Here is a 248,543-nt window from a genome sequence, read left to right as displayed (position 1 = left end):
CGACCCTGACTCACGACCCTGACTCACGACCCTGACTCACGACCCTGACTCACGACCCTGACTCACGACCCTGACTCACGACCCTGACTCACGACCCTGACTCACGACCCTGACTCACGACCCTGACTCACGACCCTGACTCACGACCCTGACTCACGACCCTGACTCACGACCCTGACTCACGACCCTGACTCACGACCCTGACTCACGACCCTGACTCACGACCCTGACTCACGACCCTGACTCACGACCCTGACTCACGACCCTGACTCACGACCCTGACTCACGACCCTGACTCACGACCCTGACTCACGACCCTGACTCACGACCCTGACTCACGACCCTGACTCACGACCCTGACTCACGACCCTGACTCACGACCCTGACTCACGACCCTGACTCACGACCCTGACTCACGACCCTGACTCACGACCCTGACTCACGACCCTGACTCACGACCCTGACTCACGACCCTGACTCACGACCCTGACTCACGACCCTGACTCACGACCCTGACTCACGACCCTGACTCACGACCCTGACTCACGACCCTGACTCACGACCCTGACTCACGACCCTGACTCACGACCCTGACTCACGACCCTGACTCACGACCCTGACTCACGACCCTGACTCACGACCCTGACTCACGACCCTGACTCACGACCCTGACTCACGACCCTGACTCACGACCCTGACTCACGACCCTGACTCACGACCCTGACTCACGACCCTGACTCACGACCCTGACTCACGACCCTGACTCACGACCCTGACTCACGACCCTGACTCACGACCCTGACTCACGACCCTGACTCACGACCCTGACTCACGACCCTGACTCACGACCCTGACTCACGACCCTGACTCACGACCCTGACTCACGACCCTGACTCACGACCCTGACTCACGACCCTGACTCACGACCCTGACTCACGACCCTGACTCACGACCCTGACTCACGACCCTGACTCACGACCCTGACTCACGACCCTGACTCACGACCCTGACTCACGACCCTGACTCACGACCCTGACTCACGACCCTGACTCACGACCCTGACTCACGACCCTGACTCACGACCCTGACTCACGACCCTGACTCACGACCCTGACTCACGACCCTGACTCACGACCCTGACTCACGACCCTGACTCACGACCCTGACTCACGACCCTGACTCACGACCCTGACTCACGACCCTGACTCACGACCCTGACTCACGACCCTGACTCACGACCCTGACTCACGACCCTGACTCACGACCCTGACTCACGACCCTGACTCACGACCCTGACTCACGACCCTGACTCACGACCCTGACTCACGACCCTGACTCACGACCCTGACTCACGACCCTGACTCACGACCCTGACTCACGACCCTGACTCACGACCCTGACTCACGACCCTGACTCACGACCCTGACTCACGACCCTGACTCACGACCCTGACTCACGACCCTGACTCACGACCCTGACTCACGACCCTGACTCACGACCCTGACTCACGACCCTGACTCACGACCCTGACTCACGACCCTGACTCACGACCCTGACTCACGACCCTGACTCACGACCCTGACTCACGACCCTGACTCACGACCCTGACTCACGACCCTGACTCACGACCCTGACTCACGACCCTGACTCACGACCCTGACTCACGACCCTGACTCACGACCCTGACTCACGACCATGGCTTAAAGATAAGATATGTTAGTCGGGATACAGATCTGAGCTGTGATGGTTGAGCCTGTGTCATTAGTCCACACCTGCAGCTGCGTCTGTATCAGACCAGATCCCTGAGGGAGACGCCGATGATCTTGTGTCATGTGACACACAGGACACGTCCAGTGCTTGGCACAATGAATTACTTTTCTTTCGTATTTCATTTTTCCGGAATTTGTATCGTCTAACCGACGTGTCCATTACCCCCAAAGAACCTGCCCCCAAGTCTTTCCACTGGGATCTGATGGTAGCTTGAGTTCATCTTCTCCATTTGTGGCTAGGGAAAAAGGGTAAGGAGTGGGATGTGTTTGTTCAGACAAGGGCCCTCCGTCATGCTAAGGCCAACAGCTCTGGCTCACAGACTACCACAAGCTCTTACTGTCCTATAATGTCCTTTGTATATCCTCTATGCGATACGATATCAGTATTTTTGTCATAAGAGGAAGTCATCATTATAGCTTGACTCGAGGTACGTTGCTCTCTGAGATCGTTCCTTAAGATATACGTCGTATATATTTCACCTGGAACATTTCCTGAGCCTTTGAGGCAGGAGGAGGAGGAGGAGGAGGCAAGCAAGCATCACAGCACTCCAACACAGCAGTGACAACACGACAAGAATTTATCGTCCATCCTGCCTCACAGACGGACATGCAAATGCAGACAAATGCTCGTGAGAAATTCCTTTGCCGGACATAAATATGAACGAGGTCAAGTGTCATACACAGACCCGAACAAGGTAAAAATAGCGGTCATATTATGAGAAGCGGGAGTATAAGGTATCGAGCGGCTACCCAGGCCAAGCAGGTAGACCTGTGGTGAAGGTGATGTGACGCGGGGGGGGGGGGTTCAGTGCCTCCTTGTCACAACACCACACCTGTGGTGGAGATGTGTGGGACTCGGGTCCTTCCTGCCGCACCATCCCCAACAGACCTGTGGTGGAGATGTGTGTGTCTCAGCGCCCTCCTGTCATACCATGGCCGGTGACAAAGACGAGGTGAGGCGAGCCACAGCGTTGACTTGAGAGGGTAAAGACTTCCAGAGTTTAGTGGTGTTGGGAGAGAAACAGACGTCACGACTGCCCACCCTTGAATCACCACCAGCGTCCACACACAGTAATAATGTGATGCAATGGATTGCCAAGTATTATGAGGTCTAGCTGAGAGCAAGGCTCACAAGCAGTCAGTTCCTGTGGGCCGGAAAACTGAAGTGGTATTATGAATACGTATGTTGAAAAAGGGGAAAGACAACCAGCACTGTGCAAGTGGGTCGAGTTTTGAGGTGGGAGTGATGAAGACAATTCGTTTAGACTCGAATCTGTCGTTAGTACGTATAAATGGAAGCTTCCCAGGTGTATAAGGTCAGTGCTGGTCAGGAGGACGACTTTTTCATTCGTATAATCTGAGCAACTGTCTGGAAGGGAAGAATGTTTGGCTCTCGAACAAGACCCCAAGAGGTAGACTTGGGTATCTGTGTGAACTGTGGCGTTCAAGATAGGAGCCAAGTTTCTTTATGTTAATAGGTTTACACGTGAAAGATAGAAAACAGGAGGCATGATTGGCCCACGACTGGATTGTCTGGTAGATGGAATCATAAAGCTGTTAAAGGAGATGAGGAATTTGGTTGGAAAGAGAAAGAAACTGGTTCTTAAGATGTGTTAGATCTAACTAGCTGACGCCTTTTCCTCTCGGACATCCTGTCCCACTCTGAGTTTACTGAAGCAGTTCTGACGAAACCAGACCTAGATTGTGCCAGGGAAGATGATACGGACCTGAAAGAAATGAAGGAATGCACCGCTAAGCCACTCTGAGTATCAGCGGGTTATTTGTTGAAGGATGTTATTGATCATAAGGAGGAAGAGCGTACGAGACAAAACAGAACTGTGAGGGAGAATGATTATCAGGAAAGAGGGGAAGGATTCTTCAACAGATTTATAAACAGACTAAACCAAGAACAAACACAGGATGAAAACCCAAAACGGGGTAGCTTGGAGATCAGTTCCCTTTGCCACATCCCCTAAAAAGCTTTCGTGTTCTCAGAGGGTAGAACATAGAAAACTCGAGTCTCCTAGAAAGAGTAACTATACATTAGTAACACAGGATAGCGCCGATGGCTCTTGCCTTACGAAAGTCCGTACTGATGATCAGTAAGAAGACTTAGAGCGTCAATAATTTCGGGAATAAGAGCTGAAGAGAGATTCAAAGACTTTGGAAATAAAAGTCAAAGTTATAGGCCAATAGCTGGAAGCGGTCGGAAGGTCGCCCTTCTTTGGGAATGGCTGTCCCAGTGCATGTTTCCAAAAAGGTAAAGCCCTGGTTTTTAGGCACAGGTGATACAGACAAGCAAGCACAGTCGCAAGCCCAGAAGGAACGCCATGAAGATACGATGAAGGATGCCATCTGGTCTGATACACCTTCGCTGTGACGAAAGAGAGACGTGTTTTTTGGATAAGCGCGAAGAGAACTCGTAGAAAGATGCACATGACATAGGATGCGCATAGAAAGTATGAGGGGTTCAAGTCTTGCAGGGTAGAGACAGGGAAGGAAAGAGGACAAAAAGGTGATGGTTTTATCAGTGGAAGAGACACTTTCAGTATTGCTGGGACATTAGAACGAAAGAGAGAATTTTGGAGAATGTTTGAGATACTTTTGCCAGCACTGCTTACTACATCTTGCCAGCATTAATTAATATCTCATGGGCTCATGACAAAGGCTTCGGTTATTTGGCAGACGTCCAGGCCCCTGAATGATAAAAGGAGCGGAAGATGATGAAAAAGGGAAAGAATATTCTAAAAGTCTTCAAGGAAGCGAAGGGGGAAAAGATGGAGCTAATTAATCATGAAGTTAAAGAAAAAAAAAAAAGATGTTGAGAAAATGGATGCATAGACAAGAGAGGAAGAGCGGAGGACAGATTGCTAGTGGACACAGAGGAGAAGACAGTGAGTCAAGCCCCAATAGCTTAGTTTTCCTGGAGGTGGAGGGTTCAACGACCTATCCTGACCCTGAGGGTGGAGGACAGATCCGGATACGCCTCCATGTGCCTGTTGCCATGACGTGCACGTTAATACTGGGGGTGTAGGACGGGTCTGAGTACGGCTCCACGTGCCATGACGTGCACGTTAATACTGGGGGTGTAGGACGGGTCTGAGTACGGCTTCACGTGCCATGACGTGCACGTTAATACTCGGGGTGTAGGACAGGGTCTGGGTACGGCTCCACGTGCCATGACGTGCACGTTAATACTGGGGGTGTAGGACGGGTCTGGGTACGGCTCCACGTGCCATGACGTGCACGTCAAAACTGGGGTGCAGGATGGGCGTGGGTCCGGCCTCACGTGCCATGACGTGCACGTCAATACTGGGAATGTAGGTTGGGTCCGGGTAAGACTCCACGTGCTTGCTACTCTGACGTGCATCTCATCAACAAACAGGTTCGTCTTCTTCCCTCCCCCTCCTCCAAGTATTACTTACACCCCAAATATTGCATGCAGTCCCACCAACGGTACTTACACTACCGGTAGCAGAAGTTACACTACAGTTAGAAGTACTTACACTACCGCGAGCAGTACTTACACTACCGCGAGCAGTATTTACTCTACCGCGAGCAGTACTTACACTACCGCGAGCAGTACTTACACTACCGCGAGCAGTATTTACACTACCACGAACAGTACTTACACTACCGCGAGCAGTACTTACACTACCACGAACAGTACTTACACTACCGCGAGCAGTACTTACACTACCACGAACAGTACTTACACTACCGCGAGCAGTACTTACACTACCGCAAGCAATACTTACACAAATGCTAGCAATACTTACACATTCATCAGCAATACTTTCGCCTCTGGCATCACTTACACATCAGCTTGTACTGTTGCGTGAAATGCATACCAATTAGCGTTACTTACTGAACTTCCGGTTCTACTTACAATGTTATTTACGCCATTGACAACGCCACTTTATCCCGGTCAGGACAACCATTAAGTACCATCGAAGCACTTCTACTTACAAGGACTACCAGTACCATGAAAGCAATTCTACTTACAACTGAACAGTTATTTCGAAGACTATGGCCAGTGTCACTTACTCACTCGCCACCACTACTTACATCCTCGTCATTACTGTGTACTGTATACCAACACTACTTACACTCCCCCCCGTCAGGTGTATCCCCCCCCTTCTACTAACACCAGTTTATACCCCTTCCTGGACTACTTCCAGTACCCACCCATCCATTACCACAGGGCTACCTGGACGACATCTGTGGGTTATATCTGCCCTTACAGATACACTACATCCCCACCAACACCCGCCTACACCCCACCAACACCTGCCTCCACCCCACCAACACCCGCCTACACCCCACCAACACCTGCCTCCACCCCACCAACACCCGCCTACACCCCACCAACACCTGCCTCCACCCCACCAACATCCGCCTACATCCCACCAACACCTGCCTCCACCCCACCAACACCCGCCTACACCCCACCAACACCTGCCTCCACCCCACCAACATCCGCCTACATCCCACCAACACCCGCCTTCACCCCACCAACACCCACCACGCCCCCACCAACACCCGCCACACCCCATCAACACCCATCACACCCCACCAACATCCGTCCACACCCCACCAACACCCGCCACACTCCACCAACACCCATCACATCCCACTAACACCCACCTACAAACTACGCCCCACCAACACTCACGTACACCCCACCAACACCCACCACACGCCACCAGCACCCGCTACATCCCCCGGTCAACACCCACCAACACCTGCCAGCGACACCTCTCGCGGTGTAGGTATACCCTCGCTTTAGGCTTTACGTAATTTGATCTTATGGCAATATAATTCGACGGAACTTAATTTATGTTGAGAACATTTCGTGCAAATTACTTTCCTGGAACAGTTGAGGCAGGTCTGAGACATGGTAGGGGAGGCTGAGTTGTTTGAAGGTCGAGTGGTGTGGAGGTTGAGAGGTGTGGGGGTTGAGTGACGTGGGGGTCGAGTGGTGTGGAGGTTGAGAGGTGTGGAGGTTAAGTGACGTGGGGGTCGAGTGTTGTAGAAGTTGAGAGGTGTGGGGGTTGAGTGACGTGGGGGTCGAGTGGTGTGGAGGTTGAGAGGTGTGGGGGTTGAGTGACGTGGGGGTCGAGTGTTGTGGAAGTTGAGAGGGTGGGGGTTGAGTGACGTGGGGGTCGAGTGGTGTGGAGGTTGAGAGGTGTGGGGGTTGAGTGACGTGGGGGTCGAGTGGTGTGGAGGTTGAAAGGTGTGGGGGTTGAGTGACGGGGGAGTCGAGTTTTGTGGAAGTTGAGAGGTGTGGGGTTGAGTGACGTGGGGAGTCGAGTGGCATGGAGGTTATGTGGTGTGGAGGTTGAGCGGTGTGGAGATTGAGTGGTGTAGAGGTCGAGCGCTGTGGAGGTTGAATGTTGAGGAGGTCGAGTGGTAATCAGGATGAAAGTGTTGAGGTCGAATGGTGCGGAGCTCGAGTGGTATGGATGTCGAGGGTGTGGAGGCTGGGGTGTGGAGGATGAGGGTGTAGAGGTTGGGGGTGTGGAGGATGAGAGTGTGGAGGTTGAGTGTGTGGAGGAGGAGGGTGTGAAAGTTGACGCATTTGACAGGGTGTGACATGATAAGTCTACGCTTTCTAAACCTCTTCCCTTTGGTTGTTGTCCTTTCTGTGTCCATATGCATAACGTTCTCCCTTGGCCGTTCCACTGCAGTAGCCACTCAGAGAGGGTGCTCCCTCTCCCGTCCAATCAACAGTGGTGTTCCTCAAGGTATTGTCCAATCGCCGGCTCTCATTTTTCTCTCGGTAAACAATCTTTGTTCTAAGCCCATTCTCTCCTATGCTTATGATTTCACTTTACAGACTTCAGCTCACTTTCCCTTTCCTCCATCTAAAACTTGTTCTCTTTCTCATACTGAACATATGTCCTTTCTCTGTTAGGAACGGTGCAGCATGTCAGAATGGGTAAGTAGTAACCTAGTTAAATCTACTAGTGATAAAATGCAATTTCTTCCAATATCTTCATCCGAGCTATTTTTTTTCTTCATGTTTAAAGTTCCAGTCACGGACATAGTCCACATCAAGGCCAGACCCTAATTGAAATATAGAGAGAATCATTAAACCGAAAAAGAAAAGGTGAAGTATTGAATTTTTTTTGAGAAAGTCAAAGACCTGTCTTTTGAAATATGCCAGTACATAGTTATTGGGAAAGACATGAGAAGGTAGAGAGTTCCAAAGCATCGGCGTGTAGGGAAAGAATAGGGTATCAAAGCGGTCCACCCTTGAGTTGCCGTTGGCCATACAATAATCATGTAACGCAGCAGCTTGCCGAGTATTGCATGGTGTAGTGATAGCTGTGAGCACACAAGCAGCCAGCTCTCTTGAGCAAAAACCGAAGTAATACCTATAGAAGAGGGAAAGTGAGCCAACACTGCGGCGCAAGGCAAGGGGATCAGAAATTATCCTCGGACAGTTTATAAGGAGGAGCGCTTTTTACTCGGCTCTGTCAGGTAAGGATGCAGAGCTAGAACCACCCCAGACGTGAGAACAGTACTCCATACAAGAACGAATCAATACCTTGTATAAACAGAGCAACTGTTCAGAAGAGAAGTTTCGATATCTAAACAGGAAACCCAGTTTCTTAGAGACAGACTTAGTTATTCCTGTAATGTGGGGTTTCCAAGAAAGTAATACATACCAAGTATGTTCATTGAGTCAAGAGGTGGAAGTATAGAACCGTCAAAGGAGAGACGAGAGTTGTGAGTTTTCGATAGAAAGATGGGTAGATTTTCTGTACCCCACTGAGATATCCTGTCCAAGTCTGAGTTTATTGAGGAAGCTGTGTCAAGACGAGATGCAGATCGAGTTAGAGAAGAGGGGGCAGAACTGAGGGATGTGGATGAATGCAGTGTTGAGTCATCAGCGTATGAGTGCATTGGATTATTTATGGAGGAGAAAAAATCATTGAAAAAGAGGAGAAAAAGTGTAGGCGACAGGACAGAACCTTAAGGGACACCGCTGTTGATGGAGGAAAAGGGGGAGGCTAATCCATCAACAACAACAGAGACAGATCGGCCGGAGAGGAATCTAGATATGAAGGAACAAAGTGAGGGAGGAGAGCCTAAATAGGGGAGTCTAGAGATGAGACCTCGATGCCACACCCTATCAAAAGCCTTATATATATTAAGGGCAATTTTCACATGACTCCCAAAAGTCATTCAGGGATGATGACCAGACATTTTCAGTTTCAAAACACCACATTTCAACTCTGTAGTCGCATAAGCATGTTGATCTTAACCCTATCCTCTGCTCTCTCTCCTGGTAATGCCACATACTCAGCAGTGCAAAATCTGCCTCTCTAAAGCTGAGGCGTTGTACAGGTGCCGTGATATTTGTTCTTGTGAGCTGCTATTTCATGTCGAGAGGGATTTTACATGGTTTTAATGAGGTGTTCTGCTCGCACATCTGCTGTGGCTTTTCCCCTCAAACTCTCCATTGACCAGAGTGGAAGCCAAGGCCATCCGTCTGATCATTTCTCCTGGCATCAATCCCTCTCTTCAACTATCGCTTCCTGTACGCCGCCATGTTGCTCCTCTCTCTCTCTCTCTCTCTCTCTCTCTCTCTCTCTCTCTCTCTCTCTCTCTCTCTCTCTCTCTCTCTCTCTCTCTCTAAGTATCGTTTCGGCCAGTTATCGTGAACTGTCTGCATGTGTTCACCGCCCACAAGGCTTGGACGCGAGGCTCACGGCTGGCTGCCTGATGGCTGCTGCTGTTGCAGCTTCCTCTCACAGTTTGTGTACGCGGACCAGCCATTCAACGACTGGCTGTTGTGATACTTCCTTCTTCTCTCACACAGCTAAGCTTTTGGATTCTCTTCCTCCTTTTGTCTTTCCTTCTTCGTGTGAAAATTCTACCCTTAAAACTCAGGTCTACTCCCACCTGTGGAGCCCTGATCACTATCTGTGTCTTTGCCTCTCACTTTATTTCTTTTTAATCGAGATGACCTCTGACTGAGGCATGTTTTGTCCCTGCCGTGTGGAGGTCAAGAATGTGGAGGTTGAGGTTGCGGAAGTTGAGGATGTGGGGGTCAAGAATGTGGAGGTTGAGGATGCAGAGGTCAAGAATGTGGAGGTTGAGGATGTGGAGGTTGAGAATGTGGAGGTTGAGGATGCGGAGGTTGAGGATGTGGAGGTTAAGAATGTGGAGGATGAAGGTATGAAGTTTGAGAATGTGGAGGATGAAGGTGTGGAGGTTGAGGATGTGGAGGTTGAGTTTGTGGAAATTTTAGTGGAATTACAAACGAAACAAAATTGGCAAAACTACGGGAGTTGTCAATACTCTCGCTGAAATGTGAAATCTAATCAGGGTACAGTTTTTGTACTGATTTTTATATCACAGAATTTTCATTCACAAAATCTATTTCTAAACAATGCAACTCGCAGCTCGCCACCACATTTAAGCGAATACTCTCAGACGAAATATGATGTTCTGACTCAAACAGTCAAATGACGTTCCATATTTGTTGAAGGTGAGTTTCTGGCATTGATAAAATTGTTACTTGTCGTAGATAATTGCGGGTAAAATGTTTTATACGCCGTTTGAAACTTGCTTTTTCAATATATCTATATAACTTAGACGGGGTAGAAATGCAGCAATCTGATCAGGAAACTTCAAAAGACATTGAAAATTAGCTTGAAGCCCGGAACAGTCGAGATAGGATGGGAGGAGGGCGTTTCATGTACGCTATGGCCGTAGTCCTGTGATAGAAACTATAAGTACCGAGGTAAATCACATTACAAACATAATGTAACGCTCATAACCGAATCTAACCCTAGCTTGGTTAATATCCGTACAGGGTCGTATGGATATATATGTATATGCCTGTGTGTGTATATATATGTATACATTGAGATGTACAGGTATGTTTATGTGCTGTGTGTGGACGTGTATGTATATACATGCGTATGTGGGTGGGTTGGGCCATTCTTTCGTCTGTTTCCTTGCGCTACCTCGCTAACGCGGGAGACAGCGACAAAGCAAAATAAATAACACACACACACACACATATACATATATATATATATATATATATATATATATATATATATATATATATATATATATATATATATATATGGCGTCCTAGTTCCGTCTCTTCGATGTACATCAACTGACTTATATTTCTCTCTTGTGTCTCCCCTGATGATGTGAATATTACACGAAAGTGCACTTGGGAACTTATCGTGTTTCATTTTCACCGTGGACTCATAGTAATATCTTGATCACGCGCAGAATTGTGATCCTTTCCAATATATATATATATATATATATATATATATATATATATATATATATATATATATATATATATATATATATATATATTTTTTATTTTTTTTTTTATTTTTTGCCGCTGTCTCCCGCGTTTGCGAGGTAGCGCAAGGAAACAGACGAAAGAAATGGCCCAACCCACCCCCATACACATGTATATACATACGTCCACACACGCAAATATACATACCTACACAGCTTTCCATGGGTTACCCCAGACGCTTCACATGCCCTGATTCAATCCACTGACAGCACGTCAACCCCGGTATACCACATCGATCCAATTCACTCTATTCCTTGCCCTCCTTTCACGCTCCTGCATGTTCAGGCACCGATCACACAAAATCTTTTTCACTCCATCTTTCCACCTCCAATTTGGTCTCCCACTTCTCCTCGTTCCCTCCACCTCCGACATATATATCCTCTTGGTCAATCTTTCCTCACTCATTCTCTCCATGTGCCCAAACCATTTCAAAACACCCTCTTCTGCTCTCTCAACCACGCTCTTTTTATTTCCACACATCTCTCTTACCCTTACGTTACTTACTCGATCAAACCACCTCACACCACACATTGTCCTCAAACATCTCATTTCCAGCACATCCATCCTCCTGCGCACAACTCTATCCATAGCCCACGCCTCGCAACCATACAACATTGTTGGAACCACTATTCCTTCAAACATACCCATTTATGCTTTCCGAGATAATGTTCTCGACTTCCACACATTCTTCAGGGCTCCCAGAATTTTCGCCCCCTCCCCCATCCTATGATCCACTTCCGCTTCCATGGTTCCATCCGCTGCCAGATCCACTCCCAGATATCTAAAACACTTTACTTCCTCCAGTTTTTCTCCATTCAAACTTACCTCCCAATTGACTTGACCCTCAACCCTACTGTACCTAATAACCTTACTTTTATTCACATTTACTCTTAACTTTCTTCTTTCACACACTTTACCAAACTCAGTCACCAGCTTCTGCAGTTTCTCACATGAATCAGCCACCAGCGCTGTATCATCAGCGAACAACAACTGACTCACTTCCCAAGCTCTCTCATCCCCAACAGACTTCATACTTGCCCCTCTTTCCAAGAGTCTTGCATTCACCTCCCTAACAACCCCATCCATAAACAAATTAAACAACCATGGAGACATCACACACCCCTGCCGCAAACCTACATTCACTGAGAACCAATCACTTTCCTCTCTTCCTACACGTACACATGCCTTACATCCTCGATAAAAACTTTTCACTGCTTCTAACAACTTGCCTCCCACACCATATATTCTTAATACCTTCCACAGAGCATCTCTATCAACTCTATCATATGCCTTCTCGAGATCCATAAATGCTACATACAAATCCATTTGCTTTTCTAAGTATTTCTCACATACATTCTTCAAAGCAAACACCTGATCCACACATCCTCTACCACTTCTGAAACCACACTGCTCTACCCCAATCTGATGCTCTGTACATGCCTTCACCCTCTCAATCAATACCCTCCCATATAATTTACCAGGAATACTCAACAAACTTATACCTCTGTAATTTGAGCACTCCCTCTTATCCCCTTTGCCTTTGTACAATGGCACTATGCACGCATATATATATATATATATATATATATATATATATATATATATATATATATATATATATATATATATATATATATATATATATATATATATGGAGTGAGTATTTTGAAGGTTTGTTGAATGTGTTTGATGATAGAGTGGCAGATATAGGGTGTTTTGTTCGAGGTGGTGTGCAAAGTGAGAGGGCTAGGGAAAATGATTTGGTAAACAGAGAAGAGGTAGTAAAAGCTTTGCGGAAGATGAAAGCCGGCAAGGCAGCAGGTTTGGATGGTATTGCAGTGGAATTTATTAAAAAAGGGGGTGACTGTATTGTTGACTGGTTGGTAAGGTTATTTAATGTATGTATGACTCACGGTGAGGTGCCTGAGGATTGGCGGAATGCGTGCATCGTGCCATTGTACAAAGGCAAAGGGGATAAGAGTGAGTGCTCAAATTACAGAGGTATAAGTTTGCTGAGTATTCCTGGTAAATTATATGGGAGGGTATTGATTGAGAGGGTGAAGGCATGTACAGAGCATCAGATTGGGGAAGAGCAGTGTGGTTTCAGAAGTGGTAGAGGATGTGTGGATCAGGTGTTTGCTTTGAAGAATGTATGTGAGAAATACTTAGAAAAGCAAATGGATTTGTATGTAGCATCTATGGATCTGGAGAAGGCATATGATAGAGTTGATAGAGATGCTCTGTGGAAGGTGTTAAGAATATATGGTGTGGGAGGCAAGTTGTTAGAAGCAGTGAAAAGTTTTTATCGAGGATGTAAGGCATGTGTACGTGTAGGAAGAGAGGAAAGTGATTGGTTCTCATTGAATGTAGGTTTGCGGCAGGGGTGTGTGATGTCTCCATGGTTGTTTAATTTGTTTATGGATGGGGTTGTTAGGGAGGTGAATGCAAGAGTTTTGGAAAGTGGGGCAAGTATGAAGTCTGTTGGGGATGAGAGAGCTTGGGAAGTGAGTCAGTTGTTGTTCGCTGATGATACAGCGCTGGTGGCTGATTCATGTGAGAAACTGCAGAAGCTGGTGACTGAGTTTGGTAAAGTGTGTGAAAGAAGAAAGTTAAGAGTAAATGTGAATAAGAGCAAGGTTATTAGGTACAGTTGGGGTGAGAGTCAAGTCAATTGGGAGGTGAGTTTGAATGGAGAAAAACTGGAGGAAGTGAAGTGTTTTAGATATCTGGGAGTGGATCTGGCAGCGGATGGAACCATGGAAGCGGAAGTGGATCATAGGGTGGGGGAGGGGGCGAAAATTCTGGGAGCCTTGAAGAATGTGTGGAAGTCGAGAACATTATCTCGGAAAGCAAAAATGGGTATGTTTGAAGGAATAGTGGTTCCAACAATGTTGTATGGTTGCGAGGCGTGGGCTATGGATAGAGTTGTGCGCAGGAGGATGGATGTGCTGGAAATGAGATGTTTGAGGACAATGTGTGGTGTGAGGTGGTTTGATCGAGTGAGTAACGTAAGGGTAAGAGAGATGTGTGGAAATAAAAAGAGCGTGGTTGAGAGAGCAGAAGAGGGTGTTTTGAAATGGTTTGGGCACATGGAGAGAATGAGTGAGGAAAGATTGACCAAGAGGATATATGTGTCGGAGGTGGAGGGAACGAGGAGAAGAGGGAGACCAAATTGTAGGTGGAAAGATGGAGTGAAAAAGATTTTGTGTGATCGGGGCCTGAACATGCAGGAGGGTGAAAGGAGGGCAAGGAATAGAGTGAATTGGAGCGATGTGGTATACCGGGGTTGACGTGCTGTCAGTGGATTGAATCGGGGCATGTGAAGCGTCTGGGGTAAACCATGGAAAGCTGTGTAGGTATGTATATTTGCGTGTGTGGACGTATGTATATACATGTGTATGGGGGTGGGTTGGGCCATTTCTTTCGTCTGCTTCCTTGCGCTACCTCGCAAACGCGGGAGACAGCGACAAAGCAAAAAAAAAAAAAAAAAAAATATATATATATATATACACACACACACTAACACAGAAACGCAGACATACATATTCCATTTTGTTTATTGTTGGTCGACTAGTTTGCTTTTCTCAATCTTTTTTTTAGTGAATGATGAATTAAAGAAGTAAAACACTGCATCTAACATGGACTATATACATTTATCACACACTTTACAAAGTCTTATTATACTGGAACCCCTATGCAACGGCCGTTACCCACCAGGCACCAGCGGACGGCTGCGTTAACAGTCCGTTGTTTACACACTATATACTTTGAGGTGTCCGTTGTGGGAGACTTGGACATGCGCAATACCGCGACGCATCAACTGTCGAACGTTTATGTCAGTAGTGATGTTCTCTGGTGGTTCTCGCCGAGACATCCTCCTCCTCCCCTCATTATGTAGAACACTCCCCTATTATACCCATGTGCTACCCCAGGTGCTGGTATTGCCAAATACCACCATCGAGGAACAGTAAAGAGTTCTGTAGAGTTTAGGAAGCTGCTGGAAGGTAGCAGGTGTAGTAGATACGAGCGTTTGATAGGAAAATGAATAGAATACATACTTCGCATTGGTGTGAAAATGAAACGTAAAAGAAGGACTTATAAATGTAGTCTGTGAGAGATGATGTGTAGCCGTAAACACAACGGTGCGTTGTAAGGGGTGTCGCACCATGCATATTGGCCGTGAGGGGCGAGGCTTCGCTACGGGGAAAAAATACCCAAAGAAGGCAATTACATTTTTTTTCCCCTTTGACTTGTTACCTTTTTTTTTCTTTATTCCCTTGTTCGAATGAACTCATTTTGCTATCTTCATCCGTGCCAGCTCACGTGGCGATGAATTTTTCCCTCGACGAAGAGTGAGGAAGATACTAATAATAGCGATAGCTTGATGAGTGTGTTAGGCCGGCAGAGGCTAGGTTGTCGTCATGTGGGTCTCCTGCGTGGGCGAGGCCACCAGCCAACCACCAGCCGCCAACACTGACTGGTCCAGGCCTCTCCTCATCCTCCTCCTCCTGCTGGTGCCACCATGGCACACTGCCAAAGTAGGATTTGCCATTCGAGGCAACGTTGCCTCTCACGATGCACGGAGGACTAGGATATCGTGTTTTAAAAACAAAATCTCTCATGACTTTGAAATCAGAATAGCCATTGGAAATTGGAATCATGTTTATATGATTTCGAGAAGAGTTAAGATGTGTAGAACAGCCGGCCAGGATGTGGGATTCAAAATGTTTTGTTTGTGTGTGTGACTTGGTTGCCTTAACCCATCAGAGGACATGCTAGTCTTTGGCCCAAGTGGTCCGTGCTGGTGTGGGGTCCCTCCACCAGGCCTCCCTCTCTCCGTGCGCGTGTAGGCCTCGTAGCCACACTGCTAGGCATTTGACCACTCACTAGTCATGCACTTAACCACTCACAAGGCACCTGACCACTCACCAGGCACTTGAACACTCACCATGCACCTGACCATTCACCTGGAGCATGACTACATAGACCTCACCTGTGGAATGTGTCATTGGTCAAGTGGTTCGTGTTGTGGCGTGATCCTCTGCCCGTGCACTACTTCATGGGCCAGAGGCACCGTCCACACACACACACACACCCCTTGCGGGCGTCAGCCACACCATCATCTGTCAGGAGGAACATGTGTACCCGGGTTTACCATGTTACCACGTCCAAGTCCCTGGTCCTGTATGGTCGGTCATGCTCATGATGGTGATACAGGTGGCAGTGATGACTCCAGTACTGCCGCGGGAAAATTTGTGACGCTGGTGCACCAACACCTGTAGGACTGCTGTAGTAACACCTGTACCACTGGTGTAGTGACACCTATGGCACGGCTTGTAGAAAGACTGTAGCACTGCTGTAGTAACACCTGTAGCACTGTTGTAGTAACACCATGTACCCCTGCTGTAGCAGATCCTGTGGCACTGCTCGCGTCAAACATCGAGTAAACGTAACGTGGGTAACAAAGCCCGTAGAGTTTATCGGATTTTGCATTCTTGCAGAAGTATCATTTGATCATACAACCTCAGTACCTTATATATATGGGGATCCTGAGGCTTGAAGGCTGCGCTCCAAGTAGGTGCAGGGAAATGAGGGACTCCTTTAGAACGAGATTATCCTCTATGGCCTTACTTCTTTCCATCCATTGACAATGACATAATCTAGTTGGAGGTGAATCCACTCGGTCTAATTACATTCAGGTGGAGTCCGGTAACACTCACAAAAGTATATATATATATATATATATATATATATATATATATATATATATATATATATATATATATATATATATATATATATATATATATATATTTTTCATACTATTCGCCATTTCCCGCATTAGCGAGGTAGCGTTAAGAACAGAGGACTGGGCCTTTGAGGGAATATCCTCATATGGCCCCCTTCTCTGTTCCTTCTTTTGGAAAATTTAAAAAAAAAATGAGAGGGGAGGATTTCCAGCCCCCCGCTCCCATATATATATATATATATATATATATATATATATATATATATATATATAATATATATATATATATATATATATATATATATATATATATATATATATATATATATATATATATATATGCACTGTTTTTTATTATACTTAGTCGCTGTTTCCCGCGTCAGCGAGGTAGCGCAAGGAAACAGACGAAGAATAGCCAGTCTACGAGGAGGATGAGCACTCCCCGCTTGACTCCTTCTGTTTCCCCTTTTAGAAATTTAAATACACACACACACACACACACACACACACACACACACACACACACATATTTTACTTTGTCGCTGTCTCCCGCGTTAGCGAGGTAGTACAAGGAAACAGACGAAAGAATGGCTCAACCCACCCACATACACATGTATATACATAAACGCCCACACACGCACATATACATACCTATACATTTCAAAGTATACATACATGCATATACATACACAGACATATACATATGTACACATGTACATATCAATACTTACTGTTTTCATCCATTCCTGTCGCCACCCCGCCACACATGAAATGTGATAACACTGCGCCAGTCACTCTGATGATCAAAGTTTTTAGGTACACAGATATTGCATTAGGTTCTTGATCATACCTAACACTGATTTTATGTGTTTTAAATCCTGTTGTTAAGAACCTTGTTAGTTTAAACTATGTGAAACTGACCACACTATTTACAGGGGATTTTGTACACACACCCCTAAGAAGAAGTCACAGAATTTCTGATAAGACTTTTCCTAACCGTATGATTATTGCTGAATAAAACATTAATATTATAATTTTTTGAGAAAACAGGAAGGTTTCACAGTCAGGTAATATTAACAAGGTTTTATTCACAAGTGGTTCTTTAGGTTTAACATTTCAAAAAGCCTTTCTAGCAAGATTATAAGTTGTATCAGGGAAATGTTTGAGACGTTATAATTCATAACCAGTGTCATATTACAGTGTTCACCGTCAATGAATTCTGAACTACATATACGAAAAGCTTTAGGAAATTTTGACAGAACTGCAGAACGTCTCACTATATTGTGATGAGTAGTATTTTTTTTTTATATCATTATACTTTGTCGCTGTCTCCCGCGTTTGCGAGGTAGTATAGTAGTGAATATATGAATAGACAATTGTGGATAGACGATATACGCTGAATGTGAGGTCATGCTTTTCCCAGTGAATGTTACAGTTTAAGAACGCGAGGGTATTGTCTGTCTTAGCTTCAAGAGTGAACTTTATCTTGTCTACCAAACAATTCGAATTGGTAAGAAACGAATCTTCATCTTTACCAGTAAGCCACAAACAAAGGAATATCATCAACATACTTGTACCATTTGATATTACGAGGTAAGATATAAAGAATCTTACTTTGAAAAAATTCCATATATGAATTATTCAAGAATGTTGAGAAATTATGTACCATACTTATACCAAACTGCTGTGTGAAGAAACTTTTATTATATAATATATATATATATATATATATATATATATATATATATATATATATATATATATATATATATATATATATATATATATATACATATATATATATATATATATATATTTATATATATATATATATATATATTTTTTTTTTTTTTTTATACTTTGTCGCTGTCTCCCGCGTTTGCGAGGTAGCGCAAGGAAACAGACGAAAGAAATGGCCCCCCCCCCCCCCCATACACATGTACATACACACGTCCACACACGCAAATACACATACCTACACAGCTTTCCATGGTTTACCCCAGACGCTTCACATGCCTTGATTCAATCCACTGACAGCACGTCAACCCCTGTATACCACATCGCTCCAATTCACTCTATTCCTTGCCCTCCTTTCACCCTCCTGCATGTTCAGGCCCCGATCACACAAAATCTTTTTCACTCCATCTTTCCACCTCCAATTTGGTCTCCCTCTTCTCCTCGTTCCCTCCACCTCCGACACATATATCCTCTTGGTCAATCTTTCCTCACTCATTCTCTCCATGTGCCCAAACCATTTCAAAACACCCTCTTCTGCTCTCTCAACCACGCTCTTTTTATTTCCACACATCTCTCTTACCCTTACGTTACTTACTCGATCAAACCACCTCACACCACACATTGTCCTCAAACATCTCATTTCCAGCACATCCATCCTCCTGCGCACAACTCTATCCATAGCCCACGCCTCGCAACCATACAACATTGTTGGAACCACTATTCCTTCAAACATACCCATTTTTGCTTTCCGAGATAATGTTCTCGACTTCCACACATTTTTCAAGGCTCCCAAAATTTTCGCCCCCTCCCCCACCCTATGATCCACTTCCGCTTCCATGGTTCCATCCGCTGACAGATCCACTCCCAGATATCTAAAACACTTCACTTCCTCCAGTTTTTCTCCATTCAAACTCACCTCCCAATTGACTTGACCCTCAACCCTACTGTACCTAATAACCTTGCTCTTATTCACATTTACTCTTAACTTTCTTCTTCCACACACTTTACCAAACTCAGTCACCAGCTTCTGCAGTTTCTCACATGAATCAGCCACCAGCGCTGTATCATCAGCGAACAACAACTGACTCACTTCCCAAGCTCTCTCATCCCCAACAGACTTCATACTTGCCCCTCTTTCCAGGACTCTTGCATTTACCTCCCTAACAACCCCATCCATAAACAAATTAAACAACCATGGAGACATCACACACCCCTGCCGCAAACCTACATTCACTGAGAACCAATCACTTTCCTCTATATATATATATATATATATATATATATATATATATATATATATATATATATATATATATATATATATATATTGTTAAAAGTGTAGAGAGACTGCTAACGTCTTCGGGCAATGTTTAATTTGTTAGTTACATTGCTAACTTCTGTCATTCGGACAAACTTTTAAAGTGAGAAAGTTAAGGTAGGATCGGTGCTGCCGCAAATAAATGCATTGCTTAAAGAGTCTTGGATCTTAAACTACACTTACTGAACCTTTATGAACTGATGAACAAGGAATACAATTCTTATTTGAATATAGACAGCTTCAGAAAAAGGTAAAGTATGCATTGTGTATATATATATATATATATATATATATATATATATATATATATATATATATATATATATATATATATATATATATAATGAACAGGAATATAGTGCATTGAACGCCCACCTTCATAGAACACATAATACTCTCTAACAGCGAAATGTCGAACCCAGGACCTTTTGCTTGGTAGTCGAGAACGGATAAGGTCCTGGGTTCGAGTCCTGGTTGTTGAAGGGTATTATGTTGTTCTCCGAAAGTGCGCTTTCATATGCACTATATTCGTGATAACTCTTTGTGTCTTGAAGGGAGAGAGTTTTACACTTGTGTTGCCTCGTCTCTTGACCTTGTTTATACGAACCGTGATCTATGCATGTGCACACACACACACACACACACACACACACACACACACACACACACACACACACACACACCCACACACACACACGCACGCACGAGGCCATTGAGCAGGTGGAGGTGCCCATTCGACAGTGTGCAGAACCTGTTGAAAAATAGTGAGGAGGGAGGGAGGGAGGGAGGGGTTGAGGGACGGGTAGCAAGAGCAGTGTATTTGGGGCTTTTTAAGAGACTCGACTCAGCAAGACTGATGGAACGGTGGAACGGAACAGGAACCTGGGGAACAGTCAGAGAAACGTAGACAGAACATCATGTGAAGCTGTGGAAATAATAACATGCACCATTACAGACAAAATAAACGGGAACATGTATGTTGAGGTAAAGTTTATGGAAGGTGCAGACGATGCATGGTCAGTGCTTGCTGGTAAACATGGAGGTCATGAACCTAGAGACAAAAAACAATTGACGAACGAACGCTAAGGGATTCAACCGTAAGACAGGTGGTACCCGAGTGAGACAGATCAGTGAACCAGAAGATTGACAGACGTAACTGATGGTTTACTTCTGTACAGGGAACTCGTACCCTAGGTGAAGGAGACAGGAGGACGGAAGAAGGAGTGTTCAAAAGATTACTGGAGGCTGTGTAGCTGCCAGACGCACCTTGTGTGATAGGAAGAAGGAGGGAAAGATTAGTGGTTGTGATCAAGGAGTGAGGGAACGACTGGTTATACTTCACGTTTGTGTTGGGGTTACCTAGCCAAGGGGATGCTTAGGCGTTCTAAAGGACCTGTAAGACAAGGTAGAAAACAGTGAGAGGGTGTATTACTCCAACGTAATAGAGTAAGGGAAGAGGTGTGAGGGGGGGGTGAGGAAAGTAGATAATATTGTCGGAAGGCAAAGAGAGAGAGAGAGAGAGAGAGAGAGAGAGAGAGAGAGAGAGAGAGAGAGAGAGAGAGAGAGAGAGAGAGAGAGAGATATCAGATGAGGTGGGAGGGAGTACCACCCCCGTCAGGACCGGTGGACCGTGTGACGACACCACGGTGTCATGACTCTTGGTGCCACCTGTGGACCATGTGACACCACGGTGTCATGACTCTTGGTGCCACCTGTGGACCGTGTGACACCACGGTGTCATGACTCTTGGTGCCACCTGTGGACCATGTGACACCACGGTGTCATGACTCTAGGTACCGCCTGTGGACCGTGTGACACCACGGTGTCATGACTCTTGGTACCACCTGTGGACCGTGTGACACCACGGTGTCATGACTCTTGGTGCCACCTGTGGACCATGTGACACCACGGTGTCATGACTCTAGGTACCGCCTGTGGACCGTGTGACACCACGGTGTCATGACTCTTGGTACCGCCTGTGGACCGTGTGACACCACGGTGTCATGACTCTTGGCGCCACCTGTGGACCGTGTGACACCACGGTGTCATGACCCAGGGGACGTTATCACTGGCATCACTCGGTGTATCCCCGTGTCATACCATGCTGCGTGAAAGGCCGCAGGCGGCTTAGTGTTAGGGCGGCCTGCTCCTGTAGAAGGATGCTGGCAGATTAATGTTAACCAGGCCTTGTAGAAGGATGGTGGCAGGTTAATGTTAACCAGGCCTTGTAGAAGGATGGTGGCAGGTTAATGTTAACCAGGCCCTCTCCTGTGGAAGGATGCTGGTAGGTTCATGTTAACCTGGCCTACTCTTGTAGAAGGATGCTGTTAGATTAATGTTAACCTGGCCTGTTCCTGTAGAAGGGTGCTGGTAATTTAATGTTTACCTGGTCTGCTCCTGTAGAAGAATGCTGGTAGGTTAATGTTAACCTGGCCCTCTCCTGTAGAAGGATGCTGGTAGGTTAATGTTAACCTGGCCTGCTCCTGTAGAAGGATGCTGGTAGGTTAATGTTAACCTGGCCTGCTCCTGTAGAAGGATGCTGATAGGTTAATGTTAACCTGGCCTGCTCCTGTAGAAGGATACCTGCTGGTTAATGTAACATAACATTTTGGGCAATAATTGTTCAGTGATATTCTGAAAGCCATTCCTCCCCAGTGGTAGAACATGATGGCTAATTTCCAGGCGTTTACTCTCTCTCTCTCTCTCTCTCTCTCTCTCTCTCTCTCTCTCTCTCTCTCTCTCTCTGCACTACATCATGTGTGTCGTTTAGACATCTGTCGTGATTTACATTTTAAGAACTTCATAGTCATATATATATATATATATATATATATATATATATATATATATATATATATATATATATATATATATATTTTTTTTTTTTTTTTTTTTTTTCATACTATTCGCTATTTCCCGCGATAGCGAGGTAGCGTTAAGAACAGAGGACTGGGCCTTTGAGGGAATATCCTCACCTGGACCTCTTCTCTGTTCCTTCTTAAATTTCTTTTCTTCTCTCATTTACTAAGTTGAATTCTTTTTGATTCCAGTGTTCTATCCACTTTGCAAGGGGGAGGAAGTCTCGCCCTCTGGTTAATTTGGAGGTGCTGATTTCCTACAAGCGATTCAATTCTGGTTAATTTGTGGCTATTGATATCCTACAAGCGATTCACTCTGGCTAATTTGGAGGTACTGATATCCTATAAGCGATCCAGTCTGGTTAATTTGGAGTTACAGATATCGTGCAAGCGATTCACTCTGGTTAATTTGGAGGTGTTGAGTTCCTTTAAGTGATTCGTTCACGAGTCTCTGACTGCCTACCTGCCTGACCGGTTGATCTTGGTCGTGGGTGGTGCCTGCTGCTGTCTCCGTTCTCTTGCAATATTCAGTTCTCCAGTTCGTTTGGGAGAACTTTTAAAGTTCACTACTTCTCCGCCGGGCCCACCACTCAGAACTTTCATCCATTCTACATTCCTGAGGTGTCTCTTTTTTTTCTCTTCGTATTCTTTGTATTATTCCTGCCAGCTTGTAGCTCTTCTCATATTAATCATTCCGCTCATCATTAATCAAGCTGCACTTCGTCCAGTACGTTGGTCGCTAGTAATCTTGTTCGTCTGGCACGTCTCATTAACACACTGTGTGTGTGTGTGTGTGTGTGTGTGTGTGTGTGTGTGTGTTATCAACACTTGTGTTCACTAGTGTTGCGCCGCGTTTGTGTGACATGGTGTGTTACAGAGGATAGCAGTGGGATGGTGTCTCCCCCAGTGAAGCGGAGACTGATGTAAACCTCTCATTGCTTGCATCAATAAAGCCTGCTCTTACCTCAGTCATCTCCCACTCACTGCTTGTACCAGTGGTGTCTACACTCACCTCAGTCATACCCCACTCACTGCTTGTACCAGTGGTGTCTACACTCACCTCAGTCATCTCCCACTCACTGTTTGTACAGTGGTGTCTACACTCACCTCAGTCATCTCCCACTCACTGCTTGTACTGTGGTGTCTACACTCACCTCACTCATCTCCCACTCACTGCTTGTACCAGTGTTGTCTACACTCACCTCAGTCATCTTCCACTCACTGCTTGTATCAGTGGTGTCTACACTCACCTCAGTCATCTCCCACTCACTGCTTGTACCAGTGGTGTCTACACTCACCTCAGTCATCTTCCACTCACTGCTTGTATCAGTGGTGTCTACACTCACCTCAGTCATCTCCCACTCACTGCTTGCAACAGTAGTGTCTTGATCTACGAAGTGCATATGAATTTCATCGTGTGCTTCCTGCTTCGGGCAAGCATAGGTTCTCTGCCTGCGACGTGTGTCCCCCTTTGCCTTGTGTGGTGAGTCTTGTCGCATGTTGTGTACTTATTTCCTTCATCAGTTTTCGTTATAGGATTTATTCTCGACACAGTAACAGCCTTGGTGCCTGTGTTTGCCTCAGCACTGTATGGACCAGGTTTATTTTTGTTTTGATTTTACAGTTTCTACGTTTGACGCAAGATGAAGAGATCTTAGATTTTTTCCTTCGGCTGTTCTTGGCGCTATTTCGCTACCTGGGGAAACGGCGAATGTATGAAGTGTATGTATGAAAAAGAATACACAGTTAGCTGGTTTCTCTTTCCTTCTTTTGGCTTGATGTAACCATGTGGTCATGGGTGTCAAGCATAGTGAGAGTGTATGTCGTCTTAGAATTATCTTGAACACCTGAAGAAGGTGTTCAAGATTTTTCGGATGGTGGATGTAACGTACGTTGACGGGCTTAATGACCCTGCAAGTTGATCAGGCTTAAAGCCCAACCAAACAACCAACCAACCAACCAACCAACCAACCAACCAACCAACCAACCAACCATCCCTGTATTGAGTTGCTTACTCTCCCAACCTTCATGGCAGCCATGGATGACCTGCCGTCCTGTGACCTTCCTCTCTCTCTCTCTCTCTCTCTCTCTCTCTCTCTCTCTCTCTCTCTCTCTCTCTCTCTCTCTCTCTCTCTCTCTCTCTCTCTGACACGACCTGTGGTGCCCTGCCATCGTCTGTCCTGCCGTCTCCCCTTCTGTCAAAACCCAGCTCCTGCTGGTGGCATCTTCATCCCGACCTCTGGTGGCAGCTCTTGAAACGAGACGACCTCCTTGTTTTTGTGCAATAGTGAACCTAATTTTCTGCAGATACTACCCAGTCTGACGTTACGTTCCTCTGTGTTATGTTCTTGTAGCAGTGCTGCTATGAAGGTATAACTCCGTAGGTCTCATTCTTCTAAATTCTATATTCTATGTCGTGTTTCTATCACCCAGAAGCTCCCGCTCATCTGCTGCTCTGTGTCAACAAGCACCACAGTAGCCCGCCCTCGCCGTACCATTGGGTCACTCGGTCCAAACTGTGTCAGACTTGGTCCACTGCCCTCCCAGAATAGCCCCGCTTCCTCCTCTTGTCTATATTTCTCGCCCGGAACGGCATACCAGGCTCTCTAATAATAGAGCTTTATCGAGGGTCGCGTACCAGTTTAGTGCGGGGCGGGGCAAAGTGGACGGTACACTGGGGAGTGGTGGCCTTGCCTCCGACCGCCTCCCAATACACCTTGTGTGCTCCAGTTACTAACTTACTTCTGCCTGCCCTCGGGCCACACCTTCCCCGGCAGGGAACAGAAGGACTCGGACCCACAACGTCGAAGATGAAGGTCGAGGTGTCAAATCAGTGGTTCATGATTATATCGTTTCAGTCTTGGTACGTGGCGTCATTAAGTTACTGAAATATGTTACAAGTTGTGACAACACGTTGCTTCCGCCGTGTGTCTCAGGCTGGAGGTCATGTTGTGTGTGAGGGTGGTACGGTATCCTCAGTATGACGACCCCCACATCTACCTCCCCATACAGACCTTCTTCCCTCTGTACCATCTTATGCAATCCCACATCTACCTCCCCATATAGACCCTCTTCCCCTGTACCATCTTATGCAATCCCACATCTACCTCCCCATATAGACCCTCTTCCCCTGTACCATCTTATGCAACCCCACATCTACCTCCCCATACAGACCTTCTTCCCTCTGTACCATCTTATGCAATCCCACATCTACCTCCCCATACAGACCCCTCTTCCCTCTGTACCATCTTATGCAACCACACGTCTACCTCCCCATACAGACCCTCTTCCCCTGTACCATCTTATGCAACCCCACATCTACCTCCCCATACAGACCCTCTTCCCTCTGTACCATCTTATGCAATCCCACATCTACCTCCCCATATAGACCCTCTTCCCCTGTACCATCTTATGCAACCCCACATCTACCTCCCCATACAGACCCTCTTCCCTCTGTACCATCTTATGCAACCACCCATCTACCTCCCCATACAGACCCTCTTCCCCTGTACCATCTTATGCAACCACACATCTCCCTCCCCATACAGACCCTCTTCCCTCTGTACCATCTTATGCAACCACAGGTCTACCTCCCCATACGGACCCTCTTCCCCTGTACCATCTTATGCAACCCCACATCTACCTCCCCATACAGACCCTCTTCCCCTGTACCATCTTATGCAACCCCACATCTACCTCCCCATACAGACCCTCTTCCCCTGTACCATCTTATGCAACCACCCATCTACCTCCCCATACAGACCCTCTTCCCCTGTACCATCTTATGCAACCACACATCTCCCTCCCCATACAGACCCTCTTCCCTCTGTACCATCTTATGCAACCACACATCTACCTCCCCATACAGACCCTCATTACCTATACTACCTTCTCGTGCGAACACACTTCTACCTTCCCTCACAATACACACCATCTTCAACCCATCCCGTGAACCTTTACATGTTTGTTTCTTAACCCAAGACTGCAGCCGATATTCGTGTGCCGCTCCACCAGCCACCACCAAATCGGCCAGTATCTGCTCCACAGTCTTCATACATCCACACTGTCCATCTCGTAATCTTTTACCATAATCTGGTTTCCTGAAAAAGCTAGACGTTCAGCACAGCTGGGGAGGTCAACCCGGCCGATGGAGCAGTGCTGTTCATGATGGAAGTGAGTACAAAGGCTTCACCAGAGACCACTGAAGCCTCCTACATTGCCCAGGTTGGCGTGCGGGAGGGAGGACTGTGCCTAATTGGAAATTTGGAAAGTATTGACAAAAGACTGAGCGGGAGGCCTTAAGGGTGGAAGAAATGGTGCTTCTATGGCGATGGTGTAAAGGGTCACGGGTGAACCAATAGGATGGGTGTGTTAGAGGATTAGTTGTGGCGATAGTGAACAGAGGTGACAGGTATTTAAGTAATCGTTCTGGATATTTAGGAATCATTCCGAGCAGAATCAAGCCAGTTTCTCTGGTAAACATTGATATCCACCACATGACGGTGTTCAGTCTTGTGGATGTGGAACATTGACATCCACCACATGGTAGTGTTCAGTCTTGTGGATGTGGAACAGTGACATCCACCACATGGTAGTGTTCAGTCTTGTGGATGTGGAACATTGACATCCACCACATGGTAGTGTTCAGTCTTGTGGATGTGGAACATTGACATCCACCACATGGTGGTGTTCAGTCTTGTGGATGTGGAACATTGACATCCACCACATGGTAGTGTTCAGTCTTGTGGATGTGGAACATTGACATCCACCACATGGTGGTGTTCAGTCTTGTGGATGTGAAGACACCAACGCCTCAGGTGCAGGAATTAAAGTAGTCAAGGAGCTGTACATTGTTGGAGGAGGTCGGGCAAGGTTATATATATAACCTAGAAAGGAAGTTTCAGGTGATAAAAGAAATTCTGGGTTAGATGACAGCGAAGCTGGAAACCTTGATCAAGATTCATAAAGTAAGCAATACGTATTTTGTCCCACGGTTGCCACAAACACCACCCTGTCAGTGGTAGAGATGGTTAAGATTATATCTAGAGATCTGCGAGTAGAGAAAGAAGCCAACTTTGCATAGTCGCGTCTCAGAGAAGAGATGAGGTGAGAAAGTAGGTTGACGGGGAGGTTGGATCTCCTGCTGTGAGCACTGCAAGCAGCGGTGGTGTGGGTGAATGTGAGGTGGGCTCCGGGCGCTTGCTGGCAGGGAGTAGGATCCAGGCAACCGTTCAGAGCTCCTCAACTGCTGGCGGCACAGTGACTCAGCCTCAGGTAGAGACTTTGTTGTCGTACCTGCATCAGTCGTGGAAAGAAGTGGGAAATTTGGAATCTAGAGTCTTATGACTTAGGTCTTGTCAACATGGGGCTAGGATAGGGAACGTAACAGCCTCTGCCTCTCCTGATGTGGAGGTGGCAGTCCCCCACAATCACTTTCATGTCACCCACACAGCTTTACCCCCCTTGTCCTGTACTACATGGTACGCATGTATTGGGTGGCCTGTGACCTGACCATAGATATATCTCTGTAACACGACTGTATCATATACACTTTGCTTCTCTGTGACTACAATTTTCACTTCCTCCTCCCAAAACGAATAGCACCTCCGCCCTCCCCTTCCTCTCCCACGAGCAAAAGCTTTACATATCTTTTTAAGACCAAGCTTTTCTGACCTTCGTATTCCTGGACAGTCCTCTCTCTCACTTAGTGTCCCTTGTCTCCTAACCTCCACACCTCCTCGTCTGCCCTCACCTGTAGCGATGGTCAGGGGCACTGTAAGGCAATGGTGTATACCAGGCGATGGTCAGGGGCACTGTAAGGCTATGGTGTATACCAGGCGATGGTCAGGGGCACTGTAAGGCTATGGTGTATACCAGGCGATGGTCAGGGGCACTATAAGGCAGTGGTATATACCAGGCGATGGTCAGGGGCACTGTAAGGCTATGGTGTATACCAGGCGATGGTCAGGGGCACTATAAAGCTACGGTGAATACCAGGCGATGGTTTAAGACAAACATAACATAGTGTTGTAGCATGTTCTGTAGCATGTGTAGCGTTGCTGTAGCATATTCCCTAGCATGTGTAGCGTTGTTATAGCATGTTCCATAGCATGTGTAGCGTTGCTGTAGCATGTTCCATAGCATGTGTAGCGTTGCTGTAGCATGTTCCGTAGCGCATATCTATCAGTTTTGTAATACGCTCATCCTCTTATCAAGCATTATCCATCTTTATCAGATAAGCAAATGCACCCGTAGACTGACGACTCATCGCCACACGCCTTTACCCTCTCCAGATATTGCTCACAATCTTCTCTCGTCGTTCTTTTGTGCGCCTCGTCTGGTCAGAAATACTTCCATAAACTCAGATTTCAACAGGATTCCCCAGTGGGGCAGACGTGACCTGGTTAAGTTTGAATAAGCCTCTAAAACCCAATTTCTCTCCGTTTTCTTTCTCTCTCTTTTTTTTTTTTTTTTAACTCTCTGATGGCTCTTCATTCTACTACTCATCTAGTAGCTATCCCTAGCATCAAAGTAGCATCTAATCCATCTTAGAAATCCCACATAACGCAAGTATCTGAATCTCCCTCTATAGAGTTGGAATCCATGTTTGGATTCCGCAAATTCTTCTCGTTCGAGCATTTGATCGTATTATTCGAAAGACTGATTTCATACTCGGGTCTAAAGCGATCCTACTCTGACCTCAGAACTTATACTCACTTGTATCTTGTCCTACTCCCCGATGTTGCTTCTTTCTTACTCTTCTGTGGATATTGCTTCTGTTTCTTCTGCCAGGACCTGGATGCTTGTATGTCCTCGCCATCAAGCTGGACCATGTAGTACCTGGTAAGCTGCTACGTCATGTGTTTACTGTTTGGTCATTGGATGCTCAAGGATGGACCGTTGTGGTGTCTGTTTCTTTCACTACACCGCTCATCTCTAGAACTCTTCCCCTTCTCGTGCTTATCCTCACATCTACGTCGTGGCCCTACTGTAAGAAAAGGGTTGCGACTTTCAGAAATCATTAGATTCTTTTTCTTTTTTCTTCGCACTTCTTTACCCTAACTAAAGTCCTTCCATTGTGTTGTATAAAAGGCATCAGAGAACACGAGACAAGCCCTGCTCCCGGTCCATCCATGCTTTATACAGCCGTGTCACCCACCCCCACCGCTTCCTCGAGATGGTCCAGACGACCTGTGACATTGTCTCCTGGATCTGACGGTGTCCCTGTAGACCATCGTGGGCAGTACGCTCGGGTGAGGAGTGGATATGTGGCTCTGTGTCTGGTGTGGTGTGGTGGTGTCAGGTGTTGGGGGGGCGTGGGTGAGGGCGTGCTGGTGGCGGGCGGCCGCCCACTGACTACAGCCTAATGAGGAATTAGCGGGTAGCCCAGGGAGAGGGCCTATTGTGCCCGCCACTCTTCCTCCGCCTCTCCTTGCCGTCCAAGACGTTATTAAGGAGGGCGGATCGCGCCTGCCTGGCGGGGACCACTCGCCACTTTGATCTCCCACTTCTGCAGGTATTACAGGCACTCCCTCCCCGCCTCCGGCTCACCATATTACATTCTGAATACTTTATATACGTGGCGCGGTAGTAAGATACTCACGGGGATTAATATCTCACTTATGGCTTTATCATAAGTTCAAAGGGACGAATCCCTCGCTGCACATGGCCAACCATTCTTCATTTGGATTATTCTTTTTTTCTTTTTTTACTTCTTTCAAGCAAAATGATATTCTTATGAATTGTTATCAAGCTTGATGTCTTTATGGCGATGCAGGAAGTGAGTTTTACACTCGTCTTGCCCCGTCTCTTGACCTTGTATATGTGTACCGTGTCTTTACTCCTATGTGTGTATAGACAGATACACACACTAGCCTCAGCCAGGTATACACTTATCGACCAGCCTCGAGGGGAGGATGTGCACCTGGGTCGCGTGTGGACCGACTGCCTGTGCCCAGGACTCGAACTTATGCGGGCTTGCCTCTGGTAGGGCCCGTGTTGGCTTATGGATAGGAGACCTAACCACTTCACCATGGAGGCCCATTGTGTGTGTGTGTGTGTGTGTGTGTGTGTGTGTGTGTGTGTGTGTGTTTGTGATTCAGTTGGTAGGGAGGTCGGGTAAGGGACCTCACATAGGTACACGTTGTCATGTTAGGAATTTCTAACATTACAACCACCAAAAGGAGATTCCCATTAAACCAGAAATATGATGGATTCAGTACAAATATGACCACCTCTAAACAACATTGACCTCCTCCGGTGAGCTATGCTCCTACCTCAACTGAATCTATTCGTTTTCAAGTCCTCTCCTGTCCTCACACCTTGTTCCTACTTATCCCGGTACTTGGCCCCTAAATGCCCTGGTATCTGTGACCTGCTTATCTTGGTACCTGTCCATGGCTGTTTTGGTGTGACCTGCTAGTCCTGGTACCTGGTTATTAGCCGGTTTGTTACCACTGCCCTTGTTACTCAGTCCCTGGTTGCCCTGGTGTACTTGACCTGCCTACCTGGCTGTCCTGATACCTAGTCCCTGGTTGCTTCCCTGACTTCTTTGGCCATCTGACCTGACCAGTCGTAATACCTGCACGGTCCAGGTGTCTGCCCTTCGCTTACCGTAGTACCTGATACCCTGCTTACCTGGGTGTCTGGTACAAGTGTGTGGTGTCGCTTGGAGAATGATACCATCTTTGTCAACATGAAGGAAACCCATTGCATTACATCACTGAAGGTTTCCATCATGTGGTAGCCAGACCCGACCCTGGGTGTCGCCCAGGTTGGGTGGACCACATCATAGTTCATCTGGTGAGGATTGGTGCAAACGATGATATTGTGACTCATTTATTTAGAGGAAAATATAAGAGAATCGATCTAAAAGCAGGAGGAAAATAAGAGAGAAAAAATGTCAACATAGCTGATATATTGATTCCCAACGCATACGAATCAGGTACTTATTTCAAAAAACATTCCTTTTTTTTTTTATATAGAGAATTATTCAGTCCTTTGCGTTGGCGTCCTTTGTTTCCGTAATGATAGCCAACAAGTACAGAGGATGTGGTCCTCTTGATAACACTGTCCCCACACGAGACCGCCATACATCCTGCTCAGCTGACCGCTGCCAGGCTCCCTATAGCTTCCCGGCTGACCCTTACAGCTATCGGGATTGTTGTTCCTCGTCCTGCTAGGTTGGCACCTCCCCGGATTTTCCCTGATGAGCTGAGGACCTGGTGGGGCTGCCGCTGAAGGAAGGGGTCGATTGTGTTCTGGTGGAAGGGGATGTGTGGGTCTGGAGGACTTGGCACGGCCTCGCGAGGGTGACTTGGTAGTGAAGCCTCACAGGTCGTCCGTCCGTGATGATGGCGAAGCCTCACAGATCGTCCGTGGTGATGGCGAAGCCTCACAGATCGTCCGTCAGTGATGATGGCGAAGCCTCACAGATCGTCCGTCCGTGATGATGGCGAAGCCTCACAGATCGTCCGTCCGTGATGATGGCGAAGCCTCACAGGTCGTCCGTCCGTGATGATGGCGAAGCCTCACAGGTCGTCCGTCCGTGCTGATGGCGAAGCCTCACAGGTCGTCCGTCCGTGATGATGGCGAAGCCTCACAGATCGTCCGTGGTGATGGCGAAGCCTCACAGGTCGTCCGTGATGATGGCAAAGCCTCACAGATCGTCCGTCCGTGATGACGGCGAAGCCTCACAGGTTGTCCGTGATGATGGCGAAGCCTCACAGATCGTCCGTGGTGATGGCGAGCCTCACAGGTCGTCCTTGGTGATGGCGAAGCCTCACAGGTCGTCCGTGATGATGGCGAAGCCTCACAGATCGTTCGTGGTGATGGCGAAGCCTCACAGGTCGTCTCTGACGGTGGCGAAGCCTCACAGGTCGTCCGTGATTGAGATCCTCACTGGTCGTCCGTGATAGACGAACAGCCTGCCCAGGTGACTTCCTTCCTTCCTTCCCCCTCAAGTGTTGACAGCCTCTTGAGTTGTTTATCCCGGGGTTATAACCCGCTGGTTATAGTTGTGAGGTAACACACGGTTGTACTGGACTATCCTGCCTCATGTGGCTCAGCGGGCTGGGGTTATGGTAACCCTGGAGGGGTCGACAATGTACCCTGACTTTCCCCTCATGGTCACACAAAGCCTCCTGTTGGTTACTGGATTACCTGAAAGCCAGTCTCCCTGCTGGGGTTCACAGCGCAATGGCTGGTTCCCTGCGTGGTTGACAGCTTCCTGGGTTTGTCTGCTGGGGGTTGACGAGCCCGTTAGGATGACAGTGGTGGCAGCAGGTGGGTAGGCAGGTCGAGGGAGCGAGGCGAGAGGCGACAAGTAGGTACCCTGCGTGCGGAGTTACGGCCGGGGGAGGAGCTGGTGGTACGCTGGTCGAGGACCCCGCCCTGTGTGGGGGAAGGGGGAAGATATGTCATGCCTTCGTCAGTAGTGACCTCCAGCTGGCCAGTAACACTACACTGGCCGCCAGCAACACACTGGTAAATAGCAATACATTAGTAATTAATGGTGAATAGAAAAATAACAATGTGACGCTCACGTTGGCAATATCATAAACATAATTGTCAGTGGCAGCGGCATAGTAAACCAAGTTTACCACTGTGGATTTTTAGCTCCGCTTCCATTACAAAATTACATAGTGGCCGGTCACTGTTATGAACTGTAAAAATACGAATGAGTGGAACTTTTTCTGTAACATATGACGTTTATATAGAGGGGAACACAAACCTCAGTCCCAGACAGACATGCATTAACATACCCACGCACTCATATGCACAAATTAAATCACACACACACACACACACACACACACACACACACACACACACACACACACACACACACACACACATATGGGTTCAAATTCTGGGCATGGCAGTTGGCCCACACTCAACCCAGGTGTTCGTCCACCCCCTCAGGGCTGTTCGATAAATGGGTACTTGGCTTAGGGAGATGTGTGTGTGTGTGTGTGTGTGTGTGTGTGTGTGTGTGTGTGTGTGTGTGTGTGTGTGTGTGTACAAATGTATAAAGACATGATACATATATAAAAGGATAAGTGAAGGGGCAACATAAGCGTAGAACTATTTCCCCATCACATAAATCAGAAATAACACCTAACGAGGCACAGGGAAAGGATAGAGGCATTAAATTTGTCCACCTTAGAGGACAGAAGAGTAAGGGGTGACCCGGTCACACGTTTTTGAAACAGATCCATGACGTGAACAATGAATAGTTCTTCGAGAGATGTAAGGATTGAACAACCAGAGGACATAACATGAAATCAAGTTAAGCAAAGAAATAGTTTTTATCTATAGCACAAGAGTGGTGGGTGAATGGGATAGGATGCGTGAGGACAAGGTTATTACAGACACCATACATAGATTAAGGAAGTTTTATGATAGCAGAGAACGTTCAGGAGATGGGGCCCACGAGTGTACACCTCCCGCTCCGTGCGGTACAAGAGATGAGCCCCCACGAGTGTATAACTCCCGCCCCATATAGTACGAGAGATGGGGCCCCATGAGTGTACAACTCCCGCCCCGTACATTGAAAATAGGTAATTAGACTTGCTTTTCCGTGATTTCATCAGCGGGGAACTATCAGTTACAGAACGCTCAATCAGGCTATGGGACTTGGAAGGAAAAACTCCTGAAGAATTTGAGGAATAAGTAAGGAGTTGAATGATAGATTTACGAGTGTTTCCACTGTGGAAAGTAATACCAAATCAATGTTAAAAAGGTGGGAAGGGGGAGAAGTCTTCGATGATATCCCTGTTGACAGAAATGATATCATCAGAATATAAAATAACTTGATCCATATAAGGCTCAAGGACCTGGTGACGTCTCACAATATATGGTGAAGGAACGTTCCAGAGGCCTGTGCTAGTGCACTCGAAATACTGATCAATAAGACTTTAGGGAAAAAGTGTCGTTTCCCAGATGTGGGAGAAGGCAAATGGCAAGTCTGCATTTAACAACAATTACACCGGACTACAGAACTGTCTCGTTGACGAGTGTGGTCTGTAAAACGCCGGAAAAGATGATCAGAAAACAAGTGAACGACTTAACTAGGACGCAACCTGGTTATAGAGGAAACATTTCGTGCATAACGAGACTTTTAGACTCATTATGACAGTGTGGTCTCAGTCTCCAATCAAAGAGGTGGATTGATGGACTGCTTTCCTAGGCCGCCAGAAAGCCTTTGACGCTGCTCTCCATCGGAGGCTGATTTAGGAATAAGGGGGCGATGGAAGGAAACACTGGACGTAGGGAAGAGGCACATGTTCAAAATGGGATGAGGGTTTAAGTGGAGTGCCGCAAGGCTTCGTCCTGGCACACCCGCTATTCTTGGCGTATGTACACGACTTTCCCGAAGGACTAAATTCGTACCTCTCCATGGTTTCGGACGATACCAAGATCGTGAGAGAAATAAGGAATGAATTGATCAATTGCAGCAGTTTACAGGAGAACTTGCATACACCTCCAAAGTTAGTTTGATAGATGGATGATGAGATTTGGTCCAAGTAAATGTTAGGTGATGAGGATGGGATTCAGCGAATGAAGGCTTCAATGTAAATACTGCCTATCGGGAAATAAACTGCAGGAAACGATGTGTGAAAGATTCTTAGGGGTCGATATTGTGCCTAATCTGACATCAAAACTACACATCAGAAGAAATATGAATGACTTAAACTGACGTTGGCAATGTTACAATTTGAATTCGAGTATATGGATAAGAATATGTTTGGCAAGCTGTTCACACCATAAACCAAAGCTAGAGTATGTCCCTCAGGTCTGGCCAGAGCGCCCCAAAGAGGCAAAATGATATGATTGTGCAGGTCCAGAGATGAGTAACCAAGAACGTTCCCGAATTTAAGGGAACTGAGCTACTATTATGAAAGGTCGAGGGCTACACACCCGTCCACCCCTGTGATGATAAGAGAGAGAAGGATGACCTCAAAACTGCTTCAAGCTCCCAAGTCAGCTGGATAATGTCTGCAGTAAACAGTTCTTCTCGAGGTGTAGTAGCAGAGTTTACCAGAGGCCATGATCAAGAGCTGAGGGAAAAGATGGTCAAGAAGGATGTAGGGAAATATTGGTTCACTGTTGGTAGTTGGAACCTTCTAAGTAAGGGTAAAGTGAATGCAGGAAGCTTATAAAGATTCAGAAGTCCTTTTGATGCCATATTGGACAGAGTAAAGTGGGATATTTCATTTGATTCTGTTGTGGATCAGTCATGCAAGGAGAGTGGACGTTGAGGGTTGTGGTAGATGGCGGCACGAGGAGGGAAAGATAGATTTTGTGGAGGGTATCAGAATAAGTACCATTTTAGATGTTTGGGATTTTCTTGTATTGCCAAGAGTGGTCGAAGATATCTGGATTGTATCTGGCACAAAATGTTTTATGTGGAAGTTTGATATGTTTTCAGGGCCTACTGCAGGAGGTTTTAAAGGGTTTTAATGGAATTTTTCAAATCCACTGTTACTCACAACCCAATTAGAACCTTAAAAAAAAAGATCCCTCCTGCGGCAGGTCCTAACAACAGAATCAAACTTCCACATAAAACACTCTCGGGCCAGACACAGATCAGGTAACTCCCACATGTCTTCAACCGCTCCTGGTAATTCAACAAAATCCCAAACATCTACAAGTTTGCCAACATGGTACCCATCCTGAAATCCCTCCATGTTATTCGTCGTCCCCTCCTCCTACCGCCCTCTACCAATATTGTCTTCTGTAGCCATTCCCCTTAGGAAAAAATCTACGTTATTCTCAACACAATCAAACAAAAAATGTTCCACTCTCATCCACACAACACGGTATTACACACACAGTCACTCCACTCCCACATTTCACACAAACACCACACATCACATCCCGGATGGCTTCAACCAACCACAGTCCCCTCATCTCCCGGACAGACTGAGATACCAGTAAAGCATTTGATACCTTCCCCTGTCACTTTCTCACAGAAAAGTTTCTTAAAACCGCCATCTTAAAAAATGACAAAATATGGTAAGTCATCTCCATAACTGGCCTCAAGCCACAGGTTCTGGCAGGGGCCTTACCTATAAAATCCTCAAGTTCATGAAAATATACAAGCCCCTGTCACCTTCTCCAGACACATCACTCAACACACCACTGACGCCCACAGCCTCACTCGCAACCACTGACCCCCAGGAACAACCACGCCCCACAGCAGCCATCAGGACCCTCCATCCACAACAGGTACCAACACTTCTGCCCACAACAGGTAGCAACACCTGCCCACAACACACCTTAGTCCTCGAGACATTCACGGTCGATAGCGTTCTCCGGGACCAGTTCGCAGGCACAGTGAGACGGCACCTCCACGAAGTCCCACCGAGGCGTGTTCGACCGTCGGCCGTGCTTGAGTTGGTAGTACATCTTGACGTACGTATATCGCATCTTACACATGGAGTGGCCTATCACACCTGCGGGAGACACCTGCACGTCAGCACGACCAGCCTGGCCTGGCGCACTTGTAGTAGTGAACAGTGACATACACGTAAGGGACAGTGATATGAGCCAGCACCACTTCCTCACCAACATGGAAGACATTACCGTGTGGGTAAAATTCCTCTCGTGTATATCTCATCAGAAACCTACCTGTTGATGTATGGATTATATCTCAAGGACTAAGAAGACTTACCCTTAACCTGTTGATACACGGGCAGAAAACTTGGCTGGCCCAGCCAAGCTGACCCTGGTGGACAGGGTGTTAAGCCTGGCATGCCCCGCTCTCCTTGGGGCTCAGCCCGACCTTACCTAGCCTAACTATTACCTGAGTGTTGCCATGATCTCCTGGCTACCGACACTTGACAAGCCCCTCATGGCAGGTAGCGCTAATGGCGACGTAGTATTGGAGGAGGTACGACTATTGAAGAACTTAAGATGAATCTATGTTTGGGAACACAGGTGATTCAACGGGGGCGACTTCTTGTCGGCAAAATAAATTCCCCATTGGGTTACAACCATTAGTATAGAAGTCATCGGCTCCGAGAATACTGTATGCCGAAGCAAGCCACTCTTCCCACACCTTAAGCCGTACCAAGTGCGTTGTTCCACAGAGAAAGAGAAAGGAAAATGTTCATGTACCCCATCCCTGCTTGATCGCCGTTTTCCGCGTTAACGAGGTAACGCCAGGAATAGACGAAGAAAGGCTGCATCCACTCATACTCAGTCTATAGTTGTGTGGAACGCACCAGAACCACAGCTCCCTATCCACATCCAGGCCCCCCAGACCTTTCCATGGTTTACCCCAGACGTTTCACATGCGTTGGTTCAGTTAATTGACAGTACGTCACCCCAGCATACCGCAACTTTCCAGTTCACTCTATCCCGTGCACGCCTTTTACCCTCCTGCATGTTCAGACCCCGATCGCTCAAAATCTTTTTCACTCCATCCTTCCACCTCCAGTCTGGTCTCCCGCTTCTCCTTGTTCCCTCCACCTCTGACACATACATCCTCTTTGTCACCCATTCCTCATTCGTTCTCTCCATATGTCCAAACAATTTCAGCACAACCTCTTCAGCTCTTTCATCCACGGTCATATTTCCACATATCTCTCTTACCCTTTAATTACTTACTCGATCAAACCACCTCACACCACATATTGTCCTCGAACATTTCATTTCCAACACATCCACCCTTCTCTGTACAACCCTATCTATAGCCCATGCCTCGCATCCATATGATATTGTTGGGGCTACTATACCTTCAATTATACCTATTTTTGCTCCCCCAGATAACGTTCTCTCCACACCTTCTTCAGCGTTCCCAGAACCCTCGCCTCCTCCCCCACCCTGTGAATCACATCCACTTCCATGGTTCCATTCGCCCATGTCCACTCCCGGTATCCAAAACACTTCGCTTCTTCTAAGTTTTCTCCATTCAAACTCACACGTAGATTAACCTCCCCCTCCTCTCTCTCTCTCTCTCTCTCTCTCTCTCTCTCTCTCTCTCTCTCTCTCTCTCTCTCTCTCTCTCTCTCTCTCTCTCTCTCTCCCATATATCGACCATCCTTATAAATGAACAGCTGGGATGACTGCAGACCACTATCGCATACCCCTTCTGGACAGCAAAGATGAGATCGTATCTCTTTAGTAAGTTTTGTTTCTGCAACCCCAACAATATCAGGCGTGAGTGTGTGTGTGTGTGTGTGTGTGTGTGTGTGTGTGTGTGTGTGTGTGTGTGCCACTCTTACCACTGTAGCGGTAAAATTAGTTCCCACTCTGCAGTGGTAGTGTCACTTCCCACTTTCGCTACTGGAGTAGTAATAGTAGTAGTAGGAGGAGGAGGAGCGTCGGTGATGGTATTGCAGTGGATGCTCGAAGCCTGCCACTGCAGCCAGCCACAGTGGGCCGATCGCTGGCCCAGTGTGTCAACGAGTATAGAGTCCGTGGGGGTGGATGGCTGGTGGAGCCCTCCCTCCACCAGACTGGACGACCCACCAGCGACCCCTCAGTAAAAAACAGGTTGGCTGTGGCGCCCCCAACTTGTGCCTCGCCGGAAATTAGTAAGGAGACGCGAACCTGAGAAGTTAAACTGGAACTTCTTCTTGTCGTCCGTACAAGTAACTTCACATTTATGAGTTTTAAGAGGGGCCCGTCGGATCTCGTGGAAATCACGGCGCTTCGTAGGTCGTGTGAGAGAAGAGCTTTAGAAAAAGTTCCCATTGATTCCCGGAGCCGTGACGAGCAGTAAACTAATAAGGAGGAGAGGTTGGTGATGAGAGGAGAAATTAGTAGCAGTGGCCACGAGATGAGGGAGTCTGGTAACGCGATTAAAGGATTGTGGGACAGGTAGGAAGGCAGGGAAGGGGGGTTTGGGGGGGGGGGAGGTTTGTTGGTCATGGTCTTACGGGAACATGACGTGCTGGGTCTGGTGCTGGGGAGGGCTGGCTCCTTGTGCAGTCCTCCTGCACCCTGCCTTACCTGTCGTCGCCATGACTCACCTACGTGGCTGCCGTGTCCCAGGGGAAGAGGAGGTAGAGTTCTGACCTTACACCTCTGCTGTAGTGTGGCAGGGGAACGGAAGGTAGGGTTCTGAACTTACCTCTGCTGTAGTGTGGCAGGGGAACGGAAGGTAGGGTTCTGAACTTACCTCTGCTGTAGTGTCCTAAGGGAAGAGGAGGTAGGGTTCTGACCTTACCTCTGCTGCCGTGTTCCAGGAGAAGGGGAGGTAGGATTCTGACCTTCCGCTAAAGTTTGCAAGGGAATGGGATCTAGGATTGCCAGGGGAAGTGACATAAAGTCACAAGGGGAAGGGAAGGTAGGGTCGTCCGTCAGGGGAAGGTGAGGTAGGGTCGTCCGTTAGGGGAAGGTGAGGTAGGGTCGTCCGTCAGGGGAAGGTGAGGTAGGGTCGTCCGTCAGGGGAAGGGGAAGGTAGGGTTGCCAGGGTAATGGAAGGTACGGTTCTGACCTTTGCATGCGGTGCAGGGCTCCTCACACTCATAACTGTAGTAGGTCTGGTTGGGGCCGCCGATGGAGTTGACGATGACCACTTCGTTCCCGTCGACATCCACGGACTCGTACAGCTCCCTCCACCCTCTGTACGTGGGGACACACACACACCACCATCATCATCACTCCATCCCACCTGCAACTCTTATCCTCTCAGCCAGTGAATACAGTATTCATGACAATTTGCATCACATGTTTTTAATGTCCACGCCTTCTACTACTACTCGATCAATATCCAGTGCTGTGAAGTTTAATCACCTAGTCCGTGGTTGTTAAGAACGATGATTGATCAAAGATTAATGATGATTCGTCTCACAATGAATGATTTAGTTATGAGATATTGTGTTTGTTTAGGATGCTGATCATGACCCTATGTCATGTCTTCACCAGTCATGGCAAAGTGAAATTTATTACGCTTTGGTTATGAGGAAGGACTTATGTCTGATAATTATACTTGCATAAAACATGCCTGGTCACGAAGGTATACTTACACCCGCCACACACACGTATGGTTCAACACGGGTGTGGTTACCCCACTAAAATGAATTTACACCCACTGTGTAGGGGGGGAAGTGTACCTAAGCCGGTTGTGATTGTGGTGGTGGAGGGTACAGAACAGTGTGCCTAAGCTGGTTGTAGTGGGGGTGGATGGTTCTATACAGTGTATCTAAGATGGTTGTAGTGGGAGTGGAGCGATTAGGTGGAGGGGAGGGAGGTGATGGAGGGCAGTAACCAGTGTATCTAAGGTGGCTATGGAGATGGTGGAGGGATTAGGTGGAGGGTCTTAACCAGTGTATCTAAGGTGGCTGTGGAGGTGGTGGAGGGTACTAACCAGTGTACCTCAGCTGGTTGCGGAGGTTGTGGAGGGAGGTTGGTGGAGGGTACTCACTTCTTGGTGATGCAGACCTCCTCGTGGTAGTTCAGGTAGCGGCCGGACAAGTAGCGAGGTCGACTGCCCTCCCGAGGTCGCTGAAAAAAGTGTCGGGTTCTGATTATTGTCATTATTGTCATAAGATCCACCATAGATATAATGTCTAGGGCAAAACACACATTGCCGGTCTGATATACATCTATTTTGGAAAGTATATATATATATATATATATATATATATATATATATATATATATATATATATATATATATATATATATATATATATATATATATATATATGTGTGTGTGTGTGTGTGTGTGTGTGTGTGTGTGTGTGTGTGTGTGTAGAAATAAAGAGTCATTTCTTTAATCAGATTTTTCGTTTTTGAGATAAGACAGACACAGTGATACTTACCACGTCTCTATCGTCATCTCTGGCGCTGTACAAGGCTTCCTCCTCAGGGCTGATGCCTGTAACACAGAGGGAGAAGAGTCATTACAGTTGTGATCAGTGTACAGACATCGGAGCAGCAGGTGTACAGCGTTTGTAACCATGCCCCTGAAGAGTACAAGGTACTCACAGCAGCAGCCCCGGCCGTACAACAGCTGTTATCTTCCTCAAGATGTAACGAGACATAGTTAACTACTGATTACATTAATTACTTAAGAGGAGGGTGATGGTGGTTTAGCCTTCCGGCGCGAAGGTATTTTTACTCTCTTATCTGTTGCAGTGCATTGTAGATTGCATTGAGAACCACACCTATAGATAGTGACCAGTTATTTCCTTTCAGCTTTGAAATCTCTGTTTCCTGAAAGGTAGACTGCTCAAAGGGAAAAGGATATGTAAATCACCAAACGTTTCATACTAATTTGTTCAAACGTTTCTCATTCAGTGAAACTGAATGAGAGAGGTGAACTAAGTCTTATTTATGTGTTCCTTCGTCACAAGGAAGGCAAGGTGAGGCGTTGGGCCAGACAGCCATCAACACCACTTCAACTAACACTCACCAGATAAATCAGACGCCAAAGTAGTATTCAGTTCTACATATGATATACATGTGATTTTTGTTGTCTGAAAGGAGTTACACTAGTTTCACGTCGGTGTAAATGGGAGGGACAGATAACAGAAGACCTGATGGTCTATGACGAGGTTATCTGCTGTAGGATAGTGATGGTATACCTCGTTTCTGATCTATGTAAACAGAGACAGGAGAGTAAAGCAGACGGCTCCCCACCAGCCCACCATTCTCCCCGGCTCATAAACCCGCAGGAAAACTGCTAAAAATGATACCATGCAGTATGAAGAGAGAGTATACTGGCTTGGAAATTCTATAGGAGGGTTTCAGTTTAATACACCTTCCGCTGTAATGGCAGAGCTGAGTAAGCTGGGCAGGACTTTCCAGTGCTAAAAGAATGACTAAAATGAACTACGTGCGCATCATTTTGTCATTCAGTATTGTAGGAGGATCACATGTGCCAGGTGAACGTATGTGGATCTAATCCTTCTAAAGATGTCTTTGTTCCTCTTATCTTTGAGTGTCATGTTTGTGTGATGGCTCGACGTCTGTCCCTGGGAATACGTTTGGTATTTGTGGAATACTTGATTCTCTTTCTTTCCCCAAAGGTGAAAAGTGGATGCGAATATATGAAGAATCTGTATTCCTTCTAAGTCGTAGCACACTAATCAGTGAGTTTCTGACATCATCCACTGCCACAAACAACCTCGAAAGTCCCCAGTGGTTTGTTGCTGTTTGACCTCCTTTGTATTTCTTTGTGTGAGGATGATTGGTTGTTTGGGCTGTTGACCTATCAACTGCCAGGGGTCATTTGAGGCCGTCATTATCAAGCTACTACAATTTATCTATTGAGAAATCTTTAACACCGTCTTACATATTAGGAATAGTATAGGATTCTCCAAACTGTGAGAAGTCCTCTGTTATCCCTTAAAGTTTCTACGTATTGAATTTTCTACCTATGTAATTTTCTACCTATTTGACATTCTACATATTCAGTTTTCTACTTATTCAATTTTCACTCTTAACCTTGAATACATTCTACTTAATCTTAGATACATAGATGTTATTTTGCATATCCTGTGCTCATTTTCTTGTACGTCTAATTATAATTAGATATATGAATCTCTTATGTCATCCTTCCCAGTCTCGTTTTCTCATTAACTCTGCTTTCTCATTGTGGAAACATCATTTCACTCAAAGGATATTGTATTAGATTTTCAGTGTTACGTTCCATCTTTACAAGTGTATTCAAGTACACCAGTTTGACCCCGTTGACAAACAAGTGTTCTGAAGTGAGGATGTTGCTGGGCCAGTGTTCAGGGTGTTACTGGGCCAGTGTTGAAGGTGTTGTTGCATCAGTGTTCAGGGTGTTGCTGGGTCGGTGTTCAGGGTGTTGCTGGGTCAGGTGTTCAGGGTGTTGCAGGTCAGACCTGGTCGGGCCGGACCAGTAGCGAAAGCTGCACGACGGGGTGAGGCTGGGTGAGGGTCCTGGCTGGGGTGAGGTCGCGGGTTGAGAGGTCCAGGCTGGGGGGAGGTGAGGCAGGGTGAGTGTCCAGGCCTAGGGTGAGGTGGCGTGTAGAGGTCCCAGGCTGGGGTGAGGTTAGGCGGGATGAGGGGCCCAGGCTGGGGAGAGAGGTGTGGGGAGGGGGGATGAGGGCCCAGGCTGGGGTGAGGTGAGCGTGGGCGGCGGCAGCACCAGTTGCTGACGGTGTGGTGGACCTGCTGACCCAGCTACCCACGGGTCATTACCCAGCCACCCGCTGCCTCCACCCCAGGCCGGCCCCACCCACCCCACACACCTGCCACGTCCTCCACGCCCACACACAGCCGCCCACGCCCACATACAGCCCCCCCCCCGCCCCCCACCCACCTGCCACGTCCTCCACGCCCACACACAGCCGCCCACGCCCACACACAGCCCCCCCCCCCCCCCCCCGTCCCCCACACACCAGATAGCTCATAACCAGAAATGTTCATCGCTCGGGAAAATTACCCTTTGTGGAATTAGATTAATGCTGAATGAAGAATTTCAGATTTTCATTGTATGTGATTTCTAGCGGCTCCTCTGGCAGAGGTCAGGTCTGTGGTTCCCAGCAGACGATCCTGACGAACTGTGGTGCGCTTGTGTAAGGAGAGCCCCAAGCCATCAGCTGTGAGGGTGTGTGGCTGGTGCAGGTGTGTGGCTGGTGTAGGTGTGTGGCTGGTGCAGGTGTGTGGCTGCTGTAGGTGTGTGGCTGGTGTAGGTGTGTAGGTGTGTGGCTGGTGTAGGTGTGTAGGTGTGTGGCTGGTGTAGGTGTGTGGCTGATGTATGGGTGTGTGGATGTATGAGTGTTTGGCTGGTGTAGGTGTGTGGCTGGTGTATGAGTGTGTGGGTGTATGAGTGTTTGACTGGTGTAGGTGTGTGGTTGTGTGGCTGGTGTGGGTGTGTGGCTGGTGTGGGTGTGTGGCTGGTGTATGAGTGTGTGGGTGTATGAGTGTTTGGCTGGTGTAGGTGTGTGGCTGGTGTATGTGTGTGGGTGTGTGGCTGGTGTATGAGTGTGTGGGTGTATGAGTGTTTGGCTGGTGTAGGTATGTGCGTGTGTAGCTGGTGTAGGTGTGTGGGTGTGTTGGTGGTGTAGGGGTGTGTGGGTGTGTTGGTGGTGTAGGTGTGTGTGGGTGTATGGCTAATGTAGGTGTGTGGATGATGTAGGTGGTGTAGGTGTGTGGGTGTTGCAGGTGTTTTGATGATGTAGGTGGTGTAGGTGTGTGGGTGGTGAGTGTGAGAGTAGCCTTGGGCCTGGGAGAGCGATAGCGGCTCCTTTGTTACTATAGAAACTTATTTACAATATTTTTTGGTACCAGATACCTCTGTGACATGAGTGGGTGAAGTTGACATGACTGACATAAATGGATGGATGTGACATGAGTGGGGGAACATGACATGATTGATATGAGTGGATGGGTGTGACATGAGTGGGTGAACGCGACGTGACTGCCATGAGTGGATGGATGTGACATGAGTGGATGGATATGACATATGTGGGTGAAGGTGACATGAACGATATGAATAGAAGGATGTGACTTAAGTGAGAGAACGTGACGTGCCTGATATGAGTGGGTGGATGTGATATATCTGACATGAGTGGGTGAATGACATGACTGGCATGGGTCGGTAGATCTGTCATGACTGACATGAGTGGATGAATGACTTCTCGCACGAGTGGGTGAATGTGACATGACTGACATGAGTGGGTGAACATGACATGAATGACGTGAGTGGGTGTATGTGACATGATTCACATGAGTGGGTGAATGACAAGATATGACATGAGTGGGTGCATGTGACATGAGATTTTCTCATCGAGTTTTAAGTTAGTTTACCCATCAAAATAATGGTAAATGGAATTTTGTATAATTTTAAAGATGATCTGTTCAATAGATGTCTTTTATTTAATTCTAATGTTGATGCAGCTCATACTTAATGAATGTAAAGTTAACTGGAGAATGAGTATGCAGGAAAGAATATATTTAAAACGGTTTGACATATTTACCATTACTTGCATAAATGAAACATTAAATTCATATGAAACTCATTTACGTAAAGTTAAAACACTCTGAACACTTTAAAATATGGCAGGGGATGATGAGTGATAAGTTCGAAATTGTTTTCCCAGTGGACACCACAGCCACAACAAGTGGGTATAATGGTCTTCATGAACTTGCCACTGGCATTATGTGGCGTATTTATAAAGTCAGCTTTGTGTCAGATTTGAGGAATAATGGCTGAACTGTCGCCGCCAGTGAGTGGAAAAAAAAAAAGGATGGTGACTTCTAACCCCAAGTAAATGGGAAGTAAGGAGGATGGAACACGGTGAAAGAAGATCCTAGACCCTTAACCTGCCGCCAGGATTCTGTATTAAGAGAATTCTTCAAGAGGCACACTGTCTGCTGGCAAACCCGAGTTTCGCATTTGAGCAAATGGATAGAAGTGTCCGATAAGATATTTAGTACATTCATGAACACAAAGCTAGAATATGCTTCTCACGTCTGGTCACGGGAAAGGCTTAATCAAGAGAGTCCACAGAAAGGTAACTTAGGAATGTTACTTGGATGAAGAGAGTCCACAGAAAGGTAACTTAGGAATGTTACTTGGATGAAGAGAGTCCACAGAAAGGTAACTTAGGAATGTTACTTGGATGAAGAGAGTCCACAGAAAGGTAACTTAGGAATGTTACTTGGATGAAGAGAGTCCACAGAAAGGTAACTTAGGAATGTTACTTGGATGAAGAGAGTCCACAGAAAGGTACCTTAGGAATGTTACTTGGATGAAGAGAGTCCACAGAAAGGTAACTTAGGAATGTTACTTGGATGAAGAGAGTCCACAGAAAGGTAACTTAGGAATGTTACTTGGATGAAGAGAGTCCATAGAAAGGTAACTTAGGAATGTAACTTGGATGAAGAGAGTCCACAGAAAGGTAACTTAGGAATGTTACTTGGATGAAGAGAGTCCACAGAAAGGTAACTTAGGAATGTTACTTGGATGAAGAGAGTCCACAGAAAGGTAACTTAGGAATGTTACTTGGATGAAGAGAGTCCACAGAAAGGTAACTTAGGAATGTTACTTGGATGAAGAAAGTCCACAGAAAGGTAACTTAGGAATGTTACTTGGATGAAGAGAGTCCACAGAAAGGTAACTTAGGAATGTTACTTGGATGAAGAGAGTCCACAGAAAGGTAACTTAGGAATGTTACTTGGATGAAGAGAGTCCACAGAAAGGTAACTTAGGAATGTTACTTGGATGAAGAGAGTCCATAGAAAGGTAACTTAGGAATGTTACTTGGATGAAGAGAGTCCACAGAAAGGTAACTTAGGAATGTTACTTGGATGAAGAGAGTCCATAGAAAGGTAACTTAGGAATGTTACTTGGATGAAGAGAGTCCATAGAAAGGTAACTTAGGAATGTTACTTGGATGAAGAGAGTCCATAGAAAGGTAACTTAGGAATGTTACTTGGATGAAGAGAGTCCACAGAAAGGTAACTTAGGAATGTTACTTGGATGAAGAGAGTCCATAGAAAGGTAACTTAGGAATGTTACTTGGATGAAGAGAGTCCACAGAAAGGTAACTTAGGAATGTTACTTGGATGAAGAGAGTCCACAGAAAGGTAACTTAGGAATGTTACTTGGATGAAGAGAGTCCATAGAAAGGTAACTTAGGAATGTTACTTGGATGAAGAGAGTCCACAGAAAGGTAACTTAGGAATGTTACTTGGATGAAGAGAGTCCACAGAAAGGTAACTTAGGAATGTTACTTGGATGAAGAGAGTCCACAGAAAGGTAACTTAGGAATGTTACTTGGATGAAGAGAGACGAGTCATAATGAAGGACTGATGGCTGCAGATTTGCCCACCATGGAGGAGTGAACTGGGAGGGCCAGCCTTTTTGTGGACTTCAAGTCTCGACCTCAGTTGGACGACGCTGACAGTGACCACTTCGTCATGAGGAGGCCATGAGGAGAAGATACTGGACGACGCTGACAGTGACCAGGTCGTCATGAGGAGGAGATACCGGACGACGCTGACAGTGACCAGGTCGTCATGAGGAGGCCATGAGGAGAAGATACTGGACGACGCTGACAGTGACCAGGTCGTCATGAGGGGGAGATACCGGACGACGCTGACAGTGACCAGGTCGTCATGAGGAGGCCATGAGGAGAAGATACCGGACGACGCTGACAGTGACCAGGTCGTCATGAGATGCAGTGACGGAGTAACCAGAAACCATGAGGAGAAGATACGTCCAAAGCCTTGGTCGGAGGAGCGTCAAGATGGCCTGCTTCAGTGTGAGGCTGACGGGCGGTAGGATTAAGACCAGGTTATGAAGCCGAGGCTGCTGAGGCTGCTGCTGGCCACATACACATGTTGTGAAAAGACCAGGTAATGGTAAAGAAATTTCCGAGATAACGGGGTCCCACTGGTGTAAAGCTCTCTTATTGCTGGACAGATAGGTAGTTTTATAGCTAGCCACACACACACACACACACACACACACACACACACACACACACACACACACACACACACGCACACACACACACACACACGCGAGCCTCCGTCATATAGTTGCTAGCGTTAGTGACCATGAGCCAGCTCAGGCCAGCCTAGGGTCGGGCCTGCATGGGTTCGAATCCAGGGCGTAGTTGTCGGCCCGCACTCAACCCAGCTGTTTATCTTCCCTTTGGGGTTGGTCGATAAATGGATACCTGGCATAGGCCGGTGTGTGTGTGTGTGTGTGTGTGTGTGTGTGTGTGTGTGTGTGTGTGTGTGTGTGTGTGTGTGTGTGTGTCTATATACACACGTACGAAGGAGTAAAGACATGGTACATGTATACAATGTTAAGAAAAGGGCAACACAAGTGTAAATATCTCCCTCTGTCTGTCTGTCTGTCTGTCTGTCTGTCTGCCTGCCTGCCTGTCTCTCTCTCTCTCTCTCTCTCTCTCTCTCTCTCTCTCTCTCTCTCTCTCTCTCTCTCTCTCTCTCTCTCTCTCTCTCTCAATAATGAACAAAATATGATAACAAATATAAACTGAAACACACACACAAGAGCTTTCGTAGGACAGTGTTTAGCCTTGTGCCACACGAATTCAAGGGCCCCGCCCGGGAGTTCGAATTCTAGTCTTGGCGTCTGACTCAGGCCCAGCCTAGCTGTTCATCCTTCATTTTGAAAACGGTCGGTAAATGGCGTCTCTCTCGTAACCTGGGGTGTGTGTGTATACGCGTGTACATACTTCCTGTGAGTGTGAGAGACGGAAGCAACTCTGGTGCAGGACTGACACCACATACGCACTCTCGAACGCCACATTCACACTACACCACTCACACTCGAACACCACACACGCATTACACCACTCACACTTCAGCACGCCACACTCACACTGCACTACTCACACTTCAGCGAGCCACACTCACACTTCAGCAAGCCACACTCACACTACACCACTCACACTTCAGCACGCCACACTCACACTGCACTACTCACTCTTCAGCGAGCCACACTCACACTTCAGCAAGACACACTCACAATGCACCACTCACACTTCAGCACGCCACTCTAAATCACTCACACTCAAAGACCACACTCACATTACATCACTCATACTTCAGCAAGCCACACTCACACTACACCACTCACACTTCAGCAAGCCACACTCACACTACACCACCCACACTTCAGCACGCCACACTCCCCTCACACTGACAGCACGTCAATGCCTGCCAGCCAGTCAGTCTCCTCTCGCTCCCCCCTCTCCCCCCTCCCCCACCCGTGTAACAGAGCCCGGCAAGATAAGTAATCTGACATCCTGGTTGAGAGAGAGAGAGAGAGAGAGAGAGAGAGAGAGAGAGAGAGAGAGAGAGAGAGAGAGAGAGAGAGAGAGAGAGAGAGAGAGAGAGAAGTCTTGCGTCACCGCATTTTAAAGGTCGCCCACCTGCCTCGTATTCACACCTACTTTGACTTCCCTCCGACTGTTGGGAGGGAAGGGAAGGAAGGGAGGGAGGGAGGGCGACAAGGGGCCCTCCCCGAGCGGCTGCCTTCTCAGTGCCACCAGTCACTCTCTTCTTTAACCTTCGACACTTTTCTGCCATTGCTTTTCACCTTGTAGGTCCTCCTCCCCTCCCCCGCATGATAAGCGGAGCCGTCGTGAACAATGATCTCGAGAGATGAAGGTGCAACGGCCTTTAATGCCGCCTTTTAGGCTCCGTCAGCATTACTATCTATCATCTGAGACAGAGCCCGACGGTGGCTACACCTCTGGTCCATGGTATCCCACACCAAGGCCCGTGGACCGTCAGCTGATGCTCGTAAAGTCGGCCCTGTTAGGTCGTGGGGAGGTATGATTCGTGGAGTTTTGTGATCGTGAACGGGGGGAGAAAGAAAAAAGGATATCGGAAGGGACTAGTTTGTTGGGTTGAGTACTGCGTTGAAGACGTTAGGTCAAGTGGTAATGTCTTAGTGTTGCAGAAAACAGGGATTGACTCAGTGTTTCACAAGGCAGGATTGTCTCAGTGTTTCACAAGGTAGGATCGTCTCAGTGTTCTACAAAGCAGGATCGTCTCAGTGTTTCACAAGGCAGGATCGTCTCAGTGTTTCACAAGGCAGGATCGTCTCTGTGTTTCACAAGGTAGGATCGTCTCAGTGTTTCACAATGCAGGATCGTCTCAGTGTTTCACAAGGTAGGATCGTCTCAGTGTTTCACAAGGCAGGATCGTCTCAGTGTTTCACAAGGTAGGATCGTCTCAGTGTTTCACAATGCAGGATCGTCTCAGTGTTTCACAAGGCAGGATCGTCTCAGTGTTTCACAAGGCAGGATCGTCTCAGTGTTTCACAAGGCAGGATCGTCTCAGTGTTTCACAATGCAGGATCGTCTCAGTGTTTCACAAGGCAGAAGCGTCAATGCACCAAGGAAGTGTGCCAGTTTTACGATTCGTCACTACCGAAATAAGAACAGCACGAACGGTTGAAGAATAAACCAGTTGGTTCATCCCTATGTGAACCAGCCCAGAGAACATGGCCAAAACTTGGAAGACAACGATGATAAAACTACAGACAAATACAAGATCTCGACAACATTACAAACACACTGGGTTCCCCCTGACACGGACAGTGGACTGGGTTCCCCCTGACATGGACAGTGGACTGGGTTCCCCCTGACATGGACAGTGGACTGGGTTCCCCCTGACACGGACAGTGGACTGGGTTCCCCCTGACATGGACAGTGGACTGGGTTCCCCCTGACATGGACAGTGGACTGGGTTCCCCCTGACATGGACAGTGGACTGGGTTCCCCCTGACATGGACAGTGGACTGGGTTCCTCCTGACATGGACAGTGGACTGGGTTCCCCCTGACATGGACAGTGGACTAGGTTCCTCCTGACATGGACAGTGGACTGGGTTCCCCCTGACATGGACAGTGGACTGGGTTCCCCCTGACATGGACAGTGGACTGGGTTCCCCCTGACATGGACAGTGGACTGGGTTCCTCCTGACATGGACAGTGGACTGGGTTCCCCCTGACATGGACAGTGGACTGGGTTCCCCCTGACACGGACAGTGGACTGGGTTCCCCCTGACATGGACAGTGGACTGGGTTCCCCCTGACATGGACAGTGGACTAGGTTCCTCCTGACATGGACAGTGGACTGGGTTCCCCCTGACATGGACAGTGGACTGGGTTCCCCCTGACATGGACAGTGGACTGGGTTCCCCCTGACATGGACAGTGGACTGGGTTCCCCTGACATGGACAGTGGACTGGGTTCCCCCTGACATGGACAGTGGACTGGGTTCCCCCTGACATGGACAGTGGACTGGGTTCCCCATGACATGGACAGTGGACTGGGTTCCCCCTGACATGGACAGTGGACTGGGTTCCCCCTGACATGGACAGTGGACTGGGTTCCCCCTGACATGGACAGTGGACTGAGTTCCCCCTGACTTGGACAGTGGACTGGGTTCGCCCTGACGTGGACAGTGGACAGTTCTTCGAGAGATGTAGGGACAGAGCAAGTAGAGGACATGACATGAAATTAAGATGAAGAAGCTTGTTTAAAAAACAAAAGATGTAATGAAGTATTATTATAGAACACGAGTAGTGGATGAACAGAGTAGAGTGACAGAGGACCTGGTTAATGCAGTCAACATACATGGATTTAAGAAGTTCTGTGATAGTAGAAAATGTTGAGGAGGTGGAGGAGTCCCCACGAGTGTAAAACTCCCTCCCCGGGACAATGCAAATAGGTACTTATAGACTGGCGTTTTGACTGACGGACAGACAGATAGACTTCCCTACTAGGTTTTGACCTCTATTTCACCTGACACCATTTCCGTCTCAGGCCACGGCCGCCACGTGACCTGACACTCTTCCTTCAGTCCCCCCCCCACCCCCACCCTCCCAACACACACACACACACACACACACACACACACACTACCGTTTCAGATCAGGGTTGACAGAGTCCGTCCCGATCATGCAAATAGCACCTGGCCCTTTTTTTGTGTGTGGTGTACAGCAGCCTGACCCTTGTCAACCCTTGGATAGATGCTCTTTAAGGGGGACCCTTCTTTCTCTCTCTCTCTCCGCCACCAAGACCACACCACAGCCCGGGAGATGAAGATCCGAGTTACTTATTGTCTCTACCTGCTCAAGGTCTGACCAAGATGGCACTTGGATTTATGTTGGCGAAGACGCTGACATCTTCTGCTGCCGCCTCGTACGGTGGCGTGTGGACCATACACTGTGGAGGGCCCGTGTGCCAACAGCAAGGCTGCAGACACACGTGGTTGTATGGCAGAGCCATGTAGAGGAAATCGATCGCTTGGAACTGTGTGTTCCCATTGTCTGTCATCCACCCAGGTAGGAGAACTCCGGAGGGCGAGAGTTTTATCTTCGTTATATTTAGGTACAACAGGTTCTATTTAAAGTATTTAAGACTGACGCAGCGTAATTACCCCTGAGATAAAGAGCGTCATTAGCGTGATCATTAGGCGACAAAATATAGAAATCGCCGGGGAAAACCAGGTCACCAGGAACCACTTCATTTTACCCGGACAGGCCGAAATCAAAATGGTCGCCACTATCTCTCTCCGAACACTTTGGGTGTGAGAGAGGCCCTCCCTCCCGCCACTTATCTTTCCTAACTTAAGTGGTCAGCGTGGCGACCCACCGACCTTCACCACATCAGCTCTGTATCCGATACTTCCAGAGTCGTCAGAAACGAAAGGAAATATATATATATATATATTTTTCACGCTATAAAGAAAAGGAAGTAATTATGGTTTCGAGAAGAGGCCATGTGTTTGGTACTAGTGGTCTCCAGGAGCTATGGGAAGGGGCAATTGGGGTCAGGGGCAGCTAGGGCAGGGCAGGGGCAGCTAGGGTCAAGAACAGCTATGGGCAGGGGCAGCTAGGGGCAGGGGCAGCTAGGGGCAAGAACAGCTATGGGCAGGGACCTGTTAATGAGTTGTGAGTGACCAATTATGATCGGTTAAGAGTCACGCACTGGCCGCCCCGGGTTCGAATCCTAAAGACGGCAGGGTTTATACTTCTCTTCTCTAGGCTGGTCGTTTCCCGCTTTAGCGAGGCAGCGCCAGGAACAGATGAAGAAAGGTCACATTCATTCACATCCATTCTGTAGCTGTCATGTGCACGTGTCATCACATACAGCGGTTATCGTACACACTACACGTGTGGCAGCTGTTCACCGGGTCACACTGGGTCAGGTGTTGGCCCTGGTGCAGGACAAATGGTAGGTTGCTGGAGGGGGGGGAGGGGTGTTCTGTATATGGCAGGGTGGTGAGGCAATAGGTGTCGTGTGTGTGTGTGTGTGTGTGTGTGTGTGTGTGTGTGTGTGTGTGTGTGTGGAGAGGCAGCACACACCTGCTCGTGCATGTGTAAGCGCAAGCCACGTGTGGTAGTAAATGTGGCAGGGTACGCCTGTGGTCATACATGTGGCATGGCAAGACACCTGTGGTCGTACATGTGGCAGGGTGACACACCTGTGGTCGTTCATGGGTGACACACCTGTGGTCGTTCATGTGGCAGGATGAGACACCTGAAATCGTTCATGTGGTTTGGGTGACACACCTGAAATCGTTCATGTGGCAGGGTGACACACCTGTGGTCGTTCATGTGGCAGGGTGACACACCTGTGGTCGTTCATGTGGCAGGGTGACACACCTGTGGTCGTTCATGGGGAAGGGTGAGACATCTGAACTTGTTCATGTGGCAGGGTGACACACCTGTGGTCGTTCATGTGGCAGGGCGAGACATCTATAGTCGTACTCAATTTATTGCAAGACATCTGTGGTCGTACCTATACCATGGCACGACACCTGTGGTCAGGCAACATGCCACTGTCATGCATACAGCATAGGGACGCACCACCTTATGTGTTATGTATCACAACGGAGAAATTATCGTATGCACTGCAGTGTGACACCAAGTTGTCACACATGTGACACCTGTCATGTGACAGTTGCTACTATGACAGTTGTTATGCATGTGACAGGATAGCACGGCAAACGTGTGTCATGCAGTATGACAGCACGGGATACCGTCATGCACGAAACAACGCAACGTGCCACTTCCAGTATACTGGAACCATAAAGGAAATTATCGTACCATGCAGCAAGGTCGGGCGAGATGGGGGGAGGCTTTCGTACGTTTGGCGGGAGAAAAACTAACATGATTGCGGCCGGGAGCGGGAGGCAGGAAGGAAGGACCACCATCTAATTTGGTAGAAAAGGATTGCCAAAATTCCCCTTGATAATACAGAAGGCCCGAAGAATGTCACTGATAAAGGGGTTAAGTCTAAACTATTGAGCCATGTCTGTAGTACAGTAGGAGGGAAAGCAATTAGTAAAATAACTTGTTAGTCTCTTGTTAGGCGAGTGTTTTGATATGATTAGCCATCTGAACGGGTTTCGAACACATAAATGTTAGATTTGTGACTTGTACTGTGTGGAGGACGGGAGACAAGGTTCGAGACGTGCTCCACAGCAGTCACTTCCTAACTGGCTGTCCTATCATAGCCCCGTGACCTGGTGCTGCACCATAGACCCGTGACCTGGTACCGCACCATATGGCTGTGACCTGGTACCGCACCATAGGGCCATGACCTGGTACCGTACCATAGGCTCATGACCTGGTAGCCTACCATAGCCCTGTGACCTGGTGCCCTGCCTTAGTCCCGTGTCCTGGTGTCTTACCATAGCCCCTGTGACCTGGTGTGCCCTACCATACCCCGTGACCTGGTGCCCTGCCCTAGTCCTGTGCCCTGGTGTCGCACCATAGCCCCTGTGACCTGGTACCCTACCATACCCCGTGACCTGGTGCCGTGCCCTAGTCCCCGTGACCTAGTCCTGGCTAGACCTGGAGGAGACGAGAGAAGAGGACGGGGTTGGCTCCCTGGGGACCAACTGTCGCTGCTGGATTTCCCAGAAAAGTTATTGTTTAGTCTGCACAAAGGGTGGCTCATAAAGTGGTTTATTGGTGGATGATTGTGAGGGAGGTGCTGTCCTGCCCCCCAACGCAGGCCCAGGGAGATGTTGTCCTGCCCCCCAACCCAGGCCCAGGGAGGTGCTGTCCTGCCCCCCAACCCAGGCCCAGGGAGGTGTTGTCCTGCCCCCCAACCCAGGCCCAGGGAGATGTTGTCCTGCCCCCCAACCCAGGCCCAGGGAGGTGTTGTCCTGCCCCCACCCCTGGCTCAGGGAGGTGTTGTCCTGCCCCCAACCCTTGGCCCAGGGAGGTGCTGTCCTACCCCCACTGGCCTAGGGAGGTGTTGTCTTGCCCCCACTGGCCCAGGGAGGTGTTGTCCTGCCCCCACCCCTTGGCCCAGGGAGGTGTTGTCCTGCCCCCACTGGCCCAGGGAGGTGTTGTCCTGCCCCCACTGGCCCAGGGAGGTGTTGTCCTGCCCCCACTGGCCCAGGGAGGTGCTGTCTTGCCCTCACTGGGCCTGTGAGGTGTTGTCTTGGCCCCACTGTCTCTAGTATACTGACAACACTGCAGATGATGCTGTCCACGATGATGTTGGAAGATGTTATAGATGAGACAGGATGGTGACAGGATGATGGGAGAGCATGTTGGCAGGGTGGTGGCGGCATTTGGAAGGCAAACAGCTGTTGGTGGCAGAGTAAGAGTACTATGGTGGCTAAATGGTGGCTGGATGGTATCGTAGTGGTAGATGGACGTTGACATTTTGGTTGGTGAATGGTGGACGGGTGGTAACACCATAGGTAGCAGAGTGTTGGCAGCATGTTGGCAGGGTGGTGGCAGAGTGACGGCAGCATGATGAGGGGGTGGGTGGGCAGGGTATCACCAGGATGGTAACCGCACATATTTAGATGTGGGTAGTACCATAAGACAGGATTGGCACAGGGTTGTAGGTGGGTGTTGGCAGGATGGTGGTAAGCCAGCGTCAGTGCCAACTTGGGGGAAGTGGGTGGTGGCTGGCAGGTCCTCAGGGTATGGCGGCTCAAGGAGCCCACAATGAGGTTTGGCGTGAGGTGCAGCTCTGCAAATTGTGTTGTGGGATTGTAAACAAGACGCATCAGTGTGCCTGTTGTGGCCCACCTTCACACCCTCCAGGTGTGTGTGTGTGTGTGTGTCCCGCCTCCTCCTCCTCCTCCTACGCACCCCTCTCACACATGGTCGTAGATTTGATCCCAAACCTACAATATTGACGTCTGGCATCAATTCCGTGTCGTCTTGCTTCAAGCTGGGAAATAGACAGATAGATAGATAGATTGAGAGAGAGAGAGAGAGAGAGAGAGAGAGAGAGAGAGAGAGAGAGAGAGAGAGAGAGAGAGAGAGAGAGAGAGAGAGAGAGAGAGAGAGAGTGGCCTCCATCTTCGGTTGCCGGTGACCTCGGGTGTCTGGCTTTCATTTTCTGCCCTGGTGGAGAGCCATTGGTCAGGGTAGTCGCTGTGGTGGTGGGGAAGGGTTGATGATGATGATGAGGAGGAGGAGGAGGAGGAGGCCTCTTGCTCCTCCAACACCACCCACCCATCGCTAACTCCCTCTTAAGGTTTAACCCACACACGTAAGGGACGACAGACTAACCCTGTCAGCCAGCGCCTTCTTCCCACCCAGCCACCCGTCAAAAACCCCCGCGACTCAGCTGCTGACGGCTGGGTGATGTGAGCCTGACGGGCCGTGACCGGTCTAGACCCCGTTGCTTATAGACGTGGGGCGAAGGGTGTTCCATTACTAGTAATCGAATAGTCATTTCTCTATTATGGGCAGCATAGTCTAGGAGGAAGTGGTAAGGGGTTCGAAACCTTGTTGTTGGAGGGCATTATATGTTGCATGATAGTGCGCCCTCATTGCTATATATTCGCATATATATATATATATATATATATATATATATATATATATATATATATATATATATATATATATATATATATATATATATATATATATATATATCGTTGCCTAAACCAGGTACCAAGTTTATCGGCCAGTCCCTACAGAGGATGAACAGCTGGATTGATTGTGGACCGACTGCCACGATCAGGATTCGAACCTATGCGGGACTCGACCCTCATTGTCAAGAAAGTGATTATCGTGTTTCTTGGGTATAACTATATCGTCCTGTATCTGTATGGTCAAGAGATTTATGTTGTGTGGGAGTTGGCCCTTGTAAGTCTCCTTTTCTTGCAGGATTTCGTCCAAGTGCTCAATACATTGTATAATCACCTAAGATTATGGATTAATCTCTGTTACTCTCACCGATTATGCCTTTTTAGATGAATACAGTGCTCTCATATCTCTGATGTATTTTCCACATCCCTTCCATTATCGCTTTGGAATTCGGGATTTTTTCTTGTGCATGTGGATTAATTCGTAGAGGTGGACTTTTGAGGATATTGTTTATTGCCTGGATTGACAACGAACAGAGGAGCTTTGGCTTTATTTGTGAGATTAAATCGCACTTCTATGAGAGACTGTCCATCTTCGCTCCAGGATTACATATTCCGATCCATTCACATCGTCGTTTGAGAAAGTCCAGGATGAACAGAGTCCTGTCGTCTGATTTGTCAGTCGTACGTAGGACTCCCTGCCTCAGTGCCTGGTTACGGAATCACGCGCAGCTGTGGCTTCAGAACCATTTACCACCTCATTTCCCAGGACCTATAAGCAGAGAGAGGTCTACAACCCACTACTGGCTCGGGAAGTATTACCCTGAGCCATATTCCTGACTCGTACAAAGTGGTCTTCCTTAATTATGTTGTTTCAACCATCATTAAGCTCGGTGGCATGGTTGATCATTGCTCGTGTCTCCTTGCAGTTCGCGGGCGTTCACTTCACCTGCAGGAGGTCTGCTCACCCCTCCGTGTAACCACTGCCAAGTGCCATAAGGCTGGCGACAACTCGTCTGAGATCGAGGTCTGGTGGCGAGGGTTGTGTACCTGAGTCCTTGCTCACTCCCTCCCAGACACTGTACACGCTGTGGGGATATTAGGCCAGCGTCCTGACCCGGGCGGAGGTCAGGTCGGGACGTGGCACTTCTTAGGAGAGAGAGAGAGAGAGAGAGAGAGAGAGAGAGAGAGAGAGAGAGAGAGAGAGAGAGAGAGAGAGAGAGAGAGTCAGATGATGAAGACGTTATAGATCTCTTTGCCGAGGCTGGTTCGGTCCAGCAGTGCACGAGGGGTTGTGGGAAGGATGGCTTTCCTGTAGGGATATTAAAATCTTACACCAATCTCCATTTTCTTTCATACTGTAAACACCTTTGTGCTCTGCCAATTAACCTTTCTTGGTTCATCCTCCTCATGAACTCACGAGGACCCTGTGCCCCAAGAACATCACAACAGACTCAGTCAATGAACGACGGCAGCGACACATAAAGGGTGGAAGTTGGTGTAGCAAGGTGTTCGCCTTACCCAGGAGAGAGAGAGAGAGAGAGAGAGAGAGAGAGAGAGAGAGAGAGAGAGAGAGAGAGAGAGAGAGAGAGAGAGAGAGAGAGAGAGAGAGGCTTGAGCTCTCCAAAACATGCTCGTGTGTGTGTGTGTGTGTGTGTGTGTGTGTGTGTGTGTGTGTGTGTGTGGGGAGGGCCCTGCCTGGCCTGGCCACACATATATATATCGTCTCCGCGCGTAACTTGTCTGGTTTATACGTAGATGGAGCCAGTGGTAAACCCCACCCCCACACAGGACTGATCTAATGTTCATAAAGATATGGCAGTGAGAGGAACGCTCCGCTTCCGTGGAGATGTTAAGGATGTTGGAAAGCGACCCGTGACTAACATCCCAGGAGGGGAGGGTCCCTAGCGAGGGGGAGGTGGGTGGAAAATGGAAAGAAGGGAGTTGGATTGTGGGGGGGAGAAGGCGGGTATAGGAAGGGAGATGACTTGGTTGGGGGGAAGTGATGGGACGGCAAGGGAGGTGCGTAGGATGGAGTTAAGAGGTGGATGGTGGTATGGAGAGCGTGCACCTTAGCTAGGCATCAGGTACATGCTAGACAGGATGGTAATTCTATATATAACAACAGGTTGTACTGAACCCTATTCAACCATGGTGGGAGATTATAGGTTACAGTTATGGAAGTGGGGAGAATCCCTTACCAGTAGCTCCGGGCGTGAGCTGTACCTAGATAGCTTGATAGTGACTTAATATAATTAGTTAAGAAACCTACTCGCCTCGATAACATGTTAGACTTAGTTCGAGTTACAAATGAGGATCTCTTTAATGTCTTTCAAGTCGGAGAGAGTTGGTACTTGGTACATTTGTTGGTACAATTGATCACCGGCAAAGTACTTTGCCGGTAACGTTCAACATTGTATTTAATGCTGGACAACGTACGTGTCGCAAATGAAAGGCTAGATTTTTTTTTACTTACAAATTTTAGTGATTTTTTTTTCATCCTACTTCCCGTGCAAGTTTAGGATGGTATTATGAATAACAGTGATGTGGATGCCGCTTGCCAAGGCTTCAGTAACACTTTCAAGGAAGTAGGGGCAACATATATGCCAAAACGTAGTAGACAGGTCTGTCATCACAGCGAAGACCGTATACTGGAGCGATGACATTAAGAACAGCTTCTGTTCTGAGAAAGTGGCGTGCCACAGGGCTCAGTGTTGGGACCGCTTCTTCTTCTCATGCTTTATGTCATTGATGTTGACAAAGTGCTCCTGTGTGAGATATTAAAATCTGTAGAGATACATAAGCTGAAAGAATATTACCACAGGGATTGGGCGTCCGCAGCTTGAAAATAACATAGACAGACTGATGGGCTGGGCTCACTTGGGCTCAAAGGCGACAGATGAATTTCGAAATCGATAGGATCATAGTTTTACATACCGGCGGTAAAAACACGAAGGCAAACTGCAGTGTGAATTTTTTTTTTTTGAGGTGCAAAGGGTGAATACAGTAAACACTCTAGTGTAATAATCTTCGGTGATCTAAAGCTGTGTAATTAATGTGGCAATGACGAGCGCGAACAAGTTTTTCGGATTCATTATTAGGGTTTTCGAATTCAGATTTAAGGAGATTATCCTCACCCTATACAGTTTATTAGTGCGACGCGTCCCCAACTTGAATATTGTGTCAAGTTCTGCTCAGCCTACTTGACTGAAGACATAGATAGACTTGAAAGAGTGGAGCGTTGAGCTGCCAAAATGATTCCCGGACTGAGAAACAAAATTCAAGGAAAAAGTCGACTAAATGATCTATATTTATGTTCCTGGGAAAGAGAAGGTCAGGAGGTAATCCAATACAGGTATTCAAAATTACTAAAGGCTTTGACATTGCCGATCGAACAAGCTACTTCAAGCTAGATTCATCTGATTCCTTTCGTAGTAATGGATATAAACTTTTAGTTTGAATTAGGTGAAGTACTTTTCCCTCAACAAGATTATCAATATATGGAATGATTTGCCAATTAGTCGATGAAAGCAGTCACCCAGATACGTAAAAGAATTGACTTCATATTTCGCTTCAAGTCCACACATGTATTTGCGCCTCCCTTATTACATGAAAAAGATTACAGTTATGTCTCTCTCTGTATCATCTGTATCCTTCTAGCTCTTACCACACTAATGTATAAGCTTCTTTTTTGTTCCTCTATCACAGACAGCCTTGAGAGGGCCCAGAGGTCTGATATGAACATACAGAGTTTCTGAGTGGCCTGGTGTATGTCATACTACCCTGATGTATGCCATACAGACCGGATGTATGTGATTACCGACGCGTTGTATGATACAGTGGCCCGACCCACACCATAGCAGCCTGATGTATGTCTTGAGTTCCCGCCCAAACACACACACACACACACACACACACACACACACACACACACACACACACACACACACACACACACGAAATTCCCTCTTTCCGTAGCTGATGATTTTTATATATGTATTTAGTTACCTATGGCAAAGAAAATATTTCGTGTCGCTCCCTTAGCATTATGTGGCCCTTCCAACAAAGTGTCGCCCTTCCAGCAGTGTCACCGTTCCAGTAGTATGTCGTCCTTCCAGCAATAAATAGTTCTTCCAACTGTGTCACTCTTCCAGCAATGTTTTTTCGCCTTTCCAACAATGTGTCGCCCTTCCAACAATGTCACTCATCCAGCACAGAGTCGCCCTTCCAACATTGATGCCGCGCCTTCCAACATTGTGTCCCCCTTTCAAACAATATGCCACCCCTGCGACATTTTGCCGCCCCTTCCAACACTGTACCGCCCCACCAACACTGCGCCCCCCTTCCAACGCAAGTATTCGTCCAATCTGCTTTTGAAAACATGTATATTGGCCCCACATGCACCACATTCTCACTGAAGGTGTTGCAACTTTCACTTATTCTGTTGTTTGGTAGAAATCACGAGCAGTGTGTCCTCTTACGTTCTCCGTCATTGTCTTCCTGTGCCAGTGTCCACGTACGTTCTTCAGTCCCCTCCACCCCAGGTGTACGTTCTTCAGTCCCCTCCACCCCAGGTGTACGTTCCTCAGTCCCCTCCACCCCAGGTGTACGTTCCTCAGTCCCCTCCACCCCAGGTGTACGTTCTTCAGTTCCCTCCACCCCAGGTGTACGTTCTTCAGTCCCCTCCACCCCAGGTGTACGTTCCTCAGTCCCCTCCACCCCAGGTTTAGGTTCCTCCGTCCCCTCCACCCCAGGTGTGCGTTCCTCAGTCCCCTCCACCCCAGGTGTACGTTCCTCAGTCCCCTCAACCCCAGGTGTACGTTCCTCAGTCCCCTTCACCCCAGGTGTACGTTCCTCAGTCCCCTCCACCCCAGGTTTAGGTTCATCCGTTCCCTCCACCCCAGGTATACGTTCCTCAGTCCCCTCCACGCCAGGTTTAAGTTCCTCAGTCCCATCCACCCCGGATGCACGTCCCTCCACCCCGGGTTTACTTCCTTCAGTCCTTTCCACTCCGGGTTCCCGTCCCTCAGCCCCCTCCAACCCAGGTTTAAAAGAATGTACCTCTATGCAAATCAGTTTGGATTAATTTTTCCTTTTTAATGGTAGGGTGGACAGGAGAAGGGGATATAAGTGTTTGCGTGTTACTGGCATATTTAAGACTATGGTAGGGGTGTGTGGGTGGCGGGGCAAGCCCCGAGTGTGATGGGTGTTTGTGTATGGGGTGGTGGCGCGTGGGAGGTGGCATAGCTCTCCCCTAAGGTCACCCAGGGTCAATACACAGGTCATCCACCTTACCTCACCCACCGACCCCTTGCCAGCCTGAAAGATGCACTCAAATCCTTGTTTTCTTGCATATCGTCAAGAACTTCTTCGGGAATCGAACGTGTCAAGCAATTTCCAGTTTATGACCCCACCCCAACCTGTTGAGCCACTGAGCAAGATACTGTATTGCCTCGTCACATATCTTCTGCGTGAGTGCAAATTGCCTAACTTCCTTTGGTGTCGGAGAGGGAGTTCAGGCTTCGAACCTCACTCGCCTTCCTCCTTCACGACCAGTGTATGATGGAGGGTCCTGCCTGTCCAGAGATCCTACCAGAGGTGACTGTAATGTATGAACGTGATCCTTGTAGGGTCCTGCAGGATGACTGTCTACGTCAGTGACAGCAATCTAGTTCTTACGGCTCGATATTGGAGGATGTGGACTCCAGGCCTGATGCTGGAGGATGTGGGCTCCAGGCCTGGTGCTGGAGGATGGAGCCTCCAGGCCTGGTGCTGGAGGATGGAGCCTCCAGCCACGGACTGGAGGATGGAGCCTCCAGGCCTGGTGCTGGAGGATGGAGCCTCCAGCCACGGACTGGAGGATGGAGCCTCCAGGCCTGGTGCTGGAGGATGGAGCCTCCAGCCACGGACTGGAGGATGGAGCCTCCAGGCCTGGTGCTGGAGGTTGGAGCCTCCAGCCACGGACCGGAGGATGGAGCCTCCAGCCAGGTCATAGGGGGATGGAGCCTCCAACTAGGTACTGGAGATTGGACCCTCCAGCCAGGTACTGGAGATTGGACCCTCCAGCCAGGTACTGCAGGATGGACCCTCCAGCCAGGTACTGGATGTTAGAACCTCCAGGTAGGTACTAGGGGAAGAACTTACCTATATCCTCCAGGTCATTGCTGAGGAGTGGCGGTGGGAAGCGGCTGTCAGAGGGAACAGGAGTGTCCAGGAGCTTCGCGAACGTCTCTGTTGGGAAGAGATAAATAGATGAGACTCTGGAGGGTTATGAGACACTGGGGGCAGTGAGACTTTGTGGGGGCTTGTGGGACACTGGGGGCCGGTGATACAGTGAGGGGACTGGTGAGACACTAAATGGGCTGATGAGATACTGGGGTATTAGTGAGACGCTGGAGGCTGGTGTGAGACTGATGCCACGTGAGACTGGGGACTGGTGAGACACTGGGGACTGGTGAGACACTGGGGACTGGTGAGACACTGGGGACTGGTGAGACACTGGGGACTGGTGAGACACTGGGGGCTGGTGAAGTACTGGTGAGGAATTCATGTTCTGTGTTCTTGAAAATAACATCAGAAAATATATGTAGACACGTATTTTGATAAGGAAAGTGCCCACATTTCCTGTACCTATGGATATAATGAATATAAAATTACCACACTCAAGACCTGTCACATTTCACTGTCAGAAAGCAATGATCACACATCATTTGAGCCATTTATTTCACAGTCGGTATTGGGACAGTATTGTAAACCTATTCAAAAATATAGACGAGATCCAAACACCTCTACGTTCAACTGTAGAGTATAGAATTTCATTCAGCCGATGTGATGTTCTTTATATAAAAAAAAAGACTTTACGCAATCTATCCATCCGAATATACGAATATTAAGATTTTTCAAATAAAACATTACGGCCGATCAACAAGAGGCAAAAAACTCCCCTGTTAGAAAACATTTCAATAGAGCCATGGACACATTTTGCAGTGTATCGACCTAAAGATTCTAAGACACCAGTAATTATGATTTAGACTTATGTGTATCGTAGAGGGTTTGTTTGAGGTGGAGAGACAGAACAAAGTTGAATGATCATTAGTTGACTTAACCTGATTTATCGCGTTAACGTTGTCTGTTTAAATTCTCGTTTCTATAAACGTCCTGTGTTCGTCCAACGCTCATTTGTGCAATATACTTGCCAGAGAAGGATGTCAATGTTTATATGTTGTATTACTCCTCAAATTGTAAGGCTGAGTTCAAATAATTGCATGTATGTTTCAATACTTCAATATGAAATAATAAGATAACATTACATACTGCATATTTTTTCTTTTGCGTATATATCAATGCTTGAAGCGTAGAAGTGTTCAGCTACGCTTACTTTTTTATCTAAATATGATTACATATAACTGTATCTAGCAAGGTTTCTAGTAAGATTTGTACAATATTTGTTGCCTGCTAGTTGGACGAAGAAAATTTCGAAACGCATCATGATGAAAAATATATTTTCACGAACAGATGAAACATATCGTTCATAGCTGTATTTGTATCGATCATTATATTTAGAATCCGCTTCTCTGCAGGGATTTTAGTTCCTGCAGTTTATAGATATATATATTCCTATGAGTCCACGGGGAAATGAAACACGATCAGTTCCCAAGTGCACTTTCGTGTAAAAATCACATCAACAGGGGAGATACAAGAAAGAAATATAACAACTAGTTGATATACAACGAAGAGACGTAGCTCTATAATTAGAAAAAAAAAACTCTACTTTGCTCCCGCTGATACAAGCAACGCAGTTAAAACCGTATAACGAAATCTCAAGTCATAAGCTCAAACAGCATAGACTTTCACGGAAAGCACTGTAGCCGAGTTGTATTATAAACACTTATCGAGATCTCCAGCTACTCCTGGCTACACAACGAAATCCCTAACATCTGCATACTTGCAGACAAAATACAAGTCCTTAAAACCCTCCAAACTACCTTTCGTGCACTCCTCTTACTGCCCAGTATCGCATGTCTTCAGCATCAAAACTCCGTGAAAAAACGGATGTACAGCAGAATCAAGCCAAGTATACCGCTCTCCCCTGCACACTATGGCATCAAACCCAATCACTCCACCACACTACACACTGACCTCACACAACATAACTTAGAAGACTTTAACCAGCCACAGCCCCCGTCCCGCACGATACTAGTGACAACAGATAACAACAAAGCATTTGGCGCTGACCTCCGGCACATCCTCACACAGACGATGCTTGACACTAACCCTTCCACAACAGTGACAGAAGGTGGTTGTCCAATTTCATAAACCGGCTGCCAAGATAGTCATTCACATTAGCTTTACCTTTATAGCCCATCACCTCTGGGATGGAGTTCTTCAAGGATCAGTTCTTTACCCGTTTCTTCTTCGTCTCTTCCTTTACGAATATAACAAAGCTGCAAATCACACAGTAAGTGCAACCAGAACAATCACATGTTCCTTAGCAGTCACAAATACTCATCACCTACACAACGAAACTAAGGTACCTGCCAATACAATTCCACTTTCAAATGTTCGGCTCTCAATTTTAAGCAGAATAAATTTTCTCTTGATCAACATTTCAGCGGCTCTACTCACTGGCAAACATCACATAACACTGACAAAAATACATACACATTTACTTGACTTAACAAGCACGGAAGAGGTAGTTGCTCCCTCCCTCCAAATTAAACATCACCCCACAAGACATACACTCATGTGAAACAACACTACCCAGACAGACACGGGTCACACTTTCCCGTCTACATTTTGGGCATTGCCCATGTGTACATGACTGCAAACACTGATTGATCACATCCCAGGACCCGTCATGCCCACGATGCCACCCACCATCACCACCTCCCTCTACCTCCATCACTATCACCACCACAACCACCACCACCTCCACCACCATCATCATCATCATCATCATCATCATCATCATCACAGAGCGGCGCCACATCATCTCATTAGCCAATCTCAATAATAGTGAAACGTCAACATGATACTTATACTGGCAGCCGTGCACCACGCAGCCTTCCCAATTATGTAGGCCTACATTACCCTCCCCCTCCCTGCCTCCCTCCACTGCCCCTCTCCGGCACCACAGTCCCACCCACCCCGTCACCCCCAACATCCCCCACCCCCGGCCACGCCACGACCTTGTACCGACTATATTTAGAATAACTATTAAAAGGATCTTTCTAAAGGTGGTGCTGGTCACGGGTGAGGGTCGTCAGGCGGATGAAGAACGACCCCTCGGCCCCCAGACTGACTTGATCATGAGTGAGGGTCGTGAGACATCGGGTAAAGGACGACCCACGCCCTAGCTTGGTCATGAGTGATGGTCGTGAGACATCGGGTAGAGGACGACCCACGCCCTAGCTCGGTCATGAGTGAGGGTCGTGAGACATCGGGTAAAGGACGACCCACGCCCTAGCTTGGTCATGAGTGATGGTCGTGAGACATCGGGTAGAGGACGACCCACGCCCTAGCTCGGTCATGAGTGAGGGTCGTGAGACATCAGGTAGATGACGACCCACGCCCTAGCTCGGTCATGAGTGAGGGTCGTGAGACATCAGGTAGATGACGACCCACGCCCTAGCTCGGTCATGAGTGAGGGTCGTAAGACATCAGGTAGAGGACGACCCACGCCCTAGCTCGGTCATGAGTGAGGGTCGTAAGACATAAGGTAGATGACGACCCACGCCCTAGCTCGGTCATGAGTAAGGGTGATGAGTGAGGTAGGTGGAGGACTGTCACGGCCTGGTCTGCTTCGGTCATGGGACCTGTCCACCGTCACATGAACGCTATGAATCACTCCAGCAGCTCCTCCTGGTGACCTCCCCTCCTTTAATTTGTCACATATTTACTCGCGTAGGAACAGCTTCTTTGATCAAGTGAAAAGGGTCGGACCCATTTATTTCTGGGGTGACAATGGCGGACCTGGTCCATGTATCCTAGCATGGTCCAGTAGGTTGGAGGCTCCAGGCTCTCTTATTAAGGTGGGGACCCCAAGCTGGTGCATGAAGGGTGGGGGCCCCAAGCTGGTGCATGAAGGGTGGGGACCCCAAGCTGGTGCATGAAGGGTGGGGACCCCAAGCTGGTGCATGAAGGGTGGGGACCCCAAGCTGGTGCATTAAGGTGGGGACCCGAGGCTGATGCATTAAGGGTGGGGACCCCAAGCTGGTGCATTAAGGGTGGGAACCTCAAGCTGGTGCATTAAGGTGGGGACCCCAAGCTGGTGCATTAAGGTGGGGACCCGAGGCTGATGCATTAAGGGTGGGGACCCTAAGCTGGTGCATTAAGGTGGGGACCCCAAGCTGGTGCATTAAGGGTGGGGACCCCAAGCTGGTGCATTAAGGTGGGGACCCCAAGCTGGTGCATGAAGGGTGGGGACCCCAAGCTGGTGCATTAAGGTGGGGACCCCAGGCTGGTGCATTAAGGTGGGGACCCCAAGCTGGTGCATTAAGGTGGGGACCCCAGGCTGGTGCATTAAGGGTGGGGACCCCAGGCTGGTGCATTAAGGGTGGGGGCCAAAGGCTTTGGTAGCAGGATGGTGAACCCAGGCTGGCCCAGCAGGATAAAGAGCCCCAGGCTTTTCCATTAGGTAGGGACTCCAGGATGGAAACCCCAGACTAACCTAGCAGGGTTGAGACCCCAGGTTTGCCTAGCAGGATGAGGGGCCCCAGGCTAGCCCAGTAGGGTTGGGACCTTGGTCTGGGCTGGCCCAGCACGGTGGGAACCCTGACAGGGAAGTGGTAGGAAGTAGGATGAGGCAGGGAGGGCTAAGAGGGGAGCACCTGCCTCTCAGGTAAGCTATAGTGCTCCACACCTCCTCACCCTGCACCCTTACACCCTTATATTTCTTAAACAGAACGGTACCGCCCTTGAGCACGACAGGGCGACCCTTGAGCACAACATTGCCGCCCTTAAGCACGACAGGACGACCCTTGGGCACAACGTTGCCGCTCTTGAGCACTACAGGACGACCCTTGAGCACGACAGTACCGTTCAAAAGTAGTACTTTCGTGCTCAAGGGAGTGAGATACTTGTCGTCTGTGGACTCTTTGCCTGACAGCTAGTAAGAGGGCGTGGGAGTGGGACCCGGTAGGCAGTGCAGAGGATCCGTGAGTTAGGTCTGGAAGACAGGAGAGGGCCCGAGAGTGTGACTTGACAGGAAGTAAGAGGACCTGGGACTGGGGACCTCACAACCAGTGTAGAGTCCCCCAGGGGCCAGACAACCAGTATAGAGGACCCCCCGTGACTGGGAGCTTGACGTATGAGCATCCAGCACAGCAACCACGGCCAGAGGATTACGTCTGTAACGCCACAGTGTCTTTATATGATTCGTGTCTCTCTTGTGTTGGTGGAGGGAGTGGATGCCACTCTCACCCCTGGCCACTGACCAGCCATGTAACAGACAACGGTCTTACGTGGCTCTCAGTCGCTGTCTTCCTCCCCACAACATCGACGTGTCTGTCCTCTTCACTTACAGGGCTAAGCTTCTGCTGGGAACCCCATGATATCTATCGGTAAACTACGTTTTTTGTTGTATTCATATGATTTTATACAAAATTTCTCTATTCTTTTTTTTTGTCCAGTGGGACCAATTTATGTAATCCGACCACTTAATGTTCCCTTGAGTTGATTACACTGGAATTTACATACATTATGTCTATTCAAATGTAAACACAGGATGGGATTCTTTTTTTTTTCTGAATATTGTTCGTTCGTCCTACGTTGACCTGGTGTGTGGGAGGCGATGGGTCACCGGAGCGTCCATAAGCAAAGCGCGACGCCCACTCAGCGATTTGCCTCTTGTTTGGACGTAGACCGAGGGAAAATAGACTTAGAATGACGTGACGAACTGGAACGTATCAAGTGGATTTAAACACCCCCCCCCCCCCCCCCCCCCTCTCACTTGTGTATCCGGATACACATCATCTGCGGCGCACCAGCTGCGTATGGCCTGACCATTATATACGTACACGAACCGTCTTTGGCGTACCAGGTGCGACGGGCCGCCGCATACCTCCGTCTATAGTCCGTCTTTGACGCACCCTCTACACGTGTATACAAGACTGACATAATACAGGAGGAATGTTCAGTGTGAGAGGGGGGTGAGCTTGGCACATCTGTATGACGTGTTCCACAGTTTCAAGATATTATTAAGTGGAGAAACACTTGGTAGAATGTCAAAGTCTCCTTTATTAATATCTCCTACACTAGACTACACCCGAGGAGCACTTTTGTGAGGAGAAATTTTCATATTGAAACGGGACAATAGCCAGCTGGTCTTTTGTCAGGACTAGGGATAGCGTTGGCCCAAGGGCTGTGGGATAGCGTTGGTCCAAGGGCTGTGGGATAGCGTTGGCCCAAGGGCTGTGGGATAGCGTTGGTCCAGGGGTGTGGGATAGCGTTGGCCCAAGGGCTGTGGGATAGCGTTGGTCTAGGGCTGTGGGATAGCGTTGGTCCAGGGCTGTGGAATAGCGTTGGTCCAGGGCTGTGGAATAGCGTTGGTCCAGGGCTGTGGGATAGCGTTGGTCCAGGGGTGTGGGATAGCGTTGGCCCAAGGGCTGTGGGATATCGTTGGTCCAGGGGCTGTGGGATAGCGTTGGTCCAGAGGTGTGGGATAGCGTTGGTCCAGGGGCTGTGGGATATCGTTGGCCCTGGTCTGGTAGGAAGGCAACTTTGGTCCAGTGTCAGGTGGTAGCGTTGGACCAGCTTTGACGACAACTTTGGTCCTTGGCAGGGGTTGACGGCTGGTCCAGGGGGAAGGGCGGCGTTGATCCAGGGCTAGGAGAGCTTTGGTTCGACTCCCGGGCTGCGCGCAGATTTGAACATGACGCGCATGTTCAACCACGTACACGCCATTGTTGTACCCTGGAGTTGACTTACAGCCTCCACTGACCTCGAGCGTGGGCGGGCTGCCCTAACTCACTCGCACTACGGTTAATGGGCGTGGGGACCCCGAACCACACTCATTGGTAGACGAGGAAAAGGTATATAGCTTTTAGCCCTTTTGGTGCTCCAGTGGATAGTTGTCCGCCTGCGAATCTGGCGGCCTAGGTTCGACCTCCGGGTGCGCAGGGGTGAAATCCTTTTCGCTGAAATATATGTGAACGTTTCATGTTCATACATCTATCTATCTATCTGTCTATCTATCTCTTTGTGTGTGAGATCTGAGGCATTCGCGTTCAGCGAGGAGGAGGAGGATCATAGACAACACAGGAGCCCTGGACGTGGCTTGTCATGCTTACCCGGGGTACAGGTACATGGGCGACTAAAAGTGATGACAACCAAAGACACTAACGCACAAATCAAACTGAGACATTGAGCAGTTTGGACAGATATACACAGTTTGCCCTGGAAGGAAAGGGGGAGATGGCAGACTGTCCGCATCATATACGATGATGTGGAAGTCTGGAGTGAGTGTCAAGGCGTCAGTATTACGTACACCAACAGACGAGAATGGCCTTCCTCCCCACAGTGGAGGAGACAAAGTCTGGCGTAATCACTGGATCTATTTTGAGAGCAATTTGAATATGCAGCAGAGAGTTCTTGGAGAAGGAGAGCAAGACGTATCGTAAAGATGCTTACAACGTTGTGATACCCTGAGGTTCATTGATTAAGATCGAGAAAAACCTAGCGAGATAGTGGTAAGGTGGGGCGGCCATGCTGAGGGCAGCGTTGTTCGATAACAAGGCGTATGGAAGACCTCAGTATTCAAGGGAGGAGCTGAGATGTAAATAGATGCTTTACAGAAGATGGGGGATGAACGATGACACCTCGTCGGGAACGAAGATTGGTGGTGTAGTGAAGACGGGAAGGGGGAGAAGTGTCGCAGGGGATAGCATGGTACGCGGTATACCTCTTTATAGATGCCCGACCATATGCTTTAGAGGGGCGAGGTATGGCCGATACCAGAAGTTAACATAGGGCTGATATATGTTATCGTAGGACATAGTAATGTGCTGGTTGTTAACATAGGTAAGTGCGGCCACTTACCAAGGTGACTAAGAGCTGACACAGTACATAAACGATAGAAAAAAACGAACGAGGAAAGCCTTAGAAGCTGCCCACATATGCCTGGGAAAAGTCACCTGAGAGGCTGATACGATGAGCCAGAGCGGCTGCGAACATGGCGATACTGGAGTGGGGTGTACAATGTGAGAGGAAAGCTACAAGAATCAGAGACGAGTATTCATCAAGAGAGTGATACGTATGTGTGAGTAGCGAGAGAGAAGGGTGAGTGGTGTCAGGTGAAGATGGGTCTACTGAAGAGATATGTGATGTCACCATGTCTCTTTAATCTGTTTATGGATGGGGCTGTGATGGAGGTGAATGCAAGGGTTTTAGAGAGTGAGCAGTCACTCGTGGACGGGGATCGGAGAGGTGAATCACTCACTGTTTCCTGATGAAACAGCACTGGTGGCAGATTTGAGTGAGAAACTGTAGAACTGGTTTTTGAGCTTGGGAGAGTGTGTGTAAGGAGAGAGCTGAGAGAGAGAGAATGTGAATAGAATCATGGTTATCAGGTCTAGCAATGGAGAGAAGCAGATTAGTTGGAGTGCGAATATGAAAAGAGAGAACCTGTGGGAAGTGGAGAGTTCTAGGTACCTGGGAGAGGACATGAAAGTTGAAGTGAGCTACAGGGTAGGTGAAGGGGTGACGGTACCGGGCGTAATGAAGTATGTGTGGAATGAGAGGTCACTCCCTGTGAGAGCAAAGATGGGCATGTTTGACGGTATGGTAGTTCTGACGATATGAATGCAAGGCGTCGGCCCCAGATGACAAAGCACGGATGAGGATGAATGTGTTGGAAATGTGATGTTTGAGGACTACATATGGCGTGAGGAGGGTTGATTCAATAAGAAACGATAGGATAAGAAAAAAGGTGTAATAACAAGAGGAATGCGTATGAGGGAGCTGAATAGGGTGTGCTAAAATAGTTTGGACATACGGAGAGGATGAGTGAGGAGAGGATGACTAAGAAATGGAAGAGGCGGAAGAATGGGGTGAAAGTTTTTTTTTTCTTTAACTTTCTGTGCCATGAATAATGTACAAGTTTCATTTTGTATGAATGATAAAGTGTTTATCATTATTATTATAATTATAATTATTATTATTATTAAGGTTCGGGGTCTGAACATGCTAGAGGGTGTGAGGAGTGGATCGGATAGAGCAAATTGGAGGGATCTGGTGTACAAGGGGCGACATACTGTCAATGAGCTGAACCAGGACATATGAAACGATTTGGAAAATCACAGAAATTTCTGTAGGGTTTGGCTGTGGATAGGGGGCCATGGTCTCGGTACATTATACATGATATCTAGAGAACTGATGTGAGCGAATGAGGCCACTTGTTCGAAAGTTCCTGGCTCTACTCCCACAAACAGGAAGGGTAGGTGTTGGCGAGAAGCTTACCTTTGAGGAGCTGTTGGAAGGCAGTCTTCTGGGCTAGATGCGTCCGGTCCTGGCTGCTGAATCTGCCGTGGACGCTCCCGTCTTCCCGGCTGTGGCCTCTACCTGCAGGTACACACACACACACCAGGCGGGTTAGTGACAAGATTTACCCTGAGAATCTCGCCCAAACTTTTGGTACGTGATCAGTTGGTATGTTCAGTGAAGCTGTGCTGATGTTAAGGTTGGAGGACTGGCTCTGTGGGATGTTGGTGTGGGAGGGACTGGTTCCGTGGGATGTTCGTATGGGAGGGACTGGTTCCGTGGGATTTTGATGTGGGAGGAGGAGGGAGGTTAACCCAACTTATGTAGGTGACCTCAACTGCACACACACACACATCTGACCCGACCTGTGCAGATGACCTCAGCTAGACACTACCACACCTGACCCGACCCATATAGGTGACCTCAGCTGCATCCACACACTTAACCTTACCCTGTGTAGGTGACCTCAGTTACACACACACACACACACACACACACCCACACACACACACACACACACACACACACACACACACACACACACACACACACACACACACACACACACTCCTTATGAATTTCATTTTCGTGGAAAAAGACCCGCTTACATAACATGTAATCAACACATGGCAATAGTCAACAGGACTCTTCACCAATGTCTGGCCGGTACTTGAGACCTACACATCTGGACAGTACCACATCGGCGAGGCCAGTGTCTGGCCGGTACTTGAGACCTACACATCTGGACAGTACCACAGCGGCGAGGCCAGTGTCTGGCCGGTACTTGAGACCCCGCACATCCGGACAGTACCACAGCGGCGAAGCCGATGCTTTTGCATGAGTTCTCCAACCATGTTTACACAGCCAGCAGCCGCCCGCAAGCCTCTCCAACTGTCCTTTAAAACATAACGGGGGACTGGGGACATGCCAAGCGTCGCCCATGCCTGTGGGAGTAGTGGTGGTCGTGGTGCAAGTGGCCGGTGGGGAACGTGGCCGAGTGGAGCAAGTGGCCGAGGTGGTGCATGGCTGATGTAGCAAGTGGCCGAGGTGGTAAGTGGCTGATGCAGCAAGTGGCCGAGGTGGCAAGTGGCTGATGTAGCAAGTGGCCGAGGTGGTAATTGACCGATGTAGCAAGTGGCCGAGGTGGTAAGTGGCCGATGTAGCAAGTGGCCGAGGTGGTAAGTGACCGAGATAGCAAGTGGCCGAGGTGGTAAGTGGCCGATGGAGCAAGAGACTGTGATAGTAAGTAGCCGAGGTAACAAGGGGTAGTGGACTCGAGGGTGCAGTGGCAAGGGTTTCCTAAAACCAGTTTCTGAAGATTCCACATCTACCTCAGGATGCTGTGGGTCATCTGGCATGAAGTGAGGGACAGGTGGGGGACCGCTGTCGTCTCTCCTGGTGTGTCGCACAACTCGAAACGACTGTGCTGATGACAGATGACAGATGACAGACAGATGACAGATGACAGACAGATGACAGATGACAGATGACAGATGACAGACAGATGACAGATGACAGATGACAGACAGATGACTGATGACAGATGACAGACAGATGACAGACAGATGACTGATGACAGATGACAGACAGATGACAGACAGATGACAGATGGCAGATGACGACACTGTGGCCGGACGCGGGTTTGTGCACCTAGAGTGTCTGATCCTCGATCCTTGCTCTTAACTATCACCCTAACTCGTACATTTTCTCTCCTACGATACAGGTACTCCTGCGATGCAGTTACTCCTGCGATGCAGGTACTCCTACGATACAGGTACTCCTACGATGCAGGTACTCCTACGATGCAGGTACTCCTACGATACAGGTACTCCTACGATGCAGGTACTCCTACGATACAGGTACTCCTACGATACAGGTACTCCTACGATACAGGTACTCCTACGATACAGGTACTCCTGCGATGCAGGTACTCCTACGATACAGGTACTCCTACGATACAGGTACTCCTACGATGCAGGTACTCCTACGATACAGCTACTCCTACAATACAGGTCTTGAGTGCAGGTCACATAAGCCAGGAGCATATCTTAACCCTCTCGAGGCACAGGTCTATAAAGAATCAGGTCCTCATGTAACACGACTGTAACCTCTGTACTCCATCTGTATGGGGGATCTTTAGTTGGTGAAGGGCAGGATGAGTACATTACTGAGGTACCCGGGTGATGGTGCAGTACCAGAGGAGTACATTACTGAGGTACCCGAGTGATGGTACAGTATCAGAGGAGTACATTACTGAGGTACCCGAGTGATGGTGCAGTACCAGAGTAGCTGAAGGAGGTCTCTGTACAACTGAACACACACAGTAACAGACCACTGGGTCTTGACGAGGATGGCTGAGATAATGCAAGAGAACAGAAGCTCATGGATTACTGTGGTCCGAGTAGAAAGAGACACATTTTCCATGGAGGAAGACCTGTTAAGTTATCATGTTGTTAAGGAGGTGTGCAGTTAATGCCAGAAATGGATGTGAAGCGAAATACTTATCGAGTCTATGCTCAAACGTATCCATGGTACTGTTTTCAACAGCTCGGATTGGTAAATCATTCGATATGTTACTAATCCCATTGAAGGAAAAGTACTTCGCCACATTTCGAGGTAAAACGTTCTGCCCACGAGTGTGTGATCATTACTATGAATGATATTAGACTGGTCTCTCCTTCAGTGGCTCCTTACATCCAGTCTATCAAAGCATCACATGATTATGAACACTCTCGTTCGATCACCTCTTAACCTTCTGTTTTCTAAGCTTAGATCCCGTTCGTCTGGTCGGCTCTCATAGAATTTGTTTCTCTGTCCGGGAGTCATCTTTGGCAGCTCGACCCTATACCTCTCTCTCCATTCTGTCCATGTCTGTCCTCAAGGAAGGTGACCCAAAACTGAACGCAGTACTCATACTGGGGGACGCGCCAGGGAGGTGTACAGGAATGAGGATAACTCCCGAGATTTTGAAAATCATGTCTATGAATCTAAGAATTTTGTTCACCCTCTCTAGTGTTGTATTTACTTTTAACTGCTTCTGTCACAGGACCAGTGTGTGTGTGTGTGTGTGTGTGTGTGTGTGTGTGTGTGTGTGTGTGTGTGTGTGTGTGTGTGTGTGTGTGTTTGATTAGAGGGGTGGGGTGATGATAGCCCTTGCAGGGTCTGCCCCGCCCCGCCCCGCCCCGTCCCTACACCCACCGCTGCCGGTAATTACAACTGGCTCATAAAGTGACCCCCATCTGCTCTGTAAGTCCGGGGAATTTATCGCCTGCGGAGTCAGGATCATGAACAACACATGACCTTATCAAATTGTCCGACTCTTTATTTTACTTTTTGAGATTAATGGCTTCATCCTGTGGTGGTGGTGGTGGAGGTGGGGGGTGGTGCTTGTGGAGGAGGGAGGGAAGGATGTGTGGCCCTTCTTCACAGACACACGTCAACTATATCTTGTACCCTGGCTATCTAGGTCAGTAAGGTCTCGTTGCTCGACTTATTTCATGAGTGTGGGACACTTGTGCTGGGTTTGGGACACCCCATCACGGGTGAAGGACACCCTCATACTAGGTTTCCGACACCCCGTCACAGGCGTGGGACATTCGTGTTGGGTGTGGGACACACCGTCTGAGTGCTGGGTGTGGGATACCCCGTGTCGGGGGGTGTGAGACACACCTTGCTAGATGTGAGACGCAACGTCCCAAATGTGGGACACAGTGGGAAGGAGTGATCGTATTAAGCCCCTGTTGTCTACAGTAGTTCATCCTACGCTAACCTGACTGAATCACTCTTCCAGCAACAAGCTTCCAGTCAGGTCGGCCGTGTGTGTGTGTGTGTTTATGTGTATAGGCAGACACCCGCGCCGTCTGTTCACACACAGTCCACTGGAAGTGTCCTCGCCTCATGGAAGGCCACTTTGCCAGTAATACAGCGACCTATGTGAGGAGTTCACGGGGGTGTCTTTCCCTCCCTTACCTCACTAAGTACTGGAACTCTTAACGTTAGCAAGTCTTCTCCAAGACCTTCGATCTCTTCGTCTTCACAAAGCTAAGGTCTTCTTCACTCTCTCCAAAACTATACGGTTGATTATTTTTCCTATGTGACTGGAGGGGCATTGAGCAACGTTCAAACCTTAGAAAAAAAAAGAAGGATCTTGAGGTGCGTTCACGTAGAATTCCAGTTGCCATATCTCACTAAAGTATTTCATGATTTCACTGAGGGATAAGGCTTTTGGAATCCCGGTAAGGTGTCGGGGTTTTGCCCAGGAGCAGTGGATCCCGAGGCAGATGTTTCAGAAGTGGATTGTGTGGGATCGAATCGTCCGTAGGAGAATTCCGCAGAAGTGAATTGCTGAGGAACATATTGTCGCGGGGAGTGTCCACAGGGAGGCGCTGGAGAAGGGCATTACATGCAGGGGAATTGACCAACTAACTGACCAGAGTCGGATAACCTGCTGGCGAATGTATAACACACACACACACACACACACACACACACACACACACACACACACACACACACACACACATGCATATCTATCCATCTATCTATCTGTCATCTATCTATCTATCTATCTCTTTTATCTATAGTTATCCCAGATCCATTTTCTATGTAAGAGTCCTGGTGTTACCCCGCACCTCTTTCTAAAGGCTCCTGCAGCCCAAAGCTGTGTTACTTCCAGTAGCAGGGAAATGTAGACTCCTTTGAAGCGAGAAGTTCCCTGATAAGACTGTACTCCCAAACATCAAATAAGTATTCTAAAAGCTCATCAACTGGAACTTTTGTGAAGTGAGGAAACATCAAAGCTAACAAGTTTGAAATCAAAATTAACATTGATAATGTTAAGCTTGTTAACTAAATCTACAGTGCTCATGATATTGGAATTTGATATTTTACCCACTAAAGGGCTTAATAAAGAAACTAACCATTTTGACAATTTATATGTGATGGAGCCTACTGAATATATATATATATATATATATATATATATATATATATATATATATATATATATATATATATATATATATATATATATGGGAGGGTATTGATTGAGAGGGTGAAGGCATGTACAGAGCATCAGATTGGGGAAGAGCAGTGCGGTTTCAGAAGTGGTAGAGGATGTGTGGATCAGGTGTTTGCTTTGAAGAATGTATGTGAGAAATACTTAGAAAAGCAAATGGATTTGTATGTAGCATTTATGGATCTGGAGAAGGCATATGGTAGAGTTGATAGAGATGCTCTGTGGAAGGTATTAAGAATATATGGTGTGGGAGGAAAGTTGTTAGAGCAGTGAAAAGTTTTTATCGAGGATGTAAGGCATGTGTACGTGTAGGAAGAGAGGAAAGTGATTGGTTCTCAGTGAATGTAGGTTTGCGGCAGGGGTGTGTGATGTCTCCATGGTTGTTTAATTTGTTTATGGATGGGGTTGTTAGGGAGGTAAATGCAAGAGTTTTGGAAAGAGGGGCAAGTATGAAGTCTGTTGGGGATGAGAGAGCTTGGGAAGTGAGTCAGTTGTTGTTCGCTGATGATACAGCGCTGGTGGCTGATTCATGTGAGAAACTGCAGAAGCTGGTGACTGAGTTTGGTAAAGTGTGTGGAAGAAGAAAGTTAAGAGTAAATGTGAATAAGAGCAAGGTTATTAGGTACAGTAGGGTTGAGGGTCAAGTCAATTGGGAGGTGAGTTTGAATGGAGAAAAACTGGAGGAAGTGAAGTGTTTTAGATATCTGGGAGTGGATCTGGCAGCGGATGGAACCATGGAAGCGGAAGTGGATCATAGGGTGGGGGAGGGGGCGAAAATTCTGGGGGCCTTGAAGAATGTGTGGAAGTCGAGAACATTATCTCGGAAAGCAAAAATGGGTATGTTTGAAGGAATAGTGGTTCCAACAATGTTGTATGGTTGCGAGGCGTGGGCTATGGATAGAGTTGTGCGCAGGAGGATGGATGTGCTGGAAATGAGATGTTTGAGGACAATGTGTGGTGTGAGGTGGTTTGATCGAGTGAGTAACGTAAGGGTAAGAGAGATGTGTGGAAATAAAAAGAGCGTGGTTGAGAGAGCAGAAGAGGGTGTTTTGAAGTGGTTTGGGCACATGGAGAGAATGAGTGAGGAAAGATTGACCAAGAGGATGTATGTGTCGGAGGTGGAGGGAACGAGGAGAAGAGGGAGACCAAATTGGAGGTGGAAAGATGGAGTGAAAAAGATTTTGTGTGATCGGGGCCTGAACATGCAGGAGGGTGAAAGTAGGGCAAGGAATAGAGTGAATTGGAGCGATGTGGTATACCGGGGTTGACGTGCTATCAGTGGATTGAATCAAGGCATGTGAAGCGTCTGGGGTAAACCATGGAAAGCTGTGTAGGTATGTATATTTGCGTGTGTGGACGTATGTATATACATGTGTATGGGGGTGGGTCGGGCCATTTCTTTCGTCTGTTTCCTTGCGCTACCTCGCAAACGCGGGAGACAGCGACAAAGTATGATAAAAAAAAAAAAAATATAATATATATATATATAAAGATATATATATATATATATATATATATATATATATATATATATATATATATATATATATATATATATATATATATATATATATATAAAGATGATGGTGTGTGGCGGTGTTGTCAAGAGGGACATCAACTTTAAGACCACTAGCTAACAGACGAGTCGCCTGAATATTCTGAGCTAATTTACGATTCATTTTATAATTAACTCATTATTTCGTTATTTATCTCCAGACGGGTTGTCCCTTTACTGGGGGGGGGGGGGGACTTTACACCTGGCTAAAACTGTTATGCAACAGATACATTGTATCCTTAGCTCCTTGATGTATCTTGTCTTCTCATAGTGACCTACATGGTATGAGCCAATGCATGGCTCTCAGCCGTGCCCATCTTGGATGCAGGACGAGTGCGAATATATAAAGCAAGGATTGATCTGAGATCCTTCAAGTGAATGTTGACCTGATACCTGTAGGTAGGAAGGTTATAGGAGTAAGGAGAGACGAGAGATAGGAGACAATCCCAATGTTATATTAGGTCGCTGTCTACTGAAGGTATTTAAGTCGACGGGAATGAGATGTAAGGATTTTCTTAGTTTCTTCATCAACATGGGGTAATGATACGTTGTTTGTGTGGTCTGCATGGTGGGGTGGGTAGTGTAGGAGGTGGGTTGTGGTGAGGTGGGTAGTGTCGGAGGTGAGTTGTGGTGAGGTGGGTAGTGTAGGAGGAGGGTAGTGTAGGAGGAGGGTTGTGGTGAGGTGGGCGGCGAAGGAAGGATGGTTATAGGGAGGTGGGCTTCGAGGGAGCGTATGGGGAGGACTGTGGCGAGGTGGGCAGTAAGTAGTGTGAGGCAGGAACACCCATGTCCTCTCCTGGTGGCCACCATGGGATGTAGGTCCGCGGGCGAAGGAGTGCTGGTCGGCTCCTGCTGCTGGGCCACACAGCGTTAGCGCTATATCTCTCTCTCTCTCTCTCTCTCTCTCTCTCTCTCTCTCTCTCTCTCTCTCTCTCTCTCTCTCTCTCTCTCTGCCTCTAGCGTTGTGGAGTGTAATGAATACGTTTAACCATGTCATATCTAACTCAAAGTGACGGAGCATATGTCACCAAATGTGGTCCTTGTTCTAACACTACAGGTACAGCCCGCCAGACCAAGTTTTAGGTCACATCTTACAGTAACCTACCTGTCGTGAGGTAAGGCAGTACAATAAACAACAGGAGTTGTGTACACCCTTCGAGAACATGTGTGCACGACACCTGAAGTGGACATGACTGGAGGCGGTGTGAGCGTCAGTTGTCAAGTTTAATCTCAGGTTGTGTGTGGCTAAGTTCGGCGTCCGTCTGGTGCCGAGAACTTAGTCATGTCTGCCAGTTTACGTTCTTGACGGGGGTTAAGTTCTTACACTGTGTTGTCTGGATGATTCTGGATGCTGAGAGGCCATAGACACATCTATGGTTCGTCATGTTGGACCATCTGTCGACCTAACCTTACCCTGTATGTTAGGAGGCAGTCGGGTTTTCCAGTGGACATTAACATGAAGTGTTCCGTTCCTGTGTGCCCTCGGTGTTTCGTTCCCCGTGTACCCACGCTGTACAGTCACCTGCCACGACCTACGTCCAGTGGGCCAGGGTCGAGTGAGCGACGGTCGAGCTCTGGTAAAGCAGCTTGGAAAGTCTGAGGGGAGCGGGTGAGTGGGGCGCTGCTGAGGACAGGGGTTCGACGTTATCCACCACCATCCTCCTCACCACTGCGTTGGTCCCTCCCTCACCCGCGCTATGGCATGCTTTCCCTCAGCTGTGAGGCGGTGGGATGTGTAGGAGGAGGTGTCGTGGCATATCAGGCGTCGTGATGCAGTGGATGTAGGTGGCACTGGAAATGCCTGGCGTATGGTGCGACAGAGGTCTTGGCGCCTTAGCGTAGGACGTGCCACTTGGAGTGAATGGAAGCCCGCCGCCCACCCGCCCCCCCAGGGTAAGACAGTCGGTGCTCCAGGGGAGGAAACCCCCAGGATCAGACAGTCATTGCTCCAGGGGAGGAAACCCCCAGGGTCAGACAGTCATTGCTCCAGGGGAGGAAACCCCCAGGGTCAGACAGTCATTGCTCCAGGGGAGGAAACCCCCAGGGTCAGACAGTCATTGCTTCAGGAGAGGAAACCCCCAGGGTCAGACAGTCATTGCTCCAGGGGAGGAAACCCCCAGGGTAAGACAGTCATTGCTCCAGGGGAGGAAACCCCCAGGATCAGACAGTCATTGCTCCAGGGGAGGAAACCCCCAGGATCAGACAGTCATTGCTCCAGGAGAGGAAACCCCCAGGGTCAGACAGTCATTGCTCCAGGGGAGGAAACCCCCAGGGTCAGACAGTCATTGCTCCAGGAGAGGAAACCCCCAGGATCAGACAGTCATTGCTCCAGGGGAGGAAACCCCCAGGGTCAGACAGTCATTGCTCCAGGGGAGGAAACCCCCAGGATCAGACAGTCATTGCTCCAGGGGAGGAAACCCCCAGGGTCAGACAGTCATTGCTCCAGGAGAGGAAACCCCCAGGGTCAGACAGTCATTGCTCCAGGGGAGGAAACCCCCAGGGTCAGACAGTCATTGTTCCAGGAGAGGAAACCCCCAGGATCAGACAGTCATTGCTCCAGGGGAGGAAACCCCCAGGGTCAGACAGTCATTGCTCCAGGAGAGGAAACCCCCAGGGTCAGGCAGTCATTGCTCCAGGGGAGGAAACCCCCAGGGTCAGACAGTCATTGCTCCAGGGGAGGAAATTCCTAGGGTCAGACAGTCATTGTTCCAGGAGAGGAAACCCCCAGGATCAGACAGTCATTGCTCCAGGGGAGGAAACCCCCAGGGTCAGACAGTCATTGCTCCAGGAGAGGAAACCCCCAGGGTCAGGCAGTCATTGCTCCAGGAGAGGAAACCCCCAGGATCAGACAGTCATTGCTCCAGGGGAGGAAACCCCCAGGGTCAGACAGTCATTGCACCAGGGGAGGAAACCCCCAGGGTCAGACAGTCATTGCTCCAGGGGAGGAAACCCCCAGGGTCAGACAGTCATTGCTCCAGGGGAGGAAATTCCTAGGGTCATACAGTCATTGTTCCAGGGTAGAAAATCCCTGGTAACATTAGATTATTATACCTTGATAACTCACATGCGGGTTGCAACAGCCTGGTGTACCATCAGTGTGTATGTGAGTGCGTGTGTGTGTGTGTGTGTGTGTGTGTGCGTGTGTGTGTGTGGGTGTAGAGTGAGGTGATGTTTGCAAGGGAGGGGCGGGGGTGGCGCAACCGACCCAAGCTTGGGCCAATTATGAACTCCATTAAACCATAGAGAACCTGAAGAAAGGTAATTAGATTTTTTAATCTAAGAACAACAATAGATGTTTTCTTATATAGTTAATAGCTTCATAAATATTCCATCAACAAACTTGGCGTTGAGGAAAAAAAGAAAAATGCCTTCGGCTGAGGGGCGCTGTGTGAGTTGGCAGGTGTGGGGGCGGGGCGGGGCGGAGCGGGATTCGCTCCCCCTGGCCACAATCTGGTAAATACTCTTCATGAAAGACACACCAGTCCAATGAACAGGTAATTAAGGAGATATCAATATTGGAGTTTGAGATTTGTCGCCACCCACTGGTGAGGGCTGGCTCATGGTTCAAACATTACCAGTGGGGCAAATGAGGGTGGTGAGGGCTGCCTCGTGATCCAGACGTTACCACTGAGGCAAATGAGGGTGATGAGGGCTGCCCTATGGTTCATATGTTACCACTGAGGCAAATGAGGGTGGTGAGGGCTGCCTCATGATTCAGACATTGCCAATGGGGAAAGTGGGGGAGGTGAGAGCTGCCTTATGATTCATACATTACCAATGAGGTAAGTGAGGGAAGTGAGGTCTGCCTCATGATCCAGACATTACCACTAGGGAAAGTGAGGGTGGTGAGGACTACCTCATGACCCGGACATTACCTCTGGGGAAATGAGAGTGGTGAGGGCTGCCTCATGATCCAGGCATCACCACTAGGGAAAATGAGGGTGATGAGGACTGCCTCATGGTTCACACATCACCACTGAGGTAAGTAATAGTGGGTAACTAGATTACATGGGTCAAGGGGGTGATGTCATTCGTGTCCATAGTGTAATGAGTGAGGCAGGGTGTGGTGGGTGGCGGTCATGAGGGGTGGTTGGCAGACCCAGCTGCTCTCCCTGCCATCCTCATATGGCGGTCATGAGGGGTGGTTGGCAAACCCAGCTGCGCCTCCTGCCACCCTCATATGGCGGTCATGAGGGGTGGTTGGCAGACCCAGCTGCTCTCCCTGCCACCCTCATATGGCGGTCATGAGGGGTGGTTGGCAGACCCAGCTGCGCCTCCTGCCACCCTCATACACCTCCGAGCACATGTTCTCTATACACACACTCCTACCAAGACAAACTGTTACCTCTGATGACAGTGGAGACATCTTACTACAGCAGAGAAAAAAAGAAGATTATTGGAAATACTCTATACAAAGAAATGCAAGGAAGTATTTGGTCCAGTGACTATCCAGTGGTCCAGTGACTAACCAGTGGTCCAATAATTGTCCAGTGATCCAATAACTATCCAGTGGCCCAGTGATTATCCAGTAGTCCAATAACCATCCAGTGGTCCAGTAACTATCCAGTGGCCCAGTAACTCTATCCATTAACCCAGTGATTATCCAGTGGTCCAATGAATATTCAGTGGCCCAGTGATTATCCAGTGCTTCAGTAACTATTCTGTGGTCCAATAATTGTCCATTGATCCAGTAACCATCCAGTGTTCCAGTGATTATCCAGCTGCCCAGTTACTATCCAGTGGTCCAGTAAGTATCCAGTGATCCAGTAACTATCCAGTGGTCTAGTAACTATCCAGTGATCCAGTAACTATCCAGTGATCCAGTAACTATCCAGTGGTCCAGTAACTATCCAGTGATTCAGTAACTATTCAGTGTTCCAGGGATTATCCAGCGGCCCAGTTACTATCCAGTTGTCAAGTAACTATCCAGTGATCCAGTAACTATCCAGTGATCCAGTAACTATCCAGTGATCCAGTAACGATCCAGTGATCCAGTAACTATCCAGTGATCCAGTAACAGTACAGCAAAATGAGGAACACTTGTGATCAAGGTACCCGTCCCTCACAAGACTGTTTTGACACTGAGGTAGTAAGATGGTTCCTGCCATCACTTGAACACACAGGAGGGTAGTACTTCCCTGGGCGGCTGGTGTCTTCAGCCTACCGACACGGGCGGTTGGCATAGAGAAAGAGAAAAGAAAAACTTTTGTTGGTGTGGAGGCACCGGTAATGGTGAAGGGGGTGTGGTGGATGAAACACTGGAGGATTGTGAGAGAATGGTGTGTTGCTGGTCTGGCGAGGAAGCTGTGGGACGTGTGTGTGTGTGTGTGTGTGTGTGTGTGTGTGTGTGTGTGTGTGTATGTGTGTGTGTGTGTGTGTGTGTGTGTAGTTGGCTGACCAGTGAGGTGTTCACCGCTGCCTGGGTTGGGGAGGTTTGGGTGTGGTGGAGGGGCAGATGAGAGTGGGGTGTGGTGGAGGTGTATGTGATGGGGGTGGAGATGTAGGTGAAGGTGAGGGTGGTGGAGGGGCAGATGAAGGTGGGGGTGGTCTTGCAGGTGAGATTGGTGGTGGAGGTGTAGGTGTGGGTGGTGGTGGAGGAGAGCAGCATCGTCCGGCCTGCAGGCGTGGGTGGCGAGGGGTGGGGCGGGGAGCCCCCTGGATGCAGACTGACGCGAACACAGACCATAGTAATTATTGCCACACTCTGGGATCTGGGGGCTGATGTTGCCTGTGGCAGGCTGGCTTGGCCCAGCTGAACACCACCTCCGGATGGAAGGGCATTGCCACCACCCGACGCCTCATGGCCACACAGCAGCAACTTCCCTCCTTATAAAATGGTTGAGACCTGTCCATGTGGTGGCCAGTGTGGCCCACCAGTGGGAACTGCTCACGCACCTGGTACAACCTGCACACAGAGCACACCCAACACCTACCCTGCACTTACCTTGGCCATACCATCACACGATGACAATCAGTTAGTAGAAAATATGGAAAAGGATCGGTTCCAAGTGAGACTGAGGAGGCTGAGATAGAAGTGGAATGGCCCCCTCTCTCACAACCCCTGCAAATTTACGGTATAGTCCTCTGACTACAGAGTTCTGTGACTGTCCTGCCAGCGAGAGGGAGGGGCTCAGGTGGTAGTGCAATGGCTCCTCCTTACACCCAAGCTAACTCGAGGAATATCCCGTCCGCTGTCGTAGGAGCAACCTCCATAGTTAGTAAGCTGTTGACCGCAGCCGCCGAGGGAGACGCTACTGTCCTGACTCAGGAGTGTGAAAAGCGATGCCCAGAACTGTCTTGCACCCTTGTTATGATTGCTAGTCTTACTTTCTGTCTTCGTCAAGACTGGACTACTGGGCTAGTCCTACCATTTTCTTCCTACAAGCACCATATACCTACTTAGATCTTATTCATTTTCTTCATATAAGTTCTCTTGCCATCTCTTCTCTTCTCTGCAAAATCATTTTGAATGTAATCATGGAGGAGTACAGCGAACCTGGGAGGTTCCGACTCTACAACCTTACTTGACAAAGTTGAGTCGAAAGCATTCCGACTCATAAACTTTCCCAGACTAACTTCAAAATGCTTGACCCGCTTACCCTACGCCACAGTGTTGGTTCACATCCCCTCCTTTATAGGTATATCTTTACTTTCTGCTCCCGAGAGCTGGCTGCTTGTGTGCTCCCACGATTAGCTTGACCACTTGGCAAGCTGCTGTGTCACATGATTTCTGTGTGGGCATTGACAACTCAAGAGTGGGCCGTTTTGATAAGTGTTTCTTTCCCTCCACCTTGAAGCTTTGGAACTCTCTCGCCTCTCACATCTTTCCCAATAACTATGACCTGGCACGTTTTAAAAGGCAGTTTGTTCTCTTCCTCCAAAATTTGTAAATACTTTTCTTCGTCTTCTATCTCCCTTTCACTGCCCTTCCTCAGTATGTTTCCATTAAGGCTCAGCCATGATATGGACTTCTGTCTGTGATTGGAGTCTCCAACATAGATAAGCCTCAGCCAACACACTAGCCACATTCACCACACTGGCCTCAGCCACAACCACCACACTGGCCACAGTCACCACACTGGCCTCAGCCACAACCACCACACTGGCCACAGTCACCACACTGGCCTCAGCCACAACCACCACACTTGGCCACAGTCACCACACTGGCCTCAACCACAACCACCACACTGGCCACAGTCCCCACACTGGCCTCAGCCACAACCGCTACACTTATTCATCAGTGATTATTTTTGTAAGTTTAGTGTTGTCAGGGACTGTGGAAGTGGAGGACAGGGTAGCGTTGCCAGCTTGTAGCAAGAGGTATCCAAGGGCAGTGTTGTCAGTGTGACATGGTTACCCAGAACATTGTTGTCAGTGTGAGATAAATGCCCAGGGCAGTTGTCAGTGTGGGATGGGTGCCCTGGGCAGTGTTGCCAATGTAGGATAGATGGCCAGAGCAGTGTTACCGGTGTGTGGTAGAGGTTGACGAACTCTGTGTCGGCAGTTATTGCTGGAGAGGCTGATGGAGGCCTCACCAACATCCGGGTCCCAGGTATTGATGGAGATGGTGATGGAGGTCCCACCAACACAAGGGTCTCCAGTATCATTGGACTGGTAGAGGCCTCACCAACACCTGGGTCCTCAGTATTGTTGGAGAGGCTGGTGGAAGCTTCACCATCACCCTGGTCTCCAGTATTTGTTGGAGAGGCTGGTGAACGCCTCACCAACAGCCGGGTCTCCATAGTTCCTCTTCCTTATTCTCACCCCATTCCCGTCTCTTGCCTTAGTTTCTGTTTCCTGTCATCAGCCCCATCCCACACCCGTCTACTGCTTATGTCCCCACCCCCACTGCTGTCTCAAATACCCACCCTCACCCAATCCTCTCTACTACATAACCAATTGATAGACGAAAATACGTCTGACATGTGAGTATGGTTTGTGGCTGACATGTGAGTGTGTGTCAGACTCACATGCCAACCACCACACAGACACACCTATGTCATCCACCACAAGAGAATCACATGTCAACCACCACGCAGACACACATGTCATCCACCACAAGAGACTCACATGTCAACCACAGCAGAGACTCACGTGTCATCCACCACTTCGAATTACATGTCAACCAACACACATACTCACATGCCAATATCAACTTACAGACCTACACATGTCAACCACACGTGTGGATGGTTGACCTGTGAGTCTGGATCACTGATGCCATATGATAAGTCAGTCGCAGGCAGTGTTGCCAGACAGCTTGGTGAGTACGTGGGATGAAGGAGAAGGAGAGAGAGAAAGGGGGGTAGGGGTGTTGTAGGTGGGTGTACCACCACTTACCATAGTGGGTCTGGTATTGGAGATTTTGTGAACCCTTCATCCAGGGGTGAGCGCCACCTGCGGAGCAGAAACACAAACACAAGTTTGAATAATGATACATAACTATATACACACATGCAGAAGTACACAGATACAGACACACAAGTTTGAATAATGATACATGATTATATACACACATACAGATGTACACAGATACAGAAACACGCACGCGTTTGTGTGTGTGTGTGTGTGTGTGTGTGTGTGTGTGTGTGTGTAACTAGACACACACACACACACACACAGTATGTTGGAGAAGGGTCTGGTGTAGCATGTAATACTGCACACTCTGTAAACTTTGGGGAAACATCTCCACAACTCGCTGACAAGAGCCCTTATGGGGATAAAAATCTGGTGAAGAACTTGAAATTTTGTTTTTAAAGAAAAAAAGAATCTGACCTGATGAATTATCTCTGTTCTTGTCAGGGAGGTGACGCGTTTTTTTTTTTTTTTTTTTTTTCTACGCAGGTTAGGGAGGAATACGGACTTGAAGTTCATAGCTTTAGGTAAAGGAAGACTTGGAGGGGAGGAGCGGTAGGTGGTGAGGGGCGTGACACGGAGATGAAGCGAGGCGAAGGAGCCACCTGTGATAGCTGGTGTCCTGGGGGGAGAGAGAGAGAGAGAGAGAGAGAGAGAGAGAGAGAGAGAGAGAGAGAGAGAGAGAGAGAGAGAGAGAGAGAGAGCGGTATACGTGTGAGGCAAGGTAGAGGACGTGAGGGACAGGTACATCGTACCCCAGGTACATCGTGGCCTGGCCTGGCAGGTGTTGGGTACAGGTACAGGTAGAGGCTGCCAGATCAACGGAAGGAGGTTGGGTACTGTTTTATGGTATACGAGGGGCGACGTGCAGAGTGTGAACTGAACCAGGACATGTGAAACGGCCGAGTGGAACCATGGAATGGTTTATAGGGCCTGATTGTGGATAGGAAGCTGTGGTTTCGGTGCATTATACATGACGGTTAGAGATGTCAAGGAATGCGGGATCTCCGCAAGAAGTGGCGGACAAGTATATATATATATATATATATATATATATATATATATATATATATATATATATATATATATATATATATATATATATATATCATCCCTTGGGATAGGGGAGAAAGAATACTTCCCACGTATTCCCAGCGTGTCGTAGCAGGCGACTAGAAGCGGAGGGAGCGGGAGACTGGAAATCCTCTCCTACAGTTTCTACCTTTCCAAAAGAAGGAACAGAGAAGGGGGCCAAGTGAGGATATTCCCTCATAGGCTCAGTCCTCTGTTATTAACGCTACCTTGCTAGCGCGGGAAATGGCGAATATGAAAGAGATCTTAGAGAAGCTTGTAAAGAGAGCAGTGTTATGAGTGCACCTGACGAAGGGGACTACGACCTCACCCTACCTCGCACCGATGGCGTCTCGCCTGAGACCGCTTGCTGAACCTCGACTTGTATGAACATCACCCATGATGATCCTTCAGGAGCAGCAACCTCAAGTACTCACTGTAGCCGCTCCCGTGGATGACACAGACCACAGTCCACACAGCTAAGTACTCACTGTAGCCGCTCCCGTGGATGACACGGACCACAGTCCACACAGCTAAGTACTCACTGTAGCCGCTCCCGTGGATGACACGGACCACAGTCCACACAGCCAAGTACTTACTGTAGCCGCTCCCGTGGATGACACGGACCACAGTCCACACAGCCTAGTACTCACTGTAGCCGCTCCCGTGGATGACACGGACCACAGTCCACACAACCAAGTCACAGAGAAACAGAGAACCTCTCAAAATACATAATTCCAGACATACACATAACTCTGGACGCCCCGACCCGTCGGATCAAGACACCATCCAGGAGAGACAGACAGGAGGGGTGGTCTGTTCTCTATGCTGCACCACTGTGGTAAACAGATGGTACTCCCAGAACACGGACGTACAGAAGAGAACTTTTTCTATTTCTGGGGTAGCAGTATACCCAGAATCTCCCTCCACCTCCACCCACCTCAGGCTTTGGACAGAAACTTTCTGAACCTGCTGACAGAGAGGCTCAAGCTCATCAGAACCACACCAAGGAGACGGGAGCAGACAGGTACCTGTCTCCACTGATCTGTTGTGCCATACAAGGACGGGGGTGGAGAAGAGAGACGGGTGCCCCACCATCAGGAGACAGTCGGATGCCCCACCATCAGGAGACAGTCAGGTGCCCCACCATCAGGAGACAGTCAGGTGCACCACCATCAGGAGACAGTCAGGTGCACCACCATCAGGAGACAGTCAGGTGCACGGTTACTCCCCCTCCTCCCCCCCCCCCCCCACCTCATCCTCCAGTTGGATGCAGAAATTTCAAGTTGAAAAGTCAGCCGGCGGATGAGATCGCCAACTCATCCAGCAGATGTCAGGCCCCCCAGCCCTTGAACTGACACTATATCGGTGTCTACAGTTCGTGCTCCTGTCAGAGATGTAGCATGTAGCATTCAGGAGCCGCCCTGGGTCGAGCGCGTAAGCTCGAACCCTGGTTGCTACAGCCGGTCCACAATCAACCCAGCTGTTCATCCTCCCCTATAGGTTGGTTGGTCGATATATTGGGTGCCTGGCTCAGGAAATGCTCCCCTCTCGTTTTTGATTTTCTAAAAGAAGGAACAGAGAATGGGGCCAAGTAAGGATTTCACTCAAAGGCTCAGTCCTCTGTTCTTAACGCTACCTCGCTAACGCGGGAGATGGCGAATAATATGGAATATATATATATATATATATATATATATATATATATATATATATATATATATATATATATATATATATATATATATAAGAAAAGAAAGAATATATATATATATATATATATATATATATATATATATATATATATATATATATATATATATATTCTTTCTTTCAAACTATTCGCCATTTCCCGCGTTAGCGAGGTAGCGTTAAGAACAGAGGACTGGGCCTTTGTGGAATATCCTCACCTGGCCCCCCTCTGTTCCTTCTTTTGGAAAATTAAAAAAAAACGAGAGGGGAGGATTTCCAGCCTCCCGCTCCCTCCCCTTTTAGTCGCCTTCTACGACACGCAGGGAATACGTGGGAAGTATTCTTAATCCCCTATCCCCAGGGATATATATATATATATATATATATATATATATATATATATATATATATATATATATATATATATATATATATATATATATACATATATATATTTTTTCTTTTTTTTTGCTTTGTCGCTGTCTCCCGCGTTTGCGAGGTAGCGCAAGGAAACAGACGAAAGAAATGGCCCAACCCACCCCCATACACATGTATATACATACGTCCACACACGCAAATATACATACCTACACAGCTTTCCATGGTTTACCCCAGACGCTTCACATGCCCTAATTCAATCCACTGACAGCACGTCAACCCCGGTATACCACATCGCTCCAATTCACTCTATTCCTTGCCCTCCTTTCACCCTCCTGCATGTTCAGGCCCCGATCACACAAAATCTTTTTCACTCCATCTTTCCACCTCCAATTTGGTCTCCCTCTTCTCCTCGTTCCCTCCACCTCCGACACATATATCCTCTTGGTCAATCTTTCCTCACTCATTCTCTCCATGTGCCCAAACCATTTCAAAACACCCTCTTCTGCTCTCTCAACCACGCTCTTTTTATTTCCACACATCTCTCTTACCCTTACGTTACTTACTCGATCAAACCACCTCACACCACACATTGTCCTCAAACATCTCATTTCCAGCACATCCATCCTCCTGCGCACAACTCTATCCATAGCCCACGCCTCGCAACCATACAACATTGTTGGAACCACTATTCCTTCAAACATACCCATTTTTGCTTTCCGAGATAATGTTCTCGACTTCCACACATTCTTCAAGGCTCCCAGAATTTTCGCCCCCTCCCCCATCCTATGATCCACTTCCGCTTCCATGGTTCCATCCGCTGCCAGATCCACTCCCAGATATCTAAAACACTTTACTTCCTCCAGTTTTTCTCCATTCAAACTCACCTCCCAATTGACTTGACCCTCACCCCTACTGTACCTAATAACCTTGCTCTTATTCACATTTACTCTTAACTTTCTTCTTTCACACACTTTACCAAACTCAGTCACCAGCTTCTGCAGTTTCTCACATGAATCAGCCACCAGCGCTGTATCATCAGCGAACAACAACTGACTCACTTCCCAAGCTCTCTCATCCCCAACAGACTTCATACTTGCCCCTCTTTCCAAAACTCTTGCATTCACCTCCCTAACAACCCCATCCATAAACAAATTAAACAGCCATGGAGACATCACACACCCCTGCCGCAAACCTACATTCACTGAGAACCAATCACTTTCCTGTCTTCCTACACGTACACATGCCTTACATCCTCGATAAAAACTTTTCACTGCTTCTAACAACTTGCCTCCCACACCATATATTCTTAATACCTTCCACAGAGCATCTCTATCAACTCTATCATATGCCTTCTCCAGATCCATAAATGCTACATACAAATCCATTTGCTTTTCTAAGTATTTCTCACATACATTCTTCAAAGGAAACACCTGATCCACACATCCTCTACCACTTCTGAAACCACACTGCTCTTCCCCAATCTGATGCTCTGTACATGCCTTCACCCTCTCAAATCAATACCCTCCCATATAATTTAACAGGAATACTCAACAAACTTATACCTCTGTAATTTGAGCACTCACCCTTATCCCCTTTGCCTTTGTACAATGGCACTATGCACGCATTCCGCCAATCCTCAGGCACCTCACCATGAGTCATACATACATTAAATAACCTTACCAACCAGTCAACAATACAGTCACCCCCTTTTTTAATAAATTCCACTACAATACCATCCAAACCTGCTGCCTTGCCGGCTTTCATCTTCCGCAAAGCTTTTACTACCTCTTCTCTGTTTACCAAATCATTTTCCCTAACCCTCTCACTTTGCACACCACCTCGACCAAAACACCCTATATCTGCCACTCTATCATCAAACACATTCAACAAACCTTCAAAATACTCACTCCATCTCCTTCTCACATCACCACTACTTGTTATCACCTCCCCATTTGCGCCCTTCACTGAAGTTCCCATTTGCTCCCTTGTCTTACGCACTTTATTTACCTCCTTCCAGAACATCTTTTTATTCTCCCTAAAATTTAATGATACTCTCTCACCCCAACTCTCATTTGCCCTTTTTTTCACCTCTTGCACCTTTCTCTTGACCTCCTGTCTCTTTCTTTTATACATCTCCCACTCAATTGCATTTTTTCCCTGCAATTATATATATATATATATATATATATATATTTTTTTTTTTTTTTTTTATACTTTGTCGCTGTCTCCCGCGTTTGCGAGGTAGCGCAAGGAAACAGACGAAAGAAATGGCCCAACCCCCCCCCCCCCCATACACATGTACATACGTCCACACACGCAAATATACATACCTACACAGCTTTCCATGGTTTACCCCAGACGCTTCACATGCCTTGATTCAATCCACTGACAGCACGTCAACCCCTGTATACCACATCGCTCCAATTCACTCTATTCCTTGCCCTCCTTTCACCCTCCTGCATGTTCAGGCCCCGATCACACAAAATCTTTTTCACTCCATCTTTCCACCTCCAATTTGGTCTCCCTCTTCTCCTCGTTCCCTCCACCTCCGACACATATATCCTCTTGGTCAATCTTTCCTCACTCATTCTCTCCATGTGCCCAAACCATTTCAAAACACCCTCTTCTGCTCTCTCAACCACGCTCTTTTTATTTCCACACATCTCTCTTACCCTTACGTTACTCACTCGATCAAACCACCTCACACCACACATTGTCCTCAAACATCTCATTTCCAGCACATCCATCCTCCTGCGCACATCTCTATCCATAGCCCACGCCTCGCAACCATACAACATTGTTGGAACCACTATTCCTTCAAACATACCCATTTTTGCTTTCCGAGATAATGTTCTCGACTTCCACACATTTTTTCAAGGCTCCCAAAATTTTCGCCCCCTCCCCCACCCTATGATCCACTTCCGCTTCCATGGTTCCATCCGCTGACAGATCCACTCCCAGATATCTAAAACACTTCACTTCCTCCAGTTTTTCTCCATTCAAACTCACCTCCCAATTGACTTGACCCTCACCCCTACTGTACCTAATAACCTTGCTCTTATTCACATTTACTCTTAACTTTCTTCTTCCACACACTTTACCAAACTCAGTCACCAGCTTCTGCAGTTTCTCACATGAATCAGCCACCAGCGCTGTATCATCAGCGAACAACAACTGACTCACTTCCCAAGCTCTCTCATCCCCAACAGACTTCATACTTGCCCCTCTTTCCAGGACTCTTGCATTTACCTCCCTAACAACCCCATCCATAAACAAATTAAACAACCATGGAGACATCACACACCCCTGCCGCAAACCTACATTCACTGAGAACCAATCACTTTCCTGTCTTCCTACACGTACACATGCCTTACATCCTCGATAAAAACTTTTCACTGCTTCTAACAACTTTCCTCCCACACCATATATTCTTAATACCTTCCACAGAGCATCTCTATCAACTCTATCATATGCCTTCTCCAGATCCATAAATGCTACATACAAATCCATTTGCTTTTCTAAGTATTTCTCACATACATTCTTCAAAGCAAACACCTGATCCACACATCCTCTACCACTTCTGAAACCGCACTGCTCTTCCCCAATCTGATGCTCTGTACATGCCTTCACCCTCTCAATCAATACCCTCCCATATAATTTACCAGGAATACTCAACAAACTTATACCTCTGTAATTTGAGCACTCACTCTTATCCCCTTTGCCTTTGTACAATGGCACTATATATATATATATATATATATATATATATATATATATATATATATATATATATATATATATATATATATATATATATATATATATATATATTAGGGATGAGTTGGATCAATATATAGCAATATATATGACGTAAAGAGACGAAGGTTAGAGGGTGTGTAAGTGATATGGCATATTGAGTGTGTGTGTGTGTGTGTGTGTGTGTGTGGTTGGTAAATGTACAGTGTGGATTCACGTTCGTGTCGACGTCATCCCTACTTACATAATACATATGTAATACATAATACATGACCGTGCCCATTAGGGCGGTCAATATGTAATAATACAGAGAGGACGACCGGTAACAAGATCTTACCCAGCCCTTCCCCTGACACACTTGGGGGCAGAACCTTACCCAGCCCTTCCCCTGACACACTAGGGGGCAGGACCTTACCCAGCCCTTCCCCTGACACACTAGGGGGCAGGACCTTACCCAGCCCTTCCCCTGACACACTAGGGGGCAGGACCTTACCCAGCCCTTCCCCTGACACACTAGGGGGCAGGACCTTACCCAGCCCTTCCCCTGACCCACTAGGGGGTAGGACCTTAACCAACCCTTCCCCTGACACACTAGGGGGCAGGACCTTACCCAACCCTTCCCCTGACCCACTAGGGGGCAGGACCTTACCCAACCCTTCCCCTGACACACTAGGGGGCAGGACCTTACCCAACCCTTCCCCTGACACACTAGGGGGCAGGACCTTACCCAACCCTTCCCCTGACACACTAGGGGGCAGGACCTGACCCAGTCCTTCCCCTGACACACTAGGGGGCAGGACCTTACCCAACCCTTCCCCTGACACACTAGGGGGCAGGACCTGACCCAGTCCTTCCCCTGACACACTAGGGGGCAGGACCTTACCCAACCCTTCCCCTGACACACTAGGGGGCAGGACCTTACTCAGCCTTTCCCTCTACTGCCCACAGTCATCAACACATGTAGACTGCTCCACCTTTGCCAGCTGATGATCCACTTGGCATGCAAGTGGATTGAGTGCTCCACCTGTGCTGGCTGATGATCCACGTAGCCATTACGTGGGCTGACTGCTCCACTTGTGGTTGCTAATGATCCACATGAAAAACAAGCAGATAGATTGCACCACCAGTTTTAGCTTATGATCCACATGTCCAGGAAGTGGACTGACTGCTCCACCTGTACTTTCTGATGATCCACACGCTCAGCAAGTGGACTGACTGCTCCACCTGTACTTTCTGATGATCCACATGCCTAGGAAGTTGATTGACTGCTCCACCTGCGCTGGTGGATGATCCCCATGACCAGCAAGTGGACTGCTCCACCCAAATATCTTAACATGTCATATCTTGATCACATGTATATGGCTGATACATGGAGACATATTCTTGTTTATCGGATATATTTTCCTCGTTTTTACGAGATGACTCTCTTTCCCACGTCATAAATTGTTTACATATCGAGGTTGCGTGTGTGTGTGTGTGTGTGTGTGTGTGTGTGTGTGTGTGAGGAGGAAGGGAGGGAGGTGGCTGCCCTGGCCAGTCCCACTTGCCCGGGCTGCCTGCACCTCCAACTAAACAATTAGACTTTCATAAGATCCCTCCTTCACTCCGAGAGGCAAGGGAGTGAGTGCACGTCTGGTCTGGTGCAAAGCATGAGAGAGAGAGAGAGAGAGAGAGAGAGAGAGAGAGAGAGAGAGAGAGAGAGAGAGAGAGAGAGAGAGAGAGAGAGAGATGAGAGATCTAATGTTGTATTTGCATAATGGTCTTGGTGCGGGTGACCCTGACACTCAGTGAGATAACAACAGTGAACGTGAGAGATGTCTGTCCCCAGTCTGAGTCTTGCCTCTCCCACTCCCTCACACTCCGACAAAAACGAGTTAGCTTGAATGGAGAGAAGCTGGAGGAAGCCAAGTGTTTTTAGACACGTGGGAGGAATGGACGTGGCGGCGAATGGGACCACGGAAGCGGAGGTGAGTTGTAGGGTGGTTGAGGGGGCGAAGGTTCTGGGAGAACTGAAGAATGTGTGTGGAATGAGAGTTCGTTATTAGGGAGGGCGAAGATGCAGGAATAGCAGATCCAACAGTGTAATGTGGATGTGAGGCAGTGGCTATAAATGAGGACGTGTAGGGGAGAGTGAAGCATGTGTCGAACATGAAATGTTTGAGGGCAATATGTGGTGTGAGGTGGTTTGATCGAGTAAAGATAAGGTAAGAGAAAGATGTGGAATTAAGATATTTGTATGTATCTTTATGTATTATGTATTTTTAGGAGGTTTTATATATGTAATATTCCAAAGAAAGAGCAGAGGAAGTAAGCAAGCGATAATTTTATCCTGTAAGGCTCATTTGTCTGTCTTTGGCGCTCTCTCGCTGAGGCCGAGAAACATTTCGTGTATAAAAAGAAAGGAAAAAAACAAGGAATTCACAGTTAAAAAGACATGTTTACACACACACACACACACACACACACACACACACACACACACACACACACAAATATCAGAGGTGAAGTCAGACCAGGTAAATTACAGCGACCACACAGTTGTGTCTCGGTCTGGTGTGAGGAGCTGAGTGAAGGAAAGGTGAGAGAGAGAGAGAGAGAGAGAGAGAGAGAGAGAGAGAGAGAGAGAGAGAGAGAGAGAGAGAGAGAGAGAGAGAGAGAGAGAATTACACAGTAGATGATGTGGAACCATAAGAGTGGTGGAAAATTGTTGGTAGTTATAGGGGAAACAGGACCAGAGGTTAGAGAAGGGAAAATAAGGAACTGAAGAACGAAATCAGGGATCATAAGTGTCCTCAGAAGCAAGAGGAAGTCAAAGCTGAATTCACCTGAAGGGATTGAGTAGGAATGTTACCAGTAGAATGAAGGCTCGGTGAATGAAATGAAGAAGTCCAAGCTTTATTCAGCTGAAGGGATTGAGAAGGAATGTAACCAGAAGAAAAGAAGGCTTAGTGAATGCAAAGCATCAGGTTAGAAGATCAGAAAGGATCATCCCTGATTATCCTGGGTATAAAACAGAGACCAGAAACTGTTAGAGGGAGACGAACAGGAGCAAGTTCTGGGCCTGACGAACAGAAGAAATAAAGAGTACTTAACAGATGTAGTGAAACAGGGACCCGGGGATACAGGAACAGAGGTCTATACGAAATCGTGGAGTCGTGGAGAAAGCAATGTGCAGTTTAAGGGACAGGACAACCAGGCTTTGTTAGATGGAAGGTTTAGAAATGTGAAGGAGGTGTTCAGGGTCAGAGCGTGTTAGCAAATATGGAGATTTCCAGATTACATGAAGGAGGTTGGCAAGACAGCGCCTTAGGAATCAGCTGACAGGTGGGTTGCGCTAATATTAACAACACTAGGGAAACGGGAGGTTGATAGATGGAAACTGTGGATGATTTTTGGACTGAAAGATTATATTCCAGCTAGGGAGGAGAGGGTGGAGAATGAAGATATACAGATGAAAAGACACCTCGAGGCTGGAGATGTATGAAATGCGGCGTCTATGATGGAAAAAGCAATGAGAATTGGTAGATATGATCTAGACATAGGGGTCGACCAGTAACGATTATGTTCACTGTGGAGTTCTGTAGCCAGAGGGGGTATACTGAGGCAGGCTATTACACGTACAGTCAAGAAGGAATCGAAAATATAAGATGAATGATAGACCAGAGGAAGAGAGAGGAAGTGGAGTAAACAATTCAGATGGAAGGCAGAAGATAGGAGGTATGAAAAGAAGCTGAAGTTGGAATATCATATGGAGGAATTGTGACCATGATTCATGACCATTATCCATTGTCTGAGGTACGTCAGGATGGAACGCCAGACTCCTCCGTGCTCAGGATCGACACCACAGGGTTGCCTCAGGTCGCAAGCTCCTAGAAATGCATGATGCCCAAGCAGCCCAATTTTACATCTCGTCTGGCTACAGGAGATGAGACTTGGATCCCCGAACTGCGACACCGGGTCCCAGGTGGAACCTATACAGTAGGAACACCTGACTGCTCCGAAACCCCAAGTAGTCCCGACGCAACCCAAGTACGATATATTAACTATGGCTCCATTTTCTGAGATGTTAGAGGGATTCTGTTGACGCGTAAGGTGCCGATCACAGGTGGGCCAAATCGCTGGCTGTAATGGACACTGTGCCATGCCAGCGGCAGGTAGGAAAGCTGGTGAATGTTGGTCACTTGTGTTCCTGATCCACGACAGGTCCGCGAAGCTCCGGCTGACTAAGATGTCCGTCGGTACCTGTGGCTTTGAGCAACGTCGCCCACCCGACTCGCACCCCATCTCACAACCCAGTTAGAGAGTTCAGGGATCCAAAGGGAAGTGTTGTACACGATGATGTTGTGAGGATATGTGAGAAATCTGAGGTTGAGTTTAGAAGTCTTTCCACAGCGGGCGACCCGGCTACCCACACGTACCTGAACGTATTTGCAGATGATGCAGAGGTCAATAAGGAAGTGGAAAACCGAGGAGGATTACATCATCTTACAAGGGCACTCCCTCGGTGTTAGCGTTCCTGACCACGACGCATTCAGCTTTAGAATTTGCGCAGGTGTTGCTACAGGTGTTGTTTCTCACAGTGCTGCAGGTGTTGTGTGTCTCATAGTGATGCAGGTGTTATGTTTTTCTTAGTGTTGCAGGTGTTGTGTTTCTCATAGTGTTGCAGGTGTTGTTTCTCACAGCGTAGCAGGTGTGTTTCTCATAGTGTTGCAGATGTTGTTTCAATGGCTACAGGTGTTGTTTCTCAGTGCAGCAGTATTGTGTTTCTCATAGTGTTGCAGGTGTTGCTCTTACGTTGCTCAAGGGGTCTCATTTCCCACAGGTATTCCGTTGTTACAGGTGTTGCTGTGCAGCCCATCTGTACAGGTGTTGTGTCACAGGTGTTATATGTCTGCGGTTGTATATACAGGTGTTCCGGAGCCTGGTCACTGAACCTTCGAGTTCAAGGATCGTACCGTCATGCACTACAATCGTACCGTCGAGTTCAAGGATCGTACCGTCATGCACTACAATCGTACCGTCGAGTTCAAGGATCGTACCGTCATGCACTGCAATCGTACCGTCGAGTTCAAGGATCGTACCGTCATGCACTACAATCGTACTGTCGAGTTCAAGGATCGTACCGTCATGCACCAGGATCGTACCGTCGAGTTCAAGGATCGTACCGTCATGCACTGCAATCGTACCGTCGAGTTCAAGGATCGTACCGTCATGCACTGCAATCGTACCGTCGAGTTCAAGGATCGAACAGTCGTGCACCAGGATCGTACCGTCGTGCTCCAGGATTGTAACGTCATGCTTTAAGATCGTACCGTTGTACTCCAGAATCTTACCGTCGTGTTTTAGGACCGTACCGTCGTACTTTAGACCGTACCCTTGTACTGTAGGATCGTACCGTCGTGCAAAAGGCTGTACCGTTATGCTCAAGGATCGTACCATCTTGCTGTAAGACTGAACCGTCATGCTCGAGGATCGTACCGTCGTGCTTTAGACCGTACCTTCGCGCTGTAGGATCGTACCGTCGTGCGTTAGACCGTACCGTCATGCTTAAGGACCGTACCGTCGTGCTTTAAGACCGTACCGTCGCGCTGTGGGATCGTACCGTCGTGCTCCGGGGGGTCCGTACCTTTGACTCGAAGGGATTACAACCATCGTGATCAAGGAGGGTACACCAACCACAGTCAGTGCGGTACAGACAGCACGGTACATCTGGCCAACCCAGGAACCCGCTGGTTAAAATGGTCGCCAGCGTTAATATAGAGAGTTAAAGAAAGAAGCTATCCTGTCGTTTATCTGGCGAGCATTGCGTTACAGATGGCACAATTGCAGGCCTTCCAACTTGCATCTTTTATCTGCAGTCCCACTTGTTTTACAGATTTCCTCGGACGACCAATTGCCTATTAAAACTTTCGGGATCTGAGGCTAATGAGAGGGAACAGTGGTGTGTGTGGGTGGAGTGGCTAGGTGGATTTTCGGTGGGACGAAAGTGGGAAGGTAAGAATACAGCTGAATCATATGACGTGACTGTGGCTAGTCGACTGGACAGGCAGTAGCCCCCCCTACTCTCTCTCTCTCTCTCTCTCTCTCTCTCTCTCTCTCTCTCTCTCTCTCTCTCTCTCTCTCTCTCTCTCCCCTCTCCCCTCACTTGGGAATAGTGTAAATCTAAGTGGGTTTGAAGAGCACTTGGAGGAAATCTTCGGAGCACCAGCCAGGGCCGTAAGTTGGGGGAGCCATTCGATGGTTTATCTCGCCGGGGAACTCGTCTTTATCGGCTCTTGCCTGTGTTTTATAAGTCGGTGTGTGGCCTTAAGTCGCCCAGCCATCAAACTCAAGGATGTAAAGTGTGTGTGTGTGTGTGTGTGGCTGGATGGGTGTCGCTCTGGGAGAGAGGTGGCCATGACAGTCGTATCCACAGCCCCTTGGCCAGGTCCAGGGCCATATATATGGCACTGATGCCGGGCCAGGGCCACACATGGCACTGACCCACACAGATCAAGGTCTTACATACCTGTCAACAACGGTAGAGCCTCTTATTTGGGGGCATGGTAGTGGGGGTGGAGACTGCTCACGGGGTGAGAGAGAGAGAGAGAGAGAGAGAGAGAGAGAGAGAGAGAGAGAGAGAGAGAGAGAGAGAGAGAGAGAGAGAGAGAGAGAGAGCAGCAGGGGTGGGAGAGTTGGGAGTTAGACCGTAGGTGGAGGTGTGAGAGAGAGGGGAGAGATGACAGTGTAGATGGGGGAGAGAGAGAGGCTGATGAGACGAATGATGGGGAGATAGAGACAATAGGGAGAGAAGGGAGCTGGCGGGAAGAGAGGAAGGGAGCGAAGACAGCTGGTAGGGAGGGATGAGAGGGAGAACAAAGCTGGTGAGGCGTCAAGTGGGGAGAACCATCTGTGTCAGACGAACCACCTGTGCCAAGCGAACCACCTGTGTCAGATAAAAGCAACTGTGTCAGGCGACCCACCTGAGTCAGACGAACCACCTGTGTCAGGCGAACCGTCTGTGTCAGGCGAAGCAAGTGTCAGATGTGCCAGCCTGTGTTATCGGAGATAGTGGCGGGGATGGGAGGAGATGATGTGTGGGTGGAGGGGGAGGTGATGCGTGGGTGGAGGGGGGAGGTGATGCGTGGGTGGAGGGGGAGGTGATGCGTGGGTGGAGGGGGGAGGTGATGCGTGGGTGGAGGGGGGAGGTGATACGTGGGTGGAAGGGGGAGGTGATGCGTGGGTGGAGGGGGAAGTGATGCGTGGGTGGAGGGGGAGGTGATGTGAGGGTGGAGGTGGGTAGGTGATGCGTGGGTGGAAGAGGAGGTGATGCCTGGATGGAGGGGGGTAGGTGATGCGTAGGTGGGGGAGGAGTTGATGCGTGGGTGGAGGTGGGAGGGCGAACTAGTGGATGGGGAGCGCTAGTGGGGCAGATGGGCTGACGGGCAGGATAGGGCAGCTGGTGCGTTGGGCGGGACGGGTGGGGCAGCAGGTAGAGTGGGCCAATGGATGAATCGGGAGGGAAAATGGGCAGAGTGGGTTAGCGAACGGATGGGATGGGCGAAGGAGTGGCCGGAGAGTGGTAGGCCAGTGGGTATGTGTGTGTGTGTGTGTGTGTGTGTGTGTGTGTGTGTGTGTAGTGTGTGTAGTGGGCCAGTGAGCGATCGGGGTCGCGCTAGGAAGTCTTGCGTGAGCGAGGGCTGGAACATAGGGCCCTCCAGAGCACTGGCTGGGGGACATCGTGCTGCCTACAATGGCTGGTAATTTCTGAAGGTAAAGTGTGAGTGTGGAGGTGCTGGAGACATAGTGGGAGGGAGTGTGTGGGGGTGGGTACACACCTTCCTAACACCCCCCACCCCCCACACGTACACACACACACACATACCCCCCCCCCCTTTACCCCAGATAATACCACCCTTCTCGTAATTGGATCAGTGTAAAGAAAACCTGATTGAGCCAAAGACCCAAAATAGAAGAGGTGCATTCCTTCCACAAAGGGACTTAACCCATTAGCAATCAGTGGGTTTAGCCTTCTGGAACCCGAGCCTTGATCCGTCTAGCTGACTGGCACATGCTGACGGTTGGGTGGGCTCTGCCCACCTGCTGCCCACCCGTGGGTGGGTGAAGGGATGGATCTTTTTTTTCCAGCTAGTTGCCACCTACCCCTTGCTCTGCTGGTTGGGCGGGTCCTGTTCACTTGCCGCCCACCTGTTGGGTGGGTGGGTGAGTGGGTTGGTGAGTTTACTGTTGCTCCCCAGCCACAGCGCACCCACCTGGGTGGATCATTCACCGCCTACCCGTAACCCCACCACCACCACAGCTCTAGTGACACCACAACCCCACCACACCTCCAGTGCCACCACAACCCTACTACCACCACCACCACCACCAGTACGACCACAACCCTACCACCTCCACCACCATCTCCGTGCCATTGCTACCACAACCCATCCACCACCACAACAGCTTCAGTAGTACCACAATCCCACCACCACCAACACAGTGACTACACTGTCGTTGCCATTTAGACAAGCACGAACAACGTTGTTCTGGGTTAGTGGTTCCCAGTGTGGTCGTTATTAGACCTCCCAGAGGTCGATGGAACTGTTCAGGGGGTCGAGAAGTCTCTGGGGTTCGACAGGTGAGTCGATAAAATTCTAAGGAGTCAGAAAGTTTAACTTTAAAAGTGTCAATGATTAATCGTATATGAAATAAAGGAAGAGCAAAGTAGGTAAGTTTGTATTCTTCGTATAATCATATGGAGGATTGTGACTTAATGATTACCATTAGGCCCGTCCATGTTATCAAGGATGTAAACATCATCTGTACGGCATTTTCCATGAACTACGTAGTTTTGTCCTGCACTTGTTCAGTTTTGCTGATTTTCTTTATATATATATATATATATATATATATATATATATATATATATATATATATATATATATATATATATATATGTATGATTTTCCAAAAGAAGGAACAAAGAAGGGGGCTTAGTGAGGATATTCCCTCTAAGGCTCAGTCCTTCCTCTGTTCTTAACGCTACCTCGCTAACTCGAGAAATGAATATGTATGAGGGGGATATATATATGTATATATATATATATATATATATATATATATATATATATATATATATATATATATATATATATATATATATATAGACAGTGGATTGAATCAGGGCATGTGAAGCGTCTGGTGTAAACCATGGAAAGTTGTGGGGGGCCTGGATGTGGAAAGGGAACTGTGGTTTTGGGCATCATTGCATGACAGCTAGAGACTGAGTGTGAACGAATGAGGCTTTTGTTGTCTTTTCCTAGCGCTACCTCGCACACATGAGGGGGGAGGGGGATGGTATTCCATGTGTGGCGAGGTGGCGATGGAAATGAATAAAGGCAGACAGTGTGAATTGTGTGCATGGGTATATATGTATGTGTCTGTGTGTGTATATATATGTGTACATTGAGATGTATAGGTATGTATATTTGCGTGTGTGGACGTGTATGTATATACGTGTGTATGGGGGTGGGTTGGGCCATTTCTTTCGTCTGTTTCCTTGCGCTACCTCGCAAACGCGGGAGACAGCGACAAAGCAAAATAAATAAATATATATATATATATATATATATATATATATATATATATATATATATATCCTACGGAGTATGTGATTGGGGGTGGATGAAAGGCTCAATAAATCTGTGATGGGGTCAACAGATTCAAAAGTTTGGAAACCCTGTTCTGAGTAAAGCAAGAGAAATCCTAGGAGTCTGAGGGGCCCCTCACGATCCTAGGAGAGTGTATGGCCCTCACAATCCTAGGAGAGTGTGGAGCCCTCACGATCGTAGGTGAGTAGGGGCCCTCACGATCCTAGGAGAGTATGGAGCCCTCACGATCCTAGGTGAGTAGGGGCCCTTACGATCCTAGGTGACTAGGGGCCCTTACGATCCTAGGTGAGTAGGGGCCCTTACGATCCTAGGAGAGTATGGGGCCCTCACGATCCTAGGAGAGTATGGAGCCCTCACGATCCTAGATGAGTAGGGGCCCTTACGATCCTGGGTGAGTAGGGGCCCTTACGATCGTGGGAGAGTATGGGGCCCTCACGATCCAAGGAGAGTGAAGGAACGTCATGATCCCATGAGCATGAAGGGCCCTCACGATGTTAGGAGAGCGTAGGGCCCTCACGATCTTAGGAGAGTGTGGGCCCTCACAATGCTAAGAGAGTATAGGGCCCTAATGATCCTAGGTTAGAGTGTAGGGCCCTCACGATCCTAGGTTAGAGTGTAGGGACCCTCACAATCCTAAGAGAGTATAGGACCCTAATGATCCTAGATTAGAGTGTAGGGCCCTCACGATCCTAAGAGAGTGTAGGGCCCTCACGATCCTAAGAGGATGTAGGGCCCTCACGATCTGAGGTTAGAGTGTAGGGCCCTCACGATCTGAGGTTAGAGTGTAGGGCCCTCACGATCCTAAGAGAGTACAGGGCCCTAATGATCCTAGGTTAGAGTGTAGGGCCCTCACGATCCTAGGTTAGAGTGTAGGGACCCTCACAATCCTAAGAGAGTATAGGGCCCTCACGATCCTAGTTTAGAGTGTAGGGCCCTCACGATCCTAAGAGAGTACATGGCCCTCATTGGTAAGCATAGTGTTCCCTGCAGAAGATTATTATGGTGGCGCGGATACTTCCCAGGCGTGATAAAATTTGAATAGAATGTAAACCATTTGGAAAAAAAAGAACCGAAAGTATTTGTATGAACTATGAGGATGATTTCGTAGACTATGAAAAATTGGATAACCAGTAGATAACCTTGTTATTAAGGACTGCTTATATCTAAATAGACAGTACAGAGTAGATAACCTTGTTATTAAGGACTGCCTATATCTAAATAGACAATACAGAGTAGATAACCTTGTTATTAAGGACTGCCTATATCTAAATAGACAATACAGAGTAGATAACCTTGTTATTAAGGACTGCCTATATCTAAATAGACAATACAGAGTAGATAACCTTGTTATTAAGGACTGCCTATATCTAAATAGACAATACAGAGTAGATAACCTTGTTATTAAGGACTGCCTATATCTAAATAGACAATACAGAGTAGATAACCTTGTTATTAAGGACTGCTTATATCTAAATAGAGCTGGTGTGGCTCGCTTAGCCATAATTCTGAACGAAAACAAAAAAATATTAATATGTATTAGGACCAAAGAAGGATCAGGTCATACTGAGCCAAGCAGACAGTCGTTAGGTGGGTCAGGTAAGGTCATTCGTGGGTAAGGTCATTCGTGGGGAAGGTCATCCGTGGGTATTGTCGTACGTGGGTAATATCATTCGTGGGGAAAGTCATTCGTGGGTAAGGTCATCCGTGGGTAAGGTCATTCGTGGGTAAGGTCATCCGTGGCTAATATCATTCGTGGGTAAGGTCATCCGTGGGTAAGGTCATTCGTGGGTAAGGTCATCCGTGGGTAATATCATTCGTGGGTAAGGTCATCCGTGGGTAATGTCATTCGTGGGTAAGGTCATCCGTGGGTAAGGTCATTCGTGGGTAAGGTCATCCGTGGGTAATGTCATTCGTGGGTAAGGTCATCCGTGGGTAATGCCATTCGTGGGTAAGGTCATCCGTAGGTAAGGTCATTCGTGGGTAAGGTCATCCGTGGGTAATGCCATTCGTGGGTAAGGTCATTCGTGGGTAAGGTCATCCGTGGGTAATGTCATTCGTGGGTAAGGTCATCCGTGGGTAATGCCATTCGTGGGTAAGGTCATCCGTAGGTAAGGTCATTCGTGGGTAAGGTCATCCGTGGGTAAGGTCATTCGTGGGTAAGGTCATTCGTGGGTAAGGTCATTCGTGGGTAAGGTCATCCGTGGGTAATGCCATTCGTGGGTAAGGTCATTCGTGGGTAAGGTCATTCGTGGCGCCGGAATTAGGCCAGATGTCGTCGACCTGACCCTTAGTGTCGTTAGGAATTGGCAGTCCAGGTAACCTGCCTCACAGAGTAACATTTTTCTTTTATTATTTTTTCTTCACCAGCGTCGCGGGTCTGAACTTGGGACGAAATGAACTTACATCATCATTTGTATCAGATAAAACTTTATATACGTCAGGAATAATAAGAACTTGGTTCATTTTCTTTGATAGTGACCGACATGGCACTGGGATTGGATGGGTCACTCATGGCCATCCCGGAGGAAAATGGATATAGAGAAAACGAAGGAAGAAATTAATCCCAGCTCCTCAGGTGTCCGTGGGACTGATTCACGAAGGTGAGAAAAGTTAGAGGAAGGAGAGTTCCTCTAGGTAAGAAAGAGTTCATCCTCGTATGGCTGGTCTCCACACATAAACTATGGGAAGCAGCGGCTAGATACGTACTATGGGCCCAAACTTTGGTGGTAGGGATACATGCAGATGACGAGAGAGAGAGAGAGAGAGAGAGAGAGAGAGAGAGAGAGAGAGAGAGAGAGAGAGAGAGAGAGAGAGATAGGGATAGAGAGAGAGAACAGTAACCCGAATGATGTCTGTCAAATAGGGAAAAAGAACCAACTTCATGGCGGACAGAGGATGGTGGTTGGAGAGAGATGGTGCCTGGAGATTTGGTGAGACGGAAAGCTCATGATTCCTCACTGGCAGATGAAGAGGTGGAGGAAGAACCATGCCGAATATATGAACAGTACTGCATATAGGGGTCGAACACAACCCCCGTAGATATGAAAGACCTGCTTACAAGTAGGATGATTGTGATTGCCTTTAAAACACCCTCAGCTTTCCGGAAGCAAACTTCATTTTTGATGTTGATCATGTGGGTTTCCACGGATAGAGTGGAGGATATGATTATGTCTGACTTGTTTATGAAATACCGAGGATGAACTGTGGGGAAACAAAGGGATTTGAGTAATATTGGAAAGAGATGTAGGTAGATATTCATTCTTAACTCTGTTGCTGAACATACCCAAGTTACTGCTTCCCCTGTGCGAGATATTGCACAAGTCCGAATTAGGAGAGAAGGTATGTTCAGTATGAGAGAGAACGAGTATTGGAGGAACGAGGGTCGGAGAAGTGAGTTGAAGAATGGAGAGTGGAATCATGAGTGTAAGAGTAAGAAGGATTAGTTGTTGAAAAGAGATCCTCTTTGGACAGACGAAAGAGGGTCGGGGATAAGATGAACCCCTAAGGAAGATCACTGCTGATAGAGCAAGAGGAGAAAGTCGTTTCATCAATAACTACTACAATGGAATGATCAGAGAGGAAGCCATGTATCTAAGAACACAGAGAAATGGAAATGCCAAAAGGAAGGCGTTTAGATAGCAAAGATTTATGGCAATCCCTCAAATGCTTTAAAGAGTTGAGGGCCTCGAAGAACGATCCACCGACATTCTTCAGAGAGGAGGACCAGAGATGACTCACACAGGCGAGAACACCACCCCAGGTAGACCTTGTACCGCGAAAGCCGTATTGTGATCAGAAAGAAAAGACTGGGATTCTAAGTATTTGAGACAGTGGGAGTTAAGGAGAGTTTCAAAGAGTTTGAAGACGGGAGAAGTTGGAGCAATAGGACAATAGCACAGCTGGAGACACCCTAGCCAGGGGAGCAATACACGTCCCGGGGATAGGTCAGTAAAGAAGCCACTCAGGGATAACCTCTAAACTCCCCCAAAGTGCCAGAGTTGGCGTTTGGGCGGGAGAACGGAGGAATGGGGGTCGAGTGCCGTGTGAGGGGGTATCAAATCAGCGATACAAGAAGGTAATGGTTTACGTAGAGGTAGATTACATATGGCAAGTAGCTGTGTTATGCTTTACGTAAAGGAAATCGAAAAGTAACCAAGATACGTAGAATGATGGTCGTAGCTATGACTCACTGTACGTGATTTGATAAATAAGATGTTCCTAAACGCGAAGAAAATACACGTCAGGTTGAAAGAAAAGAGGCAGTGAATGTAGATCCGTGAAACTTGAGCCAATCATCTGTAATGTCATCCGAGGTGACTACGAGGGAGACAGACTAGTCACTTCCAATAGAGAGTGCTTTAGAAATCAGATGGCCGTGAAACCAACGCGTGGCAGTAACATATCAAACATGGTGCTGCTTACAGGTAGAGAGATCACCAAGCTTCCCTGAGGCACGGTGACAGTGTCCACAAACTCGTCAAGTTCACTGTACATAATTCCAAAGAAAACAACATGATGATACATCACTCTTAAGGTCATCTTTGCCAAAATGCGCCCAGGACATCAGTAATGTAAACTGCATTAAGCCAGGAGGCGCTGACGCATTTGTTTAAAAGATGCGGAGTAAGTTTGCGAGTAGGATACGTACCCTTGAGAGAGAGAGAGAGAGAGAGAGAGAGAGAGGGAGAGAGAGAGAGAGAGAGAGAGAGAGAGAGAGAGAGAGTGGGTATATTCTCAGAGAGGAGACGAGGAGCCTTGAGAAAGATACGTGAGGTTGGATGACCAAAGAAGTGCAAAGACACACTTAACAAACACACAGGTCAGACATCACTTAGGACACACTGATCAGACAGACGTCTGGTCACTGATATATTGATCAAAGAACAACAGAATAATTCCTTTACTCAGAAATATTCTTTATGAGGAAAGGCTCAGAAATCTTAAAAAACTTCCCCCCAAAATACAGAAACTTACACACAGAGAATATTTGATTATTCAAAATACAAATTAATTTCGCATGAAAATTTCCTCAAATGAGATAGACTTAACGTCTAGAAAAGTATAGTTTGGGATTAAAAGAAAAATGTAATACTAGCATAGAGAATTTTGAAATCTTTTTAGGTGTAGAATTTCCAGGAAAACTAAAAGATGTTGATACGAGGACGATTAATTACTTTAGATCATTGCAAGACACATGCAATATTGCTGTGATGTGAGAGATCACAAGATACACCTGTTTGAGAATGAAAAACACGTGTTTAAAATACACGTTAAGATACGATTTGTTACTGAGATCTGATCCTCCTCACCACAAAATTTCACAGAAGCGTCAGAGCAGGGTAGTATTCCTAGTCCCACTTTCCTATAAACTTTCCATGGTAGTGTACTTGCTACAGATATGGTGTTCTCTCTATTAGCCATCTTCCAGCTAGTTCTTGAGTCAGAAGGTTGTGGTGGGTAGGGAGGTGCCTTCTTGTCTCCAATAGATTATGTTCTGAGGACACAATTGTTGTCCTACATCAGATAAGCTCGTCATGGACTATCAAGTCTCCTGTTATCTACCCTGTCCCTCAGCGCTGCTCACAACCCACATCACAGCTACCACCACAACCACCACCATTGGTATGATAACACTACCACCCGAGCCTTAGCCTACCACACCTACCACACACTATGAGTTCAGTAACTTCACACCACTACCATGCCCGACCACAGATACTATGAGTCCACAGCTATCAACACCACCCTTATCTCACTCCACCACTGCTACCCCACGGCTCCACAAACCTCTCTGCCACCACTACCACACCGTACCATTGTTGGCCACAACTCGACAACCCTTTCCCCCACACCGTACCACTGCTTACCACCGTCTTCCTCCACCTCTTCCCACGCCAGCAGCGCCAGTACGGGAGCTGGGGCAGCACCGTGCACCCTGGCATTTAAAGCCATCGTATAGTTGGAGTGATGCAATACTCCGCCACGTCTTGGCTGAACGTCAGTTAAACTGGGAAAGTTGTGTCTATTTTTGGTCGTCCGGGCAAGTGATGGTCAGCCGTGCCGCTCCCAGCGCACACTGGGCCGACGCACAAGTCAACTCACTCTAATGTCTTCGCTTCTTTATATCGGTCTAAAACTGTCTGAGTCTTTTCCCTCATACACTTAAGTCGATCCTCTTTATTTTGTTAACTAAAAGTCTACGTTGCTGACCTTGTACTTCCCTTGGGTGAGGAGGTACCAAGAGTTACCATGTACTTCTCTAGGGTGAGGAGGTACCAGGGATTACCATGTACTTCTCTAGGGCGAGGAGGTACCAGGAGTTACCATGTACTTCTCTAGGGTGAGGAGGTACCAGGGGTTACCATGTACTTCTCTAGGGTGAGGGGGTACCAGGAGTTACCATGTACTTCTCTAGGGTGAGGAAGTACCAGGAGTTACCATGTACTTCTTTAGGGTGAGGAGGTACCAGGGGTTACCATGTACTTCTCTAGGGTGAGGAGGTACCAGGAGTTACCATGTACTTCTCTAGGGTGAGGAGGTACCAGGGGTTACCATGTACTTCTCTAGGGTGAGGAGGTACCAGGAGTTACCATGTACTTCTCTAGGGTGAGGAGGTACCAGGGGTTACCATGTACTTCTCTAGGGTGAGGAGGTACCAGGAGTTACCATGTACTTCTTTAGGGTGAGGAAGTACCAGGAGTTACCATGTACTTCTCTAGGGTGAGGAGGTACCAGGAGTTACCATGTACTTCTCTAGGGTGAGGAGGTACCAGGAGTTACCATGTACTTCTCTAGGGTGAGGAGGTACCAGGGGTTACCATGTACTTCTCTAGGGTGAGGGGGTACCAGGAGTTACCATGTACTTCTCTAGGGTGAGGAGGTACCAGGAGTTACCATGTACTTCTTTAGGGTGAGGAGGTACCAGGGGTTACCATGTACTTCTCTAGGGTGAGGAGGTACCAGGAGTTACCATGTACTTCTCTAGGGTGAGGAGGTACCAGGGGTTACCATGTACTTCTCTAGGGTGAGGAGGTACCAGGGGTTACCATGTACTTCTCTAGGGTGAGGAGGTACCAGGAGTTACCATGTACTTCTCTAGGGTGAGGAAGTACCAGGAGTTACCAGGGACTTTGAACAAGGACCGCGTAAATTTCACTTCCAGCTGTTGAACCCGTGTGATGGTGATGATGGCCCGCGCGACCACTGCTGCTAAGACGGAGGGGCGCAAGTGGCCCGCTCCGTCTTGCTCGAGGACAGACCCCCCCTCCTCCCCCTCCTCCCCCCTCTCCAAACACCCCCCGCCCCCCCGTAGAGTCCAGGCCGTTCTTTACCCCGTTCATAACTCGCCTAATCAAGCGTTGCGCTGGGGGGAGTTCACAGAATAAACCATTAACAAAGGAAACACAGCTATGCCGATTACAGAGGGAAAGGGCCCAATTTTGGCGTTGGGGAACGACAGGTGGCCTGCACGAAGGTCCGTCGCATCTGGACGACGACACGGGCCACAAGTGTAAACCGGAATAATGAGGCTGCTGGTGTCGGACTGTGGTTAAGACCTGAATTACGATCCCCTAATCTAAATTAAGACAAAAATGCTAATGAAAAACCGGGGAGTGACAACCTACCATTGGACATCATGACAGGGCCGAGTAAGTCAACCCAGTCCGCGTAACTACCCAGGGGGAGCCACGCACAAATCACGCCCTCGTAACAATGGCGCCTCGTAAACCCACCCACCGAATAAGTAAACACGGCTTGATATGTTAACCACGGCCTCACACGGCACCCGGCCACACCCACGCAAATCAATGCCATCTCCGATACACCGGCCTGGGGATACCCCACCTACCCCCTTACCACCCACATCACCTCACCTCCCTCCCTCCTCCCTCCCCTTTGTTTACACCCAGAAATTTGAAGACACCCCATCCCCCCTCTCGCCTCCCCCCCCCCCCCCCCCCCAGAAGAGCTGCTGTACTTGGGCGACAGTTGACATAGACACGCCACTAGGGGATTGGTGGGAGGGGGGGCGGTTAGCTCCTGAGGCCAAGAGGATGAGGAAGGAAGGAAGGGAGGGAGGGAATGAATGAAAAGGGGGGGGAGGAGAGAAAGGAAGGAAGGAAGGAGGGAAAGAAGGAGGGAGGGAATGAATGGAAAGGTGGGGGGGGGGTAGAGAAAGGAAGGAAGGAAGGAGGGAAAGATGGAAGGAAGGTAACAAGGAAGGGGAAAAACAAGAGGATAAGGAAAGAGGGAGAGGAGGAAGGAAGGTCGGTAGGTAAGGGGGAAGGGGATGACAACAGGAGTAGCTATATGCAGATGATAGTGAGAGAGAGAGAGAGAGAGAGAGAGAGAGAGAGAGAGAGAGAGAGAGAGAGAGAGAGAGAGAGAGAGAGAGAAGTGGACCGCACCTGATGATGTCTGTCAACTCCGAATGTTCTTAATGACAGTTGGGATCATTTTGAACGTATTCATTACCCTCCATGCTGCTTCAGGCTGCGATAGATAGCTCGTTAGCTAAATAGATAGACAGATACATATCTAACCAGAGAGAGAGAGAGAGAGAGAGAGAGAGAGAGAGAGAGAGGGGGGGATAATATTCATCGTCAGAAACCGTCCATGAACTATACCTGAGGTGGTCACCTATACAGGCGTCGGTGGTGAGTGGGGTAAGGGTAGTGTCCTTGACCTCTGTGATCCTGCTGCTGGTGCACATGGTAGTGAGGGGTCCCTGGTGGCTGTACACTGTAGTGAGAGGTCCCTGGCGGCTGTACATGGTGGTGAGGGGTCCCTGGGGGCTATAGACAGTTACGAGAGGTCCCTGGTGTCTGTAGACAGTTATAAGGGGTCCCTTATGACTTTTTCACGGTTGTGAGGGCCCCAGGTGTCTGTAGATAATTGTGAGGGGTCCCTGGCACCTGTACATGGGTGTGAGGGGTCTCTGATGTCTGTAGAGAGTTGTAAGGGGTTCCTGGTGTCTGTAGACAGTTGTGAGGGGTCCTTATTGTCTGTAGACAGTTATGAGGGATCCCTGGTGGCTGTAGACAGTTTTGAGGTGTCTCTGTAAACAGTTGTGAGGGGTCCCTGGTGGCTTTTCACGGTTGTGTGGGGTCTCTGATGGCTATAGACAGTTATGAGGGCTCCCTCGTCACTGTAGACAGTTGTGAGGGGTCTGTGGTCACTATAGACTGTTGTGAGGGGTCCCTGGTCACTGTAGACTGATGTGAGGGGTCCCCGGTTGCTGCAGACAGTTGTGAGGAGGGTCCCTGATGTTTATACTCGGTGGCAGTGACGAAGGACAAGGCGCCTCCCTCCTTATGGCCGCTGCCGTCCATCGATTCCCCAAGTATCTACATTATGAACTGGGACTCGTGCGTACCTCATCCTCCTCCTTCGGCCCTTGCAGTGAGTCGGTGCCGAGTGCGGCACACGTCCATCCAACACTCTTCATGATTCATCAGAGCCTCAGGTGAGATAATGGCTGTCTGGCGGGTAGGCGGAGGGGTTCCGATTCTCTTTAATATCTTGGAAATGCTAATGACTTAAGAGTAGAAGCGATGTCCATTACCCGGCGCAGGTAAGGCAGAGCAGAGTAAGTGCTGCCATTATGGGATTTTCTACACTAGTGAATCAGATGTGCCGCTTGGTCGACTCGGCCTCCTGCTGCCCACACTCGGACCACATTTGTCTATACATTTTGCATTGTTTCCCAGGATAAGCGGCGTTACCTTGGATGACCGTGTGTTTCTCCTGCCCATCCTCCATCGCTCTTGACACACACACACACACACACACACACACACACACACACACACACACACACCACACGGAAGGACGTTTTAAAAAGCATTGAGAAGTCTAGAAAAGACATTAGAAGCATATTATTGGATCTTATTAAGACCCGTCTAAGGCTCATGGTCCCAGTGATGTTCTGTGCAGATGACAATAGACAAGCCACTTGAACGTATTGTCCAGGATGTCGCTGGTGCGGGGCAAAGTGCTAAGTGAGTAGAAGAAGGTGAACGTCAGTATTCATCTACAAGAAAAGGAGAACGGGGAGAGGCGCTGAACTACAGACTAGTCTCCCTGGCGAGTGTGGTCTGTGAGGTACTGGAGGAAATAATCAAAAAGAAAATGGATGACTCCCTACACAGTAGAAATTACCTGTGTGAGAGACAGCGCAGCACTGTTTTATGGAAAGTAGGTCATGTGGAAAGATATTCTTTTTTTTTTTTTTTAGATTGCTACGAAAGCGTGAGCTTTTCCTCAGACAAAAGGTAAGGTTAGGTGGATTGTGTATGTTTGGACCGCCAGAAAGCATTTGACTCTTACCCGTGCGGAAGGCTGGTGAGGAAGGTGCATCACCAGGCAGGACTAACAGGGACAGAATCTTAGAGGAAGAGAACAGAGGACGCATCTTCGAGGAGCCTTCTCGAAATGGGAGGAGTGCCTTAGGTTCTCTTCTGGGACCATTACTCCTTGATGTGAACGACTTGGCAGAAGGTATGGACTACTATCTAAACATGTTTGCAGATGATGCAATGATCGTAAGGAAAGATAAGAAGCGAGGAGGATTGCGCCAAATTACAAGGGGACCTAAACAGACTCTGAAGTTGGTCATATACGTGGTTGATTAAGGTCAACCCCAGCGAATGTAAAGCAGTGAGGATAGGACACAGTGAAAGATGTCGATATGAATATCTTCTAACAAGAAATAAGCTGCAGGAATCTGTGTGCGAGAGATACCTGGGAGTTGACATCGTCCCTAACATGTCGCCAGAGTCCCACATTAGGAGAATGGTAGTCATACTGTCACTTGGGAGATATTAGAAATGCATTCAAGTTTATGGATAAGGAGCTATTCCGCGAGCTGTTAACACCGTACCTAAAGCCACGACTAGGATATACTTCTGGAAGTTTGGTCACCGCCATGGACATCTTATGGGAAAGTGTGAACGGGGGAAGTTTACCATGCTAACTGCAGTGGGGTTTTCTATGGAGGAGGATTAAACCTGAAACGGATATAAACGTACAGTCTTTTAAAAGTTTACTTCGAAATTTACTTTCCCTCCTACAAACAGACATAATGAGGGATAACAGAGATTAGTGAAGTCTTTGTCTATCCTTTACATGAAAATTTTGGTAATCCTCACATTGGCTACATCTGATGGAAGTTCATACCGAAGTTCTACATCTCTACAGATGGAAAAAAAAATTTTGCCACATTACTACTGCATCTCCTAATGCGATTCTTTTTTGTATGTTATGCTATCGAGGTTACTTCGTATCTTGGAAGCATCCAGTAGATATTCTAGTAGTTTGCACATTGTTGTAGAATAGTTTAAGTCTCTGAGTCTTTTTTCCATAAGACTGGTATCTGAGTGACGGAATTGGTTTTGTTGCTCTTCTCTGAATCCATTCTAGTTTTCTTTCATTTCTGAGCAAGTTTGCTGAGCATAATTGAGCAACATACACCAGATGAGATCTGAGTAGGGCATTATAAACTGTGAGCATCATATTACTCCTGACTACGTAGTCTAACAGCCTGCTGGTTGTATTGGATGTTTTGTTTATCGTGTTCAAAATCGTTAGTAATAGGCACTTCTTCCACTTCTAATGATGATTTCCCGCACATGTCATATACCTGACTAATATCTTTATTGCTTTATTGCCATAATGCCTTACTTGGCATTTATATGCATTGAAGTCCACTTATCATGGAAGTAAGACATGTCTGTGTGTGCGATTAGGGAGATACAAGTAATGTGAACGGGGTTAGGATGGATTTTCTCAAGAAAGCTGGTGACACTTTTCCTGTCTGGTTAGTTAGGGTTTTCAATGTATATATGGCTGTAGGTGAGGTGCCTGAGGACTGGCGCAGTTCCTGTGTAATGCCATTGTATAAAGGCGAAGGGGATAAAAGTGAGCGTTCGAATTATAGATGCATAAGTTTATTGAGTGTACGTACGTAGTTAGGTATATGAGAGTGTGATGACTGAGAGGGTGATGGCATACAAAGAGCCCCAGATTGGGGAGGAGCAGTGTGGTTTCAGGTGTGGTAGAGGATGTGTGGACCATGTATCATGCTCTGAAGAATTTGTGTGGAAAATTATAAGACAAACAGAGGGATTTGCGTGTGGCATTGATGGATCTTGAAAAGAAAAGCGTATGATAAGGTTGATAGGGATGCTTTATGGAAGGTCTTACGTATATATGGAGTAGGAGGAAGGCTACCAGAAACAGCGAAGATTTTTTTTCTATCAAGTAAGGCATGTGTGTGATTAGGAAGAGTGGAGGGTGAGCGGTGGTAGATGAAGGTAGGTCGCGTCAGGGGTGTGTGATGTCGCCATTCCCGTTAAATCTGTTTTTGGATGGGTTGGTGAGGGAGGTGAATGCCAAGGGTCGTACAGAGTAGAGCAGGTCTACAGTCTGTTGGGGGGGTGAGGAGATAGCTGATGTGTTTGTTGCTGTTTGCTGATAACACGGTTCGGGTGGCAGCTTCGAGTGAGAAATGCCAAAGCTGTTTTCTCAGTCTAAAAGTGTGCGAAAGGAGAAACCTGAGGGTAAGTATGAATATATATTTAGGTTATCAAGTTTAGCACTAGAGGGAAAGACGTTGGTTGGTGTAAGAATAAATGGAGAAAACATTCAGGACTCGGAGTATTTTAGATATCTGGGAATGAATATGACAGCGGATGAAAGCTGATGAAGTAAGCCATAGGGTGGATGCGGGGCAAAGGTACTGGTCGCACTGAAGAAAGAGAAGTTATTGTGTGTTGGGTCAAAGATGAGTATGTTTCATGTAATAGTAGTCCCGACTGTGCTGTATGGATGAGAGACATGGGCCTTCGATAGAATAATACGGAAGAGGTTAGACGAATTGGAAATGAATTGTCTGAGGATTATATGGGTGTGAGGAGAGTTGATTGAAGATGAAATGACAAGCAAGAGGGAGGTGTGGTAGTAAAAGGAATATGTATGAGAGGGCTGAAGAGTGTGTGCTGGAATGTTTCCGACATATAGAAGGATGAGTGAGGAGAGATTTTACTAAGAGAGTATACATGTCAGAAGTGAAGGTAGCAAGAAGGGGAGAAACCGAGGAGATGCAAGGATGGAGTTACGTAGCATGGACTGACTGAGGCGTGAACATGCATGAGACTGCAAGTTTGCATGAGATGAGGCGAACTGGAATGATGTGGTATACAGGGGGCGACCTGCTACAAGTGGGCTGAGCCAAGGTATATGAAGCGGTTAGGGGATACCACAGAAAGGGCTTCAGGGCTTGGCTGTGGCAAGGAGCCTGTGGTTACGGTACATTATACATCACAGCTAGAGAGTAGATATGAGCGTATGAAAGCCGCTCGTTGGCTGATTCTGGCGCTACTACGCAACGCGGGGAAACTGCGAAAAAAGCATACAAAGAAAAATAATCATAATTCACGGAAAGAATGAAAGATAAATTCTCCAAAGGATTTTGTCTAATTTTCATGGCTTCTTCAGACTCCGAACACTTGACTATTACCAGACTGTTAATACACGCGATAGATACCTCTATGTGTTACAAGATTATATACCCATCTATCGCGCGATGTCTTGAGCCGGAGTTAGGGTTGGTGTGTGCGTTAATATGGAGTGTGTTCTGTCCCCTCCTCCGCGGCACTCTAACTTCATCATCCTTTTACACCAGCAGACCTAACTCGCTTACTCCCGCGTTCACTGGCGGTAAATGGTGCCAAAACTAGGGGGAGGCTAGGGTGGGAGGTGGGAAGGGAAGCCGAGGGTGAGGTAGGGTGAGGGAGGTCCTGGGAGGGCGGGGAGAGAGGTGAGGTAGGGTGAGGGAGGTCCTGGGAGGGCGGGGAGAGTGGTGAGGTAGGGTGAGGGTGGTTCTGGGGGAGGATGTATGGCACAAAGTGAGAGAGAATGGAGGAGGAACCAGTCAAGTAAAAGACGGAGTGAGGGATGATGAGAGAGAGAAGAGAGAGAGAGAGAGAGAGAGAGAGAGAGAGAGAGAGAGAGAGAGAGAGAGAGAGAGAGAGAGAGAGAGAAGGGAGGGATGATAAAAGAATATTTGATGGGCCAAGTGTACCGTGTGCCGTGTGGGTCAAATGTACCGTGTACCGGCCAAGTGTACCGTGTGCCGGTCAAGTGTACCATGTACCGTGTGATCTGGTTCAGGTGATGGGGAGCTGGCCCCAGGCAGCCTTAGGACGGTACTTATGGTACAGACTACTAAGTGTTAACCCCCATCCTTCTCCGACCAGTACCAATAGGCAATTACACAAGTAGGTAATTAGACACATTAAGTGTGTTGGGGGTGGAGGACGATTGGAGATTACAATAAGACGAACCTCAAGCCTCCTCCCCCGTACTGTACAAAGAGGTAATTATCAGAACACCTCATTTAGAAACTGTTTATATATATAACTGTTGGTCACTGTCAGAATTGCATAAAATAATGTAGATACACTGTTCAGGAACAAATATATGGTGTATATATTGTGGGTAAATTATTATCGTTTGAATCACTCCGTTACGGTCATTAAGGTGTTAAGATCTGCTCGAGAAGGTTCAAAGAGGACGCTGAAGGCTCTGCCTTAAGGAAGGGACGCTGGGCTACGGGTAGATGAAGGAAGAAGGAAGAGACATGATTAACAATATCAAGATTCTGGTTTACTACGTCTGTGTCGTGAGTGAGTCACACAGTTTAGATAGATGGAAACTAACTCCTCTAGTAACATAGTGATGGATTACCCGGTCATGTATAGACCCAGATTTATGGACAATACGATATTCGTGTGTCTCATAAGGGATGCACGGAGGGAGCGACGTCTGTAAAGCGGACAGGAAAGACACTTTGACAGAGACCATGAGGCTTGCAATCTACAGACCAGAGGGGTGTGTGTGACTCTAGGCTCCAACGGTATAATTCTGAGACAGAGATTTATAGCCACAAGTCATCAAGGGAAAGTAAGACATGAGACATATGACGTCTGGGTGATCAGATTCGCCCTTGCATCAGTGTTTAAACGACCTCTGCCCATCAGGATATGAGACGCCAGAGGTCTGTTTAATCTGACCACCTTGACGAAGGCCACAGAACCAGCACCATATAACCAGACGTCTACAGAAATAAGATATATTGGTTATATCACATAAACCTGGACGAATGATTGAATAGTCTACGAAGGAAGAGGGTCGAAGGGGAGTGTCGAACGAGAGAAAGAGATAGGCATATAGTATGCCACAGTGTAAGGATGTACTGGCTATTACAGGACCCACCAGGAGGTGTTAATAAATGTTCGAGACTCTCATGAGGAGCTGTGGGATGTACAGGACGTGTACAGTGTGGCCTGTACGATGCACACGCACCAGTCCGGGGAAGAATATTGGTGTGTAGATGAGCCGGACGCTCACTGCAACAAGTGGATGGAAAAACTCGCTTTCGACACAAAAATCCCTCAAGTAAATTGAAGGCCGGGCATAACCTTGGGGATAACAATCTCCTGACACAAGGACAATGACATGTGTGGTGTACAGAGCTGTAAGGAAAGGGTATACAATGTACAGAGTTTTGATATTGACGTGAGGAGAGACACGTCCAGTCCCCCTAGACAATGTCACCCACCCACACCGCTAAGCGCCCTCCCTCAGCGGCTCAATGGTGGCGCACCAGCACCCGACAAAGGCTCCTGCCGGAGAATCAATTTCCGAATGTTCCCTGTAGTAAGGTCCCCTGACTCCTGGGCCCGTTGACATCTTTTGTTTCCAGTAGGTCCCGGATGGCAGTGTGGTAGTGGCTTGGGTAGGGACGGGGTACCAGGCGAGGCTGGTTAGGTCCCGGACGTCGGTATGGTAGTGGCTGGGTCCTGGGACGGGGTACCAGGCGAGGCTGGGTAGGTATGGTAGTGGCTGGGTCCTGGGACGGGGTACCAGGCTCTAGAGGCTGGGTAGGTCCCGGACGTCGGTATGGTAGTGGCTGGGTTCTGGGACGGGGTACCAGGCGAGGCTGGGTAGGTATGGTAGTGGCTGGGTCCTGGGACTGGTACCAGGCTCTAGAGGCTGGGTAGGTCCCAAATGTCAGTGTAGTAGTGTCTAGGTCTAGGGACGGGGTACCAGGCGAAGGTTAGTATCCAGGAGAGGAAGGAGGTATGGAGGACAGTATATGAATCAAGTCCATGATATTAAGGTTTCAATGAGCACGTAGGGTGGTGAGGGAGGGCCTCACACGCCCGTGGTGGCAAGTATGACAAGATGTACGATGCAGAGCCACACTCAACTTCCCAACAAAAATTTGGTGTAGACGATCATCAAGTCTCACGACGCCCTCCAGCGTTCAAAAGCTTCGACACAGCCATCACTGGCTGAGGACATTATCACACTTTTCCAGTGGAGGACGAGTGATTGATCGTTTGATTGATTAATGTATATTAATGAGAAGAAATTATTTTTTATCTACTCTCGACAATGTCGTCCAAACTTTGGCTGGTGCGTATGATCCATGACCTAACGTTACTATCTCCTCTTGGCGGTGTCCCGGACTGACATCCTTCCTTGGCAGGGGAGTGGATAGTGTCCCCAGACGTCATCCTCAGATGTCATTTTTTGAACGCTATTCTCAGACGACGTACGTCAACGAAACTATCGAGAGGAAACCACGTACACACAATACTGAAGAGCAGCTCACGACGTAGTCTCGAAGACCACATCTATGGATCTCGACCCCGCACTATCGTGATGGTCGACTAACCTTATTATTCACCCCTGGCAGACTTCCTCAGCGAGGTCCTTGAAGCATATCTCGGGACGACCTTCTTGCATAGCCCTACAAGATCCATGTGAACGAACCCCCACAAAACAACAGTTCCTTTTGGACGACACCCCTCGTAAACCACCTTGGGACGACACCCCTCGTAAACCACCTTGGGACGACACCCCTCGTAAACCACCTTGGGACGACACCCCTCGTAAACCACCTTGGGACGACACCCCTCGTAAACCACTTTGGGACGACAGCCCTTCAAGCCCCCGTTTGGACGACATTCAGGACGACGTGGATGAGGGCGACTCATATGAACGTATCTCCCGTCGCTGCTGGTGACCGACACCAGGTGGCAGGCTGGTGTCCTCCCGTCGCTGCTGGTGACCGACACCAGGTGGCAGGCTGGTGTCCTCCCGTCGCTGCTGGTGACCGACACCAGGTGGCAGGCTGGTGTACTCCCGTCGCTGCTGGTGACCGACACCAAGACACCGTCAGGGAAGGCAGCCTCCCCGGGAAAATAACCAGTCGCTAATTGCTTAAGGAAAATTACGTTAAAAAAAAAGTTATAACCCCGTGTTATGGTGGTAACTTTTGGCGGCCATTCTCCTGGTGCTGAGCTGAGCAGGGGAGGGAGGTGTGGGGGTGGAGGGAGGTGGGGTTGGGGGAGCTTGTTGGATGGTCAGGGGAGAGGGAGGGAGGGGGTGAGCGAATATCCTAGGAGATCTGTCAAGGAGATAGTGGGTGGAGGTGGACACTGTGTCTGATGCAGTGGTAAGGGATTCGTAATTGCGCTGGGGGGATTAATTCATGGGACGCTGGGTTTGCTTGGGGGAAGGTGAGGTGAGAAGTTCGTGAGACCCTTGCTGGATTGTCTTGGGGGAAGGGGAGGTGAGGGGGGGAGTGCAGGTGTTGATAAACGCTGGGGGAGGTGGGGTAATTAGTACATCCTGGGGGAGAGGGATGAGTGTACGTGGATGTGATGGTGAGAGTAGCAGAGGGGAGTGGGGGAGGAGGCGTCCCTAAAGACGTGTGACATATCCGGCTGTGTCACATCTGTGCGACACCTGCCAACCCAACTTGCTACACCTGTGCCCGACCACAAGGTTAAAGCATCGGTTCTCGTTACGTTACCTTACGTTACACTCTCCCAGGTGAAGCGTCACAGTGTGTCACCTGGCTGACTGACACACACACACACACACACACACACACACAAGGCTTCTCAAGTTTGGTAATCGTACTTAAAAAAGCGCAAAGAACTTATAGAGAAGGTCCAGAGGAGGGCAAATAAAGGTGGTACTAGACTTTAGAGAGAAGAATTACCGGGAAATGTTAAAGACCTTATATTTGCCCACGAGGAAAGAGAGAAGAGTGAGGCGTGACCCAATCACAGCTTTTAAGTTTTCAAACCCGCTTTTTGACGATGGAGAAAGCTGAACGTTCATCAGAAGGTATAAGGATAGAACAACCAGAGAACATAACGCGAAATATATACAAGTGACTTATCATAGGAGATGTAAAGAAGTACTTTTGTAGTGAATGAGTCGTGGAGAAATGGTATAAACCCGATGATGGTTTTGATCAACATGGACAACATACAGGTTGAAAATGCTTCATGGTAGCAAAAAATGTTCAAGAGATGGAGCCCCACGTGTGTAGCACTCCTTCCTCGTACTGTACAAATATGTAATTACAAATTAGGTAATTACACACACACACACACACACACACACACACACACACACACACACCTCCCCATCTCCAGTGAGGCTCCACAAGGCGACTTCCAACTCGTAGTTATAATTAAATGACACAAACTTGTCTTAAAGATGACTTGTAACCTCATGAATGCCAGGTTGCAACCCTTGACTCTCATGACCTTGGCTATATGTTTCAGGTCAAAGGTCACGCCATGAACCCCCCTATGGTCATACAGTCATTTCCAATGGGTTGAAATCCTCATGTAATCATCTTGAGTCACTGTGGTCGGTGAGGACGTGTGTTTATACGGGACAACCGCTCTTTAGTCCTTAGTAATGTCGCAGGTTATTGCCTCAGGGTGGAATTAAGTACCATATTCTGTTACAAGGTCAAGGACTAACCTCCCTATGTACATACCTCGTGATGATAGGTGTAGGGTAAGATATTGGGGGTTGCCCATGTAGAGTAGTGGTGTCTATTCCATAGCTTCATATAACAGTGGAAGTTTCTTCGTTACCCTCTCCCCCGTAGATTTATACAGCGGTGGGGCTCCCCCATAGCCCCCAGAGAGCAGTGGTGGAGCCCCTTTTAGCTCCATAAAGCAGTGGAGGTACCTCCGTTGACCCATATATCAGTGGTGATGCCCCCGTATCCCCATACAATGATGGTGGTGCCCCCCCGTATCCCCATACAATGATGGTGGTGCCCCCCCGTATCCCCATACAGAGATGGTGGTGCCCCCGTATCCCCATACAATGATGGTGGTGCCCCCGTATCACCATACAATGATGGTGGTGCCCCCGTGTCCCCATACAATGATGGTGATGCCCCCTCGCTGTCTTCCCTTCTCCCTGACCTGAATTACCCCCTGACCTGGTCGCCTCATGACCTGATCCCATGATATCTTGAGCCTCACCAGCGGCTTGGTCATCGATGACAAGCATTGTTGTGACCTGACCTTCCAGATGACCTGATGAATTAGTGCTCTACACCGGTGACCTGAGACCCATAATGACCTGCCTCCTCATGACGCTGTTGACCTCACTTGACCTCTGAGGTAACCCTATCCTTCCTTGTGAGCCTGACCCTGGTTCTGACGTCATCACAACCCTTCAACTTGATCTCTCTGGGGAAAAAATTAATAATGGAATTTTCCTAAAGCCACTTTGATGACGTAATTGCCCTCCAGTAATTTTGAAACCCGAGAATGACTTAAACCCCCTGATGATACCCCCCTCCTCCCTCCCCCTCTAGAGTGACCTGACTCACGATGTGTTGAGTCCTGGAAAAAATTTTTCTGGCCTCTCGTTGACCTGGTCAACCCAACATGACTGACCCCTTGGTGACCTGACGCCCCCATACGGCAATGCTCCACGATGACCCACGATGACCCATGATGACCCGGCCTTCATGACCCCCTTCATATAGCTTGGTTTCTGTCATAACCCAGTCTTTCCATATCCCCTCCCCCCTCCCCCCTCCCCCACCCCCTACTTATTTCAATCCCCCTAATGACCTAATTGCTCAGGTGTGACCTAATTCCCCTGAGTGACCTACTCTTGAGGACCTGCTCCTCCAATGACATGACCCTCTTCAGTAACCCCTCCCCCCCTCCTTCCAACATCCCCCATGGCCTGGTTTCGCCAGAACATACGTGACCTCCTTTATCTTGACCTCTTGATGACCTGACCATCACTGAGGTATGGTCAGTGACTGATCCCTAATGACCTTATCCTTCTGATAACCTGATCGTCTCTGTAACCTCATCTGGAGATGACCTCATCACCCACTTTGAGATGACCTGTGATGAATGAGTTCCCGATAATGTTATCCTCCGCCAAGGTCATCCCTGATAGTCTTATCTCTATGACGAACTGACCCGACGATGTGATCTACCAGATAAGCTGCCCTCGATCATGTTATCTACCAGATGACCTGCCCTCGATCATGTTATCTACCAGATGAGCTGCCCTCGATCATGTTATCTACTATATGAGCTGCCCTCGATCATGTTATCTACCAGATAAGCTGTCCTCGATCATGTTATCTACCAGATGACCTGCCCTCGATCATGTTATCTACCAGATGAGCTGCCCTCGATCATGTTATCTACTATATGAGCTGCCCTCGATCATGTTATCTACTATATGAGCTGCCCTCGATCATGTTATCTACCAGATAAGCTGTCCTCGATCATGTTATCTACCAGATGACCTGCCCTCGATCATGTTATCTACCAGATGAGCTGCACTCGATCATGTTATCTACTATATGAGCTGCCCTCGATCATGTTATCTACCAGATAAGCTGTCCTCGATCATGTTATCTACCAGATGACCTGCCCTCGATCATGTTATCTACCAGATGAGCTGCCCTCGATCATGTTATCTACCAGATGAGCTGCCCTCGATCATGTTATCTACTATATGAGCTGCCCTCGATCATGTTATCTACCATATGAGCTGCCCTCGATCATGTTATCTACCAGATGACCTGCCCTCGATCATGTTATCTACCATATGAGCTGTTCTCGATCATGTTATCTACCAGATAAGCTGCCCTCGATCATGTTATCTACTATATGAGCTGCCCTCGATCATGTTATCTACTATATGAGCTGCCCTCGATCATGTTATCTACCATATGAGCTGCCCTCGATCATGTTATCTACTATATGAGCTGCCCTCGATCATGTTATCTACCATATGAGCTGCCCTCGATCATGTTATCTACCATATGAGCTGCCCTCGATCATGTTATCTACTATATGAGCTGCCCTCGATCATGTTATCTACCATATGACCTGCCCTCGATCATGTTATCTACCATATGAGCTGCCCTCGATCATGTTATCTACCATATGAGCTGCCCTCGATCATGTTATCTACCATATGAGCTGTTCTCGATCATGTTATCAACCAGATGACCTGCCCTCGATCATGTTATCTACCATATGAGCTGCCCTCGATCATGTTATCTACCATATGAGCTGCCCTCGATCATGTTATCTACCATATGAGCTGCCCTCGATCATGTTATCAACCAGATGACCTGCCCTCGATCATGTTATCTACCATATGACCTGCCCTCGATCATGTTATCTACCATATGAGCTGTTCTCGATCATGTTATCAACCAGATGACCTGCCCTCGATCATGTTATCTACCAGATGACCTGCCCTCGATCATGTTATCTACTATATGAGCTGCCCTCGATCATGTTATCTACTATATGAGCTGCCCTCGATCATGTTATCTACCATATGAGCTGCCCTCGATCATGTTATCTACCAGATGACCTGCCCTCGATCATGTTATCTACCATATGAGCTGCCCTCGATCATGTTATCTACCATATGAGCTGTTCTCGATCATGTTATCTACCAGATGAGCTGCCCTCGATCATGTTATCTACCAGATGACCTGCCCTCGATCATGTTATCTACCAGATGACCTGCCCTCGATCATGTTATCTACCAGATGACCTGCCCTCGATCATGTTATCTACCAGTTGAGCTGCCCTCGATCATATTATCTACCATATGACCTGCCCTTGATCATGTTGTCCACCAGATGAACAATAACAACATAAACACGTTGGTCCTAACCGTATCATTCACTCTCTCCAGGTAACCCCACACGATCACCATCGCAAAGTCAGCTTCCCCAACACCTGGCGGCGTTGTACAGGTGCCTTAGGTAGATATCTCGTGAGCAGCTGTTTTGTACCTACTGAAGCTTATCTGTCCTTGTATGAAACACAGCTCACACGTCATGGCTCTTCCTCCACCTATCTAATAGCTAGAATGGGTTATCTTCTGTCTCAGTATCTCCTCCAGGCATCTCCTCTCTCCTCCAATGCCCTTCTGTATCCACAGCGTTGCTGTTCCCGCTCTCTCTTCTACAGGTGTTACTTCGGCCACTTCTCTCCCGTGCTGTCTGCATGTGTCCGTCTCCCGTCACCGAGACTTGGTGGACCCGAGGCACTGGTCTGGTCGCTGCTCCCATAGTGTTTGTGTGGAGACCAGCCACACTGCTGTCATCCTCTTTCTTGCCTGGAACAGCGAGGGATGTGACATTCTCTTCCGTCTCTCGTCTTCCCCCTTTTCCCATACCCTTCCAGAGTCAGGTGTGCAAAACACCTGGGAAGTCCGGAATAATTTCCACGTTCTTTTTTCTCTTCCTCTTTTTCCTATTCCACCTTGGATGGCCTTGATTGGGGTATGCTTTCCTCTTGACATTTCGGTCACTATAAAAGAAAAAGGCAGGGGTGGTGATGAGTCCAGTGTAGGTGGGGAAGAGTAGCAGTGGTAGGGTGTGGCTGGGGTGATGAATGTAGTATGGCCAGGGGTGTGTGTCTGGGGTTGTGTGGTGAGTATCGGTGATGGGGTGTTGGAAGCTTGGGTGGTGAACACAGTATGGCTAGGGTGAGTTGTAGTAATGGGATGTGGCTAGGGTGGGTAGCAGAGTTAGGGTGAGGTTTGGGGTGAGTAGTGGCGATAGGGTGTGGCTTGGGATGGATACTTATGATAGGGTGTGACTTGGGGTGAGCAACGGTGATGGAGGTGTGGCTTGGGGTGAGTAGCGGTGATGGAATGGGTGTTGGGGGGAGGAGTGGTGAATGGGTGAGGCTGGGGTGAGTAGTGGTGTTGGAATATGGCTGGTGGAGGGTGAGGTGTGGGCGTCGGGTGTGTGTGGTGTGGGCGTCGGGTGTGTGTGGTGTGGGCGTGGGGCGTGTGTGTGCTAGCCCCACCATTACTAGCGCTCCCCAAAACCCCGCCAGGCTCCCCCCCCTCCCCCCCCCACCTCCAGGCTGCCACCACACCCCCCGACGTAATAGTGTTCCCAGCAATATATAAGATCCGAGATTTCTGGGAAGATGGCCGTGCCCGAGGATCAGCTGAATTCCGTGGTGGTAATAACTTAATTCAGAGGCAGCCGGCCGGCCATCTGTCCCCGTCGCCTGGCCCGTCCCTCCTCCTTCGCACTCGACCCTACAACACACTCGTCTTGCCTCGTCCAGGAACCTCTTGCAAATCTCAGTATGATTCCCTCCGTCAGTTTCACCTTTACATTTGCACGGTGTTCTTGGCTTGGTGAAGGAGCGCCTCCGTGTGTGGCGAGGGTCAGTAACGGGTCGTCTGGTCACGCAGGACCCAAGTTACCCATCAGTCTTGCTGAGGTTGGGAGCCAAGCTTAGTGGCGGCTGCTTGCCTTCCTCTCTCTCTCTCTCTCTCAGCACCTGCCTCGCTCCAGGGTTCGTTGGCCAGCCCTCCCACCCTCACCCACAAGCATGTCAACATCTTCACCAAAATAAAAGAGGTTAAAGACAGTTTTAATCTTGAGGTTTACAGCCTTATTTTTTTTTTCCGTCTTTCTTTTGCCCCAGTGCTGGAGAAGTTGGCGCTTCTCTTGCTGTTAGATGCCTCAGATGCCCATCGAACTCTCCTCCGCCGTGGAAGTTGCGTAAGAAAGTTAAATCTGGGAAGTGTACCTGGAATATTGATGAAGGTAAACCTTGTCTAAGTGCTGGCTGCTGGAACACTTCCTCGACATTATTCTGAACATACTGGAGGCTCCCAGATGGTAAAGAACTTGCCCCAGTCTTTCACTAATTATCATTGACTATTATCAATGAATAATTCAACGGCTGGAACGCCAGAACGAGGGACTGGACCACCAAAACCAGGGACTGGAACACTAGAGGCAGAGGCTGGAACACGAGAACCAGGGACTGGCACACCAGGAACCAGGGACTGGAACATCAGAGCCAGGGAATTGGAACGCAAGAACCAGAAACTGGGACACCAGAGCCAAGGACTGGAACACCAGAACCAGAGACTGGAACACCAGAACTAGGAACTGGAACCAGAGGCAGGGATTTTGAACAGTAGAGCCAGGAACTGGAACACGTGCGGCAAAGGCTGAAACACCAGAACGAGGGATTGCAACGCCAGAGCCAGTAGCTGGAACACCAGAACCAGGGACTGGAACACCATCCATAGCCAGTAAGTAGAACACCAGATCCATAGACTGGAGAAGAGGGCCAGAGACTGGAACACCTGGGGCCAGAGACTGGAACACCTGGAGCCAGAGATTGGAACACTAGATCCAGAGACTGAAACACCAGATCCAGAGACAGGAACACTACAACCAAAGACTGGAACACCAGATCCAGAGATCAGAACAGAAGAGCCAGAGACTGGAACACCATCCCCGGGTCCTACCATACCCAGGCTTTCCACACCTGAGTCTTACAATACTCAGGTCCTACCATACCCAAGTCCTGCCACACCCAGGTTACTCCATACCCAGGTCTTGCCATACTCGGGTCCTACCATATTCGGGTCCTACCATACCTGGGTTCCTCCATACCCGGGTCCTACCATACTCGAGTACTGCCATACCCAAGTCCTACCGTATCCAGGTCCAACCATACTCGGGTCCTACCATACCCAGGTCCTACCATACCCAGGTCCTACCGTACCCAGGCCCTACCATACCCGGATCCTACCATACCCGGATTCTGCCATACCCGTGTCCCACCATAATTCATCCCTACACAGACCTTGCCCAATTACAGCTATATTTTCCATCTTTCAGCAGACCGTCGCTATGCAGGCCCGCGCACTAGTCATTCCGACTAATTGGACGAACGACCGCCGATCTGTAAAACATTCGGATACGCTGGAGGACCGGTAATGGCCGGTGTGGAACCCGGAGTGCTCCGGTTGGCTGAGGGGGGACACCTCGCGGCCTGACAACAGGTATTTTTTTCCGTTGACCACACTCTCCTGCCACCAGTGAACGGAAGGTAAGTGGGGTTGGAATATATGTATATATTTGGAAAGAGGATAGATTGGTTGACAGTCGATGACTATGTGGATGAACAGATAGATAGATATGAATATGTTACTGGCGCTACCTCGCTGACGCGGGAAACAGCGGTTATCATAATGATATATATATATATATATATATATATATATATATATATATATATATATATATATATATATATATATATATTTTTTTTTTTTTTTTTCTAATTAGGTGTTATATAAAAAGCCTCCTGGGGCCGCCATTAGCGAGCATAATGTGTTATAATTGCTGGGCATTTCATGACAACGTTTTCTCTCTCTGCTTACGTAATCACATTACGTACAAAATTATATTTATGAAGTTCTCACATTGTTCACCGAAGTTGATGTCTCGCGGGTGTGAGGAAATTACCCTGTGTGGTCTGGTGTTGTCTTCATCCACTCCTCACGCTGTCAGCGACACACACACACACACACACACACACACACACACACACACACACACAACCTGCTGCACAGACCAGTTCCCCAGACTGGGAGAAGTTCAAGGTTTTTCGAGGGTGTTCATTTCAGCCTATTATGTACAGGTCAGTAGGTGAGGTTGGGCCGTCGATTGGAGTGTAAAGGAACTCTTGGATATATATATATATATATATATATATATATATATATATATATATATATATATATATATATATATATATATATATATATATATATATATATATATATATTGGATATTAGATGTGATTGTCCCAGTTCTTAAATGATTGGTAGATGTTGAGAGCTGGGAAAAAAATGATATGTTTCATATCGAATTTTTAGTTAATAACGAAGGTTATTGAAGCGAAATTATTAAATAAGGACGTGAGTGGTTAACATGGGCAGAGGACACAAGCGTAGTTTAATTTTCTGTTTTAGAAACAATATAAAGAATTTGGTGTTTTGAGTAGATTATGGATGGTAATATATTCACAGCCACAAGGCAACACCGACAACTGATTATTCATGATATTCCCTGGACAGATCGTATTTACATGCCAACAGCCTGTATTACAGGTATTCTGCTGTATTGGGGATGGGAATGTACGATCTTTAGAAGTGGGTTCAGATAAGGGGAAGTAATGGGACCAGGCGGTTGGCTGTGACCAGACCCACAAGAAGGAAACGTGAGGGAAGGACAGAGCGTCAATCACCAAAGTTAGGACTCTCAAGATGGTTGAAATGATTAGAAAAAAAAAAGAAAGAAAGATTGAAAGCGAATACATTGAGATACAGAAATATAGACACTGAGGAATCAAGTTAAAGATCGTGTAAGGTGACGTGAGATGAGAGAGAGAGAGAGAGAGAGAGAGAGAGAGAGAGAGAGAGAGAGAGAGAGAGAGAGAGAGAGAGAGAGAGAGAGAGAGAGAGAGAGAGAGAGGAAGTCAGGAACCTAACGAACAATGGTTAAGTGAAAGGGGGTTGAAAGGCCTATATAGCCGGAAGAATGATGGTAAATTCATTAGAAAAACAAAAGAAAGTCAGATATGTGGTTTTTGTGTTTCTAGAGGCTGGTCAACGGAGGCAAAGACTAAAACACATACATAATCTACTAAAATAGTGGACAGGGAAGGTGTAGAAGGTAGCAGTTGCGATGGTTGATGAACAGACGCATAGCATGAAGACTGGTGTACTGGTACGTAGACCCAGGGTCATACAGAGGAGCAGGAGGAAGATGAGTGAAGCTGTAGAGATAATGATGATATGCACTGTTAGTAGGAGGACAATGATGGCCGGGGTCGATGTAAGGTTTAGAAAGGCGGTGTGCATCTTCACTCCATCACTATGGTTCTCCTTCCCCCCACACCTCCATCTCTATCGTCCTTCCTTCCTCTTCCCGCCCCCCCTCACTCCATCACTATAGTTCGCTCTCCCCCACACCTCCATCACCTTCGTACGTCCTCCTTCTTACGCCATCACTATAGTCCCTCCTTCCCTCTCACTCCATCACTATGGTCCTCCCTCCTCCACACTTCCCTTCCTCCCTCCCCCTCCCTCCGGGGCCACACTCTGTTATCTCCCTCAGAACTTCTCCACCCTGACGTCATCGGCAAGCCAAATCTCTCACATGTATCAAAGGAAGTTGTCTCTCATTGTCTCTCACCTGGTGATGCTGGTTGTCTCTCAGTATCTCTCCACAGTATATGGTACAATGCGTCATCAACGCCACAACAGCCACCGTGTGTGTGGTGTATAGCGTCATCAACGCCACAGTAGCCACGGTGTGTGTGTGTGTGTGTGTGTGTGTGTGTGTGTGTGTGTGTGTGTGTGTGGTGTATAGCGTCATCAACACCACAGTAGCCACAGTGACACCACAGTAGCCACAGTGTTTGTGGTGTATAGCGTCATCAACACCACAGTAGCCACAGTGTGTGTGGTGTATATCGTCATCAACACCACAGTAGCCACAGTGTGTGTGGTGTATATCGTCATCAACACCACAGTAGCCACAGTGTGTGTGGTGTATGGCGTCATCAACACCACAGTATCCACAGTGTGTGTGGTGTATGGCGTCATCAACACCACAGTAGCCACAGTGTGTGTGGTGTATAGCGTCATCATCACCACAGTAGCCACAGTGTGTGTGGTGTATAGCGTCATCAACACCACAGTAGTCACAGTGTGTGTGGTGTATAGCGTCATCAACACCACAGTAGCCACAGTGTGTGTGGTGTATAGCGTCATCAACAGCACAGTAGCCACAGTGTGTGTGGTGTATAGCGTCATCAACACCACAGTAGCCACAGTGTGTGTGATGTATGGCGTCATCAACACCACAGTAGCCACAGTGTGTGTGGTGTATAGCGTCATCAACACCACAGTAGCCACAGTGTGTGTGGCGTATATCGTCATCAACACCACAGTAGCCACAGTGTGTGTGGTGTATATCGTCATCAACACTACAGTATCCACAGTGTGTGTGGTGTATAGCGTCATCAACACCACAGTAGCCACAGTGTGTGTGGTGTATATCGTCATCAACACCACAGTAGCCACAGTGTGTGTGGTGTATATCGTCATCAACACCACAGTAGCCACAGTGTGTGTGTGGTGTATAGCGTCATCAACACCACAGTAGCCACAGTGTGTGTGTGGTGTATAGCGTCATCAACACCACAGTAGCCACAGTGTGTGTGGTGTATAGCGTCATCAACGCCACAGTAGCCACAGTGTGTGTGTGGTGTATAGCGTCATCAACACCACAGTAGCCACAGTGTGTGTGTGGTGTATAGCGTCATCAACACCACAGTAGCCACAGTGTGTGTGTGGTGTATAGCGTCATCAACACCACAGTAGCCACAGTGTGTGTGGTGTATAGCGTCATCAACACCACAGTAGCCACAGTGTGTGTGTGGTGTATAGCGTCATCAACACCACAGTAGCCACAGTGTGTGTGGCGTATATCGTCATCAACACCACAGTATCCACAGTGTGTGTGTGGTGTATAGCGTCATCAACACCACAGTAGCCACAGTGTGTGTGTGTGGTGTATAGCGTCGTCAACACCACAGTAGCCACAGTGTGTGTGTGGTGTATAGCGTCATCAACACCACAGTAGCCACAGTGTGTGTGTGGTGTATAGCGTCATCAACACCACAGTAGCCACAGTGTGTGTGTGGTGTATAGCGTCGTCAACACCACAGTAGCCACAGTGTGTGTGTGGTGTATAGCGTCATCAACACCACAGTAGCCACAGTGTGTGTGTGTGGTGTATAGCGTCGTCAACACCACAGTAGCCACAGTGTGTGTGGTGTATAGCGTCATCAACACCACAGTAGCCACAGTGTGTGTGTGTGGTGTATAGCGTCGTCAACACCACAGTAGCCACAGTGTGTGTGGTGTATAGCGTCATCAACACCACAGTAGCCACAGTGTGTGTGTGGTGTATAGCGTCGTCACACGCCCCTCCAGCAATGATTTCACGCGGGTAATAAGGCATTAGATTGAAGTTAGATGAGGAGGTGGAGGAGATGTGTGCTGTCTTGTGTGGGTTTGTGAGCTGGCAGGAGTTGTGTGGCGTGTCTTGTGGGACCGTGAGATGATAGGTGGGTGAGTCAGCCTGCAGGTAGGGTGGGTTAGTTTGCAGGTGGGGTGGGTCAGCTTGCAGGTGGGGGTTGGTCATCTTGCAGGTGGGGTGTGTTTTCTTCCAGGTGGGGTGGGTCAGCTTCCAGGTGGAGTGGGACAGCTCCCAGGTGAAGTGGGACAGCTCCCAGGTGGAGTGGGACAGCTCCCAGGTGGAGTGGGACAGCTCCCAGGTGAAGTGGGACAGCTCCCAGGTGGAGTGGGACAGCTCCCAGGTGGAAGTGGGACAGCTCCCAGGTGAGAGGGACAGCTCCCAGGTGGAGTGGGACAGCTTCCAAGTGGGGTAGGTCAGCGTGTAGTGGTTGTGGGGCATGGGGGTGGGAGTGGGAGCGAGAGGTGCTGCAGTGTGGGTGGAGTGTCAGGCCGCCCATTGTGTACCTGGCGTGTACTGGGTGGTACGTATAAAGCCTACGTCTTTACTGTCTCTCACAACACCTGAGAACGATGGTTGTAATTACTAAGCCTTTCAGCGATGTGATGGAAGATGGTCTTAGCCGGGACGCCCCCTTGGCTGGCGGTGAGAGGGCGGGTGGTGTGGGCTCTCTACCTGACCCCACGCTTGGGGTGTGGGGACTCACGGCTCTAGCTTGGCGCGGCAGAGAGTTTACAGGACCTGTTGTACACCATGCACCGCCAGCTGGAGTGGCAGGGGACCTGCTCTACGCTAGGTGTCACCAGCTGGCGTGGCAGGGGACCTGCTCTACGCCAGGTGTCACCAGCTGGCATGGCAGGGGACCTGCTCTACGCAAGGTGTCACCAGCTGGCGTGGCAGGGGACCCGGAGAATCTTTGTGATGTGTCCCTCAACATTTCCAAGCACTGAACAAGGTGTGACATCAGGCTCTTCTTTCTCAACTTCCCTCCTCTGGCCACTGTATTTCTCTCTGTTCTCTAATGCATAACTTCCTTTGAGGTTTGTCCAGGGTAGAAGCATTTCCAGCAACTTAGAAGCTGTGGCCTGGTTCAATTCAGTTGTGCAGTAACGTAATTTCTCCATAATATCTCCTTCTAATTATCCCCTGGCCATATCCTCCACTTTATCCTTGAAACCCCACACATAATCATCATCAGAAACTCTGCTTTCCAAAAGCTGTAGGTGTTGTGCAGGTGCCGTGATCAATTCTCTTGTGAGCAGCTATATGCTGCATCAATAATGATCTTATTCTCCTTGGTGTAAAGTCCTTCTCGCATATCTTAGGCTGGATCCTCCTTCCCCTTCTACCAAGCCAGAGTGGAATCGAACACCTTCTAACTCATCCAAGTTCTCTTGCTGTCGCATCCACTCACCCAACCCTCTCCGTCCGCCGTCATGTTGCCACACGTCTCCTTGCTTTACAGGGATCGTCTCGACCACTGCTCTCATGAACTGTCCGTGTCGGTCTGTGCCACGAAGGCTTGGTGTACACTGTGGCACGCGGCGTCTGGTTGGCTGCTGCTGCTTCCAGTGGTTTTTTTTTACGTCCGTGATGGCCATGAGAGAGGGGCATGCTTTTCTACCCGTGCCAGGTCGGTGTAGAGAGAGAGAGAGAGAGAGAGAGAGAGAGAGAGAGAGAGAGAGAGAGAGAGAGAGAGAGAGAGAGAGAGAGAGAGAGAGGAGCAAAACCACGCGTGTAACTTGTCCATTTCTCTCTTTATATGATTATCTCCAAGTGGAGACACAGTGTGGGGGGGAGGGGGGCATTGTTCTATAATTGTGTGGTTCCCCTGTTGTCTTAGGGATGTGGCCGGGTGTGCCAGTGAGGCTTGGGAGTAGCAACAGGGACCCAAGACCAGTCATGTGCCCTAGTTTGATGTTGACTCGTCCAGTGTGTGAGTGTGGGTGTGTGTGTGTGTGTGTGTGTGTGTGTGTGTGTGTGTGTGTGTGTGTGGCCACACACAACAGGCTGGCTGGCCACACAGCCATCTGGAGGTAATGAATGCAACACGACCGCTCCACACTAGACCTCATATTCCATCCCTGTGTATTGATAGGGAGATCCTGACCTCCCTCGCCATCCCATTGTATTCCCAAGTAGCGGACGTTCCTCCACTTGGCTCAGATGTATTTCCGCTCCGTCAGGAGGAAAGACGGGTCATGCTGCGTCGTGTTCGGTCAAGCCATCCACACAGCCTTGTCCCCTGGTGGGCTCGCTGTTCCAAGAATGGCCCAAGATCTAATAATACCTGGTTTGTGGATCAGTCTTTCCAAATTGATGCCTTAGTAGCCTCCTGCCATAGACACATGTTCAGTAACAGTCATAATGATAATGATAATGATAAAAGTAATGATAATGATAATGATGAATGATAATGATAATGAGAATGTGATGATGATAAAGATGATAGGGCTACTACTTCCAACACTAATGATACCAATAATGATAATGATGATAACAAATAACTGACCCTAACAACATAACATACAGAGAGTCGTGTCAGGTGAGGGAGGAAGAAGAAGAAGAACGTCAGCACAAACAATGCATCAAGTTCTGGCCTGAGGCGAGGACCTGCATGCCTGCTGTCGATATCCGTCCGGCCCACCAGCCCGACACCTCAGACTTTAGAAACAAAAGATATATATATATATATATATATATATATATATATATATATATATATATATATATATATATATATATATATATATATATATATATAGACACACACACACACGGTGAATATTTACGAGGTGTGAGGAGGGAAGTTGTACGAATTCTATAGTGAAGTGGTTCTCTTCCCTGGGTGTGTGGAGTGTGTTTGGGGAGGCAGGAGTGCGGTGGAGAGTGTGTGGTTCATTCTTCGTTCCTCTATTTTTTTTTCGGGTACTTGTTTCTCGATTTGCTTCCCACTGTGTTAGCGGGGTAAAGACCCACGCCGACGCCACATGCAGTGGCTGTTTAGGTTCAGGTGCTGGTACGAAGTTGAGACCGTGGCTTTGTAGCTACCACTAGCAGTGCTGGAGTCTGTTCATGTGTCCCATCTGCTACCACCATGGTGATGGTGCGCACCACACACACACACACACACACACACACACACGCACACTCCTCACGAGCCATACCAACATGGGGTCTGCCTCCCTCCTGCCCTGACCAGTACTCGAACTTGGACCGCTTTGATTCATCACCGCTGACCTCTGCACCACGGAGGCTCGTAGGAGGGATCGTAATTGGTATTGGGTAAGATTCGAACCCATGGTTCCAGATATACTCACACAGGACAAATATGTGCTCTTAGTGATACTCCATCAGCCGCAAATTACTCCATTTGGGGTTCGAACCAATGATCCCATAATTACGGGTCTGGTCTGTGAGTGTGTGTTCGTATTATCAGCATTATCTTCGTCACAGATACAGGTGCATTGCACGGAGTGCCATCATCTGTGTCCCCGGAAAGCCTTTCCCCCGACTATCGTTATCATGTGTCGCATCGTCTGCATCATCAACCATCAATAGAAGCACCATTTCCTTCATCGTCACCATCACTATCAACGCCTCAGCATCACCACTATCAATATCACACCTCCCTCTACTCCTCCCCCTCCTTCCCTCACCTCTCACCACTGGAACACCTCACTGTTAACACCATAGTGTTATCACCGCCACTACCCTGGCAGGAGGGAGGAGATGGACGGTAGAAGAAGATAGGATAAGTTCCCGTCTCTCAGTTCGTCAGTCGGGCCATATATGTGGCTCAGCCATAGTCCCGGGACAGGGAATAATGTAAGTCGTAATGAAAGCTCTGGCTCTCTACATTGTCCCTGTCATTAAGTGTGATCACTCATCATTTATATCTATTCGGTCGTCGTGTGTTAGCACCACACAGTCCCGCCGTGCGTGATCCCCTTCCAGGCCGAGTCGAGGTGATGGAAAATGTTGCATCCTTCTTCCCCTGGGTGTGTGGGTGGAGAAGCCCATTAAGCGTCAGCATAATCCCCGGGTGGACACCTCGGACATCAACCAACTCGAAATAGGATTCCCATGATACAAACATGGTCAGCCGTGTTTACAAGTCAGCAGTATTTTATAGCTCAGGGTATAGCGGTGTCGGTTCGGTGTAATGATGTCTCCTGTGTTGAGGACAACATTTTTACGATATTTTTCGAAAAGTTATCTTCCACTGGTTATCATTATCAATATCTGTTATCGCTGTAAAGTTTGAAGGTCTCTGTTCCTTTTCCCCTGATCCCTGTACTGCTGTCTGGGCGCATTCTTCCTGGAGAGGAGCAACAAGCTACTGAAGGAGGGGCGAAGAGGGGGGGCTGGTTCCACCGCCCGCCCACCCGCCCGTGGGAGGAAAGTATCAAGTTAGCAAGGAGCGCTGGTCCCTGGCCGCTCACATTACGGCTTCACCTCAAGTACAATCACCGCCAGAATTGAGCTGTCGGTCACAACCATCGCTCGAGAAGGATTGTCGCCAACACGAGGACTGCGCCTCTTGTCTGCCTGTCCTTCTGGATCCTCCAGTCCTTTCCTTTATTCTCTCTCTCCCCCCAGCCCCACTCTCTCTCTCTCTCTCTCTCTCCCGCTTACATCAAAGGAGTCAGGGGATCTCCAGCTTGATACACGACCCAGGCGACGTATCTACGACCAGCCCCCAGTGACGAGATGACGCTGTAGGTAAGGGCCAGATGTACCTATACCATACCCTCCTGCCATAACCCCCTTCCCTGTACCACAAACCTCCCCCTTCCCCACCCTTTCCCTGCGCTATCAGCCGACTCCCTCCTCCCCACATGAACTACCCCATCGCAAGACTGCACCACCCACTACACCTCCTTCATCCGCTGACGTTACAACGGACAACGACTTTCTTCCATTCATAAAACTTCTTGGAGCTGGCCGGGGCGGAGCGACGCGGGCGGGGCGAGTGTGTGTGACCCACTGCCCCGCCTCGTACCTCAGAACCCACCCCGTTTACGTTTCACTGTCATGCAGCTACTCTCTCGTGTGCCAGGACGACTCTGGCACGCACGACGAAACAGCTGGTATGATCTTCCCGAGAGTCGAACCCGGGTAATGCATATGGCTAGCGAGGCATGGTTTATGGAGTGCGGTAACCATGCATGTGTTGGGCATACATTCCCGCGTGAATGAATCGCATCGCAGTTGCTGTAATACAATTCCCTCATTATCTGAATTGGACCCGCGTTCTTTTTTTTTTCCCCCTTCTCTTTATCTGACCGAATATCATGAACGCAGTCGGGGGTATAGTGAAGTCATGGCATGAGGAAGTTATGAGTTCCTGAAGCCATGGGATAATGAGGTTATGAGGGAGTGAAGGGCCGGTAACTTCATGAGCTTGGCGCGCTGGATGTTAAGCTATATTAACCTTTCGAGGAAGCACGTTTACCTAGATCGTATCATGTTTACTTTTTCTTGACAGAAAAAACTGCAGAGTTGGCTATAGTAATCCTGTTATCAACGTCGCTGATTAGATTCCGCCTCCACGTCACTGACGTGGCTCTTTTTTCTTTGACGTGTTTCTCTTTCCTTTGACGTGTTTCTCTTTCCTTTGACGTGTTTCTCTTTCCTTTGACGTGTTTCTCTTTCCTTTGACGTGTTTCTCTTTCCTTTGACGTGTTTCTCTTTCCTTTGACGTGTTTCTCTTTCCTTTGACTGTTTCGTTTTCCTTTGACGTGTTTCTCTTTCCTTTGACTGTTTCGTTTTCCTTTGACGTGTTTCTCTTTCCTTTGACTGTTTCGTTTTCCTTTGACGTGTTTCTCTTTCCTTTGACGTATTTTTCCTTTGTCGTGTTTCTTTCTCCTTTGACGTGTTTCTTTTTCCTTTGACCTGTTTCTTTTTTCTTTGACGTGTTTCTCTTTTCTTTGACGTGTTTCTTTTTCCTTTATATGATGAACCCTGAGCCCCGTCCCAGGCTCGGAGGCATGCCTACGTGGGCGCCACTCACGGCTCCTCTTGAGTCCTGTTTGTAAGTACCATTCTTGTACGAACAGGGAGAGAGTTTTGCACTCGTAATGCCCCGTCTCTTAACCTGGTGTATATGTACCATGTCTTTACACACACACACACACACACACACACACACACACACACACACACACACACACACACACACAGCTAAGCACTTTCCCCTAATCTAAGTGTCTGTGCCAAGTACTCCATTTGCCAACCAGTCCTGAGGGGAGGATGAACACCTGGGTTAGGTTTAGGTTTGACTGTCATATGCCCAGGATTCGGACCCTATGCGGGGCCGACCCCAATCTGGCCCGTGCTAACTACTACTACACCAATACACACCCTCCTCCTCCTCCTCCTCTGGCGTGGGTGTTTCAAGATTCCCCAGGAGGACAACCTGGCGAGGAGGGTCGTCCTCGACCTCACAAATTCTCTCCTCGACGGAGGACAACTCCGGCAATAGTGTGTGATATAGGGTTACGCCAGGCTATGATAAACCCCGACGTAGCTATACCGTGTTGCACTCTCCCTCCTCCGTCTTGACGTAAAAGGATATAAACAGGGCTTCCCACCCTGTCATTACACTCTAGAGTCATCACTGGCGATTTACGGAACTAATTTTTCCTCTGCGAAATGGCAAAATATTGCCTAAGACGTGAGGCCAGCTTTGCCGGGATTTCCAATTTGCTTTCATATCCTTTGATGAGTTCTCTGTTGTGTGTTTCCGACGTGGGATCATAAAGGGTCGTAAAATTTAAACCTAGTGTTAGGAACGATCCGGCTCAACCCAGAGAGACCCCCAGTGCATGAACAAAGAACCATTCAGACCACAGTGCTTAGATAACGGACCATAGAGACCACGGTGCTTTGATAACGAATCATAGAGAACACAGTGCTTAGATAACGAATCATAGAGACCACAGTGCTTGGATAACGAGCCATAGAGACCACAGTGCTTGGATAACGAGCCATAGAGACCACGGTGCTTGGATAACGAACCACAGAGACCACGGTGCTTGGATAACGAACCATAGAGACCACGGTGCTAGGATAACGAACGATAGAGACCACGGTGCTTGGATAACGAACCATAGAGACCACGGTGCTTGGATAACAAACCATAGAGACCACGGTGCTTGGATAACGAATCATAGAGACCACGGTGCTTGGATAGCGAAAAAAGTAAACGGGATTATAATTAGAGTAACGGAGACCTGAATACATCAGTGTTGACCCTGAGAGACCTGAATACATAAGTGTCGACCCTGAGAGACCTGAATACATCAGTGTTGACCCTGAGAGACCTGAATACTTCAGTGTTAACCCTGAGAGACCTGAATACTTCAGTGTTAACCCTGAGAGACCTGAATACATCAGTGTTGACCCTGAGAGACCTGAATACATCAGTGTTGACCATGGGGGACCTAAATACATCAAAGACTCTTAGGGACCTAAATACATCAGTCAAGGCCATAAGAGACCTAATGACATCAGTGAAGACCCTTAATTAGACTGGAACACAATAGGTAAGTCCCTGAGAGCCATAAGAGAATACATTATGAGATGTCTAATTACATCAGTGAAGTCCATGAGAAATCTGAATACATCAATAAAGGCATTATGAGTTCTACATGCATCAATAAAGGCTCTGAGAGACATAAATGCATCAATAAAGGCACTGAGAGACCTAAATACGTCAATAAAGGCCCTGAGAGACCAATACATCAATCAAGGCCCTGAGAGACCAATACATCAATAAAGGCCCTGAGAGACCTAAATTCAATAATATAGGCCCCGAGAGATCTAAATACATCAATAAAGGCATTAAGATATATAAATACATCAATAAAGGCTCTGAGAGACCTAAATACATCAATAAAGGCCATGAGAGACCTAAATGCATCAATGAAGGCACAATCTCTCCCTTTCCCAGTATGCAATCACCGAACTCTTCCTCTCCCCAGCTTCTAATCATCCCACTCTCCCTCTCCCAGCTTACCATCATCCAATTCTCCCTCTCCCAGCTTACCATCATCCAATTCTCCCTCTCCCAGCTTACCATCATCCAATTCTCCCTCTTCCAGCTTTCCCATCATCCAATTCTCCCTCTCCAAGCTTACCATCATCCAATTCTCCCTCTTCCAGCTCACCGTCATCCAATTCTCGATCTCTCCCCATCATGGGAGAGTTCTTAGAATGACGAAGTTCATTTTAAGTTTATAACATGTAGTTATCAACCACTGGCCATGTCTGATGTGGTCCCATGGGGTCAGGTCCACAATGATTTAGTTACTCTGGGACGTCAGATGTTTGCAATTTGTCCAAGTTATGGGATCAGTTTCTGTCCTCAATACTTCTCGCGTTTGTGAGGTAGCGCCTTGACCAGAAGAAGAAATGGCCTCATTCGTTCACATCAACCCTCTAGCTGTCATGTATGATGCACCGAATCCGTAACCCCATATCCACAATTAGTTCTCATGATGTTCCCGACCACCTCATATGCCTTGGTCCAGCCCATTGACACTTAAACAGTACATCGTCCCTTGTATACCACATTGCCCCACATCGCCCTATCTATTGCACGCCTCATACCCTCTTGCATGATAAGGCCCCGAGCCACCAACACATCTTTCACGCCATCCTTCCCACCTCCAATTACAGCTGTACAAACTGCTGTAACCCATATGACACCAGAGGTCACATTCATGCAGATGTTCCTTGACTTGCTTCGTACTGAGATGCGGTTCTGAGATGATGCTCACACCAGAGGTAAGACCTGTAGCTGTGCTGATGATGTCAGGCAGATGGAGAAAGACCAGGTCCTCGACCTCCTGCTGCAGGTGAGACCCAGTGGTAAAAGGTTCTCGGCCTACTCCAGTAGGTGACACCTGATAATGAAGGTCCTCTCCCTCCTGCAGTACTGGGGCTTGATAATGAAAGACCAAACCCTCCCGCAGCAGGTGAGACCTGATTATAAGGTCCTTGTCCTCCTGCAGTATCTGAACACGATGATAAAGGACCTCGCCCTCCTGCAGCAGGTCAGACCTGATTTTAAGGTCCTCGTCCTCCTGCAGTAGGTGAAAACCTGATAAGGAAGGAACTCGTCCTCCTGCAGTAGTTAAACACCTGATAATGAAGGACCTCGTCATCCTGCAGCAGAAGAGACCTGATAATGAAGGACCTCGTCATCCTGCGGCAGGCCAGACCTGATAATGAAGGACCTCGCCCTCCTGCAGCAGGTCAGACTTGATGATAAGTCCTCGTCCTCCTGCAGTAGGTGAACACCTGATAATGAAGGACCTCGTCATCCTGCAGCAGGTCAGACCTGATAAGAATGTCCTCGCCCTCTTGGATCAGGGTAGATAATTTCACGTTCTGTGATAAGGGCGAGATCTGGCCATCAATATCCTTTTTGATGGTAGGACTTTGGCCATTTATATCCTCACCATTTATATCAGGATTGTATTGGGAATAACATCCACTCATATGAAAATTCCCAGATATATTTACAACATTAAGGATAAACACATTTGTAAACATTCCATCACACTCCTTATGGTATCATGGACTTCTGGGTGGAAGAGGCATACGACCGTGGCCATGCTAGACAGCGACCACCAACACTTTCGGGGTCGCACTTCGAGAGGTACTGTTTCCAGGGAAGTTGAGACGAGTGTGACTTCCAGAGAAACTGATGGAGGCTGAGGAAGGTAGTGCGCAGTCCACTGAATGACGTGGTTTCGGTTGCTTCAGAAATCACGAATGCAAACGAACCTTCGGTTGATGTCATTGCACCTGCCACTGATGCTGTCGTAACGACCTCTGCATACTTGCTGACCATCTCATAGACGGCTGCATCCTGGACGAGCAGTTCCCACTTCCCACGAAAGGTTTTCAGGGGTTTACCCCGCCTAACTAATCACCCGTTTTCTTTCACCCGAACACCAAGCCGCGAAGAGCGTAGTAAAAGGCCGTCAGAAAATCCAGAAAACCCCACTCAGGCATGACACAGGGGCGACCTGGGCGAGGCTCCTAGTGAAGACGACTGCGACGTGGCCCTGGCCACTACCCTCCTACAACCACCTCTGCAGTCGGTAAGATAATGATGGTACGTCTTTTGGGTAGACGAAGACTGCCAGAATAGTTCGTAAACATAAGACTGAATCTCCTCCTTGCTAGAAGACAACCATCAAGCTGTATCATATTTATATTACAGCACTACAAGCTGTAAAGTATCATCGACTGTAATCACTCGTTAGTTGAGGAATATATAATTGTACAATTATATAATGAATGGTGTCAGTGGGTGTGATATAATAGCATAAAGTCTAACGAATGAGAGGAATGGAATAAATCAAGAAGAATAAGCAAGCAGCAATCTGCAACTGTGGCCCAGAGTAAAACATTAAGGTCTCCTGCATTGCAATGGGGACATAGCAGTGAGGCGGTAAGAACATTTTAAATGCGGACCCACACACCCACACACACACCCACACACACACACACACACACACACGACACCGACTTTTTTCCAACAGTGTACAAAACTTTAATGGCTTCCCACTGAGGAGGAGAAATTGCATTAATAATCTAAACAAGATTCTTCTGGAGCAAGAGAGTGTTGCGCTCCCCAGTGGACTTCGACAGAACGCAAACTGCAACACACCAACACTCGACCCTTATGACATTGTTGTGTGTTTGTAAGGGAGATCAGAACACAAGGTCAGTCTTGAGGAAGTAGAATAGCAGATGATTAGTTAAGCAGAAGTACCCGTAAGATAGTTTTCTTAACAGTGGAGGCACGAAAAATTAACATCAGTGGTGAATTTGGAAGACGGATTCTCCTCTATTCTGTTCTCAAACGTCTTTATGGTGTTTGCTTTTAACTAATTAGTAAGTCACCCCGTATCTTCTGGAAGAAAAGTGCCTTGCGTCGTTCGAACCAAAACACGTACAAACGAGTTTGTATCTAGTGCTCTGGGCAAGATTGGACTGAACGAGACTTCTGTAACAGATATTTTTCAGCTTAGAGACTTTCATGTTAGATAACTTTAATTTTAGTTATTTTTCTCAAGAATTTTCACTTGTTTCTATGAGAAATGCTAGAGCTACACCTGCCTTGGAGGCTTGTATCCGTCCAAAGAAACAGAATACAGTGAATTGGAACAATGTGGTATACAGAGGTCGACGTGCTGTCGGTGGACTGAACCAAGGCATGTGAAGCGTCTGAGAGAAACTACGGAAAAGTATATGGGGTCTGGAAGCTGTGGTTTTCGCCTCCCAGCTCCATCCAGTGTGTGGGTTGACGATGGCAGAATGAGAGGGGTTGAGTGAGGGGCATTTATCCCTAGATGCTAGCTGAGAGGGTCGGTTGAGTAATACTCACTTCGCCCAGAATTTAGCTATTCCCATAAACCCATGGCTCATTGATCGAAATATTTATGCTTGGCATCTCATTCACAGTGTCTAAGGCGAAGATGTGTTTCCGAATTTGCGTGTTGCCCTATGTAAATCCTCTTTACCACTTTTTGCATGGTGTAATCTGCCGACCATACTGCAAGTTAAAGCTGACCCTGAGGTACTCGAAGCACCATTGTGACAAGATCGGTTCAGTTATCTGGTTATCATTACTGAAGAAAGTAAATCTCTGCTTCAGTTTTGACTACAGATAAAAGTTCAGAGAAGTTGTTCTGCATTAGGTGTAATTACCTGTTTTGTACTGTATGGGGAGGTGGGTTTTGCACACTCGTGGGGCCCCAATCACCAGGTCGTCTGTCGTTCTGTTCCATTCATCCACCATTCTTATATTACAGAAATGAATTCTTTACATCCTTTTTTTAACAAGTGTTCGTGTTATGTCCTCTCGTTGCTCTATCCCTACATCTCTCGAAGAGCTGTTCACTGTCCAAGTCATCGTTTCGAAAACTTAAAGTTTTCTGGTTAAGTCACCCTTCGCTCTTCTCTCTTCTAAAGTGGATGACTTTAGAACCACCAGCCTTTCCTCTTGTATGTGTGTATGTGTGTGCGTGTGATTCCTGTTTGTGTGATGCTGGGAGAGACTTTTGCATCGTTGTTGCCCCGTCTCTTAACTTTATATACGAGTATATACATTACATATGCACCATGTCCACTACACCACGGAGGCCCGCTTTGCCACGTTTGCTAGACATCTTCACTACGCTTGTGTGCGGTCATGAAGGATACCAGGGAGTGTGAGGACTCGGGCTAGGGTAAATTAGTTGTTATAACTAACAAGCTGAGAGCTGAGGAGTGGGGCGCGCTGGGGGAACATGAAGCTAGGAGTTTAGAGGAGTGCCTTGCCTTACCCGCACTCAGGATAATGCGATTCTGCAGTCATTCTTCGTAAACGCATCCCATAAAACAGTCGTAAACCATGGAGGAACTCCACAGGGAATATTGTTTGTCACACATTACTGAAAAAAAAGTAATCCAGGTGACCGTACGTGTAATTGAAGAGGACGGTTAACGAGGGGCGACATCTTTATGCACCGTCACAAGAACAGCTGCCGCCTTATTTACTGCCTTTGTTAATGATCGTCTAATGAAATTTTAGCTCTTTTGAAAAAATAAAAACGGACTTCTTTTGAGCCGGAACCATGGAGATTTTACGTTTAAAATACTTAGTTTAAAAATGACCCAATTAGAGTACTTGAAATACAGAGAGTAGCTGGTTTTTGCTGTTGGAGGTGGAGAGGCGGGCAGGTGGCGGGAAGGGCGTGACGTCATGCTTCCCATCCACAGGTTAAGTCTCGTATCCGAAATTCAATTCTCTAATTTCATCTGAGCATTTTTGAAGTCCACATATTGTATTACCGTCTTCAGAACTGCCAAAGGTGGGTTTGAGGCTGCTAATGAATGTTACCTTAGCCTTCGCCCTCAGGGGAGAGGATTCTGATACCAAAAACTAGTTTGTAGCTGAATAACCGACACGTCGGAAGTGACGTAAATACATTGATGTATTAAGTATTCCTGCAGAAGCTAGTGACTGAGTTTGGTAAAGTGTGTGAAAGAAGAAAGCTGAGAGTAAATGTGAATAAGAGCAAGGTTATTAGGCTCAGTAGGGTTGAGGGTCAAGTCAATTGGGAGGTAAGTTTGAATGGAGAAAAACTGGAGGAAGTGAAGTGTTTTAGATATCTGGGAGTGGATCTGGCAGCGGATGGAACCATGGAAGCGGAAGTGGGATCATAGGGTGGGGGAGGGGGCGAAAATTCTGGGGGCCTTGAAGAATGTGTGGAAGTCGAGAACATTATCTCGGAAAGCAAAAATGGGTATGTTTGAAGGAATAGTGATTCCAACAATGTTGTATTGTTGCGAGGCGTGGGCTATGGATAGAGTTGTGCGCAGGAGGGTGGATGTGCTGGAAATGAGATGTTTGAGGACAATATGTGGTGTGAGGTGGTTTGATCGAGTAAGTAATGTAAGGGTAAGAGAGGTGTGTGGAAATAAAAAGAGCGTGGTTGAGAGAGCAGAAGAGGGTGTTTTGAAATGGTTTGGGCACATGGAGAGAATGAGTGAGGAAAGATTAACCAAGAGGATATATGTGTCGGAGGTGGAGGGAACGAGGAGAAGTGGGAGACCAAATTGGAGGTGGAAAGATGGAGTGAAAGAGATTTTGAGTGATCGGGACCTGAACATGCAGGAGGGTGAAAGGCGGGCATGGAATAGAGTGAATTGGATCGATGTGGTATACCGGGGTCGACGTGCTGTCAATGGATTGAATCAGGGTATGTGAAGCGTCTGGGGTAAACCATGGAAAGTTGTGTGGGGCCTGGATGTGGAAAGGGAGCTGTGGTTTCGGGCATTATTGCATGACAGCTAGAGACTGAGTGTGAACGAATGGGGCCTTTGTGGTCTTTTCTTAGCGCTACCTCGCACACATGAGTGGGAAGGGGGATGTTATTCCATGTGTGGCGAGGTGGCGATGGGAATGAATAAAGGCAGACAGTGTGAATGGTGTGCATGTGCATATATGTATGTGTCTGTGTGTGTATATATGTGTGTACATTGAGATGTATGGGTATGTATATTTGCGTGTGTAGGACGTGTATGTATATAGATGTGTATGGGGGTGGGTTGGGCCATTTCTTTCGTCTGTTTCCTTGCGCTACCTCGCAAACGCTGGAGACAGCGACAAAGCAAAATAATAATAATAATAAAAAATTAAGTATTCCGCTAGGATGGAGGAGGTCAACACTTGTGACTCTGTACCTACACCAGTGGACATTATGGCTTACATCACCTGTTATATGCCGATATTTCTTTAATTGTTGGACAACTGGGTTGTCTGGGAGGCCAGCAGTCCTGTGTACCTGGCCAGGCCCGCCACACACACCCTGGGCCTAGTCCTTCTTAGCCATCATCCTGGCCACTCGACCGTCTACGCTCATGTACAGGTAGTAGATATTTCATAGCGTGTGGTATAGGCGTCCATGGCGTGTGGTAAGGTAGCGCCAAGGGCTGGTGATGTGAGGTAGGATAGTGGCGGCGCCGATGGCATGCGGTTGGATAGTGGCGGGGCCATCTGGCGTGTGGCAGGGTAGTGGCGGGAAAGGTAGCGTGTTTGTGGCGGGGTAGTGGCGGGGCAGGTGGTGTCCGGCAGGATAGTGGCGGGGCAGGTGGTGTCCGGCAGGATAGTGGCGGGGCAGGTGGTGTACGGCAGGAAAGTGGCGGGGCAGGTGGTGTCCGGCAGGATAGTGGCGGGGCATTGTGCGTGCGCGTGTGGCAGAGTGTGGGCGGCTGCTCACTGCGACATCTATCACCACACTTACTCCGATCCCTCACCAATTGCAGCCACATTCAATAAAGCTAATTTTACCTGCTCGTGACTCAAGGTTATGACCCTTGCTGGGAATCATCACATTAACTTGCCTCTTTTTCAGTGACTTGCCCTTAGGGCACTGTAGGGCGACCCTGGTGTGGTGCTGGTCCTGCAGGCCTCCCACTGGGGCGCCCCTGGTCTGGTGTTGGTCTGCAGGCCTTCCACTGGGCGCCCCAGGCATGGTGCTGGTCCTGCAGGCCTCCCGCTGGGGCCCGCAGGGGGTCACACTTTCAAGTTCGATAAACATCTTATCTATAACCAGTCAGAGAGTGTGTTGTTGTGCATGTCTGAGTGTGTGGAGTGCGTGAGGCCCTTTGGAGCCGAGCCTGTGGACTTGCCTGCTGTGGTCTTGCCTACCGCTTGGATGAGGGGGGGGGGGGGGGGGGGTGTTGGTCTAGCCCTACCACATTGTTATCCTCTGCCTTAGATAAGTTCTTTGTACCCTCATCGGCCGACTGCATTCGTCGCCTTAAGATAGAAACCATAAAAGGAAAGGTCTTGTTTTATGGAGCATTATCCCACTGAATCGTAGACTCCGGGCGAAGGTGAGCCAAATATAGCGTCTGTTCACCGGCACCAGGTGTAGCGGTGGTATGGCTCACATTACGGCAATTCTCCAGGTCTCAGATTTCACTCAGAAAATTCTCCAATGAGCGACTCTCTGTTCATCACATCTGACTCTTAAATTACCTCTTCCAAAGGGTCATTATAGAGCTGCCTGCTCTTTAGAGTGTGTTATTGCCGCTGGGAGATCGATGTCATCCAGTACCACTGAGTCGGAGATGTTCAAGAAAGACTGGTTCACTTGTCCTGACCGACTGGGGCGGCGTAGGATCCGTGTGTGTGTGTGTGTGTGTGTGTGTGTTGCTCTGTGCATTTCATGTTTGCATGTGACTGTTTTTACCTTATGCTTGCGTGTGTACGTTTATGCATACGTGTGGTTATTTGAACGGTCATGCTTGCGTGCATATGAGCGTTTAGGCGTATTTTGTTTGTGTGTATATGCTTGAATTTGCTTGTCCTTACATATTTGCGTACGTTTGTGCGTTTACGCTTACGTGGGTTTGTTGGTACGTTATGCTTGAATGTGTTTGTCTGCTTATGTTGCACGTGTTTGTTTTTGTACTATTGTGCGTGTTAGTATCTATGGATGTATGTGCGTGCGTGTATGTGTGTACGTTCATGTGTGTGTGTGTGTGTGTGTGTGTGTGTGTGTGTGTGTGTGTGTGTTTGTGTGTGAGTGTGTGTGTCTGTATTTGTGTCTGTGTTTTTACATGCGAGTATGCTCCTGAGAGAGAGAGAGAGAGAGAGAGAGAGAGAGAGAGAGAGAGAGAGAGAGAGAGAGAGAGAGAGAGAGAGAGAGAGAGAGAGGTCAGTGTGTGTGGCTTCTCATCCGTACATATGGGAGTGAGTCTTATACTCAGGTGGCTCATCCTCCTCCACCTGGCCTTATATTATCTATCATATAAACTTTTCTCTATCCATTTATTACCCACGTCTCACCTTGGCTCAGCCTATGCTGCGTGTTCCACACTTACTGATCATGTTTGGCCAGGTCCTTCCCGTAACTTCTCTGACTCCGTTTCCTCTCATGCCCTCTGGTTCAGGATCTCATGGACCCACATGATCTTTACCTCGGACTCGTATGGACTTGTTAGGTGGTTCTGATGTCTTCCTTTTTTTTTAACCATCTCTTTTCCATCATCAGGACGTGGAGGTCTTCCCTCCCGTCTTCGTAACCCACTTGACTTGAGTTTAGTGTACCATGCTCTTCTCCTGAGCTCTTCTGGGCCTTCTCTATCTTCTCCACGTGTTGCCTGAGGGAGGGGGACTAGAGTGCTCTTGGATATCCATGACTGGTTCGAACAGAAGTCGTATTACGGGACATCCTTTTGGGTACTTCGACGTCCACTTACGGTACTTGGGTGCTTCGATGTCCACTTACGGTACTTGGGTACTTTGACGTCCACTTACGGTACTTAGGTACTTCGACGTTCACATACGGTACCTGGGAACCTCGACGTCCACGTACGGTACTTGGGTACTTCGACGTCCACTTAGGGTACGTGGTTTCTTCGACGTCCACGCACGGTACTTGGGTACTTCGACGTCAAAGAAGGGTACTTAGGTACCTCGACGTCTCTGTACGGTACTTGGTTACTTCGACGTCCACGTACGGTACTTGGGTACCTCGACGTCCACGTAGGGTACGTGGTTACTTCGACGTCCACGTACGGTACTTGGGTACCTCGACGTCCACGTAGGGTACGTGGTTACTTCGACGTCCACGTACGGTACTTGGGTACCTCGACGTCCACGCACGGTACTGGAGGAAACCTGTGACTCTGAGTGAAGTGTCTATCGTTTCCCCCTCGCTTGCTCCCACCAACCCATGATGCTGTCGTCAGAGGGTAAGTTCAGGACGCTGCCATCTCCAAAGATCCTACTTCCCCGCCTCTCACAATCTGAACCTTGAACCAGGTGATGACAGATGTTCACAGGTTCGTCTTTTCTCATCCCAACCAATCATCACTTTCTTTTTTTGTCTGACTCCTGGCGTCCTGTGTGTGTGTGTGTGTGTGACCCCTGGTGCCTTGTGTGTGTGGATCTGCCACCTTGTGTCCGGATCTGACACCTAGTGAGGTAAGTGTGGATGATGTTGTAGTGTGTTGAACCATTGCACGTGGCGCTGATACTGGGGCAGTGTTCAATGTAGCGTACGAACATATGTTGTGTGGATTGTGCAATAGTATGGAAGCCTGAAAGTGTAGATGGACTGTGAGTAGTGTGGAATGTGGGTAGTGTGGAGTGTGGTTAGTGAGGAGTGTAGGTGGTGTGAGGTGTAGATGGTGGGCGATCTGGATCAGGTTGGTGTGTTAGGTTTGGATGGAGAGAGTAGGCGGCGGGAAAGCAACAATAACGAGTCGGCAGAAGTGTGGGCCATGAACGGCCACCACTGTGGACCATGAACGGCCACCACTGTGGGCCATGAACAGCCGCCACTATAAACATGAACAGCCACCACTGTGGACCATGAACGGCCACCACTGTGGACCATGAACGGCCACCACTGTGGACCATGAACGGCCACCACTGTGGACTATTATCAAGGTAATGAGGACAAGAGGACCAGCTGGTCGAATGGCTGTGCTTGCCTCACGATCATTCCGAACGCACAACCTGTCTATTACCCTTACCACATAACCTGGTTAACCCCCGCATGACCACTAGGGTGAGTGCCACACCACCACCTCTAGCACGAACACCACCAACCACCCGGAGGTTCCACACCCCCCCACACACAAGCTCCCATGCTCTTCCCTGCCCGGTGCCTAGGCTAGTCCCTGGCTCCTTCACCCCCCGCTACCCACAAGGACCTGCCTCCTCCCTGGCCCACGCACCATCTCCTTGCTCCTCCCTGCCTCACGCACCAGCCCCATCACTCCCAACCTACCCCATAACGTCCCTCATAACTCAAAGCGATGGGGACACACACACACACACACACACACACACACACACACACACACACACACACACACACACACACACACACACGCCTTGCCTCTCTGTATCACCAGATACAGCGCCAAAAAAAAAAAAAGAAGAAGATCCAACCCCGAAGGCCGAGTGTATACTGAATGCTTCAGTGATGCTCAGATCTCCGTGCAGATCGCACCTCCCTCGCTCTCACGTCCAGAAGTGTTAGTGTTCCCTGGCGTGCAGCCCTGGGCACGAGTGCTGCATCGCCCTTGACCCAACGTATCCCCATAGAAGTGGCGGTCTGAGGTCCAACTCCGTTTTGAAGGTTTAGGTCCCTCCCTCGAGGCTCGGAACGTGTGAGTAGCGTATGTGCGAGGAAGTTTGATGCATGTTGAAGTGTGTGGTTTCAAGTAGGGAGAGAGAGGGCTGTCTAGACCTGACGTGTGGGGCCAGCACTACCGGGAAACCTGCCGCTAATCTACTTAATGAGTTGGGTGGCTGGCCCAACGCTGCCAACAGCGGAATGTGTTCACAAGGATCGGGTTATCTTCGCCTTATGTGCTCCCCCGTGACAGACAATATTCTAATTGCCCTATTATGAGCTGCTTTGGTCGGCTTAATCTATACTCTTGATATTCTGGGAAAATACGTATGGATATATATATATATATATATATATATATATATATATATATATATATATATATATATATATATATATATATATATATATATATATATATCTATCCATCAACTTTCAGTTTTACCCATATTAATCGAGAATTTACTTTCTTACGTTCTATCACATACTCCCACAATTCCTGTTTCAGGCGTACCGCTACTCCTTCCCTTGCTCTTGTCCTCTCACTAACCCCTGACTTTACTCCCAAGACATTCCCAAACCACTCTTCCCCTTTACCCTTGAGCTTCGTTTCACTCAGAGCCAAAACATCCAGGTTCCTTTCCTCAAACATACTACCTATCTCTCCTTTTTTCACATCTTGGTTACATCCACACACATTTAGACACCCCAATCTGAGCCTTCGAGGAGGATGAGCACTCCCCGCGTGACTCCTTCTTCTGTTTCCCATTTTAGAAAGTTAAAAAATACAAGGAGGGGAGGATTTCTGGCCCCCCGCTCCCGTCCCCTCTAGTCGCCTTCTACGACACGCGAGGAATGCGTGGGAAGTATTCTTTCACCCCTATCCCCAGGGTGATTATTGGTGCATATGCACCTGGGCATGTGAAGAAAGATCGTGAGAGGCAAGTGTTTTGGGAGCAGCTGAATGAGTGTGTTAGTGGTTTTGATGCACGAGACCGGGTTATAGTGATGGGTGATTTGAATGCAAAGGTGAGTAATGTGGCAGTTGAGGGAATAATTGGTATACATGGGGTGTTCAGTGTTGTAAATGGAAATGGTGAAGAGCTTGTAGATTTATGTGCTGAAAAAGGAATGGTGATTGGGAATACCTGGTTTAAAAAGCGAGATATACATAAGTATACGTATGTAAGTAGGAGAGATGGCCAGAGAGCGTTATTGGATTACGTATTAATTGACAGGCGCGCGAAAGAGAGACTTTTGGATGTTAATGTGCTGAGAGGTGCAACTGGAGGGACGTCTGATCATTATCTTGTGGAGGCTAAGGTGAAGATTTGTATGGGTTTTCAGAAAAGAAGAGTGAATGTTGGGGTGAAGAGGGTGGTGAGAGTAAGTGAGCTTGGGAAGGAGACTTGTGTGAGGAAGTACCAGGAGAGACTGAGTACAGAATGGAAAAAGGTGAGAACAATGGAAGTAAGGGGAGTGGGGGAGGAATGGGATGTATTTAGGGAATCAGTGATGGATTGCGCAAAAGATGCTTGTGGCATGAGAAGAGTGGGAGGTGGGTTGATTAGAAAGGGTAGTGAGTGGTGGGATGAAGAAGTAAGATTATTAGTGAAAGAGAAGAGAGAGGCATTTGGACGATTTTTGCAGGGAAAAAATACAATTGAGTGGGAGATGTATAAAAGAAAGAGACAGGAGGTCAAGAGAAAGGTGCAAGAGGTGAAAAAGAGGGCAAATGAGGGTTGGGGTGAGAGAGTATCATTACATTTTAGGGAGAATAAAAAGATGTTCTGGAAGGAGGTAAATAAAGTGCGTAAGACAAGGGAGCAAATGGGAACTTCAGTGAAGGGCGCAAATGGGGAGGTGATAACAAGTAGTGCTGATGTGAGAAGGAGATGGAGTGAGTATTTTGAAGGTTTGTTGAATGTGTTTGATGATAGAGTGGCAGATATAGGGTGTTTTGGTCGAGGTGGTGTGCAAAGTGATTTGGTAAACAGAGAAGAGGTAGTAAAAGCTATGCGGAAGATGAAAGCCGGCAAGGCAGCAGGTTTGGATGGTATTGCAGTGGAATTTATTAAAAAAGGGGGTGACTGTATTGTTGAGTGGTTGGTAAGGTTATTTAATGTATGTATGACTCATGGTGAGGTGCCTGAGGATTGGCGGAATGCGTGCATAGTGCCATTGTACAAAGGCAAAGGGGATAAGAGTGAGTGCTCAAATTACAGAGGTATAAGTTTGTTGAGTATTCCTGGTAAATTATATGGGAGGGTATTGATTGAGAGGGTGAAGGCATGTACAGAGCATCAGACTGGGGAAGAGCAGTGTGGTTTCAGAAGTGGTAGAGGATGTGTGGATCAGGTGTTTGCTTTGAAGAATGTATGTGAGAAATCCTTAGAAAAGCAAATGGATTTGTATGTAGCATTTATGGATCTGGAGAAGGCATATGATAGAGTTGATAGAGATGCTCTGCGGAAGGTATTAAGAACATATGGTGTGGGAGGCAAGTTGTTAGAAGCAGTGAAAAGGATATATATATATATATATATATATATATATATATATATATATATATATATATATATATATATATATATATATATATATATATATATATATATATATATATAGGAGCGGGGGGCTGGAAATCCTCCCCTCTCAGTTTTTTTTTAATTTTCCAAAAGAAGGAACAGAGAAGGGGGCCAGGTGAGGATATTCCCTCAAAGGTCCAGTCCTCTGTTCTTAACGCTACCTTGCTAACGCGGGAAATGGCGAATAGTATAAAAAAGAATATGTATATATGTGTGTATATACATACACTTTGGAATATTTTTTGTTATATACTTTTATAACTTGATTAGTCTTTAAAGACTGGAGGGGAGTGACAGGTGGGTAGTGTGAGGGGAGCAGCTGTATGCTGCCAGCTGACCCCAGGCAGTACCATCTGCCCCAGCTGAGGCAGGAGTCACGACTGCCTCTACCACCCCCCCCTTCTCTCTCTCTCTCTCTCTCTCTCTCTCTCTCTCTCTCTCTCTCTCTCTCTCTCTCTCTCTCTCTCTCTCTCTCTCTCTCTCTCTCTCTCTCTCTCTCTCTCTCTCTCTCTCCATGCAGCAGTGTTTAGTTACAGGCACAATACATTTATGAAGGATCTTCGTGAGGTGTTCCGCCCCTCCCTCATCCCACCCCACTCCCATCATCTGTCACGACCTCCCATACGTAACTACAACACTTGAGTCCTAAACTAAACTCAGTTTAGTTTAGGACAGTTTAGTTTAAGATTCCTGCAGTTGTCGGGGTGGAATATGTATATAGTCTGAGGGACGGGTTTTGCTGTTGCTCATTCTGTGCTGGTTAGCTCCGTCCAGTGTGCCCAGTTACACTTCATCTCATCCCTAGGACTCTTGAGAAAATGTACGTGCATATGAATGCTCACTTTCTTTCTCTTTTTCTTGTGTATGTTTCAATAAACAGGATTTATATCAGATTATGTTTTATATGAAGGTTCACAGGTGTTTTTAGAAGTCTTTGGGATTTGAGGGTAAAACATTGGATGGATGGGACTGATAAGTATGAATGATTTAGGACCTAATTAGGGTGACACTAAGTGTGAGCAGGAGTGTGTGTATGTGCCCATCTGTCCTTACATATACAGACACACATACTACATCAGCACATGTAAGGATAGTGCCAGCAAAAGGAAATAACAGGTAACTGAGTAAGAAACTTGTTAAAGAAATATAATGAAGTACTTTTATAGTATGAAAGTGGTGGATGAATGAGAGAAAATAACTGAGGACGTGGTAGATGAAGACAAAATATGGAAGTTTAAAGATTTGTGTAATAGAGAGACTGTTCAAGAGAAGCGACCCTAAGACCGTGGTATTCCACCAGGAACAAGGACAATCACTCCCCTCCATCGTTATGATATTTGATGACGTAAAACCATCGTTTCCATCGTCCAGCTTCCGTTTATCGTTCAGCAAGTGTTCATCTCTCTTATAGAAGTTGAACTTTGAAGAACACCCATCACCGGAGGCACAGAGTTCATCCGATGCTAAGTGTTGGGTTGAGGACGAGATGTGCTGAGTGAAGAACTATTGATCGAGGCCCCAGACTCCCGCCTGATGCTACTTGTGGCCCTGAATAATTTATGGTACTAATTACTCTGATAATGATTACTTAGGTAATCACCCGGGCACTCCCAGCGTTACGCCAGATAAACTTTAAAATATCCGATCAGTGGTAGCTTACGTCCACACCATTACAGCAGACCCCTCTCCATCTCTTTCTCATGCATGCTCCATTGACTACCTCACCTCCCTCTTCCCCAGTCACTCCTTATACGATGAACTGCCCTCACATCACAGATTTCCCTTAAGCATTTCATTTCCAACGCATCCGTCTTGCTCATTCTCTGATCTGTGGCCAACGCCTCGTATCCATACAACACCATCGGGGCTCCTATACCCTCACAGACAGTGACATATCTCTTTCCACAAACTCCTCAGTGCACTCAGTTTCTAAGCCCCCTCACCCACCTGATGGCTTACTTCATCTCCCGTGGTTTCATCCACTACCACATCCACTCCCAGATATCTGAAAATACCGCCTCCTTTCTCCAGATTCTCGCCATTCAAACTCGCACTTCACTCAGTATGTCTTACCCTCCTGCTAAACTTAATAGCCTTACTTGTATCCACATCAGCTCTTAACTTTCTCCTCACACACAGACACATTCCCTAAACAGAAAAGCCAGCTTCTACAGTTTCTCGGTCGAGTTTGCCACCAGAGCCGTATCATTGCAGACAACTGACTCACCTGCCAGGTTCAGGTGTGCAGTATGGGGAGGGTAACCTTGTTAATGTCAGGACCCCGGGGGGATTCAGGGATGTAGCAGGTGTGGGTAACTTTGCTGATGTTATCATTCATACCACATAGTCAAGGTTCGGGTTACATCCTGGTTACACACACACACACACGCGCGCACACACACACACACACACACACACACACACACACACACACACACACACACACACACACACACACACACACACATCCGAAACGTAGAAGTATCCAGATCCAACTTAATATTAAGCTCCTTTGTGATTAATCAACCGGTTACTTTTATGACCCCCCTAGTTGTGTAATTCCTCAACTGTATAGTATGAGCTGAATGGGCTGCCTGGATTCAATAGATAGTTCTTTATTCATATATTTATTTACGTAACTTACAAGGGGATCCAGACATACTTCGAAGTTGGTCTCATAAACAGCTCATGAAATTCAACCTGAGCGAACGAAGAGCAATGAGGAGAAAGAGGATACAGTGAAGAAAGACCTCGATATGAATAGTACCCAGCTGGAATTAAGCTTCGGGATTCTGTGTGTGAGGGGGACTTGGGAGTCGACATCGTCCCTAAGCTGTCGCCAGAGTCCCACATTAGGAGGACAGAAAAGGAGACAAATTGATTGATATCAGATAGTACAATACCTTCAAGCATATGGATGAGGAAATATTAAGGAAGCTGTTCATATCATACGTAAGGCCAGGACTAGGATATGCTTCTCAAGTTTGGTCACCGCAGCTAAAGAAGCACAAAAGAGCTGATAGAGAAGGTCCAGAGGAGGGCAAACAAAAATGGTACCAGACCTAAGAGAGCTGAGTTACCGGGAAAGGCTAGTGGGGGTAGGGGTTGAATTTGCCCGCGACGAAAGAGAGAAGAGTGGTAGGTGACCAGATCGCAACCTCTCACATTTTGAACTAGATTGGTCATATAGACAGTGAACAGTTCTTCGAGAGATGTAGGGATAGAACGAGCAAAGGACAGAACATAGTTTATGAAGACACTTGTTAAGAAAAGATATAAGTATATTTATAGTACTATAAAAATTGGTGGATAGGTAGAATGATTACGCGAGGATGTGGTAAATGTGTAGAACACACGGGAGAATGTTCAATAGATGGAGGAGCCCCACGAGTGTAGCACTTCCTCCCCGTAAAGCCGAGATAGGTGGTTACACACCCGCACACACACACACACACACACACACACACACACACACACACACACACACACCTCCCTGTAAGCCCTATGGTTTGTGAGGATGTACCACGGTGCGTACATACCATGATAAGCAAGTGAACTAATAATGTAAGGGAGGGAGGACGACCCGCCCGCCAGCCCGAGTTGAGCGATGCTGGTCTAACGCGACGCGACTTCCGACCACACACACACACACCTTACTCAGCACCTGGCTAACTGAGGTTTAATTAGCTGGAAGGGAAAGAGGGAGGAGGACTTCCAAGTATTCCCAAAGTGGCTGTCATACCCGTGAGATACGAGCTGGTGCCTGTGTTGTGTGATTGGTGCGCTGGGTCCTCCATATGCCTCGCGTTCCATACAGTCGAACAGATGACCTAGCGCGACACACACACACACACACACACACACACACACACACACACACACACACACACACACTGGGGGTCACCTACTACTTCCTGTATCGTAAGTTTTCATTAAGCTTTAATCACAGCCTCCTCTACTGGGGAGATGAGCGATGTGTGTCTCCTGTAAGCTCGTGTCATGGTAGACTTGAGGTGAAATATCTGTCAAGTTTGTTCTGAAACATATCTATCGTACTGCTTCCAACCACTCTGAATGGCAGATTGTTCCGTACGTTAACAGTCCTTTTGAAAAAGTACTTCGCCTCATTCGAGGTAAAATGTTTGTCTACGAGTTTGTATCCATCACTACGAGTCAAATCAGACGACTCAAGTCTTAAGTAATTTGACCGATCAAAAGATTATCAAAGCATTTGATTATTTTGAATACCTGTATTAGATCACCTTTTAACCCTCTCTTTTGTGAGCTAAATAGATTCAAGTCGTTTATTCTGCTTCCGTAGCTTTTGTTCCCCAGTCCGGGATCATCATTGCAGCTCGACGCTGCGCTCCATTCTGTCTGTCGTTTTTTTTCGATAGGGCGACCAAACTGAACACAATATTCAATATTTGGACGAACGAATAAATTGTAATATAATGACGAATACCATTACGTCACTGAGAGCCTCCAGATATGTTCGCGAAAATGAGATTAGATTCTTTACATCATTAACAAAAATTCTGTTCTGCTGTTAATCATACATTGCCAATCTACTGCTAGATATCTAGCTAACACTTTAGTATATCAATATCAGCATTCACTCCACTATGTTAGCACTCTCCTATGTAACCAGTCACTCCACTATTTTAGCAGTTACTTCACTATCTTAGCAGTTACTCCACTATCTTAGCACTTACTCTCCTATCTTAGCAGTTATCCACTATCTTAGCACTTACTCCTCTATCTTAGCAGTTACTCCACTATCTTAGCACTTACTCTCCTATCTTAGCACTTACTCCCCTATCTGAGCACTTACTCCACAATCTTAGCAGTTACTCCACAATCTTAGCAGTTATTCCATTCAATCCACTCAGAGTACGCGTCCCACAGTTGCTACAGTTAACCTAAAATCAGTCTATTTAATTTCCTTGTAAAGTCTTGCAGAATATCAGCAAGCCTCAGGTTCCTTCACACTGCTAAATCAAATTACAGTTTGCTTCGCTTTGATGTGCGCGTCTCCAATTGCTATTTATTCCTGTAAATTGGGCCTCTTTGCGAGTGAATCATCTTGATGGTGTTTCCAGAATTCTCATGAAAGTTATATATATATATATATATATATATATATATATATATATGTGGCAGTTGAGGGAATAATTGGTATTCATGGGGTGTTCAGTGTTGTAAATGGAAATGGTGAAGAGCTTGTAGATTTATGTGCTGAAAAAGGACTGATGATTGGGAATACCTGGTTTAAAAAGCGAGATATACATAAGTATACTTATGTAAGTAGGAGAGATGGCCAGAGAGCGTTATTGGATTACGTGTTAATTGACAGGCGTGCGAAAGAGAGACTTTTGGATGTTAATGTGCTGAGAGGTGCAACTGGAGGGATGTCTGATCATTATCTTGTGGAGGCTAAGGTGAAGATTAGTATGGGTTTTCAGAAAAGAGGAGTGAATGTTGGGGTGAAGAAGGTGGTGAGAGTAAGTGAGCTTGGGAGGAGTCGTTCTGGTGGATATCGTACTGCAGACAACTGTGAATGAATGTGTAATTAAGACTATGAAAGTAATGGTGGCTATTCGGGAGGAATGGTTGTGTTTTAGGGAATCAGTGGTTAGCGAAAAGATGCTTAGTAATTTGAGAAAGATAGAGTTTGGGTTGTTGAATAGTATAGATACGTTAGCGTTGTTGAGAGTAAAGATTGAAGGTATGCAGTAGAGCTTTGGTACGATTTGGGAAAAAGAGCTTGAGTGCGCGATGTTTCGATTGTATGAGCGAAGGGGTCAAAGAGAAAAGTAGTGTAGAAAAGGGAAAAATGATTGGGTTGAGAGTACATTCAGTAAATTTTAGGCAGATAAATGTGGAAGGAGATGTAAATTAGGTCGTTAACAAATTGGGTCAAATGTGAACTATCAGTGAAGGGCGTAAATGGGGAGTTGATAACAATAGTGTGATGTGAGAAGGAATGGATTATATTTAGGATTTCTATGAAGCTGTAGTCAGTTGTGCAGTATAGGTGTTTTTGAGGTGTTGCACATTTAGAGTAGTTCGGGAAATGATGTTAACAAAATGAGGTATCAAATCTTTGCGAATCATAAGCTGGCACTAGTCACGGTTTGATGGTATCCTTCAGTGGATTATTCAAGAATTAGGGTACCGAATTTAGCATTTGTCAGTTAATATTAATGTATGACTTGTAGTGTACCTAGGATTGCGTAATGCGTTGCTAAGTGCCATGTATAAGCAAGGGTTCATTGAGTGCTAAATTCAAGATGAATTTTGTGTTATGTGCCTGGTAAATTTCATGAGGTTTGATATTGAGGGCTTTGGAGTGAACATCTAGATTGGTGGAAGAGCAGTGCGGTTTCAAATGAGTAAGATGTGTGATAGGATGTATGCTTTGAAGAATGTATTGATAAATATTAGAAAACATATATTTTATAATTTATGGATCTGGAAGGCATGTGAGTTAGATAGAGATTGTGGAATTTAAGAATGTATGGGTGGGAGGGTTGTTATGAGCAGTGAAAGTTTTTTATCGAGGATGTAGGCATGTGATGTAGGAAGAGAGGAAAGTATGTTCTCAGTGAAGTAGGTTGCGGCAGGGTAATGAGTGTGTCTCATGGTTGTTTAATTTGTTTGGATGGGGTGTAAAGAGGTAAATGCAAGGTCTGGAAAGAGGCAAGATAGTCTGTTGGGGATGAGAGTTGAAGGAGTCAATGTTGTTCGCTGATGATCGCGTGGTGGGATTGAGTGAGAACTGCGAAGTGGTGATGATTTTGTAAGTGTGGAAGAAGAAGAGTTGAGATAATGAAATGAGAAGTAGAGTTAGAAAGGTGTATAGATACAGTTAAGGGTGAGGGTCAAGTCAAATGGGTAGGTGATTTGATGGAGAAAATGATGGGAGAGTGAAGTTGTATGGAAAATCTGGAGGGAATTGTCAGCGGATGAACATGGGAAGGGATTGTCAGGGTGGGGAAGGGAGTGAATAGTTGGGGGGGCCTTGAAAAATTTGGAAGCTGAAAATTGATTGGAAGCAAAAATTGGGTATATGAGAAATGGGTTGCAACAATGTATGTTCAGCGATGTTGTGATGGAGGATTGGGCAGGAGGATGGATGGCGGAAATGATGTGGAAATGAGATGTTTGAGGAATGGTGGTGGTGGTTTGATCGAGTAAGTAACGTAAGGGTAAGAGAGATGTGTGGAAATAAAAGAGCGTGGTTGAGAGAGCAGAAGAGGGTGTTTTGAAATGGTTTGGGCACTGGAGGAATGAGTGAGGAAGATTGACCAAGAGGATAAGTGTGGAGGTGGAGGGAACGAGGAGAAGAGGGAACCAAATTGGAGGTGGAAAGATGGGTGAAAAAGATATTGTGTGATCGGGGCCTGAACATGCAGGAAAGGAGGGAAGAAAGAGGAATGGAGTCAGTGGATACAGGGGTTAACGCTGAGTGATTGAGCAGGATTGAAAGGCTGGGAAACCATGGAAGCTGTGTAGATGAATGCGGTGTGGCGATGGTAAGTACATGTGTAGGGGTGGTGGTTGCATTTTCGTCTGTTCGTGCGCTACCGCAAAGCGGACAGCGACAGTATTAAAAAAAAGTAAAAAAAAAAAGTTGGACATTTTATATTATTTTTTCATATACTCTAAATGCGAAACGATAATGTTATAATCGAATAGGGAAAAAAAAAATATTCAGTTATTCTTATCGTAAAGGGTTATAAAGAATAATGATAGGGGGTAGTGCTCATAACTTCCCCTATATTTTTTAATTTATATAAATATAGAAAATAAAGTGTCATAGGATGTATCCCTTGAGGGTCAGTCTCATGTCATATACCTGCTGTAACGAGGACATATCGAATAGCATAATATAATATGTAATATTATATTTATGATCTATTATACAATATAATATTGATATTAAATATTGGTAGATCAGTGTTTTCCTGTGCTAACCTGGTGCGCATTCATCGTAGAACTTCAAATGATGGTGTGAGTTGGGTAAGTTGTGACGAAAAGTTAAGAGTAATGTGAATAAACAAGTTATTAGTACAGTAGGGAGGGAGTAAGAGGGTGAAGGTGAGATGCCTATATACACAATAACAGACAAGTGTGTGTTAGATATGGGCAGTGGTTCTAGCGTAGGACATTGGGAGGAAAGTGATCTAGGCTGGGCAGAGGCGAAATTTGGTGCGAACTTGAAAATGTGGTCAGACCATTATTCCTGGGAAGATCGGTATCGTTACGAAAATAGAGTTCCAACAATGGTAATGTTGCCTTCGGGTTGTAAATGTGAAAGTAAGATTGAAGTTCTAGGAATGGTAGTTGAGGACAAGGTAGACTTTCTTAAATTCTATTAGTATATTATGGTATAAAGGATGTGGGATTAATACAAGCGTTTTCTTTTAGTTTTATACGGTTTTGAAATGACTTAGGCAAATGATTATGATTCAGCAAATGATTGACAAAGGAATAATGTTGGATTTTTTTTTTTAGATTAATGAATTTGGAATAGGTCAGATTAATGGTAAAGTAGGATATCAAAGGATTTTGTAAAGTGGGTAACAGAAGGAGTAAACGATTGGCTAAAGGATTCGTCGGAAATAGTGATGAGTATTTTCGAATAGCTTCATGATGAATCCAGCAGTCGAGTGGGCGATGGGTAGATCGACCCTGGTGTAGTAGAGGTCAAGTCTATCTCAACATGATCTCTACGCAGATCGTGTGGGACGTGTGTATGTACATGTGTATGGGGAGGGGTTGGGCCATTTCTATCGTCTGTTTCCTTGCGCTACCTCGCAAACGCGGGAGACAGCGACAAAGTATAAAAGAAAAAAAAAAAAAAAAAAAAAAAATATATATATATATATATATATATATATATATATATATATATATATATATATATATATATATATATATATATATATATATATATATATATATATATGCATATATATATATATATATATATATATATATATATATATATATATATATATATATATATATATATATATATATATATAAGAATCAAACTATCTGAGACAGATAGTTCATCATGCAAACTTCTTTGCATGGTCGAGAGCCAGTCTTTAAGCCACATCCTAACAGCTCTGAACCGGTTACCTGTGCTATGCTGGCTCACAGCAACATGAATATCGCCATATAACAAATTCGTTTATTTCTAAGGATTTCTTTGCCCAAACCTTGGCTATCAAATACCGCTTGATTCCTTCCCGAATATGATCAGTGTATTCGTGGGTAAGGTATCGTACCGTTATGCATATGTATACATATATACAGAAGATTGAGAGTTAGAGGGAATATAGAGAAACGCCTATATACACATACAACATAGTGTTGTGGCACTGTCAGGTGCAGAGGTCTTCCTAAAGTACCGTAGACTTTGTGGAGAAAAGTTACTCCCGCGCCCTGAGCATAAGCGTAGTCTGTGGTCGAAACTCTACGGATGTGTCAACCATGTCTTCACTTACTCTTCGGGTTGGGTTCCCTCACCGCTACGAACCCCAGGTCCCAGTTCCAAACCGGGAAATTCTTGCCCTTTCCAGTTTCTAATCGTGAAAGTAAGTCTTGAAAGTCTCTTAAGAAGGTCACGTGAGGACCCTGACGAGTCAGACTTTCTTAAACTCCTACATGTTATATATTTGTATGTGTATAAAGGTATATACGAACGGTTTGATTACAGTCAAGTTTTCTTTTCTTTTATACCGCTTTTAGAAAAGACTTAAATGAAATTTTTCTTTCTCACAATATTATTATGAAATGGGATCAATTTGGCTATTTTCTTTTTTTTTTTACTTTAACTGAATTTGAATAGGTTCAGATTTAATGAAAGCTCATAGATATTCAAACACCAGTAAAAGTGATAAGAGAAAGGAGCTAAACAATTGGTAAAGATTCGTACGGAAAACATAGTAATGAAGTATTTTCTGAAATATGCATTCAATGGACCAGGTCGAGTTTGTGGTCAGATGAGGTAGATCGACCTCCTGGTCGGTTGAGGTAGAGGTCAAAGTCTATCTGTCACACATGGGATGCGTCCAGTTACTGTGCATAGATCCGTCACACATGGGATGGATCCAGCGTCACTGTACATAGATGCGTCACACATGGGATGGATCCAGTTACTGTACATAGATCCGTCACACATGGGATGCGTCCAGTTACTGTGCATAGATCCGTCACACATGGGATGGATCCAGTTACTGTACATAGGTCCGTCACACTTGGGATGGGTCCAGTTACTGTACACAGATCCGTCACACATGGGATGGATCCAGCGTTACTGTACTTAGATGCGTCACACATGGGATGGATCCAGCTCACGGTGACGTCCTCTTTTGGGGAAGTTGATTTCGAGCGGTTGGGATTCTTAGTTGCAGCCCCACAGGCTGGCGTAGAGCTGGGAAACGTAACTCCCATAAGAAAGACTTGATCACCCTGCCTCCCTACCAACTCTTTTCATCCAGTACCTCAAGTACTGGAACTTTGAACTCCCACACCACCTCACTAGTTTTAAGAGAATATCGTCTTTCTCAACCCACTTAGTCACGCATAATCCATTGCAGCATGGGAGCAGTGTGGAGTGTGGTATACACATCACTTGCCCTTTTTATAATGCCTGATTCATGGCCACGAGCTAAAGCTGCCTTGAGGTTTGCTGCTGGCTTGTGCTGGTGGTGTTCTCTCCGTGAGCTGCGGTAGCGAGCAAGCCAGCGAGCGAGCAAGCACAGAAGCACAGAACAATCGTACGTGTCGGCCAAGAGCCACAGAGCTGTCGTCTACCGTCAGCCAAGGACCCTGAGGATGATCGCGTACTGTGGCCGCCTCACGGGTTGGGGAAGTGAGAAGAATATCATCAGTAACATAAAAAAAGGCTCTGATGGGGGAGACGGTAGCGAGCCTCCTGCCCTACTGTCATAGAGGAGAAAATGCCGTGACGGATAATCGGATGAGGACAATCAAATCAGCGCCTCTGTGTCGAGGGGAAGGTGACGACGAAGAAGAGGAGGAGGAGGAGGAAGGAGAGGTGGCTGTACTGGTGGTCACGTTTCTTAAGTTTATTCCTGTCTGACGTGTGTACCATTCGATTGGCCAGGACGACCACTGAACATGTCACCAACTGTGACATGTAATTGGCCAGGGTAACCTCCCACTGTCCCTGACAGGCCATTATACTGTCGTCCCAGCAACATATCCTTCTAGTCGGACGTCACTAGCTCGATACCTACCCAGTATAGACGAAATGATGGACTGGACTTACAGGTGGCAAATGAATCAATATTCACAAGCGCAAAGTTTGACTCATATATAACTAAGAGGATAAGGCAAGCTGCAGTATGATTTCTGTTGAGCTGCAGAAGGCAAATGAGGAAAAAAGGCTTTCGCGTAATAATCTCTGGTGACCTAAAACCAAGCAAGCAGTGCATAGAAGCAAGGAAAAGAACGAACAAAATTCTTCGATTCGTTGGCAGGGCCTTCGAATTCTAAGTCTAGGGAATTTGTTTTTACTCTTTACAACTCATTGGTTCGTTCCCATCTTGCATACTGAGTTCAGTATTGGTTACCCGACGTAATATAGACGCGGGTAGAATGGAGTGAGCACAGCTTCGAGCTACCCAAGATGATTCCCGGACTGAGAAACAAGTCTTACCAGAGCAGATGAAACGACTTGAATCTATTTAGCTTAGAAAAGAGTAAGGTTAAGAGGGGATCTAATACAAGTATTCAGAATGATCGAATGCTTTGGTAATCTTATGACTTATGGCTTGAGTCGTCTGATTTGACTGGTAGTGATGGATACAAACTCGTGGACAAACGTTTTGCCTCGAATGAGGCGAAGTACTTTTTCAAAAGGACTGTTAACGTACGGAACAATCTGCCAGTTAGAGTGGTTGGAAGCAGTACGATAGATATGTTTAAGAATGGACTTGATAGATATTTCACTTCAAGTCCACGACTTACATCAGTTGCTCCTCCTTACCTACAATGACAAGTTGCAGGTTATTCTCGCTGAAGTACCTGTATTCCATCTAAACTTATACCACACTGATCTGTGAGTTTGTGATATCCACTATCACAAACACCCTCGAACGGACCCAGTGGACTGTTGCTGGTTGCATTCCTTCGTATTCCTTTTGTACAAAATCTCACCACCTGCCCAAGGAAAATAATGACCTTTGACCTCTCTGGAACGGAGGCCAGACGCTTAAAAAAGCGAAGACGGTGTCGGGTGTATTTGAGCCGGGTGTACCCTGCTGGGAAGGGAGGGGAAGGGGGGGGGGGCGGTCATGTCGATCGAGTCTGTAATGAGATAATTGCAAGCACTGGTGACTGTGGAGAGAGAGAGAGAGAGAGAGAGAGAGAGAGAGAGAGAGAGAGAGAGAGAGAGAGAGAGAGAGAGAGAGAGAGAGAGAGAGGCAGACAGACAAACAAGAGAAAGAGAAAGAGAGAGAAAGATTCAGACAGACAAAGAAAGAAATATACTCAGATAGACAAAGAGAGAGAGAGAGAGAGAGAGAGAGAGAGAGAGAGAGAGAGAGAGAGAGAGAGAGAGAGAGAGAGAGAGAGAGAGAGAGACTCAGCACAAATAAAAGAAAAGAATACAGGACTGGGACGAAGGTATGAAAGGCACAACATCATGGAAGGAGGAAGGTACGAAGAAGAAAGACAACGAAGGAGACGGGAAAGAGAATGAATGAAATGAAGAAAGAGAAGGTGCAAGAAAGAAGCATGAATTAAGTACAGGGGGAAGAAAGTGCTTAGAAACGAACAATAGAGTTCAGTTAATTGAAAAGGTGGGTAAAGGATACGATATAATATATGTGGGGATATAAAGATGGCTAAGGGGTACTGTATGATATATGTAGGAATATAAAGGTGGGTAAGGGGTACTGTATAACATATGTGGGGATATAAAGGAGGTTAAGGGGTACTGTATAATATATGTGGGGATATAGGATCAGGACAGACAGGACATAAACGCTTGGCTACCGTCAACTTGCTGTCATCGCGAGAGACAGAAACAGTCATAAAGACATTAAAGAACGGGCAAAATAAAAATGAAATTAACGGAGAAGTCGTGCACTTCCCTGGTGGAGTAGTTAGCGTTCCTGATCGTGATGTATCCATAAGCAAGCTGGTGACCGAGTTCGCATAGGTTAGTACCTTGATCGCAGCAATCGGTACACAGTCAATTCAGCTGTTCATCCTTCCCAAGCGGGTTGGTCGATAAATTGGATTACCTGGCGTAGGCTGTTTAGCTGGTCAGGTGTTATGCTCCAAAAGCACAGCTCCCTATCCACAGACAGGTTTACACCGGACGCTTCACATGTGTTGGTTCAGTCCATTGATAGCACGTCGACCTCAGTATACCACATTGTTCCAATTCACTCTATCTCGTACACGCCTTTCACCCCCCTGCATGTTCAGGCCTCGATCGCTTAAAATCTTTCTCCATCCTTCCATCTCCATATAGCGGCTGTGAGATGTCCCTGATTAAGGCATTCAGTTGCCACTGTCATTTCAGCTAACATAGAAAAGTAACGCGACTTAAGATCATAGAAACAGAAGAACAAAACAAGGCGTGTATGAATGAAAGAGAAAACTAAAACATTACTTCCAAAATACGAGTTACCAAAGAAGAGGAAGAGATACAATAGGATGAAGAGAGAGAGAGAGAAAAAAAACCCCTCAGTGTGAGTAATCTTTGATAATTTACTGACGTGATAATTCCTTTGCTTAATTATTGTAGATTTGAAAATAACTCAGGTGTCTGTACCGGCCTACAACACAGGCTGGCTCTCACCTCAGCCGCTCCCTAAACGCTACCAACTGACCCACATTGCTAGAGAATATTTGACTTCTTTCCTCAGCTGGTGATGAGAACAATGAGTGTCTCATGTGCGCTTGTGAACCAAAAGTAAATATTATTGTAGATATGGTTAAGGAGTGTGGGTACTTTCTTGTGCTGACGGTAGAGTGTTGGGAGTTTATTATTACTGGATGATAGGAATAACTGCGCTACTTTTGTAGGTGATGGTGTACCGGTTAGCGCTGCCCGCCGTGACGCATTCACGGGCTACCTTGAGTCGAGCCCGCACAGGTTCGAGTCCTGGTCGTGGCAATCGTTCTGCAGTAATCCCAGCTGTTCATACTGCCCAATGGGCTGGTCGATAGAATGGATACTTGGCATAAGCTGCAATATATATATATATATATATATATATATATATATATATATATATATATATATATATATATATATATATATATATATATATATTATTCATCTATTTACTTATTTTGCTTTGTCGCTGTCTCCCGCGTTTGCGAGGTAGCGCAAGGAAACAGACGAAAGAAATGGCCCAACCCACCCCCATACACAATGTATATACATACACGTCCACACACGCAAATATACATACCTATACATCCCAATGTACACATATATATACACACACAGACACATACATATATACCCATGCACACAATTCACACTGTCTGCCTTTATTCATTCTCATCGCCACCTCGCCACACATGGAATACCATCCCCCTCCCCCCTTCATGTGTGCGAGGTAGCACTAGGAAAAGACAACAAAGGCCCCATTCGTTCACACTCAGTCTCTAGCTGTCATGCAATAATGCCCGAAACCACAGCTGCCTTTCCACATCCAGGCCCCACACAACTTTTCATGGTTTACTCCAGACGCTTCACATGCCCTGATTCAATCCACTGACAGCACGTCGACCCCGGTATACCACATCGATCCAATTCACTCTATTCCTTGCCCTTCTTTCACCCTCCTGCATGTTCAGGCCCTGATCACGCAAAATCTTTTTCACTCCATCTTTCCACCTCCAATTTGGTCTCCCACTTCTCCTCGTTCCCTCCACCTCCGACACATATATCCTCTTGGTCAATCTTTCCTCACTCATTCTCTCCATGTGCCCAAACCATTTCAAAACACCCTCTTCTGCTCTCTCAACCACGCTCTTTTTATTTCCACACATCTCTCTTACCCTTACATTACTTACTCGATCAAACCACCTCATACCACACATTTTCCTCAAACATCTCATTTCCAGCACATCCACCCTCCTGCGCACAACTCTATCCATAGCCCACGCCTCCCAACCATACAACATTGTTGGAACCGCTATTCCTTCAAACATACCCATTTTTGCTTTCCGAGATAATGTTCTCGACTTCCACACATTCTTCAAGGCTCCCAGGATTTTCGCCCCCTCCCCCACCCTATGATTCACTTCCGCTTCCATGGTTCCATCCGCTGCCAGATCCACTCCCAGATATCTAAAACACTTTACTTCCTCCAGTTTTTCTCCATTCAAACTTACCTCCAAATTGACTTGACCCTCAACCAACCCTACTGTACCTAATAACCTTGCTCTTATTCACATTTACTCTTAACTGTCTTCTTTCACCAACTTTACCAAACTCAGTCACCAGCTTCTGCAGTTTCTCACATGAATCAGCCACCAGCGCTGTATCATCAGCGAAAAACAACTGACTCACTTCCCAAGCTCTCTCATCCACAACCGACTTCATACTTGCCCCTCTTTCCAAAACTCTTGCATTCACCTCCCTAACAACCCCATCCATAAACAAATTAAACAACCATGGAGACATCACACACCCCTGCCGTAAACCTACATTCACTGAGAACCATTCACTTTCCTCTCTTCCTACACGTACACATGCCTTACATCCTCGATAAAAACTTTTCACTGCTTCTAACAACTTTCCTCCCACACCATATATTCTTAATACCTTCCACAGAGCATCTCTATCAACTCTATCATATGCCTTCTCCAGATCCATAAATGCTACATACAAATCCATTTGCTTTTCTAAGTATTTCTCACATACATTCTTCAAAGCAAACACCTGATCCACACATCCTCTACCACTTCTGAAACCACACTGCTCTTCCCCAATCTGATGCTCTGTACATGCCTTCACCTTCTCAATCAATACCCTCCCATATAATTTACCAGGAATACTCAACAAACAAAGAGAGAGAGAGAGAGAGAGAGAGAGAGAGAGAGAGAGAGAGAGAGAGAGAGAGAGAGAGAGAGAGAGAGACTGTGAAAAATGAAATAGCTTTTACTAGAAAATTCAGTTGCTCGAGCCGTCTCACCCACAATAGTGAAAAAAATGCATCGGCATTTGCGAAGGAAGATTCATTTAGTGCCTCAGTTAAGGTTTCCATCTTACTGTTGGCGTATGTAAATCGTCATAGTCACAACCGCTACGTTGATGGTTGACAAAGGTAAGAGAAACAAACAGAGAGAGAAAGAGGGGAAGATTCAGACATTGCTCGGTGATGACCAGAATAATTTTGATGGAAAATGTTCTATGGTTTTCTCAAGGAATTTTCCAGTAAGCCAAGAAATGAATTGATGTTTGTTTTTTCTTATGTAAGTTATCCGTGCAGGTCAGGTCAGAGAAAGAGAGACTGTGTGGGCTAGCCTGTCTCCGGTGGCTCTGCAGGACCAGGGATTCCGTCGTCGGCTGGTCATAACAGCCATGTTGTCACCGCCCCAAGTTTATGGCTTCTCACTAGTGTTAGGGTTTGTTGTGTGTATCTTGGCTTGATCACTTCAAACCAGGGGTAAGACTTGTGTCTACCCTGCGCTATATGGCTTCTCACCAATGTTAACACTTGTTGTGTCTACCTTGGGTTGTATTGTATCTCACCAGTGAAAGACTTCTGTTTGCTTCCTGTTTTATGGCTCTTCAACTGTGTTGTAGCTTATCATTCCTGCTTTGGGCTTTATGGCTTTTCACCAGTGTTAATGCTTATTATGTCTGCCTCGGGCTTGATGTCTTCTCACCAGTTATAGATTTTTAAGTCTGCCTCGGGCTTTACGGCTTCTCACCAGTGTTAGTGCTTATTGTGTGTGCATAGGACTTTATGGCTTCTCAATAGTGATAAGGCTTATTATGTCTGCTTTAGGCTTTATGTGTTCACACCAATGTTATGGTTTAGTGTGTCTGCCTTAGGCATTATGGCTTCTCAGCAGGTTAAGGCTTATTGTGTCTACCTCAGTTAGACACAATAAGGTTTTATGGCTTCTCACCAGCGTTTAGGCTTATTGTGTGTGCCTTGGGTTTTATGGCTTTTCTCCATTTTTAAGGCATATTGTGTTTACCTAGGTCTTTATGGCTTCCCACCAGTATTAAGACTTGTGGCGTCTGCCTTGGGCTTTATGGCTTTTCACCATTGTTAAGGCTTGTTGCGTCTTCTTTGGACTTCGTGGTTTCTTACCAATGTCATTGAATATTGAGTCTCCTTCGGGCTTGATAGCTTCTCACTAGTGTTAAGGCGTGTTATGTATGCCTTGGGCTCTGTGTCTTCTCACCAGTGTTAAAGCTTATCATATCTACCTTATGTTGTATGGCTTCTCCCCAGTGTTTTGTCTTAAAGCGTGTGCCTCTGGCTTTATGGTTTCATATTAGTTTTTAAGCTTACTTTGTCTGCCTTGGGCTTTATGGCTTCTCACCAGTGTTGAGTGTTATTATATCTGCCTCGGGCATTATGGCTTCTCACCTTTGTTAAGGCTTGTTGTATCGGTCTTCGTCTTTATGGCTTCTCACCAATGTTAAGGCTTAGTGAGTCTGATTCGGACTTAATGGCTTCTCACTAGTGTTAAGACTTGTTATGTCTGCCTCGGGGTTTATACCTTCTCACCAGTGTTAAGGCTTAATGTGTCAACCTTAAGTTTTATGGCTTCTCACCAATGTTAAGGGTTTAGTCTACTTTGAACTTCATGGCTTCTCACTTGTTGTGTCTGGCTTGGGCTTTATGCTTTCTTCATCTGTGGTAAGGCTTTTTGTGGCTGCCTCGGGCTTTATAGCTTCTCACTAGTGTTGAGGGTTATTATACCTGCCTCAGTCTTTATGGCTTCTTACCAGTGTTGAGGATTATTATAGCTGTCTCTAGCTTTATGGCTTCTCAACAGTGTTAAAGCTTGTTATGGCTTCTCACCAGTGCTGAGGTTTGTTGTAGTCTCTCACCAGTGTTGAGGTTTGTTATGGCTTTTCACTAGTGTTAAGGATTATCATGTCTGCCTCGGGATTTATGGCTTCTCAACAGTGTTAAGGGTATCATGTCTACCTCATGTTTTATATCTTCTCACCAGTGTTTAGGCTTATTGTGTGCGTCTTGGGCTTTATGGCTTCTCACCAGTTTTAAGGCTTGTTGAGTCCGCCTTGGGTTTCATGGCTTCTCACCAGTGTTAAGATTTGTTGTGTTTGCCTCGGCCTTTATGGCCTCTTACCAGTGTTGAGGGTTATCATATCTCCCTCGGAATCTATGGCTTCTCACCAGTGTTGAGGGTTATTATATCTCCCTCGGACTTTACGGCTTCTCATCAGTGTTGAGGGTTATGATATCTGCCTCGGGTTCTATGGCTTCTCACCAGTGTTGAGGATTGTTGTGTCGGTCTCGGTTTTTATGGCTTCTCACTAGTGTTAATGTTATTATGGCTTCTCAGTGTTGGGGCTTTTTATGGCTTCTCACCAGTGTTGAGGCGTATTGCGGTTTCTCTCCAGTGTTAAGGCTTATTATGGCTTGTCGCCAATGTTAAGGATTATCATGTCTGCCTCAGACGTTGTGGCTTTTCGCCAGTGTTAAAGCTGACTGTGTCTGCCCGGGGCTTTATGGGTTCTTACCATTGTTAAGGCTTGTTTTGTGTGCTTTGGACTCTATGGCTTCTCAACAGTGTTAAGGCTTTTTATGTGCCTCGGGCTTTATGGCTTTTCACCAGTTTTAAGGCTGATTGTTTCTTCCTTTGGTTTTATGGCTTCTTACCAGTATTAAGATTTGTTGTGGCTGCCTCGACCTTTATGGCTTCTCACCAGTGTTGAGGGTTATCATATCTCCCTTAGGATTTATGGCTTCTCACCAATGTTAAGGCTTACTGAGTCTGATTTAGACTTAATGGCTTCTCACTAGTGTTAAGACTTGTTACGTCTGCCTCGGGTTTTATACCTTCTCACCAATGTTAAGGCTTAATGTGTCAACCTTAGGTTTTATGGCTTCTCACCCATGTTAAGGGTTGCTGTGTCTTCTTTGGACTTTATGGCTTTTCACTTGTTGTGTCTGGCTTGGGCTTTATGCTTTCTTCATCTGTGTTAAGGCTTTTTGTGGCTGCCTCGGGCTTTATGGCTTCTCATTAGTGTTGAGGGTTATCATATCTGCCTCAGTCTTTATGACTTCTCGCCATTGTTGAGGATTATTATTTCTGCCTCTGGTTTTATGGCTTCTCAACAGTGTTAAAGCTTGTTATGGCTTCTCACCAGTGTTGAGGATTATTATATCTGCCTCAGTCTTTATGGCTTCTCACCAGTGTTGAGGATTATTATTTCTGCCTCTGGCTTTATGGCTTCTCAACAGTGTTATAGCTTGTTATGGCTTCTCACCAGTGTTGAGGATTATTATATCTGCCTCTGGCTTTATGGCTTCTCAACAGTGTTAAAGCTTGTTATGGCTTCTCACCAGTGCTGAGGTTTGTTGTAGTCTCTCACCAGTGTTGAGGTTTGTTATGGCTTTTCACTAGTGTTAAGGATTATTATGTCTGCCTCGGGATTTATGGCTTCTCAACAGTGTTAAGGGTATCATGTCTACCTCATGTTTTATATCTTGTCACCAGTGTTTAGGCTTATTGTGTGGGTCTTGGGCTTTATGGCTTCTCACCAGTTTTAAGGCTTGTTGAGTCCGCCTTGGGTTTCATGGCTTCTCACCAGTGTTAGGATTTGTTGTGTTTGCCTCGGCCTTTATGGCCTCTTACCAGTGTTGAAGGTTATCATATCTCCCTCGGAATCTATGGCTTCTCACCAGTGTTGAGGGTTATTATATCTCCCTCGGATTTTACGGCTTCTCATCAGTGTTGAGGGTTATGATATCTGCCTCGGGTTCTATGGCTTCTCACCAGTGTTGAGGATTGCTTTGTTAGTCTCTGTTTTTATGGCTTCTCACTAGTGTCAATGTTATTATAGCTTCTCAGTGTTGGGGCTTCTTATGGCTTCTCACCAGTGCTGAGGCGTATTGCGGTTTCTCTCCAGTGTTAAGGCTTATCGCTTGTCGCCAATGTTAAGGATTATCATGTCTGCCTCAGACGTTGTGGCTTTTCGCCAGTGTTAAAGCTGACTGTGTCTGCCCGGGGCTTTATGGGTTCTTAGAATTGTTAAGGCTTGTTTTGTGTGCTTTGGCCTCTATGGCTTTTCATCAGTGTTAAGGCTTTTTATGTGCCTCTGCCTTTATGGCTTTTCACCAGTTTTAAGGATTATTGTGTCTTCATTTGGTTTTATGGCTTCTTACCAGTATTAAGATTTGTTGTGGCTGCCTCAACCTTTATGGCTTCTCACCAGTGTTGAGGGTTATCATATCTCCCTCGGGATTTATGGCTTCTCACCAGTGTTAAGGCTTACTGAGTCTGATTTAGACTTAATGGCTTCTCACTAGTGTTAAGACTTGTTATGTCTGCCTCGGGTTTTATACCTTCTCACCAATGTTAAGGCTTAATGTGTCAACCTTAGGTTTTATGGTTTCTCACCCATGTTAAGGGTTGTTGTGTCTACTTTGGACTTTATGGCTTCTCACTTGTTGTGTCTGGCTTGGGCTTTATGCTTTCTTCATGTGTTAAGGCTTTTTGTGGCTGCCTCGGGCTTTATGGCTTCTCACTAGTGTTGAGGGTTATTATATCTGCCTCTGGCTTTATGGCTTCTCAACAGTGTTAAAGCTTGTTATAGATTCTCACCAGTGTTGAGGATCATTATATCTGCCTCTGGCTTTATGGCTTCTCAACAGTGTTAAAGCTTGTTACGGCTTCTCGCCAGTGTTGAGGTTTGTTGTAGTCTCTCACCAGTGTTGAGGTTTGCTATGGCTTTTCACTAGTGTTAAGGATTATTATGTCTGCCTCGGAATTTATGGCTTCTCAACAGTGTTAAGGGTATCATGTCTACCTCATGTTTTATATCTTGTCACCAGTGTTTAGGCTTATTGTGTGCGTCTTGGGTTTTATGGCTTCTCACCAGTTTTAAGGCTTGTTGAGTCCGCCTTGGGTTTCATGGCTTCTCACCAGTGTTAAGATTTGTTGTGTTTGCCTCGGCCTTTATGGCCTCTTACCAGTGTTGAGGGTTATCATATCTCCCTCGGAATCTATGGCTTCTCACCAGTGTTGAGGGTTATTATATCTCCCTCGGACTTTACGGCTTCTCATCAGTGTTGAGGGTTATGATATCTGCCTTGGGCTCTATGGCTTCTCACCAGTTTTGAGGATTGTTTTGTTAGTCTCTGTTTTTATGGCTTTTCACTAGTGTCAATGTTATTATGGCTTCTCAGTGTTGGGGCTTCTTATGGCTTCTCACCAGTGTTGAGGCGTATTGCGGTTTTTCTCCAGTGTTAAGGCTTATTATGGCTTGTCGTCAATGTTAAGGATTATCATGTCTGCCTCAGATGTTGTGGCTTTTCGCCAGTGTTAAAGCTGACTGTGTCTGCCCGGGGCTTTATGGGTTCTTAGAATTGTTAAGGCTTGTTTTGTGTGCTTTGGACTCTATGGTTTCTCACTAGTGTTAAGGCTTTTTATGTGCCTCGGGCTTTATGGCTTTTCACCAGTTTTAAGGCTGATTGTGTCTTCATTTGGTTTTATGGCTTCTTACCAGTATTAAGATTTGTTGTGTCTGCCTCGACCTTTATGGCTTCTCACCAGTGTTGAGGGTTATCATATCTCCCTCGGGATTTATGGCTTCTCACCAATGTTAAGGCTTACTGAGTCTGATTTAGACTTAATGGCTTCTCACTAGTGTTAAGACTTGTTACGTCTGCCTCGGGGTTTATACCTTCTCACCAGTGTTAAGGCTTAATGCGTCACCCTTAGGTTTTTATGGCTTCTCACCAATGTTGGGGTTTGTTGTAGTCTCTCACCAGTGTTGAGGTTTGTTATGGCTTCTCACTAGTGTTAAGACTTGTTATGTCTGCCTCGGGGTTTATACCTTCTCACCAGTGTTAAGGCTTAATGTGTCAACCTTAAGTTTTATGGCTTCTCACCAATGTTAAGGGTTTAGTCTACTTTGAACTTCATGGCTTCTCACTTGTTGTGTCTGGCTTGGACTTTATGCTTTCTTCATCTGTGGTAAGGCTTTTTGTGGCTGCCTCGGGCTTTATAGCTTCTCACTAGTGTTGAGGGTTATTATACCTGCCTCAGTCTTTATGGCTTCTTACCAGTGTTGAGGGTTATCATATCTGCCTCGGGCTATATGGTTTCTCACTAGTGTTAGGTCTTGCTATGGCTTCTCACCAGTGTTGAGGGTTATCATATCTGCCCCGGGCTATATGGTTTCTCACTAGTGTTAGGTCTTGCTATGGCTTCTCACCAGTGTCGGGGCTTGTTATGGCCTCTCACCAGTGATGAAGCATGTAATGGTGTGCTTCTAGTGTTAAAGGTTATCATGGCTTCTCACCAGTGTTAAGGCTTATTACGGCTGCCCTGGACTTTATGGCGTCACACTAGTGTTAAGGCTTATTATGTCTTCCTCGGGCTATATGACTTCTCACCACTGTTAGTGCTTGTTGTGTCTGCTTTGGGCTTTATGGTTTCTTACCAGTGTTAAGACTTGCTATGTCTGCCCTTGGGCTTAATTCCTTCTCACCAGCGTTGAGGTTTATTTTGTCTACCTTAGGCTTAATGCCTCTCATCAGTGATAGGCTTATTGTCTGTCTTGGGCTTTATGGCTCCGCATCAGTTTGAAGGCTTATTGTGTGCGCCTTGAGATTTATGGCTTCTCACCGGTGTTAAGGGTTATTATATATATGCCTCTGACTTTATGGCTTCTCACCGTTGTTAAGGCTTGTTGTGCCCGTTTTGGACTTTTTGGCGTCTCACCAGTGTTGAGGCTTAATGAGTCTGCTTCGGACTTCATGGCTTCTCACTAGTGTTAGGACTTGTTATGTCTGGATTGGGCTTTATGCCTTCTTCGCCAGTGTTAAGGCTTATTGTGTCTGCTTCAGGCTTTATGGCATTAGAGCAGTGTTAAGGCTATTGTGTCTACCTCAGGTTTTAAGGCTTATCACCAGCGTTTAGGCTTATTGTGTCTGCCTTGGGTTTTATGGTTTCCCACAAGTGTTAGAATTCATTGTCTGGCTCAGGCTTTATGGCTTCTCACTATTGTTGAGGCTTATCATGGTTTCTCACCAGTGTTAGGGCTTATTATGTCTGACTCGGTCGTTATGGCCTTTCATCTGTTTTAAAGTTTAATGTGTCTGCCCCGGGATTTATGGCTTCTCACCAGTTTTAAGGCTTGTTATGTCTTTCTTGGGCTTTATGGCTTCTCAACATTGTTAAGACTTGTTATGTCTGCTTTGGACTTTATGGTTACTCATCACTGTTAAGGCTTATTGAGTCTGCTTTTGGATAAATGGCTTCTCACTAGTGTTAAGACGTTATGTCTGCCTTGGGCTTTATGCCTTCTCACCAGTGTTAAGGCTCATTGTGTCTTCCTTGGGTTTTATGGCTTCTCACCATTGTTAAGACTTGTTGGTTCAGCTTTGAACTTTATGGCTTCTCACCAGTGTTTAGACTTATTGTGTGGGCCTGGAGCTTTATGGCTTCTCACCATTGTTAAGGCTTATTGAGTCTGCTTCGCACTTAATGGCTTCACTCTAGTGTTCACATGTATTATCTCTGCCTTGGACTTAATGCCTTCTTCACCATTTTTAAGGCAAATTGTGTCTGCCTGGGGCTTTATGGCTTTTCGTCACTGTTAAGGCTGTGTCTGCCTAAGGTTTTATTGCCTATAACCAGTGTTTTGGCTTCTTGTGTGTGCTTCGGGCTTAATGGCTTTTCGCCAGTTTCAAAGCTTATAAAATCTGCTTTGGGTTTTATGGCTTTTCTCTGGTGTTAAGGTATGTTGTGTCTGTCTCGGGTTTTATGGCTTCTCACCAGTGTTGAGGGTTATTATATATATATGCCTCGGTCTTTATGGCTTCTTACCAGTGTTAAGGCTTGTTATGTCGGTCTTGGTCTTTGTGGTTTCTCATCAGTTTTAAGACTTCTTATGGCTTCTTACTGGCGATGAAACTTGTTATGCCTTCTAACAAGTGTTGAGGCTTGTTACGATTTCACTCCAGTGTTAAAATTATTATGGCTTTTCATTAGTGTTACAGCTTATCGTATCTGCCTCGGTCGATATGGCTTTTCACCAGTGTTAAATCTTACTGTGTTTCCCCGAGCTTTATGGCTTCTCACCACTGTTAGTGCTTATTATGTCTTGATGTGGTTTTAGGGCTTCTCACCATTGTTAAGGCTTGTTGTGTCTCCTTTGGACTTTAGGGGATATTTGTAGGGAATAATGTGTCGCTTTGGACTTAATAGCTTCTCACTAATGTTAAGACTTGTTATGTCTGCCTTGAGCTTTATGCCTTCTCACCAGCGTTAAGGATTATTGCGTCCACCTTAGGTTTTATGGTTTATCACCAGTGTTTAGACTTATTGTGTGTGCCTTGGGCCTCATGGCTTCTCAAATTCTAAGGCTTATTGTGCCTGCTTTCAGCTGTATGGCTTCTCACCACCGTTAAGGGCTATCATATTTGCCTCGGGATTTATGGTTTCTCACTAGTTTGAGGTTTGTTGTGTCGGTCTCGGTCTTTATGGCTTTTCACCAGTGTTAATGCTTGTTATGGCTTCTCCCCAATGTGAAGGCTTCTGTCTTCCTCGAGCTTTATGGCCTCTCACAAGTTTTAAGACTTGTTATATCTTTCTTGGGCTTTATGCCTTCTTCACCAGTGTTAAGGCTTATTGTGTCTACCTCGGGCTGTATGGCTTCTCACCAGTGTTAAGGCTTTTTGTGTGCCTCGGGGTGTATGGCTTCTCACCAGTGTTTAGGCTTTTTGTGTCTGCTTCGGTTGTATGTATGGTTTCTCGCTAGTTCTAAGGCTTATTGTGCCTGCCTTGGGTTTTATGGCTTCTCACCAGTGTTAAGACTTGTTGTGTCTACCTCAGGCTTCATGGCTTCTCATCAATGTTGAGGGTAATTGTATCTGTTATCATATATGGCTTCTCACCAGTTTTAAGGCTTTGTTATGGATTCTCACCAATGTTGAGGTTTGTTATGGCTTCTCTCCAGTGTTGAGAATTGTTATGGTTTCTCTCCTGTGTTAAGGGTTATTAGTGTTTCCCGCCAGTGTTAATGCTTATTATTTCTGCCTCTGTCGCTATGGCTTTTCACCAGAAATGAAGCTTACTTTGTCTGCCCTGGGCTTTCTGGCTTCTCACCAGTGTTAAGGCATATTGTCTTCCTCTGGCGTTGTGGTTTCTCACCTTTGTTAAAGGCTTGTTGTGTATGCTTTGGTCTTTATGGTTTCTCACCGAAGTTAAGGCATATTGAGTCTGCCTTAGATTTAATGGCTTTTCACTAGTGTTAAGGTTTTTTAAGTCTGTCTTTGGTTTTATGCTTTCTCACCAGTATTAAGTCTTTTTGTGTTTACCTTGGGATTTATGGTTTCTCACCAGTTCTTAGATTTGTAGTATGCGCTTCGGGCTTTATGGCTTCTCACCAGTTTTAATGTTTATTGTGTCTGCTATCATCTTTATGGCTTCTCGCCAGTGTTGAGGGTTATTATATCTGCCTCAGGATTTATGGCTTCTCACCATTGTTAACGCTTATTGTGTCTGCTTTGGACTTGATGGCTTCTCACTAGTGTAAAGACTTATTATGTCTGCCTTGGCTTTATGCTTTCTTCACTAGTGTTAAGGCTTAGTGTATTCGCCTCGGGATTTATGACTTCTCAGCAGTGTTAAGGCTGTTGTCTACCCCTGGGTTTATGGCTTCTCACCAGTGTTTAGGCTTGTTGTGTGTGTCTTGGTCTTTATGGTTTCTCACCAGTTTTAAGGCTTATTGTGTCTGCCTTGGGTTTTATGGCTTTTCACTAGTGTAGAAATTTGTTGTGTCTGCCTCGGACTTCATGACATTCACCAGTGTTGAGGGATTATTATATCTGCCTCGTACTTTATGGCTTGTCACTAGTGTTGAGGCTTGTTGTGTCAGTCTCGGTCTTTATGGCTTCTCACTTGTGTTAAGGCTTGTTATGGCTTCTCACCAATGTTGGTGGTTGTTACTGCTTCTCACTAGTATTGAGGCTTGTTATGGTTTCTCTCCAGTGTTAAGGCTTATTATGGCTTCTCACCAGTGTTAATGCTTATTGTATCTGCGTCGGTCGTTATGGCTTTTCACCAGTATTAAAGCTTACAGTGTCTGCTCAGTGATTCATGGCTTCTCACCAGTGTTAATGCTTATCATATCTTGCTCTGGCTTTATGGCTTCTCTCGATTGTTAAGAACTGTTGTGTCTGTCTTGGGGTTTATGGCTTCTCACCAGTGTTGAGGATTATTATATCTGCCTCCGGCTTTATGGCTTCTCACTTGTGTTAAGGTTTGTTATGGTTTCTAAACAGTGTTGAGGCTTGTTATGGCCTCTCACCAGTGTTGATGAGTGTTATGGTTTCTCTCCAGTGTTGAAGATTATAATGACTTTTCACCAGTGTTAAGAGTTATCACGTCTCCCCCGGGCTGTAAGGCTTTTCACCAGTGTTGAGGTTATCATATTTGCCTCGGGCTTTATAGCCTCATCCCATTGTTAATGCTTGTTGTGTTGTTCTCGGTCTTTATGGCTTCTTAGTATTGTTAAGGCTTGTTATGTCTGCTTTGGATTTTATGACTTTTCATCACTGTTGAGGCTTATTGAGTCTGTTTTGGACTTTATGGCTTCTCACTAGTGTTAAGACTTGTTATGTCTGCCTTAAGCTTTATGCCTTCTCTAACAATGTTAAGGCTTATTGTGTTTGCCTGGGGGTTCATGACCTCTTCACCGGTGTTAAGGTTTACTGTGTCTGCGTCTGACTTTATCGCTTCTCACCAGTATCTAGGCTTTTTGTGTGTGCCTTGGACTTTATGGTTTTGCACCAGTGTTTAGGCTTATTGTGTCTTCTTTGGATATCATGGCTTCTCAACAGTGTTAAAATTTGTTGTCTGCCTTGGTCTTTATGGCTTCTCACCAGTGTTGAGAATTATTATATCTGTCTCGGGCTTTATGGCTTCTCACCTGTGTTAAGGCTTGTTTTGGCTTCTCACCAGTGTTGAGGCTTGCCATGGCCTCTCACCAGTGTTGAGGCTTGTTATGGTTTCTCTCCAGTGTTAAAGCTTTTTATGGCTTCTCGCCAGTATTAAGGGTTATTATGTCTGCCATTGGATTTATGGCTTTTCACCAGTGTTAATGTTTATCATGGCTTCCTCTGGCTTTGCCCTCTCACATTGTTAAGGCTTGTTGCGTCTGTTTTGGACTTTATGGTTTCTCACGAATGTTAAGGTATATTAAGTCTGCTCGACTTAATAGTTTTTCACTAGTTTTAAGATTTGTTGTGTCTGCTTCGGGCTCTGTGGCTTCTCACCAGTTCCAAAACTAATTGTGTCCATCTTGGGTTTTATGGCTTCTCACCAGTGTTAAGATTTGTTGTGTCTGCATCGGGTTTTATGGCTTCTCACCAGTGCTGAGGGTTATTATATTGCCTCGGGCTTTATGGCTACTTACCAGTGCTGAGGGCTATTATATCTGCCTTGGGCTTTATGGCTTCTCACCAGTGTTAAGGCTTGTTGTGTCAGGTCTCGGTCTTTATGGATTCTCACCAATGTTTTGGTTTCTCACTAGTGTTAACGCTTATGAGTTTTCACTAATGTTGAGGCTCGTTATGGCCACTCACCAGTGTTAAAGCTTGTTATGGCTTCTCTCCAGTATTAAGGCTTATTATGGATTCTCACCAGAGTTCGGATGTCTTATGGCTTTTCACCAGAGTTAAGTCTTGTTATGGCTTCTCACCAGTATCAAGGTTTGTTGCGTTTGTCTCGGTCTTTATGGCTTCTCACCAGTATCAGGGTTTGTTGCGTTTGACTCGGTCTTTATGACTTCTCACCAGTGTTATGGTTTCTTACCAGTGTTAAAACTTGTTATGGCTTCTCACCAGTGGTGAGGCTTGTTATGGATACTCTCCATTGTTCTGGCTTGTTATGGCTACTCTCTAGTGTTAAGGTTTATTATGCTTTTTTCAGCACTATTAAGGTTTGTTATGGCTTCTCACCAGAGTTAAATCTTGTTATGGCTTCTCACCATTAACGCTAGTGTTTGTCTCGGTCTTTATTGCTTCTCACCAGTGTCATGATTTCTTACCAGACTTGTTTTGGCTTCTTACCGGTGTTGAGGCTTGTTATGGCTTCTCACCAGTGGTGAAGCTTTTTATGGCTACTCTCCAGTCTTCAGGTTTGTTATGGCTACTCTCCAGTGTTCAGGCCTGTTATGGCTACTCTCCAGTGTTAAGGCTTAGGATTTTTCACTAGTTTTAAGGTTCGTTATGGTTTCTCATCAGAATTGAATCTTGTTATGGCTTTTCACCAATGTTAAGGCTCGTTATGGCTTCTTACCAGTGTTAAGGCTTGTTATGGCTTCTTACCAGTGTTAAAGCTTGTTATGGCTTCTTACCAGTGTTAAGGCTTGTTATGGTTTCTTACCAGTGTTAAGGCTTGTTATGGCTTCTTACCAGTGTTAAAGCTGGTTATGGCTTCTTACCAGTGTTAAGGCTTGTTATGGCTTCTTACCAGTGTTAAGGCTTGTTATGGCTTCTTACCAGTGTTAAGGCTTGTTATGGCTTCTTACCAGTGTTAAGGCTTGTTATAGCTTCTTCTCAATGTTAAAGCTTCCTATGCTTCTTACCAGTGTTAAGCATATAGTGTCCCAACCAAATACAGGTTTCAATGATATATTGTTCTTTGTGATCCTTTGTAACAGTTTTCTGATTACTGTCAGTATCATTTAAGTCACTGGGCATTTTTCCTATTGTCATCAGTGATGGTTCTCTCGGTGTTTTGTCATTACTTTCTTCGTTATCCTTATCATGAATGCTTCATTTTTATGATCACCACTATATAAATGATGATAAAAGTAATAATTATGATGATTATAATAATACTGATATATATCAATAATAATAATAACAATAATAATAATAATAATAATATTAATGATTATAATAACGATAATAATGAGGATAATTATGATAATTATAGTAAATGATGATGATAATGATAATAATAATGATAGTAATGATAATAATGATGATGATAATGATAATAATAATGATAATAATATAATGATAAAAATAATAATGATAATAATAATGATAATAATAATAATAATGATAATAATAATAATAATAATAATAATAATAATAATAATAATAATAATAATAATGATAATAATAATAATAATAATAATAATAATAATAATAATAATAATAATAATAATAATAATGATAATAATAATGATAATAACAATGATAATAATTATAATAATGATAATTGATAATAATGATAATAGTGATAATGATAACAATAATAATAATAATAGTAATAATAATGATGATAATAATAATAATAATGATAATAATAATAATAATGATAATAATAATAATAATAATAATAATAATAATAATAATAATGATAATAATAATAAAGATAATAATAAAGTTAATTGGGAGGTGAGTTTGAATGGAGAAAAACTGGAGGAAGTGAAGTGTTTTAGATATCTGGGAGTGGATCTGTCAGCGGATGGAACCATGGAAGCGGAAGTGGATCATAGGGTGGGGGAGGGGGCGAAAATTTTGGGAGCCTTGAAAAATGTGTGGAAGTCGAGAACATTATCTCGGAAAGCAAAAATGGGTATGTTTGAAGGAATAGTGGTTCCAACAATGTTGTATGGTTGCGAGGCGTGGGCTATGGATAGAGATGTGCGCAGGAGGATGGATGTGCTGGAAATGAGATGTTTAAGGAAAATGTGTGGTGTGAGGTGGTTTGATCGAGTAAGTAACGTAAGGGTAAGAGAGATGTGTGGAAATAAAAAGAGCGTGGTTGAGAGAGCAGAAGAGGGTGTTTTGAAATGGTTTGGGCACATGGAGAGAATGAGTGAGGAAAGATTGACCAAGAGGATATATGTGTCGGAGGTGGAGGGAACGAGGAGAAGAGGGAGACCAAATTGGAGGTGGAAAGATGGAGTGAAAAAGATTTTGTGTGATCGGGGCCTGAACATGCAGGAGGGTGAAAGGAGGGCAAGGAATAGAGTGAATTGGAGCGATGTGGTATACAGGGGTTGACGTGCTGTCAGTGGATTGAATCAAGGCATGTGAAGCGTCTGGGGTAAACCATGGAAAGCTGTGTAGGTATGTATATTTGCGTGTGTGGACGTGTGTATGTACATGTGTATGGGGGGTTGGGCCATTTCTTTCGTCTGTTTCCTTGCGCTACCTCGCAAACGCGGGAGACAAAAAAAAAAAAAAAAAAAAAATAATAATAATGATAATAGTAACAATAATAGAATAATAATGATAATAAAAATAATAATAATGATAATGATTATAATAAACTGTAGTTGTTAGGTTTAGTCTCATCATTATGATAACATACATAGTCGCTTAATTTTTTTGTTAGGGAGCGGTGTGCCCGGCATATGTTTACAATCCTTTATATAACATATTTACATCAGACTCGGTGAGGACCAGGGTTACATCTGCAAGGTTGTAATGATCACTGTTAATGCTTCGCAGAGGATGAATTTGTCCCCCTGGAGGCGTGTGGAGGGTGGAAGTGTGGAAGGTGGAAGTGTGGAAGGTGGAAGTGAGGAGGGTGGGAGGATGATGAGAGTGTTTCCAGTGACCATGTTATGACACACTACCTTCCCTTACCAGGAGGGTCCGTGATGACGGACATTTCTTGTAACATCAGCAGGACGCACTGCCACGTACAGTAGGTCCGTGGTGACAGAGAGACATCCCGTAACACTTGTATTGCCCAGGATGTACTTTACGTACATGAAGGGAATTTATGAAATGTTCCAAATACAACGAAGTAAACAAGATAGATCCGAGGATAGCCGATATAGTGAAGTTTCCTCTGAATGTAGATAGCGATTAGACAGTAGATCGGTGGCAAGTAACAGCTACTAATATGATATTATCATTTTGTCTATAATTGATAAGATGTAATGATTTAAGTTACAGGGATGTGAGGCGTATTGACAAGTATCCGTTACATGATATAATGTGTTACACGTGTCACACCACGAGTTTCCTGTGGTGTGATTGTATACGTCACACTAGGTAAAGGGACTGGCCCCCCTCGCCACGACCTCCCCATCAGAGCGCTGACCAAACTCTAAAACTGAAACGACTTCAGTCCACCAGAAGAGCCTTGGTATACAGAACTGTTCTGGTGTGTAGACTGAAGGGAAACCATATTATGTATTTGTTAACATTTCGGCTGGACATCGGCAGACTTTGTCTTTCCCTTGCTAGACATGGGCGAAGAGGAGACACTGTATATTCCTTGGCACACCTCACAACCTTCTCGTCCTTTGGAAACGTATTATCATAGATTGTTATTTGTATATATAATCGAGTTCTTAGGAAAGTCTTCTCACCTTATAGTCTTACGTTGATCCCCAATTTCTATTCTTTTTTTTTCTGTCGTCCCTACCAGCATCTGAAGGGAAATTAAAACTATTGGATTCGCAATATATTTCCATGGATCCAACCTCATTCCATTTTCAATTTATCGTTATGCTCGCGGCTTCACGAGCGTTAACTTCGCTATGTAAACTAGACGGTGATTGGCTGACGAGATATTGTTGTGGCGTGTTCGGCAGATGTACCACAGACGACATACATGAACTGAAGAAGTTGTATGACAGAAGAACACATTCAAGAGATAGGAGTCCCACGAGTGTACCAGCTCCCCTGCCCGTACAGCACGAACAGATGATGGCATCAGTGAGTGTGAGAATCACGTCTCTACGCAGTGGATTTGGCGGATCATTATATCACTCGTGGTACATGGTCATCCCTGCCTCGTAATGTGTGAACTGGTGGTTAACACCATCGTCCAGCAGGTGGTAGGGCTCAGGTGATTTCCAAGTTAGCAGGATTACCGAAGGAAGAAAAATCTTGCAAGTTGTGTTTAAGGTTGTGTCAGTTGCTCGTCTCCCTGTCCTTCTTGATCATCTGAATTTTATAGAAATAAACAACTAGATGTATTATTCTTTTTTATTACACTTAGTCGCTGTCTCCTGCGTTAGCGAGGTAGCGCAAGGAAACAGACGCAAGAATGGCCCAACCCACACACATACGCATACACACACACACACACACACACACACACACACACACACACACAATATATATATATATATATATATATATATATATATATATATATATATATATATATATATATATATATATATATATATATATATTATATGTGTAACGGGACTCTACCTCTGTACAAGGTTACATGGCAGGTACAGAGTCAGTCTTCCCACGGCTGTGTCATCATCATTTGACGTAACATTACAGTCTCGTCAAAGAACGTCTCGCCTCAAAAAGAATAATGAGACCCTCTTTCCCTGTTACTGAATATAGCGCAGCCGCGGAACCATGTTTCAGGAACCCTCGTATAGGTGGCACTGGGGTAGGACCCCACTGTGAGCGGGGTCCTGGGTCGGTATAATATATATGTCGATATTTGAACGGAAGAGAGAGAAAGTGTCTAGAGAAACAAATGCCTAACTTGTGACCAGAAAATTACCAGTCGAAGGTTGAGGAGGGGAGGCGAGCCATATACCAGTGTGTCAAAATTACCTTCAGCTACACAGACAGGCAGATGTTCAGCCAGATATTTACGACGCAAGTTTGACCCAAGTTCGAGTATGCATCACCAGGGGGAGGTTCTCTCCTCACCCGAGGAAACAAATAAAACTGCTGGAGAAAGTCTGAAAGAAGTGCGTCAACAATGGTGCCGGAATGAAGAGTTGGGGGGAAATACGGGGACGGGGAGAGAAGACACACACACACACACACACACACACACACACACACACACACACACACACTGGAGGGGGAAAGTTAAGAGAGATGATATGAACCACCTGTATGGTCCCCGGGGCCACAGCACCAACCTGCTGGAGTTAAGAGCGACGAATGATTTTTCTTCCGTATTCTTTTCCCCAGCAAGTTCGTGAACACGCCGCAGAAGCCAGCAGGAGAGGGTTGACGTGTGTGTCTGATGTTCGGATATCAAACGAATGTTGTCGCTTCAGTGGGTGTGCAAGTGTAAGGCCCTTTTTGCACACACACACACACACACACACACACACACACACACACACACACACACACACACACACACACACACACACACACACACACAAGATACACCAGTGCTAAACATTATCCACCTCAAAAATGTTTTTTAACAACAGATTATCGGTTTCTCGACTGTAGCACCTATATCTAGTTTTTATATTCACCTGTACACTATATACAGTCCATAGACAGTTGACTTGGCCACCATATTGGTCCATATTGTGCTATCCTAACCCATAATGTGTTATTACGGTCCATGCTGTGTTGTGAGGGTCCATACTGTATCATTCTGGTCCATACGCTGTCCTCTTGGTCTGTAATGTATGATCCTGGTCCATACACCGTAATCCTGGCCCATACTGTGTTATCCTGGACCTTACACAATCATCCTGTTCCATATATAATCCTCCTGGTCCATATGTTGTCCTCCTGGCCCATATATAATCATCCTGTTCCATATATAATCCTCCTGGTTCATATATAATCCTCCTGGTCCATATATAATCATCCTGGTCCATATATAATACTACTGGTCCATATATAATCCTCCTGGTCCATATATAATCCTCCTTGTCCATATATAATCCTCCTGGTCCATATATAATCATCCTGGTCCATATATAATACTACTGGTCCATATATAATCCTCCTGGTCCATATGTTATCCTCCTGGTCCATATATAATCATCCTGTTCCATATATAATCCTCCTGGTCCATATATAATCCTCCTGGTCCATATATAATACTACTGGTCCATATATAATACTACTGGTCCATATATAATCCTCCTGGTCCATATATAGTCCTCTTGGTCCACACTGAGCTATTCTGGTGTAGTCTTGGTAAACTGTTACCCTCGTCAGTGTCAGTCTGTGTATGGCTGGCCCTGTGACATTTTGCCTGACTTTATCTGTGACACAGTCGTTATGTCTTGGGATAAAGTGTACGATGATACGACCCTGTAGCACAGTGGTACGACCCTTGAACACGATCTGGTACGACCCTTGAACACAATTTGGTACGACCCTGTAGCGCAGTGGTACGACCCTTGAACACGATCTGGTACGACCCTTGAACACAGTTTGGTACGACCCTGTAGCGCAGTGGTACGACCCTTGAACACGATCTGGTATGACCCTTGAACACAATTTGGTACGACCCTGTAGCGCAGTGGTACGACCCTTGAACACGACTTTGTACGACCCTTGAACACGATCTGGTACGACCCTTGAACACGATGTGGTACAACCCTGTAGCACGGTGTTACGACCCTTGAACACTATCTGGTACGACCCTTGAACACGATGTGGTACAACCCTGTAGCACGGTGGTACGACCCTTGAACACGATGTGGTACAACCCTTGAGCACAGTGGTACGACCCATTCAACATGATGACCTAGCCTTTGACCTAACCTGTTAAAGGGTCAGGTCAAAGGTCAAGAGTTAGTAATGTCCCAGCACGAGGACGTTGTCTGAGCTGATTTACTGTAACATCCTGTACGTTTTGGTCAGTGTTGTAAGTCAGTCCCGCCAGATTCTTAGGGTGTCGTAAAAGGACTCTGCTGAAGCCCTGTGTGTCGTAATCTTACTCAAAAAGAGGAACTTGATGTGTCGTAAGCCCATAGTGGTGGAATTGCTATGTGACGTAAGTTCACCCAAATGAAGCAGTTTGGTGTGTCGTAAACTGAACCTTAATGGTGAAGATTGTCGTAAACTGAACTTCAGTGGTGAAGTGTTTCGTAAGTTGAACCTTAGGTGAAGTGTGTCGTAAGTTGAACTTTATTGGTGGTGTGACGTAAACTGAACCGTACTGGTGAGGTGTGTCGTAAACTGAACCTTACCGGTGAAGTGTGTCGTAAACCGATCCTTACCGGTGAAGTGTGTCGTAAACCGATCCTTACTGGTGAAGTATGTCGTAAACTGAACCTTACTGGTGAAGTGTGTTGTAAACTGAACCTTACCGGTGAAGTGTGTCGTAAACCTATCCTTACTGGTGAAGTGTGTCGTAAACTGAACCTTACTGGTGAAGTGTGTTGTAAACTGAACCTTGTCGTTGAAATTTGCCGTCAACTCATCTTAATGGAGGCATTGCGGTGGTAGAACTAAAACAAGCGTGTGTGTATCGCGTCACAAAAATGTAATTTTGGAAGGCAATTTACAGGAGAGGTCGGGGGTGTGAGACGTGTCAATACCTCCATCGTCTCCATTTCCTATATGTACGTCGCCCCGAGAGCGCGCCATGGTTCGACGGATGTGCTCAGGGAAGCTGAGGTGTTGAAAGCTATTGTGTTAAGATCTTGAAAATGGAATCGTCCCACCTCCACGCCCTCAGGTGTTATCAGACTGTTCAATATCATCAAGTTTCCTAGATCATAGAACCTCTCCGCAAGAATGCTAGATTCATTTTGTCTGTCGAAGTTTGTTTACGCGTTTGAATGAACACACGTTTTCCCGGACGACGGAGGCGTGTGGCCTGGTGCTCAGGGAGGAGCCATACGCCTCCGTCAGCACCTGAAGCGTGTGGCCAAGTCCTTAGGGAGGAGCCACAAGCCTCCGACAGCACCTGAGTCTTGTAGCCTGGTGCTCAGGGAGGAGCCACACGCCTCTGTCGGCATCTGAGGCGTGTGGCCTGGTGTTCAGGGAGGAGCCACACGCCTCTGTCGGCATCTGAGGCGTGTGGCCTGGTGCTCAGGGAGGAGCCACACGCCTCTGTCGGCAACTGAGGCGTGTGGCCTGGTGTTCAGGGAGGAGCCACACACTTCTGTCGGCATCTAAGGCGAACGAGGCGTGTGGCCTGGTGCTCAGGGTGGAGCCACACTTCTCTGTCAGCACCTGAGGCGTGTGGCCTGGTGCTCAGGGAGGAGCCACACGCCTCCGTCAGCACTTTGAGCGTGTGGTTTAGTGTTCAGGGAGGAGCCACACGCCTCCGCTGACCCCTGAGGCTTGTAGCCTGGTGTTCAGGGAGGAGCCACACGCCCCCGGATCTAACGGAGACCACAGGAAGGAAGGCCGAATGTTTGGGGAGGCGTGGGGAGCGTCGGGCGCTCACCTCCGGCATCAAACCTGCCTCACTCCCGCATTCCTTGAGGACCCGCCATAACCTTTATCTCTGCTGCCTAGCATGACTTAACCGAATACTAATGAATACAACTGAATACAAGCAGCAACAGACCACTGGATCCTACCGAGACTGTTCTTGATAGTGGAAGAGAACAGGAATACGTGAATAAATGTGGTAGAAGTAGAGAGACATACTGATTTTTCAGAGAAAGACCTGTAAACTCATCGTGTGGGTAAGGAGGTGCAAATATAGTCAAGTCGTGGATTTGAAGCGAAATATTTAGCAAGCGTCCGGTTATGCGTATCTATCTATCTATCTATACGTATCTATCTATCTATCTGCTTTCAAATACTCTCACTGGTAGATCATTCCATGTGTTAGTGATCTTGATGAGGAAAAAGTACTTTGCCTTATTCGAGGGAAAACGTTTTCCCGCGAGTTGATATCCATTACCACAAGTGATGCCAGATGAATCTTTCTTTCACTAGCTTGTCAGATCGAGCTGTATTAGATCACCTCTTAACCTTCTGTTTTCTAAGTGAGTAAACTTAATTCGTTTAGTCGGTTCTCATAGGATTTGTTGTTCAGGCCGGGAATCATCTTGGTAGCTCGACACTGTACCTTAACACTCAAGATGGAGACGCACCAGCGAGATTTAATGAGAGAGGGTAATTTCCCGAAACATGAAATTACATTTGGTCTGCCCATTTTACTGCCTCTTTACACTACTTACTTAAGTTATCAGGGATTATTATTGCCTCTCTACATTACTTACTTAAGTTATCAAGGATTATTACCGCCTCTGTACACTGCTTACTTAAGTTATCAGGGATTATTATTGCCTCTCTACATTACTTACTTAAGTTATCAAGGATTATTACCGCCTCTGTACACTACTTACTTAAGTTATCAAGGATTATTACCGCCTCTGTACACTACTTACTTAAGTTATCAAGGATTATTACTGCCTCTTTACACTACTTACTTAAGTTATCAGGGATTATTACTGCCTCTTTACACTACTTACTTAAGTTATCATGGATTATTACTGCCTCTTTACACTACTTACTTAAGTTATCAGGGATTATTACTGCCTCTGTACACTACTTACTTAAGATATCAAGGATCATTACTGCCTCTGTACACTACTTACTTAAGTTATCACGGATTATTTTTGCCTCTGTACACTACTTACTTAAGTTATCACGGATTATTACTGCCTTTGTACACTACTTACTTATCACGGATTATTACTCTCAAGTTCTTTACCTCATTTACATTTTATAACTTAACAGGATTTATAGCATAATTTCCCTTTTCGATTTTGCTGCCGTTTTGTAAAACTTTGCACTAATGGCATATTTTCTTAAATGTTGGCGTTGATTTATATAACATTGCTTTGAAGTATATTATGTTACCTTATAAAGGGAACTTAATCACCAGCAATGATTTGAAAAGAGGTGCAATCCCCTTCTCTCCCCCAGATAGACATACCACTTGAAAAATAGTCTGTCTTTAATTCAGTGGTTGACTGATGCTGCCACTGCGTGAGCGTAAACTACTGGTGTATACCAATGCAGTATACGCGACGCAGCAGTGGGTTTGACAGTAGGAGGTGCTGGTGTAAACCATGGCAGTATACCTGACACAGCAGAGGTCATGATTGTATACAGGACGTGATGATGATGTGTACCGTAGATGCTGTATACGTAACACGACTAAGACTCGACAGTCCCCTCTGCCCTACTTATTCTTATATATATATATATATATATATATATCCCTGGGGATAGGGGAGAAAAATTTACTTCCCACGTATTCCCTGCGTGTCTTAGAAGGCGACTAAAAGGGGAGGGAGCGGGTGGCTGGAAATCCTCCCCTCTCGTTTTTAATTTTTCACAGGAAGGAACAGAGAAGGGGACCAGGTGAGGATATTCCCTGAAAGGCTCAGGCCTCTGTTCTCAACGCTACCTCGAGGAAAATGGCAAATAGTATATATATATAAATATCATATATAGTATATAAATAGTATATATAAATAACATATTTTTTTTTTTTTTTTTTATACTTTGTCGCTGTCTCCCGCGTTTGCGAGGTAGCGCAAGGAAACAGACGAAAGAAATGGCCCCCCCCCCCATACACATGTATATACATACGTCCACACACGCAAATATACATACCTACACAGCTTTCCATGGTTTACCCCAAACGCTTCACATGCCCTGCTCCAATCCACTGACAGCACGTCAACCCCGGTATACCACATCGCTCCAATTCACTCTATTCCTTGCCCTCCTTTCACCCTCCTGCATGTTCAGGCCCCGATCACACAAAATCTTTTTCACTCCATCTTTCCACCTCCAATTTGGTCTCCCTCTTCTCCTTGTTCCCTCCACCTCCGACACATATATCCTCTTGGTCAATCTTTCCTCACTCATCCTCTCCATGTGCCCAAACCACTTCAAAACACCCTCTTCTGCTCTCTCAACCACGCTCTTTTTATTTCCACACTTCTCTCTTACCCTTACGTTACTCACTCGATCAAACCACCTCACACCACACATTGTCCTCAAACATCTCATTTCCAGCACATCTATCCTCCTGCGCACAACTCTATCCATAGCCCACGCCTCGCAACCATACAACATTGTTGGAACCACTATTCCTTCAAACATACCCATTTTTGCTTTCCGAGATAATGTTCTCGACTTCCACACATTCTTCAAGGCCCCCAGGATTTTCGCCCCCTCCCCCACCCTATGATCCACTTCCGCTTCCATGGTTCCATCCGCTGCCAGATCCACTCCCAGATATCTAAAACACTTCACTTCCTCCAGTTTTTCTCCATTCAAACTCACCTCCCAATTGACTTGACCCTCAACCCTATATATATATATATATATATATATATATATATATATATATATATATATATATATATATATATATATATATATATATATATGCGAATTGAATCGAGCCATAGGGCGCATTTAGAAATGTGTGGAAAGATAATTCACTATTCTTAAGAGCAAAGTTGGTTTGTTAGAGGGTATAGTAGTCCGGACTGGGGGCTGTATGTATGCGAATCGTAGGCTTGAGGCAAAAACGTCAAGAACATATGGTGAATGTGTGGGAAATGAAACGTCTGCTGACATCATGTGGTGTGAGGTGGATTGATCGAAGAAGAAATGGTAGAGCAAGAGAACTGCGCGGTAGGAAGAGAAGCGTGGATGAGAGCGCCCAAGAGGGTTTGGTGAGATGTTTCAGACATATTGGAAGGATGAGTGAGGAGAGGATGACTAGGAGGATGTACATGTAGGATGCGTATGGAACAAGGATGAGGAGAAACCAAGGATGAGATGGGATGAAGGAGTGTTAGATGTTCCAAAGGTCTGGGAGTCTGAACATGTAGGAGGAGGGCGGGAGGAATGCATGGAATTGAGAGCGAATTGGAGCTATGTGCTATACATGGGACGACATGTCTGTTAATAGGCTGATCCAGGGCTGATGTAACAGTTAGGGGAAACCACGGAAAGTCTATAAGGCCTGGATGTGGATAAGGAGCTGAGATTTTGATAGAAGATACATAACAACTATAGAGAGGATGAGAACGAATGACGCCCTATCTTCGTTTACTTTTGGCAATACGTCAATAACGCAGGAAATGGCGAACATGAACACACACACACACACACGCACACACACACACACACACACACACACACACACACACACATATATATATATATATATATATATATATATATATATATATATATATATATATATATATATATAGAGAGAGAGAGAGAGAGAGAGAGAGAGAGAGAGAGAGAGAGAGAGAGAGATGATGATCACACTTGTCCGTAATGATAGTAAGACGGTGAAATCGCACTTCAGTAGTAGGAGTTCATACAATTATATCTAACATGTAATTTTTCTCTACGTGTGGCACGACATGTTTCGCAGAGACAGTCCCCCTCATCATCAGGTGCTGCCAGTACTTAATACAGTTATTTAAGTCCCAAAAGTTATTTAAATCCCAACATCATACTTGGTTCCCGCCGAACACCAATCTATCTAGGCCACTGCATCCAACACGGCCGCCGCTAGGGAGGTACACAGATGGTGGCGTGTGAGTGGGCTTTCACCGGGTCGTGGCCTCGTCACCTACTAATCATCTCGAAATAACTAATGAAAGATAAATATATTTATCTCCCATGTTCTCTTCCCTGTGAGTCAGTTCATTTTTAAAGTTTGATATAATTCTTTCTTCAAGATCTCTCGGTGTGTCGGGTGCTATGGAGATATCTTCTTCCTTGCGTTTCCCTTACCAGCGGGAGAACAAACCCGCCCGCATTCCCTTCGAATATAGAGACCATTTCCTCCTTATGGAAGTGCACTATGGAGCTAAGTCCTGTGTGTGATTCCCGCCTTAATAGCTGGCCAATCCATATGGGAGAAGGAGTAGGAGAAGGAGGAGGAGGAGAAGGAGGAGGAGGAGGAGGAGGAGGAGGAGGACTCTGGCTTTGGCGATCGCTGATCTTAAGCTAAGATGATTACAATCACCTGACGTCTGCTGGCGCCTCGCGCGACCCTACAGAGCTGCTTCGTCGGGCATAATAACGTAATTACGTGCAACAGCTCCTGGCTGGGTGATGTCTTTTCTCTCCATCATGCGGAGACAATATGGCCAATCAATACGAGTCTCATGTGCAGGATGAGGGGGTTGTCAGTGTAAATGATATGGCTCCTTCTTATTGAATATACCAAGATGTATATTTCTTTCTTGTATCTCCCCCCGATGATGTGATTATTACACGAAAGTGCACTTGGGAACTTTCATCGCGTTTCATTAGTCGGTGATAGTGTATGAAGGTGAGATCGCAGTTCGGTTCTTTTCACACATGCAGCACTACATGTTTCACGGAGACCATCCGCCTCATCAGGTGCAAACAATTTATAGAGTTCTTAAACCCCAACACCAACACACACTGATCCCTCCTGTAACTGTGTGGTGCATTGCTTGTACCTGAGGAGACGCATTGTTTTCGAGGAACATGAAGTGCAGCGCGTGTGAAAAGTACTCGTTAAATGGAGTCATATGAACTGCCAAACTGCGATTTCATATATATATATATATATATATATATATATATATATATATATATATATATGTATATATATATATATATATATATATATATATATATATATATATATATATATATATATATATATATATATATATATATATATATATATATTTCTATGGGTCCATCGGGAAATGAAACACGATAAGTTCCCATATATATATATATATATATATATATATATATATATATATATATATATATATATATATATATATATATATATATATATATATATATATATATGTATATATATATATATATATATATATATATATATATATATATATATATATATATATATATATATATATATATATATATATGATGATGATGATGATTCGACGATCACACTAGTCCGTTCATAATATGATATACGCGAGAGTCGACGGCCGTGGCTCCTCCTCAGCTGAGAGGACAAGGTTCACTACGGTCGAGTGTCTAATGAGATGAGCCGGGCTGTGGGCGGCACACGGAAGAGGCTCAACCATTGTGGAGTATTTATAGTGCATCCCTCAAACCGTGACCCTCCTCCCTACCGTCATACCCTTAGAGACAGACAAGACCTACACCACTGGGGAACATATCCTTCCCAGACCCATAGGGGAACGGATCCTAGACCACTGGGGAATATGTCCTTCCCAGACCCCTAGGGGAACGGATCCTAGACCACTAGGGAGTATATATGTCCTTCCCAGACCCTTAGGGGGACATGACCTAGACCACTGGGGAACATGTCCTTCCCAGACCCTAAGGGAAACGGGTCTTAGACCACTAGAGAATATGTCTTCCCCAGATGCCTAGGGGAACGGGTCCCTCCCAGACCCCAGGGGAATAGGACACAGACCTTGATTCAGGTCTCTGACCCTGGGATGAAATCCCAAACAGTTGGGAACAAGTCCCATACTTTTGGGAAAGGGATTCAAACCCAAGGAACATGTCCCAGACCTAAGGAAATGGGTCCGAAGCTCTGAAGAACAATCCCTAAACCCTAGGAAAAAAATAAAGGTTCCAGACCCTTCAAAAAAAAAAAAGTCCCAACCTCTGCAAAAAGATCCCAGTCTCCTGGGAAGAGGTCCCAGCCGCCGGGAAACAGGTCTCAGACCTTAGGGAAGAGGTCCCCAACCTCTGGGGAGCTGGGCCTAGATCCCGGGGCAAGGGGTCTGGGACCTTAGTCATCACTCCCCAATTCCACCCACTGTCTTCCTGCCCAGGCTCCCCCGAGAGCAGTCTCCCGCCACCACAAGCAATGACTCGTAATTGTAACGTTCCTTTTTAAGTGTTGTGTGGCTGCTCATAACAGAAAGTTTGCCTCGGTAATCCTGCCTGAGGCCGTTTCAACAAGTTGGGATTTGATTATAAAAGCCTTCCGAATTTGGGACTAATTATCTTGGGGATAATTTAAACTTCTAACTTATGATTGGCAAATTAAAAGTTGATATTACGATGAGCAAATAGATGAACCACTCATCCCAGCTCAGGTAATTGAACAGTATTGGTTTTATTCTCTTGAGGACAGTGCATTAGCGACCACAGTTTATACAACAATTAATATTCATTAATGGTTTCATATGTATTGTGCCAAATGGATGTATCGTTGGGGAAGAAATATGTTAAGTGATGGTGAGTGTAGGGGGAGTGAAAGGAGGCCTCACTGGGCCAGGACACTGGAGGCAAGTGTACTTACCGTGTCTTGCGGGTATGAGAAGTGTGAGGGCGAGGAGCACACACTTGCTGAGCGGGAGGCCCTTCATGCTGGCCTCGGGCGGCGCCACCCGCACCCTACCACGCCCGACAGGTGTTTACCACAACTGTCTCACTCCGTACTTGGTTGTACAGTGTGGCTACACCTGCCGCCAGGTGAGAGTATATTGTCCAACTTGTTAGGGGACCTGCTGGAGGCTGTTGAGGACGTCCCTGTCTCTTCACTCTCCCCTGTGAAAGCCTTAATAGTCTACAGTTGGACGAGGGAGGCCGAGGAGAGAGGGAGGGGGGAAGAGAAAATGACGGGGTGAGAGGAGGCCAGTGTACAGAGGTGTGGGGGTGGAGCGGTGGGCAGCTAGACCATTGTGTTGCTCCTGGCGGGGGAGTGTGTGGGAGGACGCACCACCCTCGCCGCCTGCGCCACCGTCTGCGTCAAGCAACAGTGAGCAGCAGCAGCAGCAGCAGCACCTCCTCTGCACCGTCCTTTCCCCCCACTAGCGAGGACCTCTGCACTCTGCTTCCAGCCACCTGCTGCCCACTCCCAGACTTATTCCGTCGTCCAGTCTTGCCTTAGCACGCGCGCGTCACAGACTTTCTTATGGTTGTTTGCGAACGATTAGCGGTCTCCTGACGGGCCGAGTGTTTCTGAGAGATGATTTATACTGTCTTGCGTACAAAGCACCTTACCCTGAGCTATTTGGCAGGAGGCTAAGAGACAAACATTGAAACAAAAAAAGGGGGGGGAATCAAAGTGTGTCCGTCTCCTCGATCTTAGTCACTTACAGACGAACGACCAAAAGTTACGCAAAGTATGAGCACAAACTTTTTTGTTGTTGTTGTAGTTTCGAAATATTTTTTTTTCCTAAGGTTATATCATTTATAAAACTTGTTGCTCCATCATCGAGTGGGAGTGACGGCGTGGCGTGGTTCAGTGGAGCAGGAGGAGGAGGAGGAGGCGGAGGAGCACGTGTGGTAGCGCGCGTCCGGTGGTTCACCTCTCGCCCGCTCGTCTGGTGGGGGTCTGTGTACGCCCTCCACTACTCTAGCCAATATATACCCGGCCGCTACCTGCCGCCACACACTGCCATGCTCCTCACCTCCCTTATCATTAACACCTGTTATCATCCCTACGTGATCGCCTCTACCTCACGCACGCCCCTCGAACGCACGACGAACGCGTGACTGACACATTACACCTGGACTCCATCCGGCTACGAATCCTGGTGAGGCGGGTGCGTTACTGAAACACGTATTACAGGCCTCCCTGCCGATGACGTCACTCTCACTCTCGACCAATGAGGCCGTCGGAGGGACACAAGGTGGAGCGTGGGTGAGGTCACAGCGGAAACTTTCATTCATGAAATTGGGTTCTTGCTGGAGGTGGCCGAGTAAATGACGTAGACAGCGACGCTCTACACACCCCCGTCCCACCCCTCCCTCCCTGCACTGACACCCTCATACACCCGTAGACCGAGGATGAGGCTTTCCTCACACTACACACGAGAGGCTCTACATAGGAGATGAGTGTGGATATAATGTCCTCACTAAGGCAGAAGGCCGACAGTGACAGTTATTGATATCTTGAAAGACTCGCTTCATGAGACGTCCCTGACATACTGGGAGTGACTAGAGGTGTAAGGAGGAGGAGGGCCACCAGCGCAGTACAGCAGTGTTGGCACTCACGCCGGCGGCACTGTCAGAGTACGGTGGGGGGCCTCCTGCACCGCCTCACCTAGCACGGTAGGCGTGTTGGACCACCTCACCTGGTACGGTGTTGGACCACCTCACCTGGCACGGTGAGCGTCCTCCACCACCTCAGTTGACACGGTAGACCACTTGTACCGCCTCACCTAGCGCGGTAGGCCTCCTGCAGCGCCTCAAGACAACTACACCACCTGGAGGAACCTCACCTCCTACAAACCGCTGCTTAACATATGTGGAGCCTCTCCACCGAGAGAACGGAGCCTACGTATCACTTGGAGCCTCATGTAATCATGTACAGAAAGCGTCGCAAAGCGGAGATACTCACCATCGTGGGAGTTTCAGTACTTGGAAAGCCTTCTAAACTGGGAAGTCCCGTATCCCAGTACAGAGAAAGAGATCGCGTTAAACACGCAGACGAAGATCTGAGCAGTGACCGGAGGTTGATAGATCGGCACGAAACTGAACCCTGCTGAACCCGAGTCCTACCAGAGAAAGTTTAATTTCCAGGAAGGTAATGATAGTTAAGACCTTAAGCTTAAACAAGTTTGGATGTCAAAGTGAACACTACTCCTCTCCTCTTCGTAGGTTTGCTAGAGCGTGATAGCAACATCCTCTCCCTTATCCATGGTAATACTCGAATCATATATCCAAACGTATGTAATTTCTTTATAGCCAAATAGCGCATGTTGTATTGAAGGCAAGTGGCCGAAACGGTGTCACTGGTGGCTCCACATCTCCTCATATGGTAGCATCAAGACTCATGACAATTCATCTCGTGAGACATGGAACACGAGGGAACCCCAGCCAGGACGAACCTCACCATGAGGGTATAACCCCAGCCAGGACGAGCCTCACCATGAGGGTATAACCCCAGCCAGGACGAGCCTCACCATGAGGGTATAACCCCAGCCAGGACGAGCCTCACCATGAGGGTATAACCCCAGCCAGGACGAGCCTCACCATGAGGGTATAACCCCAGCCAGGACGAACCTCACCATGAGGGTATAACCCCAGCCAGGACGAACCTCACCATGAGGGTATAACCCCAGCCAGGACGAGCCTCACCATGAGGGTATAACCCCAGCCAGGACGAGCCTCACCATGAGGGTATAACCCCAGCCAGGACGAGCCTCACCATGAGGGTATAACCCCAGCCAGGACGAACCTCACCATGAGGGTATAACCACAGCGTGGACGAGCCTCAGCAGAAACAATATTAACAAAGGAAATTCTCAGGGGTGACCTTCGAAGGAGGAGCCTCCAAGAATGAGTAACAAACAACAAACACAATATAAAAAAAAATGTTGAACAAGATCACAACTAAACTCAGCGATACAGGACTCTTATCTGATCACAATGTTGTTATTAATTATTTGTTCTCTATGGAAAGGGAGTTTTACACTCGTGTGTGTGTGTGTGTGTGTGTGTGTGTGTGTGTGTGTAAATGTAGGTTCCTTCTATAAGGACGTTATCAGGGCGGAAACCGCCAAGTGTCATGTTATTGATAACACATTGTGTCTTGCTCTCCTCACCACCCCCGCCTACTGTCTAGTGTCCTCACCACCCCCGCCTGATAGTCTTATCACCCACGCCCACCTTCTGCTACCCTTATCACCCACGCCCACCTTCTGCTACCCTTATCACCCCCGCCCACCTTCTGCTACCCTTATCACCCACGCCCACCTTCTGCTACCCTTATCACCCCCGCCCACCTTCTGCTACCCTTATCACCCCCGCCCACCTTCTGCTACCCTTATCACCCCCGCCCACCTTCTGCTACCCTTATCACCCACGCCCACCTTCTGCTACACTTATCACCCACGCCCACCTTCCCGCTACCCTTATCACCCCCGCCCACCTTCTGCTACCCTTATCACCCCCGCCCACCTTCTGCTACCCTTATCACCCACGCCCACCTTCTGCTACCCTTATCACCCCCGCCCACCTTCTGCTACCCTTATCACCCCCGCCCACCTTCTGCTACCCTTATCACCCCCGCCCACCTTCTGCTACCCTTATCACCCACGCCCACCTTCTGCTACACTTATCACCCCCGCCCACCTTCTGTTACCCTTATCACCCCCGCCCACCTTCTGCTACCCTTATCACCCCCGCCCACCTTCTGCTACCCTTATCACCCCTGCCCACCTTCTGCTACCCTTATCACCCCCGCCCACCTTCTGCTACCCTTATCACCCACGCCCACCTTCTGCTACACTTATCACCCCCGCCCACCTTCCGCTACCCTTATCACCCACGCCCATCTTCTGCTACCCTTATCACCCCCACCTGCCTTCCGCTACCCTTATCACCCACGCCCACCTTCTGCTACCCTTATCACCCCTGCCCACCTGCTACGCTTATCACCCCTGCCCACCTGCTACGCTTATCACCCCTGCCCACCTGCTACGCTTATCACTTACAACATCCCCACACTGTCGTTGTCTAAGCTGGGGTGAGTGACCGACAACATCACCTCACTGTAGTTGTCTGAGCAGGAGTGAGTGAGTGACTGACACCATCCCCACACTGTCGTTGTCTGAGCACGGGGTTAGTGAGTGACTGACACCATCCCCACACTGTCGTTGTCTGAGCACGGGGTTAGTGAGTGACTGACACCATCCCCCACACTGTCGTTGTCAGAGCAGGAGTGAGTGAGTGACTGACACCATCCCCACACTGTCGTTGTCTGAGCACGGGGTTAGTGAGTGACTGACACCATCCCCCACACTGTCGTTGTCAGAGCAGGAGTGAGTGAGTGACTGACACCATCCCCACAGTGTCGTTTTATCAAACCATTATCCCAAACCATCTATATTCATTCTGTGTCACGTATGCCTGAACGTAATGGCATCAGCAAACAAGGGATTACTTCGGCTATTATTCATTCGTTTATTTATATAATTACCGCGAGACGCCATCCTGGATGTCATTACGAGACTCTATTCCCAGGATGTGTTTTGTGTGCATTATTCATTGCAGAAGCAAATCTGTCTTTCGCGCCCACCCACCCCCTTTCCCATTCCCTTGTTATGTAATCATAGATGATTGACTTGACGATGCGTCTTGTGTTCCACGAAGGAAATAAGTTGTCTAAAAACAGTAACTCTCAAGAACTTTTTTTTTTTTTTCTTTTTACCTTCTCGAGGGAGAAATTCCAGTTCGTTTCCGGGGGGAAAAAACACGATTCAAAACTCTATCAAAGTGGGATCAGCTCCAGTAGCTGACAGTGACGACCCGAGTCACCGTGAGTGGGGCGCTGGGTGGGTGCGGGACTGGTCCCTGGTGATGGGTGGGGCTGGGCGGTGGATGGGTGGGTGGGGACTGGTTCCTGGTGATGGATGGGGATTGGTCCCCTGGTGGTGGGTGGGAACTGGTCCCTTAGTGGTGGGTGGGTTAGGCGATGGATGGGGACTGGTTCCCTGGTGATGGGTGGGGCAGGATGGTGGTTGTAGACCGGTCTCTGATGATGGGTGGTGCAGCGTGGTGGATGGTCTCTGATGATGGGTGGTGCAGCGTGGTGGATGGTCTCTGATGATGGGTGGTGCAGCGTGGTGGATGGTCTCTGATGATGGGTGGTGCAGCGTGGTGGATGGTCTCTGCTGATGGGTGGTGCAGCGTGGTGGATGGTCTCTGATGATGGGTGGTGCAGCGTGGTGGATGGTCTCTGCTAATGGGTGGTGCAGCGTGATGGATGCTCTCTGATGATGGGTGGTGCAGCGTGGTGGATGGTCTCTGATGATGGGCGGTGCAGGGTGATGGATGCTCTCTGATGATGGGTGGTGCAGCGTGGTGGATGGTCTCTGATGATGGGTGGTGCAGCGTGGTGGATGGTCTCTGCTAATGGGTGGTGCAGCGTGATGGATGCTCTCTGATGATGGGTGGTGCAGCGTGGTGGATGGTCTCTGCTGATGGGTGGTGCAGCGTGGTGGATGGTCTCTGCTGATGGGTGGTGCAGCGTGATGGATGCTCTCTGATGATGGGTGGTGCAGCGTGGTGGATGGTCTCTGATGATGGGTGGTGCAGCGTGGTGGATGGTCTCTGCTGATGGGTGGTGCAGCGTGATGGATGCTCTCTGATGATGGGTGGTGCAGCGTGGTGGATGGTCTCTGATGATGGGTGGTGCAGCGTGGTGGATTGAAACCCCTCCTTGATGTTGGGCAGGGCAAGGCAGTATGTGGGGGATGGGTCTCTAACCGTAGGCTGGTGGCCAGATGTCCAAGGCTGGTCGATAAACTTAGCAGTTTGCACCAGGTTGGTCGATAGATAGCATGAAGTGCTCCCAGATGCACTAAGCCAGTCGACAACTCAAGATTACAACAGGCAGGAAGTGGAGGGCAGACATGGGTGCGGAAGGGAGCAAACCTCACACCGACGGTAGAGGACACCAGAGAAGACAGAACACTCTGGTGACGGTGACCAACAAGGAGTGTTGCATCATCAACAGGTCTTCCTGTTGTCTGGACCAACATTACTAGTCCAGCCAGGTGTGTCTGTTTATAAAACGCATCAAAAAATAATGTTGCCATCAATGTTTGCCAGGTAGGTATGGTTAAGCCTTCAAAAAATTATAAAATCCTTATGTTCAAGTGAGTGAGACGAGCGGTGCACAGTCGGTCTGACGCCGAGACTAGCAAGTAGAATTGTTGGGCGAGATGATCTTGGGGCAGACGTGAGAGAGGAGCCAGCCTGGGTAAGGCTGTAGGAGGAGGGCACACGATGGCTCTGGACGGCAGAAAGCAGTGAGAAGCCCTTGTGGTGAGCCAGACTTGGTGTATAACCTCCCATCTGTTGTTCCCAATCTGTGACCACGTCTCTGAGTAGGGTTGGGAAAGAGCTTTACCTTAATGGCATTTTAATCTATTTCTTCTAATTATATAATCTGAATACATTCCAATGACAGCCTCCTGTCTGTTCTCCTGACTTTTGCTTGTTCCACAAAGCTGAAGAAAAGTTTTCTCACGTCTCTCCCTTACACTTCTCTCACCTTACATTACTTCCAGTTGACCCCTCTTGTCTGGAGTCTTTTCGTATCACAATAACATTTCTACGTTAAGATCGTCTTGATCCATTAGAAATTTATATGAGGGTATCACTTGTCCTTCCCTTATCATCTTTTCTTCATATGTGGACAGATTGAAGGCTTCCCTCCATTATTTGTTGCTCCTTCCATTCACTTCCATTCACTGGTACCATTCTTGTTGCATTCCTTTGGACGCTCTCACCTTTCAGTTTGTTCTGTGTGGCTCCACACGGAAGGGTATTGGGCTATTGCGGCCTATTTGCAGCTTAGGATGAACGTGCGATGTGCATATCTTGCCAAACATCCCGTGATCCATATTCCTGACGCTGGTTATGACACACATACTACAGTGTAGTTTGCCTCCCTCACGATCCCTTTCACCTGATGTTTAGATGACAATATCGGTGTGAGGTCAACTCTCAGGTCTTCCTCATAACGCTACTCTTGCAACACATTTCTTCCCTTTTTTTTTTTTTGGTATTCACTGTCACGTCTGATGCAACACATTCACGTCCTCATAACTTTACTTTTTGCAAAGATTAATTTCAAGTCGTTCGTCTGGCTATCTTTGCAGCTAGTCTCGGGGCTTAATGCAACAATTCGTTGTGGCTGCAGGCGGAGGCAAGTGTGGAGATGGATCACGCTTGCCTGGTGTCGTAGTAAGCCAGACCTAGGGGTTAAAAAAAAGGCCGGTGTGGTTGTGCTTATCTTCTCTTATAAATTCTTGGCTAATACAGTAGCAACGTCTGCACACCACCGGCGTAAAGTGAGGGAAAGATACGCACACTCGCCTTCCAATATTTCCCGCCTGCAGGAGCCAGTGACCCCGTCGGGGTGCAGAACCAGTGACCCCGTCGGGGTGCAGAGCCAGTGACCCCGTCGGGGTGCAGAGCCAGTGACCCCGTCGGGGTGCAGAGCCAGTGACCCCGTCGGGGTGCAGAGCCAGTGACCCCATCGACGTGCAGAGCCAGTGACCCCGTTGGGGTGCAGGGCCAGTGACCCCGTCGACGTGCAGAGCCAGTGACCCCGTCGACTGTGTCACGTCTGTGACCTCCCCTGACTTGGTTAGGTTCTTTTCGTCCTTCTGTTGTCCTCTGGTGTTGGCTACGGCCTCGTCCACACCCGGTGCTCAGAGCCACCCGGAGATGTGACTAAGGTTCGAGGCAACATGCGGGTCGTCTGTGAGGCGAAGTAGGTGTATGAACGCGAGCCACACAAGTGTGGCTGCTACGTCCACGGGACGCGACGAGAGTCTAAAGGAACTGCATCACTACTACTTGATTATTTACCTCGATCACTTACGTATATAAACATGGCTGAGCTCGAAATCTGCTACTGGACATGTCTCTCTCCCTCTCATAACCGTAATCTATTTCACGTCACGTTTGTTTCACGTCAAGTTGAGGGAAACTAATTAAAGTGAAATTGATTTACTACCCTCGACGTCATTCGGTTCCCAGGGGGACCGACCGATACAACAAGCGTCGCTTTAGGGCCCAGCGAACGTACTTTGCGTATGTCTGGGACGTCGTCCACACCAGTCTGCTTCAGGACTGATTCACTCATGACTTACGACTCCCTCCTGAACCGTTGTCTTCACGTTCGAGATTCGCTTGAAGCGAACCGTGGCGCAGCGCCGGGCCACACATCCATGTCCTCCACTTCTTGAAGTGTTCTCAATAACCTAAGCTTGATCTAGCTACTGCTTGTATCAAAATATTCCTGGTTAGGTTTCGTCATTTTCACGAACTACAGTTTTTCGAAGAATGGAATACCAGATGTCGGGGGGAGTGTTAGGTAACATGGATGTGCTGTGTGCCTTGGTGAGGGAGGGGAAACTGGGGCGAAAAACAACCCTCTTCCCCACCCCCTACTTCCAGAGATCACATAGCAGTGTACATAGCTCGCCACCTTGAACAGTCCCGTGACGAGAGTCGGCCTAGCAAGGATAGGGGGCTGGCGATGGAGCGCAAGGCGCCCGTCTCCTGACGGTGAAGCAACGGTGAGATTGGTCGCAAAATGGCCACAGTCGCTAAACATAGCGAGAAGAACTTGGAGCTGAACAGACAGACTCTCTCTCTCTCTCTCTCTCTCTCTCTCTCTCTCTCTCTCTCTCTCTCTCTCTCTCTCTCTCTCTCTCTCTCTCCTCTCTCTCTCAGTCACTCCACCGGCGTGTCTTAAAGTGGATGTCCCGCCACTTGGAAATATTCACTGCTTCATGAGGTGTCCCTCTCTCCTCCCTCCTCCTCCCCCACACCACAGCTGACGGTGGTAGTTCTCGCCTGATCCACTGGTGGCAGCATTGTTCTCTTCGTCATCAACTCCACACCTCAACGTTGCACATCACACCCTCCAGCTTTTCGTCATATTTCAATTTACCTTAATGGCTGATTTATTCGTTTATATTTATGATTACCACAGGACCAATTTCTACGAGAGCGTCCTGATAATACTTAGGAACTCTTGCTATAGGCTCTCGTAGCCCGAAGCTGCTCTACTTCCAGTAGCAGGATAATGTGAACTCCATTGAAGCGAGTCCTTTGATGGGACTTTAGTGCCCACTTCGCTGGAGGTGACCTTGTCGCTCTCGGTCTGACCTCACGCAGGCGGAGTTCAGTAACACCATAATTAATCACATGTATTCAGTAAATTGTTACGTACGTATTGAATTGTTCTTTCAACTTCTTTCCCGTTCGACCCGCCCTTACTGGAGAGCTCATGTATGCCCTTCCCGTTTTCCGAATATTGAAACATATTTAATCATAAGTTATTTAATGTTGTCACTTCTGCTCACCTTATTTCTCTTACATGGGATCTCGTATGTGTTATGATTCGTGAATCAGCTCACACATGCCCTTCATACTTCGAAAAGGAGAAAAAGATCTCGTTAGCAGCTGGACAGTGTAAGAGGCCAGCCAGGCCATGAAAGAGAGAAGGGGAAGGGGAAAGAGAGAAGAGTAGAGGGTGACCTGATCACACAACCTTTAAACATATTAGATCAGATGGATGATGGAGAGAGTGGTCAGTTCTTCGAAAGATGTAGGGATAGAAGAACCAGAGAACATAACATGAAATGAAAAAGATATTAAGAAGAACTTTTATAGTATGGGAGTAATGGATGAATGGAATAAGGAGGTGCAAGTAGAGAATGTTCAAGAGATGTGTCCCCGCGAGTGTAGACACCCACCGTACATATAGCTAAGTACATATAGATAATACGAAGTCAGAACACGGACGAGGACCGACGTGATCTGTTGGTAGGTGATGTGTCTGTGCGTTCCAGGTGAGCGAGAACACAGCCGGACCTCCGGTACAGCTGGAGACGCTACCCTGGCCACAGCAACAGGTCCTCACTGACGACTTTCAGGGAGGAGGAGACTGGTGTGTCCCCGGCAGCCATGACGCGCCCGAAGGAGGTTCATGACCCCACCAGCCCTACTAAAGGCTTGGCGTACCTGGTGGAGGTGCGGGCTGGTGGAGGGAAGTGCGGGCTGGTGGAGAGAGATGCGGGCTGGTGGAGGGAGATCCGGGCTGGTGGAGGGAAGTGCGGGCTGGTGGAGAGAGATGCGGGCTGGTGGAGGGAAATGCGGTCTGATGGAGGGAAGTACGGGCTGGTGGAGGGAAGTACGGGCTGGTGGAGGGAAGTGCGGGCTGGTAGAAGGAGATGCGGGCTGATGGAGGGAGGTGCAAGCTGGTACAGGGAGGTGCGGGCAGGTTTTGGGAGGTGCCCAGGGCTGAGGATGAGAGCGACAGCCTGGAAGGTGAGGGAGGAAGCCAAGAGATGTGATCAAGGCAGGCCGGGAAGTGGGGGGGGGGGGGGGGCAAACGTTATCCCAGGGATGAGGGTGGAAGCTGGAGGATGGAGGGGAGGGTGGATGGGGAGATGGACGCCCTGTAGCACACGGGTGGAGTTACCGTTTCATGATGGCTGTGTGGAGTACTTACAGTGTAGGCGTCTCCACGTCGTAGGCACTGTTTAGTGTGATAACGGTGAGAGGGAGGGACGAATTATTGCTAAAGAGAAGGACAAGTCGTAGAGATGAAGGCGGACGGGGCGTCGAACATGGGGAAGAGGGGGGGGGGGGAGTCGTCGGAGGCCAGAATATGAGGAATGGGTATGATGGGGGAGGGGACACCTGGTGCTTGAGCTGGACGACGTGGACGAGTCGTCTCTGTCGACCTGGAGGAGGTGTAACAGATGCAGGTCGTAAGTGACCGGAGGAACATGACGGTCTAGGGAGAGAGAGAGAGAGAGAGAGAGAGAGAGAGAGAGAGAGAGAGAGAGAGAGAGAGAGAGAGAGAGAGAGAGAGAGAGAGAGAGTCATAGAGCCGTGTTAGGTAGGTTTGGATGCGTACGTTAACCCTCACGTGAGGGAGAAGGACTGGTAGCTGTCAGGACGTAGGAGTACATGCGGTCGGGAAGGAGGGATCGAAAAATGTGTTCGTGAAGGAGCGACAGTGACGTGTGTGGTTGCTGGGATGGATAGGACAAGAGTTAGCACAAAGGGAGAGGGCGTACATACATAGTCGTACACCCAGAAATATGGAAACCCCACGGTCGTAGTGTTGGGAGAAAGCCGAGTAGTCGTAGAGATAGAGTGAGAAGTTGGATTTTGGCGGAGGCGTGGTCACAGAGATGAGGGAGGGATGTGGAGGGGGCGAGGGGAGGCGAATGGGAGGAGTAGGCTGCTTCTGTTAGGGGAGTGGGTAACGAAGTGGCAGTAGGTAACGGGGGTCGTGATTCATACAGAGGATGGGGGTATGTTAGTTACCGTTGTTTAGGGATACGAGGGGGACATGTTGTGGAGGGAATGGGAGTGCTGTTGTCGCGTGGGAAGAAGGAGAGGTGGTGGTGGAGATAACATGTTGTATTGTTCTTTAAAGACATGTTGTTGGAAAGCGTGAGGTGGACGCGTGTCCATAGAGGATCCAGAAGACTAAAGTTTAGATAGAGTGCAAAAAGTTGAGGCATCAGGCCAGAGGACCGTCCAGTGGTCCAGCCACACTTGCCTGGTATTGCATGTCGCACTATAGCCTCTCTCTCTCTCTCTCTCTCTCTGTCTCACCCTCCCACATCTCTCGAAGGAGGACCATCGAAAGTCTTCGTCCATCACTCGTCGGGTGGACGACGTTGGCTCATCCAGGAGAGGGCGCATGACCCTGGAAGACCCTTATTGGACGTTGCAAATGAATGTGAGGGTGAATGTCCCTGTGAGACGCACCAGTTGCCCAACAGTGTTACATCTCCTCTCACGTCCCAGCCAAGCAGCAGCTTTCCCGCCGCCACCACCCGCGTTGCGACGTGGTTCCCCAGCCAGCCGCCCAGCACCTGATCCTTTCACGAGGGAAAATGTAGCGAGAGGTGTTGATTGAGGCGACACAAGGGGGAGGAAAAGAGCGAATGTCTCAGTTTCTTCTGATCGAGAGATACAGATGATCATGAGGTGTTATCATGCAAGAGAGCATGCACTGTGATGGATGAAGGTTGATAAGAATTTTGTACTTCCTTTGGTCGACATGGCGCGGGCAGAACCTTCCCCACTCAAGGTCATATCAAGAGAACAGTAACAAAGTAAGAACGAATTTAATCAAGGTTCCGCTGGTGTCTGTAGACATGACTGCGGGAGGCAGAAAGCTTTATATGAAGAGGGAAAGACGACACGAGAGAGAGAGAGAGAGAGAGAGAGAGAGAGAGAGAGAGAGAGAGAGAGAGAGAGAGAGAGAGAGAGAGAGAGAGGAGTTCCACAGCGTCTCTGTTCCAGGAAAGGAGGGACAGTAATGGTTAATCTCCCATGTTGACGTAAAATACAGTCTCTCTCTCTCTCTCTCTCTCTCTCTCTCTCTCTCTCTCTCTCTCTCTCTCTCTCTCTCTCTCTCTCTCTCTCTCTCTCTCTCTCCCACGATGGGGTAGGACGTGTGTCAGTGACGCTCTCGGGCCGCCTACGGGTCAACCTGTCGACCTGAACTCTCTCTCTCTCCCTTCCTCCCTCCCTCCCTCCCTCCCTCCCTCCCTCCCTCCCTCCCTCCCTCCCTCCCTCCCTCCCTCGCCTCCCTCCCTCCCTACCCGACCAGCTTGATACTTGGGTTACACCTGACTGGACCCCACCATCCACACACAAGGGTGTCGACCTCCAGTGAATTTCACTGTGAAAGAGATGTACGTATTAGATACGTGTGCCAGTGAAGCAGTAACCCTCGAGAGGCCTACGTCGGAGCTGTGGTCGTCTCATTATGACGACCCTCCCCCCCGTCACCCCACCCCTCCCCACCCTTCCCCACCCTTCCCCACCCCTTCCTCCCCCCTTCCAATATGTCATTCCTCAACTGTGTATTTTCAGCCGAATGGCTTCTGGAAATCAATAAACCTTTCTGTACTTTACTTTTATTTTACACAAGATGGAGACCAACGAATGTAAAACTCCTTCCTCATACAGCATACATACGTAGGTAATCAAACACACACACACACACACACACACACACACACACACACACACTAAAGACACTAACTGACATGTTAGCCAAGAAGAAAATGAGATCATCTTCGTCTCTCAGTTATCACCTGTAGCACTTAGAATTATAGATCATATCTGGGTGTGTGTGAGAGAGAGGTAGTTATGAAATGAGTGTGGTTGAGAGAGCAGAAGAGGGCGTGTTGAAATGGTTTGGGCACATGGAGAGAATGAGTGAGAAAAGATTGACAAAGAGGATATATGTGTCGGAGGAGGAAGGAAGGAGAAGCTGGACACCAAATTGGAGATGGAAAAATGGAGTGAAAACGATTTGAGCGATCGGGGCCTGAACATACAGGAGGGTAGAAAGTGTGCCCCGGATAGAGTGAACTGGAACGATGTGGCATACCGGGGTCGACGTGCTATCAATGGACTGAACCAGGGCATGTGAAATGTATGGGGTAAACCATGGAAAGGTCTGTGGGGCCTGGATGTGGATAGGGAGCTGTGGTTTCGGTGCATTATTACATGACAGCTAGAGCATGAATGGGGGCGGATGTGGCCTTTCTTCGTCTGTTCCTGGCGCTACCTCACCAACGCGGGAAACGGCGAAAAAGTACGGGAGGGGGAAATCTGGGTCATCCTTCTGGCTCCAGCGCCACCTCAGCTGGCGTGGGGTCAACAAACGGGGGATGGGGAGATGAGCGGCAGTGGTCACCCATGCCCCAGGCTCATCAAACTCGGGAGGCTGGAGCCTACAGCCTCCCGCCCTCATGAATAACAAGTGCAGAGACCGAGGCTTCACCCGTGGCTGGGTGAGGATGTCACCCACGGCTGGGTGAGGATGTCACCCACGGCTGGGTGAGGATGTCACCCACGGCTGGGACGGGATGTCACCCACGGCTGGGCCACGATGTCATCCATGGCTGGGCAGGAATTTTACTGGTGGTTGGCTAGGTAGACTCCACACCTACTGTTGTCTAGAACAGAGGATGGGTAACACACGAACCATCTCTCTCTCTCTCTCTCTCTCTCTCTCTCTCTCTCTCTCTCTCTCTCTCTCTCTCTCTCTCTCTCTCTCTCTCTCTCTCTCTCTCTCTCTCTCTCTCTCTCTCTCTCTCTCTCTTTCAAAACACACACCTTGACACAGCACAGCCTCCCCCAACTGACCACTGCTCCTCTCATGACTAACCATTTCTTCCCTCACACCTAACCACTGACCCCTCTCACTCCTGACCACTGCTTACAAAGCAGAATGCCCAAACGCCTCACCGCCCGTAGCTACAACCGCTCGACTCTTGAGGAACCTTAATTATGATGTATCATTCCCTTTCCACGTCTTCATGGCCAGACATTGTCTGTGCCAACTGATCCTCTCGTATATTAGATATTAGGAAACATTACTGTTAAAATTTTTCACTATTTCATATTGTTTATTCATACTCTGGGTGGCATGCCCCATCACCAGGTGGCAGACCTCCCCCATTACTAGGTGTGTGGGTGGCAGAACCACCCCCCATCACCTGGTGTGTGGGTGGCACTCCCCCCATCACTAGGTGTGTGGGTGGCAGACCTTATCACCGGGTGTGTGGTTGGCAGAACCACCCCCCATCACCAGGTGTGTGGGTGGCAGACCTCCCCCATCACCTGGTGTGTGGGTGGCAGATCCCCTCGTCACTAGGTGTGTGGGTGGCAGACCTTATCACCAGGTGTGTGGGTGGCAGGCCCTGTACATCAATACATTTGAACAATTATTCATCATTAGACGCCAACTTCCTCATGAGTTCATAACGTTGTTGTCAGGTATTGGTGTCATATTCTGACAACACCACGAATGGCCGGTGTGATGTGGTGACAACACCACGAATGGCTGGTGTGATGTACTGACAACACCACGAATGGCTGGTGTAATGTACTAACACCACAAATCGTTAGTATAATGAAGTGACACCACTACATATTGCTGGTGAGATGATGTGCTGACAACACGAATGACTTACGTAGTTTGCTGACAATACCACTAATGAGTGACGTTAAGTACTTACAACACCACTAATCATGCGACATCGCTTGGGGCTGACTTTATTACGACTACATCAGCCAGATTTATGATTAATTTGATAAATGAATTATATCTAACTTTACCATTGATATTACTGAAGGTAAGAGGTCATAACAGTAGTACCTCATATGTGCTGTGTACCTTACCTGTCCACCTGTCTTGTGTACTTGTGTGGACACGTATACTTGGGTAGATGTAGATGTGTTATCTACTGTGAACCATAGTTACTGGCGATGGTCAAAATGGTTAGGATGGAGCTGTCCTTGCAGTAGTCTGTACGAACTCGGATGGGGTCAATGCACTTATGATTTTTGAACTGCAACTCGGGGACGAGTGATCTCACATAAGAGGGGGACGTCGGTGGCGGGGTTAGGTGCCGAACTATCCTCCTGAACTGTTTGATGTGATCACTATCATGGCTGGAGAGAGAGAGAACAGAGAGAGAGAAAATCGGTGTGTTATGACTTTATCGACAGGTGGTGTAAGAAAAGTTGAAGATGAGTTTGGACACTTATCTCTGTACTTTGTCTAGTATCCCGGGTGGAGGTAACACAAGGGAGAGGCAGGAGAGGTCTGGCATGCCTAATGTGTCTCGGGCTGACGAGGAATGTAGGTGGATTTGGTGACGGTGTTGACGTACTCATTCCAAACTGACATGGAGAAGCAGAGTGCACAGAGCAAAATAGAAAGACATGGGGTCCATTAGGGCATAATGGAGTTAGACGTTGTTGCCATTGGATCAGCTCTAAAGTGTATTGAGGATATATATATATATATATATATATATATATATATATATATATATATATATATATAGAGAGAGAGAGAGAGAGAGAGAGAGAGAGAGAGAGAGAGAGAGAGAGAGAGAGAGAGAGAGAGAGAGAGTTACTCAAGTATCATATAAGAATTTATTAGGTTTATTCTTCCTGATAATTAGCCTTAAATCATGTTTATGATGGAAAATCAGGGATGGACTGCCTGGATCCAACTACCTCTTTATAAATGCCACATTTGGGGTTCCAACTCATTCATAAACTCGTGAACAACTCGCTCGAGAAACCCGAGGCTCGCTCTGCTCTTGACCAGCTTCACTCCTGACGTTACCCCAGCATTAGTAAGGACGGTGGGGGGGTTGTAGTACCATCCTGTACACCGCGTCTGTACTTATTGTGTCCGTGGCATAGGTACTTTAAGTGTACGTATTCCATTGCTATTTCTGACACTTCGAATCAGTTCACGAGGTGTATTCTCAGTCTCGAACATTACTAGGCAATGAGCGGAGAAATGTAATGACTTTAATTTTGCGTTGAAAATAAAGACCGTTCAAGATAATGACGATATAATTGGTCTGAATGACAGTAGAGACAACTAGTGGGTCTGGTTGACATTTCCTGATAATTATGTATAAGTTTTGATGTCCTGAACTGCTCTCACAATCACCTGCTGACACCCACGCCTGCTGTGAGTCACTACTGCTACCCACGCCTGCTGTAACAGTCACTACTGCCTCCCATGCCTGTTGTGGGAGTGGCTAATGCTACCCCACGCCTGCTGTGAGTCACTGCTACTACCCACGCCTGCTGCTTGAGTCACTACTGCCTCCCACGCCTGCTGTGAGAGTCACTACTACTACCCACGCCTGCTATCAGAGTCACTATTGCCTCTCACGCCTGCTGACAGAGTCACTACTGCCTCCCACGCCTGGTGATAGAGTCTCTACTGCCTCCCACGCCTGCTTCCAGTCGTTACTGCCTTCCACGCCTGCTGCGTGAGTCACTACTGTCTCCCATGCCTGCTGACAGAGTCACTAATGCCTCCCACGCCTGCTGCCAGAGTCACTACTGCCTCCCACGCCTGCAGACAGTCACAATTGCCTCCCACGCCTGCTGCTAGAGATACTGTTGCCCCCGCGCCTGCTGCCAGAGTCACTACTGCCTCCCACATCTGCTGAGACTCACCACTGCCCCCGATATCGGCTGCTAGAGATACTATTGCCCCTACGCCTGCTGACTGAGTCATTACTGCCTCCCACGCCTGCTGACAGAATCACTACTGCCTCCCACGCCTGCTGACAGAGTCCCTATTTCCTCCACATTTGCCACCCACGACTACCCACGGTCGGAGGTCATCACAACACAGATGTGATCCTTGAACGTCAACTCCTGCTGTTCGTACTTCTCGCCGGCGCGTGATGAAGGGAGGCAGCGAGTGAGGGCCCCATTCTGTGGTCGTCCAGGTGGCCCGCAGGACACACCCACACAGACGTGTGGGGAGTAACAGTGGAGGGTTGTGTAGTGTGGCCAGTTGTTTTTCCCAGTGGTGTTTTGTGTTTACCTGTGGCCACCAGCCACTTACTGCTACTTGCCATGACCTCCATTCACCACTACTGCCACCCAACGCTACTACCAGACGTTCCTCAGTGCACCCAGAACCTTATCCCTATCTCCCACCCTTTGACTCACCTCAGCTCCCATGGTCCCATCCGCTTCTATGTCCATTTCTCCTTGAATTCCTCCTTTACTCCATCGAAAGTCATAATCAAATCATGTCCCATCTTCCTGCTGCAGTTCTTACTTGTGTCGGCATTCATTCACAGCTTTTTTTCCTTTTACTCACTCTCCCAAACTCAGGCATTGTCTTTTGAGGTTTCTCTCTCTCTCTAGTCTTTTACTAAAGACGTGTCAACTACAAACAGCAGCTGACTCACCTTCCAGGCATCCCCTCCCTCAGCCCACTGTAGATCCACCCCTCTCTCCAAGAACCTCGCATTCACCTTCCTTGCCAAATCCTTCCATGAATTGATGAAATAGCCGTGATAGAATACTCGCTCTTGACGCAGACCCACCTTCATCTGAAACCCTTTACCCTCCTCCCTTCTTACTCGCACATGTGCCTTACTCTCTCGATGAAAACTCTTCACTGTATTTAATAGCTTTTATCCCGCACCTCATGTCCAAACTGCCCTCCCCCAAGGCCTCTGTGGCAGCCCCATGATATGCCTTCTCCAGAACCATAAATGCCACACACTAGTTCCTCACATTTTCCAGATATTTCTCAATCAAATTCTTTACAACAGACACCTGGTCTACACATCCTCCACCATTCCTGCATCTACATTGCCCTTTCCCAAGTTTAATGCTCTGTGCATTCCTCTACCTTCACAGTCACCAGTCTCCTATTTGCTTTACCAGGTATACTCAACAGAGAAAGCTGCAATCCCATCCACTCCTGCCACTTTGCCGCATTTCATCTTACACAAGACTTTCACCACCTCCTCTCTTTTCACCAAACCATTTACCAATGATTCGCTCGTTCCCCTCCCCACCGTGTCTCAAACACACCGCTTCCGCCACCTTGTCATCTAAGACATTCAACAGTCCTTCAAAATATCCACTGAATCCGTTTCACGTCTCCATTGTTACTACTTCTCACTGATGCTTCCATTTGTTCTCTGGATCTCCCCACACTATACATCTCCTTCCAAAACATGATTTTTTTTTCATTCTCTCTGAAGTTCACCGATACTCACTCACCCCATGTGGGTGGTAGTGCGGTGGGTGGCGGCGACGTTGGTTGGAAGGCAGGTGTGGTGGTGGAATTAATGATGGGCGGCAGAGTTCGTGGGCGGCAGTCAAAGGTGTTGCTACCAACTGTTACGGCCACCACCCACTGTTGCCACTTACCACTGCTGCCACCTACAACTACTACTACTCACTACTGCTGCCACCCACACTGTTGCCATACGCTACGTTTACCACCCAGCACTTACCACCCACCACTGTTACCATTGGCATCGCTGGTGCCACCCATTACTGCCGTCCACCCGTATTTCTGTCTAATATGGGTGAAGCTTGGTAGATATTGGTGATCATGACTGGTGATGGGTCATGCTGGAGGGTACCATGATGTGGTGGGTCATGCTGGAGGGTACCATGACGTGGTGAGTCATGCTGGAGGGTACCATGATGTGGTGGGTCATGCTGGAGGGTACCATGATGTGGTGGGTCATGCTGGAGGGTACCATGATGTGGTGAGTCATGCAGGAGGGTACCATGATGTGGTGGGTCATGCAGGAGGGTACCATGATGTGGTGGGTCATGCTGGAGTGTACCATGATGTGGTGGGTCATGCAGGAGGGTACCATGATGTTGTGGGTCATGCTGGAGTGTACCATGATGTGGTGGGTCATGCTGGAGGGTACCATGATGTTGTGGGTCATGCTGGAGGGTACCATGATATGGTGAGTCATGCTGGAGGGTACCATGATGTGGTGAGTCATGCTGGAGGGTATCATGATGTGGTGGGTCATGCAGGAGGGTACCATGATGTGGTGGGTCATGCTGGAGTGTACCATGATGTGGTGGGTCATGCAGGAGGGTACCATGATGTTGTGGGTCATGCTGGAGGGTACCATGATGTTGTGGGTCATGCTGGAGGGTACCATGATGTTGTGGGTCATGCTGGAGGGTACCATGATGTGACTGGTGCCGCATGGTGCCATGATGTTGTGGCTGATGTTAGCTGGTGCCATAATGTAGCGAGTGACCGAGGGTTATACTGGTCGATCTTGGGTCACTGTGATCCGTGTTGCACATGATGGGGGACTTGTCTGGCGATGGGTGTATTTGGCTAGCTTAGCTCGATGATGACCGATCGTGGTGTTCTCTGGCTTAGTGGCGTTAGACATGGTCCTTGTGGCCCGCCGTGGATAGCAGACCACCGTGGTCCTTGTGGCCCGCCGTGGAGAGTAGGTCACCGAGGACCATTTTCTCAACAAGTGAAGGTATACTGAAAACCTGTCAGAAGGAAGGTAGCCATTCCAAAGACATCTTCATTGTCGGGGAGGGTTAGCTAGCGGGAAGAAGACATCTTTATTGTCGGGGAGGGTTAGCTAGCGGGAAGAGGTGGGGAGGAGGAGGTTGACTTGATGCTGGCGGGGGGAAAGTGTTTCGAGACGAGGTGAAATTTGTGAGCAAACTTTACGCTTGAGAGTTTGTGTTTTATGCTGTAAGTTAGGAAGAGGCAAGCAACGGATCGTGACCCTGATTGTTGTGGGTATTAGTGGCTGCTGAGGGGAGGATGAAGCCCGGAGTTGGAGTGGGTTCTGTGAGATGCTAGACATGATGAGGGGAGGGCGCGGGGTGTGTGTGCGCCAGACCCTGCGGTCATCGAAATAATCAACGTAAGGTATCGGTGTTTGTAGGCAGATGGGGTACAGATGTGAGGTGTGGCCAGGAGTGAGGTGTGGCCAGTAGTGGGATGTGGACAGGAGCGAGGTATGGCCAGGAGTGGGATATGGCCAGACTTGAGGTATGGCCAGTAGCCATATGGGTAGGGTGGCCAGTAGTGATTTGTGGCCTGTACTAGTCCACCCATCATCCCTCCACCCACACAATGATGCCCACCATCCACCCAAACCCTGATCTGTTCACCACCCACCCACACCACCCCCACCCACCACCCATCCACACCATCCCACCCACCATTCTCCCACACCCTAACCCGTCCACCACCCTTCCAACGCCCATATCACCCCACCGAAACTCTCCCTCCCACCATCCACCCACACCACCCCGCCCACCACCCACACTATGGCAGAGCTTCATGGCGTCTCGTGTATTCTCTGACAGGCGCTATGTATGAGCTGGTCAGCCCAGGCGGTGAAGGGCGGTGCCAGACCCGCCCCACACGCCCCCTTCCCGCCACACACCACCACAACATCTCACAAACTACAGCTCCCTTACTACCACCGCCACCCCCAGTACCACCAGTACCTCAACCACCAGTACCCCTGGCTTGGCGGGAGACACAGGTAAGGCGTGAGAGAACAAAAATTTCCCTGCAGGTTGACGTAAGGCGCTGGGTCTCCATAGCGGATGGATTGTGTGGGTCTTTGGGGAGTGGTGGCCACGCAAGCACGATGGTGCGACCCTTGAGCACGACAGTACGACCCTAGAGCACGACGGTACGACCCTTGAGCAAGACAGTACAACCCTTGAGCACGACGGTGCGACCTTTGAGCACGACAGTGCGACGCTTGAGCACGATGGTGCGACCCTTGAGCACGACAGTACGACCCTTGAGTACGATAGTGCGACCCTTGAGCACGACGGTACGACCCTTGAGCACAGTGGTACGACCCTTGAGTACGACGGTACGACCCTTGAGCAATGATGGTGTGACCCTTGCGCATAATGGTACGACCCCTGAGCATGATGGCCTGGTCGTTGACCCGACTCCTCCCTCATGGTCACATGAATGACCAGGTCTATCACGCCCGTCACTCCCACGTACGGTGCCTGTCACGTGAAGGCAACAGTGCCTGGCACTGCAGGACAACAGTGCCCGGCACTGCACGACTACTGCGTTTGGCACTCAAGGGCAACGAACGGTGGCACTGGAGGGCCACGGTGTCTGGCACTGGAGGGCCACGGTGTCTGGCACTGAAGGGCCACGGTGTCTGGCACTGAAGAACCACGGTGTCTGGCACTGGAGGACCACGGTGTCTGGCACTGAAGGACCACGGTGTCTGGCACTGAAGGACCACGGTGTCTGGCACTGGAGAGATATGGTGCTTGTCTCTGGAGGGCCACAGTGCCTGGCGGAAGCACTGGTAACGTCACCCTTTGGTATCGGCCGCGGGAGGCGACCGTCGACAGCGACCACCAGAAATGCACGTGAGAGCCTCTAGCTCTGTGGTTGGCTGGCTGACGTCACGGAAGCGTCGGCCGAGGACGCATCTCGCCCGTGAGAACGGAGAGATAGCCAGGATCCGGGAACCTCGGCCGCATCTTTAGAGATAAGGAACACCTGACTGAAGGTTCAAGTGTTGAGGAGACGATAATACCTGATTTTTTTCTCCCCCCGGCCCTCGGTGGAGCTGGGCGACGTACCTACTAAGTAGTAGAAGGGTCCCCAGAGAACACGTACCTGACGACGCTCTCTGCTAACACACACCACCGCCGTGTGAGTTAAGCATCCTCAATAGATCTCTCCCTCCTGTAATGTACGCATGTCCTGCCTTATGTAGATAAAAACGAAACTATTAACAAAATACATTCCTCTCTTCCACGTTTTCAAGGAGTGGTCGCTCTCGAAAAGGCAGTTAAAAACGAAAAGGGATCTTGGAAAGCACGATCATGTGCATGTTTACAAGTGGGTGACTTCCCAGCGACCGCTTTATCTGGCTCATACTGACCCAGGACAACAAGGTTCCTACCCTAGGGTATGATCCGCGATCAAGGGCTGGAGAGTTCATAAGGGTGGCCAAATACGCCACTTCTACACACCACTGTGAACGGCCCATCGCCTTTCTACCCAGGGCACTTGCCACTCAATTCATCCACTGTGACAAAAATACAACCAATAACTTCGCAAGTTTTGTCTCTACAACTTTCTCCCGCATCGTGTCCCCACAGTGACACCAAAACAGCAGAAAGAATTTTAAGCAAAGTTTCAATATCTCCTGATCTCTCTCTCTCTCTCTCTCTCTCTCTCTCTCTCTCTCTCTCTCTCTCTCTCTCTCTCTCTCTCTCTCTCTCTCTCTCTCTCTCTCTCTCTCTCTCTCCGCCCCACATCTCCACCCTGGTGTGGTGTACTTCAGGAATGTACAACCATGAGTGCTTTGCTACACTGTGCAGTACTCTGGATTGGTTGGTAATGGAAGTCTGCACGGCCTGCCGGTGTGCTGGTACGGGACCTCCTTTCGAAATCTTTGTTCTGAGAACCAGCTGCCAGAAGATAAAGACCATATCCTCTGTCTTGACTCTGCCCCGCATCATAGAAAGAAAAATCTAAAAAGGGGAAAAAAATTAAGTGAATTGGGGCTCCGCAGGTTTTTGTAGCCCTGACTCTTAAAAGATGAAATAAATAAAGAAGGAAGAATATTCCACAGTTTAGCTGTTCCAAGGAAAGAGGTATCATAAGAGCCAATCCTCGTGTGGCTGGACTCCACATAGAAACTGTGGGAAGCATCAGCCAGACGCGTGCCTCAGGTCCAAGCCTTGCAGGCCGGGGGACACAAGCAAACAGGTCACGAGAATAGGGGCCAAAATGATATGTTTAAAACAGAGAGAAAGAGCAACACCATCACGGAGTATGGAAAGGCATGGTTGAAGAGAGGTGATGCTGGGAGAAGTAATGACATGGAAGGATTCTGACTCCACTCTGGTTGATAGAGAAGTGAATGGAAGACCCACCATAGATATGTGACTGTTGCAACTTACTAGGGCGAGTAGACCCCGCTGACATACATGACACACCTGTTCATAAGCAACGTCGCTTATGTTCATAAGTGATTAACGTCGCTTACAACACAACACGCCTGGGTTGTGTGAAGCAGACTGAGTTATGTTGATCGTGTGGGGTTTCCAGGAGAGACTGGAGGATATGGTCATACCCAGCAAGGCTTTGTTGGTACAGGGTTTGATTTGTGGTGTTTTGAAATTGTGTAGAAGGAAGCGAACGAATCTGAAATTAAGATATAGGGAGAAATTGCATTTAGGCTCAGTAGATTCCAATAAGTTTTTGCCTCGATCAAATATCAAAATATCGAAAAATCACCATTTATTACTCACCCCTTTAACCAAAATAGCCTCAGACATACGACACATCGCGTTTCAAGACCGAGGCTGCTCTCCACCCCCGTTGCTCGTCCTCCCTGCCCTGACCTTTGGCCCACAATGATAAACAACATACGGTGTGTGGTACTGAGTGGTCCACCACCGTCCCAGACCCCTTGAATAATCCCCCAACAAGAGTGACCTGCGACTTTTGGCGAGAAAAAGCTATTCCCAGACCGAGTTAAATCAGGATACATTTGCATACCGATTTTGACCTGACATTCGCTTGTCCTCCGATTGTTTCGTAGATAAACAAAGGGACAGATAGATGGTAGTAGATACACAGCCGTTGTGTGATGTACCCGCGAGAGGATCTCTCTCGACTCCCAGCAGATGTTCTGTGGGATGATGTTTACATTCAGATCATCACAGGACGAAGAGGCTGTTGGCTGTAACACAGTCCCGTGCGCAGAGGTGACACCATTGTCTGTTGGTTGGCTCATCCAAACCCTGTTGGTCTGACGATGTCCATAAGGTATCTGTGCGTCAGTAATGTCAACCGCTAGAGTAAAGAGGGCCGCTTCGTCTAGCAAGGTCAGCTGTTCTATCCTGGGCCACGCTGGTCAGGGAATAAAAGAAAATAGGTCAGAGGTCAAGGCGTAACGTTCACAGTGCTATTGCTGGAGAGGTGGTAATGTTCACAGGGTTTCGCGCCTTCCAATATATCCGCGTCGTCTAGTTTTAGGGTCTGTAAGTCATGTTTGGATCAGATGACCAATTGTTTTCGGTCAATTTCGAGCGAAGATGAAAATCATAAATCTTCAGTTGTATTTTTCCCAGGGTTACGTGGCTCGTACGTGAAAAAGATCGGATCTCAATCTTGTAAAGATATTCGACCTTTTTTGTGCTGAGAATATTTGGCTTTTTTTTTTTACTATTTTCATTTTACTCTTTTCTGTCAATCGACTCAGTTGTACACTGCAAGACTGAAGGATATTTGTAGCGTTCTCGCCCACTTAAATTAAGGTCAGGCCGTAAGACAAGTTTATACCAGGCGACTGGCAGCAAGCCTCCTCGCGGCTGGCCACTTACTCATCTGCAACGCCGATAGGACAATAAATCATAAATTGTTCTTCTTTATCCCACGACCATCGAACTGGTAAAACCCGCACTCCGGAAAGCATCAATGGTGCATGCCAAGTTTGCTCCAGGTATCCCAAACGCTGGGATATAGGGATCCCAGCGTGTGAAGCTTCAGTCAACTCTGGGATTATAGGGACAGGTGAGGGATAGACAATCACGATTAAGGTTGCGATGGAGACGGAGGACGAATTACAACGAGGGCGCTAACCTGAGGGAGCGGGGCGGTCTCCTTGCTCGCTCATAATGAGGGGGTCGTCAAGGGCAGCGATACCTCAAAGCCGGACTGCGCCACCCACACACTGTATATAACACCTGGTAGGTTAGGGTGGGGGTCATGTCGACGACCACTACAGCAGTGGTTGACAGCCAGACATGAGCCAGGGAAGGGGAGGGTTGGGGTGTATGTGTGTGTGTGTGTGTGTGTGTGTGTGTGTGTGTGTGTGTGTGTGTGGGGCTACCTGGCGTGAGTGTGTACTGGTGTGTCCATCAGCCAATGCCATACTTGTGGTGGTGAGGAACCTACCCTCAACCTGGACCTGTAGTATCAGAAGACCGGTACAGGTCATTTGACCTGCACCTGTAGGTGTCAGCAAAATGATACAGGTCATCTGACCTACAACGTCAGCAAACTGGTACAGGTCCATCTTACCTGCACCTACACTGTCAGCAAGCTGGTACTGGTCATTTGACCTGCACCTGTAGTGTCAGCAAATTGATACAGGTCATCTGACCTGCAGGTGCAGTGTCAGCCAGCTAGCACAGGTCACCTGAGAATCTTTCCACTTCAAATGAAAACTCATTAATCTGAGGCGTATGACGTACATCGTCTGACAAACGACCATCCAATCCAGTCCAGTACCTCTTGAGACCCCTTAAGACCATGACTGAGGCCAGAATGAACAACCTCACAGCGCATTCACAACCACAAGAACAATAACAAGTTGGTCAGTCACCTACGTTCACTTGTGTCGCCATATTGTGGGTTGGAATTATCTGCCATATTGTGGGTTGTGATTATCTTCATGGGAAGGTAGGGAGTTCCGTGTCATCAATGCTAGTAATTGTCCCGATAATTGATAGATTTTAAGATAATTAGACCATAATCTCAGGCCATAAATCTATTCTAATTTTTGAAGAGTCGGTCCTTCATTAATTGTACTACCTACGCAAAACCCGACATTTGCAGTACTACATGTACAACGGCCAACATGAGTATGATATATTGAGCCAATATACGTGAAGACTGAGTAAGGTCTACTTTACATTCCTCCAAGATTTCATCATATATATCATCACGTCCAGCCAACTTGCTTGCCTCTATTTCATCAGCCTGCTGACCAACACGTCGCTATACACTATAATCTTACGTAATATATTTTCTCTTCCTGTCAAAATATCGGCGTCTTCCCGTGTGGAGACTGATGCTGAGTGTGGCGGGGCGGGGCAGGAGGGGCAGCAGTCTGGTGGTGTGGTGGGGCGGGGCAGGAGGGTTAGTGTCAGTGTCCCTGGTACCGGACGCAGAAGCCAGGTGTCACTCATGTGACCTTGAGCATATATGGAGGATCTTCTCCGACGCTTCAGTATAACACTGATCTGCAGTTTCAGTACAACGCTGATCTTAAGTTTCAGTACAACGCTGATCTTAAGTTTCAGTACAACGCTGATCTGAAGTTTCATTGTAACGCAGGTCAAGCGCTTGTAAGAATCAAAATCACATACAGAATGCACCGTTGGTCGACCCGTGTTTCGAGCAAGGGATTAGTTGAGCTGATGAACATCTCCCTCATCACAACCCCGCCCCACTACAACCCCGCCCCAGCACAGCCCCGTCCCACTACAGCCCCGCACCAACACGCCCTCCTCAGACCCGTCCCACCACAGACCCGTCCCACCACAGTCCCGCCCCAGCACACCTTCTACAACCCCTACCTTATCACATCCTCCACACCCCCGTCCCTCCACAACCTCACCCTCTGCTCTCCTCCCCCTAACACCCCTCCTTGCCCCTATAAGTTAAGATCTGAATCTCAGGAATTAAGCTATTGAATGAGGAATTTGGGGCATTAAGGAGGACCCTATGGTGTGTAGCAGGCCAGCCGGGGCTACAGGCTCACCCTGGTGGCCGGCACCAGATAATGGACCTCACCAGGTCACCAACAGAGCCACAGTCACCAGTCCTCGTGGTGGCTGGGCCGTGCGGAAGGGCCTCCTGTGGCCTTAAATGAAGTATTAACCGAGTCTGTGCGAAGGTAGACATGAAGAAGCCCTTGGTTCGACGGTATGGCCCTTCAACACAAGGGTTCGACCCTTGAGCATGACGGCTCGACTCTACCGCACGACTGTACGACCCTCACGGCTCAGGCTAAAGTTCACAACATCCCGGCCAAGGGCTCTTCCCGTCGTGCTCCAGGGACAAGAATCCGGTCACTATAAATGCTAGGCGTTGCATCCTGTCATCTGCAGACGTATGTACTCCTTTACTTATGCCTTTGTTTTATGATCCGGTGATGCCTTGGAAGGGAGTTACGCCCCCTCATCCTCCGACATGCTGTGTGGCAGACCTATGGCCAGGCCAGGTAAGGCAGGCCCAGGGTTAGGCAAGGCGTGGCAGGCCGCCCCAGGATCCTCCCCGAACTACTGCAATTGAGAGCCTCCCTGAAGAGTGCCACCAACAGCTCCCTTCCGGTCCTCTGACCAGACCCTTGTCTTCTGCTGGTGAGACCAAGTACTCCATCAACCCCTCCTCCTTTTCATGGCCACCTACCCTCCCTCTCCCTTAACATAAGGACGTTATCGAATCGTCCCCGTTACCCGGCTGTGACTAGGTACCCTTGCCCTGTACCGGGATACGCGATACCGTGCATTTCTATCTGTTAAGACGTCCAGCTCAGCCGACACTTGACATCACAAGGCCCACTGACGCAAGCTCGTTATCCTTTCATTCCGGGAGATCGTGGCGGTGTGAGGCGATGACGCAATGATATGTTATCGCGATCTGTGTACCGTCGGCGGGCGGGCGTCCCTGCCTGGCGCCCGCTACATGGTCGACCAGAAATGCCGCGTCGGACAGCAGTCGTCCATCCGGCAGAGCTGGACTGCTCACAAGACGTAAGCAACATTATCCCTGCTTATAGTCCAATCATCTCTCTCTCTCTCTCTCTCTCTCTCTCTCTCTCTCTCTCTCTCTCTCTCTCTCTCTCTCTCTCTCTCTCTCTCTCTCTCTCTCTCTCTCTCTCTCTCTCTCTCCTTCTTTATATCTACTTTCCTCATGCATCATCCAAAACCTTTCCTAGGCCTCGATGTGTTCACCTCCCCACTGGAAGAGTCCTATCCAGATCTGAGGTTATAGAGGGAGTTGTTATAAGGCATGACGGCCATCAAGCATGGGGGAGAGAGAGAGAGAGAGAGAGAGAGAGAGAGAGAGAGAGAGAGAGAGAGAGAGAGAGAGAGAGAGAGAGAGAGAGCATGAACAAAGAGGGAATGCAGGTGTTGGCTTTACCGAAGGAGAGAAATGAATAATGATGAAGAATAGCGTTGGTGACACGACAGATCCTTGTGGCACGCCGCGAGCAATGGGGGATGAGGGAGTAAGTTGACCCACCTCCACTTACAGGGACGGACCTGCTGGAGAGAGGCAGATAGGAGGGAGGACAGTGATGGAGGTGAATTCAGAGAGAGAGAGAGAGAGAGAGAGAGAGAGAGAGAGAGAGAGAGAGAGAGAGAGAGAGAGAGAGAGAGAGAGAGAGAGAACCTGGAGATCAGACCCAGATGCCACGTCACACCTGTCGTAGTATTGGTCAGGTCCAAACCTGGCATGGGCATAGGGTCACGTTAGGAACGGCCTTTGTCTCTCGTGGAACACACTCTGTCAGAAGCCTTCGATATACGTCAAGCGGCCAAGACAAAGGATTCCCGTACGAGTCCGCCAGACATGATCATCATCCAGTCGTAACATAGGAAAGGATATCCCCCGGGAGACCTCGCCTGGTGAAGCCCATCCTGATGATCCGCGAAAGGACTGAAGCTCAAGACGCGTCATGAAGCAGACGGTGAGGGAAGGTGTGTGGACACTGGAGATAAGAGTTATCAGAACAAGAGTTCGTGGTTTGAAAAAAATATGTTGAACGATCATCCATCTTTTCTAGAGATTATACCAGTGTGCTGGGTAGCGTGGAACTCGCATCTTGCCATTGCCAGCATCAGGCCGGAGCCTCTTCGTATATCAGGGCTGTCCATCATGTTAGTCTCCTCCCATCCATTACCTGAAGGGGGCGTATGATTTAGGGGGATAATCGTTATATGAGAAATGCTAAGAAAATCAGTAGCAGGAACTGGTGGAATGGCAGTAGTAAGAGCTGCAGAAGTAGTAGTAGTAGTAAAAGTAGTAGTAGTAGAAGTAGTAGTAGTAGTAGTAGTAGTAGTAGTAGTAGTAGTAGTAGTAGAAGTAGTAGTAGTAATAGTAGCAGCAGTAGCAGTAGCAGTAAAAGTAATAGCAGTAGTAGCAGCAGTAGTAGTAGTAATAGTAGCAGCAGTAGCAGCAGCAGTAACAGTAGTAGCAGTAGCAATAGTAGCAGTAGCAGTAACAGTGGTAGCAGTGGCAGTAGCAGTAGTAGCAGTAGCAGTAGCAGTAGTAGTGGCTGCAACAGCCGTAGCAAGAGGAGTAGTAGTAGCAGGAGCAGTAGCGGTTGTAGCAGCAACAGTAGCACTAGTAGTAGCAGCAGTAGCAATAGTAGCAGCAGCAATGTAAAAGCACTGGGAAGTGATAACGATTCGATAAAATCCACGTTACGGTCTTTGTGGTGTTTGGAAGCGGCGTCCCACTACTAGGTTATCTCCGTCCGTCAGGGAGATAAGGAGGAGAGCGTCTCAACTCTTATCAGCAGAGGAGAGGGGGAAAAAATATGACATTTCTCAGTAATGGTATCATCTGTAATGGCTCATTATCCATTGATGACGTCCAGACATTATGTCAGCTGATAAGGACCCCGATAAGAATCTAATTTGAGAAACAGGGTTTCCCTCACCTCTGGGAACAGATACGTTGGAGATGGCTGGAGGGGCAGTACACACGACCTAGTTAATAACGTCATAGGTAAGTGTGTTCTTAATCTGACCTACTTCTTCATATAGATGTGTGAGGTCAAGATATTTGATAAGAGGCTTACGTCCTACTGCTCCTTCGTACGTGTCTGTATGCTATATACTTTATCATTTATCACTGCATATGATTAATTGTATATCATCATTCATCACTGTATATGACTGATTATATAGTATCATTTATCACTGTATATGATTAGTTATATATTATCATTTATCACTGTATATGATTAGTTGTATATTATCATTTATCACTGTATCCTGCAGCTCTAAGGTCGTACGACAGAGAAAGCTCGAGAAATGCGACTCACTTTTACCACGAACTGTACAAATCAACTACCCCACGCACCAGCCTCACTGGAGAACTTCAGTGGCCCTTCCTATAGTCACCAGAGCAGATGTCTCTCCGTTTTCCTTAATGATATCACGAGTGTAAATCTGTTCCAGGTAACGAGGGATTCCAACCAATGACGACAGCAGTTCCAAATTCCCACCTCGTCAAGGCGTGAGGTCTCCTGCAAGCCTAGCTCTGGGAATGGTATGGGGATCTGGGAATGGTATGGGGCTCTAGGAATGGTATGAGAATCTGTAGATGGCATAGGGTTCTGGAGATGGTATGGGGTTCTGGGATGGTGTGGGGATCTGTAGATGGAATAGGGTTCTGGGGATGGTATGGGGTTCTGGGGATGGTATGGGGATCTATGGATGGTATGGGGTTCTGAGGATGGTATGGGGTTCTGGGGATGGTATGGGGGATCTGTAGATGATATGGGGTTCTGGGAATAGTTTGGAACTCTTGGGATGGTATTGGGCTCTGGGATTGGCATGGGACTTTGGGGATGGTAGAGGGATCCGAGAATGGTGGTTCACACTCAGGAAACACAACGACTTATCCTTTCATTTCCATCATATAAGACAGCCACATCTTCCTCCTCTTAATGTAGCTCGTCCCACGAGTGAACAACGCTGCTGCTGAGAAACATCTTCTTTCAGTGTCCCATCACACACTGTTCTTCGCCATCGTCAAGTTGTGACACTCCCGCTCTGGATTTTTGTAAACAACCGTTCCATTTCTTCGACTTCGTTCCTCTCTTCGCAGTTCATTCCACCCAGGTCTAGTACAGTTCTTCATGCACTCCGTTTGGACCCCTTCCTCACCAGTTCTGTGTAGCTCCTTCAGCAAGGAGACCAGACAGTTGCGTCACACTGCAGATTAGGCGGGAAATACGTCGTGTATATCTCTTCCCTAAAGATCTCACAGTCCATGTACTTGGTGATGACTTTAACGCTGGCCACAGTATAGTTTGCTTCCCACCCGATCCATCTCATTTGATGATCCTTAGATACGTTCCTAAGCCGTTCGACAGAGCAACACGTAATTGACATATTTCCCAATGTGATAATCTCCGTCTCGTCTGTTTAAAACGCTCACCCATATTTATAATCAGCGTTTTTTACTTTTTTTGTCGGTTTAGATTTCATAAACCTTTTGTCCGTAGAGCTGACATTGAAAAGTAGAAGGAGTGAGCAACTCTGGGTAAATTGCGACGAGACAGCACAAAAGGGTGGAACAGTTTGGCTCAGGGAATAGACACGAGACCGAGATAGAAATACTTAAATAGTCATCGACAAGGACGACCCGACTCCTTTCCCTTCTCCCCCACTTCAGAAGTTGCGTAGAAAATAATGCGAGAAGGAGGAGGAGGAGGAGGAGTCCCTGTAAGTGTACTGACCGGGGCTGGGAGCCGAGGCCATGGAGAACCTGACGAAGGAAACGAAGCAGACACTGACGCAGGGTAACTGTCCCAGGGAGGGTCTCATGTTATCATACTTGTAGCGAGACGAGAGACGGAACATCTGGACTCATAGTTGAGCAGGTGATGCACTCATACCTGGGTGTGGCCTCCACCTGTGGCCAGATGTGGGGCTCCAACTGTGACCAGGTGTGGGGCTACATCTGTGTCCAAATGTAAGGCTCCACCTGTGGCCAGGTGTGAGGCTTCATCTGTGGCCCAGGTGTGGGGCTTCACCTGTGGCCAGGCGTAAGGCTTTTCCTGTGGCCATGTGTGGAGCTCCACCTGCAGCATGTCAACTGCACGGAACCTATGGCCAACTGGCCCGGAGCCACTCCAGCAGGGAGGTACTGTCCCGCCACACGCAGCTTCAGTGGTCCTTCCACCACACCTTCCCCCTCCCACCCTCAGTGTTCCCAGTCACGAGTGCCATCCTTTACACTCTATGTATGGGGCTACACACAGGTTACTACGCCCTGTACTATATGGACATACACACACATACACACACACCACTATGTTATATCATACGTTACATCATCTTCGTATAAGCTGCATGTTGGAGATATACAAGCCATTACACCACATACTGATGACTCACAACCCTTGTATAAGACATAAATAGACTACTATACTATGAGTAGAGTGTATGTATATACCACTACATACCACAGGAAGCCAGCCACGTCTACCTGGAGGGACGTTTCTCGCCATTCGCACACGACTGAAAGTGTTTCAGTCATCGTCCTCTCTGTCAGTCATCTTCACCCGTTCCTCTCCTTTGTACTCCCACAGGTGTGTGTGTGTGTGTGTGTGTGTGTGTGTGTGTGTGTGTGTGTGTGTGTGTGTGTGTGTGTGTGTGTCTGTGTCTCTAGGGTGAGACAAGGACATTCAAGGAGTACGAGGTCGGAGTCTTAAGTCTGTGCGTTGCATCTTGGGCATGAGGGGTCTTATGCTGAAGTGTGAGGCAGGTGTGTCTTCCTTTCCCACACTCGGGGTTGGTGGTTGATTATGAAGTGGTCTAGATCACTAAGGTCTTGTGCTGCTGTAAAGACATGAGCGTAGTGCATAGTGAGATGAGATTGGGGAATACGATGATTATACTTCGTTGTGTAGGTGATGAATGTTTGCAGTTGACAAGCTGCAAGTGATTGTCTTGGGTACTCTTGTTTTGTGCGCTTCGCAGCCTTGTCATATATGCTTTGAAAGGGTAGATGACCAGGCAGGTGAGGCGTAGTTTAGGATGGAGCGGATGAACTGTTCGCAGAGAATACTAAGGTGATAATTTTCTTGCCCTGATATAGTACCGTTTAGAATCATACGGCCATGTAGTTAGTTTGTTTGTTGTTGTGTTGATGTCTGTGGTGTGGGGAGTGACTGCCAAGTGTGTGTTATATGTGGTGCTTAGAACAGTTGGTATTTGTTGAGTGGATGAGAGACTGGCTATTCAAGGCGACAAGAGGGTGCATGCTGGATTCGTGGTTGTCTGAGGTTAAAAGGGTGACTTAGGACGACTGTTGTAGTTGTTTAATGTGTTTTATATCTGTGGCTTAGTCTGTGGTATCAGTTCGAGCCACGTTTTAGTGTCCCCTCGCTGCCGACACCACTAACCGAGAGGTCCAAGGACACTTGGAAGTTCCTACTGACGAAGGACATCTGTCATAACAATTGCGTTTTTTTTTTTTCCTTGTATGACGTTAGGTTTTCTGCATATGAGAAGACCTTCAAACTATGGTCTACAGGAGGGAGTGGGAGGTCGAGCAAGAGGATACTGAAAAGAGATGGAAAAAGAACTGGTGTTTGGAGGACTCCATAATCAACGAAGCTTTAGTGAGTATTTCTGACCCTGAGGTCGGCTGTGAATTTGGTCAACCACTTCTTGTCATTCTTGTGGATGAAGGTGTCAATGTCTTTTGTGTGTGGACGTGTCTAAGGGCAGTGTCGAATGTTTTGTTTATGTCTGTTGCCACTAGTACTGTGCGGGAGGGGGGCGGGCTAAGATGTTTTGTGTGAGGTCATTGTGTTGTGTAGGTGATTGGGTCTGAAGCTTTGTTGAATAGGCGAGAGTGGGACGTTTTGCTTAATTCAGACGCGGATCCATTCTTTCAGGGAATAAGGATACTGAAGACAGAAGCGATACAGGGGGCTGCGTTGGTGTGGAGGTGTGGATCTCTTTTACAACATGCACCATAGTTGGATGCTACGGGTCTTGTGATTCGTTGTCTTGAGGAACGAGACCCAATCTGATGTTTTGCCTTCCTGTAGTAGTTCACTTGATGATGGTGCTACGTAGAGTTTGCATTTGTTCTATGATTTCAATCATAGCTAGATTTTTGTATTGCGTATAACGTGCGTATGTAGGGTAGACAAGAGAGTGGGTAGGTGGGGTGCGGACACAAGAGTGTACCGAGTATATACCGCCATGTTTGCATCCCACTCGGCCTCTTTATCATACAGGGGGCTGGTGGCTCCCACGGCTCATCTGTTGGACACTGATCACTGCCTTTGATAACACCCCGTGACGTCAGTAAGACTATTCCTCCCCCCTCCACCTCTCTCTCTCTCTCTCTCTCTCTCTCTCTCTCTCTCTCTCTCTCTCTCTCTCTCTCTCTCTCTCTCTCTCTCTCTCTCTCTCTCTCTCTCTCTCTCTCTCCATCCGTCTACACATTTCTTCTTTGTGTGTTGACTCTATGTCTATGAATCATGCGATATATATATATATATATATATATATATATATATATATATATATATATATATATATATATATATATATATATATATATATATATATATATATTTATATATATATATATATATATATATATATATATATATATATATATATATATATATATATATATATATATATATAAATATATATATATATATATATATATATATATATATATATATATATATATATATATATATATATATATATATATATATATATATATATATCTCGCAAGGGAAGGAGTAGCAGTACTCCTGAAACAGGAGTTGTGGGAGTATGTGATAGAATGTAAGAAAGTAAATTCTCGATTAATATGGGTAAAACTGAAAGTTGATGGAGAGAGATGTGTGGTTATTGGTGCATATGCACCTGGGCATGAGAAGAAAGATCATGAGAGGCAAGTGTTTTGGGAGCAGCTGAATGAGTGTGTTAGTGGTTTTGATGCACGAGACCGGGTTATAGTGATGGGTGATTTGAATGCAAAGGTGAGTAATGTGGCAGTAGAGGGAATAATTGGTATACATGGGGTGTTCAGTGTTGTAAATGGAAATGGTGAAGAGCTTGTAGATTTATGTGCTGAAAAAGGACTGGTGATTGGGAATACCTGGTTTAAAAAGCGAGATATACATAAGTATACGTATGTAAGTAGGAGAGATGGCCAGAGAGCGTTTTTGGATTACGTGTTAATTGACAGGCGCGCGAAAGAGAAACTTTTGGATGTTAATGTACTGAGAGGTGCAACTGGAGGGATGTCTGATCATTATCTTGTGGAGGCTAAGGTGAAGATTTGTATGGGTTTTCAGAAAAGAAGAGTGAATGTTGGGGTGAAGAGGGTGGTGAGAGTAAGTGAGCTTGGGAAGGAGACTTGTGTGAGGAAGTACCAGGAGAGACTGAGTACAGAATGGAAAAAGGTGAGAACAATGGAAGTAAGGGGAGTGGGGGAGGAATGGGATGTATTTAGGGAATCAGTGATGGATTGCGCAAAAGATGCTTGTGGCATGAGAAGAGTGGGAGGTGGGTTGATTAGAAAGGGTAGTGAGTGGTGGGATGAAGAAGTAAGATTATTAGTGAAAGAGAAGAGAGAGGCATTTGGACGCTTTTTGCAGGGAAAAAATGCAATTGAGTGGGAGATGTTTAAAAGAAAGAGACAGGAGGTCAAGAGAAAGGTGCAAGAGGTGAAAAAGAGGGCAAATGAGAGTTGGGGTGAGAGAGTATCATTAAATTTTAGGGAGAATAAAAAGATGTTCTGGAAGGAGGTAAATAAAGTGCGTAAGACAAGAGAGCAAATGGGAACTTCAGTGAAGGGCGCAAATGGGGAGGTGATAACAAGTAGTGGTGATGTGAGAAGGAGATTGAGTGAGTATTTTGAAGGTTTGTTGAATGTGTTTGATGATAGAGTGGCAGATATAGGGTGTTTTGGTCGAGGTGGTGTGCAAAGTGAGAGGGTTAGGGAAAATGATTTGGTAAACAGAGAAGAGGTAGTAAAAGCTTTGCGGAAGATGAAAGCCGGCAAGGCAGCAGGTTTGGATGGTATTGCAGTGGAATTTATTAAAAAAGGGGGTGACTGTATTATTGACTGGTTGGTAAGGTTATTTAATGTATGTATGACTCATGGTGAGGTGCCTGAGGATTGGCGGAATGCGTGCATAGTGCCATTGTACAAAGGCAAAGGGGATAAGAGTGAGTGCTCAAATTACAGAGGAATAAGTTTGTTGAGTATTCCTGGTAAATGATATGGGAGGGTATTGATTGAGAGGGTGAAGGCATGTACAGAGCATCAGATTGGGGAAGAGCAGTGTGGTTTCAGAAGTGGTAGAGGATGTGTGGATCAGGTGTTTGCTTTGAAGAATGTATGTGAGAAATACTTAGAAAAGCAAATGGATTTGTATGTAGCATTTATGGATCTGGAGAAGGCATATGATAGAGTTGATAGAGATGCTCTGTGGAAGGTATTAAGAATATATGGTGTGGGAGGCAAGTTGTTAGAAGCAGTGAAAAGTTTTTATCGAGGATGTAAGGCATGTGTACGTGTAGGAAGAGAGGAAAGTGATTGATTCTCAGTGAATGTAGGTTTGCGGCAGGGGTGTGTGATGTCTCCATGGTTGTTTAATTTGTTTATGGATGGGGTTGTTAGGGAGGTGAATGCAAGAGTTTTGGAAAGAGGGGCAAGTATGAAGTCTGTTGGGGATGAGCGAGCTTGGGAAGTGAGTCAGTTGTTGTTCGCTGATGATACAGCGCTGGTGGCTGATTCATGTGAGAAACTGCAGAAGCTGGTGACTGAGTTTGGTAAAGTGTGTGAAAGAAGAAAGTTAAGAGTAAATGTGAATAAGAGCAAGGTAATTAGGTACAGTAGGGTTGAGGGTCAAGTCAATTGGGAGGTAAGTTTGAATGGAGAAAAACTGGAGGAAGTAAAGTGTTTTAGATATCTTGGAGTGGATCTGGCAGTGGATGGAACCATGGAAGCGGAAGTGGATCATAGGGTGGGGGAGGGGGTGAAAATCCTGGGAGCGTTGAAGAATGTGTGGAAGTCGAGAACATTATCTCGGAAAGCAAAAATGGGTATGTTTGAAGGAATAGTGGTTCCAACAATGTTGTATGGTTGCGAGGCGTGGGCTATGGATAGAGTTCTGCGCAGGAGGATGGATGTGCTGGAAATGAGATGTTTGAGGACAATGTGTGGTGTGAGGTGGTTTGATCGAGTAAGTAACGTAAGGGTAAGAAAGATGTGTGGAAATGGAAAGAGTGTGGTTGAGAGAGCAGAAGAGGGTGTTTTGAAATGGTTTGGGCACGTGGAGAGAATGAGTGAGGAAAGATTGACCAAGAGGATATATGTGTCATAGGTGGAGGGAACGAGGAGAAGTGGGAGACCAAATTGGAGGTGGAAAGATGGAGTGAAAAAGATTTTGTGTGATCAGGGCCTGAACATGCAGGAGGGTGAAAGGAGGGCAAGGAATAAAGTGAATTGGATCGATGTGGTATACCGGGGTTAACGTGCTGTCAGTGAATTGAATCAGGACATGTGAAGCGTCTGGGGTAAACCATGGAAAGCTGTGTAGGTATGTATATTTGCGTGTGTGGACGTATGTATATACATGTGTATGGGGGTGGGTTGGGCCATTTCTTTCGTCTGTTTCCTTGCGCTACCTCGCAAACGCGGGAGACAGCGACAAAGCAAAAAAAAAAAAAAAAAAAATATATATATATATATATATATATATATATATATATATATATATATATATATATATATATATATATATATATATATATATATATATATATATATGCATGCATACTTCATCCCCGTTTCCTACGTTTTCGTGATAGCGCCAGGAACAGATGAAGAAAGGCCGCGTTTGTTTACATCCTTTCTCTACCTGTCATGTGTAATGCACCGAAACCACAGATCTATAGCCACATCCAGGCCCCGGAGACCTTTCCATGGTTCAGTCCATTGACAACACGACGAGCCCTGTATAACACATCGTTCCAATTCACTCTATCCCGAGCACGCCTCTCGCCCTCCTGCATGTTCAGACACCGAGCATTCAAATTCTTTTTCATTCCATCCATCCCTAACCAATTTGGTCTCCCTGTTCTCCTTGTTCCCTCCACTTTTTTTTTTTTTTAATAGATATCCCCTTTTTCAACCTTTTCTCACTCATCCTCTCCATATGCCCAAACCATTTCAGCACACCCTCTTCTGCTCTTCCAGCCACACTCTTTTTATTACCACCCACCTCTTTTACCCTTTTATTGCTTACTGGATCAAACCATCCCATTCCACATATTGTCCTTAAACATTTCATTTCCATCACACCCACCCTCCTCCACACATCATCTTTGATCCATGTCTGGCATCTATATAACATTGATGGACCTAATATACCTTCAAACATATCCATTTTTGCTCCCATAAATTACAACCTCTCATTCCACTCTTTCTTCAGTGCTCCCAGAACTTTTGCTCCGTCACCTACCCTATGACAACACTTGCACTTTCCTGGTTCCAGTTGCTGCAGTGTCTACTCCCAGATACCTAAAACACTTCATTTCCTACAATATCTCTCTGTTCAAACTCTCACTTCAACTAACTTGTCCCACAACCCTGCTAAATCTATTAACCTTGCTTTATTCACTTTTACACTCAACTCCCTCCGTTCACACACTCTTTCAAACTTAGTGACCAACTTCTGCCATTTCTCACTCGAATCTTCCACCAGTGCCTTGTCAGTAGACTACAATGATTCGCTTTCCAGGCCCCCTTCATCACCAGACTGCATACTCACCCCTTTCTCCAAGACTCCTGCATTTACCTCCTATCCATGAATAAATCAAACAACCATGGTTACATCACATGCTCTTGTAACAGACGAACCTTCACTTGGTACCAATCACTCTCCTCTCTTCCAACTCGAACACTTGCCTTACATCCTTGATAAAAACTTCTCCCGCACCAGATATTCATAAAACCTTCCACAAGGCATCATTACCATCCCTTTCGCATGCTTCCTCCAGATCTATGAATACCACGTACAAATCCTCTTTCTCCTAAGAATTTCTTACACACATTCACTGAAGCAGACACCTGGGCCACACATCCTCTACCACTTCTGAAACCACATTTTTCCTCCCCAGATTAATGCTATGTACATGTTTTCACCCTCTCAACCACTACTCTCCTTTACAACTTCCCAAGTACACTCAATAAACTTATACCTCTGTAGTTTGAGCTCTCACCTTTGTCCCCCTTGCCTTTCTACAAAGGCACTGTATATGCGTTCTACCAGTCCTCAGGCATCTCACCATGACTCATGAATGCACTGGAAATACTTGATACCCAGTCAACAAATGCAGTACCATCCACTCCAGCCGCCTTGCCATCTTCTGTAAGGTTTACACCTCTTCTTTCTTCACCAAACCACTCTCGCTGACACTCTCACTTAGCATACACCCAGACTCAAATAACCTATATTTGTCACCCAGTCATCAAACACATTCAACAGTCTTTCATTATACTCACTCAGTGTCCTTCACTTCATAGGTACCTGTTGCCACTTCCCTATTTGCCCCCTTCATTGGTGTTTCCATTTGTTCTCTCGTCTTTCGCGCACTAGTAACCTCTTTCCAAAATATCTTATTTTCCTTGAAGTGTGCTGATACTAGCTCACCCCACTTCTCATTTGCCATATTTTTCGACCCTTGACCTTCCTCTTTACCTCCTGCCTCTATCTCTTGTACATCTCCCAATTATATGACCTCCTTCACTGTAAGTACCTCCCATTCACCTCTCCTTTCTCTTTCTCGGGCAACATTACATCGTCATCCCACCACTCACTACCCTTTCTCATCTGCCTGCCTCCCACCTAACGCATGCCACATACATCTCGTGTAACATGCCAGCACTGCTTCCCAAAACACCTCCCACTCCTCTCCCACTCCCTTAACTTCGTTTGCTCTCAACTTTTGCTATTCTACACTCAATATCTCCTGTTTTTTTGTTCACACGTCTCTTTTCTAACCTTATTTACTTTCATCGCTCTCTTCTTACCCATAGTCTTTCCTCATAACCGAAAACCTCTGCAAATCCTCACTCTAGCCCCAACAAAGTCTTAATTGACATTTCACCAGCCCCTCATTCTTACCCTCTATAGTCGCCATCCACGACGCTCATAGAAGGAACAGAGAAGGGCGCCAAATGAGGATTTTTTCCTCTAATGCTCAGTTCTCTGTTCTTGACGCTAACGCGGGAAATGGCGAATATATATATATATATATATATATATATATATATATATATATATATATATATATATATATATATATATATATATATGTAATATGATTACATATTTGTACAGTACATAGAGGGAGTCCTACGCTCATAAGGGCCTTATCATTTCCTTTGAGATTTGATTACATTTGCGACTTTTCAAACCAACATATTGTCAGTATTTACCGTATCATCACTAAGTTTATTCCGTTATCCACAGCCCTGTACTCATGGGGAAAATATCCCCCACATATTCTCTAACAAGTTACTGGCTTGAGATCGCGCTAATGATGTAGCGTTTCTCTTTGTATGTGGCAAAGAAATGGCCATTGTCTGCACGATTCAGATATGTTAAATGTGTGATCGTCTCTTCTCCACTTGTCTTCTCCTGATGGGGGAAAGATGTAGTGGACTCTAACTGTAAGTCGAATATTACCAAATATCGACTATTATCAAGGTATCGCCGAATATCAACTGAGTATTAGCCGAATGTTTAACGGACTTCTGCCCGATGGTTCTCTGATAGAGAGAAGATTCCATGTTTGGTGGTGTGGACGTGAGAGGTGAGGTTGACAGACTGTGTGTTCCTGTATGTTGCTTTATGTACCAGTATTAACTGGACGCTATACAGAGCGAGGCTTTTGAAGATAACCATACTACATGCCATACCATACCACACCACACCATACCATTATATACCATACCACATCATACCATACTATAACATTCTATACCATACCATACCATACCACATCATACTATACCTTACAATACCATAAGATACCATACCATACCATATTACACTATACCACATCATACCATACCTTACAAAAACATTCCAAACCAAACAATACCGTATCATACTACACCATACCACACCATACCATTCTGTACCAAGCCATACCATACCATACTACACCACACCACACCGTACCATACTACACCATACCACACCATACCATACTACACCACACCATCCCATACCGTACCATGCCTTACCCTACCATACCACATCATACCACACCACATACCACATACCATATAATACCATTCCATACCAGGAACTATCTGATAGTAATGTGGTCAGCGGTGTTGAACACCAACCATCCGGCTTGCGTTCTATCCACGGCGCGGGCAGAGGAGCTCACATCCCTCCCATCCCTTCATCCTCCCTGTGGGTGGTAGGTGAATGTGTCCCAGCCTCGTACTGGCGGTAGAACACCACAGCTGTGACAGGTCTAGCCAGCCGACAAGCATGTAACCTCCCCCTTGTGTCTCTCCAGGTAAGGTGGCCACGTCTGGAGGGACATGGCCCTCCCCGGCTGGCTTGTGAGCTCAACCAAAGTTGATAATTTACTTTTATCTTTTTCTCTATGTTACTCTTACGCATCACTTAAGTTCCGTAGGGCCGGTAGACCATCTGGTGCGTGGCTGTGAGTATGGCATGAACGCAAAGGTCTGTAACCCGACGGTGTGTATGACTTCCAGTTTTCAGTATCCATCTAACTGGTATTCGCTGGCAATTCGATATATCTGCACTTGCTATTCGCTGTGTTTCAGCGCCATTCATCGTTAGTCTATTTTTTCTTTGTGTGTGTGTGTGTGTGTGTGTGTGTGTGTGTGTGTGTGTGTGTGTGTGTGTGTGTGTGTGTGTGTGCGTGCGTAGGTGTATCTGCGAATGTATGTGAAGGAAATGACATGTTAAGAGAATGAAAGAGAGAGAGAGAGAGAGAGAGAGAGAGAGAGAGAGAGAGAGAGAGAGAGAGAGAGAGAGAGAGAGAGAGAGAGAGAGAGAGAGAGGGTGAAGATTAATGATGGCCAAACATTTCACCTTACAACCCAAAAGAGCATTCTCAGTCAGCTGCATTGTACCTAGTGTGTGTTCCTCACCCTCTTAACGGATCTGCTGTGAATTGATTAGGTGTGTGTGTGTGTGTGTGTGTGTGTGTGTGTGTCGTCAGTTTCCACCCACCTCTTTCAATGATCTCTCCCTCCCGTGTCTCCCTCTCCCTCTCCCTCCTAGCAGTAGGTCCAGCCGGGAGGTGGGCGGGTGTGGGCCGGTTGCAGGAAGTCCCATCACAACCTAGGTGATAGGAAGCGACGCCCCATCTAACAGGAATGTGTAAGAAAGAAATGTGTGTGTGTGTGTGTGTGTGTGTGTGTGTGTGTGTGTGTGTGTGTGTGGCATGTGAGGTCAGCCGGGTGATCAGCGACGGACATCACTCACGGAACGTCCCGGATATGTGCTTGCTTAAATGCTCTGAAGTGCATCTGGTTAAATGGACCTCACAGAGTGATCAGGTAGATTGGTGAACATCAGGACCCAGCCATTACTGGTGAAGGTTATGGCTGGGGTATGGGAGGTTGTAGGGTCTGCCAATGTCTTTGGGTCGGGTTGATCAGTGTCCGTGGGTCGGGTTAACCAGTGTCCGTGGGTCGGGTTAACCAGTGTCAGCGGGTCGGGTCTGCCAGTGTCCGAAGGTCGGTTCCGTTAGTGTCTGTGGGTCGGGTCCGCCAGTGTCCGCGGGTCGGGTCCGTCAGCGTCCATGTTGGGTCTGATAATGTCCGTGGGTCGGGTCCGCCAGTGTCTGTGGTTCGGGTCCTTCAGTGTCCGCGGGTCCTGTCCGCCAGCGTCTGTGGAAGTCCGCCCAGAGTCCGTGGGTCGGGTCCGCCAGCGTTCGTGGTTCGGTACCTCCTGCGTCCGTCCTAGCCACTCGTCGTCCTTGATCATGCCCGTCCAGCTGCCTCACCCCCTTCTGTACGCGAGGGAGACAGCCAGCTCGCTCTGGCAACACCTCCCTCCCATTGGCTCCAGCAATATGTGGCGTCGTATGTGTGTGTGGTGGTGGCTGTGGCTGTGATGATGGGGATGGGTTGATAATCACGGCAATAATGGTCAATGTTAATGACTATGATGCGTCCTCATATGGATAGGATCATAAATACAGATAAACCGATTCTTCTAGATCATTAGCAGAGGTCAATACGACCCGTTTGTTCTTGATCAATAACAGGACAATATTCGACCCAATTTGTACTAGATCGATAACAGGGGTAAACTCGACCCGTTTATTCTTGATCAATAACGGGTAAACTCGACCCGTTTGTTCTCAACAGATAACAGGGATGAACTCGACTCGTCTGTTTGACAAAGATCCTTCAAGACTTGAGTTCTGGTCCGGGATGATATGATCCTTGTTTTATCTCTCTTTCTCCCTCTTCCAGTTGGAGTTCGTTTGAATAAATGAATATAAGGGTAACAAGTCGGGCGTACAAGAAACAGAGCTCACACAGCCTGACGCCATAATGTCTTTGAAAACTAAGCTGAAGAAGATTAAACTCGACGGGGTGCGTTATGCGCCCGAGACAGACCTCTTGCCGACCTTACATCACGTGCAGATTACAACGTTTGTAACACAGCGGATCTCAGAGAAACTTTGTAAAATAGATCAGCTGTCCCCTCCCACGGTCCCGTGTGTGTCAGGTCACACCAGGTCGGGCAGGTCAGTGCGTAGGTCATTGCTTCAGGAAGGGGGAGGGGGGGATTACTTTACCACAGCACCAAAACAGTAGCGCCCCAGCTGTGTCTGCTGTGAGGCTGTGTCTCCTACCCTGGTTGTGTCTGCTACCTTAATGCGTCTGTTGCCTTGATATGTCTGCCGCCTGCATAGATTCTGCTACCCGGATGCGTCCGTCCGTCTGATGCGTGGGTGTGGCTGGAGTGACCCAGCAGGTGAGGGCAGGAGGGCCAGGTTCCTGCCACCATGACCCAGCAGGAGGGCCAGGTTCCAGCCACCATGACCCAGCAGGAGGGCCAGGTTCCAGCCACCATGACCCAGCAGGAGGGCCAGGTTCCAGCCACCATGACCCAGCAGGAGGGCCAGATTCCAGCCACCATGACCCAGCAGGAGGGCCAGGTTCCAGCCACCATGACCCAGCAGGAGGGCCAGGTTCCAGCCACCATGACCCAGCAGGAGGGCCAGGTTCCAGCCACCATGACCCAGCAGGAGGGCCAGGTTCCAGCCACCATGACCCAGCAGGAGGGCCAGGTTCCAGCCACCATGATCCAGCAGGAGGGCCAGGTTCCAGCCACCATGACCCAGCAGGTGAGGGCAGGAGGGCCAGACTCCAGCCACCATGACCAGGCAGACCCCAGGTCTGGCTAACCAAACAGGTCAACGAAAGAAAATGAGATTCAGGTCGCGGAATAGCGGGTGAGGAAGTGAAGTGGGTTAAGGCGTAAGCGGATCGTCTTGGTGATCAGGAGGAACTGGAAATCAGGCGAGCCTGGTCAAACTAGATTGTCGTGCTGGTAAATTGGTTAATCATGGCAGGATGAATGAGGTGTGAGGTGATTGGTGGTAGAGTTATTAGTGACTATGGTTGGTGTCACGGTAGTAAGAGCAGGGGTTGTGGTTAGATTCTAAGTAGTAGTAGTAGTAGTAGTAGTAGTAGTAGTAGTAGTAGTAGTGGTGGTAGTGGTAGTAGTAGTAGACGCAGAAGTAGAAATAGTTGTTGTTGTAGTCGTAGTAGAAGTTGTGGTGGAAACGATAATGATAGTCCTGATGATGGTTGTGATGGTGATGGTGATGAGGAAATGGTAATGGGGGTTATGGAAGGTGATGGTGATGGCACCTGATGATGGTTGTTAAGGTGATGGGGATAAGGAAATGGTCGTGATGGTGTTGGCGATGGTATCGGTGAGGTGTACATGGTAATGATTGTGTCGTAGTATAGTTGGAGTGGAGGTAGGGTTTTGGATGCCTGGGAGTGGACATGGCAGCGAATGGACCCATGGAAGTAGAAGTGAGTCATGGGGTGGGTGAGGGGGCGACGGTTCTGGGAGAGCTGAATGATGTGTGGAAATAAAGACCATCATCTGGGAGGACAAAGATAGGTATGTTTAAAGGCATAACAGTTCCTACGATTCCATATGGATGCGAGGCATGGACTGTATAGATAAGCAGCATGCAGCAGACGTTGCTTTCTTGTCAACACTCTGCCGCTAACAAGCGGCATACCATTATCAGTGGACTCAAAGACGACGTAACAGTTGGTGGCACATTTACACAGTGGTTGAGCAGGGGTGTCCCAAGGGCTTCCAGCAGTTCCGCCAGACAGCGATCGTGAACGTTAGCGACCCCCTGTCCATCCAGTCTAGCACCGCGAACTGAAACCACAACAGACAAACCCAAGTTTTCGAAAAAAAAAATTATAAAAACCACTGGAGAACACCGCATCCAAGTCATACAATGCCATATCAAGGGCATCTACGTCATACCCTAGGTGGAGATAAAGGAGATAAATTTTTCAATATGTTTAGAAATGATAGATCATCTCCCGTGCAAATAATCTCCCCAGTCGTCACTTACGGATTATTGGAACTTTTTTAAAGATCATAGACCTCGAGCTCAGGTGACGATCGCTCGCTCATCCTACAGAAATTTAGTGAGAAAAACAGAGGAGTTATATCGTTGTCCTCCTCCAGTTTCGGTCTCCAGGAACCTGGGAAGGCAGCCTAATTTTTTGAAGAATTTTATACATACTCTGCGCTCAACCGGCCTCACACTGCGCTCTGCCAGCCTTACACTGCGCTCAGCCAGCCTCACACTGCGATCACCCAGACTCACTGCGATCACCAGACTCACACTACAATCACCCAGACTCACACTGTGATCACCCAGGCTCACACTACAATCACCCAGACTCACACTACAATCACCCAGACTCACACTGTGATCACCCAGGCTCACACTACAATCACCCAGACTCACACTACAATCACCCAGACACACTACAATCACCCAGACTCACACTTAACCATAAGTATGAAACAAATTCATTGATGACATTAAACCTCATTAGCTAATCTCAGAAGGAGATAATTTCCATATTACGGAGCATTATAGATTGGCAAGTTGATTACGTTAGCCGCCCTGTGAGTTGCTTGACCCAGACTGGCCACCTGAACTCTCCAGGTCCCATGAAATGACCCAGGCTGGCCAACGAAACCTTCCAGGTCAAGGGTAAAGACCCTGACTGGCTAAGTGAACCCCTCAGGTCCTGAGTAATGACCCAAGCCTGCATGATGAACCTTCCAGGTCGACTTAGGCTGGCCAAGTGAACACTCTAGGTCCAAGATATGATCCAGACTGGCCAAGTGAGCCCTCCAGGTCCTGTGTAACGACCTAAGCTGGCCAAGTGAGCCCTCCATTCCCCTTGGAATGACTCAGACTGGCCAAGTGAACCCTCTAGGCCCCTTGGAATGATCCAGACTGGCCAAGTGAACCTTCCAGGCCCCTTGGAATGACTCAGACTGGCCAAGGGAACCCTCCAGGCCCCTTGGAATGACTCAGACTGGCCAAGGGAACCCTCCAGGCCCCTTGGAATGATCCAGACTGGCCAAGTGAACCTTCCAGGCCCCTTGGAATGACTCAGACTGACCTAGTGAACCCTCCAGGCCCCTTGGAATGACCTAGAATGACCAAGTGAACCCTCCATTCCCCTTGGAATGACCCAGACTGGCCAAGGGAACCCTCCAGTCCCCTTGGAATGACCTAAGCTGACCAAATGAACCCTCCAGTCCCCTTGGAATGACTCAGACTGGCCAAGTGAACCCTCCATGCGCCTTAAAATGACCCAGACTGGCCAAGTGAACCCTCCAGGCCCCTTGGAATGACTCAGACTGTTCAGATCAACTATCCAAACCCTGTGTAATACCCCTCCCTCCCACCTCCCGTCCACCACAGGTCAAACGGAAGCGCACGCCAGTCATCAAGTACATAATATTGTGGATCTGATGAGATGGTTACGTTAGAATTGCCTGAACCACTCTGGCAACCTCAGCTTGAATACCTGCGTGGGAGAGAAACCCCAGTTGTACCCTCCCATGTACCAGGTGGGTCCCACACTCCCATGTACCAGGTGGGTCCCACTCTCCCATGTACTAGGTGGGACCCACACTCCCATGTACCAGGTGATTCCCACACTCCCATGTACCAGGTGTTTCCCACACTCCCATGTACCAGGTGGGACCCACACTCCCATGTACCAGGTGGGACTCACACTCCCATGTACCAGGTGTGACCCACACTTCCATGTACCAGGTGGGTTCCACACTCCTATGAACTAGATGGGACCCACACTCCCATGTACCAGGTGGGACCCACACTCCCATGTACCAGGTGGGACCCACACTCCCATGTACCAGGTGGGACCCACACTCCCATGTACCAGGTGGGACCCACACTCCCATGTACCAGGTGGGACCCACACTCCCATGTACCAGGTGGGACTCCATCCCCACACTTTTACGTATTCGACTGAACCCCAGCCTGCCTCCCACCCACCTGGAAAACAAATACAGATGGCAGCAATGATTGAAAAATTCTACGCGAATTTCCCACTGTGGCTCTGCTGTACCCACCCGCATACATACGTTACTCTCGTGCTTTGATGTATTGATTGATGCACCTTGGGCATCAATGTGGATATTGACGTAACACTCCGGCCTCTAGCCAGACTACTTGATGTAATTGATGAGGTGCTGCTAGTTTGTCTGGTGTTGTAGAGCGTGAGATTGCACGGTACATGGATGGGAAATCCCCTTCAATGTAGATTTGGAATTTGTTTTCCCATGTACTGTGTGAAGGCTGGGCCAATGCTTTCCTATAACTTACGTATGTCTTTTTCAGTGTTTGTGTGGGTTTGTTGAGTCAGGTGGAGCGTTATCAGGGGTGTGTAGGCGGTCGGAGGAGAGTCTGTATAGCGAGTTCCAGCTCGTCCTAGTGATGGTGTATGTAGTGATGGTGTGTGAGGTTACCTGCTCGAGTTGAGGAGATGTGAGTCTGGATGAATGGTGGGAGAATGCACATGTTTAAACGAAACGTCTCCTTAAAATTTGCAGATCGCATAAAGGAAAGAAAATAGATCATACAGCCCCATACGCCCCCAGTAGAAACCACAGAACAGACCCTATTTCTACACAACACCATCACTAACCTAATCTTTGAGAGGCCTACTGCACAGTGGCACCCCTTCCTCATCTCAGAGAACCACAAGACCCTAAGCCAACCCACTCTGGTTGCATGTTGTAAAAGAGTCACACTTACTCCACCAATCCAGTCCCCACTCACGAGCTACTTCCAATTGCAGGGCAAAGTAGACCCCTGTGGAGTAAGGCGTTCACAGGATAGAGTGAACTGGAACGATGTGGTATATAGGGGCCGACGTGTTGTCAGGGGACTGAACTAGAGCAGCAAAGGTCTGTGGGGCCCTGGATGTGGATAGGGAGCTGTGGTTTCGATGCACTACACATGACAGCTAAAGAGTCCATGCGGGAGGATGAGGTTACTATGATACAAAGATAACTTCATGATGTTGTTATAGGAAGGCACTATTAGTTCATTTTCATGGTATTTGTAGTGGAAGATTACTACTGTAGATATGATTTTGGCAGCTTTTATTTTTCCTTGTTTTATTTCTAGCTATTGTGGAGTAGTTTAGGCTAAGGGGAAATTTTTCCCGTTGTGTTTAGGCAAGATCAATTAGTTTGTCTGTTTTAACACAACATTTTACCCAAGATTCATAATGTTTTTTGTGTATATGTTCCGCGGTCCTAGTGGTATTTGTGAAATTATAATTGATCCCGGTACTTACGAAGGTCTTTCTTATATAGGAAAAAGCGAAATTTTATCAGTGAATTGTATATCAAGGAAAATAGACAAGTCGGTTAAGTATTATTTGAGTTGTCAATAGCGATTAGTCAGCGAGGTAGCCATTGCGAAAAGGTAAGGCTAAGATATTAGAACCACATACAGAATAAGCTTAAGTATACCATCCTTACCCATATAATATACTATATACAGGTGTTCGTATCATTATTTGAGGAGTCTCTAATGTATTTTGTTTTTCATATTTGCTGATAAAGTGCCCGCAGGGCCGATTTGTAATATACTTTAGTTTACCTTGTCTTACATTTTACATTTTCTCTTATTTTGCTTCATAGAAGACGTTTATACCAGTGACTATGGTCTTAGGTTATTATGGTTTCAATTATGGAGAATTTAACTTGCAGTAGAAATTTCCTTACCCTCATTGATTTTTCAGTGGATTTCTATGAGTAAATGAAGAAAACTTTCACTAACTTAAAGGTGATAGAAATTGATTTCACTGTACTTGAGGTCGTCCATTATAATGTCAGTGCTAAATCAACATTAGCTAAACATTACTATTAAAGGAAGGCCAGTGATATAACCTGCCTTAAAAGAAGTAATTGCTTGTTTTCATTTTACATTCTAAACCTACATAAGGATATCCTCCAACTTGTTTAATCTTCTATCTTTGTTTTGATATTATATCTACAAGTCGGGCGCAGTTCTTGGTAATGAGTAGCGCAGCCAAGACAGGACAGCTATAATGCGAAGAGGCAAGCAATGAGGCCCCCAAAACCCCTGATCCCCAGGTAATTAGAACCAGATATATATTATCGATGCAGGATTCGAGAGATAACAGAAATATGAGATAGTGGAGATTAATGATGCCATAATGATTGAAATCCTGAAGTTGAAAATGTCAGACGACCAACAAGTCATAACTTATATACAAAGACCGATTGTGACTTGTAGCATGCGATCAGGAAAATTTTGACTCAGTACAAAAATAGTAATTTATATAGATAGAAACAGTGAACTCAGATAAGAGAAAATTGTTGAGAACAATGGATTTACTGATATGGAAGCGGGCATGGGGTTGTTCATGGGTTATGTCAATAACAAACAAGAGGTTTTCTGAGAGGATTCCCCATCCTGTTGTTTGGAAGGCCACATCCTTTCCTCCCGAGTTCTGGGAGGAAATGATATCCTGAAAAATACTAGTTACAAGAAAAGAATATCACTCCACATCCTCTATATATTCATCAGCTCCACTCTAAACCACGCCTCACCTACCTCGTCTTCCACTTTCTCAAGATCAAGTATGTCAAAACTCCAAACCACAGAAAATGGTGCACTCAGAACAACAAGTGGCTGTCTGGCAACCATAGACAGTCAACACCATCACAATGAAGCAAAGATCCTCCTGTTAAGTCCCTCCTCAAATTGCAACAACACCAGACCACTCCGCCCGAACCACTGAAAACTAACCACCAACTTCCCACTCCAAAGGAGTCTACATTTCCCTGCTGCTGGAAGTAGGGCAGCAGCCTTCTGCTGCAGAAGTCTCTAAGGAAAAAAAGGTTGTGGGCAACACTAGGACTCTTCCAGGTAAAAAAATGGTCCTGGGATAATTACAAATAGAGAGAGAGAGAGAGAGAGAGAGAGAGAGAGAGAGAGAGAGAGAGCGTGTGTGTGCAGCATGCAGGATGTGTGACATTCACGAGTGTTGGTGTCGCCACAGCATATTTTTTTTTTTTTTACA

General features: G+C 47.2%; 1 protein-coding gene across 2 annotated transcripts; it reads right to left on the bottom strand.

Annotated features, from left to right (window-relative positions):
- Nucleotides 1-32,474: 32,474 nt before the first annotated feature.
- Nucleotides 32,475-198,821, bottom strand: LOC139765013 (uncharacterized). Of its 2 annotated transcripts, XM_071692080.1 has the most exons (9): nt 197,763-198,821; nt 87,449-87,505; nt 72,516-72,617; nt 63,204-63,290; nt 41,560-41,615; nt 41,160-41,239; nt 40,230-40,357; nt 37,063-37,239; nt 32,475-33,172 (listed from the first exon to the last, which is right to left on the bottom strand). In XM_071692080.1, the coding sequence occupies exons 1-8, from the start codon at nt 197,827-197,829 to the stop codon at nt 37,064-37,066; spliced, it is 753 nt and encodes a 250-aa protein (XP_071548181.1). In that variant the 5' UTR covers nt 197,830-198,821; the 3' UTR covers nt 32,475-33,172; nt 37,063. The 2 variants fall into 2 exon arrangements, with proteins under 2 accessions (XP_071548181.1, XP_071548182.1); XM_071692081.1 differs by lacking the exon at nt 87,449-87,505.
- Nucleotides 198,822-248,543: the final 49,722 nt, after the last annotated feature.

The sequence above is a fragment of the Panulirus ornatus genome, chromosome 52, assembly GCF_036320965.1.
Source record: "Panulirus ornatus isolate Po-2019 chromosome 52, ASM3632096v1, whole genome shotgun sequence".
Taxonomy (NCBI): Eukaryota; Metazoa; Arthropoda; class Malacostraca; order Decapoda; family Palinuridae; genus Panulirus; species Panulirus ornatus.
This window is presented reverse-complemented; position numbering and strand designations above follow the sequence as displayed.

Bases quoted from the DNA above. Each gene is read 5' to 3' on its own strand.
- LOC139765013 (XM_071692080.1), bottom strand. From the start codon at position 197,829: ATGAAGGGCCTCCCGCTCAGCAAGTGTGTGCTCCTCGCCCTCACACTT. The intron at 41,240-41,559 runs GTAAGTATCACT...CACTTTTTTCAG, and splicing joins GAGATGACGATAGAGACGTG to CGACCTCGGGAGGGCAGTCG. The intron at 40,358-41,159 runs GTGAGTACCCTC...CCCCACGTACAG, and splicing joins GAGGTCTGCATCACCAAGAA to AGGGTGGAGGGAGCTGTACG.